Source organism: Ascaphus truei, chromosome 2 (genome assembly GCF_040206685.1).
Source record: "Ascaphus truei isolate aAscTru1 chromosome 2, aAscTru1.hap1, whole genome shotgun sequence".
Lineage (NCBI taxonomy): Eukaryota > Metazoa > Chordata > Amphibia > Anura > Ascaphidae > Ascaphus > Ascaphus truei.
This window is the reverse complement of record NC_134484.1, coordinates 375,111,119-375,399,476: the sequence shown is the minus strand read 5'-3', so window position 1 is coordinate 375,399,476 and position 288,358 is coordinate 375,111,119. Positions and strand designations below refer to the sequence as shown.

Sequence of the window (288,358 nt, the reverse complement as noted above, 5' to 3'; positions counted from 1 at the left end):
TACACTTACCTATGAGGTTTCAAAAGCTCTGTATGATACAATTTCTTCTACAAACAACTTTGTTGGGCCATAAAAATAAAAAAAACCTACAAAAAAAACTATGACAAATGTATACCACCTGCTGGAACAAGATTATTACAATGCTAAACAATAGAAATTATAACACACACACACACACACACACACACACACACACACACACACACACACACACACACACACACACACACACACACACACACACACACACACACACACACACACACACACACACACACACACACCCCCCTTGGGGGGTATGCTATGTTAATTAGGGTCATGGTTCCCACAGGGAGTTGAGGGGCTAATCCTGGTAATGGCCTTTATACATAGATTAACTGCAACATTAGTCTATGTTGCAAGTGATTAATACAGTTGTTTAGCCACACCAACCTTCTATAAAAAAAGGTGCCTACTATGTCACTAGAGAAGGATAATTGTTAGCGTGTGTTCGCTTCATCCACGGAAATGTAATTATAAGTCAATGTTTATGCTGCAGAGAACTTATTAAAAAAAACAAAATGGTCAAGTTATATTCGATACATTGACAATCTACTTAGACAATGTGGAACTTTCATGGAAGTTGTGTGTTGGGTATTTGCACCGATGGGTCTCCATCCATGTTTGTATCTGTCAAAGGCGTCGTCTCACTTGTAAAACAAAATCCAAATATGATATCTACCCATTGCTTTCTGCATAGGGAAGCGCTTGGTGGAAAGACATGAGGGATTACATTGAAGTCTAATAGACCAAGTTGTCCTAAAGGTTGATTTTGTGAAATGAAGGACCCTAAAGACCCGTCTCTTTAAACAGCTATGTTAGTGCTGGGACCCGCTGCGCTCGGCAGGGGAATCCTCCCTAACCGGTCCCAGTCCCCCCTCGCTGACGGCTCACTACGCACTGTGACGCGTCAGCTGGCAGGGGATTCAAGAAAATTGTGGTCCCGAGCGGTGACGCGTCACGTGGTGCGCTGATGAGCTAATCAGCGGCGGGGGCGGGAGCTGTCATCAGGCAGCTTCCTACTCAAGGTAGTGTGTGTGTGTGTGTGTTTTTTTGTGGCTGAAGGGGGAGGGAGCTGCTTACCTTACAGCAGCCCGCAGCAGCTCCATCCTGCAGCCCGAGCCCGTGGAGGGAAGGAGGGGGGGGGGAGTAGCGGGTCCCTCCGCTCAAGCCACGCCCCCTCCTGCCCACCTCCCGCTCCCTACAGACCGCATATCGCGGTCTGTGTCTGTCAGCGCCTCGCCTGTCTGCAGTGCGGGCGTGCTGACTGAGGGAGCGGGGCCTTAGCCTAAAGCTTTGGATTCACAGCACGAATATTTCATTTTCCACACAGAAGTACCATGATTATCAAGGGGAGAAGTGTTAGCTCGTGTATATGAACTTTTAAAAAAAAAAAAAAACAGTTTTGATGCAGTTTTCTACATCCTATTGGAAGTGTGCGTGTTGGGATTTTCAACACTTACAGTACGAGCATTAAATGCAAAACAAAAAAAGGGGGTGAGGGAAGACAACTGTGTTGAAGATTAAATGAGTCTTCACATCACGTATATGTCCTAATATCAACAAAAATTGATTGTGACTTACTATTATTTGGTCAATTAGGAGCATATAAAAAAACCCATAAAAATATGTAGTTTTATTTTTAAACCTAAGTCTTTATTCTCAATTTAAATTTTCTAACCAAAGAGCCCAAGTTTGAATCCCGGGCGAGATGAAGCAGGTGGTCAGGTGGTCCCAGTTCCTGGCTATAGGCCAAAAAATCCATACCAACCTATCAATTTTACATTAAAATTATTTTACAAGTGTGCCACGAGCACCAAAAGGTTGAGAAACACAGATATATACTGTACTAGCTGAGAGACCCGGCGTTGCCCGGGATGTAAATGCGTAATAGGTAGTATTATTTATAAATCGTGGAAATAGGTGACTATTTGTTGTAAAGGTTGGATAATAATATTGAAAAGAAAGATGGAATAAAATGTAATATGATGTTGTTTAAAAATGGTTTATTGTAAAAAGTGGGGTGGGAGGGGGTTGGAGGGGAAAGGGGAGCGGAGGGGGGGGAAAGGGGAGCGGAGGGGGAGGGGGAAAGGGGAGCGGAGGGGGAGGGGGAAAGGGGAGCGGAGGGGGAAAGGGGAGCGGAGGGGGAAAGGGGAAAGGGGAGCGAAGGGGGAAGGGGGAAAGGGGAGCGGAGGGGGAGGGGGAAAGGGGAGCGGAGGGGGAGGGGGAAAGGGGAGCGGAGGGGGAGGGGGAAAGGGGAGCGGAGGGGGAGGGGGAGGGGGAAAGGGGAGCGGAGGGGGAGGGGGAGGGGGAAAGGGGAGCGGAGGGGGGGAGGGGGAAAGGGGAGTGGAGGGGAGGGAGAAAGGGGAGGGGGGAGGGAGAAAGGGGAGGGGGAAAGGGGAGGGGGAGGGGGAAAGGGGGAGCGGAGGGGGAGGGGGAAAGGGGAGCGGAGGGGGAAAGGGGAGCGGAGGGGGAAAGGGGAGCGGAGGGGGAAAGGGGAGCGGAGGGGGAAAGGGGAGCGGAGGGGGAGGGAGGGAGCGGAGGGGGAGGGAGGGAGCGGAGCGGGGAGGGGGGAGCAGAGGGGGAGGGGGAAAGTGGGAGGGGGAAAGGGGAGCGGAGGGGGGAGGGGGAAAGGGAAGCGGAGGGGGGAGGGGGAAAGTGGGAGGGGGAAAGGGGAGCGGAGGGGGAGGGGAAAGTGGGAGGGGGAAAGGGGAGGGGGAAAGGGGAGCGGAGGGGGGAAAGGGGAACGGGGGAGAAAGGGGAGCGGAGGGGGGGAGAAAGGGGAGCGGGGGAGAGAAAGGGGAGCGGGGGAGAGAAAGGGGAGCGGGGGAGAGAAAGGGGAGCAGGGGGGAAAGGGGAGCGTAGGGGGGAAAGGGGAGCGTAGGGGGGGAAAGGGGAGTGGAGGGGGGGGAAAGGGGAGCGGACGGGGAAAGTGGGAGGGGGAAAGGGGAGGGGGAAAGGGGAGCGGAGGGGGGAAAGGGGGAGCGGGGGGAAAGGGGAGCGGAGGGGGGGGGGAGAAAGGGGAGCGGAGGGGGGGAGAAAGGGGAGCGGAGGGGGGGAGAAAGGGGAGCGGAGGGGGGGGAGAAAGGGGAGCGGAGGGGGGGGGGAGAAAGGGGAGCGGAGGGGGGGGAGAAAGGGGAGCGGAGGGGGGGGAGAAAGGGGAGCGGAGGGGGGGGAGAAAGGGGGAGCGGAGGGGGGGGGGAGAAAGGGGAGCGGAGGGGGGGGGAGAAAGGGGAGCGGGAGAGGGGGGGAGAAAGGGGAGCGGATGGGGGGAGAAAGGGGAGCGGAGGGGGGGGGGTGAGAAAGGGGAGCGGAGGGGGGGGAGAAAGGGGAGCGGAGGGGGGGGAGAGAAAGGGGAGCGGAGGGGGGGGAGAAAGGGGGAGCGGAGGGGGGGGAAAGGGGAGCGGAGGGGGGGAAAGGGGAGCAGAGGGGGGGAAAGGGGAGCGGAGGGGGGAAAGGGGAGCAGAGGGGGGGAAAGGGGGAGCAGAGGGGGGAAAGGAGAGCGGAGGGGGGAGAAGGAAGAGCGGAGGGGGGAAAGGAGAGCGGAGGGGGGAAAGGGAGCGGAGGGGGGGGGAAAGGGGAGCGGAGGGGGGGGGGAAAGGGGAGCGGAGGGGGGGGAAAGGAGCGGAAAGGGAGCGGAGGGGGGGGAAAGGGGAGCGGAGGGGGGGAAAGGGGATCGGAGGGGGGGGGAAAGGGGAGCGGAGGGGGGGGAAAGGGGAGCGGAGGGGGGGGAAGGGGAGCGGAGGGGGGGGGGGGGGAAAGGGGAGCGGAGGGGGGGGAAAGGGGAGCGGAGGGGGGGGAAAGGTGAGCGGAGGGGGGGGGGAAAGGGGAGCGGGAGGGGGGGGGGAAAGGGGAGTGGAGGGGGGGGGAAAGGGGAGCGGAGGGGGGGAAAGGGGAGCGGGAGGGGGAGCGGATGGGGGGGGAAAGGGGAGCGGAGGGGGGGGAAAGGGGAGCGGAGGGGGGGGAAAGGGGAGTGGGGGTGGGAAAGGGGAGTGGGGGTGGGAAAGGGGGGAAAGGGGAATGGGGGTGGGAAAGGGAAGTGGGGGTGGGAAAGGGAAGTGGGGGTGGGAAAGGGAAGTGGGGGTGGGAAAGGGAAGTGGGGGTGGGAAAGGGGGGAAAGGGGTGTGGGGGGGGAAATGGGTGTGGGGGGGGAAGGGGTGTGGGGGGGGAAGGGGTGTGGGGGGGGGAAGGGGTGTGGGGGGGGGAAGGGGTGTGGGGGGGGGAAGGGGAGTGGGGGGGAAAGGGGTGTGGGGGGGAAAGGGGTGTGGGGGGGGAAGGGGAGTGGGGGGGAAAGGGGGTGTGGGGGGAGGGGAGTGGGGGGGAGGGGTGTGGGGGGGAAAGGGGCGTGGGGGGGGAAGGGGAGTGGGGGGGGGGAAGGGGAGTGGGGGGGAAAGGGGAGTGGGGGGGGTGGAGAGCAGGGGGCTCCCCGTGACTCGCCCCCCCCCCCTGCAACTCGGGGCTCGCCCCTCCGTTCCCCGTGACTCTTCCCCCCCCCCCCCCGTGACCGCTTGGTCCCCCGATGTGCCGCAACGGCTAATGGAGGCGCGTGCAGGCGGCGGCAGGAAGTGCCCTGTGTGGGCCTGGGGCCTGAGGCGCGAGGCTGCTGAAATAGGTGATTTACTGGGACCATAAGTTGAGGCGGGACGCGCAGTGGTGTGACTTATCTGGGAGGTGGGCGGGAGGTGTGTGTGTGTGTGTGTGTGTGAGTGTGTGTGTGTCTCAGTGAGTGTGTGTGTGTGTGTGTGTGTGTGTGTGTGTGACCTTTGGCCCGTCACTCCGCCTCAGGCCAATGAGAGGTGTGCGGGGGCGGGCAGGCCAAGGGAGCCATCTCATTGGCCTGAGGCGGAGTGACAGGCCAAAGGTCCAATGTGATTGCCGCTAGGGACAGGACAACCAGACACGCATACTACCCTTTGAGAAATATATAGATAGATACATAGAATAGGTTAACGGTTAAATATATCAAAATGTTTACATGTCCCATCTGTTTTCCCATATTATTGCTACTTCTTTCAAACTTCATAGTTGGTTTACAAATTACCTCGGCCGGCAATAGCAATAGCTAATAAAATACAGACAAAGAAATTAGCAGCCATATCTGTCATAGGAAAATATTATTATTTAATGGGTAGTGTGCCTTTTGCTCGTACCAAGAAAGGAATCATTACCGTGCACTGACTATGAAATGTGAACCTTAAGAACCCAACTAGGGTCCCTGAAAGGGAGACATTTCTCCAACAACAAAACTAAAAACTAAAAAGACAAAGTACAACTTATTATTTTATTTTTTTAAACAGGAAGTAGTTTTCTGCTCTCATTGTTAAAGGAACAAACTCATCCTTAAACCAACTTCTTTGGTTCTGTGATAATTGTATTATTTATTTTTACTTTCCAGCACAAGGACAACAACATTATGTTCTTCACACCCCCTTATTAAATCTTACTATATACACACCCTCTAATTGCCAGAGACCAACAAATAAAAAGGCAAAGCCACAAGGGAGGACACGCCTACTCAACATCAAGTGAAGAGCTGCTCAGTAACACGTGTTTGTAAGCGACGCGATAAAAATACGCCTTGCGTGTAACGCACACAAAACAGGCCACATCATTTATTAGAAAAACCACAACTTTTGTATAAAAGAAATAAGCAAAATGTGTTGTTACATCCACCACTCCAAATACTAAAGATGATGTCCAGAGAGCTACCGCATAGCACAAAACGGCACGGGGACGATCAAACGTCTTTTACAAGTGTAAAACAAGTATAAAATCTTAAAAATGAATAAATAAAATTGTGTACGCAAGCAGCATCCTTTTTACTTCTGAAAGTTGTGGGATGAAAAAATATTTTGATTTTTGTGTGCATCTTAAAACACCCATTTCTAAAAAGACCCATCATGGAAATACTTGTACACATTGCAATGTATGAGCCTTAAATTATATAGGATGCTCACCTGGGGGGGGGGGGGGGGGGAGGGGAGAGAAAGAGTGGGGTCTACAAAATGTCCACCAAGTGTAAGCAGTAAAAGATTTCTCAGGCAGGGAATTTCCCCCCCAAATCCCCGCCAAGGGAGCTGGAAAAAAAAAAACAACTATTTGTTAAACAATTATGGGACATAAATCACGAGCCACATGCTTATTGAAATGATATATCAGTTCTCTTGTTACAAGTAATACATTATTAAACCAATCTGCATTCTGACATGAAACGGCTGGGCACAATTGCCCGTAGGGAATTCAGACAGTTTTGTAGGCATTAATAGCTCAAATTCAGTCACCAATAGCTGCAAATAACCATTGTCTGATGCAATGGGAGGACTTTTCACTTTAGGTACCGAAAACAAAAACGTAAAGATGGTGCAAACGCTTTGCAAACTTCGTAAGGTCCAAATGATAAGTATTGAAGTCTGGTACATACATTTGTAAATTAGACTGAAATCACACATTTATCACTCCATACATGGCAGTGTATACTGCAATATCACAACATGCTGTCTCCAAATAACACTTCCGGCATGTTCTGTACTGTGCATTCCCTGGTCAGATCTCCAAGCCACAGGCATATACGGAGCCTTTTGATTCATTGCATAAAATGCCAACTACAAAACCTATTCCCATTTATTAGATCCATTTTTCTCTCCATTACACCACTGGCCTTTACATTTTGTTTTACGATCCAGAGCACACATTTTATTGAAAGACCTGCCAGTGCTTTTTTTTTTTTTTTTACACTATTATAAATTATTATTCGCAGTCTCAAACACAGATGATAAATAAGCCATTATCCAAGTCCGTGCTGATCGCTGTATGAAAGCAGCGTTATTTTATGTCTGGTGCTATTTATGGATGAGCCATTTGATGTTAGGCTCAAATTTACAAGAATATACGCCACCGCTTGTTTGCTTTATTTTGTTTTTTTCATGGAGAAGCTCATCACAACTCTAATAAAGCTTGCAAAGGGATATGTTCCTTCACACAAAGATCATCAAACACCTGTAACGGTTCCTGAAAGCCTCTTTCAGTACAAAAAGTTCCCTTTGTATTTTGGCGATATAGGAAGTACTGAGAATAGGCAAGATGTAAGAATAGCAGTCAGCATGCATCCATGAATCATACTAAAACAGCAACAGTGACAGGAGGTAAATTATGTTTACTGTAAATAACATCTGTCCCATAAAGTTTCCTAGTATCCATGTACCTTGCCTGTGGCATCAGAACTTTAGCTGTGCTTCATTAAACAAACTACCGCACATAGCAGGTCATGCATAAGAACTGCCAGCACTGGGTCACCTAAATGGTGCATTAAAGCTACAGTTCAGTCAATATCCTGCATGTGTGTTTTTTTTTTTAATAAATCAGTTCTGTACTGTGAGAAAATACTTGTAGCATTTTATTTTTTTTAAAAAACAACTTTGAAAGGCAATTTTTTATGTATTCTAATGTAACGAGCATTTTTGTTTCTATAGCAACCCTTTAGAAAGGCACAACCCCTTCCTTTAATGTAACAGGCTCTGGCACACCCCTTTGTGAGTCCTGCCCCCACCACAGCCGTGCACGTGCATGGAGCACAAATGTATCAGTCATTGCCTGGTCACATGATCTTCCGCACAGAACTGACAGAGCAGCAGCAGCAGCAGCAGCAGCAGAAAAGGAGAGTAGCTCAGAATTAATTAATGAAACCTTATTCCATTGCACGTGTGTAGTTAATGTTAAATATTAACAACTCATTTAAAATCAAATCTGTATATATAATACTGTAAACAATATGAATATTTAATTTTGTGTGTATGTGAATGTGTACAATTCAATGTGTTATTAAAATTAATAATGGCTTGTTCTTGTATAGCGCTGCTAGTTTTACATAGCACTTTACAGAGACAATTTGCAGGCACAGGAGTTTGGGCAGGAGAGGGTTAGAGGGTGAGTGGGTGGGTGAGTGTAAGAGGGCGGGAGAGGGAGAGGATGGGTGACTGGGTACTTGTGGTGACACACTAATATACAGCCACACACACATATATATATATATATATACACACACACACACATATATATATATATATATATATATATATATATATATATATATACACACACACACACACACATATATATATATATATATACACACACACACGTATATATACACACACACACACACACACACACACACACACACATACTCACCACCTTGCTGCCACCACTGCTCCGGGACACAACCCCTTCCCCCTTCCCCCATGGGGGCAGCGCAACTCACCCTGCATCTCCCGCGCGGGCAGGGAGGCAGGCACAGGGATCGGAGCAGAAGGGAGACACATCTCCTGCTCCCCCCTCCCCACTGGCGGCACAAGCCCCCTCCATCTCGCGCAGGCTGACAGCCACAGAGATCGGTAAGCAACCGCAAGGCCAGGGAAAGCACCCGCTTTCCCTGAGCCTCAGCGCACCTCAGCACGCCAGCGGTAAGCGTGTCCGAGGCCTTAGTCTCCGTGTTGGCGGACCGCCTCAAAGAACTACAAAAATAAGTTGCACATGACCTCCCTCTAAAAACAGGGCGATTTGTCAGAAAACACATCATTAAGGAGAGGTTATAACAATAAAAGATTTCACACAGTGTATGTTATCAAGGACAGCAACTTTTTTATAAAACGTTGAAATGTAAAATGACAATAAGACTACTCTGTCTCATTACCATCCAGCCATCTCCCCCTCAGGACAACTCAAGGCTATTGCTGTTACTGAGAAAGAATTTGAACACAGCTTGATGAAATTACATGCACACTGTGCCATACATAGGAAGGGAAATCTAGCATGCCCTACAGTTTAGGGATTTCTAGACTTACTCTGTAGCTTTTGGTTAGAGCATAATTTATATTAAAATTAGTGAGTGCATAATACATAAGGAAGGGAAAGACCCTCTCAGATGTGAGCGCTACAGACCAATTTCCCTGCTAAATTGTGACCTCAAAATATACAGTAAGGTCTTAGCAAACAGAATTGATATAGTGTTACTGAGGCGAATACACCAAGACCAGGTAGGGTTTTTAACCAATAGGCAACCTCGGAAAACACAAGGAAAATCGTTAATATCATACAGTAGAGAGGTACAAAAAAAACAAAAAAAACAAAGGACAACGCAATCCTCTAAAGCCTAGACACGAAGAAAGCCTTTGACAGTATAGATTGGGCTTTTCTGAGGTTGACACTGGGAGGTGTTCAGATTCGGGGGCCAAATTTTGGAGGGAATTATGGTCCTGTACCTTCAGCCTCTCTTAAATTACTGGGAGCAAGCTCTGACGTAGTCCAGATTAAAAAGGGTACGAGGCAGGAGTGCCCTCTGTCCCTGCTCTGTTTGTGTTAACAATCGAACCCCTGGCATGCAAAATCAGGAGGAACCCAGATACCATAGGGGTAAAGATAGAGGAAAAAGAATACACAATCTCGTTATTTGCTGGTGACATAATGCTAACAGTTACCAAGCCCCTGACAACATTGCATAACTTACGCTCGACGTTGACAGAATTCGGTTTACTATCAGGCTAAAGATAAATTCAGACAAAATCAGAGGCTCTGAACCTGATGCTTCCCAGCAGTGAACTAAAGCTCATACAACTACATTTTAAATATAGGTGGAAGGAGTCTCGAATTAAATATTTAGGCATGTATCTGACTTGCTCCTCCAAAACGCTATATAAAACATAACCTCCCAGATCTAGTCGCACAAATCAAGAAAGTTGTCTCATGTGGACAAATCTATCAGATATCATGACTGGGCTGAAAAGATTAATTGAAAATGAATACTCCCTCGCCTACTCTATTGTTTTCAGACCCTCTCTATCCCGATCCCCTATAAGAACTTGAGGGACCTACTGTACAAAATAAATGCTTTGAATTTATATGGCAGAACAAGAGGCCAAGAATAGCAAGGGCAAGACTTATGTCCTCAAAAGAATGAGGGGCTTAGCAGTACCAAACACAAAGAACTATCTAGCCTCCCACCTGAAACAAATAGTACTGTGGCGCTCAAACACAGACCAATGCAGATAGGTAGAGATTGAAAGATCCGTTTCCGGGAACATATCGCTGCAAGCGAGACTATGGCTGGGGCCATAGAGGGGGTAGCAGGGCAGAGGCGCGCTGACGCTGAGGCTCGCCTGCTGAAATCTGCGCGATTTCATGCCCATGCAGGCGAGCCAGCGGGCGCGATCGGGAGGCGGGGGGAGACTGAGGGAGGCGGGGCAGACACGTCGCTGGGCCAATCGCCCGTGACGCACTGACGTCAACGTCACGGCGCCGTGACGTTGATGCTGCTCCGCGCTGATTGGATGTTTTCAGCCGACAGCGCTCTGAAAAACAGTTTGGCTGTCGGCTGAAAAATCCAGCGCCTCAGCACGCCTGCGGACGCTTGCGTGAGCCTCCTCTAAAGACATCCTCATGGAGGATGCAGGGGCTCAGCGCGGAGCGTCCGCACGGCTCAGCGCTGCTTGTCCTTCTATGGACTCAGCCTATGGCTCACCAAGGACCAACTTATAACCTACCTATATAATACAATGTAATACAATAGATGACTCTTTAAAGATATAGAGAGCGGCTCAATCCAAATACAGTATGCACCAACATAGTCTCCCTCTAAATTGATCCCACTGTTGGGAAATCCTAACTTTCAATGTGGAATGGGGAAAATCAACTTTAGGCAATGGGGGGGGAAAAGCGCATAAGGAGGTCGGGATGTACGAATAACGGGAAAAATAATGGCATTAGGGGAGGAGTCAAAAAATACTCCATCTCCCTCCCCGCCAAGACCTGTTTAGATAAATGCAAGTAAGACACTTTATAAAACAGATCAAACAAGAGCTGTAACTCAAAGAAGGAACCGGATTGGAAATGTGTAGAAGTAGGAGGAGATATCAAAAGGGACTCGTCTCCTCTCTATAAAACAAACTAGTGACAGAAAAATACAGAATCTTAATTATATGGAGGGATGGGTACAAGACATGCAAACAGAAATCCCAAGAGAGTATCGAGAGGACATACGGGAAATAGTAAAGACATAAATATGTATCAAAACAAAGGAAAATGCATAAAAACAAGTTGTGTGCTGAGCACAAGCATTTTAAGTGAAACGTCGTCTTTGGTCACTGTTTTGTCACAGATTGTATTTGTGATTGTGTTTTGAATTTTAATTACAAATATCACCATGTCAGTGACAAAACGCAAAGAAGTTTGACTTAGAACGCGCGTGCGGGGCACACACCTGTTTTAGCTATTTGCACTTCTATAGTTCTACTAACTTCCTCTGGGTACGTGCGCACCTTTATGCCTCTGGTGTGTATGTGTCTCTGTGTGTGTGCCTGTGTCTGTATGCGTCTCTCTGTGTGTGTGCCTCTGGTGCTTCTGTGCCTGATTATGGTGCATCTGTCTCCAAAGCTGTTGATCCTGCGCATGAGCGGCGCGCCGAGGCAGGCTGTCCGCCACTGCGCATGTGCGGCGAGGCCGGTACTGTGCATGTGCGAATGTGGGGGGGTGACTAATGGGTTCTGTGCATGTGCACCGCGGCCCACAACCTCTTCTGCGCATGCGTATAGTGTAACCTCCTTGTGGCTTGAAATGTTTTTGGGGTTTTTTTTGCATGAGCGTGACGGCCGCGCGCCCATTAGTAGTATGACGTCATTTGGGTTACGGTTTTTCGTTATAAAACGCAAGGATTTTTTCTTATGAAAATACTGGAGTTGCCATCAAAGAAGTTTCACTTTAAAGGGGTACTATTTACAGTAGATGGTACCCGACTCCCCAAAAATTAAGCAAGATCTACCCCGGATACCCAGATCAGTGTTGGAGGGGAAGTGGACAAGTAGGAGATATGCTCCATATTTGGTGGACGTGTCCCAAAATAGTACGGTCATGGTCCAAGGTTAGAGACTGGTTGGACGAAATAGAGACCACGATAGTAATAGAGACCACGATCGTCATAGAACCAGTAAACTTTCTTTTAGCCAAGCCAATCTAAACACCGATGCCACACCAAGGTAAACTCTGCTCTCATATACTCAAAGCAACCAGATGCACAATTGCGGCAGCTTGGAAAAACACAGTAGCCCTTTCCATGAATACAATAGTAAAAAGGATAAATGACATCATGACAATGGACAGATTGACAGCATTTCTGAGGCACACAACGAAAACACACTACAAAATATGGGACCCTTGGCTTAATCACGGACAGCCCATAATCTAATCCCACGACCTGGTAGGCCCGACCCAGAGGTAATTAAGGAGGACCCGATGAGAATAAAGAACGGTTACGGTTTCACACAAGAGGTTGGTGTACAAAATAAAGAAAATTGGACTCAGTAATAATATATGCACCTGGATTGAAAAATGGTTAAAGGACAGACAACAGAGGGTTGTCATAAATGGAACTTTTTCAGGTTGGGCTAAAGTTGTGAGTGGAGTACCTCAAGGATCGGTACTGGGACCCCTGCTTTTTAACTTGTTTATTAATGACCTTGAGGTTGGGATCGAGAGCAAAGTCTCCATCTTTGCTGATGATACTAAATTGTGTAAGGTAATAGAATCAGAGCAGGATGTAATTTCTCTTCAGAAGGACTTGGAGAGACTGGAAACGTGGGCAGGTAAATGGCAAATGAGGTTTAATACAGATAAATGTAAGGTTATGCATTTGGGATGCAAGAACAAAAAGGCGACTTACAAATTAAATGGAGATATATTGGGGGAATCCTTGATGGAGAAGGATTTAGGAGTGCTTGTAGACAGCAGGCTTAGCAATAGTGCCCAATGTCATGCAGTAGCTGCAAAGGCAAATAAGATCTTATCTTGCATCAAACGGGCAATGGATGGAAGGGAAGTAAACATAATTATGCCCCTTTACAAAGCATTAGTAAGACCACACCTTGAATATGGAGTACAATTTGGGGCACCAATCCTAAGAAAAGACATTATGGAACTAGAGAGAGTGCAGAGAAGAGCCACCAAATTAATAAAGGGGGTGGACATTCTAACTTATGAGGAGAGGCTAGCTAAATTAGATTTATTTACATTAGAAAAGAGGCGTCTAAGAGGGGATATGATAACTATATACAAATATATTCAGGGACAATACAAGGAGCTTTCAAAAGAACTATTCATCCCATGGGCAGTACAAAGGACTCGGGCCATCCCTTAAGGTTGGAGGAAAGGAAATTTCACCAGCAACAAAGGAAAGGGTTCTTTACAGTAAGGGCAGTTAAAATGTGGAATTCATTACCCATGGAGAGTGTGATGGCAGATACAATAGATTTGTTCAAAAAAAAAGGTTGGACATCTTTTTAGATGGGAAAGGTATACAGGGATATACCAAATAAGTATACATGGGAAGGATGTTGATCCAGGGATTAATCCGATTGCCAATTCTTGGAGTCAGGAAGGAATTAATTTTTCCCCTTAATGGGGAATGGGATTAATAAGTAAGTATATAGAATAAAGTATCTGTTGTCTAAATTTAGCATAGGTTGAACTTGATGGACATACGTCTTTTTTCAACCTCATCTACTATGTAACTATGTAACTATGTAACAGGAACTATTCCTACCCCACAACCTAAAGAGCAGAACTCACAATAGAAGGTTGACATGAAAGGTGAAGGGGAGAGGACACCACCATCCCTGGATGCCCCTCCCCGCCCCCCCGAGATGTCTTTCCTCACTTGTTCTTATCCTAGATATCATTTCCAACCCCATCTGAATGTTTTTCCCAATATCCCTCTCTGTTCTGTATCCCAAATGTGGAAAATGTTAATAAAATACTAATGAACAGGGGGTGAGGTACCCAGGTGATCATCTCCCTCCACACTTATGTTTCCAAAATGTGGTTTCTAGTCTTGTGGTATTATGACTTACCACTTGTCATTCTTTGTTCTGTACCCCAAAGTGGAAAACTTCAATAAAAAATTGAGATTTAAAAAAAAAAAAAAAAAAGTATATGTGCAGAAATGTTACTGGTGGCAAATGTTGTCTAGAAGAGCTTGGATCTCACAAATCCCATTTGCTGGTATCTAAACCATTTAATTGTATTCCTTCATAAGACGTCAGCGTTTCAAACACACCTCATATTTTGGAACATTGTTTTGTCTGTTTGCTATGTATTTGGACACCTCTTAAGACATCGTAACCAAATTTTGCATGATGGTTTCCGAGATCAAGGAACCGGTTTTTGTCTATGCTTGAATACAATTCACAAATGACATGATCATTATACAAACCCTCAAACTATCACTTAATATTGGTCACTCTCTAAACCCAAATTGCAACATTAGCAAAAATACAGGAGCAGACAAAGTTCTTCAAGAGTGTGAAGTCATTGTTTGGGATGAGTACAAATGTCCCACAAACACGCATTAGAGGCTCTCAATCGTACACTACAGGGCCTCAGAAGCAATGAAACTATTATGGGTGGAGTTGTTGTTTTCACCGGGGATTTTGCATAAAGAAAATAAAAAAGTAATTATCCATTTATAAATCTCAGAATTTTTGGATTTCATAGAATTCCTGAGCAATGCTGGTACTTTCAGCTAGTTCCATATATATTTAAAAAGGAGCTGTGCATACAGTATCCCATATGGATTTATAAAAGCTACAAATTAAAGTACTATTCATAACAGGAATCTATTCATAGTGGAATGTACTTTAAATCTAACTGAATCTAACGGTTAGACAGCAATGGCATATTAATCCAAGACACACACACACACACACACAATACATTTCCTACATTAACTGTCCGATCTAAGGAGTTGGTCGCGGAGTTGGTCGCGGAGTTCCGGAGATCTCACAATGCAATATGACGAAACGCATTTGTTTCCAATTCCTGCAGCTCAGAGCACTTACACTCTATGGATTTACAAAGATTATTCTCATTTTACAGTTTACAACAATAAATCAAACGCGATTTAACAGTCAACATACCACTCCTCACTGCTATACATTACATTTTTGTAACAGCCTCAATAACACAAATCATTATTCTGACTGAATGTCCCTCACAGAATTGGCAAACAAACTCCAAATAAATCAAAACAAGTTATGCTGTAAAAAAAGTGACAAATCCCCTCCAACCATAGTGTACAGCAAATAAAAATACCACTTGTGAGCACATTCACATCTCAGACAGATCTGCACTCCTGCCTGTCCCCATTATCTCTTAGCATAGTGATTAAACTGCGGTGTAAAAGTTATAATAAAAGTGTTAATGTTTATTTTCTAGCTGTTGCCCAGGCACCTATCCTGAAACATGCAATTTAAAATAAATTTCAATAGCATACACTTTACTTTACATACTAGAGCTACTTCTACCAATACACATAGAAAAGGCAGCAGTAACGGCAACAATTAACTGAAGATGTTGGTTTACAATTAAATTACCCCCTTGTGGCCCGAGAGGATATATATGAACAAACACATGTTCATATACGAGCATCTTTCACGGTTGTGCTAGGCAACCTCATTTAATGGGATTGCAACACAGCAGCCCTAACACACCCCAAACAAATGCATGTGCCTTCTGTAATGGAAAGTTAAAATGCCATACTTAATGTAAAATGTAAACAACAGAAGCTATGAAACATCAAGTGTTCACAGTTTACACATCCTTACAGTACAAACATATGTCAAAGTCATAAAACAACATGTTAAAATTGGTTAAATAGGTTTGGAAGACGCCAAGTGTTACTGTCCTGCTCTAAAAAGAATGCTCATCTTAGACTATTAAAACAACCATCAGCCAACACCTCTTAACTATAAAGGTTTGATTACGTAAATCCCAATCATACTATTGCAATGAGTAAAAGATATAGTACTACATTGTTTCTAAGAGCATTCAAGTAAGCCTTTTCTATTCCAAAAATAGGTCCTTACAAGCTGAAACAAAATACAACACAATACATCATGCGATAACCAGGCTAATACTATACTCACCCTTCATGAAAGGATGATTTACTAGTAATGCCCCAAACGGCTATTCTTAACAGTGTACAATGATGTGCATTTTGTACACTTTATAAGAATAAATGTCATCAAGCACTGTTTCCATCAAACGCACTAAGATTCACCGTCATGCACGTCATTTTGAGAGAGAGGAAAAAAAAGGACAAATAGCAGCAGGAAGTCACTTTACTACATTCCTACAAACTTAGAAAACAGGAATCTTTACAAAAAGGTGCCAGGGAATACAAGTAGACACCAAGGACTGCATCAACACAAATTAGCAACTTAGATCACCAGTTGCTGAAGCATAGTTTTAGGAACTGGTCAATTGACTCCCAAATGTTAATCTTAGTTGCCCATTGATGGGCAGTCAAAAAAACAGTAAGCCAAGTATGCCTGCTGCAGTAAGTGAGATACTGTGCCTGTTTGTCTTGTTTCCTTTGTAACACTGTTAATGTTTAGGAACATTTAGTTTCAGTTCTTTTATAGTGACTTGATCCTTTCAAACGATTTTTCTTCACTAGAAAATACTAATCTTACAATTTCAAGGATATTAAAAAATATTTTTGAGATCATTAGGTCTCACATTTTTACAGTTTAATGCAACTCGTTAACATGCTTTTGTAATGAAGCATGCATTTTTAAAAAAAAATATTTTCCAATAATAATCCCATTATTTGTGACCAGTTAGAAACATCACCCTACATTAAAAACTGTCACTATGCAACTTGCTGTTTATCACTTGTTTCATTTTAATAAATAAGAAGGAACGGCTCAGTGAGTAAAGACACTGACTGGCACTGAGTTTGAAGCAGGGGAACCTGGTTCAATTCCCAGTGTCGGCTCCTTGTGACCTTTGGCAAGTCATCTTATCTCCCTGTGCCTCAGTCACCAACAACATAGATTGTAAGCTCCACGGGGCAGGGACCTGTGCCTGCAAAATGTCTCTGTAAAGTGCTACGTAAATCTAGCAGGGCTATACATGCACATTATTATTATTATAAAATAGGGGACCTCGAGAATCAACATGTACAACTCTTTGGGGCAGAGTAAAATATAGATAGTAGATATAAATATAGAGTAACTGTAATAGAGAATGTGCCCATAGGATACTGATACTTTGGAGGTCCATAGTACAATAATACTATGTAGGTACGTTTACAATACTACTACAATGATGCTGTGGAGAAGCAGATGTGACCAAAAAAAGGAAAGAGGAGAGATAACAGAAACTACTTCTGACCATAACAAGTCAACTTTATCTCCTTGTGCCCAAAGCACCACAAATTAGATTGCAAGCTATTATAGCAAAACTCTTCTACTAGTTTTCCAGAGAGGCCGGGTCACCAAAGGTTTAGGAGAAGAACAGCAACAAGATTGCTGTAATTTAATTTGTAATCATTTTTTAAAGTATGATATTTCAAACTTTTGTACGCATTTATAACCTCTGAACCATATACTTTTTCATTACTTTATTTAACAAATGCTTCATTGAGGAAAAACTGCGCTCCAGTGCTTAAGCAACTAGTATGGAATTACCAAGGCTGTATCTGAATAGCCCTGTATTAGAGGTAGGGTATCACTCCACCTGCTTATACTGCAACGTTAAATAAATATACATAGAATCCATACTATTTTGTACTAACAACTGAATGCAGCATTGCAAAGTTGTATTTCGCTTAAGGTTTCTTATCTGAAATAATAACACATCAATGAGTTAAGTGGAACAAAAAAAACACATCCTAAAATAAGGCAACAAAAACCTAAGCAATGAAAAATAAAAAAATAATAATAAAATTATATATATCTTTATTATTATTTTACATTGATTAGTTAGTGTGTGTGTGTGTGTGTGTGTGTGTGTGTGTGTGTGTGTGTGTGTGTGTGTGTGTGTGTGTGTATGTATGTATGTATATATATATATATATAGATATATATATATCTATATATATATATATATACACAGAAAGATGACTGCGCTCAACAGGTACTAATGATATAAGTGTATAAGTACTAGTAAGCACTGTAGATTAGCATAAATGATCGACTATACATTAAATGAATATAATTTCAATAACTGAATTAATACTGGTATTCACTGAACATGCTATAAAAAATGTATGTGATTTTAGACCAATGTATATTAAAGCAAAAATAGTTGAGACCCATAAAGCATACTTAAGAATACATATATAATAGTGGTATAAATGTGAAAAGCAAATGATTGTTTAATGATTAAAATAAATAAAAAAAAAAAAAAAAAAAAAAATGCAAAAATTTTTTAAAATTTAAAAAAAAAAAAAAAAATTATTTTTAAAAAATATAAAAATGTAAATATGAAAAAAGGGGCTCAAAAATAGGATCTGGCAGCTCTCCACAAGGACCAACGACTTCCCATAAATCTGTGAACAACAAGAAAAGAAAGCGCCCGATCCTAGTGCAACATGAAAAATACACTTTTAATAAAAATAGATTAGGTCCAACATAAATGCACTCACAAACAAAAAATCAATAAAAGCATGTAATGAGTATACTCATTCGCCTCCGTGTGCTGCTATGGCGCCGTTGCTGTATGCTCTCTCTCAAGTAGGATGTCAGCTGCTTCTGCCGTCTTTACTGAGTGCAGGAACTGTGCATGCCTCTGGAGCCGTGACCCGGAAGTGTAACAGTCTCTTTGGTAAACCGGATGCCAGGATCGTGGATGTTTGTCCCCGTACAATGTAATAACGGGCGAGGTACTAAGTCCTTTTAAAGTCCACACCAGGAGATTATCCTGTACCTGTACCTTCGCTGGCTAGCCGCTCTCATAGAGAATAGGGCCCCGGTCTTCCCGCAACCATCTAGTGGAGATCGCTATTGGGGCTCTAACCCGGAAGTGATGGCGTGCCCTCTAGCCAAACCGGATGTGTTTTAGCGAATGTATAGCCCCGCTGTTACCTACAGAGAACCGGCACGTTCCAAATGTCCTGGCCGTGTCCAGGCACAGCAGACAAAGTAAAAAAGGCTGCGAATGAGTACTATAATAAAATCTGTTCTAAATACCAGTATAGAATCCTCCCTACGCGTTTCTTCACTCTTAGGGTGATTTCATCAGGGGATGTATGACGGAAGTGCGTCATGCTATTTATACATATGTATGTCAATCAATTAATTTAATGCTTCTAGTGCAACACATGATTGTAATTACAGGCATACCCCTCATTAACGTACACAATGGGACCGGAGCATGTATGTAAAGTGAAAATGTACTTAAAGTGAAGCACTGCCTTTTTCCCACTTTTGATGCACGTACTGTACTGCAATTGTCATATACGTGCATAACTGATGTAAATAACGCATGTGTAACAGGCTCTATAATCTCCCCGCTTGCGCACAGCTTCGGTACAGGTAGGGAGCTGTATTGCTGTTCAGGACGTGCTGACATGCGCATGCGTGAGCTGCTGTTTGCCTATTGAGCGAAATGTACTTACTCGCGAGTGTACTTAAAGTGAGTGTCCTTAAAGCGGGGTATGCCTGTAATTGCTAATTGCAAAAACGAAGGCAGCAATATATATTTAACATATGAAATCAACCATTCATAGTTGACCATTGTTTTTAACCTAATTGTGAATGTCACATGTGATATAAAATGACAAGAATAAAGGAATTTTATCCATGTCTGTTTGCAATAGATGTTTATGTTTTATGCAATATAAATTAGTAAAGCATTACCCTACTTCAATTATTTCCCAGATGTTTTTAATTTACTGATAGTACTGGGATATTGGTTAATTTTATTTTATTCTTACAGACTAGGACAATTAAAAATTGCAATTAGACTCTGATGTGGATAATGGCTGGAGGATAGGTGCCAAAGGTGACCACCAATATCTGACATAATATAAAATATATTGGTCTATAGTAAATGATAGATCCTTAATGTCTGGGCAATGCTCCATCATAATTGAATGGTAACATATACCCCAAAACATGGGCTATTTGGATCTATCAATGAAATTGTGATTTTGCAAGATTGATAGGAGAAAAAGATGGTAAAAGATAGAAAAAATTATTATTAGAACAAAACATTGAAAGGTTTCAGATATAGTAATCCTAAAAAGGACGAAATTGTGACTTGTATCTAATGTTGATAATCAACCTCAAATAAAGAAGGATTTTGTGTATTACATTCTATTTACAGACAGAAGGGATATAATAGGTACGATATGTGATATTATTTTAATAAATAAATAAATATCCCCAACATACAGGAAAGAACAGAAGACATTAGTTCGCTTTGACTTTGTATCCAAAAGCCTACTTGTAAACCAAAATGAAAAGTAAATGCACCAATGGCCAGTGTGTCAGCTACTGGACAAGGAATTATTTGTGATCTATCTATAGTGAAATTATATGTTTAACAAGGTTGATAATGTATAATTATTTATTTTCTATACTAGTGATATATGGTGAAAAAATGAATTGTGAGCCAAATTAGTTATTAGTGTGCATATTAATTTAAATTTGAATAATAGATTCAAATATGTGAATAAAATAAAAGTGAATTTTTATTCCAATTATAATTTGGAATGACGAAATATATGATATATTTATATATGTGTGGTGTATTCTATGTGAACTAAATTAAATATAATTATTATAATTAGGGTATACCAATAAATACTATACAATTAATACTATCTCTTACTATATATTTCTGAAAGCATTGTATGTATGTTTCCCTGGTGTGTTCCCTGTCCCTAGCGGCAATCTCATTGGTCCCTTGGCCCGCACACCTCTCATTGCCCTCACCACACTCACACCACTGCTTCAGGCCCCCTTGGCCTGCCCCCGCACACCTCTCATTGGCCTCACCACACTCACACCACTGCTTCAGGCCCCCTTGGCCCGCCCCCGCACACCTCTCATTGGCCTCACACACTCACACCACTGCTTCAGGCCCCCTTGCAGCTCACCTTACCCCCTCCCGGTGGCCGTCACTCTCCCCCGTCACCCGGACCGCAGCTCACCTTCCCCCCCCCCCCCCCCGGACAGGCCCCGCACCTTACCCCCTCCCGGTGGCCGTCACTCTCCCCCGTCACACGGACAGGCCCTGCACCTTCCCTGCTGCACGTTTCCCGGCGGCTCGCGCTCACAGGTGCAGAGAGGGGGCACATGCGCAGCGCTCCCCGGACGGGAAGAGGGAGAGCAGAGAAGGGTCAGGCGCGCGACAATCGGAGGAGCGCGGGAGAGAGGAGCGGTGCTGTGAGTCCTGGCAGAGGTGAGGGGGCTTTGTGTGTGCGTGGGGAGAGGGGGGGGACAGTGTGTGTGGGACACCGTGTGTGTGTGGGGGGAGGGACAGTGTGTGTGTGGGGGAGGGGGGGACAGTGTGTGTGTGGGGGAGGGGGGGACAGTGTGTGTGTGGGGGAGGGGGGGACAGTGTGTGTGTGTGAGGGGGGGGACAGTGTGTGGGGGAGGGGGGACAGTGTGTGTGTGTGTGAGGGGCGGGGGACAGTGTGTGTGTGTGGGGGGACAGTGTGTGGGGGGGGAGAGGGGGGGAAAGTGTGTGTGGGACACCGTGTGTGTGTGTGGGGGGAGGGACAGTGTGTGTGTGGGGGAGGTGGGGACAGTGTGTGTGTGGGGGAGGTGGGGACAGTGTGTGTGTGGGGGAGGTGGGGACAGTGTGTGTGTGGGGGGGGACAGTGTGTGTGTGGGGGAGGGGGGGGACGGTGTGTGTGGGGGGGAGGGTGGGGACGGTGTGTGTGGGGGGGAGGGGGGGGGACAGTGTGTGTGTGGGGGGGGACAGTGTGTGTGTGGGGGGGAGGGGGGGACAGTGTGTGTGTGGGGGGGGAGGGGGGGACAGTGTGTGTGTGTGTGGGGGGGCAGTGTGGGGGGGAGGGGGGACAGTGTGTGTGGGGGGGACAGTGTGACTCCCGGGCAACGCCGGGTCTCTCAGTGTATGTATGTATGTATATATATATATATATATATATATATATATATATATATATATATATATATATATATATATATATATATTATTTCGACATACATTTGCTCGCCCCGGACGAGTGGATTTAACCCCCGGGCGAGTAAATATTGGCCCGAGCAGCACACGTTTGGTACTAGGTGGCGAGTAGATTTTTTTTTTTTTTTTGTGTGGCGAGTAGATTTTTTTGGTGATTTGTCAACCACTGTATGTATGTATGTATGTATGTATATATATATATACACACACACACACACACACACACACACACACACAAATGTAAATACAACTGTATGCTCATCTGCATGTCTTAAGCAGATCTGCAACCCCGCCTTTCACCATTATCACTCAGCACAAAGCACTTCCACTGCAGCAAGGGATTCTGGGAAATGACATGCAAATGAGCACACAGTGTCACTTTTTGCTTCAAAAACCATTTTTAACATGGTTCCCTATAGGCTTAAGCTTGCTGCATGGTCACAGCTTTGAGCTGTGGTGCATACCCAGAAAACCCACCCACAGACAGCTGTTTCGACCTTAATGGGTCTCATCAGTGTGGGGTTGGTTAACTGGGTATGCAGAGAAGCTAAAGGATGGGGTTTACCATACTGAGTTAAGTTATGGTGAGTACATATACATATACATACTAAGCAATGTAAAATAATAATAAAGATATATATAAAGATAGATAAATATATATATATATAAAGATATATATATTAATAAAGAGATATATATATATATATATATAATCAAAAAATAAATAGATGATACCGTTCTGTGGCTAACGAAATGCTTTTATTTGTGCGAGCTTTCGAGATACACTGATCTCTTCTTCCGGCGACCATCACATATAACCCACACCTAGGAGCCCTACGCAAGATCGCCAGGAAACTACAACCCATCCTCCAGGAAGATACAAGACTGCAACAGGTCTTCCCTGAAGCACCCTTATTATCATACAGACAACCCCATAATCTCAAGAATATTATGGTGAGGAGTAAAGTATTCAGCAGTACAACTGAATGCGGGACAAAACCATGCCAGGACCCAAGATGCAAAACCTGCGCAATGCTCTACACAGCGGACACAATACAAATACCACACAAGAATCGGGAATACAAAATCAGAGGAGGGTTCACCTGTTCCTCCAGCAATGTCGTGTACCTCATCATGTGCATGAAATGCCCAGGGGGCTGCTACTACATAGGTGAGACAGGACAGGGGCTAAACAAGAGAATGAACCTGCATCGCCACAGCATCACACGCGGAACAAGAGACAGTCCTGTTGGCGAACATTTCTCTGACTCTGGCCATAAGATGAATGATCTGAGGGTTGCCATACTCAAAGGTAATCTTAAAACCCCGAAAGAGAGACGGTTGCATGAATACAAATTTATGCAACTGTTCGGGACACTTAGCAGTGGCCTAAACAGAGATCGAAATTTTATGAGTCATTACTGACACTAGCGAACTCTCTTCCCATGAGCGCTAAAGGCCATGTATGTACATACTGTGCTATATGTATGCACACACAGCTGTCTCTCACACATACTAATACTCCTTATTTTTCCATCCCTATACACCAATAGGGACCACATAGTATCCACACACACTTTTAGTTGTGCTACAAACTCTCACATTTCCACACCCACCCACACCATTCATATCCCCTCTCACTCCACACACACCTAGTGTAGAGCACTGTTTATACTGTGGGCTCTCCATTCATTTTTATTCACACTGATACACATACACACTCTTTCTTCACTTGCTTTCAGTTACCCTTTGACACCTCCAGCCTTAAATCTCATCCACACCGGGGGAAGGACCAACACAGATAACATTCCAAGAGACACTGTTTTTAAGTAATCCTTGCTTCATTCATTGTAACATCGCCGGAAGAAGAGATCAGTGTATCTCGAAAGCTCGCACAAATAAAAGCATTTCGTTAGCCACAGAACGGTATCATCTATTTATTTTTTGATTATTGAAGCTCGGCTAACACGGTACTGATACCTCTACATGTATATATATATAGATATATAGATATATAGATATATATAGATATATATATCTATATATATATAAAAATAAAAACAAAGCAGAAAAAAGTGGTAGCGAAACAGTTATTGATGTAGTTGTACCAGGACAGTCCATTATTTTAAGAAATGTACAGCAAAGTATTGCTCAATGAAGTATGAATAAGCCTCAGTGGAAGGAACTGGATGGTAGGTTTCTTCAAGTCATAAATAGTTTGCCAAGTGTTCCATGGAGCAAACATAACAGAGCGTGTGATTTGTGAGTCACAAGAGGTCATCCTCTTCCTTAATGAAGCTCTGGTCACAGCTCTCCTGGGCTCATACCAGCAAGAGGCCAGCTCATTACAGGAGGAAAACAGGCTGGAAGAAAAATGCACAACACCAGGACTAACGTTTTACTAAACTATTACATATCTTAATATCGCTTTTGCCATTACTGCATTTGCTGCATATTAGGTCGGATTCATGACATTTTGATATTGTATTTCCAGAGGGACACAAAGGGGCATTTGTTTGCTCTGCACTTGGTCCTATAAAAGTCACGCATACCTGTCTGGATAAAACAGACGTGACAAGGTTAATTTGGCTGGTAAGTATGGGGGTCGCGGTGCCAGACTTCATTTGCCCACGTGCACCAATATGGCTACATATTAAAGTGGGTGTTACGTTGGCACTGCTGCTTTAACTATACAATGTAGTGCTCATACATTGTATACATACAGTAGTGATACACCACAAGCATGAATTCCTGTCCCCTAGAGATTGCAATCTTTTATTATTATTTTTTTTAGCAGGAGGCACAGGGAGATGAAGTGACTTTCCCAAACTTACAAGAAACTAATACGGTCTCACAAAAGTCAGACACACTGAACAATAAAAGGGATTACCTTGTATACCATAATTACAATATTCCCCCAAGTAACCAAGACAAAATACACCACAGATGTTCTTACATGAAAACTAGGAGTCCAGCAGGTTGTTTCAATCTCCCTACCACTGCTTTAATTAACCCGTCATTGCCTGAGGGGTCAGCATCACATTCATTCCCCTTTGGTTACAAGACTGTATGTTAAGACAAACTAAATAAATGAAAAAGTTGTAAACCACTAAAGACAATTGTTCAGGGTATTCTTGCTGTGAACAAAAAAAGAGATGGATAACCCAGTTTGAAGTCACCAATAAAAGAAAATCAATGCTTTGTAATAGTCAGGGAATGGCCATGCACAAGGAAACATCTGATAAGGCAATACCATAAGAAGACTGCTACAGTAGGTTTGTAAACAGTTTACAGTTTGTACTACTTGTAATTCACATTCTGCACCAAGACCTCTAGCTGCTTAGCCAGCCAATTCCTCGGCTGCTGCTATCACCAATCTTTCCAATTAATTATACTATGCAAATTGATCCACTTAGATTTTATCAACTGCGTTTTTAAAAAATACGCTGTTGGGGGGGGGGGGGGGCAAAAATACCACTAGAATAACCAAATTTAGACAAGCAATTCCTTAGAAGGGAATGGTTTTTACATTTAGCATTGTTGGCGCCAGGAGAAAAGTACCAGAACTTAATAGTTCACATAATATCAAACGGTTAAAAAAAAAAAAGTGTAGTACGCAGTATGATTTCTGTGAGCAGCAACTAACTTATACACTATTATGTATATATAACTTATACTATTATGTATATATAACTTATACTATTATGTATATATAACTTATACTATTATGACAAGTTATCCACTTCCTCCAGATTTATTTATTTATTTTTAAACAGTGCTAGTCAACTAGCTAGGTTTAACTGGGGCCCATTCAACCGTTTTTAAGCTTAGGCTGCGCTTATAGTGCCGGCGACAGCAACGCTGACGTCACGCTACGATCGCTGGAAAAATCAAATTGAAGTGACTTCCAGCGATTGCTACCAATCCGTCGCGCCGCTCCTACTATAAGTCCACGCGATAGCTTAAATTCATTTGTTTTGAAGCGACGTCGCTGTCACTATAAGCGCAGCCTTAGGCTGTGCTGAAAAGCTGTGTGATGCGGCAGGCATAAACTCATAGGGTTCCATGTTAAAATGGATTAAGTAAAGAGCGACACACTGTGCTCATTTGCATATCATTACCATGAATGCCAGGCTGCAGTGGAAGCCCTGTTTACTTAGGCTGCGATTATACAGATGCACTGCAATGCACGCGCATCTGTGATGTCACATTTGCGACGGCGCAGAGCAACATGTGCACAAGCACATTCTTCTCCGCGCGCGACTGCAGGGGAGACCAGGCTAAAATCTGTTCTTTGATTGGACGGCTACGTCACGTGACGCGGCCATCGCAATCAGAAAACAAATTTGGAAAACGCTTCAACTGTCTCCCGCATCACAGTAGCAAGCGGCAGTACAGTTGCGGTAGGTATAAACGCTTTGCAGGGAGGCATATTATTTGTTTTCGTGCTGCCCTGCCTCGCTCTGGGCGAAACCATGCTTTTTTTTTTATATAATCACGGCTTAAGCGATAATGGGGAGAGACAGGGTTGCAGACTTGTCTGAGCCATGCAAATGCACAACGAGTGATATTTTTTTAGTACACTTACTTTAGAACGTTTGAGGGCTGTTTCTTTGTTATTTAAATGTTAAACGTATTATTCTTGTTCTTTAGTCTTCTAAAAATGCAAAATGTTGGTAGCTCTGTGATGTTTGGCCTGAACAACAAGCTAGATAATATCAACTGCAGGGAAAAAAGCACACTGTTTGTAACAATCATTTCCAAAGGATAGGATTCAGGTGCAATTGAATATTATAGCTTCACTTCAAACTACTGTACACAGCCACAAGTGGACATATGAAGAGGTTTTCTGTTGCACTACTGACATTAAAACAAACAAAAAAAGAGCGTGTTACCTTAATATTTTTGGCCTCTACTGTGTTCATGCCATATTGGTCTCAAGCCATTCAGTTTATTAATAATAATAATAACAACATTAAAAAAAGGAAGCGAGGAGAACAGAGATACAAAATAAAATCCATTTACCTTATTCTGCCTTAAAAAAAAAATTCAAAAAAAAAAAAAACATATGGCATCACAATAGTCCAAGTAAAGTCCTTACACTGCACGTATTGAGCCCCTGCATGGTACATGCACTTTGACTGGAAACTGCTTGGAGTAGGACCATCCTTATCTACAAGTTTATGATAATGTTGTAATATGTATGTAATACTTCCTGTACGGTTTGTATTCTACGGTATTGCAGAATACATTGGTGCAATTTGCATAAATGTAATTTTTTGTTTTTTTAATATATAATCTAATTTTACATCTTATTTTGGTAAGTTTTTTTTCCGGGAATCACAAAATATCTATATTTATTTGTTAGGCAGCAGAAATATCAGTTGCGCTACAAGACACAGATACACCTACTGCCAAACATTACAAAATAGAAATATGAGCAAATAAATCAAGCGCGTCACAGCATGTAAGTGGCAAGCCAGGAAACACAGAAGAGCATTTAAAAGGCTTGTCAAAGAAGTTAGTCTTAAAATTAATCCTTTAGGTACTGTAACAGGAAAGGGGAAGTGTGACTTTCATGAGGCACAGAACTGTTTTTTGTTTTTTTTTACAGGCCATTTCCTTAGTTCTGACTCCAAAAGACTATTCACGGTCCCAAGTTTCAGCAAAGTATCCAACCGCTCCTCCTTCTCTTACCGTGTTCCCCAAAACTGTAACAATCTACCGGAGACTCACATCCACCACCAGTCTAAATTCTTTCAAAGCTAAAGCTGTCTCATTTTAATCTGGTCTGTAACTGTTACATATATGCTCTCTTACTGTGCATGCAATGTCTTGTGTATAATAACCTTGTTCACTTAATGTGACTGTATTTGTCATCATAACTCTGTGCCCAAGACATACTTGAAAACGAGAGGCAACTCAATGTATTACTTCCTGTAAAACATTTTTATAAATAAATTAGTTTGAATTCCTTGGCAGCAACACTGCATCAGACCTGGTCAATAAAAGCAGAGCAGATAACGAGTGCCCGACACCTGTACAACACCTGACCATGGGCTGTTTGCTTCCTCTTTAGGTGCATGATTCTGACTGTTGGCTCTATAGGGTAAGGATACCAACAACGCCTACATTCACAGAATAATGTGAGTACAGCCATCATGTGTGCTGACAAACACCACAAAAATACAATATAGACACACAGTATTACACTGCATCCCCTATTTCATTCTGTGCATAAATGCCCTTAAGTATCTTAACAGTTGCCCTACAGGTGTGCACCCTCAGAAGTGAAAATGGACACGTTTTACATAATAAAAGATCCCCAACACTTCTAGATTTTACATTGTAGTTGTAAAACCAGACAACAGTCTCTCTCAAACGTTTGACTGTCCTCCATCAGTGAAAAGACACAGCAGTACAAAGTATTTATATTAACACTGTCAGTACAAGAGGATTTTACAGCACATTGTATAATTCCAGAGCTGCGAAAGCAATCTATGTTTCGGGGACATTACCAATTATTTTCCACCCTTTTTATTCTTTGTGCATAACCACATCACCGCTTTGTAATGTGCTGCAGGTCCCTGTGAAAGTTAAGTGATTACATCAAACCTTTTTATACTGGACTCCCCAAAAGCAAAAGGAGACCCCCTCATTCACCCAACATTTGTAGGTTGATTTGTGGAAACAAAACTGGCTTTTATTGTCGCCTTCTCACTTTTTAGCCACCCTACCTCCTCCTTTTCCTATGTCACCATCTCCCTTAAATCCCCTGTTTCCTAGAGGACCAGCTCCCTCTTCCACCAGGTTGGGAAACAATGAGTTTAGGTGATCTTTGGAAATGCAGTGCACTCTATGGCAGTGAATGAATTAGTTGGTCTACACAATTCAGAGTGGTCTACACAATTCAGTGCACTCTCCTATAGAAGTGAATGAGTTAGGTAACCCACACAATTCAGAGCACTCTCCTATAGAAGTGAATGAGTTAGGTAACCCATACAATGCAGTGCACTCTTCTATAGAAGTGAATGAGTTAGGTAACCCATACAATGCAGTGCACTCTCCTATAGAAGTGAATGAGTTAGGTAACCCATACAAAGCAGTGCACTATCCTATAGAAGTGAATGAGTTAGGTAACCCATACAATGCAGAGCACTCTCCTATAGAAGTGAATGAGTTAGGTAACCCATACAAAGCAGTGCACTCTCCTATAGAAGTGAATGAGTTAGGTAACCCATACAATGCCGTGCACTCTCCTATAGAAGTGAATGAGTTAGGTAACCCATACAATGCAGTGCACTCTCCTATAGAAGTGAATGAGTTAGGTAACCCATACAATGCAGTGCACTCTCCTATAGAAGTGAATGAGTTAGGTAACCCATACAATGCAGTGCACTCTCCTATAGAAGTGAATGAGCTAGGTAACCCATACAATGCAGTGCACTCTCCTATAGAAGTGAATGAGTTAGGTAACCCACACAATGCAGTGCACTCTCCTATAGAAGTGAATGAGTTAGGTAACCCACACAATGCAGTGCACTATCCTATAGAAGTGAATGAGTTAGGTAACCCACACAATGCAGTGCACTCTCCTATAGAAGTGAATGAGTTGGTTAACCCACACAATGCAGTGCACTCTCCTATAGAAGTGAATGAGTTAGGTAACCCATACAATGCAGTGCAGGGGTGTAGTGATGGTTACAGCCCCTCTGACAGCGCAGGCTCGGTCTCTCTCTCACCGTGACAGCCGAGCTGCCCGGCTGAGCGGCTCCTCCCCCGCTGCCCTCGCTCCTCGGCCTCCTCCCTGCGGTCACACACCTGTCGGCTGCTGTTTCAGGCTCCGCCCCTCGCGCCGATGACGTCATAGCCTCCGCGCCCCGCCCCTGTCTCGCGGAGCGGCTCAAACCGACCCCCCGCGGGACCACGGAACCGGCTGCGGGCTGAAGTTGTAGTTTTAATTTGTGAAGCTGCAGTGACGTCTTTACCTATCCGGTATTTACAAGCACTAAATGTAAACAAAACAAAAAATAAGCCCGGGGGGTGGGGGGCCGTTGGCAGTCCCCGCACTGAAGGGAAGGACGGGTCCGCGTAACGACCGGTGACAACTGAGGGAGTTCGACGGGGAGAGGAGTGCGCATGCGCAGGTGACCGGGCCGGGCTCTCGTCTGTGATTGGCTAACCCTGGTGAAGCTGGGCGAGTGGGGAAGGGCTTTAGCGCATTGTTGCGTCACGCCAGCCCGGCGCCGCTATTGGCTTCTCGGGTGGGACGGTTGGTTGCAAAGGAAGCACCACGGTGAAACGCAGCGGCCATCGATTCGGCCATTAAAATTATTCAACCCATTATTATTCCGATAACGTGTGTGAACGAGTGGCGCATCATATCTCGGGGGGTCGTTGGCATACTCTGAGGTTTTAATAAGGAAAATGCATGTATATATTGATATATATGTGTGTATACATTCGTTTTATAGAAACAATATGTTTGCTGCATTTATGTATATAACATACACACGTCATTAAAATGTTTAGATTTTGTGGAATTGTTAATCAGTCTTTTTACTTTTCTGTATAGCCTAAGCATCCTCGGTGCCCACAATAAAGATGGCAGCGAAGTACCTCGTGTGGTGGGTTTGTCTGTATCTATCCTGCATCGTGCCCCGCCTCTCAAACGCCCATTGGCCGTTGCACTTGGGTGTCTCGCTGATTCGCTGCAGAAGCTATGCTGCCGCAAGGCAACCCTCTGACATGGAGGCGTCACCATGACGACGGCTCAACTATTCGCTTTTGTAGATGTAAAGGGGCCTGAGCAGCATGTTTGGGTTAGACTCACCTGCAGATATATTTATATAAGTATTTACATGTTTTATATTTATATACTTAACTGCATGTGTGTGTTTTTTAATAGATCAGTTCTGTAGTAATAAAAAATACTTTTAGCATTTTCTGTTTTAAAAAAAAACAACTTTGAAAGACCAATTTTCTTGTATTCTATTTTAACAGCCATTTGCTAAGGCACTGCCCCTTCATGTCCTGTCACAAGCCCTGGCACACCCCTCTGTCAGCCCTGTCCTCCCTCTAGCACGTCAGTGCAGGATTGCTCGTGAATATTCATGAGCGTCCACTGACAGTCAAGCAGATTATAAACAAATCCCAGCTTTTAATAAGTCACCAAATTTCGACCTATCAATACATGGAAAACGAATTGACCTGCAGCTATACTGTTCTTTAGCTAATTAGAGATTGCACACATGAAACTAGTGAAGTAAAAAAATAAATGTAAAAAAAAAAAAGACTGAACTGCAGCTTTAAGGTCGAAACGGCTGTCTGTGGGTGGGTTTACTGGCTATGCATCTTAACCCTGGCTGTGCTCAAAGCTGTGACCATGCAGCAAGCTTAAGCCTATCGGGCAGGCCTGCACAACATACGGCCCGCGGGCCGCATGACTCCCTGTGCGGCCCGCGATGCCCTCATCTCCCGCCCGCTCTGCAGACACAGGAGGGAAGGAGCGTCAGCATTTTGACACGCTCCCCACCCCCTCCTGAGCCCACTCTGCCGAGCGCTAGCATTGTGATGCAACCCGCCCCCAACCCCTTCTGCCTATTAGGGAAGGATCATCAGAAGTTTGATGTGATCCTCTGCAGGCGGATAGAAGGAACAGAGCTGAGGCCGGTCTGACTGCAGAGGGTGGGGGCGGGGTTAGTGACAGCAGAGCCTTTTAGTGAGAGCAGGAAGATGGCTTCCCCCCCTTCAGCCATGCTCCACAGTGAAAGGTAGGACCCCCTCCACCCTGCAGCTGCTCCTCAGAGCTAGTGGCAGTGTGGCAGTGGCAGTACAGGTCAGTGCCTGTGCAGGTCAGTGTCTGTGCCTGTGCAGGTCAGTGTCTGTGCCTGTGCAGGTCAGTGTCTGTGCCTCTGCAGGTCAGTGTTTGTGCCTGTGCAAGTCAGTGTTAGTGGGTTGGGTGGGGGAGGGGATATAATGATGATCTGTGGGAGGGGGGGTACAGAAGATATGATGAGGATGATGATGAGGGGTGCTGGGGGAAATATGATGATGATTTTACCCGTGCCGCACAAATCAGTTTTCTTTGGAGCAGTTTGGCCCTTCTCACTTTACAAGTTGTGCAGGCCTGCTATAGGGAAACCATGTTGAATGGTTTTGAAGCAAAAGGTGATCAGCAAAGAAAATGTAAGCAGGCACACAGTCTTCTGAAGATGCAATTTAATGTGCCACCAAAGGGTCCAACGTTTCGGCAAAAATTGCCTTTATCAAGAGAGGGCTACAGCAGCGGTGCGCAAAGTGGGGGCGCGACCCCCAGGGGGGGCAGGAGATTGTGCTGGGGGGTGCGGGCAGTTGCAGAGGCCCCGCGCTCTTCCCCCAGGCATCTAAATTAAATGCCGGGGGATCGCGTGAGGCCCCTGCAACTGTTTACTTACCGGGATTCCGCCGTCTGTGTTGCGTCGCCATGGCAACGCGGCATCAATAGATGCCGCTGCACCATGTGACCTGATGTCACACGCCCACGCAGCGTCATCTGACGCGGATGAAGGTAGGCAGGGGGGCGCGAGAGCCGGGGGCAGAGAGACACGGGGGCGCAGCACAAAAAGTTTGCGCTCCCCTGGGCTCAGGATACACATAAAACACCACTGAAGCAAAAGGTGGCACTGTGCTCATTTGCATGTCATTTCCCAGAATCCCTTGCTGCAGTGGAAGTGCTGTGTGCTGGGTGATAATGGTGAAAGGTGGGGTTGCAGACTTTTAACTTTTGGTGGATGTGAGAGTCTCCGGTAGGTTGTTCCAGTTTTGGGGCGCACGGTAAGAGAAGGAGGAGCGGCCGGATATTTTTTTGTATAGTGCAATCGATGTACATAATGCTTCAGCAAAAAAAGAGAAACGAATCTCCCAACGGGTGCTACAAAATCCGGAATAGATGGCAGCGATATAGCTTTTTTGTTCCCCTTTAGCTTAGGCTATTATGCATTCTAATTAAAGCATTTTTATATTTTTTCTACTTTTGCCTCCAGCCCTTTATTTTGCAGTGCGCAACCTTTTTCCCTCTTTTTACATAATGCTTCACAGCGGTAAAAGCCCCAATAAAAAATAACATGAAATGTAATGTAATAGGAGAATAAGATGTTCAAAAAAAATAAACATTAGGAAAAGGAGTTCCTGGCACCAAGAGCTTACAATCTATTTGGTAGAGTAGGAAGGTGTTAGGACAAGTGCATATCCAGAAGTGGTCTAAAACATTTGGTCACGGCCATTTCGCCACGACCAAATGGCCGACGGTGCTTTGCCGCTACTCACCCCCGTCGCCGCCTGTAGCTGCCATCACCGGCGACATCGCCGCTAAGGTAAGGGTCTAAACCCCTTACTGTAAAACCCTCTGCCCTTCTCCTAAAATCCACTAAAACCCCTTAAATTAACCCTCCATCCTAAACTAATAAAAGTTACCTTAGAAGTGGCCAGCGGCGTTGATTCCAACCGCGCATGTGCTGCGACGGCGGGGTGAATTGCTGGCGGCCATTTGGTCTGGCAAAACAGCCGTGACCAAAATGTCTCATTCCGTATACACAGGGACTTATTTGGAGCTACTGAAATGCTTCATAAAAGATGAGTTTTGAGACAGGTTTTAAAGGTGGAGAAAGACGATGCTTGGCATATATTAAGGGGAAGGGCATTCCAGAGGTGTGGGGCAATAAGTGAGAAAAGTTTACAGGGGTAGAGGGCAAAAAGAGTAGAGAGAAAACATCCTTGAGAAGAAAAACTGATTCTAGAGGGAAAAAGGGAGAGGAAGGGAAGATAGCTCTTGCTACAGTCTGTATGCGTATAGGTGCCAGGGGTAAGAGAGACTGGACAGAGGGTAACACTTGCCTAAGCAAGCAAAAAGAAGACCCCTATACAACTAGCACTCAAAGACAAAACAATATATAGAAGTAAATTATAACTTTAATTAATATGTGCAATAAAGAGTGAAAAATGCTATGAATTAAACACACAACGCTAATGTTTAATGGATAAAATAGTATTAAATCAAATCAAACCACCTCCAAAATAATGGGGGTGGAGAGTAGGAACTATAAGGCACTGGCCCCATGCAATGAATGATGGTATTGCAAATGGTGCCTCAGGGTGGGAAAGGGGGGGGGGGGGGTTATATATGAATGGATATGTCCACAGAAGATATAGTATGTGAAGATGAGATGTAATATATATAATCCTCACACATCCCAATCTCCCCCTGATTGAAAATAGTCACTCAACGGTATACAGCACAGGCTGTAAGCAGCAACAGCAAGGGAATGGTATAATAGTTTCCTCTTGCTAATAGGGTCAGATAATAGATACCCTGGATGGTATAAGTAAGATGATTGGAGCCTGATAAAGTGGATGCTATTGGCTGATAACAGCCAAGCTCACAGTAATTCCACTATAATGGTAGTGACTAAAGCCAAATGATCCTAAAACGCAACGCCAATAAAATACAAGTATATAAGTGATATACAAAAACTAGACTACTATGTAGCTAGGATAAAATGACTGTAGATTGGAGACCCTGAATACATTGTATATATATGTAACAGGTATCCCCCCCCCAATCGCAGATTATACTGTGTGGGTGCAGGAACATGCAATGTTACTCGGGTGTGGTGCGTTACCTGTTGGCTCACAGGAGGGCTGAGCTTCCGCCACGGGGAACCTGGGGCAATTATACTATCGGTGCAGCGCCTCCACCTGCGATGGCTCCCACCAAAGGGGGAGTGGTTCCTCGCAGGACAAACACAATAATCACATAGACAGTGAGTTATAATTAAGGAATTTACTAACATGTAATAATAACCTGTGTCCCTCTCTCGAGGAGACACTAACCGTGACGTCTCGCAGGACGCTTCCCCGCACTCTTGCAGAGAGTCAATGGGTGACTGCGCAGTCACTATTAAGCTAAGGGCCCGGTGGTGCACTTATGTATCAGATACCTGCCGAGCACTCCGGTGCTCGGATCAGCAACGCTTCACAAAGGATCAGTCGGGCGATGAATCCGTCTGATCCTATCCTGGCGATATTCTCTGTGGACCCCAACGTGGGTCCGAACTGCTTCAACAGGAACAGCAGCCGCCGCTGTGTCCCTATCTAGTCTAAGTGGCACGTGCTACACTATAGGCCGTCCCTATAGTACAGCAACCTGTAGTGGCTTTGGGGAAACTCCTAGGGCCTACAGGGGTAATGACCTGTCCCACTCCCCTAACTAACCACGTCCCCTAAGCCTTGCTAATCCCAGCGCCTGCAGCAACAAGCTGTGACCCACTGGAGGTTGGCAGCCAACGTGCTGCGCAACAAGGTGCCTGCCTGTCAGACCTCACAGCACTGATCGCTGTGACTCTGACAAGGCAGCACTCTAAACTAAGGGCAGCGTCCCTATCTTGGGCCTCCCTCAGCAATTACCCACTACCCTAGTGGGGGGTTGGGGCCTACCTGGGGTGTGGGTACCTGTATGGCCGCAGAAGCCGTACACGCTCCCCGCGCCCTTCCTTCCCTCACAGTTCCCCTGCTCCAACTGCAACTCCTGAGTGACAGGGTCCCTCTCTCTCTAGAGCAGTCCCTGGCAACACTCTCTCTAGGGCAACTAGCTACCTCAGACCCTGGGGGTGCTGGCCTAGTACAGGGAGTCCTTCTCTGCTGTACCCTACCTCCTTCCCTGGGCTGCTCCGGTCTCTGACTGCCTAACGTGCCCCAAGCCCGCCAAATGTATCTCTTTGCCTGCCTGTGGATCCTAAGCCCTATTGGTTCCCTGGTGTCACATGGGGCATACAGAGGCTCATGGGATCTGTAGTCCCAGCTCAGAGCCTTCCCTGAATGGCTAGGGGTTCGCGGGCTTTCTCTACCCTGCACTGCGCCTGCGCCAGCTTTCTGGGGCTGCCTCAACCTTCCCTGGTCTATCCCTACTCTCGCGCAACTTTGTCCTGTCTCTGAGGCCTGTACTGCGCCTGCGCGATCACTGCGCATGCGCGAGCCTATCATTAATGGCGGCGCCCTCTTCGCCAGCCGCCGGGACCTTAGAGACGCGAGCGCGGCCTTAGGAACGGCCCGATCGCGTCCCCGGCAACCGGCCGCATGTGGGGGAAGCCGCGCTGCTCCCTGCTCCAGCCCCCACCCTTGGAAGCAGCCGTCGGGTCCCTCGGCACCCGCGACCGCGCTGCACAAGGGGAGGGGGGTCTCCAGGAGCCACGGGAGCTCCAGGCTACATATAGTTCACAGAAACGGAGAGTCCAGTCAAACAGAGTGACAGTGGTTTAGCTAAATATCTAGATACCAGAGCCAGCTGAGCGCAGTGTGTGATAAAAGTCACTGCTGCTCAGCTAATCTGTGAAAACAGCGGTCCTAGCAGCTTTTTTACTGTATATAGAGTATACTAGATATAGTGCAGGCAGGGTGGTAACAGGGTGAATGGAATGAGGTTAACATAGTATAATTGGTAGCTGGTTTGTAGAGGGAGGATTGTACAATAGCAGTATTCTGTCAAGCAGCTAGCATAAATAGTTGCTGCAGAGTTCATACCCATAATAACTGCAACGGATACTGCACTACAAACACCCATCCAGCGTGGTGTATTCATGAACACCACAGAACGTGAACTGCCGGATGGGACACTGACCAGATACCTAGTGTATATTGGCGGCAGTTCCCCGTTTTGAAAAAACCAAGGGAGACTGCCGGTATCGTGCCTGCACGCTGGCACGCTGACAAGTGATGTCACAGAGTTGCGCCCACTACGACGATCGTTTCGCGTCACTTAGATGCTTTCTCAAGGTGGCCCCGCCTCTGTAGCAGCCGAAGGTTTAAATAGCCTAGCGTTGCTATGGAGACAATAGCACTATGGTAAGTATGAATGAGCACACTAAATAAAGAAAGTTTAAATTGTTTAATGTTTGTATATTAATTATTGTATTGTGGCTGGCAATCCTGTGATGAACCATGCTTAAGAAACCATGTAAATGATATATGTAAGCGACATAAGTGCCCAGTGAGGGTTTGAGGTAAACTGGCAACATATTGGTCTACATATCAAGATAAAGGTAAGTACGATACAGATGGTAAGTATAGTACATTGGGCTGCCCAGTGAATTGAGCAGTGCTATAAGTGTAAGCACAGCAATTATGTAATGGTAGAGAATAGGGGGAAGAAACTGACATATATAAATGCAGCTGCAGGTAATAGTGTCCTATACCTTTAAGCAACATAAGTGCCCAACAAGAAGGATAGACTGGCTACATACTGGTCTGCATATCAGGTTAAAGTTAGTATGATCCGAATGGTAAGTCTAGTTCAACTAGCTGCCCAAGATGGTAAGCAATGCTGTGAATAGGACCACAGCGAGTATGTAATATTAGGGGGGGCAGGGGTATTAGATGGCAACACTAGCAGATATATTTGTGGCTATAGGTAGTACTATCACATACCAGAATAGAAAGTGCCAATAAATATATATATGTTGTGCACATCATTGATGGTTCAGCCAATAAATGGGGCAAACATAAAGCCCTCATTGAGACCTTGGGGATAGAGAGTGCCCAAAGTGTATATCCATTTGGCCTCCTTTTTCAGGAGCTCTCTATCCCAATCCCCTCTGCGGATATTCATGGGTAGTTGATCAATACCCTTGAAGCGTAGTTTAGACAGGTCACCTCCATGAGCACCATTAATATGTATAGCAAGTGGTGTGTCAGACTTGTTCCTAATCGTCCCTATATGTTCAAGGACCCTACGTCTAAGTTGGCGGCTGTTTTTTCCCACATATTTTTTGCCGCAACTACATATAGCTTGATATATCACTCCAATAGTTCTACAGTTCACAAAACTACGCATCTTGAAGGTTTTAGTGTCATCCCAATTACAAAAGGTTTTAGAAACTTGGGCATATTGGCAAGCACGGCAGCCCTGGCATTTGTAATTCCCTGGAGATCTTTTATCCAGCCAAGTTCCTGTGGTAACAGGTTCCAGATGGCTCCGAACTAGAAGGTCTCTGATGTTAGTGGACCTTCTGCTGACCATAGTTGGTCTGGGCTGGAGAACTTCCTGAAGGTCATTGTCTTGTAAAAGAACATGCCAGTGTCTGTTAACTATATCAAAGATGTTCTGCCATTGCCTGTTGTGTGTGCCAATAAGACGAATGATTTTACGTTCACGCGGTTTGGGGTTCGGAATTAGTAACGTTGCGTGTGGTGTCCTTTTGGCTCTTTTGTACGCTTTTTTCACGCTGTTGTTACTATACCCTCTCGCGAGAAAACGTTGGCGCATAGATTTGGCTTGTAGTTCGAATTCCTCATCATTAGAGCAATTTCTTTTAACTCTAAGAAATTGGCCAGTTGGAATGCCATGTATGAGGTTTCGGGGGTGATGGCTATTGGCATGAAGGAGACTATTGGTGGCTGTAGTCTTACGGTGAACTGTGGTCTCAATCCGCCCATTTATTCCTCGTGTAATTTTCAGGTCCAAAAAGACTATACTGTCAATCCCAATTTCGTATGTCAATCTGAGATTAAGTGCATTCTGATTCAGTTTTTTGACAAATTCAACAAAGAGAGTACGTGACCCTCACCAGAGGATAATGATATCATCAATGTATCTTGCCCAAAGAATGATATGGGTTGTGTAGATATCATTATCCTCTGTGAACACTATCTCTGCTTCCCACCACCCCAGGTACAGGTTCGCATACGATGGGGCACAAGTTGTCCCCATTGCTGTCCCCTGCACCTGGTGGTAGAGTTTATTGTTAAATAGAAAATAGTTTTTAGTCAAAAACCGGAGAAGTTGTTCTATGAATTTGTTGTGGTTGGCATATAGCAGGCCTCTTGTTTTCAAAAAGTACAGAGTTGCGTGTATGCCATGCTCATGTATGATGCTTGTATACAGGGCTTCAACATCCATACTGATCAAGAATGTTTCATTGTCAATCACAATGTCATCAATTCTTGTCAGGATGTCAGTAGTGTCTCTCAAGTACGATGGTAGAGACACCACAAATGGCCTCAGTACTTTATCCAGATATACACTAGATTGCTCGCTGAGATTGTTAATCCCGGAGACTATTGGTCGACCCGGGGGCGGATTGATCAGTTTATGAATTTTCGGAAGACTGTAAAATGTCGCTATCTTCGGGAACTTATTGAACATACCATTGAATTCACTTTTATCACACACTGCGCTCAGCTGGCTCTGGTATCTAGATATTTAGCTATACCACTGTCACTCTGTTTGACTGGACTCTCTGTTTCTGTGAACTATATATACACTGTATTCAGGGTCTCCAATCTACAGTCATTTTATCCTAGCTACATAGTAGTCTAGTTTTTGTATATCACTTGTATTTTATTGGCGTTGCGTTTTAGGATCATTTGGCTTTAGTCACTACCATTATAGTGGAATTACTGTGAGCTTGGCTGTTATCAGCCAATGGCACCCACTTTATCAGGCTCTAATCAGCTTACTTATACCATCCAGGGTATCTATTATCTGACCCTATTAGCAAGAGGAAACTATTATACCATTCCCTTGCTGTTGCTGCTTACAGCCTGTGCTGTATACCGTTGAGTGACTATTTTCAATCAGGGGGAGATAGGGATGGGTGAGGATTATATATATTAAATCTCCACATACTATATCTTCTGTGGACATATCCATTCATATATAACCCCCCCCCCCCCTTTTCCCACCCTGAGGCACCATTTGCAATACCATCATTCATTGCATGGGGCCAGTGCCTTATAGTTCCTACTCTCCACCCCCATTATTTTGGAGGTGGTTTGATTTGATTTAATACTATTTTATCCATTAAACATTAGCGTTGTGTGTTTAATTCATAACATTTTTCACTCTTTATTGCACATATTAATTAAAGTTTTAATTTACTTCTATATATTGTTTTGTCTTTGAGTGCTAGTTGTATAGGGGTCTTCTTTTCGCTTGCTTAGGCAAGTGTTACCCTCTGTCCTTGAGAAGAAAGCAAGAGGCAAGCAAAGGCATAACACGAAATTAGGGCTGAGATATAAAGAGTGGCAGAGGACTATATAGCCTTGAAAGAAGGATAATATTGTAAGTACAGTAATACAGGATATAACGGGAGCCAGGAGAGGGATTTCAGCAGGAGAGAGGCTGAAAGGTTTAGGAGAGAGTGAAGTGATTCTAGCAGCAGAGTTTAGGATATACTTTAGGGGAGACAGGTGAGAGACAGGAAGGCCGGATAGTAGACAGTTAAAATAGTCCGGACAGGAGATAATGGGGGAATGGATTAGCATTTAAGTAGTAGAGCCACAGAGGAAAGGACATAACATAGCAATGTTGTGGAGGAAAAATCAACTGGTTATAGCTGTAGCATGAATGTGACGAGAATGCAAGGGAGGAGTCAAATGTGATACCTAGGCTGTGTGCTTACATTACTGGGTGCCTGATAGAGCTGTCATTAATAGGGATAAGGAAGATAGAGCCAGATTTAGGAAGAAGTAGAAGGAGCTTCATCTTCAGAGATCCAAGATGATGTTGTGGAGAGACTTTTAGAGATTCGGGGCTGGACAGATCTGAGGTCTGGGGGTTGAAAAGTAAATTTGTGTGTCGTCAGCATAGATGTGATATATGAGACCAAAAGGTGTGTAAAAAGAGCGTGTAGAGAGAAGAGGTCCCCGGACAGACCCCTGGGCCTACTCCAACAGAGAAATCAACCGAGGAAGAGGAGGTGTTAGCAAAAGAACATTAAGTCAGAATTACTTTTAGGTTCCTTTGCAGCCAGAAGTAGAAGTTTTAATAACTATTGATGGTGAGATAAAATTAGAACAGAAAATTCTTAAGGGCAATGTGTGATTACAGAATAAAAATAGCACCATACAAAAACTCAATGCACCATTTAAAAGCTTAGTGCAATTGGAAATCTAATGACCACACCCTAAAATACTATCCAACTTGTTTGCACCTATTTTTGGAACTGAATAGAAGTAATTGTATCACTATGTAGGACACAGCAAAATATTTTTAGATGTTGATATCTGTTTCTTCTAGCAATCATCTTTCATAGCAAACCCCTCAACAACTCCATTTTATATTCTGAGCTTGAGAGTCTATATACAGTAGTGTATATTCTTTATCATCCTCCTCGTATTTTCTGCATCTAGATGTAGAATGTAGATAGCATGGAGTGGTCCTAATTTTATTTTCTCCTTAACCCTTTCGCTACCAGAGGGATCAGCAACACATTGCAGGCTCGTTTGGTAGCAAAAGGGTTGAATTAGGCTATCACATTCCCACAAGATGAATGCTATTGTGGTCTTCAGCATACCTGACAATTGACCCCGATTTTAGTCATGGGTATATCTTGAATCTTCCTCCATTACCCCAAAGTTGTTGACACACCAGTAAAGGCATATCGTTTGGGTCCCATGTGTCTGTGTTTGTGTCTGTGCTGCCAAAATAAGCCATTCACATTGGTGGAGAACTTCTATATAAGTGTTAATAACAGTCAACAAATAAGGAAGTCTGTCCAATGCAAGTGAATAAAAATGACTGTGTCATTAACTGTTTATTAAATAAGGAAATACATCTTTCCGACTCATTAAAGGAGCAATCCAAGCAATATCCGACATATGTTTTTTTTTTTAATCAATTCTGTAGTATTAGACAATACTACTTTTTTTTTTTTCATTCAACTCTTAATGCCATTTTTTTTTTCCAAATATTTTTATTAGGCATTGATACAACAGATGATTGTCAGATACATTTCACAGCCTAATACATTAACATTTTAACTTTTTGGGGGGGAAAAGAAAGACGACCTTGGTTGTCATTGAAAGGGGAGTCCTCGTAGAGAAGACAGAGAGGCAGGGGGGGGGAGGTGGGGGGGTGTTCCCACCCTGGGAGCCACATTCCGGAGTCTGTCAGTGTTAGAGCGCAGGCGCAAGAGCTTAGGAGACCGAGCTTGATCTCTAGGGAGGCGTCCGTGTGGACCCTTCATCTCGTGAGAAGTATCCAGGGCTCCCATATCTTACAGAAGGCAAAGAGCCTTTGTCTGAGCATTGCCGTCAACTTCTCCATAAGCATCACTTCACTGATCCTTTTTTTGATAGACCTTTTGGATGGAGTGGTTTGTTTTTTCCAGGATTCCGCTATCTCACATCTAGCCGCAGTGAGAATAAAGGAGATTAATTTCCTAGTTGGACGGCCAATTCCGGGCATTGGCCTTGCAAGTAAGAAGGTCAGCGGTTCTATAGGTAATTCCAGGTCTATGAACTCTTTTATCAAATTGTGGACCTTAGTCCAATATTTTATCATTTCCAGACAGGTCCACCAGATGTGGGCCATGTCCCCTCTAAGTCCGCAGCCTCTCCAGCATAGGTCCGACGCCAGGGGGTAGATTTGATTTAATCGCACAGGAGTGAGGTACCAGTGATAGAGAATTTTATAAATATTTTCCTTGGTTGTGGTGCATACGGATGTTCCCGAGGCTGCCAGCCAAATTTCATCCCAAATCTCTCTCTCTATTGTGATATTCAAGTCAGCTGCCCATTTGAGCATATAGTCGTGGTTTTGGGGGGCCACCGAATGTTCTAAATCGGCGTATATTTCAGAGATTAGTCCCTTTTGGTAGGTGTTTGCTTTGCAGAGCCGCTCAAATTTGGTGAGAGGGGGGAATTCTGGAGCTGGGCATATTTTTTGGGCAATAAACTACAAACTAACTAATAACGCTCTCTATCAGCGCTTGAACCAATTGGCTAAGTGATATTTGACATCAAACAAAATGTGCGTGATAGAACAAATAAGTGAAACAGCTGCCAAGGGGACAGCAAACAATAGACAGTTCCAAATCTAACATAACATACAAAAATACAAAAAGCTAAGTCTCCGGCGCTAATGAGTTAAAGTCCACAGTACCATGATCCAGAACACAGTCCTTGATGGAAAAGACAGTCCTGGCAATGGGTGGGTTAACCAATACAGTTCAGAGTGGCTTTGATGGTTTCCAGAGTATGCTCCAGATGGTCTCTGTAATGAATAAAAAAGACACACCAATTGCGCAATATATAGAGAACCACAGCCCTTACTGAGATGGAAATAACCCTAACTTACAAGATGAGATCTTGTGCAATCAGGGGAGAGAATCTGTACTGCGCTGCGTGTCCACCTCGACATCCACGAATCCCACGTGGTTGGAACCGGGTGATATCCCTTGTACTTGGTAGTGCCCTCAGGGATCCAGCATGAGCCGCCACAGCAAGCGTGTAGAGAAATAAATACAACCTAGTGTAAAAACGTACTTACACTTTATTACATAAAAACAAACAAACTACCAACACTTACACTTTGTGTTGGTAGCGAATGTGGCCAACGGATGCCGTCCGCAACCTGCCTCACTCCGGCTATAACAAGGGACCCACGCAGTTGTGCACTACTCACCGATTGATGACGTCAGCAGCGCGGGTCAATCTCGAGCGCCGGAACAGTACAGCAGTGGAGAGGCATACACGTGAGATACTAAGCTCCTCCTCCCTACGCGTTTCGTGACATAGTGTCACTTCCTCGGGGGATATGGGAGCTTAGTGAATGAACTCTTTAATATACATAGTATAATTGATTGACCTGCCCACTAATGGGCGTACGATTTAAGATTGACAGATCAAGAAGGACACAAGCTGGCTAACAATACTAAAAGAAAGCTGCTGGGGTTAAGTGTACCTTCACTGCCAAAATTATCATAAAAAACAACATTAGAACATTAAAAAATATATATAAACAATAAAATGATATTGTGGTGGTTACTTATTGAACTCAATAATAATACATAATTAGAGAAAACCTACTGAAAGCTGAACATCCTACTAGCTAAGGATCTTTCAAGAATGCTGCCAAATCGAAGTCTATATTAAAGCCATGGGGAGACAGAGTTTTAAGGACATATATCCAATAACTCTCACGCTTGGATATAATGCCAAGTCTGTCTCCCCCACGCCAATTGGACTTCGGGTTATCAATGCCCATGCAGGTTAGGCCCTCCGGATTCTGGTTGTGCCTCAATCTAAAATGATTAGAGACACTATGGGTTTCGAGACCCCTTTTGATGTTATAAATGTGCTCAGCAAACCGCCGCTTGAGGGGTCTCCCTGTACGGCCAACATATTGTAACCCACATGGGCATTGCAGCAAATACACACAGAAATCGGTTTTACAATTAATAAATGTTTCTATATCATAAGAGATTCCAGTAACATTGGATTTAAAACTTTTGCTTTTGACACTATATTGAAGGCCTTGTGTGAAAACAGGCCTTGTTGTAATTCTCTTAACAGTTCATTACAGTATATAACATTAATGGGTGAGTATGTTTGAGGGCCTATTTGAGTCAGCTGTGTAGAAGTTGTATTTAACAGCAAACAAGGCCTCTTTTGAGCCATGAAGGCCTGTACTGTTCATTCTGATTTTATATATATATATATATATATATATATATATATATATATATATATATAGTGCTAAACTAAAGCCATTGATGTGTGTAAGTAGGCCTTGTTGTAATCATATTGAAAGTTAAATACAGCTCAGTGAATTAGGGGCTCAATCATAGTGATACCATAATTTTAGCAAGTGTTCTAACATTTATATCTCATTAACAGAAGGCCTGTTTGCTGACAACAGTGTCAGAGATATATATATATATATATATATATATATATATATATATATATATATATATATATACACACACACACACACACACACACACACACACACACACACACACACACACACACACACACACACACACACACACACACACACACACACACACACACACACTGTGTGTGTATACATATATCCATAGAGATACAGAGATAATAAAGATATATTCATACACACTTACAGATCTGTTATTGTAACCAAAAATCATACATGATCACATGCCAACATTATGAACTATGAAAGAAGATTAAGGTAAGTAATGAGTTAAGACACCAGAAAACACAACATCAAAATGTATGCTGTTATATGGGTAGTTACTTAAAGTTGTATGTCAATAATATTAGCATGAAATGACTATCTACATTACCAAACAAACCAACATACATCTCATCTAGAACAAGAGCTAAGTGAATGTCAGCTTCTATTAACATGGCAAGTGTGTAATAATGTTGTACCATTAATCAACTGATGATTAATACATATTCATATGTTATTAAATATGCCTTAATTCAGTCAGTGAGCATTTCTAAACATTCATGTGTACAAGGACATACTTGAATGTTATCAAACATCTGTACATGATCATACATACACTATGCATGAAATAGTCTGCAGTAAACACCACCAGGACACCAACAAATTTAGTGAATGTGATTATTTATTTTTGTTTATCCTTTTGAGAGCGAGTCACAGGCCTGCTTGTTGGCTGTTGTGTTTGCCTTTTCCCTTTGCCAAGTACTTTGGCCTTAACTGTACGACTTGTACTGGCCTGTGGCAGTTCTGTGGCACTGTTTGTGGGCTGTTGCACTTCAGGGGCACTGGTTGTGTGCTGTGGCACTTCAGTGGCACTCAGTGTGGGCTGTTGCACTTCAGGGGCACTGGGTGTGGGCTGTGGCACTTCAGTGGCACTAAGTGTGGGCTGTTGCACTTCAGGGGCACTGGGTGTGGGCTGTGGCACTTCAGTAGCACTGGGTGTGGGCTGTTGCACTTCAGGGGCACTGGGTGTGGCCTGTGGCAGTTGTGAAGCAGTTGCTAAACATTGCACGACTGATGGTGGAGCAGTTTCTTGTTTTGGTGTTTTAATCTTTTTCCAAAAGCTGGTTAGTAGTAATTGTTGCCCTAACTTTCTTTTTCGTGTCTCATTTGTAGGTGTCCATTCCTGATTTTGAACAGATGTAAGCGGTTGGATGTTGAGAGGGACCTGCACAGAACTTGCACCTACTGTACCGGGATCATCCAGAACTGGGGAATGAAGAACTGATGACTTTGGAGAAAAAGTAGCAGCATGTAAAGATCCATCCTCAGATAGGGTAAAGTGGAATTGTTGTTCTCTTGCAGTAATTCGCAACTGATTTGCTTGGCTTAGATTCACAACTATTGTTTGTAATGTCCTGTTTACATTTTGGATTTCTTTAGGAACTTTGATGATGACTCTTTCAATTTGTGATATTGATCTTTCCTGCAGTGATATCATCCTTTCAAGCACTGACATCATTTCTGAATGGCGACGATTTTCTTCACCCAAGAATCTTTCTTCAGAAGCTGCAATAGCTGAGTAGGTGTCACGAGCAGGAGGACTTGAATGCTGGGTTAATCCAGGAGTGGGAACATCTTCATGGTCACTTGAGTGAATTTGTCCTTGTGTGGCAACATCTGGTTCTACAAATAAAGAAAGACATTATGAACTGCCATGGAACGTTCACTTGTTTTTCAATATAATGATAGTTGTTCTTATAGTGTAACACATAACATGTTTCCATAATTTTTAATTTGTGTCAAATTAAAAGTTTATGCTTGAAGTAACAAAGATGTTTCGACTCAGTGTGAAAGAAGAATGAATGAAAATTTGTTGTAACCTCACAACTCCTAGCTGATAGTTTACAACACACACAATACATGTTGTCAGGAAACACTACATCTTCTGTGACAATAACTGATGCGAAGTTAATTACATGTGAAAGGCATTTATTTAACATGGCAAATTAACATCTACAAATGTACACATTAGATGTGCTGCACCTCATACACTCATCTTCCATGCTTGATGATGAGCTGGATGAGCCAGGTGATGAGACATGTTCAGTGTCAGGTGGCACATGAGCTTCAGGAGCAACTATATAGAAGAATAACATAAGAATTTTATTGACATGTGTACATAATTAACATTAAGTTTGTGTAGTGGGAGTATTTATGGCTAAATATCAGCATCACATAACGAAATGACAATTATATGTTTCTGGCAAGCTGTACATTATCCATCTTAACATCAATGTACAGGTGAACCTAATAGGCACATTTATTGTAAAAACCATATAACATACAATGTTCATGCAGGAATGCGTTGTAAAATTAAGTGTTCTGTTGTACATACACTGCATATGTTGTGTAGTAATCTAACAATAATAATGTACATCACTACCATGACAGCAAAGTTGACTCTGCTTATAATTCAGTACCTAATTGTGGAAATGTGAAGGCATGTTTTTAGTGATCTGTCTGAACATTTAAGAGAAGCAGGTGTAGCACCCAATGTGGCTGACACTCATCAACACGGGCAGTGTGTAGCTCACAGATGGTACTGGTGTGATAATGTGGCATATCTATAAGGTAAAAAGAAGATATGAGTGAACGAATGACTAACGTACGTTTTCATATATAGTGGGCTGGTGGGTGAAAGTCTTCAGAGAATTACCATTTCAAATGAATGTGATGAACTTCTGTTCACCTTGTCAGCTTCTAACAACTGTAGTCCCTCCCCCAAGGCGTGACAGCACCCTGACCTTTTATTTGTTTCTACCACCTGTAAGCCGTCCCACAAGACTTGACCGTAACATGACCCTGTGATCTGGCTCGGTGCCCAACCCCACCCCCTGTGTTCTCCTCTATGCTGTGATTACATATTAATTGCAGCTGGTTTCACACACCGGTACATGAGCGAAATAAAAATCTGAAGTGAGCTACATATGAACACAATTAAATACCATATGGTACATGTTCCTATTTATGCTCTCAGTATACTACATGAAGCGAAAAAAGAGCTTTAATTTAACAACGAAATGGGTTTGTGCAAATTATGAATGTTCGCCTTTGAATGCACAATCTTCCATGCAAGACTTGATGAGGCAGTAATGGCCTGTTTATAGGTGTAACATAGATTATCACTAATTTATATATATATATATGTATATATGTATATATGTATTGACACATACATGAAAAAGTGAATTAGGCATTTGTGTGCACAGACAGTATAACGAAGTTATACATTACTGTGACAAACAATGAGTGCGGATGTGCTGTGTGGTTATGCATGTTAACCCATTGTTTGTACAAAGATTCACACATACATTCTGATTTCAACTATACGGCAAACATGTTGAATGCTTTGTAAGGTAGAAGGTTGCAGTGTGTGTTATTTGGAAGATCATTACACATAATCCCTTCATGCAGGTCAAGTTATGTATGTTTAGTCATAATACCACTATAGCTGAGCCAATACATTTTTCCAAACACACACATAGATATATATATATATATCTATATATAGATATATATATAAAGCAACTGTAAATATTACTGTATGCTCATTTGCATGTCTTACACAGGTCTGCAACCCTGTCTTTCCCTATTATCGCCCAGCATACAGCGCTTCCACTGCAGCAAGGGATTCTGGGAAATGACATGCAAATGAGCACTCAGTGCCACCGTTTGCCACCATATATATTAATTTTTACTTTTTGTAGGACATCTAGATATAAATATATATAGATAGATAGATATATAGATAGAGAGAGAGAGACATATATACAGATATATATGTAGGTATGCTTATATTGGGAAGAAAGTATAAGTTGCAGCGGAAATGTAGATAAGAACTGTAACCTACGACACGCCTAGTACAGTAACATTTGTCACCTGGTGGAAATGGAGCAGAATAAATTCCGATATCTCTGTCCCCGGGCAAACCCTCCACGACGACAGGAAGAAATTTTTCCTGCATCTGCTCCTCCAATGGTGTTAAGATTAGAGATTGTGCTGGCGGCCCACCTCCAGTGCCAGAAGCATGCATCCGTTGTGCTTGTATTTTTTTCTTTAAGTTTGCCCTGATATCATCGAATCTCTTCCGACCATTCGCCCGGTCCCTGACATAATTCCCACACGCAGACACAGCCAAGGTTATTTGATCCCACATTTCTTTTTTTGATGCTGAACTTGTCCGCCCTTGAAATACATACAAAATATATGACGTTAATTATTATTATAAAAACGAGCAGTTTCCTAAACTGCTACCTGTTCCAAGAGATACCAAACATGCTGGTTTAGGTGTAATATGTGTACCACATGAGCATTTACGTGTAAACATACAAATGTAAGGAAGCTTGCATGAATATTGTATGAACTTTGCCCAAATTTTTAGACTGATTGTTATGGTCGTTCTAAAGCATGAAGGAATATGTGTGTAACAATTAAGTTTAATTGATAGATATTATAGAATAATATTTTGATATTAAGACATCTCACATGACCTAGGATAACATGTCTTTGAAGAATCAATGCAAAGATAGACTTACCTAGTAAATGCCCATACAGACAGTCATAGTGCTCCAGAATCCCTGTGACAAGAACTCTGTTTTCCTCTTCATTGAACCGAGGATTACGTGGCCGCTCAAGACGTTTCTTCCGAATACGTGCAGGCCCAGAGCTTGGCTGCTGCTGACTGGACTCTCCTTCTTCCAATGGAAAAGACTCCAAAAGCGGGCCACCAGCAACCACCCAACCACCAGATGCACCAGCAGCAGACACCCCACCAGCACCAGCAACAGATCCACCAGCAGCACTCACACTCGCAGCCACGGTACTCCCCTGTATCCTACGTTCACTCAGACGCGTACTCACACGACAACCAGTACCACTCACACCAGCATCACTCTTCCCACGCCTTTCGGCCATACCTCTAGCACTCACAAAGAACAGAAAAGAAATTTAAAGACAATCACACTGAACACTTACAAAGTGAAAACAAGACAAAGATGTAAACAAAACAACACAGGACAAACCTCTCACAATACACAACTACTCTCTCAGTCAATATGAAATATGTAAATCGGTCAGCTCTGTGTGTCTCTCTCTCGCAACAACACAGAGAATGAATAAAAATACACGCTGCCTTTAAATGGGCCGCTCAATCCAAAACATGCTTGCTTCGGCAGATTCAGCAAGAAGTTTCATTGGGGAACCTAACATCACCTCGCCATGCACGCCGATACACCTGTGTGTGAACGGAAAATCATCGGCAGAGTGGGAGCAAATGTCGGCTTGATTCAGAAGGGATTTGGCACTTATTGCATACGGAGAGGGAAAATCGGCAGAATCATGCCGATAAGGTACCCTTGGCGATTGCACTTTTTCGGCGCTTACTGCATAGAGCCCCAAGTCGGCTGAGTTTGGGTTAGCGGAACAGGTTCTTAAATTGTATAATTTGGTGTAAAATTTGGTGAATTCTTTTGCAATTTTTTTCTCATTGTAAATTATCTCACCAGACCTATTCTTAATCGCTGTAATTTGTGACCTTTTTTGTATGCCTCTTAGCTTGCTAGCGAGAAGTCTGTCGGCTTTGTTCCCCTTATCGTAATACCTCTGACCTGTCCATTTGAGAGCTTTTTCTACGTTTTCTAGTTGGGTGTCCATCAATTTGGGGGTGGGAAGGGAAGGGGGGTGGAAGAGAAGGGGGGAAGGGGGGGAAGGGAAGGAGGGGGGGGAAGGGAAGGAGGGGGGAGGGAAGGGAAGGGAGGGAAGGAAGGGGGGGAAGGGAGGATCGGGGGAGGGAGGGTAGGGAGGAGAGGGAGGTGAGAAATATACATATAGGCACATTTGTTTTGCATATAATGTAGAGTCTTATACCTTCTCTGCATATACAACATCATAGCGAGGCAACCTTTAATTAAAGGATCAATATTTCTTTAAAACCTTCAACTACTATACTTAGTGCGTTTAAGTTTATCAAGGAAAGGGAGAAGGGGGAAGGGGAGGGGGAGAGGGGATCATTTATATACTTTTTCTGTCATTCTACGGGGGGAAAGGGTACAAGGGGACGGGATGGGGTGGAATGGAGAAGGGGAGGGGAGAGTTGGGGTGTGGGGGTGGTGGGGGGATGGGGAGGAGGGGAGGGGGAGTGATGGGATGAAAATAATCGCTTAACTTTGTGACTAGGAAATCATTACAAGGAACAGTAAACTTTCAAACATTGAAACATTATAACTCTGGTTAGGGATAACAACCACCGCCTAACTGGGCTTATGGGTTGTTCTGAATTACAGACCCTTCTGGTGCATGTCTCTCAGCGGAGGTCCAGGTGGGCTCAGAGCTCGGGGGAGAGGCAATGGCCTCCTTACATCCAGAGGGCTGTGTGTATCACAGCCCAGCTTCACAGACAGGACAGCAAGCCTCACACCCGACACGAGTCCCAATCCTCTGAAACAAGGGGCGAAGCGGCCTCCTCCCTTCAGTCACGGGAAGGTAAGGCCGGCGCTCCGGAAGAAGGGGGTGGTCGTAGTCCCGCGCGAGTCTCGGGGCCTTTCGGTGTTGGCGTTCAGTAGCCCTCACCGCGGGCTCACTCAAAGTTGCGGTGAAAACCGTATCAGGTGAGTACCTCCAGAGGTTCTTCCACAGGGGGATGCAGGCCAGAGTTAGACGGTAGCATTCGGCGCCTCCGGATCTGCGGGGATGCGGTGCTTCTCAAGGGATGTTATTGCGATTTCGTCTGTTTCTGCCCCGCTAGTCTTTCCGATGCTCGCACAGGGGGGTCTTCGGGCTCCTGGCTCTGGTGGTGGCGTTCTTCGGCGGCCCAAGGGAGCGGGGGGGGGGGGGGGTTAGGCCAAGGGCTCGGGCCAGCGGAGTCATATCTTCAGGGTATCGAATGGTGTAGTATTTCCCTTTATGGTGTATGATCAATTTAAAAGGGAACCCCCATTTATATTTAACTCCGCTGTCTCATAGCAATAGAGTTAGAGGGCGCAGTCCTTTGCGTCGGGCAATGGTTGTTTTAGACAGGTCGTTAAAGACTTGGAGGTGCTCTTCCTGGAACTGTACAGGGTCCTTCTCACGACAGGCGCTCACGATCTTTTCTTTAGCCATATAACTATGCATACGGACGATCATGTCCCTTCTCCGGTTGGGGTCATCTGACCTCGGGCCTAGCGCGCGGTGAGCCCTGTCGATTTCCAGCTCCCTCTCATCCAGGTCCTCACAGATAGCCGTGAAGAAGTCCTTGAGATATTCTCTGAGGTGGCCAGGGAGGACCGCCTCAGGAACCCCGCGTATTCTAATATTCTGGCGGCGGTCACGGTTCTCTTGATCCTCGAGTCCGTCCCTCAGGGAGCTCACTTCTGCACCCAGCCGGGCAATTTCCTCATCTGCTGCTTTCTGACATGTGAGGGCCTCCACCAGTCTGGTCTCCAACGTCGTGGTTCTTTTGGTAAGGCCTGATATATCCTGCTTTAATTCATCGACCGCTTCTTTCAGGTCGGCCTGCAAGGATCGATAGAGTTTGCTGTGAAGTTCCTCTAAGTAGGACTTTGTGATCCCCTCCTCTGTGGCCGGCATTTCGTTAGGGCGATCTCGATCCATTGCTGCGGGGTAGGCACCTCGTGCTCCGGGCGGGGAGGCGCCATCTTGTTTTTTTGTGCCTGTGTCGGAGCTCTGTTTAGCCGGCGTAAAGAACTTCGTAACCCCCTGCCCGGGTTGATTTTTCTGTTTTTTTTTGACATCTCTGTGCGTTCAGGGGTCTGAACTGTGTGATTTGGGTTCGGAAATTTTGGGGTAAATCTACTTTAATTTGAGTTTATTCGTGAGGGTCTAAGGAGCTCTCATCTTACCCTTCCATCCCAGATGACGTCATCGGCACGCCCCCCACTTAATGCCATTTTTAATGATTTCTATAGCAGGCTCTAGCATGCTACCCAGCAGTGAAAGATCATGACAACACTTTCCTGTTTGTGATAATTTGTTGCCAGCAGCTTGAGCTGCAAACTGTAACAATAGATAATGTTACGTTAGTAATATCAGGATACATTGTAGCTGCTGAGCTACATTGACTGAAGGATTGATTGAAACTAGTGATGTACCGGGTACTACCCGGCACCCGTGGTTACCCGGCGGGTTTTCAGCTACCCGGAAATTACCCGGGCCCGGCAGCTAGTAAGTGGACCCGGCGCCGGGTATCCAGGTAATGTCAGGGTAGTTGAAAAGTATCTCTTACTTACCTGCTGGAAGCCCGCACGGACATCTGAACAGGTAAGCAGAGGTGCGGGGGCGGTGGGGCAGCATCAGCGGTCAGTGTGGAGCCCGCGCGGGAGCTGCAGGACTCCATACTGCACTGTGAGCTGGGACCATGTGACCGGAGCAGGAGAAGAAGCTTTCCTATTGGACAGCCGGTTGTATGGAGTCCTGCAGCTCCCCCGCGGGCTCCACACTGACCGCTGATGCTGCCCCACCGCCCCCGCACCTCTGCTTACCTGTTCAGATATCACCGCGGGCTTCCTCCACCCGAGGTAAGTTTCCTCCACCCCCAGGTAAGTGAAAAACCGGGTAGCCGGGTACCCGGCCGGGTACAAGGTGCCAAATCCTACGGGTACCGTAAAAAAAATGTAGGACCCGGTCCAGCACTAATTGAAACTGAAACACAGCCATTTAGTGAACCCTGGGAAGCAGGATTTTTGCGATCGATTACGAGAGAACTAATCAATCGTTTGCTTTGGTAATTCATTTTCAATAAAGGTAATCACGAGCATATATTAAAACAAAAAAAAAGTATTTTTTAATTGCCGCTTTAAAATTCAGACTAAAGAACCTGTCTTGAAAAGATGATGCAGTCTGTTAGTTTTTAAGAATGCGTTTACAGGGAATACTGTTTGTGGATACAGCAGTGCAAGAATGAATGAGTACTTCAATAGCAGGTGATATCTTTTTTTAATTGGACTCTTCCACAGGAGAGACTGATGCAGTTCACTTGCAGTGGAGACCACATACTAACTGAAACAAGAGAAGCATCTCATACTCTTGTATCCGTGCTTCTTACCTCACTCCTCCGAGCTCCACTCAGACCAGATTTTAGAAATAACCAATGAATTACTAGTGAATTAACAAGCACGAACGTACCGTATACACTTATCTTTTGTATGATGGGCAGTGAGTTTGTTATCCCCATAACATGGCCAGTCTGGTGTGTCCAAAAGAGAGGGCTATAAACCTTTCTGCATTGCAACGCCAATCAATGAATCTCAGGTTTATCAAATGGCCAAAATGAGTGTTCTCTAGGGCTAATAAAGCTATTAAAATGTGTTATTATTGTCATAAGTCTGTCAGTGTTCCCCTTGGTCCTGGAATATTGGAAATGAACTTGCAGCAGCAGCAAATAGAATTGCTTTAGGAATCACTGTTTCACAATCCTTATTTAATACTTCAGCTCTGTACTTTAATTTCTTCTTAACCTGTGCAGCATGGCCAGTTTATTTTACAGCTATTAACTTCACTATGGAAACCTCTTGTGTAACCTGAAAAGCAGTAGCCTCCCACTGTGAAAGCTTATTGCAATACTTATTTAATATTTCTCGAACAGTGAGTTTTGCCTGCTCTCCAACAAGTATATTTTCGAGATCTGTAACTCATATAGGGGAGTTGAAAACCATCGTGGAGAAACCTATAATGAGAGAGAGGTAGGAGAGAGTGAACTTTAATCATCCTTGTAAGAGACATGTGCAGAGGTTCATATAATGGAGACTGATTTGGGTGAAATTATATCTTGGCTTTATTGAGCCTGTTCCTTTATCCAGGCACAACATACAAAAACAACAAAATAACAAACCCCTATCCCTTTGTAAGGGCTAACTTACTTCCTCAGACCCTATCTGCAGGACTGGAGGGATATTCCCATTACCAGACTATCACCCCAAAGTTTCAGGAGGTACCATAAGCAGGTGGCCCTCCATGTCAGTCTCTGGCAGGTTCCTGGGTACTCTGTGTCCAGGAAATATAGGTCTCTGGGTGTCTGGATGTCTTGATCTCAGCACAGCCTTTGTGCTCAAGACAGTGTCTGTGTGCAGGCTTCTCTGCTCTCCTTCTGTCAGCCCAAATGTGAGCTAAGGAGCTCTCCTGTTTCTCACATCAGACTTTTTCTAAGAGTCCTAATCAACCAGGTGGAGTCTGGTTGATTGCCTGTGTGCAATTAACCAGCACACTGCAGGATTTAGAGGTAGTTTCTCTCAAACAGTGATACGTTCCTGTTACAATCCTATATATCTGTCTCATAATGAAAATGTAATGTCTTTTTTACTACGTTTGATTGTTCCAATTGGAGTTGATCCAATTGATATCAAGGTTATTTATCAGAACACATTTAGGATATATATATTGAGACACCTTCATAATTATACTTCTTAATGTATTATCTCCAAAAGCCTTCCTAATTCATAGATTATTTTCATTTTATAACTAAAGCTTCTTGAACACAGCATCTTCCAATAACCACTCCAAATTAGATCAAGGGACATATTTACTAAGCGGGGTTATTTTATAAGACGCCTTTGGTGTCATTCAACTAAATGTGCTGTATGGTATCTACCAGTATCGGGAATGTGTTTCATGGAGTAGCACTACATAGTACATATGGACCTAAATCGACTCCCCTAAAGCATTATATACCCTTATCCATTAATCAGCACAAGCAGTGACATCCCCACTACTTCCTTTGTGGATTCCCTATTTTTTTTGAAGGGGTGAACCGGGGGGTCCCAAGGTGTAAGACTGGTGGTCACACCCCCATTCTAATATACTCGCCGCATGTATACAAACAAATCAGTGCACAGCTGATCTTTTCAAGGAGACGTTGAAAAAGTCGCATAAACTAGCAAAATATCTGTGACTAAATATTTTATGTTTTTAGTTAGAACTTTTCATTTAATTTTAATTGTACAGGATTGCAAATTAGACTACGGAGAAAGGGACGTGCATGTAAAAGAGTATTTACTTGAAGCAATGTTGGCTGGAGAGGGTACTTGTTAAGTACGCCTGTCGTATTGTCCTTTGAAATAAATGGTAACCGGAAAAAAGCTTCCAGCAAACCAATCAAATGGGGATCAGTCATGTTGCGCCAATGACTTTTACAAAAGAAATGAATCCTCTAAAAGTACAGATAGTAATATCTACAGCTAAAACTAATTTCATCTGAGAGCCTTTGAATTCACACTCCATGGTGCGGTGAGAATTGGCCGTAGGCAAAGCCTCTCTCCAACCAATTAGTGGTGCTTAGATGAAACAGGTCTACCTTCATTTTTTAACTTACATTATCAACTCATTATGTGATGTTTGGCCAGAAATGGTGAAAGTGTAGGGAAAATTCTGCAGGCAATCCATTAAAAAGTTTCCAAGCAATGTAACCATGTTAAAAAAAAAAAAAGACATTGTAACTTTGGGTAAAGTCATCAATATTGATTGAGAATAATATTTGTTATTGAGGTCTGAATGAGTTGTCTGAATGGGCCTGACAGTATGCTAAGCCTTTGCGCTGTTTACTAAATCTGTGCAGTGATGAGGATGTGATAGCCGAGTTTTGTGTTTCAGTGAATCCATTTTCAAAAGTTTTTACTTTGTTAATTTTGCTGATGCAGTCCCTCAAAAATAAAAGATAAAGTGCAGAATGCAGAAAGTCCAGTGAAAATATACACATTTTTGTTGTTGCTTCTTTTCAGTTCCCACTTGAAATAATTATATATAAGCATTCTGTCCTCATGGCCTGCTCTGTTTTGCTTGCACGACCCATGTTCAGTATTTGCAGAAAAAGAGTTCAGCTGCATTCAAATTGAGATCGTATCACTGCATCCCTACACTGGAAATCAAATGACCCACAATTCCACACTCAAAAGGTTTCATATTTAGGCCTGAAAGTTTAACTTGGAAAAAAGCACAACAAGCCCCGTGAAATACGAAATATAGACTGTCAATGCTGCAAAATTTCAATTAGAATCTTTCTAAGGAAGCCGATTACATTAATAATGGGCCATATTTACTAAACGTTGATAATTCTGGGTAAATGTCTATGAGAAAAGGCATCCCCTCTGTTTGAAGTGGAGCAGAAATGTACAGTTAAACAGAAATACTGTAGAGTGAAATATATTGCAGAACTAAGCTAGATCGTGTGAATGGAGTAAGAATTTAGTATCTGGTAAAAGATTTTCACATTTCTGAAATTACGTGTTTTTTCATAGTAAAATAGTCAGATCAGAGCAAGATGTCATTTCTCTACAGAAGGACTTGGATAAACAGCAAACTTGGGCACGTAAATGGCAAATGAGGTTTATTAATAATAATAGCATGTTCTTATATAGCGCTGCTAGTTCTTTTACGTAGCGCTTTACATAGACATTTTGCAGGCACAGGTCCCTGTCCCATGGAGCTTATAATCTATGTTTCTTGGTGCCTGAGGCACAGGGAGATAAAGTGACTTGCCCAAGGTCACAAGGAGCCGAACCAGGGGTATCGAACCAGACTCCCCTGCTTCACATTCAGTGCCAGTCAGTGTCTTTACTCACTGAGCCGCTCCTTCTCTCCACAGATACACATACAGTACATGTAAGGTTATGCATTTGGGAAGTAAGAATAAAAAGCCTATTCACAAATTAAAGGTCAAAAATTGATGGAGAAGGATTTAGGAGTGCTTATAGACCCAATGTGAGGCAGTAGCTGCAAAGACAAACAAGATATTATCTTGCATAAAATGGGTGTATGGATGGAAGAAAAGCATAATTTTGCCAGTGTATAAATCCTTAATATATTAAATATATGTCGCCCGCATTCGTAAGCATAACATTTTAAAAGACACTAGGATTAATCCACAGAGTGATAATTTACTGCTCATAAATGTAAAAAAAATATATACAACAAAACAAAATAAAATTAGAAAAGAAAATACACTATAGGACCCTTTCAGTGATAAGAGATAAGGAAAAGGCAGAAGTATTAAACAGATTCTTTGCCTCAGTATTTACCAGGAAAAAAATCAATTGCAATAACAGTGCTGCAGGAGGAAGCCGCAACCTCTATATTAACAAACAATTGGTTAACTGAGGAAAAATTTCATAGGCAGCTTGAAAAATATTAAATTAAATAAGGCACCTGGATGGCATACATCCAAGAGTTCAGTTAAGAGTTAAGTTCAGTAATAGTCAAACCATTACATTTAAAATTCAAGGACTCCATTTCCACAATCTCAGTACCACAAGATTGGTGTAAAGCAGACGTGGTGCCTATATTTAAAAAGGGAGCTAGATCACAACCGGGAATTACAGACCTGTAAGCCAACACCAATAGTGGGGAAGTTACTTGAAGGTTTAGTACGCGATAATATTCAGGAATACCTAATGGAAAACAAAATGATTAGTAACAGTCAGCATGGATTTATGAAGGATAGATCGTGCCAAACTAACCTTACTAGTTTATTTGAGGAGGTAAGTAGTCATTTAGACCAGCGTAAGGCAGTTGATGTGATCTACTTAGATTTTGCAAAGGATTTTGATACGGTTCCACACAAGAGATTAGGGTACAAAATAAAGCAAATTGGACTCAGTAAAAATATTTGCACCTGAATTAAAAACTGGTTGAAGGATAGACAGAGTTGTCATAAATGGAACTTTTTCAGGTTGGGCTAAAGCGAGTGGAGTACTTCAGGGATCGGTACTGGGGCACCTGCTTTTTAACTTGTTTATTAATGACCTCGAGGTTGGCGTAGAGAGCAAAGTCTCCATCTTTGCGGATGACACTAAATTGTGTAAGGTAGTAGAATCAGAACAGGATGACATTTCTCTTCAAAAGCACTTGGATAGACTGGAAACTTGGGCAGATAAATGGCATATGAGGTTTAATACAGATAATTGTAGGGTTATGCATTTCGGAAACAAGAATAAAGAGGCGACTTATAAATTAGGAGAATCCTTGATGGAGAAGGATTTAGGAGTGATTTGAGACAGCAGACAGCAATAGTGCCCAATGTCATGCAGTAGCTGCAAAGGCATTTTTCCTCCTCCTGGTTATATGTTCCCCCCCCCCCCCTATAGTTTTCTTGTTCTGGACATTTGACTTACCTTGTGTTCTTGGAGGGAAGGAATATTTTTTTTTAAGATACCTGTTTTCCGTGGTGTTATTACTCTTTTTGCAGCTTAGTCTTGTTAGTAGGGTTTTCTACCTGGTTGTATATTTTTTCTACCTTTATGAGCAGTAAATTATCACTGAGTGGATTCATCCTAGTGTTATTTTTAAATTTCTTTACTTGTGAGTGCCTGAGAGATATGTTTAATATATTATAGTGTTATTGAATTTACAGAGATCCCTCCTGTTCCCTGCACCACTATCGAATATAGTACTTGTTTTAGCATACATTGGTGGTGCTGGCTGTCACTCTATATATAAATATTTAGTAAAACTACACCTTGAACATGGAGTACAGTTTTGGGCACCACTCCATAAAAAAGACATGGAACGAGTAAAAGTACAGAAAAGAGCCACCACATTAATAAAGGGGTGGAAGGTCTAACTTATGAGGAGAGGCTAGCTAAATTAGATTTATTTACATTAGAAAAGAGGCGTCTAAGAGGGGATATGATAAGTATATACAAATATATTCAGGGTCAACACAAGGAACTTTAAAAATAACTATTTATCACAAGGACAGTACAAAGGACTCGGGTCATCCCTTAAAACCGGAGGATAGGAAATTTCACCAGCAACAAAGGAAAGGGTTCTTTACAGTAAGGGCAGTTAAAGTGTGGAATTCATTATCCATGGAGACTGTCATGACAGATACAATAGATTTACTGTAGGATAAAGTATCTGTGGCCTAAACTTAACATATTTTGAACTTGATGGGCATATGTATTTTTTCAGCCTCATTTTCTATGTAACTGTCACAGGAGACCACTATTTTTACACAGAAACCACCGGGATCCCTAGCACCAGACAGGACAAAGATGTTGAATAAAATGGGGTTTATTCTGGCAGGCCAGCAGACAAAACAAAGATGTACAAAACAAGATACAATAAGAACTGGGGACCCGGGGAGAAGACTCTAGCCTCACTAGATGCAGGGGCTGCTTCAAGAAGGCTTGCCCTGTTCGCTTCTCGTCCAGGATATCAGAGGACTGCACACAGCAGAGCCTCTGACATGTATCTCCAGCTGGTCACTGTAAAGATCCAAACTCCTTTACAGAATGTCTCTCAGTCTCTCTCTCTCAGATGGTCCTCTGAGGGAATCTCCACACTCCTTCCAAGAGTGTCTGTCTCTCAGATGGTCCTCTGAGGGAATCTCCACACTCCTTCCCAGAGTGTCTCTCGGTCTCTCAGATGATCTCTGAAGGTAGATCTGAATTCTCTGATCAGTAGCACCCCTTATATATCCCTCTGTTGCTATTCTTTACATGGGAGGGGCTGCTGGCCAATCAGAGCAAACCTGATTTCAACTCTTTCACACTCACCAAATGTCTGTAACACGTTGACGCTCCCAACCATTGTCTCAATACACATTTATCTGCAGAAACATCAGCTGATTAAATCAGAGTCCCCTCCATACAAATGTAACTCACATGCAAATCCAATTACAAGTCTGCTATCTTAGAAATGAAGAAAGCTCCTCCAACAGGAGGCAGGAACGGAGCACAGCCATGAAGCAGGCAAGGGTAACGGTGGTGGTGACTAAAAAAACTTTATTTAGACAAAAGTGTACAGCTGATGGATCCTCTGACGTGTTTCAGCCCTCAGGCCTTTGTCAAAGAGTGATCCATCAGTCATGGGAGGAACATAGATATAGGCAATGTAAACACGAACTTAATCCAATTTACACTTTACAGGGCTGACTCCCAAATTACACCACAGTGGTTACACATAGATCCCAAAACATTTTATCTCATATTGCTTGTTCAACTAGACTTGGGAATTGAATTAACAGGGAATAAAGTGCTTTGGAATACATTCTCACATACATAGTGCATTATACATTCCCTGTTCTCCCCCAGATATTAAATACATTTGGTTGCAATAAGCCTTACATAGGTGGCCAAGTTACATAGATTTAGGGGTAGCTAGCTGAGCTTCATCCCAGTTTTGTGTTTCCAGTTAGCTCTACCGTCACAGTAACTACTGTATATAATTGTTTGAGCTGTTAAAAACAACAAAATCCAGTCACATTTAGCATAGGACATTGGGCTTTATATAACAGTAATGGAGCAAGACATCAGCACTACCAATGTGTATGTACAGTATACAATAACTTACTGCAACATGCAATTTCACAGAAAAGTGAAGTGAAAAAATATAAAATATATGGATTAATTTATGAAAAAAACAAATGCAACAGTTTTATTAAAAAATAAAAATGTTACAATTCAACACTTCAATTGGGGCCAGTGGGGTTTTCTTACACAATAAATATGATGCTGTGTTTTTGTACCGGTTTGCCCTGGTTTTGCAGTCAGGAGACTTTGATAAATGACCTCATAATTATTTTATTTGCCAAACTGTAATTCCTACTACAATATGACAATGTTACTACATGCTGGGGTTTTTTTGTATCCATTTATTGCTCACAATATCCACAGATAGGGTGGTGCAGTAGTGCCAACTTAATTTGACCAAATCATGAGATTTGAATCCAGTCTGACGAAGTAATATTGCTGAAATGAATATACTGTTGAAATGACTGAAAAGGACTAAGGGGTCCTATTCCCCAGTACAATCTGGTTTGCAGTACTTTTGTATTTCGATGTTAAACTGAGAGTCTGATCTCATGACGATATGGACTTATGTTGATGATACTAGATAGGCCACACTAACAGTATTGCCAACCTGACTGCAGGTCATCAAGAGACTTTGGTCCAGTCCTTATTTCTAGCACTGACACCAGTGTATCCTAATAGCTGTGTATCTTAACCCATTGAGTGCCACATCACGATCACGTGACCACTCCTCAGAGCGATCGTGTAATTGCGGCGTCACAGATTACCAGAACGGAAGAGAAGGGAGTAACTCCTCTACCGTTTCCCTGCATCCCACAGGAGGGCAGAACGTCATCTCCCCAAGTAAACGAACGAAAGAAATCCCATGACGTAGCCACTATGTCACAGGGTGCCCCTGGAGTGGCAGATCCCATGATGTAGTGGCTATGTTGTGGGGCACTCAAAAGGTTAATGGAAAATGGTGAACGTAGAAAACCAGAAATGGACTCCGATTTCATGATGACAAGGAGCGATGATGAGGGACACTGACTGACATATTTGAAATCAAACCTGTATGGGCCACCGAGTGCGCTTTCAGCACTGTAATAAGAACAGGGATTCCCATGATAAAGCAGGAGACTTCTCAGCACAGCGCAGAGCAACTGACGGTCATATGATAACACAACAAGACCAAGTACCAACATGTTGTTATAGAAATTGAGGGAGGTCGCTCAAGCACCTATTGATATACATTGAAATGAAGAATATTGTATCTGTGAATAAGCAGTGAAAACAGTATACATTTTCATCCAGCCTCAAGAAAGTATGCTTGATAAATATCTAATTATGCCACCAAGCTAGCATATGTTTGAAAGAAAAATGTATATACATGAATAAAATTCCACTTTCACTCATACTAAATTGGTTACTTATGTCAGGAAACCTGTAGACGCCTCATACTCGCTATTTGTTTCACCTTTTCGCTGCCGCAGTGTCCGGCAACGCATTTTTCAATTTGCTTCCCTGCATCCTTTCCTTTCATGCAATATGCTGGTGCAAACACGCCACTCTGACGTGTGTGTGTGGGACTTTTGTCAGTTAAGGAGACCGTGCTGAGCCTCACAGTGGTCCTGCTGGGCTCTCAGAGGGTAGAAGGCATTAGCCACCTCGGTACTTGGTGTCTTCAATGGGGATAATGTGGCTGACAAGGAGTACACTGGCAGTCATATTAAAGACAGCTGTCAGGTAAACGCAAGTAATGAGAAACAAAAGTAGAGCAGAGAGTAGAAGGAATAGTACAGTGGTTATATCACTGCCTTTACAGCAACATGAACCTGGTTTGAATCCTGGTGTCAACTCCTTGTGACCTTTATCAAGTCTCTTTAGCTCCATATTTGCCAAAAACTAGAATGTCTGCTCCATGTGGCAGGGACGTGTGTCTGACAATTTCTATGTGCAGCGCAGCTTAAACCCCACTGCTATATAAGTTATAAACATTATTAGGATGATGTACCTTTTATAGCATTAATCTCAGTAAAATGATAACATTGGGAGTCTATGGGAATAGCCCAAATTACAGCGCTGCATATATTCTCTATGCATGTACCTGTCTCTACCCCTGTCAGCCCTTGTGCAACAATACAATTTCTCTGTAATACCGTAGCAAGCGGATCTTTTTTTCTCTTTTCAATTTCCAATTCATGTGCTGAAAAACAAGGGTGTCACCTGCAAATTCATAAGCCCCCTCTAATAATAGCTACTTATGGCAAATGGTTGAAGAGCCTTTGAACAATAAGTGGCTATGCCCGAATCAAAGGCATTCCTAAAGCAATATAACAACTAGGCATCAGTCTCATGCTGCAATTCAACATTTGTGTGTCTGAAAACACAAAGTGAGAAATACATTCTCTTGCGAAGAAAGAAAGAAATGACACCTGTAAGTTTGTAATGAAATAAAAAGTACTTCAGTATTAGGCGATACCTTTTTTTTTATCACCTAATACTGAAGTACTAATTTACTCTGCACTATTGCAACTGGACTAACACGGCTATTTCTACATAATTAAAAACAAACAAAAAAAGCTTTCACAGGTCAGTTTTTATACATTTAAAAAAAGTACTACTGTACTATTCTTCAACCACTGCTTGTAACAATGATAAACCTACCTGATCTTCTGTTTCTTCAGCTTTCTTGAACAAGAGGTGTTTGACCAGCTGGAAAGGGAGCAGTTTCAGGTAAGCAAAACTAGTCATCATTAAATGCAGGCAACTGACTCTGGTTAGGTAATACGATCAAGCAAATTCCTGTGACCTATATATTAATCCAGTTTCAGTAGCTCAATTATTTCTCTGCCTCCACGCCTGGTGCTAAGGAGTTTTTTTTGTCCTTACACAGGTTTGTGTTTGTAACCACAATGCAATCGGTGAAAAACCAGATGATCAGGTTCCATACCGTATGTAAGTGCAGCCAACGTCGCTGTAACCCACGGTTGAACTGCATATGTAAGAGAGGTCAATATTACACCGGTTTTCAGATTTAAAATACTGATACATAGTTAAAAAGTTAACCTTTAAGCTTTCCACAAACCACACCACAGCCTTTATTTTTGCTGTAGAAGAAGGAAATAATTTAGCTTCTTCATGCACTTCTGTTCTTCGCATCAGGTAGGGAGATTTCTAAAAGTCGGATGGAATTGAGATACAGTAACTTTTACTGGATCAACAAAAACAAGGCTGTAGTGTTTTCTTATTTTAGAATAGAGTTACATTCACTAATACATGTACGCAGTGGTGTAGCAAGACATGAGCGGGCCCCCGGGCAAAAAAAAATTTCAGGGCCCAATTAATATTAATACTGACTGCAATTTTTTCCCCCTCCCCTTGTCCTCTCCCTGATCCTTTCCATCCTCATCTCTCCCCATCTCTCCTCCTCATCTCTCCCCCTCCTCCTCCGAGGCTGAAAGTGAAACCAGAGTGCTGATTCGTTGCTGTGCAGAGTGCACACAGCAGGAGCTGATGAGGAAGCCTGCAGCAAGTCAGAATCAAACTTCAAAGCGGAGCTTGCGCCTGATCCTCATAGTACCCCCCCCTTCAGGAGCGACCTCCGGACGCTCCAGGGAGGGTTTTGAGGGGTGTATTCGGTGGAATGCCCGAACAAGGCGAGAGGCGTGATGTCGATCCCTGGGGATCCAGGAACATTTCTCAGGACAAAAGCCCTTCCAATGGACCAGGTACTGGATAGTGCCTCTGGATAGCCTGGAGTCCAGGATCGTCTGAACCTCGAACTCCTTTTGTCCTTCCACCAGGGCAGGTTCTGGGGGAGATGCAGGAACAGGAGACCTGGGATCCTGTACAAAGGGCTTCAGTTGGAACATATGGAAGACTGGAGGGATCTTCATAGAAGCTGGAAGCCGAAGCCGGTATGCCACCGGATTAACCCTCTCGATGATAGGAAAATGTCCAATGAATCTGGGGGATAGTTTCGCCGTAGGTGCTTTTAACCTGATGTTTTTGGTTGAAAGCCATACCTTGTCACTAGGAATATAGGCTGGTATCTCACAACAATGCCGGTCTGCATGCCTTTTTTCCGTGGATACTGCTTTCTGAAGGTTATTATGGATCTTCCCCCATAACTCCTGTAGTTGCTGAATCCGGGTATCCAAGGCTGGGACTCTGGATGCTGCTCCTGATGAGGGAAGAGCAGAAGGTTGAAAGCCATAATTAATGAAGAATGGGGATTCTTGAGATGAGTCGCTCCATAAATTATGGGAGAATTCTGCCCAGGGCAAGAGGTCTGCCCAATTGTCTTGAGTGTCTGAGATGAAACAACGAATATATTATTCCATGGACTGGTTAGTCTGCTCTGTTTGTCCATTAGACTGGGGGTGATAAGTGGAGGAAAAGTGTAAGGACACTCCAAGTTGTTGGCAGAAGGCCCTCCAGAATTTGGAGATGAATTGAGAGCCCCGATCCGAAACGATTACTTGAGGGGCTCCATGGAGTCTGAATATTTCCCGAATGAGTACCTCCAAAAGCATTGCGGCATTAGGTAAGCCTTTAAGAGGGATGAAGTGGGCTTATTTGGAGAACCTATCCACGACCACCAAGATCGTGGTCACGCCCTTAGTTAAGGGCAGCTCCACCACAAAGTCCATAGAGATATGAGTCCAAGGCTGGTTTGGAATTGGAAGAGGTTGTAAAAACCCCGTAGGATGGTTCCTGGGTGTTTTAGTCTGGGCACAGACAGGGCAAGAAGACACGCAGCTCTTAGAATCCCAGGCCACCAGAATTTCCATTCCAGAAAATCGATGGTCCTCCTTCTTCCAGGATGACCCGAGCTTTTGGAACTATGACCCCACTCCAAGACTTTTTGTTGAAAGGCTGTCGAAACAAAAAGATGTCTCTTTGGGACATTGAGACCATCTGGGATTAAGGATTGATCCCGACTAATGTCTTCTAGAGAGTCAAAGTTGACGGCCGAGATGATGCGAGCCGGAAGAAGAATGGGTTCTTCGCGGTCCTCCGTTGTGTCATCGACCAGGAATTGGCGAGAAAAGGCATCCGCTTTTATATTCTTGGATCCTGCTACAGTATGTAAGAGATAAAGTTGAAATGAGAGAAAAATAATGACCACCCCTGCAAGTTCAATTTGGTGAAAATAGATGCTCCTTGCAACCTCCCAAATAGTTCAGAAATGAGTGGTAACGGATATCAGTTCTTTACAGTGATTTTGTTGAGTCCTTGTTAGTCAATGCACGGATGCAGTGTTCTATCTTTCTTTTTAATGAAGAAAAACCCTGTGCCAGCGGGAGAAGAAGACTTCCGGATGAATCCCCTCTGAAGGTTTTCTTGAATGTACTAATTCATGGAGCGGTTCTCCGGAGGTGACAGTGGATATGAACCTCCTCTGGGAGGTACTGAACCCAGCAAAAGATCAATGGGACAGTCGAAGGACCGATGTGGAGGCAGCTCCTCGGACTGAACCTTGTCAAATAAGTCCTGAAAGGAAGAGTAGATACTGGGTAGTTCGCGTCTCTGCTCAGACGGCACTGAAGCAGCAGCCAGCGTTTGGGAAGGAACGGAACAGTTTTTTTAGGCATCGTGAACTCCAATGGACGAGCTGAGACTCGGCCCAATCCAAGAAAGGATTATGAAGTTGGAGCCATGGTAATCCTAGAATTACGGAGATATTAGGAGAGTGGTTTACCTTCAGTCAGATCTTTTCTGTATGGTCTGTACCTGTCTCCAACCATAGCGGAACCGTCTCCAAGGAAATGAACGCTGGTTGTAAGGGTCTGCCATCAATCGCTTCCACAGCTACCAGAGATTCTTTCTGTAACAACGGGATACCATGTTTCTCTGCAAAACTTTGGTCGATGAAATTGCCGTCTGACCAGGAGTCCAGAAAGGCCTGTGTCTTGACCGCGAATGATTTCCCAGACAATTTGATAGACAGGATCAACCTAGAAGGTAGACTAGAGGGAGAAGTATGTAGAGTTCCCAGTGTGATTCTCCATCTCCTCACTGGGAATTGGCATTTCCCGACTTATTGGGACAAAGAGCCTGATGTCCGGCGACACCGCAATACATACACAGGCCGGAGCCGCATCTGCGCTGGTTCTCGTTGGTCGATAAGCTATTACCCGCGAGTTGCATTGCCTTCTCTGGATCCAGAGAATAGTCGGTACTGGAAGCCGGTGGAAAAGTATAAAGAGATTGTGTACCTCCTTTGCGCTGAACCCTCTCGGCTCTTCTCTCTTGTCGACGCAGGTCCATGCGGATACATAGGGTGATGAGATCCTTTAACCCTGCAGGGCGTTCAAGCGTGGCGATTTCATCCTTGAAGTTCTCCATAAGGCCTTGCCAAAAGACTGCTACCAGTGCTTCGTCCTTCCATCCACTATCGGCGGCGAGGGTCCGGAATTCAACTGCGTAGCCGGCCACAGTTTGACTGCCTTGAGAAATATGTAGGAGAGAGGAAGAAGCCATTATCTTACCTCCTGGGATGTCAAAGAATCTTTGGAAATCCCATGTGAAGAGAGAAATGTTGCTTGTGAGGTCCGATCTTAGCTCCCAGATGGGAGATCCCTTGCCAAGGCTTCATCAGTTAACAGGGAAATTATGTATGCGACTTTTGAACGCTGAGAAACAAAACTAGAAGGGGTAAGTTCAACTTGAATAAAAGATTGATTTAGAAACCCCCGACAGATGAGGGGATCCCAGCGATAGCGATTCGGGAGTCGTGGTTCAGCGGTTATGTGGGCAGCAGGATTGAGCGCTGCACGCTGTAGCTGGTGTAGGGTGGATTGCATCAGATCCATACGTTTCGTAGTCTAGTCTACGTACTGTTGCACTTGATTGAACCAGCTGTCATGCAGGGCCAAAGCTCGACACACCTCAGTTTGGTCCATGTTTGCGGGGCTGAGCATACTGTAACGGTTGCTCACCGCAGACTGAACTGAACCGCAAGGCCAAGGTGGAGCAATAGATACACCGACCTGGGGCCACGAAGTAGCGTGTGGAATGCAGATGCGTGGTCGTGGTTAGCCGGGTTGGGGTTGGAGAGGTGAGAATAGTAGGGGTCACGTAGCCAAGGTCGAGGGTAGGAGAAGGCAGCATAGTGGTATCTGTAACAGAGCTGCAGGGCAGGAGACAGGCGGGTAGTCGGTGTCCGTAGCAAGGGTCTTGGTGTAACTGCAAGGAAAGAAAGATGACAAGGCATGGGATGGAATAAGAGCGTGCTTGTGACCAGCACATGTCACATGAAACAGCTGTTTATGCTCAGCCAAATTGCAGGTGCAAAGGCTGAGCATATAAAGGGTGATTCAGCCAATCCGGGAACTGCTGGTCAGCAGAGGCTGAAAGAGAAACCAGAGTGCTGATTCGTTGCTGTGCAGAGTGCACACAGCAGAAGCTGATGAGGCTGCAACAAGTCAGATTCAAACTCTGGAGTGGAGCTTGCGCCTGATCCTCACACATTATCATCATCATCTCTCTCTCATCATCATCTCTCTCCCTCATCCTCACTATCATCAGATCTCCCCCTCGTCATCAGATCTCCCTCTCATCATCATCATCATCATCATTAGATCTCCCCCTCACCACCTCTTCCCTCATCATCATCTCTCCCCTCATTATCATCATCTCTCTCCCCCTCATCATCATCATCATCTCTCTCCCACTCATCATCATCTCTCTCCCACTCATCATCATCTCCCCCCTCATTATCAGTTCTCCCCCTCATCATCATCTCTCTTACCCCATCATCATCATCATTATCTCTCTCTCATCATCATCAATCTCCATCATCAATCTCCATCATCATCATCATCATCATCATCATCATCATCTCTCCCCCTCATCTTTATGCCACCCCCTCATCATCAGATCCACCTCTCATTCTCTGGAGGAACTGATAGCCCTTTGTATCAGAATGGACCTCCGGATACGAGAACGGCAGACCGAGCGAGCCCAGTCTCCTAAAACCCCAATAATTCGGCTAGCTCCCCATTTCAACACTCCTCAACTGTACCTCGTCCAGATGAGGAACCGATGCAATTAGGGGATACCACATTTTCTGAGCAGGAGAGAACTAGGAGACGAACCAGGGGGCTGTGTCTGTACTGTGGGCTCAAAGGTCACTATGTCCAAGACTGTCCTAAGTCAGGAAAACCCCAATGCCCAGTGAATATAGAGGAAAATTATCTAGACATTTCTTCTATTCTTCCTTCACCACAACCTTCCCAGCTCCTCCTGCCGGTTTCACTCTCCTAGGGACCAGCATCCATTTTCACTCAGGATTTTGTGGATTCTGGAGCCGCAAGAAACTTCATTGACCACACATTTCCGGAACTCCACTCCCTTCCCCTCCGTACTAGGGGGACTCCGTACTAGGGAGTAGTGGCTATTGATGGAAGATTTCCGATACCTGGGTGTAGACGGATGTTCACAGAGGTACACAATGGGAGGCTTTATAAGGTGAAATTATAATAGGCTTTATTGTGCCTTTTCCTTTTTATCAGGAAAGTATCCAAACACAGGGGGGGGGGGGAACAAAGCTTCTATCCACTTGGGAGTATTTCTAGTGAACTCCTATGCAATTAATTCACATCTCCGTTAGTTAAGCAATTCTCCCAACCCCAAACACACAGCATGCAATACGCAGATATAAGCAGTCTTTTAAGAATGAAAGTCTTATCTGTTCCTTGTGGTTTGGAGGGAAAATCTTCACTGTCCCTGGTTCAGCTCCCTTGTCTCCAGGGTTGGTCAGCATACAGGTTTAGAAGTTTTCCCTGTGTCTTAAAAGCAGGTCTGCTATCTTTTGGCAGAGCTCAAGACAAGTGTGTCTCCAAGTTCAGCTCAGGTGTCAGCTAAAGAGTTCTCACTTCCTGTTTCAAAAGACAGGCTTTCTAAGCCATCTAATCAGGCAGGTGGTGTTTTGTTAATTGACTACCAGCAGTTAACCACCACACTGCTGGATTAGAGGCACATTACCTGAACAGGGATAAGTCCCTTGTTACATACCTCCCCTGTTTGTGGGAAGCTCGAGCTTACCACGGCCAAAGCCCATCCTTCCACTCTCATTCGAGATCTTTCTGTGACTTGAATGAGAGTGGATGGAGGAAGAGAACCCTCTGTCCCGCTGGGATTGGAGCCCTTTCTCCAGTTAATTTTTGTCTCCTCCCGAAGGTGCTTGAGATCAGCACTCCTCAGTCGCTCAAGGAGGACTTTTTCCACGTAAAGTCTTTTTATCTCGTGCGCGGTCATGAGATTTCTGTTGCGTCGGGCACTCCTCTTTTTGTAGACAAAGTGTTTGGCAACAGTTGTAGGGCCGTTAGGACTAGCCCTTAGAGTTTTCTGCTCTTTAAGCGGTCTTTCTGAAGTTTCTCCACACCACGGAGTCGCCAGTTCAGCTTCTTTGGGACCGAGTTGCACCTCCACCTCCTTTTCCAGAGAACATCCTATTTTTTCAGCTTCCTCAGCTAAGGACTCTTCTGGTTTTGATTCTGCACTCCTACCTCTGTTTGTTGCCTGTTGGGCAGCTGTAGGTTTGGCTAGTGCTTTCTTAGGTGGCTCAAACTTCGTAATTTTGTTTTGAAGTTGCATGGAGTCCCCAACTCTCACTGTACCCTTGTCCTCACGGGCATTAATTACTGTGGGATACTGGTGCTTTCTCTGAGTCTGTATCAGAGTCTCCTTCATATTCTGGAGCTCTGTAATTTTTGTTGCCTTGTGGCGCACTATGAACTTCTTTGCTTGAGCCACAGTTACTTGTTTCAGTTTCTGGACCTTCTTGTGCTCCCTTTTGTGCCGCGTCACCTGGGTTCTAAACTTGGCTTTTAGCGTTGCTTTGGTGATGCTCAGGGTAGCCTTCAGTTTCTCATGCTGCTTTGCGGGGACATACTGGGTCATCAGACGTTCCTGCAGCACTTGAATTTCTTTAGCAGCCTGCAGCTTTTCTTCCTGCAGCGTTTGCTGCTTGTCCTCAACATACTGGAGGTGTGTACGCAGACCTTGCAGTTGGTTCTGCAGTCGGTGCTCTGCTTCAAACTTTTCCTTGACTTCTTCTGTCAACTGAAATTTTTCTTCTTTCAGTTTTAAGTTTTCTGTTTTTAATCTTGAATTTTCTCTTTTTTCAGTCTCTGTATTCTTCAGGGCTTCTTTGCAGTCCTCCTTCCATTTACGCGCATCTGCTTTGAGAATGACACTCTCCTGGCGTGAGACTTCCTTCTCTAGGTTGAGGGTCTGAAGCTCCTTCTGAGAGACTTTGAGATCTGTATCAAGATTACCAATAGTTTCTTTAGCAATGTCCAGCTCCTCAGTGAGACTGTGTAGTTCCTTTCTGGAAACTTCCAGGTCTGTGCGGCAGCTGTTGGTCTCATGATGTGAGGCATCAAGTGCTCTGCGGAGTGTCTGAACCTCTTTCTGAGATACGTCCACTTCTATCCGGACACTGTTGACCTCCTGTTGTGAGGCATTCAGCTCTATACGAAGAGTGTGAACCTCTTGCTGGAAGACTGTCATCTGCTTCAGTGCCTCCTCATACTTCAGCTTTAGCGTAGCCACCATTTTATCAGATTGGCTCTGCTTTTCATCCATGGCGGACATAGTTGCCTTTGCAGTATCTAGCTCAGTCTTGAGATCGTCCAATTCTGTCCTGGTTAAAGAGTAAATTGTGAGCACATCTTTTTGTAGCCTCACGTTATTTTTCTGTAGCTCAGCATTATTTTTTCTCTCTCTTCCTAATTCTTCACAGAGCAGATCACAGTCATGCCTGGCAATTTTCAGTGCGTCTTCAGGGCTGGTCAAGGGATCGTCACTCACTGGTTCCGGCTCCGCTTCCCTGGGATGACTGGTTGAGGGTTCCTCACTGTTGGCACCGGACAGACACTTCTTTGGGGTACACGACTTCTGCCTTGGGCCCTCTGGATATTTGGTTAACCGTGGGACGAATTCTCCATTTTCTCTAGGCTTCAGGGCAACTCGGTCCCCCTTTTCCTTCACAGGATATGCGGACATGTCTGTTCCTTCCACGGTAAGTGAAGAACTGCTTTTCTTTTTCTGCCTTTTTGATTTGGATGACACCGTCCCTTCAGGGATATTGGGGTCTCAATCTTCATTTGAAATTTTAGCAGCTTCATTATATACGCCAGGCTTTTCTTGCAGTTGCTTTAGCTGACAGAAATATTCGGTGATCCACTGCTCCCGCTCTTTCTCCTGCTGATCATATTGGTCATCAAAGGGAGCGGTCTTTTCTGTTCGTGCCGAGTTCAGGCACCCCCACCATTCTTGGGGTGTTTTGTGGGTGTGACTCGATTCGGGTTCCTCGTAAGAGATGTCTTCCTCTTTATTGGACTGGAAGGGTCACTCTTCCATGGGGTAGGGTTCATTACAGGAACGCTGCATCTTGTCCTCCATTTTTAGGCTATCAGGTGTAATTTTCTTCCTGACCTCAGGAGGCGCTATTGCAGTTGTTGCCACTGTATTTGCTAGAACCCCCAATTGTGGTAGTCCTACAGATGTGCATATTTTGCTTGTAGAGGTCGTAGCTCTCACAGGCATCTCTGTAGACTTTTCTTTCTTGGGTAATTTTTTTTTTCAATATCAGCAGTACTGTGCATGGACAGGGAATAGTTCCGTGGGCGCCTATAAAATTTTACCACTATAAAGGATATACGAAAACCAAGCCTGTTGGTTGTGAAGATTGTTGATCCTCACGGTGGGCTTGAAAACAAAGAGAAAGCACAACACATAGCGTAATACTGTTGAAACATTAAACAAACAACATATAAGACAACATATAACAGCTGAATACTGAAATGGTATTTTTAGGACAATAAAATCATTTAATAACAATTAATATTTACTATAATGCACAATTTGCATGGACACATAGATTTAAGCAATTAAAAATCTGAATAGGTGGTTCAACTGCTCCGTAGCACCAATGTTGATGATTGCAATGCCTACTCACCAGATGGAATAGGTTTGCAGGCAGTGGATATTTTAGAGAGTATCCCCTCTCATCTGTGTGCTGCTCTCTGCTTAGCTGGCTTCTCTGTCGGCTCGTGGGTGCAGCTCATCAGCAGGGACTCCTGCAGCTCCAGGAAGCACGTCTGAGCAGATGGAACTCAGCTGCAGCTGATTCAGCACAATGTCAGCCACGGACCACCGTGAGCTAGTCTATCTGCTGCTCACTGCTAGCTGGCGTCTCTATCCGCTCGTGGACGCAACTTGTCAGCAGGTACTCCTGCAGGGCGCCAAGCAGGGCGCTTGAATAATGGAAAACCGCAACAGCTGGTTCAACTCGTCGGCGGCTATAAGAGATGGTTAGCTGGCAGCTCACGTTGATTCACCGATGTACGGGGGTACTACACCAATGTGTGCGGGGCTTGAACCTCCACCCTACGCGTTTCAAGAGCGATCTGCTCTCTTCCTCAGGGGTATAGTACTGTGCATGCATTTTCTTTTATCAGGTATACAAGATGTGCAGTTTGCTAGTTAAAAAAAGTCTATTTGCTATACACCATTTACTTGCTAGGTCCAATCCCTCCGCTTCAGCAACACAATTTGGTTTTCTGCCTGAGTTCAGTAATTTTCAGTCTCATCTTTGGGTATTATGGCATTCACACTTCACACTTTGGGTGTCTGTTTTGCTCCCAAGATAATAGGCATACTTTTTTACTTGCAGAAAAAGAAAACATTCTTTGCAGTGGACTCAACACTCAGCAATTGGCTTTGAAAAACCTTTTCCTTTATAGGGCAATTTTACACTCAGCATTTGTTTGCTAAAAATTCCCCTGCTTCAGCACAGTCTTGTATCAATTTTCACACTTTTCTGCATATACTCCATTCACAGCTGGTAGCCCTATGCGGTGTGGCAACCTTTATTTGCAAAATCAGTACCCCTCATGGGTCACCATCTGTATTCACTGCTTCAGCGAAACTTTTTAAAACAACAAACACCTACCCCTTTTTAAGGGCTGACTCACTTCTTGAACCCTGACTATGGCTAGAAGGCAAAATCCCTATTTCAATGACCGTATTACACTTTGTGATAGGCAATTAAAGGTTTACCTGCTTCAGCAGTCTCTTGGGATTGGGGAAAATAGTCCATATACTCCATTCACAGCTGGTAGCCCTATGCGGTGTGGCAACCTTTATTTGCAAAATCAGTACCCCTCATGGGTCACCATCTGTATTCACTGCTTCAGCGAAACTTTTTAAAACAACAAACACCTACCCCTTTTTAAGGGCTGACTCACTTCTTGAACCCTGACTATGGCTAGAAGGCAAAATCCCTATTTCAATGACCGTATTACACTTTGTGATAGGCAATTAAAGGTTTACCTGCTTCAGCAGTCTCTTAGGATTGGGGAAAATAGTCCATCTGTGGTTTTTGTAAGTTTCAGTGCAGTGTAAGTTTCATTGGTGTGTATCACTTTAACTCTGCCACTGCTGCAAGAGAGGGTTTTTTTTTTTTTCCAAGTTGTTTAGACTGTTTGTAGGCAAAAAGCACAACAAAAAAATTTCACATAAAAATCTCCGGTCCTTTTTAACTACAACCTCTTGTCCTCGGACACCAAATGTAGACGGACGTTCACAGAGGTACACAATGGAGGCTTTATAATACTCCACTTGGGAGTATTTCTAGTGAACTCCTATGCAATTAATTCACATCTCCGTTAGTTAAGCAATTCTCCCAACCCCAAACACATAGCATGCAATACGCAGATATAAGCAGTCTTTTAAGAATGAAAGTCTTATCTGTTCCTTGTGGTTTGGAGGGAAAATCTTCACTGTCCCTGCTTTAGCTCCGTTGTCTCCAGGGTTGGTCAGCATACAGGTTTAGAAGTTTTCCCTGTGTCTTGAAAGCAGGTCTGCTATCTTTTGGCAGAGCTCAAGACAAGTGTGTCTCCAAGTTCTGCTCAGGTGTCAGCTAAAGAGTTCTCACTTCCTGTTTCAAAAGACAGGCTTTCTAAGCCATCTAATCAGGCAGATGGTGTTTTGTTAATTGACTACCAGCAGTTAACCACCACACTGCTGGATTAGAGGCACATTACCTGAACAGGGATAAGTCCCCTGTTACACTGGGACCATCCCGCTTAAGACTAATCCTTTGCTGGTTACAGTTGGGGCACTTCACAAAGAGTCAATATAATTCTATGTCATTTGCACTCCCTCAACTCCAGTGGTTCTAGGACTTCCCTGGCTGTGGCACCACAACCCCAAGATCGATTAGGCGGCCAATCAAGTGACAGCCTGGGGACAACATTGTCATGGATCTTGTCTTCTGGTGTCTCGCACCATATCCGAGGTTCGGTTACCTACTGAGACTTCCTCATCATGCCTTCCAGTTGGTCACCAGGAAGTTGCTGACGTATTTGACAAAAAACAGGCAGAGGAGTTATCGCACATCGACCTTATGATTGTGCAATCGATCTAGACCCAGAGGCCATCCCTCCTCGAGGCCGCTCCAATCCCCTTTCGGAACCAGAAACCAATACATTTCGGAGAACCTTCAGCGTGGATTTATTCACAAATCAAGCTCTCGCACTGGAGTGAGTTTCTTCTTCGTTTTAAAAAAAGACAGTTCTCTCAAGCTCTGAGAAACCCCTACCGTTACCACATAATATATATGTATATAAGTGTCAAAAGGAGATTTTAGTGGGCGTGGCTAAATGTATACAACAAAAAACAGACAAAGATGCCCAAAGCTACTTCCAATGTGACAAAAATAAACAGTGCAATACCTATATATTCTCTTGAAAAAGGGTAATTTAGTTTAACAGTTTGGCCAAAGCGTCTTAAGCCTGCTGCCACTTTCAAGGCATGACTGAGGCAGGTCCTAGCACTCCCTGAGTTAAAATTCTTATTAACCTGTTTAATTACAGGAAGAATGATCACATTGGATCTGTTATAATCTGGCAAAATGAAACTGACCTGCCAACTTGGAAAGTGGGGAGGGGCAAGCTTAAATCTTGGGGGGAGGGGCCACTACCCTCCCATAAGCAGCTGAGACCAGCTGCACACAGTTAATGAACACACAGATACCCAACATGCTCTAAGAAACCCCTACCATTACCATATAATATACAGTTGGGTCCGGAAATAATTGGACACTGACACAATTTTCATCATTTTGGCTCCGTACGCCACCACAATGGATTTGAAAAGAAACAACTGAGATGCAATAGAAGTGCAGACTTTCAGCTTTAATTCAAGGGGTTGAACAAAAATATCGTATGAAACGTTTAGGAATTGCAACCATTTTCATACACAGTCCCCTTATTTCAGGGGCTTAAATGTAATTGGACAAATTAACACAATCATAATTAAAATGTTCATTTTTAATACTTTGTCGAGAATCCTTTGCAGGCAATGACTGCTTGAAGTCTGGAACGCATGGACATCACCAAACGCTGGGTTTCCTCCTTTATGATGCTTTGCCAGGCCTTTACTGCAGCTGTCTTCAGTTGTTGTTTGTTCGTGGGTCTTTATCCTTAAGTTTTGTCTTCAGCAAGTGAAATGCATGCTCGATCGGGTTGTGATCAGGTGATTGACTTGGCCATTGCAGAATATTCCACTTCTTAGCCTTAAAAAACTCCTGGGTTGCTTTCGCTGTATGTTTTGGGTCATTGTCCATCTGTAAAGTGAAGCACCCTCCAATCAACTTTGCTGAATTTGGCTGAATCTGAGCAGACAATATATCCCTATACACTTCAGAATTCATCCGGCTGCTTCTGTCTTCTGTCACATCATCAATAAACACTAGTGACCTGGCGCCATTGTAAGCCATGCAAGCCCATGCCATCACACTGCCTCCACCTTGTTTTACAGATGATGTGGTATGCTTCAGATCATGAGCCGTTCCAAGCCTTCTCCATACTTTTTTCTTCCCATCATTCTGGTACAGGTTGATATTAGTTTCATCTGTCCAAAGAATGCTGTTCCTGAACTGGGCTGGCTTTTTTTTAGATATTGTTTGGCAAAGCCTAATCTGGCCTTTCTATTCTCGAGTCTTATGAATGGTTTGCACCTTGTGGTGAACCCTCTGTATTTGCTCTCGTGAAGTCTTCTCTTTATTGTAGACTTGGATAATGATATGCCTACCTCCTGAAGAGTGTTCTTCACTTGGCTGGATGTTGTGAAGGGGTTTTTCTTTACCATGGAAAGAATCCTACGATCATCCACCACTGTTGTCTTCCGTGGACGTCTAGGCCTTTTTGTGTTGCAGAGCTCACGAGCGCGTTCTTTTTTTACCAGAATGTACCAAACTGTTGATTTGGCCACTCCTAATGTTCCTGCTATCTCTCTGATGGATTTCCCTTTTTTTTTTGCAGCCTAAGGATGCCCTGTTTCACTTGCATTGAGAGCTCCTTTGACCGCATGTTGTGGGTTCACAGCAACAGCTTCCAAATGCGAATGCCACACCTGGAATCAACTCCAGACCTTTTACCAACATAATTGATGATGAAATAACGATGGAATAGCCCACACCTGTCTATGAAACAGCTTTTGAGTCAATTGTCCAATTACTTTTGGTCCCTTGAAATAGAGGGGGCTACATATTAAAGAGATGTAATTCCTAAATCCTTCCTCCTATTTGGATGTGAATACCCTCAAATTAAAGCTGATAGACTGCACTTTAAGCCCATATTCATTATTTAACTGTAACTTGAGTTTGTTTTGGTACACAGCCGAAATAACAAATCCTGTGTCAGTGTCCAATTATTTCCGGACCTAACTGTATATATATGTATATAAGTATCAAAAGGAGTGCTAGTGGGCGTGGCTAAATGTATACAACAAAGAACAGACGCTGCCGGGGAATCGTGTAGGGCTGCTGGGGGAAGTGCTGTGGCTGCTGGGTGATCGTATGGGGCTGCTGGGGGAAGTGCTGGGGCTGCCGGCGCCTCACTCCTGCCTCCTCCCTCCTCCCCCGATCGGGCGCGCGGTGGCCATTTAAAAAAAATTAGTGCGACCTCGGTTATAGCGCGGTCGGATCGGGTGGCCCCCAAGAACCGCGTTATAATGGGGTTGAGCTGTATTCAGTTTTTAATATATCTTTGAATGCTTCCTTATGTGGTAGACCTATTTCCGCACTGAAGATTTTATAGAATTCGGCCACAAACCCATCGGACCCTGATGCTTTGCCATTTTTATGTTTTTAATCGACTCTGATATTTCTTCTATAGAAATTGGCTCATTTAATCTTTGTTGATCTTCCCTTGTTAATTTAGGTCATTGTAATTTCCCCATAAAATCCTCCATTACCTCTGTATTTTCCTCACTCTTTCCATATAATTTTTGATAGTATTCTTGAAATGCAAATGATATTTCTTTGGGTTCAGTTGAGATGTCCCCATTAACTTTCTGTATTTTCGTTATATGTTTAGATGATGTGTAGTTCCTGACTAAATTCTCCATTAGTTTGCCAGCTTTATTGCCATATCTATATAGATTAAAGTCTCTAGTGGGTGGGTGAGTGACTGGGTAGGTGACTGGGTGGGTGATTGAGAGAGTGACTGGGTGACTTGGGTGGGTGAGTGAGTTGGTGGGTGGGTGAGTTTGAGTTGGTGGGTGAGTGACTGGGTGGGTAAGTGAGTGACTGGGTGGATAAGTGAGTGACTGGGTCAGTGAGTGACCGGGTGGGTGAGTGACTGGGTGGGTGAGTGAGTGACTGGGTGGATGACTGACTGAGTGACTGGGTGGGTGGGTGAATGAGTGACTGGTTGGGTGGATGACTGAGTGACTGGGTGGCTGCTCTGTCTGGTGCCATACCGGAAGTCTGTAAAGTACTTTCTAAGTAAATGAATAAATAAATATTCCTTTATTTCACTTATTACCACTTAATATCCTCTTTTTTCCTCTTCCCCTTTCCTTATATAATGTCCTGTCAGCATTCTCTTCTCTATTCTCTTCCCTGTCTGTCTTTCTCTTGTCATGTCATGCTAACCGGCACACACTAACGGTTCATATTCTAACTACTACACAGTTCCTATAATACAATACAAACACATAGCTGTACTTTGTTGGCAGCCACACGGAGGGCTCAGGACTAGCGTCTCCACCTGAACCCCTCTGTCGTCGACCCTGAAAGTCCCCCCCCCACTCTTCCTCTTACACTTCCCCCTCTCACTTTTCCCTCTCCCTCTTACCCCCCCTCCATCTTGTTCTCCCCTTCTCTCTCACTCTCCCCTCTCTCACTCACCATCACCCCTTTCTCTCTATCTCACTTACCCAACCTTCTCATTCCCTCACATCTACCTCACCACCACCTCAGCCCTTTCACTCACTCACTCACTCACTCACTCACTCACTCACTCACTCACATATCTCACTCACTCCTCTTTCCACCTCTTTCTTTCAGACTCACTCACTCACTCAGATAGGTCAATAAACCTGCCTTTCCCCTTAGTGACTCAGCATACAGTGCTTCCACTGCAGCCAGGGATTCTGGGTAATGACATGCAAATGAAACACTCAAAGTGTAATGAGATGTAGCAAACTCTGCGTCTTTGTGCATCACTTTTTTATTTTGTATTTGCGTCAAAAAAATGTGTTATGTCTAAGATGGCGTACACTTTTCTGTCTAACAATTTGCATAAAATGCAGGAGATACTATCTTAGATTTTACACAAATGCAAGCAGGACATGGTGAAATCGGTCAAAACAAAGTTCTATACGCATTTTCTGTGTGTTGATACATCTATCCCAAAGCCAGATTAGTTTTATTTTATCTGTTTGTGTAGAGGTGCTAATAAATGATAAACCAGCGATTTCGAAAATGTTAAACCTTTTAATTTTTCTAAATATTTTGACATTTTTAATTTTTGTAAATTAAGTAAACATAGATATCAACAAAAGATCAAGACAGCAGAACGGTCATTTCACTGCATGAATCTGCGGCCCACGATTTAGGGTGTATATAATTATTGATATGTGTTCCCAAACATGGAGTTATAAGATAAAAAGTTAGTTTGTTAGATTGTGGTGATCACAATGTCTTGCTTGTCATTTTATCCAACACTTGGTTTATGCCGAGTTGTCACCTGTTTTATTATTCGAATAGCATCTGCTGTTACATGTTTTAATGTGTGTGGATGGCAGCGACCGTTTTTCTATTTTTAGGCACGTTCTATAGTGCCGGGCGCGTGCGGATTTTTAGTGGGCTGACGTTAGTCAGCCTTTCTATAGAAGGGCCACGCGCGCGCACGGCAGGGAGAGGGGAGCCGACAGACAGCAGCAAAGATGAAGAAATTCATCTTTTCGCGCCGCAACCTGCGCTCAAATATGTGTATGTATGTATGCATGTGTAACCCTTCTATAGTACTCCACCCGACATGAGATTGGGGGGTACACTCCTTCTGGTCACTCTGAGTGGTCTTGGTGCTGTGACCTGCTGGTAAACAGGAGGGCTGAGTGCTCCGCGGTGTTGTGGGGAGAACCCAGGACAGGGACAGGAGGTGTGGTGTGGGACAGGTTACCTTGTTCTCTCAGGGTGCACAGCGCCTCCAGCCAGTAGGGATCCCCTGGGGCCTCCAGGAGGAGAGACCCCCACTGACACTCCATTCTCCAGACACCAGGAACAGGGACACACACAGCAGCTTCTTTTCTCTTGGTCTTTATTCAGCATAGGTGTGCATACAGCCTACAGCATGATATCACAGGCATGGAGTAATTTCTGCCTCTCTGCTCATGGCAACTTAAATTCCCCCCCTCCTTGCCCAGGTGGGGCAAGAGGGGGAGACCTATTATTGGCTTCCTATCTCTCTCTGCTCTCTCTGAAGACTAACTCACACTCACTAACTGGCAATCTACATTTAGGAAACATGCCTCAATTTGAATATCCTCAGGGAGTGTCTCTAACTTTGAATCATTACAACTCAAAGCTGGATACCGATTGGCTCATACACATCAGGGGATATTCCAAACCATATCCACCCTTTGGATTAGCATGCTCATAGGTTGCTTAGGCCCGCTCCTGAATATTGCTACATACTCAGAGCTGAAATGCAAACCAGGCCAACTGAAGGAATTAACCTTTCCACTGCCTGTTCTAACAGGACTGACAGAGGAAAGTCCCAGAATTAGCAATAGCTGCCGAAGGCCAGGCTATATACTCCCTCTGGTAAAACTCCAACCGTCCCGGCTTGGACTTACAGCAGGTATAACCTCTACCATACTGTGCAACACCTGTAAATTCAAATAAGCTGAAATGCATTAACCCCTATACATTCCAGCATGGACAGCACTGACATAACCACTGCATATACACAGAAACTTGGCAATACAGTGACTGACTGAACAGAACATTTCTACTAACACAGCAGTTATTAAAGCATTAATAGTAATGAGCAGGGTCAGGCTTCCTGACCATTCTACCAGTATCACCAGGTACCTTTACTGAATAGCACTTTCGTGTCCCATACTCAGAAATATATTCCACTCGGTCTATGTGAATATCTCTCCCAGTCATCCATAGTTTTAATAACTGGGGACCTCTATCCAGATCCACATAGGCGGGATCCTTTGCATAAGTCCCAAGGTGGGCAATTATGGCCTCTTTCACCCACTCTAAGCGGTGAATTTCTACAGTTCTCATCAGTTTCTCAGGGAGATATGGGAACTCAAATCCCATCTTTCTGAACCTATGAACAATTACATGGGCTGCTCTGCTAAACTTCACTAAGCTGCGGTCAGTAGCAGTACCCGGCAGCACCCAGAATATAGGACCTTCCCACACAGGGGTTCCTTCTGCCTCCTCTCTGACAGGAGACAAAACATTTTCAGATTGCATTGAACTCATCCCCTCATCATCACAATCCCCCCAATGCACAGACCCTTTCAATTGCATATCAGGCATAACAGACGTAACATCATATTGTCCATAGGGAGCCACGGGGCTTCCAGGTGAAGAGGGCCTGGGGGTCAAGGGTCGCACCTTGGGACTGGTGATGGATGGGGAATACGGGCCAGAAGGGGCAGATGACTCAGAGACTGGGGCCTCCGGTGACAAGGGGCCAGCACCAAAGTCTCTAGGGGGCAAGTTCAGGGAACTCTCTCCGGGAGGAGCAATGGCACAGTCCTGGGTCAAGTTCAATTTGCCCCTCCCTCTGCTCTTATGGCAGCGGGCTTCAGCCAGCGCCTGGGCCTGAAGGGCCTCCCGGGACTTCTTCTGCTCCCTGCATGTCAGGAGGAAAGGATCAACCGGAAGGGTATTACTCACCGGAGCGGCCTGTATCTCTCTGTAGCTCACCCGGCCGGGCGACTCGGCGGCCATCTTATCTCCCGGTGGTGGAATAGCAACAGTGGAGTCGATGCAGTCATCAGGGGTGGTGCTGGCCGGCACTTCTCCCGACAGTCGACTCTGGAGCAGCAGGTCATCGTAGTGACGTTCAGCAGCTCGCATGTAGGAGAGTGCGCGAGCACGGGCCTCGCACATCTCCTGCTGGCGCCGCAGATACAGCTCCGCAGCTTTCTGGGTGCGATCCCAGCGGGGATCGGTAGACAGGACAAACAGCTCACCGCCATGAGTAGCAGGGCAGATCCCAGCCGCATCGGGTACGTGGGAGGCATCAGCCGATACCCCTGTGGTGTAGCACCCACACTGGCAGCGTGGGTCAGACGGAAGGCACCAGCAACAGTTACTGGAACTGACAGCTCCACAGCATACTCGGGTACGGGGGAGGTAATGGTAGTGACCTCAGTGATGTCATCAGCCTCTGTGCTGCTGACAGGCTTCTCAGCACACAAGCCTATTCTCTCATAGTATAGCAAGCAAGGCAGCCTGGCAGACACAACCACCAGTGTTTGAAGTGGAAGTGCATCTGGCTCCTCACTTCCTGTTGCTCCGTGGAACACACTTAGCTCCTCCCCCTGGTAGATAGGATAGTCCAATCCAGAGCAAGCAAAGGGGGAGGGGTTTGAAAAGTTCCCGCATTTTCTTGCAAGCTGAAGAGCAGCACAAGCTTGCAAAATGCAGAAATCCTTGCAGAACAGCACATGGCTTCCCTGGTAAGGCGGAAAGCGCCATTTTGAGCACAAAGAGAGTCCATGCGGCCCCCATTGAGCTGGAGCCGCTATTTTGAGAGCACAAAAAAACATGGCATCCCTGAAGGAGGAAGAAACACCAGATGAAGATATAACATAGTCCAGCACAATGTGGTCTCCGTTTGCATTCAGGAGCCACAAATACATTTCTGTCCCTGTAATCTTTGAGTGTCACGCACCCTGGGGTAGCATCAGGGAACGCCTCGCACAGGGACCGCAGTAACTCTTACTGCAGGGTGCACAGGGACCTACAGACATTTCCCATGTAGTCCCTGCCCCCTTACCTCTCTCTTCGTCGTGGGGTGCAGAAGGGTCATCACGCTTTCCTGGTGTCGCCTCAGGCCAGCCGCCCCAACTGTAGTGCCATTAGGAGACCGCAAGCTCCCTGGTAAAGTCTCAGGAACCTGCCTCCCTTTTCTTCTTAGATGGGGTGCACAGGGGCCATAGGCGTAATCCCCAGAGTTCCCTGTCCCCCTCCTCTCTGTGGTGGGATACAGTAGGGTGACCACACTTCCCTGGGGATGGCTCAGGTCAGTCGCCCCTGCTGCAGTGCCATTAACAGGCAGCCAGCTCCCTGGTGAAGCCTCAGGAACCGGACTCTATTTTCTTCTTGGTAAGATGTTGGAGGCACAGAGGGTCCTATGCAATCATAGAGCATGCCTCTGTCCCCTTGAAGTGCATGTAAAGACTTACGCTCCCTGGTGCATAGCCACCAGGAATGGTCCACAGCAAGGTCTTCTTAATTAGGGTAACCCCCTCCCTGGGGAAGCTTCAAGAAGGGGTTCCCTCACTGCAAAGTCTATGGCTGCTGTTCTGTGCTGCATACAAAGTCTTTGAAACTGCTGCATGGGCCACTGTCTTTGAAAACCTGTCCCGTTGATAAAACCTGTCCTGTCCTGGGGAGCAGTCCTCATCTCAGCAGCGCCTCCAAATGTAACCCTTCTATTGTACCCCACCCGACATGAGATTGGGGGGTACACTCCTTCTGGTCACTCTGAGTGGTCTTGGTGCTGTGACCTGCTGGTAAACAGGAGGGCTGAGTGCTCCGCGGTGTTGTGGGGAGAACCCAGGACAGGGATAGGAGGTGTGGTGTGGGACAGGTTACCTTGTTCTCTCAGGGTGCACAGCGCCTCCAGCAAGTAGGGATCCCCTGGGGCCTCCAGAGGAGAGACCCGCACTGACACTCCATTCTCCAGACACCAGGAACAGGGACACACACAGCAGCTTCTTTTCTCTTGGTCTTTATTCAGCATAGGTGTGCATACAGCCTACAGCATGATATCACAGGCATGGAGTAATTTCTGCCTCTCTGCTCATGGCAGCTTAAATTCCCCCCCTCCTTGCCCAGGTGGGGCAAGAGGGGGAGACCTATTCTTGGCTTCCTATCTCTCTCTGCTCTCTCTGAAGACTTACTCACACTCACTAACTGACAATCTAAATTTAGGAAACATGCCTCAATTTGAATATCCTCAGGGAGTGTCTCTAACTTTGAATCATTACAACTCAAAGCTGGATACCGATTGGCTCATACACATCAGGGGATGTTCCAACCCATATCCACCCTTTGGATTAACATGCTCATAGGTTGCTTAGGCCCGCCCCTGAATATTGCTACATACGCAGAGCTAAAATGCAAAACAGGCCAACTGAAGGAATTAACCTTTACACTCCCTGTTCTAACAGGACTGACAGAGGAAAGGTCCAGAATTAGCAATAGCTGCCGAAGGCCAGGCTATACATGTGTTGCCAGGTCCCCCAGGTTCACCCTTATCTCCGCTGCAATGGGAGAATAGGGGAAGGTGTGTACAGGTAGCGCTCCGGTGCACCGGAGGCTCCGCGGTCATTTTGAGTACTGACGCATGCGCAGTGAGCCCCGTTGGTGACGGCGACAGAGGAGAGGTCGCGCATGTGCAGTATGAGTGTGGTAGCCCACGAAACATGGGCCAATCAGAGGGGACATAGCGCAGGGGCCTACGAGTCCCAGGAGCCTCAGCGAGACCAGGTGACGCCAGTGAGCCTATAGGGCGACAGGATTTGCGGTAGGAAGAGTTAGGAGGTTGCGCAGGGGAGCACGTTAGGCAGAGAAGACCGGGAAGGGGAAGGAGAAGGAGCTCTGCATGTAGAGAGGCAAGTAGCCTCTACACTAGGCCTCATACCCCAGGCCTGGTTATACCCTGAGTCACAGTCAGTTGGAGTTGATGCAGGGACAGGCCCTAGTATAGGAACCTGTCACATTAGAGAGAGAGAGAGAGAGAGAGAAGTGTCCAGACCCAGAGACTGTCGCGGCACCATTACAGAGGTTTGGGATCAGACCTCTTCAAGCACAGCAGCAGCCAACCGAGTGGGATCGCCCCGGAAGGTACCCCAGATCTACGTCGTCGGATCCTTTGCGAAGTCTGTTTGCAGGTCCGAGCGCATAAGTGCACCAACTATAAAATCAGTACATAAGTGGCCGCGCAGTCACACACACACATACCTTACTTTGAGGGTGGGGTCGTGGTGTGGGGGAATTGGACATGGTGTGGGTACACGGTGAGGTTAGCTATTGTGTCTCCTAGAAGAGGGACACTTAATGAATGACATGCCTGGTTATGGTTACCGTTAGTAAAGTCACTGTTTCTTTTATATGCTGTGTGCGTAGTATTGCATTATAGTCCTGTGAGGAACCACTCCCGCTCTGCTGGGAGCCATCACAGGTGGAGGCGCTGCACTTGGTAAGAGATTGTCGGTATACAGATATATTGCCCCAGGCTCTCCGTGACGGAGGCTTAGGCCCTGCGAGCCAACAGGTTAGACAGCATTGGTAGCATACTGTATTCAGCAGGAAGCAGGGCTACACATGTATGCGTGGATGTGTGTTTGTATGGATGTGTGTGTGTGGGGGGGTGTCAAGGATTGTAAAACAAACAAAAAAAATATTTATTAAACTTTTTTTTCTTTAAAAAATCTATCTAGGACTTACTTTCACTCACACAACCCATGCACACACATATACTCACACATACACACACATATACACACATACACACACATATACCCACATATACACTAACCTGCAGCTCCCGGCTCTATAGACATGAAAAGCATGCGGCACGTGCACGCGCGTTCGCATAGGAACAGCCCTTATAAGGCCTCGGGCATGGTCAGCGCTTAGGCGCTGACCCGTGCTGTGTCACGCTCTCACTTACCAGTGAGCCCCTGCAGCCGCAATGAGAGCGGCTTTAGCAGGGGCTCGCGCACGCTTCCGCAAGCGTGCAGAAGCGTAGGTCTTAATCAATTTTTAGTTTCAAGCACTCAAGGGAGCGCAGGGCCGGTCACGTGAACGGTTCGCCCAATAAGGGCGAACCAGCTCCGTGACGTCACAGGCCCCCCGACACGCCCCCGTACGGCGCGCGGACCAAGGCCAGGGAAAGCACCCACTTTCCCTCAGCCTCCGCACGGCTGCAGTCCTATGGACGCAGCCTAAGGCTAAGGTCCCGTTGCACGCGTCCGCACGGCTGGCTTGCTTGCCGGCGGCGCGTGCAACTCGCTGTACCGCGATCTGCGGTCTACAGGATACTTTTCTCGGAGCGGGGGGGGCGTGGCCAAACGGGTCGGGGGGGGCGCGGCCATGACGTGAGGGGGCGCGGCCATGACGTGAGGGGCCGGAGCGGGAGTGGGAGGATTGACAGGGAGGGGGGGGCGTGGCTTGAGCGGAGGGACCCGCTACTCTTCCCCCCCCTCCCTCCACGGGCTGCCACGGGCTGCAGGTAAGTAAAAAAAACACACACACACACACACACACACACACACACACACACACACACACACACACACACACACACACACACACACACACACACACACACACACACACACACACACACACACACACACACACACACAGGCACGCACGCACTCATACACACACACACACAGACAGAGACAGGCACGCACACAGACAGGCACACACATACACACACACAGGCAGGCACGCACGCACTCAGACACACACACAGAGAGGCACTCACGCTGCTTTCACTCCACACTCCTCCCCGCTCCCCGAAGCCTCTCCTCCTCCCGCAGCCTCCCCTCCCCATTGGCTCACAGCCACACCACGTGACGCGTCAACGCTAGGAAACACCATTCTGTGGTGTCTCCTAGCGGCTGACGCGCCACAGCGTGTAGTCAGCTGTGCAGCCAGTGGGGACCGGGACCGGCTCGCGAGGATTCCCCTGCTGGTGGGGAACTCGCTCCATTGCCGCCCGCGCCAACGAGCGCAGCGGGTCCCAGGCCTAAGGCAAGTTTACAGCATGTGAGATCCGCAAACTGCTACTACATAATTTACAAAGAGTAGCACTGCTTACTAGACTGAAGGAGTGGCTCAGTGAGCAAAGGCACTGACTGAAGACAATGGTAGTGAGTGTGGAGCGGGGGAGTCTGGTTCTAATCCCACTGTCAGCCACGGGGCAAATCACTTTCCCTGTGCTTCAGGCACCAAACATTAGAATGTGACTTATACTGGGCAGGGATTCCCTGCTATTGTGTACACTGTCAATGCAACTAAAGCTCATGTTAATTATTATTATTAATTCAGCACTAAAATGACTTTACAGTAGATAAAGGAAATATTTATTATTTTATGGTGAGGGGGAGCTGCTTTAAATGAACCTAATAAACCTGTCCCTGTCATTTGCTCAATCTTGTCCAGGGCTAGAGACAGCTGACTAGTACTTGGTACTGTAGATCAGATTCAGAAGCATCAGGACTACAACCCCCAGAAGCCTCTGCTGCGAAGGAAAAGGATCACATGAGACAAAACAGCTAATCGGTGCAAAGGCAGAACGAAAGCGAGACCTTCTGATGTTAGCGTGACATCATGAGTCATGTGACTGCATGGCAGAGGGGTCTGCAGAGCCCGCTGTCTGCAGCTGATAAATAATAGTGCAGAGGGAGCATGTCAGATAGAAGCTGGTAAGGAGGGGGGGTTATGTGTGGGGAGGAAACTGGTAAGGATGGGGGGGGGGGGAGGGCTGTTGTGTGGGGAGGAAGCTGGTAAGGATGGGGGGGGGAGGGCTGTTGTGTGGGGAGGAAGCTGGTAAGGATGGGGGGGGGAGGGCTGTTGTGTGGGGGGGAGGGCTGTTGTGTGGGGAGGAAGCTGGTAAGGAGGGGGGGTTATGTGTGGGGAGGAAACTGGTAAGGATGGGGGGGGAGGGCTGTTGTGTGGGGAGGAAGCTGGTAAGGAGGGGGGGTTATGTGTGGGGAGGAAACTGGTAAGGATGGAGGGTTATGTGTGGGGAGGAAACTGGTAAGGATGGGGGGGGGTGTTATGTGTGGGGAGGAAACTGGTAAGGATGGGGGGGTGTTGTGTGGGGAGGAAGCTGGTATGATGGGGGTGTTGTGTGGGGAGGAAGCTGGTATGATGGGGGTGTTGTGTGGGGAGGAAGCTGGTATGATGGGGGTGTTGTGTGGGGAGGAAGCTGGTAAGGTGGGGGTGTTGTGTGGGGAGGAAGCTGGTAAGATGGGGGGTGTTATGTGGGGAGGAAGCTGGTAAGATGGGGGGATGTTGTGTGGGGAGGAAGCTGGTAAGATGGGGGGTGTTGTGTGGGGAGGAAGCTGGTAAGATGGGGGTTGTTGTGTGGGGAGGAAGCTGGTAAGATGGGGGGTGTTATGTGGGGAGGAAGCTGGTAAGATGGGGGGTGTTATGTGGGGAGGAAGCTGGTAAGATGGGGGGTGTTATGTGGGGAGGAAGCTGGTAAGATGGGGGGGGGGTTGTTGTGTGTGTGTGTGTGTGTAGGGAGGAAGCTGGTAAGGTGTGTGTGTGTGGGGAGGAAGCTGGTAAGATGGGGGGGCTGTGTGTGTGTGTGTGTGTGTGTGGAGGAAGCTGGTAAGGTGTGTGTGTGTGTGTGTGTGGGGAGGAAGCTGGTAAGATGGGGGGGTGTTGTGTGTGGGGAGGAAGCTGGTAAGATGGGGGGGTGTTGTGTGTGTGTGTGTGTAGGGAGGAAGCTGGTAAGGTGTGTGTGTGTGTGTGTGTGTGTGTAGGAAGCTGGTAAGATGGGGGGTTGTTATGTGTGGGGAGGAAGCTAGTAAGATGGGGGGTGTTATATGTGGGGAGGAAGCTGGTAAGATGGGGGGGTGTTATATGTGGTGAGGAAGCTGGTAAGATGGGGGGGTGTTATATGTGGGGAGGAAGCTGGTAAGATGGGGGGTGTTATATGTGGGGAGGAAGCTGGTAAGATGGGGGGGGGTGTTGTGTGGGGAGGAAGCTGGTAGGGGGGTGTGTTGTGTGGGGAGGAAGCTGGTAGGGGGTGTTATGTGTGGGGAGGAAGCTGGTAAGATAGGGGGGGGGTTGTGTGTGTGTGTGTAGGAAGCTGGTAAGATGGGGGGTGTTGTGTGTGGGGAGGAAGCTGGTAAGATGGGGGGGTGTTGTGTGTGGGGAGGAAGCTGGTAAGATGGGGGGCTGTTGTGTGGGGACGAAGCTGGTAAGATGGGGGGGTGTTATATGTGGGGAGGAAGCTGGTAGGGGGGGTGTTGTGTGGGGAGGAAGCTTTTTTTGCGGGGGGGTGTTATGTGTGGGGAGGAAGCTGGTAGGGGGTGTTATGTGTGGGGAGGAAGCTGGTAAGGATGGGGGGGGTGTTGTGTGGGGAGGAAGCTGGTAAGCAGGGGTGATATGTATGAGAAGGGAAGTAAGGACGTGAGTGGGGCGTATGAGGGGGAGAAGCGGGTGAGGAGGGGCGTATGAGGGGGAGAAGCGGGTGAGGAGGGGGGCATGTGAGTGTGGCACAGCACTAGCTTCCATAGACTTAACAGGGACCACTTTCTTAATTGTGACGTATCACTCATGAGAAAATAAAAGATGGGATAGGAGGGGTGTAATGAAAATAATGAATTCCCCTATATATAACATGGGTGGAAGTTGCTAACGCATAAATAGCGACTTGGCACCAATTGAATAGGGAGGTTGAGACGATCAGTTGACTGGTGTCCGCTCACAACTCTGTATTGAGGGACCCTATCAAACTAGTCAAATTCATGTTTTTGCCTACGTTTTAGGGTGAGCTATTAAGAACTTTCATCAACAAACATAGGTCCTGTTTGAGTTCCTACCACAAGGGGATGAAACTGTGCGAGACCCTGCAAGGGATGCCGTTATCCTGGGGTAGAGTGACATTTTATAGTTGGTATAGAGGCTCTATACTATAGACCGTTACAAGGGCAATACTCTGCTGCCAATCAACAATTAATTACATTTAGACCGTCAGAGCTAATTAGCTCTCTTATTGCTGTATTTGGGTCATATATTGTTGTAATTGTTATTATACAACATCAAAAGTGGATTAGGTGTTACTATAGGAGCTAATTGTATACCGTTGTATAATTTTTCCTTTGCTTTTGTTTTTTCCTTAGAGTCCCTTTTGTTAACCGCTGGGTACAGAGGAAAGGACAGGAGATCTATCATGGGGAACCAGCTAGCCGGAATTGCTCCCTCGCAGATCCTGTCTGTGGACAGCTATTTTTCAGATATTCACGACTTTGAGTATGATAAAAGCCTAGGAAGCACGCGCTTCTTTAAAGTCGCGCGGGCCAAGCACCGGGAGGGCCTGGTAGTGGTTAAGGTCTTTGCCATTCAAGACCCGTCGCTACCACTCACCAACTACAAGCAGGAGCTTGAAGAGTTGAAGATTCGGTTGTGCTCTTCCCAGAACTGCCTTCCTTTTCAGAAGTTCACCCTGAACGAGAAAGCGGCTCTGCTCTTCCGGCAGTACGTCAGGGACAACCTCTACGACCGGATCAGCACACGGCCGTTCCTCAACAACATTGAGAAGCGTTGGATCGCTTTCCAGATCCTGACCGCCGTGGATCAAGCGCACAAATCTGGTGTGCGCCACGGTGACATCAAGACTGAGAATGTGATGGTCACCAGCTGGAACTGGGTCCTCCTGACGGACTTTGCCAGCTTCAAACCTACGTATCTCCCTGAGGACAACCCAGCAGACTTTAATTACTTCTTCGACACGTCCCGACGGAGAACCTGCTACATCGCTCCAGAGAGGTTTGTGGATGGCACCACTTTTTCTACGGAGCTTGAGTCTATCAAGGACCCAACTACGCCGCTGGTGGATCTGACTAACAACCAGCGAACGAGAGGGGACCTTAAATGGGCTATGGATATCTTTTCTGCAGGTATCTGCTTTCCCCATCACATTACCCACACAGATCCCCCCCCCCCCCGTCACGTTACATACACAGATCCCCCCCGTCACATTATAAATTTCATTAGCAAATTTCGCTAGTTCGGAAATTTAGTGTGTACTCATATTTGATATAAATTCATTCAGCTTCGGTATCTCAATTGCACACGCTCCATACAGATGTATCATACCTTACCGTTTTCGTTGCGGTCCGGAAGGATTAACGATGCACAGGGACGGGCGACCCATGCAGAAGCATGGACCCCGTAGTGCAATCGCAGTATATACTGTCCAGAGGGGTCAACAACATATAGCTTGTAATCAATGGCTGACCTATCTGACTGAAAGATCGATAGAATAAGCTTTCTTGTTAGACACATTTCTGGGCCATGTTATTCCATAAACTCTTAAATTGAGACCTAATTTTTTTTCCATGGTTGATATTGGCAGCTATGTTACTTTGTGACACTTTAGATATAAACAAACTCGCATATAATCCTGAAGTTCACCAAATATGATGTCATGCTATCACTGCACATTCAGAGTGTCGTGTTCCTAAACCTCCTCTGACTAGCATTAATGACCCCATGAAGTTGCAGTTGTTGCAGGTTAGGCTGAATCCCCGGTGTCGACGCTGCACGCTCGCCTGCCAGGCTGGCGTCACGTGCAGCTGAGATTCCCGGTCTGTGGTGAGCTGCAGGGGGAAAGACGGGTGGGTGTGGTGGGGGGTGCAGCTATGATGTCTCCCGGCAGGTTGGCCCTCATTGGCTGAACCGCTGGGGTGCGTGGCCAGCGCTCCATCGCAAGTTGTGAGCACAGATTTCCTGTTTTCAGAGGAATCTGTTCGCATAACACGGTGGGCAAGGTGGGAAGCGAAGCCGCCCCCATTGAGGGGCGGCTCTTGTCCCTGCAGCGTACGTCATAGCGAGCGCTGCAGCAGGGGCTTAGCCTTAGTCTGTGATGCTCCCCTTAATAACATCTGTGTCTTGCAGGGTGTGTAATAGCAGAGCTGTTTACGGAAGGAGTGCCACTGTTTGACTTATCCCAGCTTCTGGCCTACAAAAAGGGCCAATTCTCACCTGATCAAGCGCTGAACAAAATTGAAGACCACTGTATCCGACAACTGGTAAATATTGTGCCTACCACTGCAGACTGTATTTACATTATCCTACAGTAGTTTACAGTGTTCTCAACTGAATCCAGTTTATTTTTAGCCAGGTTATAAACTTGGAATGGAAGTATGTAAAAGTATGTAAAATGTATTACAATATAGTGTAAAGTAAAAATGTATGACTAGTATTCTGGTACTAATAATAACCATACTGTATGAGTACTGTTCTTGGCAGTCTCGTAGTCAAAAATAACATTTTGATGAAGGTCCATGTAAGTTTGGCGTGTGAGTATTCCATTATTGCAATATAAATTGGTTGGACCACCAGTCAGATTGGAATATTAACCATGTAAAGTAAAGGCTTTTATTTTTTACCTTTTTTTTAATTTTTGTCAAGAATGTGTTCCGTTTGTTATTTACACATAAGAGGGACTAGAGTAGTCAATCTAATATATATGTATATGTATATGTATATATATATATATATATATATATATATATATATATATATATATACGTATATATATATACGTATATACTATACGTACTGTATATACACCAACAAAAAAAGAGCAAAAATGAAAAGCAGATTGTATATTGATAAAATAATGAAAACTCAAAGTCAGTATGTTCTGCATCGGCAGCGTCCCTGAGGAGTTCTTGGAAGGACGGCTTATCCAGCACCGGGGGGTTTCCTGATTTTGCGACGATGAGTTTGCTCTACACTTATGGTATTTTTGTGAGTGCAGGATATATTGACTTTGATCACACATTATTTATTGAATATACGTCACTATATATTCTTTTTATTATAATTTGTTGTGTGTTACATGGTTGACGCTGCAAGTGCTGCTGTTTTTGGATCTTTTTTTATTTATATTTTTACTATTTATTTTATCTTATGTGTGTGTGTGTGTATGTATGTATGTCTGTATACATGTGTGTGTGTATGTATGTATATATATATATATATATAATATGGACTCTGTGTACTTTCATAAATAATATCATGTTCAATATATTTTTGAAGATTAATCAGGAGCGTGCATGGTGCTATATTCTTAAGTGGATGAAGAAAATGTGGTGCTGTATACTAAAGTGAATGAAGATGTACTTTAACACTGTTTACTTCTATTGTGTAGATGTCTCCTATGCTGTATATCTTTCTATTTAAGGTGACACAGATGATCCGTCGGGAACCTGAGAAGCGTATGGCAGCAGAAGACTACTTGAAACAGCAGAGGAGTAACTCATTCCCGGAGATATTTTACACCTTCCTGCAGCCGTACATGGCCCAGTTCGCTAAGGAAACCTTCCACTCAGCCGACGAACGCATCCTCGTTATCCGCAAGGATCTGGACAACATCATCCACAACATCTGTGGAGACGATCAGACCGAGAAGGCGGAAGGTGAAACCAAGGAAAACGGGCTGCTTATTTTGGTGTCCGTGATCACGTCCTGCTTGCAGACCCTGAAGTACTGTGACTCTAAGCTGGCTGCTCTGGAGCTCATTCTTCACCTGGCACCACGGTTGAGCGTCGAGATTTTACTGGACCGTATCACCCCGTACCTGCTGCATTTCAGCAATGACTCTGTGCCCAGAGTAAAGGCTGAAGCCGTGAGGACGCTGACGAAGGTTCTCGCCCTTGTCAAGGAGGTGCCTCGGAATGACATCAACATTTACCCAGAGTACATTTTGCCTGGCATTGCACATCTGGCTCAAGATGAGGCCACTATTGTCAGACTGGCCTATGCAGGTGAGATTAAAAAAAATAATCGGATTGATCCAACTTTTTCATTTTTAGCTACAAAAGTTACTTTTTCTCCGTTTGATCTGTGAAAACAAGCCCCTGCCATTTTCAATCTTTCGGAGATACAACAGGGTTTGGCACAATGGTGATAATGTTTGCTCCACTTTTTGCGTCTGTTTGCTGTCGGATACTATGATGCATAAGTCCCATTGTTTGATTGTTATGTCAAACATTTGCATTCATTTGTTTATCGTTGGATAACGACACCACGAAGGGCTGATTATGTAGCACTTGTAACGGTAATATTAATGATTTAATTTCCTATTTTGAGCTGCAGAATATGCAGCACTGAGTATAACATGTCAGACACAAGATATGGTATGTGACCCAGGTTCATCCACTGTAAAGGTGATGAGGTATTGGCATGAGAATATCAATTCTCCCACCTCATGTTTCATATTGTATGGCTACTGTAGAAGGGCAGTACTCTTGGTGGGACTGTTGACCCCAACAGCAGAATCTAGTATCCTGAAGGACTCTCCAAGACTTTAAGCAGCAGCAAGCCCCTCCCTCCCCAACCTCCTTTTCTTTTATTACCAGAGGAGAACCGTGCTAATTTCAGCTCATGTGACCCCCGGGTTCCCGAGATTTATACTGATGAAGGTAGCACTGGTACTTCCTGTCATTTTAAACCCACGTGTGAATCTGGGCAATAGAAAACAAATTGTACAGGGGGACTGCTGCTTGAAGGCTCCATTTTTCTTTTGTACAGTTTTGGAGCGGCAGGAATCTCCTAGTGCCAGACTACCTGAGTTTCAAAGACATGTCAACTCTCGCTGACTTTCTGTGAAGTCTCCCTTTATAGAAATGATAACTTTTCTAATTAAGTACTTTTTTGAGGGGTCGAGAATCCCTAAACCTGAGTGATTTTGTTCCTTTGAGGTTGACATCACTGACTTCAGGAGAGACTCGTCTGCTGTATGATGCACCTGTGTTTTGGGAGCGTAAAATAGCCGCTGTCAAAAAGCTTCACGTTAATCAGTAACTGACCTGTGAGGCCAGCAACCATCTCGGAAAGCGGCAAAAGCCTGCATCTAAATTAAAAAAACTCCCGATGAGTAAATATGCTGTGGTCGAACACTAGACCAAAAATAGTACACCACTGACTTTCAGCAAGGAAAAACTGAATCGCAAGCACTCTCTAAGTAGCAACATCACTGTCACTTGGACAAACTCCTCTAAAGTAGTATCGCTGCTGGACAGAAGCACATCTTCCTGAAGTCACAGCTATTCAAAAGGCTGGAATATTAAACTTCAAAGATCATCATAATGTAGATGCATAGTACACAAAAAGTGGCACCAGAGAGGGACGTAAAGTCAAATATAATACCTTTTTATTCGGAACATTAAAACTCCATTAGTAGAGGTACAGTACCACCGCCTGGTTTCTGCATCCTTGCAACCATTGTCCAGGGTAACACTAGACTTACACTGATCTCCTGGTTCATATCCCCTGGAAAAAAAGAGGGCAGTGAGAATTGTTGCTGTGAAGAGCTATATGATTGTAATCAAATCTCTAAAGTGCCCATAATCAATAAAGTGAGGGATAAGAATGATAAATGATGAAAAGGAGTCATGTTTTGTATTAAAAACGCAGTCTATAACTGCAACCGTCTTAAATATTCACCTTGACATCAACTTTGAGGATCATACTTGAAAGGTGCCATACCCTGTATTAAACGTAAATGATAGTTTTTATTTCCTCTTGGAAGGGAGCCCCTTCACATTCTGCATGGGATAGAACACTGGTAACTTTTTTGAATTCCTCTAAGAAATGGCTCTATTGTGATTTCGCCAGGAAATGTCATTAGTTAGGTTTGAACTACCTACAGTACCATGTTGTCATATTGTTCAGTGTTTGCAGGTGGCCGTCAAACGGGTTCCCAATTTTGTAAAAGGGGTTCGGTTTTATTGATATATTGATATACTGTTCTGATTTGATACTGATTTTCCGTTTGCGTCCTTTCTTTTCTCTCGTACAGAGAACATTGCGCTGCTGGCAGAGACCGCACTGAGGTTTCTAGAGTTGGTGCAGCTGAAAAACCTGAATATGGAAAATGATCCGGGCAGTGAAGAGCTAGATGAGGTGTTACACCCCAGTGAGAACTACGACACCGGTATTGCACCCGTTACCCTTCTCTCCGTTTTATTTATGTAGGGCAGGGGTTCCCAGCTCGTGATACATGTCCCTTATGGGTGGGCCTCAAACTGACATGGCTGCTGTGAGAAAGCGGGGAAGGAAGTCCGTGAAGGCTAGCACAATAGCTACTATGCATGTATTTGTACAGTAAAATGTACGTCAGATGTTTAAAACACTTTGCCACATCTATTAAACAATTGTGGTATACAACGGCATTGTTGTTTTATTATGGTGGCAAAGATCAGAACGTAGACACTAAGTCCTTGGATGCAGTAGAGCAGTGGTTCCCAACTCCACTCTTTAATAACCCTTCAACAGGTCAGGTTTTAAGGATATCCCTGCTTCAGGCGGTGCTCAAGCAGGGATATCCTTAAAACCTGAATTGCTGGGGTTCTTGAGTACTGGAGTTGGGAACCACTGCAGTAGATGTTTTAAAGAGCGTGTAAGAATGAGTTCATGATGAGAAGGCAACGAATGAGAAGAACTTACAGCTGAAGTGAAAAATACAGACCTTCAGTAAGGGCCTATGCAATGAAACTGCGATAGAGAGGATTGCCTGGGTTCAACAGATAAATGGTTACCTGAAAGCAACCCGCGGAGCTCATTGGTTGTCCTCTGACATATAGGGACCTCCCACTTCAGAACTGGGAAGCCCAGGGTGGAACGGGGGGAGGGGTAGGGAGGTGCACTGGGAAAATTGGAGAAACGGTATAATGGCCGAGGTCAGGACTTGCTCTTTAGCTATAAGGGGTCAGCGGTGGGATTTACCATTCCTTCTTACTGTGTTGCTTTTGCAGAAATGGTGGACTAGTGTGTAATTTATACTCACTATTGAATGGTACTGCAGTATATTGATACTACCTCTTTGATGCTGGGAGAGTTAACATTTATGTTTGCTCTGTCACTTGTGCAGAGTTGCAGGCCCTGCATGAGATGGTCCAGCAAAAAGTGGTCACCTTGCTGAGCGACCCAGAGAACATTGTGAAGCAGACATTAATGGAAAACGGCATAACGAGGCTCTGCGTATTCTTTGGCCGGCAAAAAGCCAATGATGTCCTCCTCTCCCACATGATCACTTTCCTGAATGATAAGAACGACTGGCACCTCCGTGGAGCTTTCTTTGACAGCATTGTTGGTGGGTACCCGCAAGTGGTCTTAACTCTTCTGCTTGGTTTCAATGAATTGTGCTTCTCCTCTTTGTTTATATAGTCTTGTCAGATGGTATACTCTTAGAGAGTATACTAAAGTAAGTGAGAGTACCCACTAAACTGAAGCATGCATTGGAGACTCTGGGGGGGGGGGGGGTTTAAAGAGAGGGGGTTGTAGCATTTATTTTATATTCACATTTGAATTAACTAGAAATGGCCATGTTGACCCAAATAAAAAAGGTATCACCGCATACTGAAGTACTCATATTCAACTTTTTAAGTACTTCCAAGGTACACTAACTCCCCCAAAATGATAAAAGCATTGACTTAAATGGGAATACAATTATTTATAAGGGCCATTCTCCTAAACTGGAAATGCAGAGTCCTCTTCCAAGTATGTGGCATGATACATTTGTACTTTATGTGACTTTAAAAATGATAAACGCACATTAGTCTGTCATCAGTACCATGGTACTCCGAGAGGAAACTGCAAGTCTTGCATTTTATTTTGAACACAATTAAAACCCTGGTGTCCTTCGGGGCGTAATCCCACTATAATTAGCTCTGGTGACTCTGCTTCGAGATACTTACCGGTTTAATTAGCGATGTTGCTGCATGAACATTTGAACAGCTGTCCAATAGGAAGCCACAAAGTCAACCTCCCCCCCCCAAAAAAAAATCAGGTTGGGCTTCCTTTTGGATCATGGGACCCCGCGAGCATTTTTATTGCCCTGAAGTGGAATGTAACACTTTGCAACTTTGAAATTAGGAGCACTCACTTTTGTTGAATTGCCTCAGGTACACGGTGACACCCCTGCAGGGGTAATCACTGCAAACTGGATCCAAAAAGGGGGGGAAAAACGACACTTCAGACGACTTTGCAAATGTAAAAAACTGTGTTTTTAATGGTGGACAGGTGGATGTTTTGATCCTAACGTGGACCTTTGTCAAGAGGGTCCACGTTAGAACCAAAATGTGGATCTATGCACCATTTAAACACACTTTTTTTTTACAGTTCAAAGTCCACTGGAATGCTGTTTCCCCCCCCCCCCCCCCTTTTTGGATATAGTTTGCAACTACACTGTAAGTACAGCATCTTGGGAACTGTTGGGTCCCCGGCGATATATATATATCGTGTGGTTCAGCTCTGGAGTCCCCAGTTTGAATTCTGTAAAAAAAATAACATAGTCCAAATCCAAAATGGCTAGATAGGGTGACTGCTTCAATTAAATAAAACAAAAAACAAACGGCCTGCATTTTAAAAGGACTTTGAGCAAGAAGTGTGTGTGTGTGTGTGTGTGTGTGTGTGTCCTTCAGGTCGAATTGATCCTATTGTACTTTTCTTGCAGGCGTTGCAGCATATGTTGGATGGCAAAGCTCGTCGATTCTAAAGCCACTTCTACAGCAGGGTCTGAGCGACGTGGAAGAGTTTGTGATCTTTAAGGCTCTCAATGCTCTGACTTGCATGTGCCAACTGGGGCTCCTTCAGAAACCTCACATCTATGAATTTGCATGCGACATCGGTACGTTTTAGAAAACCCAGGTTTGCTTTATTGTGTGTATGATCATGGTCCCCAGCCCCCCCCCTCCACCCCATTCTTTATTTTATCTGAATAACGATGAGATATTAACATTGCAATTAGAATGCTGTGTAAAATAAGTGGGACCTTATGTGTATCCCAATAAGACCATTAGGTCTGTTTATACATGAGATGGTTATAAACACACGGTATATGTTGTGTATATATACATTTGTCATACCCATTTATTTTATTGAGCATTCTTCTTAAAATGTAAATGTTGGCATCTCTTCATTATTCACGTTATTCCGTTTCCATTATCGTCTTAGTGTGCAATATTTACAGGGTGTCCTTTTCTCTCACCCTTGTTTACTACCACTAATTACACCCGGTTAGCACCTATACCAGGGGTGGGCAATTCCAGTCCTCAAGGGCCACCAACAAGTCAGGTTTTAAGGATATATCTGCTTCAGCACAATCTTTGACTGAGCCACCTGTGCTGAAGCAGGGATATCCTGAAAACCAGACCTGTTGGTGACCCTTGAGGACTGGAGTTGGCCATCCTTGATCTAGGGCTTCAAAGTTTTTAACCGGCAACATTCAATATATGTTACCTTGTGTAATGACGAAGGAGAAACAGCGGCTTGGCACTCGTAACCTTGATGAGAGGATCTCTAGAGTAAATTGAAACTGATGAATCCAAAACCACTTGTAATCATTTTCCTGGATTGATTATAAAGAAGAGGAATAGATTAGAAATCCACAATATTGACTGGTCCCCATGCTAGATTTCTAATACATTCATGTTCCCTTACAGAAGGGTGTATATGTTATGTAGTCTAGTTTCAAAAACGCCAAACAAAGGAGGTTTGGAAGGAAAGATCGGGGAGCAGGAAATTTAGACGACAGAACAAAATGCATTTATCAAATATTAGACAATTTACGCAGTAATTGAAAAATCACACTGGTTATTAATCTTTCGGTTACAGATGTTGCTGATTTTTGCAGTTATGCTGTCAGGACTTATTTTGCACAGATATTTAACTTCACAAAATGTGGATCCTAATTATTTTTTTGTTTCGATCTTTCTCAGCACCCTTTCTCTGCCATCCTAACCTGTGGATACGTTATGGAGCTGTGGGATTTATCACTACAGTAGCTCAGCAGTTAAACATTGCTGATGTGTATTGTAAACTAATGCCCTACCTCAATCCCTTCATCTCCCAGCCAATTATACAGGTAATGCTACCCATTCTATAACATTTTACATTGAGGTGGCATGAGAGCGGCAGCGTATGAATGTGGGTAACTAAAAAGAACAGCTACAGCATACTGTATGTAGCAAGAGGAATTCCTTTCTTCATGGTTTTGTTGCCTTTTTTGCACAGTATTTCTTGGTTAATTCCCTTCACTATTGCAGTGCTACTGCAGAATTGCTGGCGTTAATCCACTTGCCACGTGTACTGCCCATAGAAAATCGAGAGCTGGCGCCACTTACTAGAATATATCTGTCACTGAATGTTTGTCCAGGTTATTTATTATTTTTTATAGTTATAACATCGCTACTATTGTTGTTTCATGGTCTCCTTCCTCTGAATGACAGATAGATAAGGAGATTGTCCTGCTGAGCGTCCTGAAGGAGCCAGTGAGCCGCTCCATATTTGATTATGCCCTGAGATCAAAGGACATTGCTAGCCTCCTTAGACATCTTCAGATGCGTCAGAAGAAAAGGAACGGCTCTCTGCTTGAGTGCCCCCCTCCAGAAGACCCAGCAATAGCGCAGCTCTTGAAGAAACTCTTATCACAGGTATGTTATTAAGTAAATACATACACTGTTTTTGCAAGCTCAAAGTGTGTTTAGGTTTTGAGCTTTTTAAGACTGTGTATGTCTCTATGTAAATTGACCACAATTTTGGGAGATCCTATGACCCCTCCTCCTTAGTTTATGCTCGCCCATCCCACTTAATCAGTGGGTCCTGGAACAGACATGTAAAGGAATAGCTTATTAAGAGAGCTCCAAAGGTGAGGGGTGGAAATGCATTTGCTGACTCACTCACACTCACTCGCACACGTGCTTTTTTGTTATTTGCACTCCTTTTTTTTTTATTATCACTATAAATATTAGGGCACTTCTGGGTTTTAACTGCGCTGTAGCTCATTTATAGCACATATAGTGCTTCTTAAGTTGAACCCTTTAGGCAACGCACACACGTCACACACCCCATGCTTTGGGCTGCAGTATTTTGTATCCTTGTCTCGCTTAGCAGTGGGAAAATACATAAGACCGTAGAATATTGGTAGTGTCGGACCTACTGACTGGATTGTAGGTTTAAAATATTTTGGCCAAAGTATTGAACTAACTGATCCATATTTATGAAAACAGAATATAGATAAAATGCATATTATTGTACTAAAGGATTTGTCATATTGGATGTCGCATTGGGGCCTTTTTGTCTCTTATGGTATTAAGTAATCAGCAGTGTAATTGAAAGCAGATCTGTGACTGCTGATGGATATTATACAATATTCTATCCGTTGCTCCACCAGACGATCCATTTATTATCCTTATAATTTAATTTTTTTGTATACATACAGTGCATTTTAATAATCATTGGTGAGTAATCTGGGGTTTATGGTGGGATGCTCTGGTTTGAGGCTCAATGTGTGCTCCATGGAGGGAACCATATTCCACTATGTACAGTGATGTATGCTATATGTGTACCTTATACAAATTAGTTTACTATACTTTTCTGCACAGCCCTTAACAGTAAAAGCATTATGTCGTAAACAGGATTATGAATATAAATGCAGATATTGGGAAATGTAAATACTTGTCTGATGGGCTCACAATGTGACTTGTACAGTTGGAGAGTACATATACGTGCAGCAGGTACACAATGGTACTATTGTGTGAGATACGGCTCTTTAACATTCCAGTTACTTATCAAAGTTCTCTACTTCGCATTTTAGGGAATGACAGAAGATGAAGAAGACAAACTCTTAGCGCTAAAAGACTTCATGTTGAAGTCAAACAAAGCCAAGGCAAACGTAGCAGATCAGAACCACATACAGGAAAGTGCTCTTAAAGGCGTGATCGACTTGTCGGCTTTGGGCCTTAGCGGAAGACAAGCTGATCTTGTTAAAGCGAAGCTGGATATTGACGATAAGCGCGGTACATAAAACAGTCAATATTAAAGAACAATGTTACGGCCTTAATTTGCACATGCCTCTTTTAATGGTACAAAAGCATGGGCATTGGTATTGTTTTAAATGTTTTATTTTTGTAAAGGTGTTTTAACAAAAAAAAACCCCAACTATTTATTGTGCTTTCTGTGCACCCCGCTGTGAATGAAACAGATTGTGTTTTTGTGCCCTATTGCAAGATGGGGCTCATTATACTACAGGAATACAAGAGGGTGGACTGTTTGCTAATATAAAAAGCTTACAGATCATGTGAAAAACAAATATTTTGAAAGAAATATCAAAATCCCTAAATATGCATTTTTTTTTTCCTCCAAAAGATACTTTACCTATACACCCCTAAATCCTCTAAACCTACTACTGCGTTTTATCACTTTTGCAGAATTCAGGACTATAAACCAAATATTTTTTTTTTAGCTTCATCCCATTAGTGGGATACAAGTTCTAAGTCTTTGAAAAGTTGTTTCCATGAAATAAAGTCAGACTCGTAGTTGTACAAAACTGACAAACATACTCCTTTCATCTCCTTGCTCTGACGCTCTTGTTAGTGTTGCTGTTGTCATATTAAATTGGATTCTATTCCTTTTAGCACGTAAGCATGTTAAGCAAGACTCCAATGTGAACGAAGAGTGGAAAAGCATGTTTGGGGCCATGGAGCCGGCAAACATGAACCAAGCAGTGGCAAGAACTCTCCCACCTGGTGACCAGGAAACTGCAAAGCCTCATCGCTCAGAGTCTTCTGCTGGTATATGTGCCCCTCTGTCGTCCTCTCCACAGGTACTTAAGATAAGGAGATCTCCACTGTCCCCTATATACTGTAGGCACGTTTCTGCCACGCTATTTTTAGTGTTAAATCGGCAATCCCCCCCAACCCCCCGCTCCCAAAAACACTCCTTTTTTCTCTTTTGCATTATTGGAACCAGAGTGAGCTCCGAGCTGAACTGCACTATTTTGAGCTTTGGAGACCACCCCTTGTTCCCGAGATACTTACCACTTACAGTTTATTTATAAAATGTTTTTCCAGGAAGTAATACATTGAGAGTTATCTCTCGTTTTCAATTTTGTCCTGGGCATAGCGTAATGATGACAAATAATACATGGTTACAAATACATAGTTACAACAGTTAAAGATAATATTACTGCTTGGTTTTGAAAGGTGATTTAAAGCAGCAAAACTACTGTACTTTCCAACTTTTTTTTTCTTTCTTATTTGTCTATGTAAAACATGGGACAATGTATAATTCTACGTTTTTACCTAAGCTGGCAATTGTTTGGTGCTCCTGTTATAAATCTGTCAAAATCCTGGTTGTGTGCCTAACATAATGGCCATCTTTCAGTTTCAATCAATCATTCAGTCAGTGTAACTCAGCATCTACAATGCATTCTTATATTACTCGGGTAACATTATCTATTGTTACAGTTTGCAGCACAAACTTCTGGGAACATTTGCAACACTTTCCTGTTTGTGATCATTTGTTGCCATGATCTTGCACTGCTTGGGAGGTGGCTAAAACCTGCTATAGAAATCAAAGGATGCTTTAAAACCTATTAAAAATGGCATTAAGATCGAATAAAAAAAAACAACAACAAAAAAATACAGTACTGTAGTATTCAATAATGACTAATTTATTCTGGGGAAAAAATATACGATTTCAATGTTTTTTGCTGCTTTAAATTGATGTCCCAATAGGAAGATGTTGTGACTTTCTATTGGTCTGAGATTTATAAGACCTTTTGTTTCCCTTGGCGAGAGATTTAAACCTGATTTTAAAGGAAAAAAGTGTGTGTGGGGGGAGGATTGCGGCTTTAAGGTCAACGTATGAAGACTGGGAAAATGAAGCGCAGGCCATTATAGTTTTATGTTGTATTTTTTTTCTTGACCAATTTATTAATTCACAAAGTACACAATTGTAACGTAATGCAATATTACGTGGCATAAAATATTTGACACCTGTTAATATTGATATTGAAGTAATACCGTTCGCCGGCAATTAATCCCACGTTTATTTCTGGAGTGATCTAATCCCTTTTTCATTGCATTGCATTTCTGTCTCCTGCTGTGAACAGAGGGCAGTTTATATTCCAGTAGCTGTATAAGTCAGAATAAACGCGTTGGAGGAGGTTGTGTCTTTATACGTTGGGGATCAGATAACCTAAATATTTCTGCTCTATTTCTTCCTGTAATACGTTTCGTTTTTATAACCTTTATCCAGACATCTGATGGAGTAGGGATCCAGTCTAGGAGGCCCACCATGCAGATTTATACCAGCACATCATTGCCTCCTGCCTTTCAAATACGCATGACCACATGCAAAAGTGAACTTCAGCAGCTGATCCAGCAGAAGAGGGAGCAGTGTAATGCAGAGAGACTAGCGAAGCATATGATGGAGAGTGCTGAATGGGAGAGTAAGCCACCGCCAACAGGTACACGAGAGATCCTAGCATTATTATTTGCAGAACCCCTTCTGACCTCCCCATAAAGTGAGCTGTGCTGCACAGCACGTGTCCCATCTATTCTTATCATGTCCCGCGTCCTCACTTCTATCACACTGCTGCCTGAGTGACGATGGGGATTGGTTTCCATAGAAACGTATTTGGTGTGAGTTACTACTTCGCGTTTCCCAGCACATGTGGCAGACTTGGATAATGTCTCATATTTCCCTGGTACTCAACTAGGGAGAACTGCCATTTTTCTCATGCTCAAAGTGCTTTCAAATGAATATAGCAGCCAACTCCAGTTCCCAAGGGCCAACCAACAGGTCAGGTTTTCAGGATATCCCTGCTTCAGCACAGTCTTTGATTGAGCCACCGGTGCTGAAGCAGGGATATCCTGAAAACCTGACCTGTTGGTGGCCCTTGAGGACTGGAGTTGGCCACCCCTAGTATATAGGATAAATCAGTAACACTGTGTTTTTAAAGAATTGACAAATTGTGGATGTCTTATTTTCAACAATATTCAGGGCCTACTGTATGTACTATCAGGAGAAATGGGGACACCACTTCCCTCAGCGACGCTACTCAGACTAGATCAGGCACAGATACAATATTGGGACGTATATACAGCGCAATGTAAGAGAAATCCCACGTAGCCACACTGTATAACACAGTGGTATCCGGCCCCTCTGTAACCTCTTCACTGAGGAACACTGTTGGTGTGTGGGATCCTGTCGGCGTGCTCCTACCGAGGTGCTTGCGAAAACAAATGGAGAGAAGGCGGTGCAGCTGCCTACGTCAGTAAAACAGACCGGGACTCCTCTGGATCAGCAAACTATACTTTTATTGGCACATTAAACAGCAAAAAGTGTCCGCTCTAAATTAGAGCGGACACTTTTTGCTATATTGGGGCTTATGCAGAGAGGAACGTTAAAAAAGTTTAAAATGGCTGTAAAATAGCCACAGATTTGCCGTTAGTGAAGGTGTTATGCAGAGAACGTCGTTAACTCATTTCGGCAAAAAACTGCTAATTGCCAACTTATCCTGGCTATTTGAAACTCGCCATACTAATGCACATATTGGCGTGTTCCAGCGATTCGGAGCTTCTGGAATACCACGCTATATTAGCATGGCGAGTTTCAGGTTCTCGCCACGAGTTTGGCGAGTTTTACAGCTCTGAAAAATTTTCTGGCACTTTTAAAAATCGCGCCATTTTCTCCCGAGTTCAAGGATTTCTGGCTAGTTTTTTCGCCAGAAGATGGCGCTATTTCCTTATCTATGCTCTCTGCATGAGCCCCTTAATGTGCCAATAAATTTATTGTGTGCTGATCCAGACGAGTCCCGGTCTGTTTTACTGACGTAGGCAGCTGCACCGCTGCCTTCTCTCCATTTGCTATTGTATGTACTAAGCAGAGCTTTTTGATGAGATGTTCCAATCAAATATGGCCCCTTTCTGGTTTTTCTTTTTTCCCCCCAATATCAGCAAGACCATGATACAGTGAAGCACCCCACACCCCAAACTACAGATTGGTTTTTTGGCTTTTTTAAATTGGTCTTTTATTTACAGCCTGCTTTTCTAAAGAAGCAGATGTCCAGTACTATCCTCTAGAAAAAGAAGAATTAGATGAAAATAATAATAACCAGAATAAAATAAAAAATTTAAGTTGTGCAACGTTTCATTTTGATTAATGGTGGGGAAAAATAGGTTTTACACACTACTAGCCATTTAAGCTATTTTAATAATCTATTCAACATACTGTAGGGTCACCTTCCTAGTGCTGGAGCCGAATTCATCAGCTGCTCAGCTCTATTCTTATTTCAAAGGAATGGAGATGAACCCCTCTCCCGCCTGGGGAAGACTATCACAGTATATAGAATAGGGGCCTTAGAGAGGATGATCACTAAACATGTGTGTCTCTTGTCAGGGTGGCATCCTAAAGGACTGTTGGTAGCACACCTGCATGAACATAAAGGCCCTGTAAACCGCATCCGGGTGTCGGACGAACATTCAATGTTTGCCACCTGCTCAAACGATGGGACAGTAAAGATCTGGAACAGCCAAAAAATGGAAGGAAAGACCACAACCACAAGGTATGTGTGAACAGTGTACACCACTTCTATCAATCTATTGTTGGGATGCACAAAGCTCGGGGGATTGGAGAACAAGCCCTGCACTGAATGCCAATTAACACTGGATTGAGCTTCAATACGCTTATCGAAGCTTAGTGAATCTTCACTCTCTGTCACTGTATAGCTTATTTTAAACAGAATTATTCGATGAAACTATCTCAAACATCCAAAAAAGTGTATGTATGTATATATGTATATATGTGTATATATATATATATATATTTATTTATTTATTTCAAGTTACTGTCACTTAATTGTGGCTGCAAAAATTGGTGTGATTTTGAGCCGACAAGCAGCCCAGATTTACCTGAGGATCACTTGTTGATATTGTCTCTGAATCAATTCTGTGCTGCTCAAAAAATATTGGAGCAGAGAACCAACATGTCTCCCTTACCCTACAGAGGGGTTTGCAGCAGTGTGGAGTTTACTCTGAAATAACATTCTGTGCCTTTCAGTTGTAAGCCGTTTAGTTGCTAATGATTATAAAGTAGAGCAGGGGTAGCCAACTCCTGTCCTTAAGTGCTACCAACAGGCCAGGATTACAGGATACCCCTGCTTCAGCACAGGTGGTGCAGTCTTCGATTGATCCTTTGATTGTGCCACCTGTGCTGAAACAGGGATATCTTGAAAAGTGGACCTGTTGTTAGCTCTTGAGGAATGAAGTTGGGTACTCCTGAAGTAGAGTATAGGAACAGAATGCACTCACACCGTTTAGTAGTTGTTTCTTTGTTGTATTAGTGCAGGAACCAGAGTTTGAAACTGTCCCTTAGCCGCTTCCTGTAGTATCCAGTCCTGGGACTCTCTTGGATACCTGACGAAGGGGGTTGCGCCCTCCGAAACGTTGTGCAATGTGCCTCCACTCTGGGTTAGCCGCAGAATTTAAAAATGTACTTCTAAATACAGACTTCTGAAGTAATAAACTTTGTGGCGGAGCATTTCTCTTTTTACTAGTTGCTAATGATCTCTTCTTTTTGTAACTTAGGTCAATATTAACGTATTCTCGCATTGGCGGGCGTGTTAAGACACTGACCTTTTGCCAGGGATCTCACTATTTAGCTGTAGCTTCAGACAATGGCAACATTCAGCTTCTTGGCATAGAAGCCTCTAAACACCCCAAGTCTCCAAAGATTCATCCACTACAAAGCAGGTGCGTTTTATTCTCCGCTTATTACTACAGTAGTACTACAATGCAAATCCTGTTTTTGCCCGTATATGTATTTTTGTGGTGGTGTGTATGTCCATCATATTTAAACGTGTTTCACACTTCATTTGGTTGTTTTCACTCTGTGATGCCCTATATATTTGTTTGTACATATCTGCACTAGTTTAGGGTCATATTGCTGTCCTATATATACACAACTTTCCTTACGGGAGCAATCCAAGCAATATCCTACATGTTTTTTTAAATTATTTCTGTAGTATTAGACAATACTTTTTTTTTTAATTTTTTTTATTCAACTCTCAGTGCTATTTTGAATGAGTTTTAATATACTGAGTATCCTTTGATTTCTATAGCAGGTTTTAGCCACCTCCCCAGCAGTGTAAGATCTTCCTAAGGCCGCGCCCATGCTTAGCGCGGCAGCATGCACGGCGCAACCAAGCACATTAAAGTCTATAGTAGCGTCCATAGAGCGACGGCGTGGCTGGTTTTTCGCAAGACAATTTTTTTTCTTTGTCTCGTGACGGCCGGGTCACGTGAGCGGCTCAGCCAATGACGGCGAACTACTCATGTGACATCATGGGCACGCCCACGGCACGCCTCCCCATCGCTGTGGATCACAGGTCACAGATCGCTAGGACGACAGGCGCGCATGACGTCACGCGCGTCCTAGAATGGACGCAGCCTAACACTTTCCTGTTTCTGGTAATTTGTTGCAAATATTCCCAGCAGTTTGAGGTGTAAACTGTAACAATAGATAATGTTACTTTAGTAATGTAAGAATACGTTGTAGCTGCTGAGTTACACTGACTGAAGGATTTGAAACTGAAAGGCAGCCATTCGGTGAAACCTGGGAAGCAGGGTTTTGCTGATCGACCAGGGGAGAAGCAATCGATCGGCAGCTTAGGTAATTAGTTTTCAAAACAAAAAAATTTAATATATTTTTTAAGATGCTTGGGTTGCCTCTTTAAAGCTGTAATCTATGCTGTTAGTTTTTAACATATATTTTTAACCTTATTTGAAACATGGGGTTCCCTGAGCTGTACCATGGCACTCCAAGCTGCAACAATACAATCACATGGGTCAACTTCACTCTGGCAGCCAATAGGAAGCTGTGACTTCATGGATTGATATAGCAGCTTCTGATTGGGTGGCCCTGCAGCCATCTTTGTTTTTTTTTGCAAGTACTGTACTGACAAAAGTAAAAAATGTATGGTAATCCAGGGACTATGAGCTATGAGTAGTGCTGTTCAGCTCTAGTGGAACCCTTTGTTTATATCAGATAAAAACAAAATAACTTTTTTTTTGGGGGGGGGGGAGGGGGAAGATTGCTGCCTCAATATGCTGTGAATTTTAGCACTGGTTGGTAAATCTGGTACAGTCTCTCAGTGTTGTTTGCTGTAGGGGTTTAAAAAAAAAAAAAAACTTTTAGCAGGTTTGAAGCAGGGGGTCTCTGGAGCTGAACCGCTTTGATTTCAGCTCTGGTGACCCCTTGCTTTCCGAGATCCGTTAATCTGAAGGTGCTGCCGGTATCCTCCCTATTCTGGTGCTGGCACTAAACCGGTTAATGATGAGAGGGCGAAACCAAGGGCTTCATGTAATACATCGCAATAGCAAACAGTTTTAATGTCAACGTTAAATGAAGTAAATGGTGTTGACGTGTGATAAACTGCTGCTAAGACACAAACTATACAGATGACAAAGTAGCTGTAGAGTTGGAGGGGGAAAAAAAAAGCTGTGTTTCTGTTACCATGCTTTAGATACTTGGATCCGCACGAAGATGGCTGTGTGGTGGATATGCATCAATTCAATTCGGGGTCGCAGTCTGTGCTGGCCTATGCCACTGTGAATGGTTCCTTAGTGGGCTGGGACTTGAGATCCTCCAGCAATGCCTGGACATTGAAACATGATCTGAGATTAGGACTTATAACCTCGTTTGCTGTGGATATCCACCAGTGCTGGCTGTGCATCGGTAAGACCCATTACATTTCCTTGCCATTTCAGCAGCTCAATGACATGTATTTTTTTGAAGCTGAAGTGTCTCAGTGACCACTGTTCTCCACAGGATGGAGCTGTGGTTGGGTGTATAAATTTTTAATAAAATTAATTCTTTTATTTATTAATTTTTTTAACCTTTTCTTGTAAGAAAGTTTTTTTTTTTGGGGGGGGGAATGCAAAAGGTGATGCAGAAGAGGGGAAGAAGTGTCATATCTTTAGGTAAAATCTTCAAAAATGATCCTTTAGTAGGGTCCTGGTAACAGAACTGAAAACCTGTACCGGTTATTTCTAAACTTGATCTGTCAGTGCTTTTTATCAGGGAGCTGGGGGGAAAAAGCGAGAAAAGTGTCTGAAATATAAACGCATATGGATTCGTATAACACAAACAGAAAACAAATATTACAGTACACAGCTATTTTAAGTACACATTGGCAGGTTGTTTTCTTTAAGTATTGTTTCTCAACAAGGTACCAGCAGTGGAACTATGGCATGCTGGGACATGAGATTCCAATTGCCAATATCCAGCCATACGCATCCTGCCCGCGCACGCATCAGACGCCTCCTTATGCATCCGCTGAGCATGCACACTATGTATCAGTCCTGGGTAATAGCAGGTAAGGGGGAAAAATACAGTTTTGTTTTTTGTTTAAGAAATAGAGCTGTTTTAGGCTCTTTACCTGTTAGGGAGATGTTGGACAGTTGAGGGCTCGAGGGGCACTTAAGTTGAGAAAGTCCTTACTAGAGATGGTTGAACTTATTGACGGTCGACCCGCAAGCTTTCGTCAATCTTCGCAAACCCTCGAAAGATTGTCTGCACATTTTTTCATTTCTAATTCACATGAAAGCATAGAAATTTGCCTGAAGCCTCCATTTTGCATACTTTTGCAAAAAAAAAAAACGTTTTTGGGTGTTTGTGACGTGTTTCTATTTGGTGTGAAAAGCGAAAAGTTCCCCCGTCTCTAGTACTTATCTGACTTGTCAGGACTGGCAAACTGTTCACCATTGCTATGAGAAGTTTGGCTTAACTAGTCATCAGATTGAAGCACTGTATGTGTTTTGTGTTGGTAGTCTGCACATTTATTTTCTGTGTTTACTTATAGGCTCATTATGTATGAACATGTGTAGCTTGAAATACAAAGATTTATTTTTTGAGCAGTAACGTTGTTCGGGTCAATCAGAGTGCCGGGTTCTCCGTATCAACCCACCAGGTTTATTATTTGTTTTATAAAGTACTTTGTATATATAAATATGTGATTTATGCATATACAAAAAAAAAAAAAAGTCAGAAGTATAAGTAATCGGAATAACTGAAAGTCTGTCAATTTAGTCTAATCTGTACCTCCTTATTTTGGCCGCTGGGCTCCTGAGGACTGGAGTTGGCCACTCCTGTGGTAGTAGCTACATCAAACTGCACCCAAAGAGTCAAAGATCAAAAAAACTGTTTTGATCTCTTAACTGTTAATCTTAAGGAGTTAAGGGGAGTTTAAGAAAACAATTTTTGAAGTTTGAATAAATAAACATTCAGTTCAAATCCTCCCTTGGCAACTTACATTTTAGGAAAACCAAGTTACCTCCCTCTCTATTCCCAGGACCAAATAAAACGAGATCGATATCGGAGTAAAAAAAAATCCTTCCTAGAATTATTTTAACTTAAAAAAAAAAATATATATATATATATATATACATACATACACTATGGGCATTTTATACTTCTGGTTATTTATTGAGTTTAGAAAGAAGACCTGGTAGGCACCACAAGTTTGATATACTAAATGTCTCAAAGCCTTAGCGCACCTGGAGACCCATTCAAGTTATTAGGTGAGCTAAAGCTTAACAAAGTTGACTAAATCTGTATTGCATATTTTAAGATGGGGCACATGGAAGCCTCTTATTGATCATCCTCTCTTGCTTCACACCTAGCTGTTCAAGGCAATAATGAAGTCTCCATGTGGGACATGGAGACTGGCGACCGGCGATTCACCTTGTGGGCTAGCAACGCTCCTCCACTCTCTGAGATGCAGGTCTGTCTCTACCTTCCCTATGGATTCCTACTTTTGTTTTCTGCGCATAATCTTCGGTATGTTTCTGTAGTTTTTTAGGTCTGTTTTATATATAAATGTACTGTTACAGGAAAGACTCCTACCTTTCTTATAAGATCCTGTTTAATGTAATTGTTAGGAAAGAGCGCAACATTTTTAGTTGTTTACCAAATTATAACAGAGAAAAACCATGGGTACATTTTTATAATGTTAAATAATTTGAACGGATTAACCCCTCGATTAACAACTTGCAATCTGTTACTGGCACCCACGGGGTTAATATTGGCAACAAGACTAAGTAACTCGGGGGGTAACGTCACTGTCTTCGAAGCAGGTGAACACAGTTTGAATCCCAGTGTCTTTTCTCTTTGGCCAAATCACTTGATCTCCCTGTGCCTCCTGCACCAAAATTAGACTATAAGATCTACAGGACAGGGAGTCACTGTGCCTGAAGAGTTCTATGTACAGCGCTGTGTATATTGGCAGTAATATATAAGACAACACGAGATCTCTCTCAGCTAATATCTTAATAATGGACTTCAGGGCCCAGATTCACAAAAAGTTGCAAAGCTTTAGCACACCTTAATCCTATCAAGTTGAATGAGAGTTGAGACATACTAAAGCTTCGCACCATTAAGTGAATCTAGGCCTAATTGTTTCCTTTATTTTAAACAGCCTTCGCCTCACAGTGTCCATGGAATTTACTGTAGTCCAGCAGATGGCAACCCCATATTATTGACTGCAGGATCAGATATGAAAATAAGGTAAATAAACTATGCATGAAACAAGTGAATGTGCAAGAAATAACTACGATTCTATTTTTGGGGGGATTTTTTTATTTTTTTTTAAAGACTGCTACTTAATAAAAGTAGTATTTTTGCTGTCTACTGAAGAAAATGGATATTTATTTATTATTTATTTATAAAATATTTTACCAGGAAAATACCTTGAGAGCTATTTCTCGTTTTCACGTTTGTCCTGGGCACAATAATAAAGTTGACAACATTAAAAGTTACTGTTACAAACATGTTTAACATGGGAAACAGCCAAAGCCTTGAAGGAATTGGGACAGGAAGCAGATGTGGTAATTTGTTCCAGCAGTGGGGGTGTTCGGTAAAAAAACACCCCCCCCCCCTTTCCTCTGAACGATCCTTCCATTAGATTGAGTAACATTGAATAGAAATACGGTAGATATATCAAGACTTGGGACTTGGCCATATCTCAGTACGAACTGTGACTTTTGGCTTATACAAGAAGTTCCATGCCCTTAGTTCATCTAGTTTGGGCAGTAAGCTACGAATATTTATGTAGATGACAGATTGTCCGTTTGGGAATTTAAAAAGGGACATTTTCTGTGGTGTGGAAAAGAGGGCCTGGGTTTAATTCAATATCACCTGCTGATGATTGCTTATAAATAAAAATTTTTTTTTTAAAAAAAAGGAATATAAATGTAAATGTGTGTTGCAAAGAAATTATATTTGCAATGGCAGTTTGATGAAAAAATATGCACACAGTTTCATACTATTTTTATTTTTTAAATGCTTTAATTTCCTTTGTTTATCTCATTGTTTTTTTTTTCATATTCTATAACCTTCTGGTTCTTACTTGGAGATTCTGGAATCTGGCCTGCCCAAAGAGATCCTACATTATTGCAGGAAGCACTAACAATGTGACACCTGTATCCTACTTTAGCAAGATAATTGAGGGGACTGAAGTTGTTCAGGTAACCTGTCTGTTTCTGATGTTCAAAACAGTCAACTTGTACAGACATTTGCTGACACTTTGTATTGTTTAAGACTTTTAATAAAGACACCTGCTTTACAATATGCTGTAGGGCCAAAGTTGACTCCCTGATAAATACTCACTGCAGTGGTCAATGTAGAATACATTTATCCCCTATTTATCGTGGGCCCTGCAGAGAAAGTGACAGTGACCTGACCTTTGTTTTGTTTGTGGATGAATTGATACGAGCTGAAAAAGTAACCGATACTACAGCTTGCTTCATTTTCAAGCAAAGTAGTTTATGACAGAACTATAAAACAACTGTAGATGACCAACCGCTCAACCTATTTATATCAAGAGGTAATTATGTGATACATATACATCGGTGCTTAGGGACACCCATTAACCTATTAATCAACAAGTGTCCAGCATTACGCCTAAACTAGATTCCTTATGCTGCACTCCAAACGTACAAATATATTGAGACTTAGTCATGAAATCTTAATACTGTATTCCTATTGTGGCAATGTAAGGCAAATAAACAACTACTTATAAAGCAATATTTCCAAGAGAAAAACCTGACGCGATTGGTAGGCCATTCTCTGACGCCTGCTGAAGAATATATGTAGTGTCAATTTTCTCGAAAATAGATTCAGATCTTTTATAGTTTCAACGGTGTTCATTTTATTTGTAGGACAGAAGGATAAGCCCACTGACAATACTTTCATATGCGCTTGGTCAAGTTTTCTTTTAGAGAGATTTATAACTTGTGTTACCTCCTGAGATTTCTTTTTGTTGAACCTCTTGGGTGCTTGCTCCTTGTATGCCCATCTGTTTCTGTCTCGTAAGAACTCGGCCCGTCCCCTTCTTGTCTTCCGAGGGTGGTGTCTATACCAACCTGTTCTAAAAAAGACAATGTAGTTAGGGTGGAGTGGGGTAATGGGCGTAGTCCACTAGATATATTGGTGGGTCTATTCTCTCGGTGATCCGATTCTGTTAAGCTGGCTGAACCTTCCCATTCGGTAGATGATTCTGCTGTCTTTGTTAATTGTCTAGATTTAGTCTGTCTGATTTTATATCTAAAGAATTTGATCATCTTGAAAGTCCAGCGAATCTCGCATACATTTTCGTTGTTTTCTATTTTTTATGTCTGTTGTCAGTTTCTCGATATTGAGTTTTAATCTCTTTTCAAGATCCACAAAATCTGGATCATCCTGCCAGATCAAAATCAATTATTACCTTCAAAAGTTCAGCAGAGCATTTCAATAGTATGTTTTCCCAAAATTTCTAAAAGTACTCATCAGAAATCTGGTGTGAGGGGGCGAGGTTGACCCTAAGGCGCCTTGGTATAAGCTCGGATTTGAGATAATTCTCGAGGCTTTTTGTCTGCAGGCTATAAGTTCTATTGAGATCTGAATATAAATTGTGGATATCTTTTGTTGGTAAGTTATCCACTGGTTTATTAGTGTTGGAAAAATTGTTAAGAGCTTCACTCCTCCAGATCCCGAAATCTGTTTTGTTAGACAGGAATCCAGTCATGTTGGCTATTGTAAAAACAACAAATCTCCTATATATAGTAAGGGTTATTAATTGATGCTAACATATATGTTCAGCATCCCTGGAGATGCCTGGGATCTGGTGGGTCAGAAAGGAACCCGCTTGAATTCCCAATAACAGTAAAACAACTGTTGACACTTGTTGATTAATATGACAGAACTATTCCAGCCACCTAACATTTTTCGATATTAGACTTTAAATATAAAATAAATCTGGGAAGCAGTGTTTATTTTACACACCTGTAATACCTGCTCGCTTTGCCTGCACTCAATAAACGTAATGCAAAGTTCTGGCTTTCCTTCACATACAGGAAATTCAAAGCAAGCATACAGTGGGACCCAGTGAAGATGCCCCTCGTCGAGGACCAGAGTCGCTGCCAGCGGGACACCATGACATCATTACCGACATGGCCACCTTCCAAACCACACAGGGTTTCATAGTAACTGCCTCCAGAGATGGCATTGTAAAAGTGTGGAAGTAAAGATTTACATTAACACCAAAGTTGGTTTTTAGATAAAAAAATTTTTTAAGGAACTGTGAAAGCTGCCATGGTATTATAAAACCTGACGCTCAGGGCAGTTTCTAAAGAAAAAAAGACGTTTCAAAAAGTTCTCTTCACATTTGTGATCTGTATATATGAAAATAACTGCAATGCCATTCTTTTTTTTTTTTATGCACAAACTATATAAACTAGAACCGTAATATGTCAAACATATGTAATGATTTGCATTTTGAAAGGATGTTTAGAAGAGTGGAAGTAAAAGCAAGGGTTTTGCACTAATGTTCTAATTTACTGCTAATAAATAATATGCTAATAAATATGCCTAATATATGCAGTCATCTAGCATTATTCATAATAGTCATTATACAGTAGGTATATTTAACTAGTGGGCGAGGTCGTGTATTTAACATTGTACAGTTACTCTTTGGCGTTGGCAATTATTTTGACTGGGGGCCACTTGCCGTGCTTTGGTAAGCTTTGGGGGCCAAACACTTAATGTAGATTGTGTGGCCTCACATGCTCCTCACCAGCTTCTCCCCCACATACTCCCCTCACCAGCTTCTCCCCCACATGTCCCCTCCTCACCAGCTTCTTCTCTCCTCACCAGCTTCTCCCCCACATGCTCCCCTCTCCAGCTTCTCCCCCACATATCCCCTCCTCACCAGCTTCTTCCCTCCTCACCAGCTTTTCCCCCACATGTCCCCTCTTCTACAACTTCTCCCCCACATGCTCTTCTCACCTGCATCTCCCCTACATGCCCACCATTTCTCTTACTCCATTCATCCTCACCCCTCTCCGATCCCCCCCCTTCCGCTTTTCATCCCCCTTCTCTCACCGCCCTTTCTCTTCCATTCCTACCTGATATAATAGTAAAGCGGCGGTGGACATGGAGGGAGCCCACTCACGTGGGGAATACGAAAGTTGCTGAACTTCCGGTGGGACCTAGCTTCCATGTTAGGCCCAACATGGGTGAGCTGCCAAGGCTCTTGCTTCCGATGATGCTCTCTCCTGCCGCTGCGCTCTCTCCTGTCTCATGAGACATGAAAGTAATATTAGGAAAAAGGGAGTCCCTGTCTCAAAGAGCTTATAAGCTTAGTGGTGCGTAGGAAGAACGTACAGAGACAGTACCTCAAAAGAAAGAAGGGTGCTACATAGCAAAAATATTCTTTATAGGGTTAAAAGCAATAATGCATTCAATGTATGAGTAAAAACTAAGTAATTGCCTGGTGTAAGGGACTGCTACTGATGAGCCCGATGTTAAGAGATTCAGTTCTTCTTCATGACAGTCTTATCAGGTCCTTGAGGTGAGGGGGGAGCCGATGTTGTCCACCTATTGGTATAGTCGCTGCTGGAGTGTTCGTCCTCTTGGTATTCCCTCAGCGGTGCCTCTCTCTTTGCGCTGGCTGTGGTGGGTGGCATCCTCTCATCGGCTGAACCTGGAAGTGATGTCAAACGTGACGTGTCACTGCAAGGTCAACGGAGGATCCTCTGGGCTGCAGCTGATGTCCATGACCGGCAGGCAAACTCTGAAACGGCAATGGGAAGTCTACTCAATGCTGATCGTTAATCCGAACAGCAATGGGAGGTCTGCTCAGTGCTGATAGCTGATCCTACGCGCTTTACTAACGTATGGCTTCCCAGAGGAAAGCGTGAGACTGCTATTGACTGGCAGGCTTAAGTACAACTTTTATTTACTATATGCTGGCTAATGTTTAATTTTTAATTGGCAAATTATGCTATTATCCAGATCTAGATAATAGGGCCTGTGGCCATTACTGTATGTGTTGGGGCAGGGGAGAGGGGGCTGGTAGTAGGGTGCCCATTGATTGCCAATGTGGTTATCTGTTCCCCTGTTGAGGGCATAGGTAACCACAGTGGCAATCAATAGGTTTATTGCCTATTGTTTATTTCAATGTATTGTACAGTATTGTATCGTCAATTTAATTGTATAGTGGGGTGTTTTCATTTATTTTGCTGCAAAATTGGGAAAGCGCTGTTAGCCATTTGGCTACTAGTGCTTTTGCCCATTTGTGTCTGTGGTGATGGGCGTAGAGGCGGGGGGAGATGGGGGTAGTTGCCCCGGAGCGAGTGGTTAGACATCCCAGGTGGGTCGCCAGGGAGGAGTTAACCCTTAATTTCCATAGTGGTTACAAGAGCTAAGGTATTTAAGGGGTTAACCTGTCCGGCAACTACAGTACACCCTTCAGCAACCCCATTAAAACACCAGTAACCCCTTAATTATCTTAGCGGCTAGCCACTAAAGCAATGAAGCTGCTTTTATTTAATTTTAATTACATAGTTTTGAAGCAAGGGGCTGAACCTCATTAATTTCAGGGAATCGCTTCAGTGCATATTGGATAATTACCTAATGCATTAGTTTTAGTGCCCGATTATCCTTCAATAGGCATTTGAGGGGGTTAATGGATATGGTGCCTTTCTTTCGTTACCTGTGTGACACAATGACAGTCTACAGTAATGGATGTTAACTTTTACAGAACCATACTGTAGCTAATAGGGAAAAAAGGTAATAAACATAAGGAAAAGGGCAGTCATAAAACTGATCAGGATAGCTAATTAAATGCTCTTCCAGTGCAACTAAATAGGGACATTTAGACAAGGTTGTCCTATAAATGCTTTTTACACATAACTACTGCTAAATGAAAAAACTGGAAAAATGCATCACTTGAGTTCCAAGCAGAAGGAACTAACAGCAGTAAATGGAAGGAGGCCATGTAATGAGGACATCTTTGGGACGGAGTGGAATATTTAATCCTGTATGTTACATGGGTTTGGAAAGGGAGAAGGAATGAGAATCCAGGGGGGAAAAAAATGTTTTTGACATGAATTGTAGTCCAACAGTTATTGTGTTTGTGTATTTGCCACCGTTAATGCAGTAGTTTGCTCAATTATTTCTAACTAAAAACAATAGTTAACAAAAAAAAAAAAAATAATAAAGCAGAAAACATTGCCCAGCAAAGAATTGAGAGAGAATTGATTTGAGGTAAGAGTTTTAACAGAATTATTTATATATATATAATGGGGAAAGGCGGGGTTGCAGACCTGCCTAAGACATGCAGATGAGCATACAGTTGTATTTGCATATATATATATATATATACACAAATACAACTGTATGCTCATCTGCATGTCTTAGGCAGGTCTGCAACCCCGCCTTTCCCCATTATCACCCAGCATACAGCACTTCCACTGCAGCAAGGGATTCTGGGAAATGACATGCAAATGAGCACACAGTGTCACTTTTTGCCTCAAAACCCATTTTTAACATGGTTCCCTGTAGGCTTAAGCTTGCTGCATGGTCACAGCTTTGAGCACAGCCAGGGTTAAGGTGCATACCCAGAAAACCACCCACAGACAGCTGTTTTTGAGGCAAAAAGTGACACTGTGTGCTCATTTGCATGTCATTTCCCAGAATCCCTTGCTGCAGTGGAAGTGCTGTATGCTGGGTGATAATGGGGAAAGGCGGGGTTGCAGACCTGCCTAAGACATGCAGATGAGCATACAGTTGTATTTGCATATTTGCTTTCCTGTGGAGGGTTTTTGTCACTTTTTTTACTCACCATAACTTAACTCAGTTATATATATATATATATATATATATATATATTACTGTAAATATTACGGTATGCTCATTTGCATGTCTTAGACAGGTCTGCAACCCTGTCTTTCCCCATTATCACCCAGCATACAGCGCTTCCACTGCAGCAAGGGATTCTAGGAAATGACATGCAAATGAGCACTCAGTGCCACCTTTTGTCTCAAGCTCGTATTACACAAGCAAATCCTCAAGCCAATGCATGCTGTTTTAGACACAGCTTTTAGACAGAGTCTGGGATGAGATGCAAAAAAAAATATATATATATATATATATATATTTCTGCCACAGACGACAGAGAAGCCCAATGCTACATCCAACATGACAAAAATACACAGTAAAATACTTATATATTCTCTTGATAAAGGGTCATTTAGTTTAACCCTTTGGCCAAAGCGTTGTAAGCTTGCAAGCCACGACAAGGCAAACACCCGTTCGCAAGTCCTAACACTACCAGATAAAATACTAATATACCTCTATTAGGATTAAAATTTTCAGGGGTTCCAAAAAGAGCTTGCTGGGGTTTTATGTTATGATATATATATATATATATATATATATATATATATTTTTTGCCCAACCAATTCAAATGCTCAAAATGACAAATATTCGTATGTATAATTGTGATCGTCTTCAGGGAGAAAAATATGGAATAGAGAAATTGGGGAACCCTTAGCGGTAATATTCAATTCTTCATGGAGTGTAAACTGATTCAAACTCTGGACACCATTTGAAGGCGCCTACTGTGAAATCCGGGTCAGAGGAATGCCAGACTGGTCTAAGAAATTTGGTCGCAGTCATTTCTCTGCGATCAGATGGCCACCGGTGCTTCGCCACGACTCACTCTGCTGCTGGAACCTTCCGCTGTTGCCGGCCACTTAACCGCCATTGGCTAAGATTAGTATCTTACCCTAAAACCCTCTATCCTAACCGCTAGAACAGTAAAAAAACTTACCTAGAAGCGGCTAGCAGCTGGGATTCCAGCTGCGCATCGGCTGCAGTGGCAGGGTGAGTCGTGGAAAAGAGCAGGCGGACAAATGTCCCTTAGACACAGCCCCTGCTGCTCACTCTTAACTCTACACAGATAATCGGTATCAATTCTTTTAAAATGTAATCATACGTATAGTTATGTCCAAGAGTACCAATTCTTCTGTGTATATATTGTAAGACAGTTGCACCTCCCCCTCCTAAGAAGTGTATGCGTGATTGATTATAGACCGCTGCTGAGAAGATTCTGTGACTTTAACTTTGTATGAAACGCTATTCCTACAATATGTCACATAATAATAAACCTGTTAAGGCCTTGTAGAGATAACACTCAGGATAGGAAATGCCTACATATGTAGTATTCTCTATATAACAATACTACCAGAGAACATGCTGGCTAGCTACAAAGGCATCCATCAGAGAAGGAAGGAGCCACAAGTTACCATCGTGGAGAACTCGTGTAAGAATATTTAAAACCATATGTCTCTGGTACTCAAAGAATAAAGAGTTTCTTTATCTGCCAACTTGAATGCTGAACTTTATGAATCTCAGAAGAAGATATAATGGCAATTGACATTTAACAAATATATACAGGTGCTCACGACCTCCAAGAATGCTCGGTTTCATTTGATAAGTGCAATACTCAATTTGCACTTCAACTCTTGATCAATTCCGGGAGTCCCTCCGGTGTTCGAACTGCAAAAGAACAACTTGAATATGACACAAAATATAGTGCACTGCCAAAAATAGAGAGATAAAGGCTGAGATACGGAAAAAATCAAACATTTATTAAGCCATATATAGCATAGCCTCCCGGCCTCTACTTCTTTTTCCTGGGCCCTTCCAGTGTCAGTCCTGTTAGGAGCAGGCAGTGGAGGGGTTAATTCCTTCTTTAGGCTCTGTGTGTGTATTTTAGACTTGGATACAATTCAGGTATCCAAGGACAGGCCTAGCAACCACCAGAGAGTGTCAGCCTGAGAGAAGGATACTGATTGGTTCATCCAAAAGTAGTGATCACCAATCAGTATTCAACCTGTTCTGATATGGGGCAGGGTTCCAACCCCGAATCTCAGGTTATAAATTCGGACACTCTCCTAAATGAGTGAGTTCAGTTCTAGAAGAGTCTGTGGTTCCTGGTTGAACTTTCTCCTTAACCTGAGGAGTGAGGAGCTCTTCCTCCATCCCACCAGGGGATGGGAGGAAAAGGTAACAGGCCTGAAAGGGGCCAAATGCCGGAGTCATGGCTCTGACCAGCATGGGAGAAAAGGGATACCTCTGTGCTTGCTGTATTATTGTCATCTGCCTGCAATAAAGCCAGTTGTATCAGAAACAGTGTGATTACTGTCTGCTGCTGTGAAGGAAGACAAGGTATCAGCATGGACCATCCCCTGCTCCTGCAGAGAATCTGTGCTGACTGGAGGTGCTGCACCAATGAAGAATAAAAGGTAACCTGCACCCCTGTCCTGGCTCTCCCCACACCATCGCGGAGCACTCAGCCCTCCTGTTCACCAACAGGTCACAGCCCAACACACCTAGAAGTAGCTGGAGAAAGCATACCTGCCCCAATCTCACTTAGGGTGGGGGTAAAAGGGCTACACATATAAAAAGGACCCTTGAATGCGGTTTTTTTCCCCTTGTGGTGCTTTATCAAGGAGTTAGGACCCAAATGAAACCGTGCGTGTGCGTGTGCGTGTGCGTGTGCGTATGCGTGTGCAGTGCTTAACAAATCACCCACAATTCTACTCTCCCCAGCCCCGCCTTTTAAAAATAGAAATTGAATGCATTCCTAGTAAGAACTAATAACATTAGTTTTTGACATAGGTTTATTTATTATATTACATGTATACTTTACTACAATTAGTCCTTGTGTGTGTGTGTGGCAGTATAGATTATTTCGGTGTAGGTATAGGGCAGTTATGACGGGTGCACAAACTGGGGAGCGGGAAATATTTCTGGGGGCGCTGGCGTTTGCAGAGGTCCCATGCTCTTCACCAAGGCATTTAAAATAAATGCCGGGGGATCGCGTGAGGCCTCTGCAACTCTCAATTTAACTTGATTCTGAAAGCTGCTATGACACGTCGCCGTGGCAATGCGGCATCAAATGATGCTGTGGGGTCATATGGTGTGACGCCGATACACGGTGAGGGCACGAGCACAGGAGGGAGAAGGCAAGGGGGGGGGGCGCAACTCTAATAGTTTGCGCACCCATGAGTTAAAATATATGGGTAAATAAGATATCCAGAGTGTGAGACAGAGAGAGTGTGGGTTAGGGTGGGTGACTGACAGAGAGAGGGTGACTGACACAGAGAGAGAGGGTGGGTAAAAGAGAGAGAGAGAGAGTGACTGACTGATGGTGGGTGACTGACTGACTGACGGTGGGTGACTGACGGTGGGTGACTGACGGTGGGTGACTGACTGACTGACGGTGGGTGACTGACTGACTGACGGTGGGTGATTGATTGACTGGGTAGGTGGGTACTTCTGGTGTCCTATACACATTCACTCACACACTCACACACATTGGAGACAAGGGGGGGCAAAACACAACAAGAAGCGGAGCTCCAAATCCCGCTAGAATAATTGGAACCGGCACTGGGAGTCCCGCCCCAAGTCCCGATCTAACACCGTGTCCCGCAGGGAATGGGAGAGGCCCGTAACCCAGCCCGAGCGCAAGCAACGGAGTGAGTGTCTGCTCTGGTGACAGACTCTCAGTAGAGGAGAAAGGAGTTAGCCCCTCAGCACTTTGGGAGTCGTCCTCGTGGCAAAGTCAGCAGCAGGACCCATGCGGTTAAATCAGAGGAGCTTCTAAGAGAGTCTGAGATGCTGTTTTTGCTCATAAATTAACAAATGCTATAGAACTCGAGAGGATAATGACTTTTATTCGTAATTACATTGTTTGAAAATGACATTTAATCTTTGCTGCCTGCCAGTAATATTTGCAAGTTCATAACAAAGTTGCCTTTTGCTCAATTTTTCACTGGGTAACAGCTTTTATTATCCTTGTAGAGCTCACAAGGATATGGGCACCAAATGAACTATGTGTTAGAAATAAACAAACTAAAGCACAAACACACATTTCCTTGGTTTAATGCACACTCTGAACGGCGTATTACAATGCTACTTCAATATTGCTGCATAAATGCTGCAACAAGAGGGAGGGAAGTGGGGTAGGACAGTAGTCCCATGGGGGGGGGTGGGGGGTGGGGAGAGAGAGAGAGAAAGGCCGGCGATCCGAGCAGGCGGACGGGCCTCAAAGGCCATATGTGTCAAGCCAGAGGTGCAGAATATAAAATAACACACACACACCGGAGTCATGTGAGAAGGAGGGGGCATGAGACCACTTACCTCTTTGCAGAAAAGAGGTAAGTGGTCTCAGCTCATATAGAGCCTGGCTGCGCACCAACCAAAATAAAAAAGTCCTGGCACGCGCCAACATGCGTCAACCCAATCAGGTAGGGATTTCTTTTTTTTTCCGAGCAGGAGAATTTTAAGAACCAGAGAACGGATCGCCAGCAGGCAAAATCCTGTTTGTCGAGCACTGTATATATATACTGTATATAGCAAATGGAAATATTACATGCAAATGAGCACACAGTGCCACCTTTTGCTTGATATCGATTTTGACATGGACCCCAATAAGCCTATACTTGTCCATGTCTATATGGATTTGAAACAAAAGGTGACACTGTGTGCTCATTTGCATGTAATTTCCCAGAATCCCTTGCTGCAGTGGAAGCACTGTATGCTGGGTGATAATGGTGAAAGGCAGAGTTGAATAACTGTCTAAGACATGCAAATGAGCATACAGTAATATTTCCATTTGCTATATGCTTTACGGTGGAGAGTTTTGTCACTTTTTGTACCCAGCATAACTTAACTAATTTGTGGTGTGTGTGTATGTATGTGTGTATCTACACACATACACACACATATACATGCGCAAACAGGAACTACGTCTTAACATCATGGTGCACTATGCAATTGGGGAACTCCCTCCACCCCACGACATATCATCATATATTGGAAGTCTATATAGATAAAAATATGTATATACAGGCATACCCCGCATTAACGTACGCAATGGGACCGGAGCATGTATGTGACGCGAAAATGTACTTAAAATGAAGCACTACCTTTTTCCCCACTTTAGAATGCACGTACTGTACTGCAAACGTCATATACGTGCATAACTGATGGAAATAACGCATTTGCTTCTCCTTTACTTCCCTTACATGCAAAGGCAGTCATTTGGATCTGTGAGCTTGTGAGCAAATGTAGTTTGCTCTTCTCCAAAACATATCACTCATTGTAAAACATATGACTTGATGAGGTTACCTGGGACAATGTCCGTACACCGTGTGTGGGAACCTCACATCTTCTCCCACAATCCCACCTCCGGACCGGGGCACAAGGCTTCCCTTGGTAAAGTACGCGTGCACGCGTCTCACCGGTCCCACGTGCGCGCGTCTCACCAGTCCCGCGTGCGCGCCTCTCACCAGTCCCGCATGCGCGCGTCTCACCGGTCCCAAAGAGGCATAGATAGACACATTGACAATCAATGGGCATCCTAAAACAAAAATATACCATTAAATAAACTTCAATCAATGTGTTTCTTACCTTTGCCGGGATAAGTTTCCACTTTTATATATATTTATATATTGATTCTGTTAACTCATTTTGATCTGATCCATGCTTTATGTATTCTTTTCATTGGCGTGCTGGGGACACTATTGTGTATTTGCTCTAGTTTTTAAAGAGATTAAGGACCCCTTATAGTTCCTGTGCACCATTATCTGGTACATTCTTTTTTCCTTTTTTCGTGATAAAGATTGTGCTGTCTGATCTCTATGTTCTGGTTATCCTTTGATTTCTATAGCAGGTTATAGCTCACCTCCCCGGCAGTGCAAGATCTTTGCTACATGTTCCTGTTTCTGATAATTTGTTCCCAATGTTCCAAGCAGTTTGAGCTGTAAACCGTAACAATAAATAACGTTACCTCAGTAATATCAGGATACATTGTAGCAGCTGAATTTAACTAACTACCCTATTTGCATGCTCCTTCCTGAACTCTCTGCCTACATCGCACCGCAGATCCAGTATTCTCGTTCCAGCTACCAACTATCCCTATTGATTCTACAGACTCTCCCTGAGGATTCTCCTTTGAACCTTGACAGCAAAGTGCAGCCTTCTAGCCTGGTATGCCATCCCTCCAGAGTCCTATCCCCATTGAGTTCCTGTCCCACTTGACCCATCACCTGAAGCAAAGGGTAGCAAACAGCAAGGCCGCTACTGTGAAGTAACTGCAGAATCTGTATATAAAGGAGTAGTTCCTGCTGGAATGTCTAACGAGGTACGAGAGTGGCTCCTTGAACCAGAAGCCTGTCAACGTCCAGCAAACAGCCGAGATCGCGATGATTTTCTCATGGCTCACCCGTACCAAACCAACTGAGTTCCAGCATGAACAAAAGTGCTACCAGTGCGGTAGGGGCATATGGAGATCGACATCCCAGCTGGAAGGCAATCAGCCAATGGTGGGGAACCCTTCCAGCGAGTTGCTGTGGATATTGTGGGGCCCCTTGTTATCCCAAGTGAGTCAGGGAATAGGTACATCCTCACCATAGTAAGCTTTGCCACCAGGGTTCCAGAGGCTGTAGTTCTCTCGATTTGAGGCCCAGTAGGTAGCTGAGGTGTTGATTAACATCTTCACTAGGGTAGGTTTCCCGAGAAAGATCCTCATCGATCAGAAATACCGTTCATGTCATAACTGCTCCAATGTCTCTGGCCTAAATGCAGGGTTAAGCAACTTTGCACTGTTCCTACCATCCCTAGTTGAATGGACTGTGTGAGTTTTCAACGGTACACTGAAGCAGATTCTACGGGCATTCATGGAAGTTGAAGGGGGAGTCTGGAAGGTTCATCTGCAGCACCTACTCTATCCTTATAGAGAGTTGCCACAGGATTTAGCTTCTCCCCGGTTGAGATTCTGTACTTGCAACGGGTGCATTGACCACTTGGTCTGTTAAATGAGAGCTGGGGAATACCACTACAACTGATACTGTACCCCAGGGGTTCAGTACATTCAGTTGGTAAAGTTGGTAACATTGTCAAAGTTGGTAACATTGGTAAAGTTAGTAACATTGCTAAAGTTGGTAACATTGGCAAAGTTGGTAACATTGGTAAAGTCAGTAACGTTGATAAAGTTAGTAACGTTGGTAAGGTTAGTAACGTTGGTAAAGTTAGTAACGTTGGTAAAGTTGGTAACATTGGCAAAGTTAGTAACGTTGGTAAAGTTGGTAACATTGGTAAAGTTAGTAACATTGGTAAAGTTAGTAACGTTGGTAATGTTGGTAAAGTTAGTAACATTGGTAAAGTTAGTAACGTTGGTAAAGTTGGTAAAGTTAGTAACGTTGGTAAAGTTGGTAACATTGGTAAAGTTGGTAACATTGATAAAGTTGGCTTGGAGAAAGGTTCTGCATTTCCTGATGATATCTTCTTAGCATGTTTCTCTCTCAAATCTTTCTGCTGTTTGTGGTGTATCAGATACTTGGATTTCCTTTCCAAATACATCTTTAGTTTTGTAGGAAATGAGGAAACGAGTTACTGTAAAGGTAATTTAATATTTCTAAGGAAGTCATTTACACTGATAAGTTATTTAAAAATGTTTATTAGACCTTTACATTAAAAAAGCAGATTCACCGGTGCATTTATTTTTGATTATTATTTATTTACACTGATGTGACTGTTTATCAAATGTTTGCCTGCTCACTACATTTCAGATTGTGTTTTTTCTTCTTGTCGTCTCTGAGGAGGCTATATCAAGTTTGCATGGAAAATACCCCTGTGCTTCTTGCAGGATGGAGCAGGTGAGAATATTGTAAGCAGCAGAGGTTGTCATGTGAACACTCAACTGCTGGATTTGGGGATTTAAAAAACAAAAACAAAACAACAACAACAAAAACCGTTAAAATAAATGTTAGTAATGTCTTCTAAAGGATCTCAGCGTAGGTCATTGATAGAATTGCACCTACTGTATGAAGTCAATTAATACTGAGAGTCATAAAAAGTTGGATAAGAAGAATCTGGCACTCTTTAAAAGGCTGTATTTACTGCTCAGTTTGTCTTTGCAATTTCTTGATCAAAATCTACATTGTAAGGATAACCTGTACTATGTATAAGTACCAGAATCATCTTTCGTTTTTGACAATAGTCCTCTTTTGCAAATAATTCTGCATAATACCACACTCCCCGCGGAGAATAAACTTGGCTGAAACCTACATACATAATGCTTCTTTTATGCTCCCTGTATTCTGTCATGGATTTCCAGTTAGACTGTTGATTTCCTTATTTGTTCAGATAAACACAAGGGATATTTATCAAAGTATCCTGGCTGCAAAAGTAGGGGAAAACTTATGTAAAAACACTGCAACATATTTATCAAAGGAAGAAATACTACTGATGCAATGGGATTTTTATTTGATAACTCCGGTGCTTTACATTTGGCACATGTTACAGTATAAACTGGATACTTTGATAAATAACCTCCAATATCATAAGGAGATTACTGGTTTAGCCCTGATAAGTGACGTGACCCACAGGGTAACCAAGATAGATTGATTCACTTTTTCTAACTCTAAGGGATGTTCGTGTTTGTTTTCTGGTTCACATCCCTACTTTTTGGCACACTCAATGTCACAGGCGATAAGATTGCAGTTGCTGTACTGGAAAAAAGCAAAACATATCATTACACAAGAGAATCTCACACAATTCCCAATAACCCATTAGTTCTGAGTGATTTCCACGGAACTATGAGCATCTGGTTTACATTATGTAACAGACACAGGAAGTTAAATGAAAATTGTCAAGTGCATCTCATTTAGAACTATTGTAAGTATACTGTTTGCTTTGTAATATTATACAGGATGCCAAGAATTGTTTATGAATGATGGTACATTCATTTTATTCTATATCGGGTATTTAAAAGTAACAGGGGCCCTTATCTATAAAGTGCACTGATCTAATGCTATTGCGTGGAAAACCCCATTGAAGTCAATGTATGTATGTATATCTTTATTTTACATATGGGTCAAAGGGGACATAACATCTCTCTACACGGTCATCGACCATAACCAGGGCTGTCAAACCATTCTCAATACTTTAGATAAATATTCATCCATTTCACCATCACATAGATCATTTTTACTTGATAGCATTAGATTTATACTGAAACATCATTTATTTTATTTTAACCATCAGTATTATTTGCAGACGTGGCACTGTCATGGGATCCAGGTTTGCACTGAGTTATGCCAATTTATTTATGGGCATGTGGGAAGACAATTACATCTGGTCCAACTGCCCACTCGGTGGAACATGGTGCTCTGGCGTCACTACATTAATGATATTTTATTTATTTGAAAGGGCAGTGTACAAGAATTGGATTTGTTTATTTTATATCTAAATTGGATGTAATGTCTATGTACCTATGGATATACATACATTCACGGACACTGAATGGGTGTATTCTATGTGATTTTTGGATGTAAATGCATTGTTTTTTATGCTCTATTATTGCCCCTGTATGTTATGTATATCTAACTATATGGATAGACATATAGGGATAATAATTGATTGTTTTGCTAATGTTTATGTTCTTTTCATGTATGTCTAATGTATTTATCAGCTTTATTTATACATTGGTGTGAATAATGTAATTTGTATTTAGTTACAGGTTATTTTTAATGGCTTATTTCTGGTAGTTAGATTAGAATGATGGTGGTTACTTTCAATTAAAATTCTTTTGGCAATGGTTTGGCTTTAGGAATTGAATAGGGAATTGTATAATTGTATTGCATTGTAATTGGTTTAGGAAATGGATTAATTGATTGATGGTAAATGTATTTATGTTGCTTAGTTTCTATTTGATTTTCATGATGGCATTGGTGTTCATAGTGTATTTTATTTGTACATATATTTAGCATAGTGTTACATGATGCACAGTTTAATTGCATCATGTACACACTCAATGCAATTGTGTGACATTTCATATACATTTGTGTAGCTGCTGGTTTGTTGTTTTATTTTTACAAGTGCTGCTGGATTAATTGTAACATGCAATGTGGTGATTTTAAGATTAAGAATTCATGTTTTGATTTATGCATGTTTTATGTGTTTCATAATGGCCAAATAATCTATTATCCATATCTGAATAATAGTTATTTTGCACATTATTGTACTGTATTGTTGGGGGGGGAGGGGGGAATTGATGTATTTAATGTATAGGTCAGGTTTATTTTTTACATACAGGGTTGGTTCCTTTTGGTCTGCGGGAGACCTCTGGAGACCACCAGAGGTCTCCTCAGGCTTTCCACAGGTATCAGGCTGCTGGGTCCACAGGGAACACCTGCGGGGAAGAACCGGTGGCCCCACATCTGTGGGGGCACCGCAGACTCGTAGGGACCACCAGTGGGTCCCCAGACCCCCGTGGGAACCACCCGAGGCCCCTCAGACACCTGTGGGTCTGACCCGGTGGCCCCCAGACAGCCACGGGCCTACCCATGGGGACCCCATTGTGGCTCACGGTGACACGCGGAGACCACCTGGTGGACCATGGCGTCTAGCAGGGACCACCCACAGGCCTCCAGACCCTGTTTGAAACATGGTGCTGGGCTACTGTAGATCTGTGAGGTGACCCATCAGGCCCACCTGGGACTCCCGTGGGTCTGGGGTATTAACCCTGTATGTAAAATAATAAATCATGTATTTATGGGGGGACAGGGGGTGGGTTATGTATAGAATAAATATAATGATGTTTATTGTGGGGCTGTGTATTTGTTTTTCTTGTGGGTACTGGGGATGGGGGAAGAGGGTATTGGCCCCAAGGGTATATGGGTAGGCCTCCCTTCTGGGTTTGTGGGTTAGTGGGTGAGGGTAGTTAGGCCTCATGGGATGGTTAGTGGGGGAGGGTATTTACTGTAGGCCTCCCGCCTGGGTTAGTGGGTGAGGGTGGGTTAAACCCTTAAAGACTGAAGCGGTTAATGACCTCTAAGGTGATTAAGGGGTTAGGGACTATTTTTATTCTTTTGTACAGTATGTTTTTCAGCACCGGAAGGACATGGGCAGGATGAAGATGAGGATAAAGACGGCCTTCATCGTGGGTGCCTGGAAAAGGTAAGTGTAATATGTATTTACTGTATTTATTGTAATTTATATGTATTTAAAATGGGCAAATGCATTATTATCCATATGTGGATAATAGTTTTTTCGCACATTACTGTACTGTATGTGTTAGGGGGCGGGGGGATGTGTGTTGTATATTGCTATGTTTATTGGGGGTGTAGCCAGGGTCCCTCCGGTCCCCTGTCTGCCAGTTTCTTTCCCCCTTGCGTGCGTGCTGCTGCGGGGGCGAGCGCATTCCCGGGGGCTCCCGGTGGCAGCTGCGGCAGGACGCCGCCATGTTTAATATGTTCGCGCATGTGCGGAGGCTTGCGTGTAAGCAGAGCAGTCGCGGTGGCCATGTTGAGGTTGGCGCACGAGTTCGCGCCTGTGCAGTGCAATGCACAGAGGTTGGCAAGCATAGAGGTGGCCATTACATGTGTGCAAGAGCTCTTGGAAGTTGCGCATGCTCAGTTAAGAGTAGCGGCGGCCATTACAGCTTCAGACATGCGCAGTAAAGATCGCGCATGCGGTCTCCATAGCTGTACCAAGGACTACAATTCCCAGCAGCCTCTGGGGACTGCACTTTCACCCTGGTCACAGGCAGCCAGACAGCCAATAGAGCTTGCAGCTTCTCCTGTTGGAGAAGATACAATGTTGTGTGCAGACAGGGAGTGTCAGTTAGGAGCTGGGACACAGAGAGGGGAGTGTGTGTTTGTGCAGGGAGGAAAGTAGCCTCCTGCACTAGGCCAGAAGTCTCCTCTTAGGCCCCAGCTAGACCCCACTCCCCTTCAGCTTGTGACTGCTTTAGGGAAGGCCCCTTAGGTAGGGACTTTGCCCTGTTAGCAGTCAGTTTAGTCAGTTCAGTCAGTGACACAGCTGCAGTGCTGTGTGCCCTGACAAGAAGGGTCAGTGTACAAGGAATCATTCTCTGCGGCTGCAGAGATAAGAGACTTTCCAAAGGTGGATCACTCCATGCAGGAGTCACCCACCACCAGGCAGAGTTGCAGGACGTCACAGAGGAGATTGCAGAGCGGCGGATCCTTTGTGAAGAATCTGCAGCCTCAGGTGCAAGAGCACTGGGGCAGGTATCGTATTTATCGTGCACCAACATACCGGTACATCAGGTGCTGATCCCGCCTATAGGTTCTGGGTCTGTTAAGTTGACTCGTGGGACTCTGGGTACACGGTGTTGGGGAAGGTATAAGGTGTGGGGGTTAAGGCACTCTGAGATAGTGTGCATGTGGATAGTTGTGCCTGTGAGTGTCATAGAAGGACACTGTCACTATTATTATTGCTATGTGTATTGTGTTATGTTTGATTCTGCATATAGTAAACAGTTATACTTATACTCCTGTGTATGTGGTTACTATATGTGGGTCCTGTGTACGGAACATTCTATACTCCTAGAATCCTACATAGGTGGAGGCACTGACCGAAGAAACGTTCCAGAGAAGCACCCCAGGTTCCATCAGCGGAGGTTAAAGCCTCCTGTGAACCTGCAGTATACGCACCACACCTGGTAACATATAAGTTCCCCCTCACATTCACTCTATTTGTGATTAGGGGTGGGGGAATACCCGTTACAGGGGCAATTATCCCCAATAAACATGCTATTGTGCCTTAACCCCTTCATTGCTTTAGCAGATAGTCGCTAAGGTATTGAAGCTGCTTTAATGTATTTTTATTAATAGTGTGCCGGAGCAGGGGGTCCCCTGTGCTGTACCGCATTGATTTCTGCCTCAGGGACCCCCTGCTTCCTGAGTTACAGGCCCCGATTTGGGGCATCGGTGCCAGTGTCGCCGCCATCTTTATAGAGCCCACGTCGCGTCTTGGACGCTATAAAGATGGTGGCGACATTGGCCTCCGATGCCCCATACCGGGGCCTGTAACTCGGGAAGCAGGGGGTCTCTGAGGCAGAAATCAATGCGGTTCAGCTCAGGGGCCCCCATGCTACCACACACTATTATTAAAATGTACATTAATGCAGCTTCATTACCATAGCGGATAGCCGCTACGGTAAGGAATTATTGTTTATTGTTATGTGTGTTTTGACAGTAGTGTAGATGAGCAGGGGCTCTCCAGAGTTGAACCGCATTGGTTTCTGCCTGGGGGACCCCCTACTTCAGGAGATACAGGCCCCATTATGGGGTGCCGGTATCCCCTGCAGAATTTAAATATCCTGGTCACGTGACGCGGGAGCTTTAAAGTGCAGGGGATACCGGCACCCCATAATGGGGCCTGTATCTCCTGAAGTAGGGGGTCCTCGGACCTGAAACTAATGCGGTTCAGCTCAGTAGACCCCCTGCTCATGTACACTATTATTAAAATGTATTTATTTAGTGTACGATCGCCTGTAACAGCCTTGCATGGAGATACAGAATCAGCTAGCGTACGTGAAGGTTAAGAACGCTAGCAGGGGGGAAAAAAGCAACACGTACACTGTGGCTATTTTGAGCTATTTTGAGCAGGTACGTTAAAAAATGGGCTCAAGGCCTTAGTGAATCACGTCCCCGGCCTCACTTTTTAACGGACGTGCTTTTTTGGAACATCAGAACGCAAAGCCATTGAGCTTAGTGCATAGCCCCCACAGTGCTGGTCTAAAAATAAGTGAACTGCCAAACATATTCTTATCACCAAACAACATGTACGTCTTCTCTGCATATGTAATATATTTTATTAACGATAACATCTAAAGATCTGGAATAGAGTCTAGACTATAGTGAAGTCAATCACTTTATAAAAACAAGCTTTTTTTGTGAAGTTTAGAAAGTACAAAAGTTAGTGTTCAATATCAGGAAGCAAAATACTGTAAAACACACTAAATCATTTGGCATGATCATGCAACCACAACCTATAAACGTTCATCATTCCAGTTCCATAACCTGACTTTTTGGAATTCTTTCCAGTGGTTGTTACCATAGAGCTGTGGGGGCGCTGTTGTGCAACAAAAGGGTGTTATTCAGATCAGATAACATGGGGGTGGTGGAGGCGCTGAATGGATTAACGGCCTGCTCTTCTTCTGCGGTGTGGTTGCTTAGAAGATTAGTGGTCCTGTGCCTAATGGGGAACATTTACTTTAGCGCAAAGGATGTTCCGGTGCTGGAGAATGTCCTCTCTCATTCTAAGGTGAGGTTCTTCCAGGAGCAGTGGGGCACGTGTGCCTGAATCCTTTATGGAACCTGGGTTTGGAAGAGTAATGGAGGTGGTGAGGAGGTCATTGGTACCAGAAACGTGGGCATCATACGAGGATCCTGGAGGGACTGGGGCAAATTCTTGAAGCTTTTGGAGCCCCAATGACTTATGGAGGAGAATGTTGGGGGTATGGTGGCATATTTATGAGAGCTGTCGGAGCAAGGGATTTCACCATGCTCCATGAAAAGGAAGTTGGTGGTATATCCTTTTTCTGTAAATTGTATGAGTTAAGGCATGTGACAAAGAATTTTCTGGTGAAGCAGATGCTGCAGGAGTGGAGAAAATAACACCTTCTAGGATCAGAAGTCAGCCGGAGTCACCGGGCCTGCTAGTACTGCTATGCGAGGCACTGACAGCAGTGTGCTTCTCTAGTTTTGAGGTGGGTTTATTTAGAGCATCCTTCGTGTTGGCATTTTTCTGAGCGTTGAGCATTGGGGAGTTAGTTTCGGCTTCAAGTTTACAGCCTGGGGGGTTATGGTGGAATGAAGTTGTGGTGGATCAGGAAGCAGTGAGGTTCTCAGTTAGGAGATCAAAGACTGAACAGCAGGGAAGGGGTATGTGGGTCTCCTTAGCAGCTATTGATCAAGAGGTAACCTGCCCTGTGAGCACAATTAGAGACTTTATAGTTAATAGACCTTTGGTCCAGGGTCCATTTTTTGTTCACTTTTTGGGGCACCTCTTACATGATTCCAGTTTATGCAAGTTTTTAGAAGAGCTTTGCAGCAGTTGGGCTTTGACCCGGCTGGGTTTGCATCTCATTCTTTTAGGATAGGAGCGACAATCAAGGCGGCTAGGGAAGAGGTGATAAGGAAAATGGGCAGGTGGAAGTCGCAGCTCTTTAGACGTTTGTGTTGGCTGGAAGCTGTGCTAAGGCCTGTCATTATATTCCCCTACCCCTTTTATCTAGGTCAGTTCCCTGGCAGAGTCTGGGTATGCAGTGACTCCTACATTACAGAAAGCAGCTGGGGATATTAGGGTTGGTGTTTGAGGTATCATGGTTGGACCTTTGGGGTATGCAATGGACACAAACACTTCCACAGCTGTTGAGACTGAGGAGGTCACTTGCCGAGCCAGTGGTTTTAAATTGTCATCTTGTGGGGAATGATCTAGCCAGGGTGCCGACAGGTGATCTGTTTTTTTACAATAAAGATGGACATAGCTCAGATATATTTGTCATTCAGATCTACAGTGGTGGTTCAGTCTGAGGTAGTTGCAAGGCAGGTTTGCCAAGGAGCGAGGGATAGCAAGGTAATTGAAAAAAGTAGGAGAAAGCTGAAGAAGGGGGAGTCCAATTTCTCCAGAGTCTGGGGGGAATCTCTTTGAGGTGCAGGAACCTGCAGGGTGAGCAGTCAGGTTTATACAGGGAGGATGGCTTTTATCTTTCATACATATCTCTGAACATTTTTAATAGGGGTCTTCAGGGCAGGGCCAAAGTGAGCTTTGGGTAAAGTGCGGTTCCTGGAAAATTTTAGGGGGTAAAACTGCCTGATTTGTGGCAGAGGGTAGTGTTCAGATTGCACATGGTAAGGGTAGATCAGTGATCCAGTTTAAATAAGGGGGGAAGGCGTTGCTGGACTGTGCTAAGGCATCTGATCTGGTGATGTCATTCCGGTTTGGATGGTGATACATTATACATTTCCTGCTTGGCTGGTACTGCCGGAGGGTTCTTGGGAGTCATACTACATACTGGGTGATGCAGGTGGAATATCACATGGGTGTGCAATCTGACGCTGCTATTTGGGTTATGTTGTTTTAATAAATGCTGTGGCTTTTTTTACCCCAATTCTAGAATTGGGTGTGGGTAGGTGTCCTAGGTACCGAGGGGTAACTCGAGACCTCCTGACGTCATGATTTGTACTGTACATGTAATGGAAATTACTGTTTAAAAATATCTGAAATGGCCACAAAAAATACAATAGGCCAGAATATACCATATGATAAATATTTTAAAAATGGTATTATCTATTACTTCGATTATGTGAGATATATTGAAGCTTGTGATGATTTATGTGTGAAAGTGCAGCCGGTCCTCGCTTATCCGACGGAATGCTTCCCGCAACCCGCCATCGGTTAACGGTTCCCAAGTTAATTGGCGGCCGTGACCGTCGGATAAGCGGGTCCGGCATCGGATAATCCGTCCAACGAACTGCTTTATGCGGCGTCGGATAAGGCATCCATCAGAAACCGGAACGTTGGTAAGCGAGAACCGCCTGTACTATCATTGGCAATAATATTATTTGAACAACAAAACCATCATAGCAGGTCAGGCAAAAATCTCATTAACTTAATAAGGGCTTAAGTGTACATATTGTAGTAATACACACACACACACACACACACACACACACACACACACACACACACACACACACACACACACACACACACACACACACACACACACACACACACACACACACACACACACACACACTGCATATTGCAGAGAGAAATGTTCATGTTATGGGGAGAATACATTTTTGTTAAGTTTTAAGGTTATTACCTCTCGGCTTGAATAATTAGTGCTTCTAAAAAAGTAAGCCACATATGAGTATTGAGCAAATGAAATTAGTTCAGATGGTGATAAATTCCCATCGCTACACAGTGCTGGTCTAAAAATAAGTGAACTGCCAAACATATTCTTATCACCAAACAGCATGTACTTCTCCTCTGCATATGTAATATATTTTTTTAACGATAACATCTAAAGATCTGGAATAGCGTCTAGACTATAGTGGTCTATCACTTTATAAAAACAAGCTTTTTTTGTGAAGTTTAGAAAGTACAAAAATGAGTGTTCAATATCAGGAAGCAAAATAAAACATGCTAAACCATTTGGCATGATCACGCAAGCACAACCTATACACTTTCCTCATTCCAGTTTAATTCCAGTGCAAATACATTAAGATGATAATAACTGTATACTAGAATTCAATTGGAGTTGCAAAGTTATTCAGACATTAAAAATGTTATAGTGGGTATGCTAAGGCTAAGCGATAAAGGGGAAAGACAGTGCTGCAGACTTGTCTGAGAAATGCAAATGTACCTACAAATGGTATTTTTATTTGCTGTACAAAGTTATTCAGAAAGCTAAAGCCTGTATTTCTTGCATGGTGAAGAGTTGCACCAGTTCTGGTTTTTAATCTACTCTGTGCAAGGCTAACTGATCAAAGCCAATTCCTTCTACCTATAAATAGTCAGGCATTTCTTAGCATTATTGCTGTCTACGCTTCATCTTGATTCTCTGGGACTATGCTCTCTTTAATATGTGCCTTCATGTACATAATCTTTCATATGTTATAGTGAAGAAATAAATAAAAAAGCGTAAATAACACCACTTAAAACCAATAACATTTAAATAATATACTGTCCTTAGAGAGTGCAGCTCCCGACACAGGATTCAGACCAAATCCAACCAGCAATCAAAGAAGAAACAGGTGCGCAAATCACATCAGGACATGAAATGAAATCAGTGTTGAAAGCTCTATAAAATTTGCACTCACGTGTACAACGTGATAGTATGGCATTGTGGTTATAAGAAGTTACCAACTTATGTTTCCAGATAGGTACTCCAGATCCATAAAAAAGGAAGGGAAATCCATATACAAAAAAGGAAAAAGCAAAATAGTATAGTACTGCTTTTAATATTAAAAACACAAAGTATTCCACTTACATAAGTGTCTTTGTTGTGAGCATTCAGACCACCCTGGGTCATATGGACAGACAGTTGTATTCACAGCATCGGCATCTGCTCCGCGACCGTCACAGCATGCACTGGGCTGAATGAAGTCGTCTTCCACTCTGGATGTCACCAACAAAGTGCCACTCTGTAGTCAATGATTCAGGGTGATTCAGAGCTTTCAACACTGATTTCATTTGTTGGGGTTGACAATATTGCACTATTTTGTGTCTCTACTTCCTTTCCATGTCCTGATGTGATTTGCGCACCTGTTTCTTCTTTGATATATTATAGTGGGTATAAGTATAGCACGGGTCCCCTGGTCTCCCCCGTCAGCCACTTGGCGCAGGCGTGCTAGGCAGCGGAGGCAGGGGGCAGATCCCAGTAGTGTCTGGGAAGTTGTGCAGGCGACTACGTCGCCGGAGGTTCCCGGGTCTCTCTCTGCAGGGCGCCTCCATCTGCAATGTGGTTGCGCATGCGCAGTGAGTCCCCATAGCCGGCGGCCATTACAATAAGCTTGGCGCATGCGAGGGATAGGCGCGCAAGGTGGCCCATGGGAGAATAGCTCTCAAGAAAACTACAGTCCCCAGCATGCACAGGGGCAGTCAATCAGGTGTTCAAGCAGAGCCAATAGGGCTGCAGCATTTCCTGCACCAGGGGATTGATCCATTTCACACGGAGAGACCACGTTAGTCGGTGCTGGGACAGGATAGGGGTTGGAGGCATGTGCAGGGGTCTATGACTCCTGCACTAGGCCAGACATCCCCCTAGGCCCCAGCTAGGCCCTGACTCATAGACTCAGATTGTGGCGGCTACAGGGACAGGCCCTTAAGTAGGTACACTGCCCCATTAGCTATTTAAGTTCAGGGACACAGCTGTGCACCTCGAGGATTGTGATCTGGGACTAGATCACCCTGCCAGGGATAGAGACAATCCATACGTGGATACCACCCACGCGGAGGTGGACGCATCGTGGATGATATCGCTGGATCAACGGATCCCATTGATCTCCCAGTCGGTGCGCCCGGGTGCTGGAGCACCCGGCAGGTACCTACATCTCTAAGTGCACCAACCAAGTAACGCACACCATAGTGGCAGTGCTGACCTCATATAGGGGTGGGGGTTAAACTCTTGTAGACACTAGGGTGGTTGGGTGCCGAGGGCCCCATCAGGACTGCATGGTGTGGGGTAAGACGGTGGAGGGATAAGGCTGTGCGAGGCTGTATGGTTAGCTGTAACCAGTAGTATTATCGTTATCATTGTTTGTTATTGCATATATGTCCACAGTAAAGTGCTATTGTTTTATTGCATCAGTGTGTGTTATACATATATGGTCTTGCACAGGGTTAGTTGGGATCCTACGCAGGTGGAGGCGCTGTCACTATTCGAATCAGGTACACCCCAGGCTCCCAGTGGCAGAGGTTCAGGTCTCCTGCGAGCCACAGGTAACTCACACACACACACCGTAGACGCCTTATCTCACAGGGGGTGGGGAAAAGTGCGCTACATACTGTAAGTAAATGACATATCTAAATCAATAAAATGTTTATTAATCCTTCTATAGTATATTATATTTCTACACACATATGTATGTAGCACCCTTTCTACAAGTTAAAAACCCAGTCAGTCCTGGTCCCTGCAGGCAGTGTAGGGGTTAATCCTCACAGGCCCCATTTGTTATATAGTTGTTAATATTAGGATCCTTTTTAAAGGTCAGTGTATGGTACAGACTGGCTTCCAGAAGCTGCTAGAACGGTCACATGATATGGTGTGTTCCTTGTGCAACATATAATCTGTCCGTGTTCTGCCCTGTAACTAGGGTGGAGTTTTCCCATCTACCTAGGTTATATAAAGGGGCAGAGATATGTGTTTTCCCCTCAGATTCCAGGAGGTTTTGAGGAGGGGTAAGCACATTTTATCTGGCTTTTCCCCCAGTTTCCATAGAAAACTCCATGAAAGTGTTACAGATACTCCAGTCCAAAGAAGAGTAGAGTGTCAGAGATTAACAAGGGGAGAGTTTTGGTTCCTGTAATACAGAAAGTTAAGAATTGAGCCTATACTGTACATATATTGCGAAGCGGGCAGATCTCTTTTCCTCGCACATCAGCTGCAGACGTGGCCTTTAAATATTTTTTTATTTATAACGGTTCTAACAATTGTACAATATCAAAAGCCACTTTGACAGAGAAACTTGCCCCCAAAAAGTGAAAGGAAACACTGTATAGAAATAACTAACTTTATTTGGAACGATATGCATTGAATTCTATGTCAAATGCAAAGTACAGCGATCTTGACAAATATCAACATTTAGACATTGCGGAGGAAGGGTTGCAGCATTTGCAAACACTTTTATGAATCTTTAAGTTGGAGTTAATGTAATAATACAGGTAAACGCTCAAAAGTGGTTACCCACTGAAAATGGACCTGCCACTTTGCATTCTTTTGGTAAAATAGTGATTTTCAACCTCACAAAAACTCCCGGAGCCCTCTGACTACAGGAAACCATTGCTTAGCTATCCCTTTTACCTAAGAATATTATTACTCTAGTCTAATACAGTAGGTCATATATATTTTATTTGATGTATTTTTTTGTATAAAGACCATCTTTTCTATATTACACAGGGATGCTAACATTGTTGCATAGCATATTTCAAAATATTTTCTTAGTTTTTAAATAAAAAAAGATAGAAAACAAAACGTATACTGCATTTTAACGTAATATGCCTAGATTCGTTATCACATTTTTCATGCAGCTTCTGATAACCTTCCTAAGAATGCCCAGAGTTCCACAGAATACAACTAGTTCCACTGAATTAACCAGAGTTCCACAGAACACAGGTTGAAAACCACTGGGGTAAGGCATGATTAATTGGGCCCTAACCCTTACGCTGTTGGAGGTGTCATATTGCTTTAGCATTAGTACTGTATGCTCGGTTTTGGGAACCTCAGCATAGCAAGGCACAGGAAGCACTGTAAACACCAGAATAATTAGGCAATCTTGAATGTCTGCCTAAGTGAACCATCAGAATTAAAAAAAAAAAAAACAACATGTTTTTGTTCCACCCGTAGCACCTTTGTTCCAGAAGGGACATAGTTGGTGGAATATACTGTAAAAATAAATGTCCTCTTTAATTTATCACGAAGTCCTACGTGCACTAAACTCTGTTAAGGTACGCCACTAATGTAACTTAATGTCGCATTCAGAGTAACGCTGCATCCACAATAACATAACATTAAGTCATGGTTTCTCCCGTAAAGCGCATAGCGTTAACTATACCAGATGTTACGGATAATGAGATGCAAATTACATGCAAATGATGTGTAACCATATCACCCACTAAGGTCTGTTAAAGGTTAATGCAGGGACTTAAAACGTTACGTTATTTATGTTATACCTAAACTTGGCATTACTCCCATCCACAGTTAGGCCTGATTTAAATAATATAGCGTTATTTCCCTCGCCTCTGCTCTCTTCATTTTTAGCAAAAGCCAGATATCTGGTTAAAAGTAACGCACAGACTGACATAACATCACATTATTGGAAGATAACACAACGTTATACAACAATAGCAAGACATTAAGCCTATGCTAATGAGATCTAGGGTGGGCATTGTTTTTGCATATACTTAGCTTTGTGTACAGCATGTTACGTCAGGGAACATAATGTCCATTCCTGTTTTAGGTCAGATCTTATTATGATTTACAGAGCTGAGTTACCCAGGCCTAATATAGGACTCCATCATTGGCTACCAAGTCAGGGCATGTTAAAAAAATGAAGATATTCGGTGAAAGCTCTTAAGCCTATTGGGTAACCTGAAATGTTAATATAGCATTGTGATATATACTACACTTTGTGATCTCCTACATAGGAATACATTAAATGAACCTACAACTATTTGCTTGCTCTCCTCTTTAGGGACACAAACAGAAAATCAGCAAATGAAATGGAAATAAACTGAGTGTGTGTTTTAATAAGAATTAATTTCCTTTTTTCCTGGAGGACTGAACATACTTTCTTCTTTACTGTAAATCAGGGATGTCCAAACTAATTTCTCAAGGACTACCAAACAGGCAAGATTTTAAGGGAAAAACATACCTAAGCGGGTGCCTTAGTGATAAAAATAGCTTGGTTAATTGGTTAACTATGGATTAATAAAATGAATCTCAGAATTTAGTTTGTTGGTTACTTAGCTTATGCTACACTGCTGTAGCCTATTTGACTTTAAAATTAACACAGTTGTGCTCCTGGGTTGGAGGAAAGGAAATTTACACGCTGGAAACAGGGTGGGTTTAAGAGACTAAAATATCTTGAGGGCAGAAACAACATCAATACATTTCAACAGATTCAGTCAGATAAAGACATTCCCAACATTGAATTTTTTATATATTTCCAGATCCGGGCATTTTATACCAAACACACAATACGTCCGCCATTGACGAATTTTGAAACACTCTGTGTGCAGGGACACGACACACGGGGACTAACCTCTAGGCTAAATAGAGAACTGATCGATCCTGGCAAAAACCATAGACAGAGGCTAAGATACGACTCAGTGGGAAGAAGATTTAGGTAGGACATTAGAAGACGATGACTGGACAGAGATACTTAACGCAGCGACTAAAAGCTCCATCTGTACGACGTTAAAGGATAACTCATATAAGGTCTTAATGAGGTAGTATCTCACCCCGGTCAAATTATCTAAATTTGTACCCGGTTACTCCCCCTTGTGTCGTAGACAATGTGGAGAGCCGGGGGATTTGTTGCACGTTATGGTCTTGTCCTCGTTTGATCCCGATATTGGATCAGATTCAGAATTGGCTTCAGAGGATCTTGGGCCTCGAAATTCCATTAGATCCCTGGCTATTCCTGTTAAGACACTGGAAGTGCTAACAAGAGCAGGGAATAAATTAATCCCTCACTTTGCGACCGCAATGAGATGTGAGACCGCAGCATTGTGGAAACAGAACACAATTCCAACTATTGAAAAGATTTGGAATAGAATTTGGTTTGTCTGCCAGATGGAAAAGTTGGCAAGTTTGGTTAACGACACTGGCTCAAATTTCCAAAAGGTTTGGCTGCCGTGGTTGGCACAAACGGACATCCCAGGGGTGAACAATACCTCCGTCTGGCTTTGATAGGAATTGATGAGTTCTCCTCTGACAGTCTGTATTTAAGGGATGGGTGGAGACTGTAGAGACAGAAATAGGCTATGAAGAAAATTGTATAAGAAATAGGTGTAAAAGATAGGGTAAGCCCTCAAAGGCAAGGAGTGGAATCGGAGTTCCCGTCAATCGGAAGAAGGAAACAGTTGAGTAGTGTCCATCACAGAGCAGGAATCCAGCGACCCTCCAGCCCCCCTCCCTGTCCTCCCTTTCCTCGTGTGACTTTCCTTCCCTCGTCATTGTCTTGTGTGTCTGTCTGTATGTGTGTTATGTTATACAAAAAAGGTTTAGACAAGTTACAGAAGATAATAAGTGTAACAAAATGTGTAGACACCTGCTATGCCTTTGAAAAATGAAACAAATATAAAGTTAAAAAAAAAATTAACACAGTGGTTTCATCATTTTTGGAGAGAGAAGGCAGGTCAGCATTGTTCTTTTTGGTACGGAATTCAGCATTCATGTAGTCATTTAGCATTTCACCTTCTTTCCCTGTTACCTGAAAATGAAGAGACATAGGAACATTATTTAAACCAGCAAGAAAATAATATCTGACAGTTGAATATTAAGATACAGATGTAGCCAACGTTACGGCAATCCGTGTTGCACTGCATCAGGACACACGCAACGCACCAGTGAGAGAAATGGCCATTGTTTTCAATCTACCGCCTGCAATAAGGGGGTGGGCCGGTCCCGTCATTTCACCAGCGGGATTTCGCCATGGGTTGCAATAAGGTTGGCTACATCTGTATGTCATAAAGCAACATCACTAAGCATGACATTATAAATACTAAACAGGAATCTAAGCTACTGTAGTTAATAATTGTCTTTGCTTCTTGTTTTCTTACCGGGAGCATGAGACGTGATATGTTCTCTCTTGACATTGGTCAGGCCTCAGGATGTCAAAGCTCCAATACTTGGAAGGTCACCACTTTTGTCCTTAACGGACCAGTTCAATTGTGTTTGATGTGCTGATTCAGCCTTGTGTCGGCCAAGTCCTTCTGTAACATCTTGAGATAATCTAATTGTGGAAACCACAGAGAGAAAAAAAGTACAGTAACTGTATAATCTGTTTGCAAATTGCAACCAGATCCTGTTTATACTGTTCTGCATATGACTTTTCTTGAAATGTAAATATTTTCCTTTTTACAATCAAAAATAAATTATTCAACTATGTTCAGTGTCAGATTTCCCATTAGGCCCGGGTATAAGGCGGCAAAATTTGGGGTCAGAAAAAACTTCCACAAATTTTTTTGCTGCGCCGTCAGGCCTATCGGACCTAATGGGAAGCTATTTGCCTGTGTCGGACACGTCCTTGGTGCCGCCCTTCTGCTCCTTTGGAATCCCGGCATGAAATGATGCTTCGGACACCCCCACCATGATGTAATATGGCCACGTGTCATCACGACAACAAATAACGTAATGACGCCGCATTTCCATGGCAACGCGTCACTGTATGACATCACTTTGGGGAAGTCGCGGCCTCATTTGACAACGGGATTCCAAAGAAGCAGGAGGGTGGCACCAAGGAGGCGGCAGACACAGGCAAGTGCCATGGGGCGGCACAATTGGAAATCCGCCGCTGACTATGTTCGAGTGTGTGTTATGTTTAGACAAACATAGTACAGTACATCATTTTAAAAACACAACCATCTCTATGTCTATCAAAAATGTCAAAAGTGGGGCAAATATGGTAAAATAAATTGTACTAGATTAATCAAAATAAAAAATCCCATATCCCATAGATTTTAGTGGGGTTACTTTAATTTTCTAAATCTGAGCTAATTTTTGCTTCAATTTTGCCCCTATTTTGCAGCAAGGAGACTTTGATGAATAGACAATAATATTTTTAACTGATAATAAACTGATGCACATATTTAAGAACAAAGTTCCTGTTAAGAAGCCAAAGTTCAGTTATGAAAAATCAACTTACTAGTATTCTGTAATATTGTGCATGAAGGGGTCCCATTGAGTAATACACGCATACTAATTAAACACCTTGGGGAACTATATATTGTTTAATATATAAACAATTGTTTGATATTTCATTTCTACCTTAAATTCAACATGTTCAAAACAGAACTCCACATTTTCCACCATACAATTGAACACCTATCCCAAAGTCCCCACTCATTCATAGAGATCAAACCATTTATTCAATCATACCTTAAACTATATGTGGCTATGGCTGGGCAAGCTACCTTTCTGCCTTCCCTGTCATGTAAGATCCAGAGGGTGACATGCTATCCTGTAGGGTTTTCCCCTTCTCTTACAGCCTCTTTGAGTGGCAGAAGTGGAGATAACATGGGAGTCTGTGTATGTCCAATAAGGATGCAGATCCTGTGGCCTCCCCTTTTGCACCAAAGAGGAGGTGTCCTAAATTATAGAGATGAACCAAGCCCTCACAGGGTGGGGTTTAGGCATTCCCTCTTCCCCTTCAAAGGATGAGGATGTAAGCCAAGTCGCCTCCCAGCTGGGAGGAAGACATGTGCTCAGTCCCTCATGGACTGGGTGCAATCACTACTCTAGTGAGGCCTCATCATTACCAGCAGGCCTGTACATCCAGGAGCCTGGAAGCTAACCTGACAACTGATTGCAATCGCAGTAAGAACATCATGCAGGGGCTGCAGAATAAAGACCATCCCTTTTTATATATCTGGCTGAGTCGCAATCTGTTGGCTAAATGTATGGGGATGAAAGACTGTCATGGTGGGGATTGCCTTCATTTCTACTGGAGCCCACTATGGCTGGAGGCGCTGGCACCAAGAAAGAACATCCAGGATCACCGTGAGCATGTCCTGTTTCCCCATGTCCTCACGGAACACTCAGCATGTCCTGAGCCAAACTGGTACCAAGCACCATACAGGACTCTAGCCAGGGTAAAGCGCTACATATAGTTAGTCATTGCAGTGACCATCTTTGACAACCCACGGTGTACATGCTGCACGTGTCTGTAATATTGATAGAATGCGCGCCATTCTCAGCCAAAATCAACCAAAGTTCTAAATCAGTCAGAATGCTCCATTTTTACTACAACAACCTACTTTCTCCCACCTTACGCCGATTTGACCAAAATGCTGTTGCCAGGCTCATTTACCTTCCTTTGCTGCTCCTTAGTAAACACTCCTACACTGGTGGTTACTTATAGTATTTAGAATCAAATTGAAGATTCTAGCCTTCACCTACAAAGCTCTCCAAGACACAGGCTGACAATATATTTCTAAATACTTCCCAGCGCAGGGTCTCTGTTCTTCCCATGACTTCCTCCTGTCATCTTCCCCGGGTTGCTTTTGCCTTTGAAAACCAGTGTCCAGCAACATCAGACTCTACTTCACACTTCATAGATTTAAACATGAACTAAAAAGTCAGTTTACGCAACATCCTACCTAATGTCCTTACAACCCTTCCATAAATACCAAAAGAAGAGCATGCAAGCTATTATTGAGCAGCCACAGAAGATTAACACTACCAACCACTCTTGGTCTTCCAGTTTGGAATGGTTCCGTGGATGGGTTGCTAGAATTTTTCAAATACTTGGAGAACAATGAGTTGAATCTTAAATTCACTCATAACTATCGTCAACAACACATACAATTCTTAGATCTGTACCTATATGTGGACACCAACACAATGGTGCAATCAGACATCTATAGGAAGGAAAATTATTGGAGCTCGTTGCTACTGTACATGCAAGAAGTTGCATGTAGCCCCCTCTTTAGGGGTATTCCCCGGGGACAGTTCCTGTGTTTACGCAGGAACTATTCACCAATAGAGAATTTCAAAAACAAATCAATTGATCTTATGGATCGGTTCATTGCAAGAGGCTATAACCAGAAAGATTTAACAGAGGCGTATGACTTAGCATTTACAACAAAAAGGGAGGATCTCATATCTATGAATAGGAATAAACGAGGGTCACTACCTAATAGAGTCAGAGACCCACAAGAAAATTTAGGAGAAATCTAAGCCAGACACACCATATTTCATTACGAATTACAGTGAACAAGCCAATACGATCACTTCAATTGTCAAAAAACATTCGGGCACATTAACTCTTGATCCCTTGATACGTGATTTAGTTAGCGTTGCTCCCAAGATAGTGCTTATTAAAGCACCTACTTTAGGCAGCATACTTTTACCAAGTATGTTGAGGCCGTTAAGTTCTAAAGCTCCCAAAACTTTCTTTCCAACCTTGAAAGGTTCATACAAATGTGGACGATGTAATATGTCATGTGTTGTCGTTCATCTGTGGTTGTATTTACCTAATTTTAAGACCTGCTAAGGAACAGATGATTGTTATTATGTCCTGATATGTAAAACCACAGAATTCAAAGAGGGTGTACTTTCTTTTTCACACCACCATATATAACATGGAGATACCAGATACTTATTATCTGATCTCAATAACATTGTTTTATTTAGAGATATTTTTCTCTTCATAATCTGACAACACCGTGTCACATCTAGTGTTGCTGAGTATATACATTTAGCTTTCGTTGAATTCTCTATTAATGTTTATATATTATTATTAATAAATGCCATGATTTGTTTATGTTCACTCTGCTTAGCACTAGTATAGGTCCCTGAGGGTAACACCCATAGGACCATGATTGGTTGCTTCATGTTTTTCGCACTTTCATTGTTTGCACCTGCGCTTTGGCAGGGTCTTTATAATGTATGTTCGGTCTCGTGCTCCCCACTATTTGACCTAGCGGCGTGAAACGCGAAGGAGGGAGAACATGGGGACTGCTTGTCTCAGCTGTGGTTTTCAATAAAGACCCCCTTTTTTCCTGACCGTGGGTTTTGACTTTCAATCATTGCCGTTTTTTGTGCTGCTGCTCCGGATGCTTGTCGCTTCTTTCCCACCTTTAATCCATCGGTTCTAGGATGCACGCCAACAGGAGGAGTGTGGGAGGTTTTCGCTGCTGTAGGCGCTGCTCACACGTAGCTGCCAGGACGGGACCATCTAAGCCACAGTGCCTCATGAACATTCGCTTGTCAAAGCAATACGGGAGCGGGGTGACCAAGACAGACGTAAGACGATTTCCACTTAATGCCTCTGGGTTCCCCACCCCTTGCTAAGTGGCACCACATATTTACCTTTCCATAATACGGCACTAACACACACAGGTAAGACTGTGTGTCAGCACTTACCCAGAGCGCAAATCAGTGCACACATACAGTACCATACTATTATTGAGCTGCCACAGAACATTAACACTGCCAACAACTCTTGGTCCACAATCCTTGTCTTTACACTCACCACCCTGTTCTTCCCTTCAAATTCTAAGCTCTGCCTAGATTTGTAATATTGTGTACATTATATTTATATGTTATCTTTTACGAACATTATACTGCACTCTGAAAAAGACAGAAAATATGAAGCCAATATAAAAATGTGTAACTCACAGCTCTCTTTTATTTCGGTCGTTGTCCTGTGACGTTAGCCTGGCGCATCTGCTCCTGAGCTCGGCTGGTGGGTATTTGTTGACTGCGTCTGTTAATATACCAGAATATGACAGCAAATAGATTACAGCTGTGAATGAGTAAGGCCCAACCACTAGTACCTTGCAGATCCGCAGTTTATTTATCTATGAAAATGCACATAAAAAAATATTTGAGATGAATCTGCTTTGACATGTTTGCCAGGCCATGCGCTTTAATGCCAGGCTTTCATTGTGATTCATATACACTGCTGGAACAAAAAAGGAGCTTCCATAGAATGTTGTAAAAATAAACTAGTGCAGCAAGTTTAATGTCAATGGAACAGGTATTGCATTTGTTTCTTTTGAAATTAAGATATACACTTGCATACCCTACTTACATACATGTATATATCAATGTGTCCATATGTACTGTACAGTATGTGTATATATATATCACACACACACACAGACACACGAGCTATGGAACCATCAATCAGTAGTCAGTTTACACCACACAAATCTCCTTATGGAATTAAGAATTAATAATTTAGCCATACACATTAATTTAATAATATGACCAATGAGTAATTCATGGAAGTCTATACTTGCATCATCCTCCTGCTATTCTCAATCCTCACCCTCCTGCCTCTGCCATAACACCAAAACCCACCCACAGCATTATTGGGTTTGCTGATTGGGAACGGTGGGGGCACCAATGTGCTACGGGTTAGGGGATTACACCTACTGCCTTGAAGATAGACATTCACGAGCGGCCAGGCCCCTTCCTGCCCAGGCCTCTTAGCCCATCGTGGCTAGTTGTTTTATATCGAGCAGCCGTTAGAAACATATATGTCATGCCTGTTACAAAGAGCCAGATGTGCAGTAACATGCTTACTGCAATTATATGATTGGGTTTTTTGGTTCTTTTTTTTCCTTTTCTTTTTTTCTTTCAATATTAGCTACATTCAGGAATAGGGAATCTGGACAATTTGTGTAGTCACTAATGCTTAAGGAGTCGCTATGGAAAACTATAGTATACAGAGTTAATGCAGCATTACAGTTGGGCTTCAGTAGTGGTTGGGGTTGGCTTGCAGTTTTCTTTAAATGTGTTGGGGCATTTCTGGTGCAATATATCATGCGGAAAATAATTACCCATAACTGTGCTCAGCTAGAAATGTTTACCAACCTCCTTCTTCCCTTGTACCTTACATTCACATCCATCTTTTAGACTGTAAGACCCTTGGAATAGGGTCTTCCATATCTACTCTACCAGTCTATGTCGATGTTGCCATTTTTGTTGTTGTGTTTGCACCCAATTCTACGGAATGGCTTAATATATAGGCACATTATGAAAAAGTATAATAGTTACACACCTGTGCATTTGTGCTTGCATACTGTATTAACAATACCTGTTTAAATACTGCATATGTAATAAATAATTACAGTAATCTTGATAAACACTGTGTCAGTACTGTACTACTGCATATTGCCAGTGAGAGCTTGGCTTTCGAAAGGCTTAATTTGAAAAACTGCTAAGTGTATATTAAATTACAAAAAAAGTTCAAACTGAGCAGTCTATTCACTAATCTTCGATAAGTTCAGTGCATTACTAATCGGGTTTGCATGTTCTTACCGCAATATAAAAAAGTTGTGTGAAAATGGTATTCACTAAGAAAAATCACAAGTTTTTTTATAATGTGCTAAGAAAATGCAAAAATCGCACTACTGTACACTGTGTTTGCTTGATGAGCGACACGTTGCTCCAGCAGTCTGTAAGAGCTGCACGGAGAGAGCTGCACAGAGAGAAGCTGCTTCTCCCTGCTCAGCTCTTACATGCGATATTTTCATAAAAATTTTAATAACACGGTATTGAATCAGGGGGTCTCCAGAGCTAAATTGCATTAATTTCAGCCTCAGGGGCCCCCTGCTTCTCAAGTTACAGGCCCCAGTGGTCCCAGGGTGGGTGGTTAGGCCTCCCGGCAAGGTTGCGGGAGGAGTTAACCCCTTCACTACCATACCTGATTGGCTATCTTTCCTCCCTTTTTGATGATGTCACATCAGTCCAAAAAATGAAAGGCATCACATGGTATATCTACCAATCCGATTAGTTGTTGTACCATGTGATGGCTTCCATTTTATTTTATCTGATGTGACGTCATCTTTTTTTAAAATGTATTGCACTGTAATAGTTTTTTGAATGGGGAAAAGCGCTATCAACCATCTTTGGCTAATAGCACGTTTGCCCATTGAGGTGTGGTGTTGTTTGTAAAGGGGGTGTGTGAAGGGAGTAGTTGCCCTCAGGTGGGTGTTTAGGCCTTGTGGGAGGGTAGCACGAGAGGTTAACCTCTTCATTACCAGCAGTTGTAACTGCTAAGGTAATGAAGGGGTTAACTCCTCTGCAGCCCTCCTGGAAGACCTAAACACCCACCCGGGGCAACTACAAGTTTCACCCACCCCCCCTTTATACCAACAACAAAGCAGTTCCTGCTATTTAACCCCTTCATTATCACAGCAGTTAACCGCTAAGGTAATGAAGCTGGCTGTAATTTTATTTTTATTAACTAGGATTGAATCTGGCGGTCTCCGGAGCTGAAATGAATGTGGGTCAGCACCGGAGACCCTCGGATTCAATTCTATGCAGTTAAAATAAAATAAACTCTGTGATATGCAAATCGCAATTCTGATCTCGCCACCCTTTAGATTGCGAGAAAAGAATGCGAGTGTTTATAGTGCGATATGCATTTCGGAACTGAGTGAATAGCAGTTACAGGCAAAACATGCGAGTTTGGGCATTTTTCAGCTACCGCACTACTTCGTAGAGCCAGAGTGTTAAAGCTTGTTAAAAAGCCGTTTTAGTGCGCTATTGCTCTGTTATGGAAGCTTTGTGAATATAGTAGCTACACATGCAATATCGCTTGAAAAGGGCACTTAACCAGCATTAATTCACTTATCGAAGTCTAGTGAATAGGCCCCTATATTTGGTAAGTTATTTCACCATAGAATATATTTAGTCTACTCTGGTGAGTAAGTCTGGTAGCTAGAGAGTGTTAATTTTTGGCGCACTTACGTCTTATGGAATTTAGAAAAGGTTCTATAAATCCAACAGCATATCCAAGATCTGGCTTATGAATTCTGCCAAGCTGGAGGAGGTGATGGTCCAAGGGGAGGCTAGCAAGCTCCACCAGTTCAGTGTTATTATATGCTTCACCAATGGAAAGCACAAATATAGCATAACCTTGACATTTGGCTTTCAGAGAGGCCTCACTAAGTGTTTGCTTGTCCCACTGGCTCGTCTCTCCAGATAATATTATGATGATAGCCTTCTGTTTCCTGAGATTGGGAGCCTTTGACATCACGTTATCAATTGTCCATTTCAATGTAAAGCCAACGGCAGGTGGACCTTTTAGCTGGCGTACAGTCTCCTGGATGTGTCTCTTCATCAGAATCTTGCTGTTGTAAGATAATAAGTCAAACTCAATGTGTGGACTTTTTTGCTTGCTTGGTGTAAAGCCAGGAGGAGCATGGCTCACTAGAGCTACCCTGTCACCTGTAATAGATGTCCTTGGTTCTGAAGCAATATCAAAGTGACCCAGCGCCGTGCTTATGAAGCCTCTTAATGCCTCAAATTCATCACGTTTCACATTGTAGGAGCTATCCAGAAGAAAAGCAATGTCCATGAACGACGTTTGTAGAGGGGATTTGTTTTCTACACACAAAGTGTCTGGTTTACATGTATCTGGAAAAAAAAGTAATGATTCACAATGTAAAACCTCTCAGGAGAGAATTTAAGCAAGCATTGTTTTACATGTCTAATCTGGAACTAGGCTGAAGACACGTTCAGATGGATAAACAAAACAGATACATTGAGATAGATATAAAAACAAATACATAAACTGTACTGGAAAATTATTCTGAAATCTTTTCTATCTGTTACCTCGAGAGTTTGCAGTGCACTATTTAACTTGCTTCTCCTTGTCCCTGTACTCTGCTCTGACACACAGGGGATTATTCTGTAAGCACCATTAGAGCTTTACCGTGCGTTCTGCATGGAAAGACCCATTCAAGTCAATCGGGCTTTATGTGCAGATCGCTCGGTACAGCACTAACCAACAGAGCTTACCGAATAAGCCCCATAGGCTGAGTGTTTGGTTAATTTCATTGTGGGCTATATTCTCTATGCAGTGAACCCATCCAGGTGAGATTTTAGTACCATTTACAGTATTTGAATCGAGCTGAACTGTTTCCCAGCATCTATGAAACGGCATCACTCAATATTCTTAGTCACACCTGCAAGGTATACAAAAACCTGTCCTTTCTAGCCACATCAATAACAGGTTACCAATGCAGTTCCTATCTACATTGGCATCCCAGTATAGTGGTGGTTGCACTTGTGTATTTAGACCAGTGATGGGCAACTCCAGTCCTCAAGGGCCACCAACAGGCCACGTTTTCAGGATAACACTGCTTCAGCACAGGCCGCTCAAAGACTGAGCCACTGATTGAGCCATCTGTGCTGAAGCAGCAATATCCTGAAAACCTGACCGGCTAATGGCCCTTGAGGACTGAAGTTGCCCACCCCTGCTTTAGATCATGCCATTTACATCTATTTACAATCCTTGACAAAACCGAACAACTAATCTACAGCCCGACTCATGCATTTTCTTGCGTCTCCGGGGATGGATCACAGTCTCGGGCAGCTGCAGCACCTGCATTTTAATTAACTGGCTGCTCGTGGCTGCTTTTTCTGTGGCCGGGGATTGCCGGAAGTCTGTTTCCTTAGCAATTCCTGGCCGCGGGGAACAGTTAAAAAGGCTACTTATGTCATTGTTACATGAATGCTGCCAATTCTTACCGAAACAGAGTGTGCACAGCTGAAGTGTTTTCATGAATGGCTTGTAGTCCACATTCACAGGAATGTCAATCACCTGAAATTTTCCCGTCGAATCCATCTGTATAGATGAAAAATAAGATTGTTTCTCCTTCATAATACAGTATGTAATGTTTTCTTTCCCAACCTCTCACTTACGTCCTCTAAAGCAGGGGTGGCCAACTCCGGTCCTTCAAGAGCTACCAACAGGTCAGGTTTTCAGGTTATCCCTACTTCAGCACAGGTGGCTCAATCATTGAGCTACCTGTGCTGAAGCAGGGACTAACTGAGCCACCAGTGCTGAAGCAGGGATATCCTGAAAACTTGACCTGTTGGGGGCCCTTGAGGACTGGAGTTGCCTACCCCTGCTCTAAAGGGTTTCAGTAAACAGCACAGTAGTACATGGGAGACGCACCTATTAGAATATTGGACCCGATAATGTATTGTTAAATATATTACACATGCTAGATAAAGGTTCACGAGCAAGCTACTGTATAGTCACTAAACTTTACCCTAATATTACACAACCACAGTTTACCTACTAAATATTACCCTAATATTACACAACCACAGTTTCATTTTGATTGATTGGAACAATGCTAGAGGCTATTTTGTATGGGTCTACTGTATATTATACAACATTCCTGTATAAATAAAGGGGTTAATCCATTCAATTGTGTTTTTTCTACCTCTAATTATTTTTTACTGTACACGTCTAATTTTAAATGGTGGTAATACTGCTATTTATGTACACACTGTGCAATAACCTGTTTAGGGCTACTACATTCTATACAGCCAAAAAAGCAATTAAACACTCTCTACCTTTTTGATTTTATCTTATTAGCCTGCTCGGTCAGGAGCGATTCCATGGACTGGCAGGCGAGCCAGCGTACGCGATTGGGAGGCGGGGCAGTGACGTAGCTGGGCCAATAGCCCGAGATGCGCCGACGTCAACATCACGGCGTCGACGTCATGAAGCTGCTTCACGCTGATTGGGTGGTTTCAGTTGACAGCACGCTGAGAAACAGGCTCTGCTGTCGGCTGAAAATCCCTGCGCCTCAGCACGCCTGCGGACGCTCGTGGGAGCCCCCTCTCAAGACATCCTCATTGAGCCCAAGTCAGTGAGATTTGGAGATTTGGAGCTCTGGACCAAAAATGTCACAAAGGGAATAGCACAGATTTTTTATGAGTGAGACCCAGGTTGAAATCTATGGGACTGCTTACAGTATGTCAAAAAACTGAACTACAGTCAAATCGGTCAGATTTACAGAAAACCATTGAGAATTGACAGGTCTGATCTGTTCATTAGTGAAGGTGTCTGACCTAAAATGTATAAAATCTACAATAAACGAAACCAAGTAATATTATTTTCAAATCATGTTTGCATTGAAATTAGCGTAAACAACATGCCGACTACTGTGCATAATGCATGGTGCTATAATATGATATTGAATCGGCCTTAGAACAGCAGCTGTCTAAACAGTCAGATTCTGACGTTATTGGTTTGGGAAATATTCCATAGAGGAAGTAACTGATGGTGACTTCTAGATAGTAGATGTACGGTGAATCAAGTAACTTTCTCTATGGGGCGTACTTGGCTCAGGAATTTCCATGCAACACTGGGAGATTAAAAACATTATAAACTAACATAAAGGGCTAAGACACGCACTTGTAATACAGTCTCACACATTGAGCTACTGTACTGACAGTACTCTACAGATGTAGCAGATGTTATTGCACTTTTTAGCATGCGTTAACGCACAGAATTCTGACTTTGGTGTCACCACTCAATTTGTTTGCCGAAAACAATACAAAATCCTAGAATAGCGCATTCAAACTCACACCAATATTAATGTGCTATCGTGTAATAACGGCAGCTACATCTGCATTGAAAGAGACAATGCCCTGTTATTAGGGCATTATTACAATGATAGCCTATATTGTCTTTAATTTGTCTTTGTTTTATGGTTAACGTTTATTTTACTGGTACTAGTTAAAGTATCTCCCAATTCCTGGGAAATTCATTCCCAAAATGAAATCCTGAAATGTTGCTTAACAGTCTTACGTTTTGGCCTTTCAATTATTATTCTGCCATCAGACTATTCTAATTATTATTCAGGCACAATCTCCATGGGTGAGCTGGCTGTATTATCTTCTCAGAGTAGGTGATAAATATCTGTGAAATTCTGTGTAACGAAATTCAGTTGAATAAAAAGAATGTGAATTTGAAATGTAACTAACATAGACATTTACAGTACGTACTGAAATAAAGAAAGCTGCAAACGATTTGCAAGACATAAAAGTAGTCTTTTTGTTCCAAATAACCTAGTGTTTATTGAGAACGGTAAAAAGCTTTTCTAACAACAAAAAAAATAGCAACCTAAATAGTAACATGGAATGGGATCCTTATGTACATAGACATCAGTGCTCTGTTGAAAGATTTAGATACATATAAAATCTTACTTTGAAGGCACGTTCGATAGCAGGTAGAGGGGTGAATGCAATAACCACCGGAATAATACCAAGTGCACTGTATTCCATGACTGCTGTGTTGATGGAGACTTCATCGTATGAGCGACCATTGCTGAAAAACACTGCAATTTTTCTTACAGTGGCACCTTGAAGGGATCTCTTAAAGATGTTTCTGGCTACAAACCTCATGCCACTGCCAATGTCTCGACCCCTGGAGGTCTTCTCCAAAGGTATGCTTCTCACAGCTCTCATTAAGTCCTCCTTGCTTTGGAAGTCGGAGAAACGGATGTTGTACTTGGTGTTTGAGTTATAAGACACTATAGCGACTTGTGCCCCAACTGGGCAGTTACTTTCTCTGACTGTGATGTTGCTCAAAATAGCTGTGACAATGTCTATCATTCTTGTAAATATCCCTGGTGTGACATCATTGGACATATCTAGTGCAAACACCAATTCTGTTGGATACACAGGGCACTTTGGTTTGCCTGGAAAACGTAAACAATACATTTAATTCTCGTAGTTTCTCAAACTTTGAATATCTTCTTAATCTGTTCTTTAGTGTGCAGTATACATTGAAATTTACTGTGGCACAGAAAGAACATCATTTCTGTTGCTTACTATATCAGTACAGAGTGGTAGCAGCTCTGTTGGTCTGGGAGAAAATTAGATTTGGCATAGTTTGTTACACCTTAAGTTGGACCAATCTAAAACTCTTCACTGGCCTTTTGCACATTGTCTTCTGGGGATGCAACATTCAGCAGGAAAAAAGACTTTTGTTGTCACTAACTAATGTCTATGTACAATATCATCAACCAGGAATATTCAATGTTCAGGTTGGTCCAACAAAGTCGGGAAAAAAAATCTGTTTTTTTAGTATAGTCTGTACACACAAAGTGAGAATGACATACTGTAATTATTTGCTAGGGAATAGAAGTGTACTAATAAGCAGGGGTCTTCTTTTGAATTTAGGTCAGATGGCACCAAGGCCTCCTACTCCCATGTGACCTAGTATTCAGGACAACATCTTCATTTGTGTTTCAAATAGTAGAGTTGTGAGATTTTTTGTGGAAGTTTGCAAACTACCTGTAGGGCAAAATTAGCAAAAAGGTGTTTGTGCCAATATTTTGATAAGCAAATTTGAAGACATCCACACTATTCTAGAAAATGGCATCATGTCGCATGTCTTCTCATGTACTGCCATTTTGCAATTTTGCAACATTTTGCTGTAATCTGGCAAGAATGAGCAATGTGATTGTTTTCATGAAAACGCTAAATTTAAGAGATCGTGAATTTTTTTTGAAAAGCTAAAATGTAGACATTTATGCATCCCTACTATTTAGGTCCATTATAAGTAAATACAATGCAAATGGAAACTGTAGGGAGAGCCTTAAAAGATGTCCCGGCTGTGACAACAGAAGTCAGTTTACCAATTGCAGAAGTTCCAACATTATATTCATTAATTGTTACTTAGGCAAATTGCAATGGAATAAAAGGCAGTAGAATGAAAATCAGCTCTACTACTCACCTTGTGAACATGCTGGAAGAAAAAAAAGATATATGTTCATCATTGTTCTAAAATATAATCATTTCTAAAACATTACTTTGAATGCTAGTCCCCCCTCTCCCCCAAGTTCTTCAATTTCTCTTAATACAGTTTGTCTTTGCATGTAGTTATGTAATATAGTCATTGAATATTCTGAAACCCATCATGCATATAAAAATACCTAGAGTAGATTATATATATTTCGCTGTGTGGGACATCCCCTTTAGGTGATAGCCTGCAGAACGAAACTTAACAAAATACAAGGCAGACTTCAATGACGGAACATCCACTTGTATAACAATGAATTAAAGAATATAATTGGATGAAATAATGCTTATAGGAATTAGACATAATGCTTCTATTAATACTACGCAATCATGCATATATGTATTATAACTCAATATTAAAATAATATGCATGGTAAAATCCACATTTATCGCACATATGTGCTGATATGAGAACAGTTGGAGATAATAGTAAAACAAAGTTTAAAATGTAACTTTCAGTCAAGGTGGACCACTATGCAATAAATGAATTCAAAACCATTATGGACAAATGGATACAAATGGATATATCAGACCTGATTGTTCCCTTGGTGGCTCAGTTTGTGCTGATTTTTTGTGTTTTGCACATTATAAAAGGAGGCAGAACTGCCCCTCACATTCAAAAGTACTTTTTTCTTAAACTGGAATGAAAGTTTCACAATTCACATAACTTTTTGTACACGTTCCTTTAGGAGATTGTCACTCAATATGCAAATTGCTGCAAATGTGTAGGGAGTCCCGTTTGAGAATGATAGTGTATGGGTATAATGTAGCATTATGGATGGGCTACACTTGCGTTTGGGCTAGAGTTAGGGTTTGTTATGCAACTCTAATCTTAGCTTAACCATAACTGTATTCCTACAGTAATTATACCCCAACCATTGTTTCCACTGAACAATGTAACAAAATATTAATATTACAACACTAGCATAAAGCAAAAAGAAAACATACTTACAACATTTATCACGCACATAGTCAATGAGCTCACATGGCTGTGTGAAAAACATAAGTACTTGTCATAACAATGCATTATTAGTATAATCTTTCTGTTTTGGAATCAAGATAAGTCATGCATCTTATGATACTGTATCTATCAGTTACTTTTATATACTATGAATGCTAGAATACTGTTCATAAGGCCTGGGACCCGGTGCGCCCGGCGGCGCGGGTGGCCACATGCGAGTTCCCCACCAGCAGGGGAATCCTGCGGAGCCGGTCCCGGTCCCCCCGGGCTGCACAGCTCACTACACGCTGTGACGCGTCAGCCGCTACGGGATATAAGAGAATGGTGATCCCTAGCGTTGACGCGTGATGTGGTGTGGCTGTGAGCCAATGAGGAGGAGAGGCTTCGGGGAGCAGGGAGGAGTGTGGGGGGAAAGCAGCGTGTCTGTGTGTATGTGTGTGTCTGAGTGCTTGAGTGCCTGCCTCTGTCTGTGTGTGTGTGTCTGTGTGTGTGTGTGTGTATGAGTGCCAGCCTGAGCCCGTGGAGGGAGGGAGGGGGGGGGGGAGAGTAGCGGGTCCCTCCGCTCAAGCTACGCCCCCCCTCCCACTCAAACCTCCCACTCCCGCCCACCTCCCGCTCCGGCTCCCTACAGACCGCATATCGCGGTCTGTGTCTGTCAGCGCCCCGCCTGTCTGCAGTGCGGGCCCGCTGACTCTGGGAACGGGGCCTTAGCCTTAGGCTTCTGATGTTACAGACACCAAATCGAACCCAATGCAGGCTGTGTTTTAGAATCACATTATTTCCCATGATATACAGTATTACATACATAAAATGCATTGTAAAATTGCAATAAATGCTGTACTTAAAAAATTAGATTCATAAAAATAATATGCTAGACATGTTAAGAAGTTGAGGCTTATGACATGTGAGTTTTGTTCATGTCAAGCACAGTTGGTAACTGGGGAAAAGGAGAACCTCAAAATGCAATTAGAGAAAATAGTAAAAACTCCTAATATTCTAAAATAAAATGAACGTGTTGAAAATTCAGGCAATTGTTTAAAACACAGGTGCCTTGTCATCTTTCTTTGCAATCAGCACCTGTGTCCAGGTCACAGCCAAAATAAATGATCTGGGTTTATGTTAATCCCCAGGAATATGTCTGTAAAATATGCTGATGTACAGGGTGTATGGACATTATTAATTTGAAGACATTACTAAATAAGGTTGAAAGAATATTACAGTAATTAATAGAATAATATCAGGAATACATACAGACAGTGCCATCTGACCCTTGTCTCCTTTGCTTCCCTAAAAGAAAAAGAAAGTACAATATATTAAGAAATGAAATGCTAGGTGGAGCTATACATTGTAAATCAGTGTTAATTGTCCAAGTGGCAGCCCAGGAATAATGTGTCGTAGGCAAGTAATTTGGACAATATGTAATAAACAGATGTAGGTAAAGAGATGTCTGAGAAAGTGGCTTAATACAGTAATATTGCTATTTGCTTGCTTTGAATATCTACATCCCATGGGCCCCTAGATCTGCCATCGCCCATCAACTGATTGAGCCTCGGTTTAAGAAATCAGGATGTTTTACTTCCATTCAGATAAATAAAGACATACAATAAATAAAGACATACAATACAATTCAGAAAGAAATGAAAAACCTTTCTTTTTAAACAAAGCATTGCAAACAGACCTTACTACCCTGGCAGCCAGCGTTACTGCTCCCATTCGTGTTTTGCACCCTTTGTTGGTCTTCCTCTTCGTTCCCCTATATGTTTGCTTTCAGAAGGTCCCAGTTGTAGGTCTGGGATGGGGGTCCTCCCTAAGTTCCTACACACGCTCTATTGCTGAGTTTATTGGGGAGTAGCGTGTTAGAGAAAAGTCGAAATAAGTAGCTTCCACATGAACACGGTCGGAGCCCCCAGCAACAATGCTGGGTTGTAAACAGTTTGTCTCCACTTCTTGAAAGCCTTTTGTAAATGACTACTATCAGAAGCTAACGTTTCATGTGATAACATCTCTCTTTTTTATTGCTACCCTCAAAACCTCAGGAGGAATCCACATCATCACTGTTGTCCTTACGATTCCTGTGAGTTTCCATATTGGAGTCTAACTCAAGTCAATAGACGCCACACAGCTTTTCTTATCTATATCAGGATCGGTCAACTCCGGTCCTCAAGGGCTACTAACAGGTTAGGTTTTAAGGATATATCCCTGCTCGAGCATAGGTGCTCAGTCAGTGGCAAAGTCATTGACTGCGCCACTGATTGAGCCACCTATGCTGAAACAGGGATATCCTTAAAACCTGGCCTGTTGGTGGGAGACTGGAGTTGGCCACCCCTGACCTATATTAAAGGTATTGTAGTGCTAACTCCCCGGAAGGCTTCAGCCAGTTTGTCATATGGTAGAGGGTTTGCCAATTTAAGGAGCGCCTCATAGGAAAGGATCACAAGTAGGGAATGAGGCAGGGTAAAAGTTTGCCATTCTGAAGATGGCACAAAGATCTGTGTCTAAGGAGTGAAAACAACGATAAAGGAATTTCGAACAGGGAACAAGGAAGTGAAAATGACCTTTCAATGCTAACATGTACTTGTTGAGCCATGGGAGTGCAGGATTTCATTGATGTATTGTTGGGGTGCACCTGTCAACTATGTTTTTCTTGTTGAACAAATAAATAGATCATTACAATCGCACTCGCACATTGGGGAATATTTAGCAAAGACGACCCAGTTTGCAAGTGCTTTCGTTTGTTTCAAATTGCTCTGTATGAAAATTGTTATTTGAGCTTTTCATATCTCATGCTGATTTCTTAGACAGAGATCTTTATGCCACCTTAAACCATGCAGATTAAAATGCAGTACAACGTGAAAGAGAGTTCACTTTAAATTAAAAAAAAAGCTGTCTCTAATATGTATCCGTCTATGTGTAAATACATGTTACATACAGTCCCAGTTGATAGATATGTGGTACTTTATATATCTTTGCAGAGCTCAAAACTAGACAAAGTGAAAGGGTGGATCAGGGTTACTTTATTTACCCTTCTTCCTGGAGGTCCTGGTGCTCCTGGAAATCCAACATCACCGGGGTCAATTAAAACCTAAAACATAGCGTTAAAATGTAAAGGTCATAACCAAACATATAGTACCAGTCTGTCACCAAAAGCACATAAAGCTACATGGGCATCAGCAATAACAATTCTACTACTGCATTTTTAGGTCGTATTACAATATTTCACAAATACAACTATACTGTAAACATAATTACTATACAGATGTGGCTCTAAAAGGGCAGTGCTCAAAGTGTGATGGTATTGGGGGGGGGGGGGGGGGACAAGTTCCAATAAGTTTTTTTGATTGTTTCTCAAAAGGGATTTATTTTTAAAAGTCTTTGCTCTTTTTGGTAAAGTATCAATATTGCTGATGTGTTTTATATATATATATATATATATATATATATATATATATATATATATATATATATATATATATATAAATATACATATATATATATATATATATATATACATATATATATAAATATACATATATATATAATATATATATTATAACTCAATATTAAAATAATATTTAAGGAATCTAATGGGATTAAATAATGCTTATAGAAATTTGACATAATGCTTCTATGAATACTATGCGATCAAACATGATATAAAGTAACTGTTCTGTGGCACTAAATAGGATTCTCACAGTTTTGTGGGTTGTCGAAAACTACAGCAAACAATATACATTTTAATAGAATCCATAAAACTAATCATAGGAACGAATAGAAGCCACTAATATTTGGAGTCATTACTGTACTGACAATTGATGTTAGATATAATGGGACATACAAAGCTCTTACGCTTAGTAACTTTAATTGTCATCTGTGTTTTTAATAATTGAATTAAGCTCAATTAAAATGCGATAACACAACAAAATAGTCAAATGATTAATGCACAAAAAATGTACAGATGGAATTCTTTATAAGACAAGAAGCAAAATTAGACTGTAGAGACCTAGACTCTCCAGTTGAAGAATATAACAGAGAGGGAGACCTACTTTATTTATAAGTGCTCCCATTGACTTACTGTATAAATCTCAAAAGCACTATATACAGCATACAGAGAATTACTTGTAAACACACCTCCTTCTCCCTCTCTCGATCGCCTCCGAAATGTTAATACATTACACAAACACATTTGGGACAGTTTCGCTAACATCAACATCAGGCATCAGAGAAAGCTAAAGTGATGGCAAACCACTTCAATGACGTACGCCAAAAATGAAGCTTACATTAAGGAGGTGTGCTCTTACATTATAGCGGGATGGCTGCCCCTACCTGTTTTATGCTGTGCTCCTAATTCTCGGTACGGTACCATTTTACTTAATGTCTATACTTTCTTATGAACCACAAGTTCCAGTGATACAGTAATGTAAGTATTGCTCTATCTGTGTCAATGTATGGCATGTAGTGAGTGACTTAGTTATATAGTAAGCAGCACACGAAAATATCATTTGTGAGCACATTCATATGTCTTAGACAGATCTACAACCCTGCTTTTCACCATTATCTGCTAGCACAAAGTGCTTCCACTTTGCAAGGGATTCTGGGAAATGACATTCAAATGAGCACACACTGTCACCTTTTGCTTCAAATCCATGTTAACATGGACCCCTATAAACCTATGCCTGCCGCATTACACAGCTTTTCAGCACATCCTGGGTTAAAGAAGTACATAGCCAGTAAACCTACTCACAGGCAGCTGTTTCAACCCTTTGGGTCTCATCAGTGTGAGGCTGGTTATACTACTGGCTTTGCAATTTGAAGTAAGGAAATTGAATATTTTAAGTATGAAGTTTTAAAAGAACGAAAAATTCAATTTTAATTTGAGATAAAGTGCTGTTTTCTTCTTTTTTTGTCTATAATTACATATTTTCTAATATGAAATACCTCCAACTCCTTTTTTGGGAAATGATATGATAATGTACTGCTCATCTTTAAACAGACTGCACTTAGATAACACGAAATTGAAATGAGTGATGTGACCATGCAAGTATATATGCATACAGTATACAGTACTGTACGTAACACAATGTCATGCTATTTACAGTTCTTCCAGTGATTCCCTTTGCTCCACGTTCCCCTATCACCCCAGGATCTCCATGTATTCCCTGCAATGGGACAAACGGGTAATCAATTTCCTTGTTTAATTTCCCTGTAAGACGAACAGAATTAGAAGTTAGACAGACTTCCATCAGAGACTTAAAGCCGTTACCGAACATGGCGCAGATTATATAATGGTAGGTACCATATAGATTTGGAAAACATTGGGAATAAATGTGCATGCATTCATAACAATTTATTTATTTATAAAATGTTTTACCAGGAAGTAATACATTGAGAGTTACCTCTCGTTTTCAAGTATGTCCTGGGCATAGTTAATATGACAAATAATACAGGTAAACCCCGTTATAGCGCGGTCCTCAAGGGCCACCCGATCCGACCGCGTTAACCTGGGGTCGCGCTAATTTTAAAAAAAATGGCCACTGCGCGCCTGATCGGGAGGGAGGGATTGAGGAGGGAAGGAAGGAAGGAAGAGGTGGCCGGAAGCCCTACACGTCCCCTAGCAACGGCGAGTCCAGCCGCAACCTGCTCCTTACCTCCCACCACCGGCATCCATTTCCTCCCCCCCCAGGCACCCACACCTACCGGCCCTCCGCGGCATAGCCCACGCGGCCCTCCGAGTCCCAGCCTGCTCCTCACTCACTCCCCCATCCTCCCGACACCCCCCCTCCTCCTGATGCCATCTCCGCTCCGATCTCAGCAGCTGACACCAAAGGTAGGGAGGGAGAGTGGGAGGTGTGGTGTAGTGTGCTGTGAGTGCTGTGAGAGTGTGCTGTGAGTGCTGTGTGCTGTGAGAGCTGTGTGCTGTGAGAGCTGTGTGCTGTGAGTGCTGTGAGTGCTGTGTGCTGTGAGTGCTGTGTGCTGTGAGAGTGTGCTGTGTGTGCTGTGTGCTGTGTGCTGTGAGAGCTGAGTGCTGTGAGAGTGTGCTGTGAGTGCTGTGAGAGTGTGCTGTGAGAGTGTGTAGTGAGAGTGTGTGCTGTGAGCAGTGTGCTGGGAGTGTGTGCAGTGTGCAGTGTGCAGTGTGCAGTGTGTGCAGTGAGTATGTGTGCAGTGAGAGTGTGTGCAGTGGTGCAGTGAGAGTGTGTGCAGTGAGAGTGTGCAGTGAGAGTGTGTGCAGTGAGAGTGTGTGCAGTGAGATTGTGTGCTTTGAGAGTGTGTGCAGTGGTGCAGTGAGAGTGTGTGCAGTGGTGCAGTGAGAGAGTGTGCAGTGTGTGCAGTGTTCAAACAAAATGTAAATTAATTTTTTTTTTTAATTAAATTTTTTTTTTTTTTTTAAACGGGAGCCACGTGAAAACCGCGTTATAACGGGTCGCGCTATAACGAGGTTTACCTGTACAGGGTTACAAATACCATTACATAAATGAACAGGGTATACATTATATACAATACATTGCATGCACAGTTAGAGAAGATGTATATTAGAGGCTTATGTAACAGTTACAGACCAGAATAAAGTGTGAGACAGCAGAGATTCAATAATTAATTTGACTGTGAAGAAAGAGAGCTTAGGTGTGAGCAGAGCTGCAGATCATGCCCCTTCTCTCACTTGCTTCTCACAAGCTTAATCCCCCGGTGGCCTAGCTTCCTCAAATTCTCTTCCAGTCTTAAGGGAATCAGTGAATCAGTGAATTGATATGCGTGAGAACCACAATACTTGTGACTTCCATCAAAGAAACAATATTGTGATATACAGTGTCTTGGACATTATTAAAATCATAAAGTATGGTGTGATAATAATTTAGTTATGTTTATATTGGCTCAGTTTCCATATATAGAACACATCATAAGAAAGGCATGTTTCTGGTAGCCTAATAAATGTTTCCAGGCTGACAAAACAGTCAGTTTGTTCACTAATTCAAGAGACGTCATAAACGATCTTTTATAGTAACTAGTAAGACAGCAAAAGTACATAACAAAAGTATGGTAAAAGTGATATATAGAAAGGACCTGATCTTACATATGTATCATGCATTGTACCTTAAAGCCACCATGGCCTATGCATCCCACGTGTCCCTGTGGATGTAAATGTACATTATACAATTGTTAATCAAAGTAAAATGAATGTAATACACTTTATATACACACAGGTACAAATGTAACGCTTACAGAGATGTTAAATGTTATGAAGCAGTGCAGTGAGGATCAACTAAAAAAAGAGCATTGCGCTAAAATACTCTAGACATTTTTAATGAAAAACCATTCAGGAGCATGGCTGTTAATGAGCAATTATGACTGTCGCCCTTCAGTGAATATACTTATAGGTATTTTATTCTTTGAGGCCTAAATCCACAAAACTCTCTTAAATCAGGAAGCATAAGATATGACGTTATGTTCACTGAGTGAACATGGTATCCGAAATATATAAACTAATGAATTATATGTTTGCACTATTTTTCACTTTTTTCATTTTTAATACGTTATATTATATTTCATCATCCTGTTCCATACCACAATTGTACATATTTATATGATTGTTAATAGGCATCTGTGCAGGGTGGGTCGTCTTGCTAGTCAGGACCAGAAGTTGCAGCAATTTGGGTGTATGTTAGTACAGGCGCTGTCTTATATATCTTTTTTATATTATATATATATATATATATATATATATATATATATATATATATATATATATATATATATATATATATATATATATATATATATAATCACCACTGTCATTAAGGTTATGGTGGGTAAAAAAAGTGACAAAAACCCTCCACAGTAAAGCATAAAGCAACTGTAAATATTACTGTATGTTCATTTGCATGTCTTAGACAGGTCTGCAACCCTGTCTTTCCCCATTGTCACCCAGCATACAGCGCTTCCACTGCAGCAAGGGATTCTGGGAAATGACATGCAAATGAGCACTCAGTGCCACCTTTTGTCTCAAGCTCGTATTACACAAGCCAATCCTCAAGCCAATGCATGCTGTTTTAAACACAGCTTTTAAACAGAGGCTGAGATGAGATGCAAAGCCATTAGACCTACTCACATACATGTTTCAACCTTGATGGGTATCATCAGTGTGAGGCTGGTCTTAATGGCTAGAGCAGGTTTGAGACTAGACTAGGTAATCACCACTGTCACTAAGGTTATGGTGGGTAAAAAAAGTGACAAAAACCCTCCACAGTAAAGCATAAAGCAACTGTAAATATTACTGTATGTTCATTTGCATGTCTTAGACAGGTCTGCAACCCTGTCTTTCCCCATTGTCACCCAGCATACAGCGCTTCCACTGCAGCAAGGGATTCTGGGAAATGACATGCAAATGAGCACTCAGTGCCACCTTTTGTCTCAAGCTCGTATTACACAAGCCAACAGCATGCATTGGCTTGATCAAGCATTGGCTAAGATCAAGCGAGATGAGTGCTCCTCTCGACCTGCACAGCTATGACCAAATGCAGTACTATCCTACATGGGCTCCAGTAGGAAAGGTCTGTGGCAAGCATTTGGCCCTCTGGCTCGTTGAGAGGTGGTGTCCAGGCCCAGGACCACAGAACCCCTGAGCCTTCGGGCTAAGGGGGGATGGCATTCGAACAACCAGCCCTTCGGGGCTGGGGTGCACCCGCACAACCCTCGAAAGAGGGGATATGATGTGAACTCCCTTGCGGGCCTCGGGCCAGAGGGAGGAAGAGACGGATGTCCTGAATCCTAACGGAGGAAGGCATCAATGTCCCTGGAGACCTAGGCTTTCGGGCTGAAACCTCCAGGGAAACTGGGCACCGAGGGCGGGTCTGACTTCGGTTGGACAGTCCAAGGGCAAGCTCCCTATCCACTGAAGTGGACTGGGATCCGATGAGAGAGAGGGTGTACCCTCTCGTGAGGAAAAAAAAAAAAAAAAAGTATGTGAGTAGGTCTAATGGCTTTGCATCTCATCCCAGCCTCTGTTTAAAAGCTGTGTTTAAAACAGCATGCATTGGCTTGAGGATTGGCTTGTGTAATACGAGCTTGAGACAAAAGGTGGCACTGAGTGCTCATTTGCATGTCATTTCCCAGAATCCCTTGCTGCAGTGGAAGCGCTGTATGCTGGGTGACAATGGGGAAAGACAGGGTTGCAGACCTGTCTAAGACATGCAAATGAACATACAGTAATATTTACAGTTGCTTTATATATATATATATATATTATGTAGTTAGTAATATGCTGCCAGGTGAAGTCAAGACAAGCTGCCTGCACTTTGGAGAGGAGCATATGTACCCTACATGCCTGTTAACATCTGCTTACTTTGTAAGTAGTCTTCATCTTTTGCGCATAAGCTCAGTACAAGCTTACTTCAACATATTTGCTTCTTTTTTCATTTTTACAGGCTCATCATCAATTTGGTTACTATACTTTGTTCCCATTGTCATATGTCCCTGATACTCTGGTCTGGCTACTCTGGTCTGGCTACCTCTTTGTCTTTACATTATTTGCGCCTGTGTTTCCCTTTCCCTATTTATTTTCTTACTATTGTGTATAGTTTTGACACTGTGGCAGCATTTATTGTTACATTTTGCGCACCTAATCATCTTCACTGTATATATACAGTATATATATATCTATCTATATATATCTATATATATAGATATATATATATATATATATATATATATATATATATATGCGTATGTATATATACAGCTCAACCCCATTATAGCACAATCCGCTACAACGTGGATCCAATATAACGTGGTCTGAGTGTGGCTCCCGATTTAAACAACATCTCCATTTAAACAACCAATTCCCTACCTGCTAAGCGACAGGATTGGTGTGATGAAACAGACTCTATAAATATACTTAACATCTACAGCACAGTGCAGTGGACTGCACTGTGTACTATATGTTAAGTTTATTTTTAGGGTCATCACACAAACCCTTTGGCTTGCAGGTAGAGAATTGGTTCTAGCATATGAGAGGTCCTGGGTTTGATTCCTGTATGATATGGTATAATTTATAAATTATTATTTGATATAATAATTTATAAATGATAAAATAAAATAAGAATTTATAAATTATACATTAAAATAAAAATAAATTATACCATATAATACAGGAATCAAACCCAGGGCCTTTCATATGCTAGTAACAATTCCCTACCTCCTACACCACAGGATTGGTGTGTTGAAACAGACTCTATAAATATACTTAACATGTACAGCACAGTGCTGTGTAAATCATTCTGTCATTTAAATCATGCCTAATTGTGCCATTATAGCCAATCTACATACTGCAAGGGCCCTATTTCATGGTCTGCATGGGAGCAACACTGTATAGCTATGACTTAAAAATATAAGTCTGTGTTTACAGAGGTTTGTGGGTAGGAGAAGATACGCCTCATTTGCATATAACCTTGCATGTGATTATCACCAACGTCCTTTATAGTAAGCGCTTTACACTTTCCAGGAGAAAACATGACTAAATGTTATGTTACTGTCCTTTGGGGATACAGCATTACTCTTAACATGATGTTATCTTACAAATAGATTCACGTAATGTAAAGGGGCGTAGGCCTCAGAGGGGGAGAGGACTTAAGATTTGTACATGTAGTGTGTGTTTTAGGATAGCTATTGTGTTACTTAATAATGTAATGCACATGTTGTACTGTGGTTAAGATCTGAACCCACCTTTGCTCCTTTTTTTCCAGGTGCACCATAGCCAGACCTACCATCTTCTCCCTGTAAAAACATAATATAATGCAAGTGTCTGAATTATAACAAACAGCAATAGGGGTCGGGGGAATGCTACTTGTGAACGCAAAAGACATCAAATGTCATGTAGCAATATTGGCCTGGAACTCATTGTGCTTGTACTGTGCAATATTCTGTTCTAAATCAGGAGCCACTTCTAGCATTGTTAGACAATAAGATTCGGCACAAGCTGGCCATCATGCTAGACCACTAAGCACTCAAGGTGGTGAAATTATCCTTCTGTCCATTTACAAAATGCTTCTGAATTCCATCACTGAGTTCTGTTTGACTGTTCAAATGTTCCATAAAAAAAAAATATTCTCTAACCACTACTCCTCGCTGTCCCACTTGTCCAGGAACCCCTACGTCTCCAGGATCTCCAAGTTCTCCCTTTCAGAAGAAAAACACATAATGTTATATAGGTATTTGTCAGGTAATGTACATCTCATATTATGCTTGATGCATAAAACTTCCAACCCAGAATCATGCTTTGTGGGAGTATAGGTCACACTATCTTTGTAATCTACTCATTGCATGCTCACATGTTTAGTTTAACAACTATTGCTACGAAACGCGTTGGTGGGGGTCTCTTGTACCCCGTAATGTAGCTGTATTTGTTTGTTGGTTCCATTAAATAATCATTTTTTTAGGGCAAACGCTCTCCTTGACTTTATTCAATTTTTCTTGCTTTTTCCCTGAGAAACGGTGCCTGCTTTTTCCTTGCCTTTGCGTTTATCTTCATCAGAAAAATCGGATGCACACCCCCCACTGGAAGAGGAAGGTTTCATATCTACATGGACAACATCCACTCCAAAAGTGAGTTATTTTCATCACTGGCATACACTCCATTCTGATATTCTATGTTGGGACACTTTTATTCATTGTGTGACCCCATACTGCAGTGTTTGTGGGGGTCCTAGCCCACTAGTCAGATTATAATGGAGAAGTGATTCATGTTGGACTGTTTTCTACTTATTGTTTACCGGGGGGTTTCATCTCAGGAACATCATATGGCACATTGAACATTATAGTTTTTTGCAACAAATATTTTGAGGTTTCTTTTAGAGCACCACACATTTCCATTTTTCTTTTTTTTGTACATCTCATATTATGCTTGATGCATAAAACTTCCAACCCAGAATCATGCTTTGTGTGAGGAAAGGTCACACTATCTCTGTAATCTACTCATTGCGTGCTCACATGTTTAGTTTAACAACTATTGCTATTGCCACCAGCTTGCTGATGTTTTTTTTTTTGCATCTTTGAAGAGGGAGGGTGTGGGGAGAGGGAAGAGGGGCGGTGTAGGGAGAGGGAAGAGGGAGGGTGTGGGGAGAGGGAAGAGGGGCGGTGTAGGGAGAGGGAAGAGGGGCGGTGTAGGGAGAGGGATGAGGGAGGGTGTGGGGAGAGGGAAGAGGGGCGGTGTAGGGAGAGGGAAGAGGGAGGGTGTGGGGAGAGGGAAGAGGGGGGTGTGGGGAGAGGGAAGAGGGGGGGTGTGGGGAGAGGGAAGAGGGTGGTGTAGGGAGAGGGAAGATGGGGTTGTAGGGAGAAGGAAGAGGGGGGTTGTAGGGAAAAGGAAGAGGGGGCTGTAGGGAGAAGAAAGAGGGGGGTGTAGGGAGAGGGAAGAGGGGGGTGTAGGGAGAGGGAAGAGGGGGGTGTAGGGAGAGGGAAGAGGGAGGGTGTAGGGAGAGGGAAGAGGGGGGTTGTAGGGAGAGGGGGGTTGTAGGGAGAGGGAAGAGGGGGGATGTAGGGAGAAGGAAGAGGGAGGGTGTAGGGAGAGGGAAGAGGGGGGTTGTAGGGCGAGGGAAGAGGGGAGTTATAGGGAGAGGGAAGAGGGGGGTTGTAGGGAGAGGGAAGAGGGGGATGTAGGGAGAAGGAAGAGGGAGGGTATAGGGAGAGGGAGGATGTAGGGAGAGGGAGGGCGTAGGGAGAGGGAGGATGTAGGGAGAGGGAAGAGGGAGGGTGTAGGAAGAGGGAGGGTGTAGGGAAGAGGGATGGAGTAGGGAGAGGGACGAGAGTGGGTGTGGGAAATAGGAGGGTCTAGGAAGATGGAGGGTGGGTGTGGGAAGAAGGGTGTGGGAAGAGGGAGGGTGTAGGGAGATAAAAGAGGGAGACTGCAGGGAGAGGGAAGATGGAGGGTGCAGGGAGGGAGAGGGAAGATGGAGGGTGCAGGGAGGGAGAGGGAAGATGGAGGGTGCAGGGAGGGAGAGGGAATAGAGAGTGTGTAGGAAGAAGGAGGGTGTAGGAAGGAGGGTGTGGGAAGAGAGAGTGTGTAGGAAGAGGAAGGGTGTGGGAAGAGGGAAGAGGGAGGGTGTAGGAAGAGGAAGGGTGTAGGAAGAGGGAAGAGGGAGGGTGTAGGAAGAGGAAGGGTGTAGGAAGAGAAAGGGTGTAAGAAGGGGGAAGAGGGAAGGTGTGGGAAGAGGGAGGTGTAGGGAGAGGTTGTAGGAAGAGGGAGGGTGTAGGGAGGGAAGAGGGAGGGTATGGGAAGTGGGAGATGTAGGAAGAGGTTGTAGGAAGAGGGAGGGTGTAGGGAGGGAAGAGGGAGGGTGTGGGAAGAGGGAGGTGTAGGGAGAGGTTGTAGGAAGAGGGAGGGTGTAGGGAGGGAAGAGGGAGGGTGTGGGAAGTGGGAGGGTGTGGGAAGTGGGAGGGTGTGGGAAGTGGGAGGGTGTGGGAAGAAGGAGGGTGTGGGAAGTGGGAGGGTGTAGGGAGAGGGAAGAGGGTGGGTGTGGGAAGTGGGAGGGTGTAAGAAGAGGGAGGGTGTTGGGAGGGAAGTGGGAGTGTGTGGGAAGTGGGAGGGTGTGGGAATAGGGATGGTGTGGGAAGAGGGAGTGTGTGTGATATCAAACCAATAGATAAAAAGCATGAATGGATGTCTCTGCCTCTTGTCACTGACTCGTGTGATTTTTTGTTAAACTTGGCAAAGAGGATAGGCTATTTTACTCCTTGGTGATGTACCAAAGCAATGTGCCAAGGTATTAAGATCTTTGCCCAAGCGTAGCACCGTGGGTAAAAGCTTGCGATTTGGGGAGGGTAAATAAAAGGATTAAGTAGGAATTATCACATATTATAATGAGATGTCTCAAACTCTACATCACCATACATCACTTTTCTATCTTGTATATGCGTACAATAATGGAGTTATATTCACACATTCTTTCAGTTAAAATGTTAATACATCTCCCCCATTATGATGCAGATGGAGTTTTTGGAATGCATCCGTTTCTGTTTTCTCTTTTTCGTGCCATTTTCTATGACTTTTTATTTTAAATCAACATAATGATGACAGCGCAATGTTAAAAAGAATGTGTTGATTTAGACATTTCCTGTCCCTCTGCATGATGAGCAGAGATGTTTAAATGTCTCCAGGTTCAGCTCGTAAAAATGTAGCTAAATATTTTTTTCAATGGCATCTTCATGATAGTTTACACCCTTTTATATTATATTTTAAATTATATTTTAAGTGCAGTAGTATATTCCAGATTTGCAAAAGTACGATATTTGTCAGTTTCACAGAACTGTGCAAAATTAACCATGGATCAAGAATAACCCAGATTAATTGGAAGTGTGGTTATATGTGTGATTGCATTACAATTTTTATATATAGTGTTCCCTGAATATTGAGAGACTAGAGTTGTTTCAGAAAAATAAACATGCAGTTACAATATGCAATATGAACCATGCTTTTCAATGACGTATGCTGTTGACCTCAAACACACCAATACAGAGGTCACAGCATTAAGTTATTAAAGGTGTATGTACTGTATTCCACTGTTGCACAGTGATTTTAAACCTTTTAAGAATTGTGTACCCTTTTGAAATATATTGGGACTTCTAGGAACCCAACACACTTATCCAACCTACATTAGTATTATTTTTGTAAATAAACCAACAGCTTTCTATTTCATATAGAATGTACAGTATAGCATCAGACTAACATTTAATAACCTTTTGACCATAAAATTATGATTTCTTGAACAATAAAATATTCGTTATTACAAGATTTTTCTTATGAAAACCCTGTTAAGCTCCTCTCAGAATCCCACGGTTCCATGAACACAGAATGAGAGCCGCCCACTGCTCCAGCTCTTCGTTGAAAAATATGTCTCTGTTATTCCACCTTGCAACAATAGCCACTATGGTGCGCATGCATGAAGTGCTGGTATGGGATATTGCACCCGTTCCGGTGTTAACTCCCATTGACTTGAATGGGAGTTAACACCGGATTGGGTGGGATAACCCATACTGGCACTTGATGTATGGGCCCCTATGTCCAGGCGGTGCTATTCTATGAGCCACCTTCCGGTGCCAAGGAGACGCCTTATACCTGAATGGCCTTGGACTTGTCTTATGGAGTCACAGATTGACCTGCTATAAACCCAAAGGGGCATTTCACTATCAACAACAAATACATTTATTTTTGCACTCACTTTTTTCCCTTTGGGGCCAGAATTCCCAGGGCTTCCTGTATCACCTTCAACGCCAAATGTACCCTAAATAAGATAAGAAAAACAAAAAGAAAAACACAGTCACTATTAGGTTAAACATTAGTCATGTTCATTGTTTCTTTTTTTCCTTGCTGCAAGCAAGGCCGGTTTATCCATTAGACCAACTAGGCGGATGCCTAGGGTGGCAGAATTTTGATGGCGGCAGCCGCTAGTTTGCTTGGTGATGGGATTCCCCCAATCTCCCAGAGCACAGAGAGAGCAGGGCCATTGCTGGGGGGCTGGACAGTATTCTCCATCCTAATTGCTGCTGCTGGGTAATGCAGCCAATCAGGAGGAGGTGTAAGGTTAAGGGCGAGGCTAAGTATGTAGCAGAGAGAGGTGAGGCTGTGTGTCTCTGTTCTGTGTGTCCTGCTCTGTTCTGATTCATGTGTCTGTGTGCGTCCATGTGTTCTGCTCTGCTCTGTTCTGTGAGTGTTTTCTGTGACTGTCCTGTGGGTATTTGTTCTTTTTTGTGTGTGTCAGGGAGGGAGAGAATGACAGAGGGAGAGGCAGGGGGAGAGAGAAACAGAGAGAGGGGGAAAGAGAAATACGGAGAGGGGGAAGAGAATGACAGAGAGAGAAGAGGGGGTAGAATGACAGAGAGAGAGGTGGAAATAATGACAGAGAGAGGAGGTGAGAATTTCAGAGAGAGAGGGGAAAGAGAATGAAAGAGAGGGAGAGAGAGAGAGGAGGGGGGAGAATGACAGAGAGAAAGGAGGGGGGAGAATGACAGAGAGAGAGGAAGGGGGAGAATGACAGAAGGGGGGTGGGAATTATAGATAGAGTGGGGGGGATGAGAATGACAGTGAAAGGGGGGGTGAGAATGACAGAAAAAGAAGGGCGGATAGTGACAGAGGGAGAGAATGACAGAGAGAGGAGCGGGAGAGAATGACAGAAGGAGAAGAGGGGGGGGGGGGGAATGGCAGAAAGAGAGGGAGGGAGAATGACAATCCCCTATGCATCCTCCTCCCATCCTACACCTCTTCCTAACTCTCCTCCTGCATACCTTGACTCTTTATCCGCTGTTACAGAGGAGGATGTGTCGTTGCTGATCTCTTCCCCTCTATCACCTGCCCTCTTGACCCCATTCCCTCCCATCTCCTAAAACCTCTTGCTCCTACTATAATCACTACGCTAAAACACATTTTTAACTCCTCCCTCTACTCTGGTACCTTACCCTCTTCCTTCAAACATGCAACAGTTATACCGATAGTCCACAACAGCAAGCTTGACCCTACCTGTCTTTCTAACTACTGACCTGTCTCCCTCCTGTCTTTTGCCTCTAAACTCCTTGAACATTTTGTATTCTCTTGCTTGCTCCATTTTCTCAACACCTTTTCTCTCCTAGACCCTCTACAATCTGGCTTCTACACTGCTCACTCCACTGAAAAAGCCCTAAAATAACTAATGAACTCTATGCTGCCATAGACAGAGGTAATTACACTCTGCTCATATTACTCGACCTCTTTGCAGCATTTGATACTGTGGATCACCTTCTTCTCCTTCTCCCGTCTCGACTACTGTAACCTCCTGCTGTCTGGCCTTCCTGCCTCTCACCTGTCTCCCCTACTATCCTAAAGGCTGCTGCCAGAATCACTCTACTATTTCTGAAATCTGTCTCGGCATCTCCCCTGCTGAAATCCCTCTCCTGTCTTCCTATCAAATCCTGTACCACACACTCAATTGTCCTCACTTTCAAAGCTTTACACTCTTCTGCTTCTCCTTACATCTCAGCCCTAATTTCTCACTATACACTATCCCGACTCTTGCGTTCTGCTCAAGGATATATTCTCTCTACCTCTTTTGTATCTAGAGCCCTGTCTCACCTTAAACCTTTCTCACTGACTGCCCCACACCTCTGGAATGCCCTTCCCCTCAATATACGACTAGCAACCTCTCTATCCACATTTCAGACCCACCTCAAAACACACCTGCATAAGGAAGCATATGAGTAGCTCCATGGCTGATAATTAACACCTCATACAGTAACCTTGGCCCCTTGCAGACGCACTTACCAGAACGCTCTCCTACTGTCTCTGTACGTTTTTCCTACCAAAAAATTAGATTGTAAGCTCTTCGGAGCAGGGACTCCTCTTCCTAAATGTTACGTTTATGTCTAAAGCACTTCTCCACCTCATGTGTTATTTAAATTATTTGTTATTTATATGATTGTCATGTATATTACTGCTGTGAAGCGCTATGTACATTAATGGCGCTATATAAATAAAGACATACAATACAATGACAGAGAGAGGGGGAGAATGACAGAGAGAGAGAGGAGAGGGGGGAGAGAATGACAGAGAGAGCAGGGGGAGAGAATTAAAGAGAAAGAAGGGAAGATAATGGCGGAGAGAGAGAGGGGGAGAGAATGACACAGAGAGAGAGGAGAGGGGGGAGAGAATGACAGAGAGACCAGGGGGAGAGAATTAAAGAGAGAGAAGGGAAGATAATGGCGGAGAGAGAGGGGGGGAGAGAATGACAGAGAGAGAGAGGGTGGGATAGAATGACAGAGAGAGGGTGAGAGAGAATGACAGAGAAAGTGGGGGAGATAATCATAGAGATTGAAGAGAGGGGAGAGAATGACAGAGAGAGAAAAGGGGGGAGAGAATGACAGGGAGAAGGGGGAATGTGTATGAATTAAACTATTAAGTATAACATTTACATTTTTCAGTTAGATATAAAAAAAATCCTGAAGTTAATTACGTGTGGAGGGGGGGCAGAGGGAGGGGGGTTGGTGCGCAATCTGAAGGTTCACATAGGGAGCGCCAAATACTCTTGCACTGATCCTGGCTGCAAGTACTGTACAGAAGGTCTTAGGCCATGCTTATACCAAATGTGGCCGGGCGCGCAATACCGCGCAAGGCCAAAACAAATGCATGTTTTCCACTGAGCGCGCACTAAGTGCACATGACCGTGTGCGTGATGGAGGCGGCAAAGCATGCAAATTTAGAGCAGATCCTAGAAATTGATTTCCCCGAGCGACGGCTGCGTCACATGAGCGGTTCAGCTAATGAGGGCAAACCGCTCACGTGACATCATGACCCCGCCTCCCTGTCGCCTCCAGCATGCCTTCCTGTCGCCTCCTGCCTACAGTGCAGGTTTCGGGCGTGCACATTGCCCTGAGGGAGTGACCGTGCGCCCTGCCGGAGCTGGTATAATCAAGGCCTTATGCTGATATTAAGCAGCCAAGTAGAGTTGCCAAATGTCCCAATATAGCTAGATTATTCCTTGTCCCAACTTAAGTTGGTCAGACTGGTTATGTTATGTCTCCATTTTTGAGGATAGCTTGGCTTTCCATGCTGGAGACCAGTGGTCTTCAACCTTTCTTTCTACAGGGCACCCCTATTGAGATCGACCAATTGTTGGGGTATTTCATCATTTTATTGTCCCATTTATTTAAATTCCAATAAAACTGGGTAGAAACTGAAAATAAGTATCTAATTACAATATAAGGTCACACTTACAATTAGTGTTATTGTGGTGACTGTTTGTAAATGTAATTGCAAAATTCAGGATTTCTGTTAATTTAAATGTAAGGCAAAAGCTTACATCAGCAATACATTCAGAAAAGACTGCAGAATTCAGGGCGATACACTAAAAGAACACATCATTAGGTTTTTTTTCCACAGGGCACCTTAACGTTTGTCTGAGACAGGCAAACCAGGCACAATGGTTGAGAAACACTGCTGTATAGACTATGTTTAGTGCTGGACTTGAATAGAATCTAGATGTATAGAGGGAGGAATAAGAAGAACGAGACAGGGAAAGTATCCCAGTCTGTACTCTACAAAAATGTTGCTCACAGCAACAACGTGTGTTAGCAACTCTCCACCATTGTATCAGTCACAGCTAGAGGCTGTTTTGAAATGGATGTCATAAACAATTACAAGTGCCTATACTTTCCATGTTTAAAAGCTGATAACTCTAAAGCCAAGCGGTGTTTCCTGAATGGACCCTGCTTTTTGTACCAGTTAACAATGAATTGCTCATCACTTTTTATTTACATGCATGCCAGTCTTTTCTAGTCATGTCAACATTTTCTTCATAAAGTATGTTCTATAACAAGCAAATTATATTCCAACTCATTTTTTGGGGTCATGTTTTAAACATCTGTGTAACATAAGTGATTCAGACATCCAGAATAAATAAAGTAAGGTTACTGCATTCAAATCTAGGTTAAAGGGTCACTATGTTTCTGTTTCTGAAATGTTATAAAATCTAATTTTACTTCCAACTCTGGACAAAAACTCTTGTTACTGAAAATAATGCAATTTGAAGGACATACTACAAATATGTGCTTTCAGCACTTGAAGATTGCACAGAAATCCACTAATGCAGTGACTCCCCACTAGGGCGGTTCTGTCAGAACTCAAACACATTTGCACAGTTAACATCATAGCCTACTTAGAGTTGTAAGTCTGCCACCAACATACAGTATAATATACATTTTTATTTGGTACTATAGAGGCAGTGGAGAACAAGTTTGCAGAGGGGTCTATGTGTGTATATTTTGGGGGCTCTGTGTCTGTGCTTCTGTAGAGGATATTTGTGCATGATTGATGTTTATATACTGTTAATCAGTACTAGTGTTTCTCATAATTCAAATAAAGGTTTACCTGGCCCCTGAAGAAAGAGCCAAAGCAACACTGCATAAAATGCACTCCCTAAGGGGCTTATTCTGTTATCTCCGTTAGTGCTGTACCGAGCGATGTGCACGGAAAGCCCCATTTACTTGAATGGGGCTTTCAGTGCAGAACGCACGGTAATGTGCTAATGTAGATTACAGAATAAGCCCCTAAGTGTGCTGTTGGTCTTATATTTAAATGATATTTAAATTATAATCTCTCTGCCGCAGGGCATTTTTTCTCCTAATTTTTACTTTCCAATTTATTGTACTTAAATTTTTTTTGTACTATATTTCCCGTGTTACATCTTACATTTGTCATTTCTATAAAGCACTGCACATGGTTGTTACTATGTACAGTGTAGTGTAAAATACATACATACATGCATATTTACACATACATACATAAAAACTCTTTAAAGAAAAATACACAAACTAAATAGCCGTGTTTCTTTATATACACAGTAAAACAATTCTCATTCAAAACAGCAGAGAAGTAGAATGCATTATGAGGTCATAAATAATGATCATTTATTGTCTTTGTTGATAGCCAATTATGACCCAGATCCATAAAAGGGTGTAAGCTTCATCATCCCTTTATTCCCATTCATTTGAATGAGAGTAAAGGCGGGATAAAGTGTAGCTTTTTGTGGATCTGAGCCTACAGTATTTAGTTATTTATAAAATGTTTTAACAGGGAGTGATACATTGAGAGTTACCTCTTGTTTTCAAGTATGTCCTGGGCACGGAGTTAGGCCGCGCTTATAGTGCCGGCGATGGTGACAGCGACGGCACGCTGCGGTCGCTGAAAAACGTTCAAATTGAACTGACTTCCAGCGATCGTGACCAGGCCGACGCGCCACTCCTACTATAAGTGCACGCGATGGATTCAATACATTTGTTTTGCCGCGACGTCGCTGTTGCCGGCACTATAAGCGCGGACTTATGATGGTTACAAATACAGTTACATGAAGTGAACAGGGTATACATTATATACAAGACATTGCATGCACAGTTACGGATAATATATATTATAGGCGTATGTAACCGTTACAGACCAGGTTAAAATGTGAGACAGCTTTAATTTTGAAAGAAGTTAGACTGGTGGCGGCTGTGAGAGTCTCCGGTAGGCTGTTCCAGTTGCCTCTCATATTGTACAGAACTTCCAAGTTTCAAATGCTCAATCACATCATGACAACTGGCCAATCACTTCATTTTCCTTAAGCATTTATTCAATGTTATCACTACTTACTAGAATCCCATTGGGCCCACTGCTTCCTTTGTTACCCTTGATTCCTTGGATTCCATTGTCTCCCTGTAGGAACATTACAAATACAATTCACTGTTAGGACATTCATGCAAGGTACGTTACTGCTGTCAGTGCTGTGCACCCTACTGTAGCTTCAAACATGGTACTTTAATTGATTGTAAGTCCACTAAGGCAGTTATTAAAACGTGTTAATATCATATATCATAAAGGGAAGGTGTGACTTAGGGGGCTAATTTTATATGAAACTCTCCATTTCTGGATGAAAACAACCTGAACGGCCGCTGCGGAAATATAGAATTAACCCATTAGTGGCTGGTTTGTATTTTCGAGGCTTCATAATGGATATTCAACCAGCTACCAGAATTAATAATACACTTTAGGACTTAGTTATAAATGAAAAAATACATTGTTATTATTCAGGACACAAGGAAGTATCACTAAAGAGTTAATCCTCAGTAAAAGGTGCAGTATAGGGAAATTATTACGAAAGAGGCCCGTATTCAATATACTGAACTGTATGGTTAAAGTGGAAGAAAAATGAGACACTGGGAAGTCAATGGAAGACAAGTTGACAAGGAGAATAAAAGGGATTGATGTAGCTGGGAAAGAAAGAGGCAAAAGTGAATTTGGAAAGAAAACTAGGTGGATGACCTGGGAAGATGAGCAGTAATGGAAAAAGGGTCACACGCTCATTATATTTGGTAGGAAGGCGGTTCCCCTTTCCTGCTCTCCCGCGCTCTCCATCTAACTGCCTGTATTCTCATTGCTTGGCACAAATATACTTTCCATGATATAACAGGAACCATCACCAAATGTCACAAGACATCTCAGTGATGTCAGGAGCACCAACCAGGGTCATGGGAATTCCTTGCAGCATCAGGTCACCGCCCCTGACATCATAGGAATACCAATCAATATCATAAAAAAAAACACTGAATGTCACAGTAATGACATCAAGGTAACCCACCATGAATCAATGGGAATGCTGGTGATGTCAGAGTCAGATCACCAAGAACTTTCCCACCAGCCCTTTATGTTCATATTGAGAAGAATAAAACAAGCTACTGCAACATAACCCATTGTATGTGTAACTATATGATAATACAATTCTATATTATTCTGAAATTTATTACCTAAATTTAACACCGGTTCTAGAGATAAATGAAATATTTCGTACAAAAATGGACCCTAGAAGGTAGGAAGATTCAATATCAGACATTTGCATTGCAAGAGATTTTCTCAAAAGCGCTAAATTTTGCCAATTAAATTAATAATCAACAAACCCGTAAAGTTACAATTCCCCTAAAAAAAAGTAGCATCCAGTCAATATTTCACTTGAAATGTTCTTACTTTGTACTTGAACCTTTTTGCTGCAGTAAATAATGCTGATCTTCCGGGATGGCATCGACGTTATCACTCAGGGTAGCGATCACATTGCTGTGACTATTATCCCAGTGATTTGAATAGAAGTGGGGGTAGGGGAGTGTGGGGGGGGAGGGGATGGGCTCCACTGCTGTTACATTTCTGTTTACTCCTCTGATGGAGCTCCCCTAGTAAATGAGCAAAAATAGCACGACGTACCCAGTCCCAGTTATGAGGGCGTGTGCCAGCCCTCATGAAATACAGGGTACGTCATAAGGTAGCCTAAGGGTTAAATAGTGTCAGTTCTTTAGAATTTTAGGCAAGTCTCACAAATGTTTGTGACTTTTGAGAGATACTGTATGTGAAGGTTTTAAAAAAAAGTTATTTACACCATAAAATAATCTGTGTTAGAAATGACATCGTGAATGCTGCCTCCTAATTAGGGACGTGAAAGATATCCCTATGTCATATTACTTTGTTTTTTATTTTGTAAAGCACCATACAGCATGTGTGTCTAAAACCCATCTTTACCATTCATCAGTGAAGCTCAAGTTAAGGGCGAATTCCGTGTCAGGTTTTAGATGACTTCATCAGAAGTTGCACATGTAATTGCTTTGCCACTAAAAGCCAATGTGTTACATTTAGCTAGTTTAGAGCACTGTTGCTGTCACTTGAGAAACATATGTTGCTTTATCCTCCTAGTGCTGGTAATAGGGGTCTTTACCACATGTGCAATTGTTGCTATTGCAACTTAGTATAAGTCTGGCTGGATTGGCATCTGTTTAACCATTCAGCATTACACTTTTCATTATACAGGCAGTCCTCGGTTATCCGACACCATGCGTTACTCAAAATGGCGTTTGATAGCGAAAGGTCTTAAAGTGAAACACATTTTCCCATAGGAACACTGTTTAAATAAAAGGTTCCGTTCGTGAAGGCATTTTTAACACTAAAATACACCACATATTTTATGCAGGCAATAAGATACGCAGCACACACATAAATGATATAGTGTATATACTGTATTATATATATAATATAACATCAAATATAATATAATATATTAGATAGTATAATATAATATTATAGAATATATATATATTCTATACACATAAACAACGTTGCAAAGCGTCATAAGAGCTTTGGATAAGCCGTTTTGGTGTTATAAAAATGAATATAGGTATGCATTGCATAGCGTTGGATAAGCCATTTGTTGTAAAGCGAAGCGTTGTAAAACGAGGACTGCCTGTACAGTACTATTCAAGTAAAGAAGCTGTTTTTAAGGTCATGTCGTATAGAAAATAGGCTAACTATCAGCTTGCAGAGTGCATGATTAAAGGGATATAGCTGTCCTCCTAGGTGATTTCTTATAGCATTTAACCCTTTTGTCGCCAGGAAGACTGGAAATCCAACACAAGGTGATTTAGGCTTTACATTAGCCCCTTAACAAAGGAGTTGAAGCATGTTCTAAAAAAAACATTGTTTGTTACAGGTTTTCATATAATTTTCCTTTTAAGGGTCAAGAATAAGAAAGAAGTGTAACATGCTGAAGTTTGCCCCACACGCAATGAGCAATGCCCCGACCCCAAACAAGGAACCCTAGACCTGCCACTGTTTGAGCTTGCATTTAAAAAGAAGGGGTCGTATGTCAGCAAACCTGGCTCCAGTATCTCATCTACTGCAGCTTCAGTATTGTAATATTGTGCTGGGGAAATGCGTGGTAACCGGTTTTGATCATCAGATAGAGGTTTGGCATTGTTCCTGAGTCTAGCTGGACTAGAGGATACAGGAATAAGAAAGGATGAATACTATAAACTACTGGAGTTTTTAGCACCTAGTTTGCAGTCTCCGATAGCAATGGGGTGCAAATGGGAAATGCTTTTACCATGTGTCTTGGGGACATATTTGACTTCCTAGTAATTTATATATCTCAACCAAGCTCGTTGAAAAGCTTAAGGGCCCTGGAGTGTGTTGGCTGCCCCTTAAGCATTTACTGAACTTCTCTTCATCTGTGAGGCTGGAGGAGTAGTGGAAGAAAGATGATAACATATTCCCTGTTGTTTGCTTAACTCACTACGTTCAATGACCTCTTTGCTTCTTTAATCTGTCAACGTTTTTTCTGCTATAAAACATCTGCAGTTTTATGTTATGTTTTCATTAAGGAGACATACAAATGAAATGATTTCCCTCCAATATGCTAACAACTGCACGGCATGGCCAGCCAATCTTAGACCGAGTCTGACAACTTCTGACAGTGCAGACAGCTGAAAGAAGATACCATTTTTGAATATTGCATGCAGCATAAACCTGGATGTCAGGGCCTTGATCTCTAATTGCCATTTTTCGTCAATTATTTCCCCCCTTTTTAATTTTATTTTTCTTTATGTGCGCCAAAGGTGCCTTCAAAACATTGACCACACGTATTGTTGACAATCCTTACTCAGCTCAGAGGCTTAAATAATGGGGTCTTGCAGCTTGCACCTCCATCAAATGTTAGAATCTAACTCATTTTAAGTTTCTTCTGTTTGATGCAGATCATTAGTGAGACAGGTTTTCTCTAATAAGACTTGTTTTTATTATATTAGTAACAGTGGAAAACATCTCACAAAGAGAATGATACATGCCAATATTATGTCACGTAACTCCAATATAATGCAGTATATATTTGCCTGGAAAGGCTTATTAATTTAACTATGGCACAGAAATGTAATAGAGAGATAAAGTGGCTTCTTCTGAGATGCACAACGCTACTAAAACACATTTGACCTCTCTCACACTGTGGGAACTAGAAGCTAAACTATTGTTTAAGATCACACACATTTTTGTTCGTACATTCTTTATTGTGAACTTATCACAATTTGAAATATTTGAAACAATATGCAGTGGGGGATGGGTAAAGAAAGGACTAAAATATAGGTTTTGGTTAGATAAGATGGAGTTACAGTATTTTTAATGGCTCAAACAGCAAAATATTCCATCGATTATACTGCAAGATGAAAACAAATGTATTTTTGAAATAGATCAAATTAAAAGTATGATGGAGTAAAATAGGATATATAACCAAATGGGAGAAAGGTCAATTAAGCAAATATGCACTAATATTCCTAAACCATTATTGGTTCAGTTGAATCTTTAGCATTTAGTATTATTATTATTATCACTGTCCACAGATTTATACCAAGGAGACCAGGCTCCAAAAATCCAACAAATCTCCCACACCCGCCCTTAGTATAAAAGGTATACATTTAATGCATCCAATACTATAAAAATACAAACAGCAACGTTTCGATCCTACATGGCTCTATATCAACTCACCCGACGCCATATGTTATACTTCTCAAACTCTTGCTTTCCAGTTAGTACGCGCTTATAGTGCCGGCGACAGCACGGTGCGGCAAAAGAAGTGCATTGTCGCCGTCGCGTGCGCTTATACTGCACGTGACGGCGACAAAGCGACGGAGCGACAGTGCTACCAGAAATCTGGTAGTCACTGATATTTGATTTTTTTCGGCGACGGCCTCCCCTTGCGGCCAATCGGGAGCTTCTCCGTGCCTCTGCCCTCCCCTTTTGTGACGTCACTGGCCTTGCAGCCAGCGACGTCGCCTTTAACTTAATTACAACTATCGCAATGGCGACGGCTACGGGTGACGTCATCGGTTTCGTCGCCGGCTGTATAAGCGCAGCCTTAGATTGCTTCATTAAAACTGCAATTGTGTATGCTGCTGCACTCATCTAAAATCAATTAGGTGGGTATTCTTCTGTACAATTTAATGGATCCATAGGTATGTTTATTTCTGTAAAAGATGTAATTGTTTCAGCCACTTTATTCCAGAACCAGTGGACAATCCCATCAAATAGGGTTCAGAGAAGGAGTGGCTCAGTGAGTAACGACACTGATTGACCCTGAGATTGTTGCAGGGGAGCCTGGTTCAATTCCCAGTGTCGGCTCCTTGTGACCTTGGGCAAGTCACTTTATCTCCCTGTGCCTCATGCATCAAAAACATAGATTGTAAGCTCCACAGGGCAGGGACCTGTGCCTGCAAAATGTCTCTGTAACGCACTGCGTATAACTAGCAGCGCTATACAAGAACATGCTATTGTTATACCTCTCTGTCTGCAATTTCTCCAGTATAAATCTGAAACATAGGCAATCCCTAAGGGAGCTCCAGTTATCATCAGAGAAGAGCACCTGAGCGGTTTTCAGCTTTACTGCTTTTACCATCCACTGTCCTGTAAGTAGGGTTTCAATTTGACCCCTCTGGACTTAAGTGCTGTATCCTCCGGAACCCAGTATTTTTATGTTAATAAATAGCTTTTTGTTAGGATTATAGCCTTGCTAGTGTCTGTCTGTTATTGTGTGTTATGTTTGTCATGTGTGAGTTTTTAATGTTTTAATGTCAACTTTTTTGGCGTACTGCACCATTATCTGTTTGTTTTCTTCTCTTTTTTACATATTGCACTACCATTTGGTGTGAGCCGTTCGTCGACTCCTTCACTACTTATCTGTTCAAGGACACTTTTGGGGCTTTTCAAGAGACGGTTTGGTTTTTATTCGGAGTTATTATTATTTAAAGGACTGATTTGGCGCCGGCAATTCTTTCTTTTCTCAGTAAGTAATTTATACATACAAGATGTGGCCTGTTGAACGTAATACTAAAAAGATTGGCTCAAACAGCATTTTCTGCCTCGGCTTAAAAAATAAAAAAATCTGAAGTTTAGAAATCTACAGTAAACATATTCCCACTCCATGGAACCAGCGAAATTATACCTCTCTTTAAAATATTCATAGTGCCTGAGATTATCAATAAATGTCTGTATTGCAATTATTCCTGCCTATTTCTATTTAGAATAATAATTATTTCAGAAACCTGGTGGAAATTAGGATTTCCAAAAAGGGGCGTGAAAGGAGAATGGAAAGAGGTCACATTTTTCTGTATTTATTAATGCTTAACTCCAGCCTTCAAGCCCCCCTCCAACAGGTCAGGTTTCCAGGATATCCCTGCTTTAGCACATTATGCTCAGTCTTTGACTGATTGAGCCACCTATGCTAAAGCTGGGATATCCTGAAAACCTGACCGGGGGGGGGGGGGGGGGGGAATAGGGGGAAGGGGGGCTTGAGGACTGGAGTTGAGCACCCTTTTATTAATGGAGGGTTATATAGATGTTCTGCTATGGGATTTATCTTTCTAACAAATTCAATCCAAATCTATTGGTCTACATGCCAATTACCTCATCTTCATCCATAATTTATTTTGACTGTCATTGTACCATTGAAATATGACATTCATTTGTGGGGCTTAAATAATAACAATGACAATTGGGAAGACCAAAACCTACAGAGCTTGGTTTAATTTGGCAGCAAATGTTTCAAACTATTTGAAAAACGTTTTGCACCGATTTTACCATCTCCATTTAGTAGTGAAACAGACCTAGAACATGAGCAGTGGTTTAAAGGACCTTTCCCTGGTTTCGGTTAAACAGTGACACAGTGTGTGCTTTTAGTGATCGATTCTGAGGGGGGGAAAAAGAGACAGTATCCCAGCATAAGTATGTATGTCATGGAAGTCATAATATAAATACTGTATGTAGGGTCAGTGACCCCGGCTACAGTGTTAACAGTAATATACACAGAACAGATGGACACACCACATGGATTAGTACAAAATGGCAAAAAAAATTGATCACTCATAGCGAGTGGCATATAGTTGTGATCACATCTTTATACCACTCGCTTTGAGTGGCCCTTTATATCATGTGCTTTTCCACAGATTATCTGGAGATTTACCAGGAGAGATGTTAAAGTAAAAACTGTTTGACAAAGAAGTTTCACTCTTATTTTTTTAGTAAAAAATGAATTAAATCTCTACTATCAACAAATCTGAAAACTCTGTAAATGTATGTCATACGAGGTTTAGCTCTGTGTTCATGGTCTGGCCATGTGATGGATCCAATGCATGAATTAATAATCTTATGTTAGTTACATTGATCGATAAAGTATTTGCTGATGTATATATCATTTGGATTAGAAAAAAAAATGTAATTCTTTGTTGAGTAATTTAATGTTTTCCAGGGATATATTAAAGCTGAGGTTCAGTCATTTTTTTTTTTTTAATTTATTTTTTTACTTCAATAGTTTCATGTGGGCAATCTCTAATTACCTAAAAAAAAATGCATAGCTGCCGGTCAATTCGTTCTCCGTCTATTGATCGACAAAGTTTGGCGACATCTTTAAATATGGGGAATGTAAATCGTTGCTTTAGGAACAAGCATGCTTGTTAAAATAGAATACAAGAAAATTGGTCTTTCAAAGTTGTTTTTTTTTAAACAGAAAATGCTAAAAGTATTTTTTCTTACTACAGAACTGATTTATTAAAAAAACACACATGCAGGATATTGCATGAACTGCAGCTTTAAATGGAAGGATGATAAGGTCTTACTGATAGCTTTGATTTGTTTTTGGCTTAAGGAAGATCTCCTGGTGAGCTATTTAAAGTGGCTTTTAATGAGATATTAAAATCTCCTCCCAAAATGAGAAGACCTTCTGTTAAAAGCATGAAGTTGTACTAGCGTTTCCTCAATCAATTATTTTTGACCAATGTTAGGTGCATAAATATTTGAAAAAGTAAAAGTTACTCCGCTAAGGGCTAAACCAAGGGTGGGAAAGTTGAGTCCTCAAGGGCCACGAAAAGATCAGCTTTTGAGACTCTCCCTGCTTCAGCACAGGTGGCTGTATATGTCAGTCGAAGACTGAGCCACTGATTAAGCTTGTGTTGAAGCAGGGATATCCTGAAAACTTGACCTGTTTGGTAGCTTTTGAGGACTAGAGTTGCCCACCCCTGCGCTAAATCCACAAAGCTCCAATAAAGCAGGAAATGGCGTTACCCAAAACAAGAAAATACATGAAGGTCCCTGAGTTGACATGCTACTGTATCTTCAAAGCAAATTATATGCAAAAACAACATCTGCACTACATCTTATTTGCATAGGCTGAACGTGGCGTTAGTGTCGCATAACATTGCATTATGTTATAATAACATGACGTTATGCAAGTCTTGGCTTTACTCTTATCCAGACCCCAAAATAGGGTGTTTGCTGAAGTGGATAGTATGAGAATAGGGGAATAATGGCATGAAATAACAGCTAGAGTACGTTATATAAAATATGCCTAACTGTGGCGTTACTGCATCCAGACAGTGCCAATGCTGCATGCCAGTGTATGGATATAAGCAACACCAAGTTTAGTTATAACTTCAAAAACACAGCATTAAGTCCTCACGTTAACCTTAACAGACTTTAGTGAATAAGCGGTTATGGTGATGCTTAATTTGCATATCATTTCTATGTCATTTTCAGTAACGTCCATTAGAGCGCTTTTGCTATTTAAGGGGTCAAACTTAACATTACTTTATTGTCTTTGGAAGTATATTTGTATTATTTATATTCTTGGAGCTGGGTATTTAGTTACATAGTAGATGAGGTTGAAAAAAGACATACAGTATGTCCATCAAGTTCACGCATCAAGTTCAACCTATGCTAAATTTAGATATACTGTACTGTATTATAATACTCCATTTTAAATAATTTGTTATTGCTCTTAAATGTTACAGTATATTTGTTTTCTCAGTAGAACTGTCCTTTATTGTTTTGTTATCACTTGTGTTTTTATGTGGAATGCAAGTAATGAGCAAATAAAAAAGCATTGCATGTTTGCCAAATAAGAAACATTATGGATTATGACTTTCAAATGGATTATGATTTTCAAACCTTTCAGACAGATTCCTGGCTGAGAAGGTATTTGTATTCAGAGTTTTTGTCTACAGTTAATAAGCTTTAGTCATTTTTGGTGAATATACAGTTCTTTGATTTCTTACATTTGGAAACATAGGAGACATACAGTATAGTACAGTTCCAATACACTTAATGGTTGTGAAAGTGTGTTTTATTCTTCCTGTGTACTGTATAATGGAAGTTGAAAGACAGTAAAATATTTTTGATCTGTTGGGGTTCTTTCCAAAAGAAATACAAATATCATTAGTCTTTCTGACATTTTTTGTGCACTTACAGTAATTCTCCTGTTTATCATCTTCCATGTCATCATATTTTTTATCTTTGTAAAAACCCCTCTCGTTTCCTTCCCCCCGCGTTCTGGTAATGAGCCCAAGTATTTTCAGAAAAAATGTGCATTGCATCAAATCGAAAGACGGGACATTTAACAGATCTATTATTCACTAGATGACATAGCGACTATATTAGCAACTATCTGCATATTAGACAAATGACAGTCATACTGTATCATGGTTCAATCATTTCAAGTGACAATGCATATTATAAAATAGATAAATAAACATTCATAACATTCTTCATGGTGAACTGCAACTACCAAGTCAAGAAAAAATGTAGTGTTCTTGTAAAACTAAGATTATACTTACCGCATGCGAGCGACGGAGCGCATGCACATGGCACACGCCTGTTACTTGCACGAATGTGCACTGTGCTTGTGGAGATGTTAAGGTGACAGAGAGGCGTGACCATGAGCGGTTCGCCCACATTGTCGGAACCGTGCACGTGACCCCTCCATCGCACGGCAAAGACAAATTTGCAGAGGATCGCGCAGTCGGTCGCGCACCATGTGCGCCTTCATTGTCATTAATTTGTTTGTTTCTGCATCGCGCGCCGCAAGTATAAACGGGGACTTATTCAGTGGCGATTGCATATATTCCCATATATTTAATCACTGTTGCTTACTATATAATAAGGAAGAGCTGTGGCATGAAATATGTTCCTTTTCAAGGATACAAACCAGTGGAGTATGAGGGTTTTGGACTTCCACAAATTGAATTCTAGTGCAAAACTAGTGAAGTCATTAATCACATAAAAATCTGTGAGTGATTCTAAAATGGAATAGATAAGGTTTCACAGTTCTCTTTGTGAATATATTTTTATGAAAATACTTACTTGCCCCAGGCTTACCGTGTACAAGCTGCGTAATACAGCAGGGACCTCATGTGAAATGGATAGGAAGCTAAAGGTGAGATACTCAGTGTGCTTATTTTCATGTCAATACCCAGAATCCTTGTCTGCAGTGTAACCATTTATATTGTGACATTAAGCAGGTTTGAGGGATATCTAGAAAACAGCAGATACGCTCATGAGCTTTTGCTGTACTTTGTATAGTGTTATTTGTTTCCCTTGTAACCTTATTGTGTCTGGTTAAAAGAAAGTCAAAATTTGCCAAGAGGATCAATGAATGTGTCGGTGCTAATTAATTCAAGAAGACCTGCCAAGCTTTGTCAAATTCTCTGAAGTCGCACACAAATGTGCTAATGTTGCATTATATTAACTATTTAGGGACCTGATGTTATCTGCCCTGATTTAACATAGCTTAGGGCATCTGGCCCTTAGCTTTAGTTTAAGGGCAAACACAAATTTCTGAGATTGATACATTGCCATTTAAGTCTTAACTATGCTTTATAAGATCCTTTTCTCCTGTAATCTCTCTCTGAGATGCCTATTCATTGATTTGAATGAAGTCAAACTCATTTCTAGCACTGCGTTCGGCTTCACCGTATATATTGAATGGAGGTTTTATAACCGCCTCAAGAAAATGAAGATATTCGTATATAAAATTCCAGTGTGCTACAGTATAAACTGAAAGGGGGATCTCTGGAATGGGAATTAATAGTAAATATAAAATAATCCAATAAAATTGAGTATAAATTCTTACACTTTTAAAAGTAAATGTGTTTTGGTTTGTGAAACAAATGCAACTTTTATTTTCTTACATAGTACAGCAATGGGTGTCTATCAAGTATTTTCTTGGGAGTCCACCAACTCCATGTAATGCTGCCAAAATAGTTATTTAATTGTTTCAAACTCAGACACATTTAGCTTTTACTGAGGCCTTGTGTCGTGAGAAAACCGTCAGGAATTGTAATTCTCACACCCTTGCATTTTACGATTGAGATAACTGCATGACTCTTTATCAGGTCAAAGTTACACCATATGTATTGGCTGTGGGCTAGGCTTAATTCCTTTATGCCAGTGAATGACCCTGTGGCAGTGATGGAGTGAATGAATAGCTTGACAATTACTGGAAATAAATCTAACAAAAAATGCATTGTCCTTCTTTAAAAACATCAGTACAGATGTACAATTAGTTAGCCCTTAATTTATTATGTTTTCTGTTAAGGAGGCAAACCAAGAAGCTTAAAAAAAAAAAAAATATATATATATATATATATATATATACATATATACATATATATATATATATATATATATATATATATATATATATATATATATATATATATATATATATGTGTGTGTGTGTGTGGTTTTTTTTTCATATATGCAGCCTTTGATTACCTTTATTGAAAACTAAATACCTAAGCTGCCGATCGATTCGGTCTCCCGTGATCGATCAGCCAAATCCTACTTCCCAGGGTTCACTAAATGGCCGCCTTTCAGTTTGAAATTAATCCTTTAGTGTACCTCAGCAGCTACACTGTATTCTTATATTACTAAGGTAACATTACCTATTGCTAAAGTTTACAGCTCAAACTGCTGGAAATTCTGGCAACACAGTATCACAAACAGGAAAGTGTTACAATGATCTTGCATTGCTGGGGAGGTGGCTAAAACCATGCTTTACAGATCAAAGGATACTCATTATATTACAACTCATTAAACAAAGCATTGAGTTGAATTTTAAAATAAAAAAAGGTAGTAAGTATTATCTAATACTACAGAACGGATATATTTAATGAAACACGCATGCGGGATATTGTTTTGTTTGCTGTTTGCAAGAGAATAACATGGAAGAATACAATCATACCATACAATAGCATTTAGAATATTTGAATCACGTTACTGCCCTCACTTGTAAGTGAGACTGTGAGCCCTAATAAACAGTTAGGATGAAACAAGCTGGGGATTCTGGGAGAGGAGATAGAAACCATAGTTCCCCAATGCAGTGGAAATCCTTTAAAAGAAAACAGTTAATGTCAGTAGATTTAGTGGTGAGTTTTATTGTGGAAAACATTTACAGTGATACTTACTGTATAACTGGCCACCCATTTATATGATACTTAGGTAAAAATTCAGTTTGAACAGGATCACATATTTGTTTTCATTATCTTAGCATGAATATACATCGTAATCTTAAATGTACCTGAGGTCCTCTAATTCCGTGCTCTCCTTGATCACCAGTGTCCCCAGGATCTCCTGTTATTCCCTGCACACAAATGCAATTTTAAATGAGTGCTCTTACTGATAACGCTTACTGATAACATCAGCATACATTTGTTCAGCTCCTTTTTTATAATTATTAGGATAGAACTGAACTGGAACATTGGTGCATATATACTAGTTTGATAGATGAAGCAGTGGATGTTGCTTTGGAGCAGGATGATATCATTTTCTTCTAACAAGCTGGTCATTTTATTACTTAATAGATGAAGACCTGTTTCTTCTAAAGAGATGCTTATGCATCGGTACTTATGAATGGCCGTTCTCTTGAAGAATCACTGAGGAGCCCTTATTGGTAAGCACTATTTATGGCCAATGAATAAAGACCTAATTCTGTTCCAACTCTAGCAGGGTAATGTATGTTCTTTCACAAAACCAGATTTCTCAAGGAAAATAAATCCATTTGAAAAGAATGTTTTTAATGTATCAATATATTTAATGTATCAATATGGGTTATTTTTCCACTGGTATTGCAACGGTTAGGCATCAGGAAATCTTTGACAAATACTGTCGTTCACATGAGCAATGTAACAAAGTATACCTGTGGGCCTGGAACTCCTCTCAGACCCCGTAATCGCTGAAAGAAAGCAAGGTTTGGGATTAGTAACAGTCATTGAAGTACAGTGGTAAATACAATACAATACCCCCACTGTTGTATAAATCAAGCACACATAGAAACGCCATCAAAACTATAAGAAAAACGTGTTATGATTGTGTAGAATGATACAGCTATAAAACCAGGTTATCCTCTCCATTAAAAGTCAAAATATTTGCTTCGTAGTGATAAAATCCCATATGAGGACTTTATACATCTGATGGGATGCCCTCATCTACCAAATATTTCTAGATCTCTCAGTCGAGGTATCAACAATATTTTCAACCATTCCAGCTAACTCCTTTTCTCTTTCTGCACATGGGCCGCTAATCTTCATTATCTTACTCCTGGGGGCTTCACACCCATGGAATAACTAGTAAACAACACAGCAGACACACAAGTTCTATCCCTATCATTAACCTATTCTATGTTTGTCTTCTGTGTGCATGGATGCTGCACAGAGACAGTGACACTGTGGTACACTCCCTCCTTGCTAACATTTCACACTGTACTTTCTAGCATTCAGAGGTGGCCTTACAAAAGCAATCTAACATAAAATGAGGTACTGAACACTTGGAATTGTTCTATGAGATTTTAGGATATCAAATGCAAAAGTATTTAAAATTTCAGTTCATAAGCACAAAATACAACATGCAAGCTCCTGAATTTGCAGTTTTTTGCATGGCAGTCAGAAAACACCAGCCGTTAATGGCAATGCAGTTGCCTGGTACCACGTTTTGCCACAGAAAGTGACTTGAAGCAGAGTCAAGTTTGTTACATAAATTAACACAAAGTATGTAAAAAGTTCAGCACATGGGGTGAGTTTTGTCTCATGATTATAAATATCTTTATAATAGGTAGCAGATAAGAAGAAACACTTCCCATATTGCCATCAGGGCTTGCTGGGAATTTTTCGGGCCCGGTACGTGGGGCTTTCGCGGGGCCTCTTACCTTGTCCGGCGCGGCATTTCCTCCTCAGCAGACTCAGCATCATGACGTTGTGGTGTCATGTAACGTTGCAGGGCCATGCGGCATTATGTTGTCATGGCAACGTAATGCCGCGTGACATCATGTTGTCAAGGCAACACGGCACCATTGGACGTCGCAAACGCCATGAAAACAGGAAGCTGTAGGAAGATATGCCGGGCGATGCTGCCGGACAAGGTAAAGGACACGTACAGAGACCCCACGCTCGTCCCTGACAATCGGCTTTATTGTTGTGGGGAAGAGCGCAATGGCCTCTGTAAGCACGGAGATAGGTACACGGGCACCGATGGAACCGCCATCAAGCCGGGTGTGTGTGCCATACTTTAGTTTGTAAGATGCATGTACTCTTGAACCTTACCCCAGTTCCTCTAGAGCCAGGTAGTCCTGAAGGTCCATCCTGCCCAGGTTCTCCCTGCAAAAAAAGAGCAAAGTCAATCTTTTAACCCCATTACTTTAGAAAGGCCAGCAATGTATTTCCTTGCAAAGCGTTCCTGGTCCCCTTAGCATCGAAGGGGTAACTGGCAATTTTGAGTTGAACTCAACGATACACATATAGGAGCTTTGTCCTAAAGCAATGCAGGTTTGAAGCATTGTTCTATTTTTCAGTGCAAAGTTTCATCAAATGGAAGAAACCGTTTCTTACAGTATATGTGGTGCATAGTACTCCAAGTATCCTTGCACATCCAATAATAAATATGGAACCATATTGATTAAATGTGAAAAAAGATTTGGGCTTCCATATTGGTTCACTAATAACCCCTTGCACTATAAATAGTCCTACAAATATTTAAAATGAACAAGATATATGCTTACAGTACAGTATGTGCTGAATCAATAGATGACATTCCTTTTTATTACAGACTGTCCTTTTCTAGTTTGTGTTTTCTTTGTGATATACTGACATTAACTACTAACTTCAGTGGAAAATAATAGTAGTTATTTCCGGTCTGCTTTGTAGATAAACAAGTTGAAAGTACTCATGCATATAATTTACAAAGAGCCCCCGTGGTTTTTGAGTTCATTAAAATGTTTGCCTTGCTGACAAGCACATTCTGTACACTGAAGATACACTGATTTACTGTAAACTGATTGGGACGGCTCATTATCGTTACAATATTTGGAAACTGGCTGCAGCTCATTGCAGCAAAATGTTATCTGTAGTATACATTTTGCTCTGTATTTTCTATGAGTGAGAAGACAGTTTAATATAAAAATGTGATGTGCAATGTGTTTACAGTAAGAACATAATGAGAGAGGGAATATATAATAGAAGGAAGGATAATCACCTCAAACCCTGGTTCTCCTTTTAAGCCCTTTGGACCATCAATATTGTTATCAATTCCAGGGTCGCCCTGTAAAACAAAATATGGTCCTAAATTGACACTTGTGTGGCGGGAACGTGCACAAACCAATGGCGGGAGCACTGGTTCTCAGCTTCTCGGGTGGCAACAAGGCCCTGAAGAAGTTGAACTTCCCACTGTTACAAACCATAGATATGAAGCTCAGGGGAAACATTTTATTAGGTACCCAACATGCCTTTGTTTGACACCCTTGCATTGGGACTTCCAGCACAATGATTACATCAGGAAAAAAAGAGATTTTGATGCAAATGCTACAAATACAGTAAATGTTGAGAAATAAACAGTGATGTAAAGTGCTCTCCAAATATTCAGCAGCCGTATTGATTTTTTTTAATGTATTTGTCGTTCACATAAAAGCTTTGTTTTATCATTAGTTAAGTTAGCAAGAGCAGAATATCCTACAGAAAGGGAGGAAGGTAATTGTTTTTTTACCATCCCCACAAAAAGGAATAGAAACTCAAGAGATTTTGTAGGCTATTAGTATAAAACAAGTTCAATTACTGTAGTACTGTAATACCATAAGAAGAAAATAAATCTTGTTATAAAGAATATACAGTAGTTACTTCCTGCAACATACTGTAACTTCATTTTGTCTAGGACCAATGCAGCTACAGTACAACTGCACACAGCTGATCACCTGCAAATGTGGTGGCGATTAGTACAAAATAATGTTCATTCATTTTTAGGTAATTGAGTAGTTAATGTAATGTGACCGGACGCTGAATAAACACACATATGAAATAATTGCTGGTAATAACTTACAGCATCACCTCGAAGACCTTTACTGCCACGGTCACCTGGGATTCCTCTTGACCCTGTACTACCCTATAAATAACATGAGTCAAAGTTTTATCAGGATGACAGATATTTGTACCAATTATACTGCATCGATAATATCCAGACACCCAGACTTGAAACCGAGTGGTAACTCTCAATGCATTCTTTCCTGGTAAAATAGTGGACATATATGTTTGTGGGTATGATGCGTTCTGATAAAAATATGTCAAGGGAACCTTACAGGCCCTCAATGTAACACAAAGCTCAAGCAAAACACATGTACGATTGCGTAATTACCACTACAGTATTTTTTGTATTTGCTGAACGACACTTCTCCTTTAATTTGAATCTATAATGACACTTCCACTTGATGTATTTTTATGTGTACAAGAAACCTTTTGAAAACTAAATGAGAATTATTTTACCACATTCAGGATAGCACACACACACACACACACACACACACACACACACACACACACACACACACACACACACACACACACACACACACACACACACACACACACACACACACACACACACACACACACACACACACACACACACACACACACACACACACAGTGCCTTACTGCTTCTCCTATGTCCCCTGCTTCTCCTTTGCTACCTGGAAGCCCATCATTTCCCTAAAATAAATTGATGAGAAAGAAAGAATAGCCAGGCATCTATTATTGGGGAGCAGACTAAAAACATGATTAAAAAAGTGCAATATACTTACGATAAAGTCATGTACGTACCAGCTCTCCAGGTACTCCATCCACCCCAGGCTCACCATTTTCATTCTAAGGTTATAAATACAGGTTAAAATAGGTAAAAATAAACAAAAAAAATAAATATATACACACACACTGAGGTTCACACGGTACACATAGTGGGTTATTTATTAAACTGCAAAAGTGCAGACTGGGGCACTATCGCATGGAAACCCCCATTGAAGTCACTGGGAGTTGGTATGGAATAGTGCTCTGATCAGCATTATCATAGTTAAATGCATAACCTCCATAGTCTACATAGTAATAAATACTGTACACAGATTTTGCACATGCGTACTCACATGTAAACACAGAAGCACACATGCTTCAATGTGTTTTTGTTTACAGATGTAACCAACATTATTATAACTTGTGGGGCACTGCAGCGCAACATACACAGCGAGCCAGTGGGAGAAGCAGCCATTGTTTTGAATCAGCTGTGAGCTGGAAGGTGAAGGGGCAATTGTGCCATTTCACTCAAGGGATGCACCACAGGTTACCATAACGTTGTCTATATCTGTATATCAGTGGAACTCCCCTGATAAATGCTGCAAGGAGGAAAGTACAGCTCAACCCCCTAATAACACTGTGCTTGGGGTCCAAAGAATCACATCGCGCTATACAGTAAGCGGACCGCGTTAGAAATAATGTACAATTGTATGCATTTTACAATAAAGTATTTAAGACGCCAATAATCATGTTGTAAAGTATTCATAAATACAAAAATTGGGAGCCGCGCTTGCATTGCGTTATAAGCGGATTCGCGTTATAACGGGGTTGATCTGTAATAGTTATAGCTCTTGAGTTGTATTGTGGAACTGTTGCTGGACATAGCATTGGGACAGTAAAGAAAAGACCCAACGACCGCCCTGAATTTGGCAGAAGCCCAACTTAGAAAGCTAGGAAATGACTTTGCTGAGCTAAAACATATTTTTTAAAGTCGGGTCTGAGGTTTTTAAGTAAATAGGGAAAAGAGACACAAAATTGGTCCAGATTGTCCTTAACATGGTGTTAATCTAGTTTTATAGATTAACTTTTATATGTTTGCCATTGTAAATTACCATTGACTAATCAACACCAATCCATATAACCTTAACCATGTAGATTATAGTGATATTCTTTAATGGACCAACGTAAAAATGCTTTATGGTGGTACAGTAATGGTGCATGAGGTCTTGTGATCTCACAAGTCTTCTATTAACTGAACACTTGAATACAAGACTTGGGAGCTCTTGGAGGCTCAAAGCAGCAACATTTATAAAGAACTAGATACATCGAACTCAGTTAAAACAGAGTTAATCCTAAAAATATCTGGTCTTATACCGCAATTTTATAACCGGTCATCAAGATTGCGGTAATAGTTTAACGGCTACAATATTTTACCTGTAGCCGCGATGTGGGAATTAATGCAACCGTTAATAAGGCATTCATTCCCGCATCACAATCACACAACTAATATTTCTACCATAGCCTTTTGTAATACCTATTATTTCAGAACCCTATGGTAGAAATAACATTAACCCCTCTCATGCTTGTGACTACCAAGGTATACCCCAGATATTGAAGGGATTAATACACAATCAAACCACACTAACTCCCCCCTCCCCCCCTCCCCAACTCCCGGCTATCTTGGTGGCTAGTAAAGCATTGCCATGCAATACTATACTAATCGCTAAGGCAAACAATGAGTTAACCCCTACCTCCTCACCAGAGGCCAAACAGCCCACTCCGGGGCAGCTACCTCCATCACCCATCCTCCCCCCCCCCCCTACAACCCTAACCACTCCCTCAAGACAATGGGCAATTGCCCTATTGGCCAGATTTGGCTATTTGGCTAATAGAGATGTTGGCATTTAAAAATAAACACCAACAAAATGTAACAATAAAAATAAAAGAATACATTTAAAACATAAACACATTGTTTGTCACTGTGGCTACCTAGGAACTCTCAGCTCTCTATTAGCCACATTGCATAGCAACGCTTTACTAGCCATTGAGGTAGCCAAGGGGCTAGGTAGTATAGTTTAATGTTAATATGAACCCCTTTGTAGCCCTTAGTGGTCAGCTAGTCATGGAAACATATGACTAGCTGGCCACTTAGGCTACTAAGGGGTTAATATGTACTCTTATATGTATAGGATATCTATATTGGCCATTATAGACATAGGCAAGATGGGGCTAATGCCAACCTGGAGTAGGTGATAAAAAAGCCGCTGTATTTATTGGCGTTACCGCGGTTCCAATATATATTATATGGCATCAACATGACTAAAACTGCAGTATTTTGTAATTTGATAGTGGTTCCTATATTTTTAATTGGCCGCTGCAAAAAATGCTGTATTAGTAGCAGTGCAACATTGATATACAGTATTGCACCATAAAAATGGCACAATTTTTGCGCCGATAATACAACATTTTTGGCTTACCAGAGGTTGATGTAGCTAGACCTATGCACCTGATCTATTGAGAGATGTCATAACTTGCAAGAAGCTACATTTCAGAAAGCAGAAAGCACAAGCAGAAGGGCTTCTGACCCCATAACCAAATCAACTCTGCCACTTTCCAAACTTCATACAGAGAACTGTAACTTAAGCGGCAGTTAAAACATTGAGGACACCTTCCACTTACATTGAGCTCTCTAAGCAAAAGTTTCAGAAGTGAATTTTATGGTTAGGATTAGATGTACAGGCATACCCCGCATTAACGTACGCAATGGGACCGGAGCATGTATGTAAAGCGAAAATGTACTTAAAGTGAAGCACTACCTTTTCCCCACTTATCGATGCATGTGCTGTACTGCAATCGTTATATACGTGCTTAACTGATGTAAATAACGCATTTGTAACAGGCTCTATAGTCTCCCCACTTGCGCACAGCTTCGGTACAGGTATTGCTGTTCAGGACGTGATGACAGGCGCATGCGTGAACTGCCGTTTGCCTATTGGGCGATATGTACTTACTCGCGAGTGTACTTAAAGTGAGTGTCCTTAAAGCGGGGTATGCCTGTACATTGTTGTCTTGGCGGAATGAGGCTTTCAGATCTCGGCAAGGAATATATCTGCCAATGTGAATCACTGCACTGTATGATACTGTAGTTCACTCCTTGAAAATGTAGTATCATAATCTATTTTGGTAAAGAATCTATGTCGGGAGAAGTGGAAATTGTGTCAAACCTCTAAGGCTGTTATCAGTGGACTTTACTGATTTTGCTTAAAAAAAAAAAAGATCATAAATTATAATGCAAACTATTATTAAAGTATCAAAATAATTTTCCACTTGATAAGCTTTCTGTTAAGTGAGCCTTCAAAGGCTTGGTTGTCAATACAAACATGCTTATCCTGATTCCTTATGCGTCTTTGTAAAGAAATAGCAAATGCGGTGAATATTCAAAATAAATATCCATGAGTGTGTTACCACTGGGGAAGCTCTAGACATAGGAAGAAATGTGAATCACAACATACTACAGCAGGGATGCACAAACTAGGTGGAGCGAGATTTTTTTTTTTGGGGTCGCGGGCGGTTGCAGAGGTCCTGCACTCTTTGCCAAGGCATATAAATTCCATGCTGGGGGACCGTGGTAGGCCTCTGCAACTCAATTTACCGGGATTCAGCAGGCTTCAGGACGCATCACCATGGCAACATGCACCAAATGACGCCAAGGGGTCATGTGACGTCACATGACCCCACAGCGTCAACGCTGCATTGCCATGGCAACGGGACATCAAATGACTCAGTGGGTCAAATGACGTGACATCATGTGACCCTGCGGCATTATTTTACACCGCACCGAGGTGGGAGGGGGGGGGGGAGGCATAAGAACGGAGGAGAGCAGGCAGGGGGGCACAGCAACAAATGTTTGCGCACCCTTGTACATTTTTCCTCTCGAGTCCCTCCTAATCCCTGTGCTCAGTTACTGAGTCATCCCCAAAACAGGGCAGTAATAGAAGACACTTTAGAAAAGCACATACCTGGTCTCCTCTGACACCTCTGATTCCCTGGAGAGAAAAAAATACAACAAAACAATTAATTTGGAAATCAGATAAATGAAATAATATTACAAGTACTAGCAATACCAATTAAACAAATGTAGCAATGTTACCTTGGGGCCTTTTACACCTGAGTATCCCTTGCTTCCGGGCACCCCTGCAAGACCCGGTAATCCTCTTTCGCCCTAGCAAAGGAAAAAAAAATGGCCATTATTAAATGAGATGATGAAACCACCCTTGCAGCAATGTGAATTAGTTCTCCCCAGTACTGAAGGTCTCAAACAATAATGAAAAGAAAAAAAGTCACATACATTAGAATGGAAACAAAAGAAAACAGCGCACAACGCCAAATAGTGAAGCAAATTCAACAATATATTATAGAATTAAAAAGGGGGTAATATATCTGCGTACATGAAAAAAGTTGGTAAAAGGCATGTAGTGTGTATCACACTGTTTACCACTCGGCAGCTGTTAACTGTAGAATCGGGTGCTTGCTTCCCTCTGCTGCTGCAGCTCAGTTGATTCTGGGGCAGGACGTCAGTCTTTTCACTCCCAAGGGGATTTCCCTTCATGCAGCCAGGTTCTGCAGCTGGTACTGGGGCTCGGTGAAATCGCTTCCCTGAAGAAGTAGTTAATTCTACGAAACTAGTTGGATGTAACATTCTATTGCCTTATATCTGCTTACATTGGCCTTTGTCTATGTATTGGCCTGTCCTGTTTTTATTTCATCCTGTGTGCTGTTTTGGACACTTGTGAGAGACTTTGTAAGACTGTTCAAACTTCCCTATTGAATCCACCACTGCTGTGTAGACAGTGACGTCATTACACAGCGTCCCGCGACAGAGCGGCATCGCGGCACGCTGAGGGCACCCCAGCAAGCTGCGTTTTAACCTCTGTGCAGAGGATACACCTGCCGAGGTACAGGAGCAGCTTCATATCGGCCAGGAAGCAGGAGCGATTTCACCGAGCCCCAGTACCAGCTGCAGAACCTGGCTGCATGAAGGGAAATCCCCTTGGGAGTGAAAAGACTGACGTCCTGCCCCAGAATCAACTGAGCTGCAGCAGCAGAGAGAAGCAAGCACCCGATTCTACAGTTAACAGCTGCCGAGTGGTAAACAGTGTGATACACACTACATGCTTTTTACCAACCTTTTTTATGTACGCAGATATATTACCCCCTTTTTAATTCTATAATATATTGTTGAATTTGCTTCACTATTTGGCGTTGTGCGCTGTTTTCTTTTGTTTCCATTCTCTTAGTGTGTGTGAGGTGCTGAGCCACCCCTGCGTTTACAGCTGCAGACGCCATTATCCCCAACACGGTTATTTGCATGGGCGTCCGCAGAAATTTTTCAGGGGGGGGCATAATTTTAACGGCCAGTGCCCGGCGTGAAAGTGGTGGTGAGTGCACCGTGGCGAGCGAGCACGACCAGCATAAGGGGGGTTTCTCCCCCCCCCTTACCCCCCCCGCCCGAGAAAATTTTGAAAAAAAAGTGGGCAAATGGTGCATTTTCAAGCAAATTTGAGAAAGCTTGAAGGTTAATAAAGCAATATTAAATATTAAAAAAACACCATTGCATGCAGTTGCACCACATTATTCATACACACACTCTCCCCCCCTCTGCATCTCCCATCTCTCTCCCCCCCTGCATCTCCCATCTCTCTCCCCCCCCTCTGCATCTCCCATCTCTCCCCTCCCCCTGCATCTCCCATCTCTCCCCCCCTGCATCTCCCATCTCTCCCATCTCTCCCCCCCTCTGCATCTCCCATCTCTTTCCCCCCCTGCATCTCCCATCTCTCTCCCCCCCTCTGCATCTCCCATCTCTCTCCCCCCCTGCATCTCCCACCTCTCCCCCCCTCTGCATCTCCCATCTCTCTCCCCCCTGCATCTCCCATCTCTCCCCCCCCTGCATCTCCCATCTCTCCCCCCCTCTTCATCTCCCATCTCTCTCCCCCCCTGCATCTCCCATCTCTCCCCCCCCTGCATCTCCCATCTCTCTCCCCCCCCTGCATCTCCCATCTCACTCCCCCCCTGCATCTCCCATCTCTCCCCCCTCTGCATCTCCCATCTCTCTCCCCCCTGCATCTCCCATCTCACCCCCCCTGCATCTCCCATCTCCCCCCCCCTGCATCTCCCATCTCTCTCCCCCACCCCTGCATCTCCCATCTCACTCCCCCCCTGCATCTCCCATCTCTCCCCCCTCTGCATCTCCCATCTCTCCCCCCGTCATCTCCCATCTCTCCCCCCCCTGCATCTCACATCTCTCTCCCCCCCGTCATCTCACATCTCTCCCCCCCCTGCATCTCACATCTCTCCCCCCCCTGCATCTCCCCATCTCTCCCCCCCCTGCATCTCCCATCTCTCCCCCCTCTGCATCTCCCATCTCTCCCCCCCTGCATCTCCCATCTCTCCCCCCCATGCATCTCCCATCTCACCCCCCCCCCCCTGCATCTCCCATCTCTCAATCTCCCTCGCCCCCCCCCCAAGCTTCTTTGCCCCCCCAACCTCCCCCCACCCCCAATCTCCCTCGCCCCCCCCCAAGCTTCTTTGCCAAATTGCCCCCCCCAATCTCAGTCTCTCCCCCGCATCTCCATGCCATCTCTCCCTGGTCCCACGTGTCCCACTCCCTACCTTATGCGATAATGCGGCCACACTGCCGTCTGCCGGGGTGCAGGAGGGAGCAGGGCCAGAGGGAGAGTCTGGGTGCCGGTCCGGATGGGGAGTTACAGCGGTCAGCGCGGGAGAGCACGTGGCGGCCCCCACCCCTGCGTGACTGCTGCAGCTAGCCCCGCCTCCCATCCAATCCCGGGCCGCGGCTCAGCTGCCTCTTCCTCCCTCAGCATATTTTATTAAATTAATGCTGCGACTGCGAGGATCCAGGGGGGGGCAATCGCCCCCCCTTGCCCCCCCCTGCGGACGCCCATGGTTATTTGGCACTTATTATTTAATGTATAATTATCTCACTGTGGGAGTTGTGGTTTAATTTTTATACATTTTTTATCACTAAATTGATGGTATAGTCACTGCACTGTATATATTTATACATTTAAACTTTATAGGTAGTTAGGTAGTAGCGCACAGTTTTGTTTTTTGTTTTTACATACATTAGAAAGCTATGGGAATTGTTGCCTTGATAAATTCAGTGACTGCACCAATTCTGAAGCGGGTTTCTAGCTTGTAGACTTTCATCAAAATAATCCTTCATCTTTCCCCTCAAGTGTTATTAATTGAAGATTTAATGTTTTATTTTTTTTAAAGAATCTTATAAGCTGCACCATTGGGAATTGTTCCAACGTCCATATCATATGTGAGATCCAGATTGCCCACTTAATAGTAATTCCGTTAATGTTATGATTTAAGACCATTAAAATGGTTCACTTTGAAGGCAATTTGAAATGGTTCGCTGTACTGGAATTGTCCAAAATGCCTCAAAACTCTCCAGGATGTAACAAAACATTTAAGAATTGAAACTTACCGCCTCACCCTCTTCACCAAAATGTCCTTCCTGTCCTTTTGTACCGGGCCTTCCCTGTAGTATAAATGAGAAGAACAAATTCATTATTGGGACAGCTGACCAATGATTAGTTATTTGAATGCACAGAAGGGGGGAAGAGAGAGAAGGAGGGAAGAGAGAGGAAGGGGAGAAATACAGAGAGGGGGAGGGGGAAAGAGAGATAATAGGCTGGAGAGACAGAAGGGGGAAGAAAGAGGGAGGGGAGAAATACAGAAGGAGAAGAGAGAATAAGGGGGAAACAGAAAGAGAGAGTGGAGGGGGGGAAGAGAGAGAGAGTGGAGGGGGGGAAGAGAGAGAGAGCGGGGGAAGAGAGAGAGAGCTGGGGGGAAGAGATACTTGTTTTGAAGCGTACCCATTCACTTGTATACCTCCCAAAACACTGCTTTATTCAACAATGGAGACATACCTATGAAAACAACCGAGTTATACTTTGGAAATAAGCTAATTTTGAATCATTTGAATATACTTTGTATATTCAAATTAGCTTATTTCCAAGGGTGTTATGTGTGTTCACAAGTATGTCTCCAAGTGTTGTATAGTGGAGTGTTTTGGGTGAGCATGCAATCTGGCCCTATTTGGATCCTGGACGGAGTAATGATAAGATGTAATAAGTCACGTTATTGGAAGATAACACAATGTTATGCTATAGTAATGTAAGCCTATGCTAGTGAGATGTATTCCAGCCATTGTTTTGCATATCACTAGCTTTAAGGATATGTATTCTCCTCAGAGAAAATCAAGGCCTTTCCTGTTTTAGGTTACAGGATGTGCCCTGATTTTACTGAGCTTTGTGGATATGGCCCTAGGCCAATGCTGTCTGTTCAACATTAGGTTAGCCTTGAAAAGGTTGTCAGTATAAAATGCAATACAATAAAGAGGTATCGAACACACCAGAAAGGTGGAGGAATTTTCTTGTATATGTTTGACTGGACAAACGTGATTTCTACATTATCTTGTTTATTATTCTAGTTACAATGTGATATTAAATAGGAGACTTCGGGCCTCATGCAGAGAGCATAGAATTTTAAAATTGGCGAATTTCATAAAAAGTAGCTTTTTTGGAGAGTTTTATTCTCCATATGCAGAAAAGTGCGAATTCTGCTATGTTTAACATGGATGCGTGTGGCGAGTTTAAATTGGCGAGATGCGCGCTTCAGAAACGTGTAAAAACAAATTCGCGCCTTTTTTTTCCCCTTTACTATAGGCGGCGAGCGCCATCTTGCCATCTTTTCCTGGCGCGGCAAAAATGCGAGAATCGCGCCATTTTTTGGCGCGAACAGCCGCTACATGCCGTTCGCACCTCTCTGCATTCGGAGAGTTTTAAAAATGGCGAGATGGAGGTTCTCGCCAGCCGCGAGGCGAGTTTTAGACATAGAAAAAAAATGGCGCGTTTTTCGTAACTCGCCATTTTCTGCCGTTTTCTGCGCGAAATTGAACAAAAAATGGCGAGTTTTGAAATAACGATGCTCTCTGCATGAGGCCCTATGTTTAAAAATGAATACCTAACTTTTACTATACAGCATCATAGGAGCCACAAATGAAAAATAGCAGTTTGGATGCAGTCACAGTTAATCATTATAAACTACATATTTTTTGTTAATATATCCTTTTCACAGGCACTTAAAAAAATGAATTTTACAGTTAATATTTATTTTCACTGGTTTGCAATAGCACATTGGAGAAATGCTACGGTTTTGATCACATTTACAGTGACTTCTGTTTCCTATCAGAGAAGAAATAGGAACTCTATTAAATGCTTATCTATTGACTTCCGTTGAAAAAATAAAAGAGAAAATATTGTACATATATTGTAAATTGTGTATATTTTCTCTGGGGTTTTTATTCAAATACGTTTTTTTATGGCAGGCATTGTTGTTTTAAATAATGGGATAACATATACAGTATAGAAGTTTAGTTAGGTGGCTAAAGACCATAATTGAAGGGTGAGATCAGACTTTTCTTCTCTGACTGTCCATATAAAACCCCTCCTGCCTGCTCCTTTTCACAGAATTCCCTCACATGGGCTCTTACTTCCTAGGCTGCGAATGCACAATACAAGATATCAAACTTTGTAACGCATACGCATGGTCAATTCAACCTTCCTTAATAACATTCTTTATTTGCCTTAATTTTTAAGCCTGCAAGTACACACTACAGTTTGTAGTTTATGCGGCATATCAGACAGGCTTAGATCACCACATTGATAATCTTAAACTAAAAGCAGAAGAAGATATATTTTATTACCGTCTGTCCAGCAATTCCATAATGACCAGGCATTCCACTATCTCCGATACACTTACAGAATATGCAGCAGCATGTCTTCTCAGCAAGGTGGGACTGAGAAATGGAAATGTGCATGCTGTCAACATGGTACTGTAGCTATTTTCTGTTGCACAGGATTATATCAAGATCAAGTCTGAAAACACTGATAGACACGAGTGAGGGTTTTTTAATACACGTGCATTAATGTTACAGGCATATTGGATTTAGGAAGAAGGTAAGGCTGAAAGACAAGGTACAGGAAGATGGGACGATCACTAAAAAGCTCAATTTAAGAATAATACATTGTTAGTGTCAGTCAAGAAACCAGGATTATGGGTTGAGACTGGGTTTCCTGGAAATTAACTTCAGACACATTATACAATATTTATTCTAATGACTTTGATGTACAGTTTTATCGCAAAAAATTATTGACATCATTATCACATACAGTATTCAGCAATGCTCCCTTCCGTGACTTATCTTCTGTCCCCATGAAACTGATGCCCAAATTACTTGTGAGAAGCAATTAAAATAGAGTCATAATCTTGCGATGACAAAGACTCCACTATACCACACAGACTATCGACACATGCTCCCTTTAGTACAGAGAGTTTTCCGTCACTGACCAGTTGTTTGGACAGCCTGACGCCAATATCCGACATTCCAATGTACATCTGATTCCTGTATTCAAACCCTCTCCCAGATTCCATGTACTGGAGGTCATGAAAGTTGGTGGTTCCTTCCAAAGCAACAGTAACCAATGCGGTTAACCCTAACGAAAGAGCAATGAACAAAGTTAGCAAAGAAGAAATCGACTGATTTCAGTTTGAATAAAACTGGTATAAAACCAGTTTGGAAAGTGAGATTATAATGGCAATCACTCAGAGATTTGGTTTATGGGAAAAGTATTTTTAAAGTGTTCCAACAAAAGTCTACAATATGTGTGAAGTTGGCTGTACAGTACATTACTTGAAAGAGTTACCCGATTGGACTTTATAGTCAATTTCATTGACATTTAGCAGAATAACCTAAATACTCCCATAGTGAATTCTGAGTGTATATATGTTCCCCCTGAATAAGCAGCTAATTGTTAATTTTCTCCAGACCAACATCTTACTCCTTTTTTAATGATATTTCCACATTATATTCTGAAGAATCAGCGCATAAATAACCACAATGTAATGCTATTTCTTCCATCACTGGTAATGGGACATGGCCTAATCTACCTGAAATGTTATGCAGAAGGGACATGTGTGTTTACTACAGGAACTCGTGTTTAAAGAACCTGCCAGCACTTACTGTAGGACCACTAAACTCCCGCAGGAGAAGACATTTGTGATTCTAATAATTCCACTGCTTAGGACTAGCTCATGTGCATTTGTTGCTCAGTACAGTACCTTTGTTTCGAAGATCCTCGACTGCCATCTCAAGTTCCTCTACATCCTCATCTAGTCCATCAGTGAACACAAGCAGCATCTACACAAACACAACATGAACATTTAGGGGCAAAGAAAGTGAATTTTTGTCTGTGACTTTATTTAGCAGTAACTAGGTCATACATACCCTTCCTTTCTGTGTATTTTTATTTTGAAATATGCTCCACATAGACTGGAGAACGGATGAAGTGAGATACGATGAGCCATTAACGTTTAAAGTCTTTAGGTTCCTGACTAGGTCTGGGCTGTAGATGTGAAAGGTGGGCGAGACAGGCACCTCTGTATTTTTCACATGAAATGCCACGCTGACTTGAGGTTTGCTACCCTGACTGCAGCTCGCACTTCGCACAGACGTTATTTTTTGCAAAATATCAGGGAGGAGGTTTTCCAGCTGAGTTTGATCATGGAATAATCTGTGACCGCTGGACTGTGTTGAGATGTCAAAACCCACCACAACATCAACTAAGCAATCTAAAGAGAGGGAGTGGTTTTGGGAATTATTACATTGAAGTCACTGCGTGTGGTAAAATATAATATAAATATATCCAACAGATGCTTATAAAAGCACTTGAAACAGAATATAAATTACAATGCACAGCTAATTAATTCTTTAGTAAAAAAAAGTTCTCCAATTGAAAATCAACCAATGAAATAAAAGACACTTACTGCTTTGATCTTTTGTATCGCATAAGTTCCTGACAATTCGTTTTTTAATTGATTTTAGTTCATTAAAATTCTGAAGTGTGTATTTCTTCTCTGGGGATCCAGCGATCTGAAGAAGCTGTGTGTTATCCACTTTTCCCACGCCTAATGCGTATATGTCAATGCCTTTCTTTCTGAGATTCTGTGCAGCTTCTCCAACCTCATCGTGTGATACTCCATCAGTTATCACAAGCAACAACTGCTGGACGCCCTCATTAATACGACTCTTGGCAGACGGACTAAACAAATGTGTTTCTGTTAAACGAAGTGCTTCTCCGATCAGGGTGTTTCCTCTTATCTGTGTGATATTTGTAATTTCAGTCTTTAAAGTCACCTTTTCCGTAAACGATTTGAGGGTAAACTGTAGCTTATAAGTATCACTATACTGAGCAACCCCTACATGCACTTTGTCAGGGCCAACATCAAAATCATCAACTACGGATGTCATGAAGATCTTCATATCCTCAAAGTGTTCTTTGTTAATACTAGTGGAACCATCAATCAGGAAAACTAAGTCGGCTTGTTCTACATTACATTCTGAAAAGATAATAAATACTACAGTAAGCAACTGTACTTTATAATATATGTGTGTGTACATGTGTGTATATATATATATATATATATATATATATATATATATATATATATATATATATATATATATATATATATACAGTGTTCGACAAACCTATACATTTGCTCGCCCCGGGCGAGTGGATTTAACATTGTGGCGAGCTCCTATTGGCCCAGGCATCACACGTTTGGTACTAGGTGGCGAGTAGATTTTTTTGTTGGGCGAGTAGATTTTTTGGTGATTTGTCGACCACTGTATATATATATATATATATATATATATATGTATATATATATATATATATATATATATATATATCTATATCTCAACTGGCGATTTGCTACAACACGGCTTATAACACGGCTCCCGATTTAAAAACATCTCCATTTTTTTTAAAACCATTCAATGCTTTATTGCTAATGGACACACACACCATGTGAGAATTGAACATAAATACATTTAATATAATACACATGCAGGAATCGAACCTATGACGTTTCATATGCTAGTACCAATTCCCTACCTGCTACGCCACAGGATTGGTGTGATAAAACAGACATGATGACAAGAATTTTTAGGGAAAATATATATATAGAAGAAAAAAAAACGCCCAATCCTAGTGCATTACTGTGCAAAATAGTATTTAATTCCCAATAAAAGGCTCATAAAATGAACTCACAAACATAAAAGTTAAAAAAGCATTGTATGAGTAATACTCATGCTCCAAAGGATCTGGAAGCGCTGCTGCTCTGCTACTCTGCTCTGTGACTCCACCGCATCCAGTACAGCCCTCGTGTATCTCTGCCAGCAGGAACTCACGTCATCAGGCTCATCACAGTTTCTTTCCCCGGGAACACACCTCCAGATTGTCTAGGTTCCCACCGGGGACACTGTGTGCGGTGGAACGAACAGATGACGTCACATCATGCACGGAGATGTCAGGCAGGAGAATGTCCAGCAGAACTCACAAAACAACGCTGAGGGTATCCACAGCACACCTGGCCCTATGCGTTTCAACAGCTAAACTGTTTTCATCAGGGGATGGACTATGGGTGTGTTAAACACATATATACACCCACACATCCAATTAGCTATGCAAATGTTGATTAAAAAATCAGGTGTATACAATTAGCATAATGAAAATGGATCTGATACCTCCCACATTAGAAAAACATATGCAGTTGTAGATTTAGAACCATAACAATCTTAATCTTATGCAAAATAAACATATAACTAATGTATAATACATAATATTACTAAGCTTGCAATTGCCATTATATTTCTGAAGGAAACAGACCATGAAATATCTATATATAATAAATATCTGATATCAACTGAGTAAACAGTGAAAAGAACTATTTATGATGTTATCAATTTTTAGCTTGAGGAAAATGGACTTGATAATATAACTGGGTCTATAATCTAGAAATTAAAATGAAAAATATAAAATATACAAATACAGCGTAAAATAAATATAACCTAGAAGGAAAAAAAATCAACAATTAATCCAAATGAAATAAAAAAAAGCTGTGTGTGCTGTGCACGCGCATAGTAAGTGAAACTTCTTTGACTTTTGTCACAGAAATTGTATTTGTGTTGGTGATGTTTTAATTAAAAATCAAAATACAATTTCATTGACAAAACGCAAATACATTTGACTTATAATGCGCGTGCTCGGCACACATCCCCTGTATTAGCTATTTGCACTAAGTGTGAATTCCTCGTGTGTGCGTGTGACAGAGAGTGTGCGTGTGACTGAGTGTGCGTGTGTGTGACTGTGTGTGCGTGCGTGTGACTGTGTGTGCGTGCGTGTGACTGTGTGTGCGTGCGTGCGTGCGTGTGACTGAGTGTGCGCGTGACTGTGAGTGTGCGCGTGACTGTGAGTGTGCGCGTGACTGAGAGTGTGAATTCCTTGTGTGTATGTGTGTCAATCAGTGTGTGTGTGTTTGTATATATGTGTGTGTGTCAGTCAGTGTGTGTGTCAGTCAGTGTGTGTGTGTATGTGTGTCAGTCAGTGTTTGTGTGGTGTGTATGTCTCTTTCTGTGTCCTGTCTGTGTCCTGTGTCCTGTCTGTGTCCTGTGTCCTGTCTGTGTCCTGTGTCCTGTGTCCCCCGTCCTGTGTTCCCGTCATCCCCCCCCACCCCCCGGAGGTACACGACCGCGGCGCAGTTCCCATTCTCTACCCCTGGTAGAGCTCTGTGTTTCCTGCTGCAGCCAGCTCCACACAAGGGGGTTACAGGAGGGCACGGTAATGTGCGTGGGGCACTCTTCCCTCTGATTGTGCTGTGGGGGACGCATAGCACAACAGCCAACACCAACAGCCTCTTCTGCCGCCATTACTACTGCGCATGCGCGGCATAGGAGCGGCAATGGCGGAAGTTCACTCGCCCCCGATAGCAGCACAGTTGCGCAGCCATTGCCGGGTCAGCGGCCTCCAGCCCCGCGGGGAGCCGATGTAATAATGCATCTGGGGGGAATGGCGCATGTGTTGGAGCGGCCGGGGCTTAGGGGAGGGGTTAGCCATCAAAACACAACAGCGCATGCGCGGCATGGCAGCGGGGAACGGCGGCCATTAGGAGCGGCGCCGCCACCGCATATGTCAGCGGCCGTGTGGGGAGTGCGGCGGCCATCAGGCCGTTAGGAGCGGCGCCGGCGGCGATGGTGTGATGTCAGTGTTGGGGTCAGGCTGAGCCAGAACACAGCCCGGCCTCAACTGCCAGCACTGACGTCACATTCGTTTCATTTCTGTCTCCACAATCCATTTTTGCCCCAGTTCGAATGAGGTGCCACTAAGGAAGTTTCACTTCAAAAAGAAGAAGAAAAAGAGAAGATGTATAGATATATCAATATGAATCATAGTTAAAATAATAATATAATAATGAAATTAACACAACATGTATTAAATATATCGTTCAGCTAATGCAAAATGATATAACTATAATTGATGACGTGAGTTCCTGCTGGCAGAGACACACGAGGGCTGTACTGGATGCGGTGGAGTCACGGAGCAGAGTAGCAGAGCAGCAGCGCTTCCAGATCCTTTGGAGCATGAGTATTACTCATAAAATGCTTTTTTAACTTTTATGTTTGTGAGTTCATTTTATGAGCTTTTATTGGGAATTAAATACTATTTTGCACAGTAATGCACTAGGATTGGGCACTTTTTTTTCTTCTATTTTCTATGCAGATGGAGAGGGAGGTCGTTGTGCCCTTAAAAAAGCAGCCATTTTCCTGTTAGTGCATTTCTGTTCTTTGTATTTTTGGACTTCATTTGGACTCCAGAGGACTTATGACACAGTTTGTTATTGGGTCCACGGAACATCTTTTTATAACTATTCATGCATTTGGTGATTGTATTGTTTGCACAGTAGGATATTATTATTGCTATTTAGTTTTTTTTTATACATCTATACATTTTCTGATCATTTATTATTGTAATTGTTATTATTGCTGTCACACTATAGCCAAGCGCAGTCCTTTACTGTATATATTTGTGATATATATATATATATATATATATATATATACTGTATATAAAAATATTTGGAGGTCTAATTTCTGCTCTCCCCTCTCCCATGACTCACTCCTTTTCTCTTATAACTTTCTCCCACTCCTGCCTGCCAGATTTGTTCCCAGGTCTCACCTCAAGTTTGGAACTGACTACCCTGCACTGCCAGACTCTATCCTACTGTACCCTTCACACAAGGAAAACTTTTTTTTCATCAAAGATGCTTATTCAACACCCTCTTTTTTCACATTAAATAAGCTGAGCAGCCCCACCCCACAGATCCTCTTCAGTCCCCCTCTTTTTTCTAACTCTTAGATGTAATCTCTTTATATGAGAGGTCCCCTCACCTATTCTGATATTGTGTGTACATGTCAATCTGTTTCTTATGCTTTTTATTGGTTTCACTCCCATTGTACTGCGATGTACATGAAAATATTGGTGCATTATAAATAAATGATAATACACAGAAGATGTTGTTGGAGGTATTGTAAACTGCCTACAGCTCTTGATGAATGCAAATACTGTATAGCTCAAAGAGTGATGAAACAGAATCCAGAGTGCAAATACATCCAAGGACATAGGAAATGAAAAAAATTAAATATAGTGCAATATAGTTCGGACGAATGTTGAAAACAATGTGATTGGTAAGTACAGTATCTCACTCACATGTATCATGAGAAATTCAAGCAGTGCGGTTATCAATAGTGACCAACTCGTTAGACCATCTAGACCAGGGGGGCGCAAACTTTTTTCCCTGCGCCCCCCTGACGGCTGTCCCCTCGCTCCCGCGCCCCCCCCAACCCCAACTTAAACCCCGCGCTCCGGCGTAATGACGTCACGTTGCCATAGCAACGTGACGTCACATGACCTCGCAGCGTCATTTTGACGCCGCGTTGCCATGGCGCCGCAGGGAGGAAGCCGCCGGAGCCACGGTAAGTTAGGTTTACAGAGGCCCTGCAGCTCCCCCGGCACTTAATTTAAGTGCCTTCGGGAAGCGCGCGGGGCCTCTGTAAACCCCGCGCCCCCCGTCGGCAGTGTCGCGCCCCCCCTGGGGGTCGCGCCCCACGGTTTGCGCACCGCTGATCTAGACACCCTCGTCAGTCATCCATCTGAAAAAGATGAAGAAGGGGGGGAGAAAAACAAGAAAACAAGAAAAGCAACAATAGTGCAGATTGCTTTATGATATTAAAATAAATAAGGTAACACACTCACAAGGAGGATAACAAAACAGGTGTTGAGACCACCCAGAGTCGGATGCAGAGAAAGAGACAGCACTCCCTTCCCCCCCCCCCCCCCGGTATTTGCCACGGATGACGTCACCGACTGGGGATACAGGTTTCAGGTTTCGGCTGTTAGCACTTCTCCAAATGACTGCAGTTGTACCTGAGGGACACTCCAACGCCATCCATGCCCTACTCTTTTCACTCAATGAGCTTCCTCAGATAGCTGAGGGATGGTCTAACGAGTTGGTCACTCTTGATAACCACACCGTTTCAATTTCTCATGATACATTTGAGTGAGATACCTACCAATTAAAAAATGTTCAACATTTGTCCAAACTATATTGCACAATATTTCACTTTTTTCATTTCATATGTCTTTGGATTTATTTGCGCTCTGGATCCTGTTTCATTATTCTGACTTAGATGGAGTCAAATTTAGGAGCAGTACAATCTCGAGGGATTGCATATTAATTCATTTTTTTATCACCATATATATGGGTTTTTCACTATTAATTATATGTGATTATTTGCGCTTGGTTTTCTTTATAGCCCAAAGAGTGTCTACATGAATTAATAATTAAATGTAACAAATTAAGGATTTTAAAGCAACCTTCTATGTGGGATATTTTCTGACACTTCCCTTGTCCACACACATGAAAATAAATGTACTGCATTATAAAGCAATTCTAAGAATAAATACACACGTCCCACTATTGCATTTATGGGAACCATGCAAATCCGCATACCAGGCCTATAAAAAGCCTGTGTGATGAATCTATTTTCATTGTACATTTTCTAAGGTGGGTGGGATGGCAGGAAATAGATGACCAATTCCAGTACATTGCACAGCCTGGTCATTTTCCATGGTCATATGGTCACAATTCCATCTTCACATGTTCATTGAGCATGAAATGCTGCTGTAAAGTAGCACATTTACAGAAGCATATCGTGTTCAAGAGATAGGAGTCCCTTGTCAAATCTTCAGCTATATGAATTAGATATGAAATGATGTAGCTGCATTGGATGGTGCAAGAAACTTTACGAGATTGACCGCAAATGGAGGCATCAGTGTTGTTCTACAGACGAGCCAACGAGTATTCTAAAACTTGCCTTAAACTTGCCTTAAACTAGCCAGGTACATGCTGGGTACATGCTGCAACATTTCAGTGACATTTCTGCAGAGACTAATGGCCCATCGGATTAACACAGCAGGGATCCCTGGCAGTCCCATTCAGTTTGAATACCTGCAGCAGCTTGCCACTTTTACTTAAGCTGTAATTTTGTCCATATTGTATGTAAAAAAAACATTTTTGTAAAGGAGTTTTTAGAACCTTTGTTGCAAAGAGATTTGTAGATAGATGGAAGGTGCAATTCTAACTATAACTGATCCTTTCTGCTTAGCTGGAGATATTACTTTCCACGTGTCCAACAAGAGAAACTATGACTAATCAGTACAGTCACTTTACCCTGGCAATGGAACCATTGTCTTGACCAATAATAATCCATTACATAACATTACATACAGTAAGTGTATCCAAATTTCCCTACAGACTAAAGTGACTACTGTACTTTTTACTGGAAAATGTAAATATCACAATTGTTGGTCCTATATTATATTATATAAACAATTTCTAGAAGCTGCGCATTCTAGTTTTTTGGTCTCTCATTGAACACTTTTGATAACTACAACATGAAGGCCTGTAAGATTGTGTAAGCTCTGTACACACTATTACATCTAAACTCTCTCTAATTGGCCTAGAAATATTCCAATCTATGACATACAATATAAGTATTTGAAAGAAAGACAAACCTGGAGGTGTAGAACCACACATGACCTCTGATACCTGTAAAAAAATTTCTTCTAACCCACTAAAGTTATCTACTAGGAACCACCTGTCCTCTGACCCGGCCATTGTTTTCAGCTCTTCAGTGTTTGCCTTATCTATCCCAATTGCATAGATGATAATGCCTGCGTCTTGCAACTGTCTTGATGTCTTATTCAGTTCACTATGATCATGAGATTCACCATCTGTTATAACTATCAGAATTTGAGGAACTCCAAAACGTTGGCGGCTGCCATGTTTTTCTGTGAAAAATGTCCCTGAGAACTCCAGGGCTTCTGCAGTGTATGTGCTGCCTCCTATTACAGAATCGCTTTGAATAGCATTTACAACGTTGCTTTTGCTGCTATGCTGATTCAGGTAAAAAAGTTCACTAGGGTCATCAGAGTACTTGAGGGCTCCAAACTGAACCTTATTTGGGCCAACCTCAGATTTGTTCACAAAGGATATCATAAAATCTTGCATAGTAGCATATTCTTGAGGGTTTATGCTGCCGGAGGAATCAATCACAAAGACTATATCTGCCACTTCTATTCTTTTGCATTCTGTAAAAACAAACAAAAAAGTCTGCAGTTAAAGACATGTAGGATTAAAATTTGAAGACAAACTTTGAATTTAGTGAATACAGTATCTGTCGTGCTATAGCAACATTTGAAAGAATCTGTAGAATGTACGTTATTTTATGTATTAATGTGGATATTTTTCACCCATTGATTTAATCACAGATAATAAAGATAAGGGTTCTCTTCTATTCAGGACATCCGTCAACCTGTCTGACTACAGATGTGCAAACAGTTTAGCGAATTTGAATCAGCCAAGGATCGGACAGTTTCTAGGGAAAGCGGATTTCCCCAGGTCAGTCACAAAAAGGAAACGCTGCTTTTTTTTGTTGAGAGGGAGATATGCGAATGACTATACAACGTATACTTTAATGAGCCCCATCCCACACTTCCTAAAAGGATTTCATAAAAGCTAAACTGGTGTCAGACCCAACAGGACTAGAACCCACCATCACTGCTTTCCCCGGCAGCAGTTCTAACCATGTCAACTAAACCAGCTGATGGCTTGCAGTGCACCGCTATCAACAAGCAAACCTCCAAAGGATATCACTTTTGTTGATTGTATCCTTAAAAGGTCACCAAGCGCAAAGTAATAATATGTACTGAGGGCAATAAATGACAGAAACCAGGTGAGATGAAATATAATACAGGTTTACTGACACAGAAGTAAAAACAGGGTGAAGCACAGCAAATAAAGCGGATCCAGAGAGAAAGTCATATAACAAAGTGAGCTGGTAACTTAAAGCTGCAGTTCGGTCAATATCCTGCATGTGTGTTTTTTTAACAAATCAGTTCTGTAGTAAGAAAAAATACTTTTAGCATTTTCTATTTAAAATAAACAACTTTGAAAGACCAATTTTCTTGTATTCTATTTTAACAGCCATTTGCTAAGGCACTGCCCCTTCATGTCCTGTCACAAGCCCTGGCACACCCCTTTGTCAGCCCTGCCCTCCCTCTAGCACATGTCAGTGCAGGAGTGCTCATGAATATTCATGAGCTCCACTGAGAGACAGAAGCAGAAGAAAAACATATGCCAGCTCTAATTATGTCACCAAATTTCGCCTATCAATACATGGAGAACGAATTGACCGGCAGCTATACAGTTCTTTAGGTAATTAGAGATTGCCCACATGAAACTATTGAAGCAAAAAAAAAAAAAGACTGAACTACAGCTATAAGTTAGTACTTCTAATCATACTGTATAAAGGATAAAGACTGTGGGCCACATTTACTAAGTAGTATTCTACGGTGCTGGAATACATTGCAGCCAATTCAAATAAATATACCATAAGGTTCCTACGCCAGAAGGTGTCTCATGGCAGAAGACTGCTTGTTAGATATGCTTCTCTATCCCAGAAGAGAGTGATGTGCTTTATACATGTAACCCTGTTTCCCCCCTCCTCTGGGAAATACACTGAGCTACTACTTCGTGTGGTGCTGAAGCATACCTGTGAGGCCTGGAGAACTGAGTTGCCGCAGTGGTATGGGGTAATAGGACAGGCTTTAGGGTAGTTCTTTTAGTTACTCACTCATTGGTACAGTGCCTCCAGCCATGACAGGATCCCAGGACATGGGATATCAGCTCCCATCACTGCATGTATCTCCCTTCTGCCCATTAACTGACACCCAGGCAGGAGCGTGGTGAACAAGAAGCTTTATTTCTCTTCCTTCTTACAATCTCTCTTCACAGCATGCTCTCTGTGGTCCCCAGGACCTCTAGATGGTGCTGCACAGTATCAGGGGCATGGTTGGTCTCTGGTTGGTCTCTAGGCCAGCCGGCCTAGAGGGCATGCTTTCCCCACAATGGGGAAGACTCACAGCCTTCTTCTCTCCTTGGAGAGCAGGAACCGAATCTCTCTAACTTTTAGATTCCTCCATAGAAGACTCTGGAAGGGGTAGGGTCATGGACTGTACCCACCCCCAAGGGGCTGTACACAGGCCATGAGTCACCACCTCTCTTCATTCACCTTCAAGGAAAGAACAAGGGGTGGTCATTGCTCATAGATTAACCTGTTACTGCCTGGAATTTAGGACTTATGTAGCAGCTTATTCTAGGTGGGGAAAGACAAGTACTATGAGACATACCATGTTACATACAGGTATGAGCACTCAATAAGAAGAAGATCTCAAAACTAAGTATACTGTGACAGTGGTACTAGCCATCAACTGGTTTAGTTCACACTGCTAGAGCTGGTTTCTCTTAGGGGAGTGGGGCAACTACCCTTATTCCACCAGGGAATAAGGGAGCAAGGGATAGACCTTTAGGGCCTCAAGCCATGGGGGTTGATTCCAGGGACCCAAGAAGAAGTGTACCAGTTGTATGCTGAGTGCTGTCAGAATAAAGATGGTTCCTGTTTTATATACTCCTGACTGAGAGTGCAGTTAATCAGGGGGAGTACCAGAGAGCTTTCCTGCAGGGACTGCAGGGAATGGAGGTGCTGCACAAAGTGAAGAACTGAGAAAGGACCCTAACACCTGTCCTGTTCATCCCCACTACCACTAACAGGTAGCACCATCACAAGGTAATCATAGTGGCTCCTGTCCGCCTCCCTCGGCGCCATCTTGGATTTGTGTTCCTGCAGTCGTGGGCTGTTTGTGCCCAAAACGGGACTAATATGGAGCAATCGCCTTCCTGACCTTCTTGAAGGGCATGGCAGATGGTTCCCCCATCCTCCCCTGTTGTTTGGGGTCCAGTACGAGGTGCCGATCGGAGGCTCTAGCAATTAGTATGCGGCGGCATGCGCGGAGCTTCTCAGAAGACATGCATGCGCTATGATGTCATGCGTGCGCCCACGAAAGAGTGTTTTCTAAAGGGACGGCACCTATCTGCAATAGTCCCTGTGTGAATGGAGGCGCTGTACCATAGGAGAAGAGAGCTGTGGATCACCAAAAGCCTGGCATATCAATTCCCCAACTAACATCGGCGGAAGCTCGGGGTCTTCTGTATACCTGCAGGTGAGCACCACAACACAGTGTAACAGTGAGATCTCCCGTCGGTTGGGGGAACACCAGTTACATTTGGAGGCGCTGCTGAGATATAAGATCAGAAAGCAGGCAGGATTTTGCAGCAGAAGGGATCTTTATATGCCAAGCTGAGAAATGCATAATAAACACTGTATCAGGGCGATTGCAAGAAGGATTATGTGTAGGTTACCTGGGATTGCTGGGGCTTGAGAGGACCAGAATCACCTGAAGGGGACTACAAGATATCTATCCACCTATAGTGTTCACAGTATGTGCAGGTAGCATCCCAGGAGGGGTTCCCAAAATTCGGGAGACCAGAACCTTAGTTTTAAAGGAGATACAGAAATACAACACTGTATAATAGCGGTTCCCGCCCGAAAGGTTCGCAAGCCTGATCCAAAACATTATTATTGAGGGGTATAGATTCTTCAGTGTAGTGAGGATCTATCTGTACCCATGTTGTTCTATGTTAATGCACTGTTCCAAGTTGTTTTTCTCTGTTCTCCAATTAATGTAATTGGATGTCTCAGCGTGGGTGTGAGAGTTCCACCAGGGAGAGCATGTACCCAGGTACCTCCTCTGCTACTAATTTCCCTGCTTAACACGTAAGCCCTGGTACCAGTGCCGGCAGTGTTAGGGTTAAATCTATGCCCTTGCTGCAGTAACACAGCTCCCTTGACTGGGGGGTAGGCCGAAGGCCTAGGTACTCCCCACAAATGGAATTCAGACCTGGGACCCCCTCTGGTAACAAAAGGGGACTGCAGCCAAATTGAGTTGTTCTGTGCTATTCTGTCTCTCACACTCCTCAGCGGGAGAGGTGTGTTCTATCCTCCCCCCTCTGGGGGAGTGGGTTGTACTTTATCCTGGACCAGGGACTTGGTTCCAGGTCTTCCCTCCCATAGGGGAGTGGAAGCAGCTACCCCATGCTCCACTAGGGAGTGTGGGAGATTGGGATAGACCTTTGGGCCTCAAACGAGACAAAAGAGAGAAGAGTGTGCTGTGATGTATACTGTGTACTGCTGTACAAGAATACAGAACCAGTTATCTGTTTTTCATGGGGAGGGAAAGAGTGTTGTCTACACGCGGACTGCACCTATCTGCGATAGGCCCTGTGGGAATGGAGGCGCTGTTCCATAGGAGAAGAGAGCTGCGGATCACCAGAAGCCTGGCCTGTTGATTCCCCAACTAACACCAGTGGACGCTCAGGGCCATCTGTATACCTGCAGGTGAGCACCACAACACAGTGTAACAGTGAGATCTTCCATCGGGTGGGGGAACACCGCTTACACTTGTAATAATAACTTTATTTCATATAGCACTTTACTCCCAATTTGACTCAAAGCACTTCACAAATACAGTACAGTGCTCAATACGCAGCAGGAATTTTTACAGACACATTCTCTGCCCAGGGGAGTTTATAACCTATGTTTTTGGTGTCATCGGCACAGGGAGATAAAGTGACTTGCGCAAGGTCAGAAGGAGCTGACACTGTGATTTGAATAAGGCTCCCCTGATTCACACTCAGTGGCCTTGTTTACAATCAGTGTCTTTACTCACTGAGCCACTCTTCTCCCCTAACAGAGTGTCAGGTACAGTACAAAGGATTGACATTCTTAATATAAGAATCATTTCGGTGTTATCATTTCTGTGCTTGTCAAATTATGTTTCATAATATTGTGATAAAAACTAGAGCATATTATTTACTCCATTTCACCTTTGTTTTTGGATGGCTAATACTATGCCATCATACTGGCCCAAATGTTGGAGATTTGTAAAACTTGCATTTACTTGTATTAAGATTTGTAGATAAAAATCAGATAACCTCCCTCACAAATAGGGAGAATAGGTCAGCATGGTTTCTGCGATATAAAACTGGCCCCTTTGCAGTTACAGATGTAACAGACATTGCATAAGTTACCGAGCATTTACTGTAGTTGGTGAAATTGCTTAGTGTCACCAGTAACGCAGTTAAAGCAATGCGATAAAGCAGTAACGTGATATCATGCGATAATGGTTCAGTATTGTCTGCGACATCTGTATTGAAAGACTAAAAAATCAATATTTGAATTATTCAGTAGTCGCAGCATTGCTTACATTTACAGTATACATGCTCAATATTTTGCCTATGTGAAAAGGAAAGATGTCATATAGAGACAGAAAAGGTACTCTGACAGCAGAAGTAATGGACAATATTTGGCATTTAGCCAACTTACATTGACATTTGTCCAAAACAAAATGGTCTAAAAATGCTTAAGACACACATATAACTTTTTTCAACTGCAAATGTATCTGTGGCTTCTTAACCATATGGAAGTGATTCATGCTAAGGGGGCTTTATACACATGTTGATAACAATAGCTCTTGGAGCTTTAATTCATCTTCCATTCAAATCTATTTTTGAATTCAAAATGGCATGTACTTGTTTGAGTACATATGATTTTTAACTGGTGTAAAAGGTCTCCTGGCCCAAGAAAAAAATAATTTCCCATCCAGTCTTTTCTAGTTGGATGAAGATTACTGAAAATACCTTCATGCATCACTACTATTTTTCTGAGCATTCAGGAACAAGGTGGATAGAGGTAAATGACTCAACTTGAATGACTTCAGCCCAGTGCTATAATTCCTGTATTTACTAAGTAGCATATCTTTTAAAAAAAATAATTACTAAGAAAAATAACATAACATTGTGGTGCACTTAACCAGAAGCAGCAAATACTGTATGTGCCAAAACGTTTTGCAGCTATATTTGTAGCTATATTTCTTGCCACGCCCACTAGCACTCCTTTGGACACTTCTATACATATATATATATATATATATATATATATATATATATTATGTGGTAATGGTTGGGGTTTCTCAGAGTTTGTTGGGAATCTATGTGTTTATTAACTATGTGCAGCTGGTCTCAGCTGTTTTTGGGAGGGTGGTGGCCCCTCCTCCCCAAGGTTTATGCTCGCCCCTCCCCACTTTCCAAGTTGGCAGGTCAGTTTCATTTTGCTGGGTTACGACAGATCCAATGTGATTATTCTTCCCCCAAATTATACAGGTAAATAAGAATTTTAACTCAGGGAGTGTTAGGACCTACTAACGGTCATGCCTTGAAGTGGCAGCAGGCTTAAGACGCTTTGGCCAAAGGGTTAAACTAAATTACCCTTTTTCAAGAGAATATATATAGATATTGCACTGTGTATTTTTTGTCTCATTGGAAGTAGCTTTGGGCATCTTTGTTTGTTTTTTGTTGTATATTTGCATAAGCCTGTAACCACAAATGAATTGTGACTGTGTGAAGCGTGTGCTCTCTTTCTTCTAAATCTTAAAGCTGCAGAGTAGATTGCGCCCAAAAAGACCTTCACAGAACACGAGCTCAATGGGAAGCCATAAAAAAGCAGATTAACACCACTTATTTAACTTTTTTCCCCTCTCTGCTTCTGATATTATTTCAATATTTCTTTCAAAAGACCCAAATAGCGCAACTGAGTGTTCCCATGGCAACCTCCGCTGGCTATTATGATTCGTACCGCCGCACCATGGGGCTTGCATGCAGATTTTAAGCAGCCTGTTTAATCCTGAGCTTTTCTGATAAGCCTGTTTGAAGTCAAGATGTGTCCCACAGTAGGAGGGGCGTATTACTTATTAGTCATGTTCATTTCCATTCACGGCTCTTTTTTTTTTTTTATGTAATAAAATTCACAATTTAAAAACAAATGCGAAGGGAAGACACTAGCCAGTTGGAAATAGGCTGCTACTGTATAATACGTTGGTGACATCTTTAAAAGAGAGAATATTAACAAGCGACAAGCAGAGGTACAGTACCCCAACTTTAAGCTGTGCAACTTGTGCTTAATTTTACTCTAATACAAAAATAAGAAGAAAGAACCCCACCTGAAGAGGTCTGCAAAAATGTAAAGGGATAGCCTAAAAATGTATCACTAACTGAATATAAGGCAATGTTTCTCCAGGACAAATGTGAGTGCAAAGAGGATATATATGGTTTCCTTTTCTTTTTAATCAATAGATAACATGATGCAAAATACTAACCTTCGTAAGGGCTGCATATTCCAAAAATGAGCTTTTCCTCAATGCTCTTCAGAGTGTCAAAGGATTCCAGATAAAAGACTTGCTCAGGCTTCCCACTAATTTCAAGTAGCTGGGATTTATTTGCATTGAAAATACCGACAGAGTAAATTATCACCCCGTTGTTTCGAAGGGATTCAGCCGGAGGTTTCACTAAATCGTGTGCCTCACCATCTGTGATTAAGATAAGAAATTTTGCAACCTTTGGTCGCGCTCCTTTGGGCGCTGTGAAGTAATCTGACACAAATTTCAGGGCCTCCCCTGTATAGGTATTGCCACCAAGATAGTTCATATTGTCTATTGCATCCCAAATGGCAGTCTTGATCATATGCTTGTTTAGCTGGAACTCTTCTTTACTGCTGGCACTGAATTGGACGACTCCAAATTGTACTTTGTCTCGTGCGATTTCAGTTTTGTTCACTAGGTCTTTCATGAACGCCTTCATTTTATTAAAGTTCTCTGTCCCTATACTTCCAGAACTGTCCACCAGAAACATTACATCAGCCTCCACTTTTTGGCAGGCTGCAGACAAAAAGAAAACGTGTCAAGATAGTACTTTTTTCAAACTGCTGTATGGCACACAAATCTTTAAACTAGTAACCCCAGTTATTGGCGGGGACTCCACTGGTTTACAACATAAACTCATTTAAATTAATTTGTTTTGTAAATCAAGATTGGGATATTGCAGATGAATAAAAAAAACAATGACCTCCCCACCAATAATAATTTTACAGAAGCAGCGCTTGGATTGCCTCTTTAAGTTTATATATGCAAGACAATCAAAAAAGTTTCTGTGGAAATTATAGCAAACCAAAGCTTTCCTAGAAGTAGTCAGCACTGTTTTCATGTTTAATTTTTTTTTTGATATCTCCATAACTTCTTAAAAAATGCATTTATAAAATGCAACAGAACCATAACTAGCTTCCAAGAGAAAATTGGATCCAATATTTTGACATATATAAAAGGAGTAAAGAAAAATGACAAGTGCCTTTGAAAAGCATGAAAATGCATGAAAATGCAGCAGAAACTTCATAGCGTAATATCTTCTGAAATTCTGGTGATATTATAACAGCCAACCTCAATTCGGATAAGAAAACATATACATATCTCAGACAGAGGGATTTCTGCTTTTATAAAGCTGATTATCAAGGTTATGCCTTTAAAATATATATATTTTTGTGTCAATTATTAGGTCACGTTTACGTTTAAGGATACGAGACAATCCCAAAAGTAAACCATGGGAAATCAAAGCTTTCTTAGAAGTAATCAGCTTTGTTTTAACTCAGTGTCATTCTACTGTACATACGAGAAATAGAAATCAATGTGTACTGTATGCTAACAGCAAGAATAGATTAAACCGAAAAATATTTGATCACTAATAGATCCAAGCTAATAAAAACAGGAAGATTGCAGTCAATTTACCTTTTGAGAAACAGATTTGCTGGGCAACCTCATTTTTTATGTCTTTTAAAGAATCAAAATCCTCGACAAAATAAACTTTTTCACTGCTTCCAGTGATCTCTAGCAGTTGTGTTTTGTTAGCAGCTTTCACTCCAATTGCATAGAGGTTAACATTGTGACCCCGGAGAATTTCAGCGGCCTCCTTCACACTGTCTTGCGATTCACCATCTGTAAGAACAATCAGGTAAACGGGCACATTCTTAGCCCGGGCATTCTGGGGATCTTTTATTAATTCACTTGTGAAATTTAAAGCTTTTCCAGTTTCGGTTCCTCCCCCTCGTTGCCTGGTGTTTTGCAGGGCCTGCTTCAAGCTAGTTTTGCTGTAGTGAGTGCCGATAGAAAATACCAAGTCTCTTGTATCCGAGTACAGTACAGCTCCGACCCGAACCTGCTCTGGTCCTATGTCAAACATTTCTACTAGTTCCATTAAAAATGTCTTCATGTCCTGGAAATCGTCAGGTTCAATGCTTCCTGAACCATCGATGAGCAGGTAAATATCAGCTTCTTCCATGTTCACACATCCTGCAGGGGCACACAACATTGCTTCTCGTAACTACAGTATGTAAAGTATAACAAAAATGTATCATCTGTGAACAGGATTGGGAAAACATCCACCCACAAACTAGCTTTCTAAATGCAACATATGACTACTGTATGGTTGACCATATTTAGAACACCCAGATGTAAAACAATTCATGCGTTTATCAGTGTGAATGATACACATACACACTCTTTCATCACTTGCTTTCAGGAACCTTTTGACACCTCTAGCCATAAAACACATCCACACCGGGGGAAGGACCAGCACAGATAACATTCCAATAGACACTGTTTATAGTATAGCTTTTGCTTGCTTCATTCATTGTAACACCGCCGGAAGAAGAGATCAGTGTATCTCGAAAGCTCGCACAAATAAAAGCATTTCGTTAGCCACAGAACGGTATCATCTATTTATTTTTGGATTATTGAAGCTCGGCTAACACGGTACTGATACCTCTACATGTATATATATATATATATATATATATATATATATATATATATATATATATATATATATATATATATATATATTGTATATAACATGATTATACAATGGGTGTCGAAATCCTTTCTGAGATGTATACAAACTTATGTAGCATCATGATTGTTAGATTGCAATTACATTCCTACCTTTTTGGATCAGATCTGTTGTTTCTGATAACACGAACATGTCTTGATCTATTTTATTTAGGATTTTCTTTAGTAGAATGTCTGCTTGTGCTGAAAGGGTTGCGAACGTCTTTACGTCAACAATGAAATTGTCTGCTTGGTGTGATGCAATTTGGGTCAGTTGAGTCTTGTTGGCTTTTTCAATCCCCACTGTGAAAACTCTTACACCTTCTTTTCGTAGGAGATGGGCTGCTTCGGTAACACTGTCTGCAGAGGAACTGTGAGTGACCAGAATTGCAATCTGCTCTATTCCTTGGCTCTTCCTGCTTGCCATTATGTCCCCAAACACCTCTGTTCTTGTGATATTCATGGCAAAACCAGTATTGGCAATCTTTTCATCCGTTGGGGATAAATATTCTATAAACTGTGTAACAATAGATCTGTTTGTTCCTTTATCCAAGGATGTTATTATTTCAGTTGAGTTGCTGTACATCACTAGTCCAACATGGATGCAGTACTCACTGATTTCTAGCTTAGATATGACATTATTCAGGAAATCCTTCATGGCATCACTTTCTGGTTGGGTATGGCGAGATGTGTCAACTAGGAAAACCATATCTGCTGCCAATCCATGGTCACAATCTGAAAGATCATATAGAGATTTGGTCAGACCAAGGACAGCCACTACTGAATGATAGTGGTAAATGGGAACTAAATATTTTCTGTCGTGAGTATCTTGGTCTCATTTCACCAAACTCTGTACTATTATAATGGAAACTATACTACTTCTCCTCCAGCAAAAACCCATATTTCAGGATCTGGATGAATCAAATTTATATAAAAAGTAAACCCTTCCACATGCATTCATATTTATTCATTTAAAGGTCGATTAAATGTTTCAAAACTTGTCCCAAGTCTTTGTAAGCGCACTGTAAATAAACATAAAGACGTAAACTATTTATCTCTCCACTTGGCATTACCCTACTTTGTAGACCCAGTGATACGTGCAGTATTTCATCATTATGAAGGGGATCAATGAGACCCCATGAGAGTGGGTCTTTTTATTTGTTACTAGTGTTGTTAAAATAAAAATGTAATAGCCAAAGTCAATGTTAATATTATAAATGCATTTAATAAATACATTTTATTAAGCCAAAGGAAAAAGGGCATTATTGTTTTACAAGTGGACATTCACGCTTAGAGCAAATGGAATAACAGCATCTTGTAACATTAATATTAGTTGAGAGCACGGGAAACATACTGTTCAATAATGCTGGTTCTGTAGGCAGAGTTAGTCAATTCACAAAGACAAAGAAATCCTGATCAGTATGCAATTCAAACTTACAGAATTTCTGCTGTAGACCAGTAGGGCCTATGGCAGTTCCAGTTGTCAGATCAATAAAAGTAGCAGTGGTGGCAGGAATAGCTGTGGTACTTTCAGTAACAGGGATCTCTATAGATACAGTCAAAAAGAGTAAGAAAGTTATACTTTTATTGGTTTAGAGATGATAGGGTAAATACAAGGAAGTCAGTCACTAAAAATGTCCACATTGTGTTGTAGAAAGTATGAATTTAAAATGGTGATGTTCCTCTTACCTTCATGCGGTGGAACTGTATACTTATTTTGTATCACATTCTGAATTGTGTTTAGCATATCCTTTGAAAATGCACCAATGCCCTGAACATTGGATATCTGCAAGGCAAGACTAGGGGATGTAGCCATGGCTTCCAGATGGGATAAGGAAACATTCTGTATGCCCAATGAAATGATATTGACACCATCCTGTTGTAAAGCAAGGGCTGGCTGTTTGACATCATCCAAAGAAGGTCCAGAACTGATCACAACAAGAATTGGCGGGTATTGACTTTTATCTCTGCCATTAAGTCCTTTAAAAAAGGTTTTGTGAACAGTTGTGAGGGCATTGCCTGTCTTTAGAGGTCCACCTTGAAAGACAAGCTTATTTTTGATGTGACCCAGAATGGGGTTTCTTGTCTTGTAAGTGTTCAACATGAACTCAACTTGTACATCATCATTGTACTGTGCCAAGCCAATGCGATATTTGTCAACTCCTATTGGTAGGCTAGTAATTACTTTGGTAATAAAGGGTTTCATCTGCTTGAAGACCTTATCACCCATGCTACTGGAGCCGTCAACCAGAAAAACAAGATCTGCATATTCAGGGGCTGCTATAGTGAAAGAAAGTTAATGAAAACATGTGAGAAATATTAGATATCTACAAAACTGTATATCCTATGCAAGGAATCTAGAAAATGCTCATTATATAAGGTGCATTAGGTTATTATATTACATTATAGTTATATTACTGTATAAAAAAATGCCAGATTACCTGTTTTTTGAGTCAAGGAAGTTTGCAAATAGTACACCATAAGAAGCACGGCAAACCACATCTTCATGTTGAGAGCAGATTAGTCAAACTTTAGTTAAAAAAAAAAATTATATTCAGGCATTCATAAAAATATAAGTTTAAATCATTAGGCATGTTAGCATATAATGGGATAACTCTTAATATCCTACTGAGTATAAATGTTGCTCAACATTTTAATATACTTTTTTTGTGTTCAAAAACTGAAGCCTAAATAAATTTGCCCAAATAACTAAACTGTTAACATCTTTTATTTTTTTAACTTTCACAAAATGTATTGTAGATATTCATGCTTTTATCGACTATTTTTCCCATAATGTGATCGGACTGTTTTTTTTTGTCTGGCCTCTTGTTCCGTACAGCGTGAGCAAAGAACAATAATAACAGTTACAACAATAAGAAAAAGAATCAGAGAATATACTGTAGAAGAACTTTGTTAAATTTACCAATCAGGCTAAGGTGGCGGTGACTTGATTGTTTGTGAATTGCTGTATGTCCTTAATAAAATCTTGCAAGTCTGGATAACAGCTTTTTAAGATAACTTGGTCCTGCTGTATTCCTGTGTTAAACATACCTGCAAAAGAAATAGAAGAGAGACATATGTGTATAATTTTCTGCCCAGCAATATTAAAATAGATTTTACCACACAGAGTTTAGAGTTGTAATTAATGCACACTTCTATGCAGCTGGCTCTAGTCTTGATACTAAAAGGAATTTATTTACTCGTAAATGTGCCCGCCAACAGTTTTGGAATGCACAGAACAATTTAATGAAAGCAATAGTTTTCAATTGTGATAATAAAAACAGTTCAGAAATGGCTTTCAGAAATAGGAGCCCATCATTAGATGAAAAGGCAACAAAGTCAGTGCAGATCCACTGGTAACAATATGAATAAATTCAATTGATGTAACTGTTTTATTTTCCCTTTTAAGACCAATTTTGTACTAGTTTGGGATTGTGTTATCTTCTGTGAATAGTTTTCTGATTTAATTTTTGTGTGAAGACGTTGTTCAGCATTTTTCATGGAGCAACTTAGTGAAGTCCCATAAGGGGTAACTAATATTTTATTGCATCTCTAATGCTGGATGCACTTGATTTTCACACAGTGACAGGGTCTGCTCTGACAAAAAAATTAGATGGCAGTAGAAAATAATCAAAGTTTTTCAGATTACATTTGGATGTTTTTAGGTCAGGTATTCTCAAGCTGTGGATCTTAATCTTAAGATCCTGGTCCTGCATTCGTAAAATATATTTCAATATTAGTTTATAACATTTATGTCCTACATTGCGGAATACAGATAGGTGAGTAGGGCAGACGTTAACATGATCATTGGCTGTGAAGAGTTCTGCATTAAGGAAACAAATGAAGAACTCCTGTTTTAGTGTATAGGTTATGTGTCTTTTGAAGTATATTGTTGTAGTATATCTAATGCTGCAGAGCAAATCATGTTTGTTTGTAAGATTACAGTGTACGTGATTTGGGTTAGATTCCTGGGTTGTCCTGTCTGTGAGTCTGTATTCAAGGCCAGGCTCTATCAGAACACTAACATGTACAGTGCAATTTCAAAGCAGATATATCCAAGTTGTCTTAAACCTACCTAAAACAGTAGAACCAGAACAGAAGCAGGACCTCCCAAACATTACCACTAGAATGCAGTTTGTTAGGGAGGCTGTAGGCCTCCAATGTACCTGCATTGTGTAGTATACAAACGGTGACCCTTTGTGTTTCCTAAAATTTGCTGGGAGAACAGAGCCATATCTCCTAACATGGATATGGACATTGCTAAGACCTAGCACAATCCTGCTCGATGATTACACGCCTTAGTTCAAGGTTTAAACAAAATAATTACTTCTTTAAAACCTTCAAACAGGGAGGGATGCTGCTTCGCGTAGCTAAGTAATATATTTTGCTTCTCAAAATGTTAACCCTTTAGGCACCGCAGACATGTCACACACCCCATGCTCTTAGCTGCAGCATTTTGTTTCCTCTTATCTCTAAGCAGCGGAAGAAATACATAGGACAGTATAATATTGGTAGTGTCGGACCTACTGAAATGGGTTTACCGTGACGGGGTTGTATGCTTAAAATATTTTGGCCAAAGTATTGAATCAAATGACCCATATTTATGACGTATGAATATAGATAAAAAAACATTTTAATGTACCCAATAATTTGTCATTGGATGTAGCATTGGGGCTTTTTTGTCTCTTATTGTATATATTTTGCCTTTGGCCAAAAAAAAATATTCTCTAAAAAGAGCAGTGGTTAAGACTAGATAGTATTATTGTCCTGGGGAAGTGGTGTTTCTCTAGTGCAGGGGTCTCCAAACTACATCCCGGGGGTCACATCAGGCCCCCCACAAGATTTTATCCGGCCCGCAGCAACTTGAAATATATACAGGCATACCCCGGTTTAACAACACTCACTTTAAGTACACTCGTGATTAAGGACATATTGCCCAATAGGCAAACGGCATCTCACGCATGCGCCTGTCAGCATGTCCTGAACAGCAATACCGGCTCCCTACCTGTACCAAAGCTGTGCGCAAGCGGGGAGACTATAGAGCCTGTTACAAACGCGTTATTTACATCAGGTATGCACGTATGAGGATTACAGTACAGTACGTGCATCGATAAGTGGAAAAAAGGCAGTGCTTCACTTTAAGTACATTTTCGCTTTACATACATGCTCCGGTCCCATTGCGTACGTTAATGTGGGGTATGCCTATATATATATTTGCTCATTATATATCATTTCCCAGTGTAAGCACGGCATCCTTCCTTTGTAATTGTCACATGTCTCTTTTGTTCTGAATCATATCAGGCTAATTACCCCAAAAAGATCCAAATAACACTTATTCATTCATTTATAAAATATATATATATATAAAAATAATAAAAATATCTTTTTTCTTTGGCCCGCAAAATGTGTAGAATATTCGATGTGTCCCTCATACTGAAAAGTTTGGAGACCACTGAACTAGCACACAGATCTCACCTGGCTCCTATACTTGAGTTATATTAGGCACAGCAGTATGTAGGTATTCTAGTATCTATAAATCCTAACCCGTGTTACATTTTTGGAAACTACAACTATAGCAAAGAAATGATTTGTTCCATATGTTTGCCTTCAGTCTGATAGACTTCCAACCATTTGGAATTAGGGGAAACAATTAACATTTATATTAAGCCAGTTTCTGATAGTATATAGTATTTCTGTGAGGTTACAGGGCAGCTAATGCAAATGTAACGGTTGTTTGTGTTGTTTTCGGGTAGATGTTGAATGTGGCTTTGTCTGAGTTCTGACTAAAACCTAAATATACAGTATGTATGTGTGTGTAGGTATGTTTCGATGTACCATTACTGAGCTCTGCTCTTCAATGTGTTTGTTCAGTTCTCCCTATTGTGTGTGTTAGCCTGTGTTTATAGAAAATTTAACTTTTGCAACTACTCAAATGATGAGACTTACTGAAGTATACTGTTATGTTAGAGAGGCAGAAGGAGATTAGTTCAGATGGTCGGCAAGTTAGTGTTCAAAAGCCACCCGAATAAATGTGTTTGTTGTGAACACATGAATATTTTAACAATAATACGTGAATTACAGTACAAACAGAAAAATACTAGGTTTTTGTTGGCTACTTGTATCCCTCCAAAATATGAAAGGGTGAGATAGAAGTCAACAATGCCACCTATTCCTCTGTAGCCCTCTCAGCTTCAGGTCCATGAAGAGCTGCTTCAACTTCCTATTGAAATCTTGACTCTTCAAGGAAGTATTGCAGATATCATCACAATCTAGTAAGAATTAGAACTGTTTACAATTTAAATCACTTATTACAAATATTATACTCTGCTGGGTACAATCTAATTGGGCAGATAATGTTCTTGGAAGTTAAATGCATTCCTTTGTCTGATAGGCATCTTGGATTTCATGCATATATTACTATGAGTTTTAGCAGATTCTGCATTGGGGCCTTTTTTGTGAGAGAAAAAATCCACCAGGTGCATTAAATGTAAGAGATTTGACTGATAATTTTCTTGCTATTGAGAAGGAAACACAATGTTGGGGTCATGTAAAATCTGTCAGATCTGTTGTCAGGAGTGAAGGGGGGTGGGGGGTGTTTTTATTCCACAGTTTAATATACAGTAATTCCACTCTTGAGTTCAACATAAGCAATTGATTTTTCTGTTATAATATAGTTTTTTTTCCTCAGAAGTTTCGCTTAAAAATTCTGGAGATAATTTGATGAAAAAAGGAACTGAATACTGTTTGCAGAAAATTGTAGATAACCAGTCCCGTTTAAATTACAAGTTAACTTCTTCTAAGGATAAATATATATATTAATGTCTGCATTTTGAAATACATGGTTGCTGGTTTAGGACTCTGAATTAGGAGAAAGTACAGTAAGTATTCATGCAAATTTAAAGGAAACATAGGCTAACAGTGTTATTATTTTTTTATTAAAATATCTAACCAGATCAGCAAAAGTATATAGAAACACATATAGGACTAACAGGTACAATATTAATATATAGGAGCAGCAAGAAGAATACAGAGCGCACCAAGGTATGTTTTCAGGTTCTTATAAACAATAAAAGAGCAGATTGCCAAATTTGCAATGTAAAAACAATACTTTAGACAAAGCATGATTCACTGGGAGTCCAAAACAGATGCTATATTCACTCTGTGGACTGCGTCTTCCCCGTGGAGTGAAGCAGTGGGGAAACGCGTCAAACTGGATACGGAAACAGATTGTCCTCTCACAAGACCAACAGGAACACGGAATGTCTTAAAAACAAGACCTATGCGTTTCGCACATCCAGTGCTTCATCAGGGTTGGGTTTTGGAGACTTTTTGGGAGATGTATAAACACTCTACTTACATTTTAAACTAATAATGATAATAGTAAAAATAGTGAACGTGAGTGAATTAATTAGATACATACATTAACTACAGTATATGTATATTTGTGATACTATTGAGTGCTGGTGTGTTATTTATTCATCTTAAACTAAATTGTGTCATGAAAAGCGACCACCAAAATAATCAACTACACCATACAATATAAAAACCTAATTAAAACAGATAATAATTGCTAACATTTCAATCTATCAAAAAGGTAAAATCTCAATTTGTTAATTCAGGTGTAATGGAAATCTAGTTTCTAGAATAAAACCCCAAAATTGTTTATTTTTATCAATACAAGATCCCTATTTCCTAATTATATCTGATAGTAGATGAGGTTTAAAATAGACATACAGTACATCCATCAAGTTCAACCTATGTATTTAGACGACAGATACTTTATCTTATATTTGTACTTACTGTACAGGCAGTCCTCGGTTATCCGACACAATGCGTTACTCAAAATGGCGTTGGATAGTGAAACGTTGTATAGCGAAACACGTTTTCCCATAGGAATACTATATAAATGAAAGGTTTCGTTCCTGAAGGCATTTTTAACACTAAAATACACCAAAAATTTTACGCAGGCAATAAGATATGCAGCACACACATAAATTATATAGTGTATATACTGTATTATATATATAATATAACATTATATATTATAATTGTAGCCAGGGTCCCTCTGGTCCCCCTGTCTGCAGGTTTTTTCCCCCTTGCGTGTGTGCTGCTGCGGGGCAAACGCGTTCCCGGGGGCTCCCGGTGGCAGCTGCGGCAGGACGCCGCCATGTTTAATGTGTTCGCGCATGTGCAGAGGCTTGCGCGGAAGCAGAGCAATCGCGGCGGCCATGTTGAGGTTGGCGCGGGAGTTCGCGCCTGTGCCGTGCAATGCACAGAGGTTGGCAAGCATAGAGGTGGCCATTACATGTGTGCAAGAGCTCTTGGAAGTTGCGCATGCTCAGTTAAGAGTAGCGGCGGCCATTACAGCTTCAGACATGCGCAGTAAAGATCGCGCACGCGGTCCCCATAGGAAAGAGCTGTACCAAGAACTACAATTCCCAGCAGCCTCTGGGGACTGCACTTTCACCCTGGTCACAGGCAGCATTGAAGCCAATAGAGCTGGCAGCTTCTCCTGAAGCAAAGAAGATACAATGTTGTGTGCAGACAGGGTTTTGTCAGTTGGATCCAGGAAGCGATTGGGGAAGGTAGTGTACACAGCTGCAGTGCTCTGCTGTACTAGGCCCCAGACACCCCAGGCCAAGGTAGGCCCCACTCCCCACTAGCTTAGTGGGTAAGTTCATAGGGAAGGCCCCTTAGGTAGGAACCCTGCCCTTATCTGAGTCTGAGTCTTGTCAGTGACACAGCTGCAGTGCTGTGTGCTCTGACAAGAAGAGACAGTGTGGCTTGCAGTGCAGCCACAGCAATTAGTTTGACAGTTTCAGGAAAGGCCCCTTTTAGTGCAAGAGGGGGTTTGCTTTCTATAGTACCCAGTTCTATGTGATATCACTGGTGCCAGTTGCATGCGGTGATCGCGGCCTGCGTCTGGGCTGACAGGCTCTACTACAAGAGACATTCTGTGGGTGAGACGCTCCACGAGGAAGACACCTCACGTGGAGGCGGATTCATGTTCCTGCGTCAGACCCTTTTTGAAGAGCTTCACACACGGGCAAGGACGTGTGCCCGGGCAGGTATCTATAAGTGCACCAACTTTACGAACAGTCACTCACTTGGGGTATTGTGGGACATTTGGGACTATTGATATAACGTGTGGGTTACAAAGCCCTGCGTGGTGACCGGGTAGTTGTGCCTATTAGTGTTATAGAGGGACACTGTCAATGTCATATTGTTGAAGTATGTTGTGTTGTGTTATTTGCCATATAGTAAACCCTTTTAGCCATAACCATTGGTGTGGGCTGGTTACTTTATGGATGTTCCTATGTGAGGGCCACTCTACACTCCTAGAATCTCACATAGGTGGAGGCGCTGACAAGAAACGTTCCAGAGATTCACCCCAGGCTCTCACTAGCGGAGGCTCAGACCTCCTGTGGGCCTGACAGGTATAACGCACCACACCTGGTAACATATAGGTTCCCCCTCACATACACTCTATATGTGATTGGGTGGGGGAATACCCGTTACATTTGGAGGCGCTGCTGAGATCAGACCTGGGGTGCCCTACTGTATTTTTGTGTCAAATTGTCCACCATGTTCATACACTCAATCCATGAGGTCTATTCTTGGGCCTGCTGGCGTAAAGCACGCCTAGTCATGTGGTGGTAGTAGGGAACGTTCCCAGTCATGTGGACGGGATTGAAATTTGGGAGGCCCTAAAGAAATTCCAGGGCCTAGACCAAGAGTGGAAGCAGATGGAGCAAAGGTTTGACATCACTGTCCAGCGGAGTAGCCTATGGATAGCGGCGGGTCAGGAATTATGCAGGGAAAATGGCCCTTGGACTTTATCAGCCCCAGGTTCCCCACCAGAATTCTATCCCCTTGTATATGCAGAGAGCCCTAGCGTAGTTAACGGGACTGTGCACAAAATGGAGGTTTTCTCATCAGGGAATGCCAAAAGTGAGTCACACCTAAAATGGCGTCTCCCGCCAAGTCAGGAGAGTGCAGGTGCTGCTGACTGCCAGCCTGCACAGAAATGTGTTGCAAAAATCTGTCCGGGTTTGGTGCGAAAATCAGAGCCCCTCCCCTGTGATGTGAGTGACTCAGCGCCGAGCCGGAAACACCCCTTGAAAGAGTGTGCCGCCCCTCCTCTAAATTCCACAAGGGGGAGTGAGCACAGTGAACTGTCAGTAGCAACTTCTGTTCCCCCTAAGAAAGATACAGGATGCAGCAAACCACAACCTCAGCTACCAGGGGCATGGCGAGCGAGGAAAGTAAGTCACCCATTTCTTTTGTGCCCGTGTCTGCATAAAGTGAGGAAGGGCGATATGGACGTTGCCTATTATTCATTGCCTAAAGGATTCCGGGAAGTATCCACTGACGGGATCACCAGCTTGAGGTGTTTGGGCCCTGATTGTGTATTCCTGGGAAAAGAATTTGTTTCGGGAGCTATTTTCTTTGTGAATGGAGCAAACCATCTTGTGTCTAGCCCTTTTCTGCCTACGCTTGAGGAGTACCAAGCCCCGATGACAGAGACGGCTCCAGATCCGGTTCCAAAACCGGAACCCCAGATGATGGAACCACAGCTGACGGAATCAACGAAGGGTAAGAGGACTACCCAGGGAGAAGGGGGATCGCTACCACTGGTACCACCGGAGCAGGACCGCTTCATGCCGGTTGCCGCCAGTGAATGCGAGGCGCCCCGACGCTGTTCCCCTGCGGAGATGTCCCTACCCCCATCCTGTACAACTGAAGACAGTAGTCAACGACTTGTGGTGATGCGCCAACCGGCGGACCACTCAAGTGAAGCTGCAGACAAACAACCAACTACCTCAATTGCAGCGGACCCTGATGTGGGCCCGTGTGCCCTACAATGGCCAATCCGGCCTACTACGATGGTACCATCGGTCCTAGGCTTGGGATCAGTACCTAACAATGACAAGGGTGAGTTGACTGCCCCAGGGGTGTCGGGTGTGAGCTTCCAGGTGACCGCGGAGCACGGTAGCTCCTTAAGTCTGGTCACCAGAGCGATTGGCTCCACTCGGCATGACGCCCTGGCGGAGGTGTCCCCCTTAGAAGATTGCTGTCCAGTGGTGCGAGTGGACCAGTACCCACCGCCTATCATCCAGGTGAAGAGGAAAGTCAGCCCCATCATGATGTCCAGTGCTGCCATTAGTATTACTGTGATTGAACTGAGTGTGAGCCCGTGCGCTCCAACCCAAATGGTCCCAGGACTGGGATTCAACGCTCCCAAGTTTCAAGACAGTGAGTGGACTGCCCCAGAAGTGCCGGGGACAGGTCCCAAGACAGCCGAGGTGGGAACTGACAGCGTCCCCGAGGACCTGTTGGCCACCATGAATCACCGCAGTGGTAAGGTATCAACCCTTTACACCCTGCAGGATGTAACAAAGACTTTGAGTACGGAGACATTGCTAATCACTCGCTTCCCAGTAGAAGCCTCCCAAGTGCGTAGGGACAAGGACTGTGTTGTGAGTGATACCGTGAAATTTGCCTCCTTTAAGCCCAAAAAGGAGCGCTCCATTCACCATGTGGTGGACCGCGGAAAGGGTCAAGGCCTCCTGGCCTACCGCATCCATGCCGCGGATGGCCGGGTAAAGGTCTGGCCAAGAGACACTGTGCTCTTCCTTCCACCAGGGGGAGGAAGTAGTATGGAACCAGTGACTGTTGCACATGACCACAATCTCAAAGAGTCTACAGAGAATCCAGTGTCGGTAACGGAGACTACCCAGGCGGAGGCTCACCAAAGTCAAAGTGAGATACCCCCACATTATCAGTTAAGGGCACCCCACAATTGGTTTCAGCAAACAGCTAACACTCAGCTGGCCTCGGGTATTACTGTGTGTGATATGCCATGTACCAATAACGTTAAAGCACCTGTGATAAGTTGTATATACTATGCACTGCATTTTCATTATATAACTTTATTGTGCTGTGTGACGCTGTCCTCCAAGCTGGGACATTGGTATTTCCACCAGGGGAAGATTGTAGCCAGGGTCCCTCTGGTCCCCCTGTCTGCAGGTTTCTTTCCCCCTTGCGTGTGTGCTGCTGCGGGGAAAGCGCGTTCCCGGGGGCTCCCGGTGGCAGCTGCGGCAGGACGCCGCCATGTTTAATGTGTTCGCGCATGTGCGGAGGCTTGTGCGTAAGCAGAGCAATCGCGGCGGCCATGTTGAGGTTGGCGCGGGAGTTCGCGCCTGTGCCGTGCAATGCACAGAGGTTGGCAAGCATAGAGGTGGCCATTACATGTGTGCAAGAGCTCTTGGAAGTTGCGCATGCTCAGTTAAGAGTAGCGGCGGCCATTACAGCTTCAGACATGCGCGGTAAAGTTCGCGCACGCGGACCCCATAGGAAAGAGCTGTACCAAGAACAACAATTCTCAGCAGCCTCTGGGGATTGCACTTTCACCCTGGTCACAGGCAGCATTGAAGCCAATAGAGCTGGCAGCTTCTCCTGCAGCAAAGAAGATACAATGTTGTGTGCAGACAGGGTTTTGTCAGTTGGATCCAGGAAGCGATTGGGGAAGGTAGTGTACACAGCTGCAGTGCTCTGCTGAACTAGGCCCCAGACACCCCAGGCCAAGGTAGGCCCCACTACCCACTAGGTTAGTGGGTAAGTTCATAGGGAAGGCCCCTTAGGTAGGGACCCTGCCCTTATCTGAGTCGGAGTCTTGTCTGTGACACAGCTGCAGTGCTGTGTGCTCTGACAAGAAGAGACAATGTGGCTTGCAGTGCAGCCACAGCAGTTAGTTTGACAGTTTCAGGAAAGGCCCCTTTTAGTGCAAGGGGGGTTTGCTTTCTATAGTACTCAGTTCTATGTGATATCATCGGTGCCAGTTGCATGCGGTGATTGCGGCCTGCGTCTGGGCTCAGACAGGCTCTACTACAAGAGACATTCTGTGGGTGAGACACTCCACGAGGAAGACACCTCATGCAGAGGCGGATTCCTGTTCCCTTTTTGAAGAGCTTCACACCCGGGCACGGATGTGTGCCCGGGCAGGTATCTATAAGTGCACCAACTTTACCAACAGTCACTCACTTGGGGTATTGTGGTACATTTGGGACTATTGATATAACATGTGGGGTACAAAGCCCTGCGTGGTGACCGGGTAGTTGTGCCTATTAGTGTTATAGAGGGACACTGTCAATGTCATATTGTTGAAGTATGTTGTGTGTTGTGTTATTTGCCATATAGTAAACCCTTTTAGCCTTAACCTTTGGTGTGGGCTGGTTACTTTATGGATGTTCCTATGTGAGGGCCACTCTACACTCCTAGAATCTCACATAGGTGGAGGCGCTGACAAGAAACGTTCCAGAGATTCACCCCAGGCTCTCACTAGCGGAGGCTCAGACCTCCTGTTGGCCTGACAGGTATAACGCACCACACCTGGTAACATATAGGTTCCCCCTCACATATACTCTATATGCGATTGGGTGGGGGAATACCCGTTACATATATTATATAGTATAATATAATATTATATAGTATAATATTATATAGATATATATATATATATATACGCTCTTACGACGCTTTACAACGTTGTGTATGTGTGTATATATATATATATATATATATATATACACACACAAATACACATAAACAACGTTGCAAAGCATCGTAAGCGTTGGATAAGCCGTTTTGGCGTTGTAAAAATGAACATAGGTATGCATTGCATAGCATTGGATACGCCATTCGTTGTAAAACGAAGCGTTGTAAAACGAGGACTGCCTGTATATTGATCCAGAGGAAAGCAAACAAAAAACCCCAGTGACATATCATCTAATGATATCTCATAAGGGAACAAATTAATTCCTTCCTGACTCGAAATATTGGCAATCAGATTACTCCCGGATTAATATCCTTCCCATGTTTACTTATTAGGTATATCCCTATATACCTTCCCTTTCTAAAAAGAAGTCCAACCCTTTTTTTGAAGATATCTATTGTATCTGCCATCACACTCTCCATGGGTAATGAATTCCACATTTTAACTGCCCTTACTGTAAAGACTTTCCTTTGTTGTTGGTGAAATCTCTTTTCCTCCAACCTTAAGGGATGGCCCGAGTTCTTTGTACTGCCCGTGGGATGAAAGCTCCAAGTATTGTCCTCGAATATATTTGTGTATAGTTATCATATCCCCTCTGAGACGCTTCTTTTCTAATGTAAACAAATGTAATTTAGCTAGTCTCTCCTCATAAATAAATGTATCCATCCCCTTTATTAATTTGGTGGCTCTTCTATGCACTTTTTCTAGTTCTATAATGTCTTTTCTAAGGAGTGGTGTCAAAAACTGTACACCATATTCAAGGTGTGGTCTTGCTAATGCTTTACAAAGGGGCATAATTACGTTCACTTCCCTTCCATCCATTGGCCGTTTAATGCAAGATAAGATCGTATTTGCCTTTGCAGCTACTGCATGACTTTGGGCACTATTGCTAAGCCAGCTGTCTTATATACAGTAATGATCCCTGAGGGGGTCACAAAAAAGATCCCTTGTAGTTGCCCACATCTACTGTACAATGTGAACACAATCAGCAGAAACAGAACGAATGGTCTCATTATATGAATAACCCTATATGACAATATCAATGTACTATTGTCACAGACTCATTAGTCACTTACAGCAAAGTTCCTATTAAGGATATAAAATAATGACATTTTATTGACAAGTAATTTACAAACACAGTGCATAAATATTGACAGTGAAATATAAAATTCCCAGCGGTGAGGTAGGGGTGTGAATGGAGCATCTATATAGCTCAAAAGTCAGTATTTGCATACTTCAATATACAGTGAATATATTGTATATTATCATGTGTGTAACTTAATAGAACACATAAACCATTGGAAATGGACTAGCTGTGTGAGGTGTGTTCCTATGAGGATAATCGATCTTGGAAAATCAAAATCAGGTGTATAGGTGTTGTTCACTTAGGATGCAAACTCTTAGAGTTATATCATACATATGTATATACATGGGTGTGAATGCATGAATACTGTGATAACACCTATAGAAGGGGTGGCTAGGTAAAGGAGATGTAAATAAGTCTCTTAGTATAGCAGTATGGCTGCCTACCTTATTATCCACAAAGATCATGCACAAATTTGCATGAAGTACTGGTTGGAAATGTGGTTGTTAATACCTACTCAAATTGATATAGTATGAAAATGCAAATGCCAAGAGGCTAATAAGTAACCTAATCAATATCAGATGTATACATGAGTCTCTAGGTATAAAAAAGCAGTTCAATGACTTGTTAAACATGCACATGTACTGACATATCTGTGCTGTTGTCAAGGTTGTGTAGTTATTTTGCCTACTTAGGTGGATATATGTACCTATGGGTATGCCAGCAGGCTACAGGGACAACAAACAACTATCAGATTGTAGAGGACAGTACAAAATCAACCATAACAGAACCCCTATATATGTATCTCCATTGATAATGAGAACTCCTCCGTCTCATCAGCCTGTCGCTGCAGAACTGGTAGTGGGGCTAGGTAGTGCCCTGCTGTAACAATGTGGTGATAGGAGATAAACGGAATCAACACTATACAACCTGCTCTGCTGTGAGAGTCCTCAGCGTCCCTCCTCACCAACTGACGTCACTGCAGTGATGTCGATAAAACCCGATGTACATTTCACATGTGGCAGCACACTTCTTCAAGAGGAGGAGCTACTATCATACTTTCATACTATATCAATTCCTACTTACCTCCTCAAATAAACTAATATGGTTAGTTTAACACAACCTATCCTCCATAAATACATGCAACTGTATTACTAATAATTTTGTTTCCCATTAGGTATTCCTGAATATTATCCCATACTAAACCTTCAAGTAGCTTCCCCACTATTAATGTTAGGCTTACAGGTCTGTAATTCCCTGGTTATGGTCGAGCTCCCTTATAAAATATAGGCACCACATACGCCAATCTATTGAGCCTGTGGTATTGAGCCTGTGGAAATGGAGAACGTGAGTATTAAATGTAATGGTTTGGCTATTATTGAAATTAGCTTCTTAAGAACTCTTGGATCTATTCCCTCACGGCCTGGTGCCTTATTTACTTTAACTTTATCAAGCCGCATATGAACCAATTGTTCATTTATATAGTGGTGTGGCTTACTCCTGTGGCACTACTATTGTGATTGATTCTTTCATGGTAAATACAGAGGCAAATAATTTTTTTTTAATATATCTGCTTTTTCCTTATCTCCAATAATTTACCTACCCATCTCACACTTAAAAGGTCCTATAATTTGTTTTCAAATTTTTTGATTATTAAGGAACTTAAATAACTTTTTAGGGTTTATCTTACTTTCAGTTGTAATCCTTATTCATTTTCAATTTTTGCTAATTTGATTGCCCTTTTACAACTTTTCTTGCATTCCTTATAATTCTGAAATTATGTCTCTGTTCCTTCTGACTTCAAGTATCTAAATGTCAGGAATCGGGGAACACGTCCTTTGCGACACATTCCCTCCTTACCTGTCATCACACAGACCTCCACTCTGGCACGAGTGCGTACGCGCACCCCCGCTCAGCTTACAGAGCGCGCGCGCGCACGTGCAGCTCTTCTAAAGTGCCAAAGAGCTTAACTCTGCCCCCTAAGACGCGCCGCGCTTCTCTCGTGCACGGCGCTCACACCTGATGCCATGCACTGCTCCCCAGCAGTGTGGCAAGTACTCATCTAGCCAACTTGTCTCCTGCAGCCAATCCTTGCCTCCGTTGAGGCCGCGCCTCCACTCTGCCTCCCTTTCTACTGGTTCCCGTGTGCTACAAATACCCTGCAGTCCCCTTCCTGCTTTGCTGAGCATAGCTTGTTGTAGCCTTGAGCTCCTGTGTCTGTTGTGCCTTGCTCCTTGTCTTGTGTTCCTTCCTGCAGTTTGATTCTACGTTTACCGACCCGGCTTGACTTCTGAACCCCTCTGGATATTGACCCTGGCTTACCCTCGACTCTGCAGACCTCTCCAACCTAGACCACGGCTATACAGACTTCCACGATTCTGACCTCTCCAACCCCAGACCACGGCTTAACGGACTTGGACTATTCTGACCTCTCCATTCCAAGACCTTGGCAAGTATCAGGACAAACCCACTTGCAAAAGTATTTTGGCTTCCTCAGTCTCACAGATATTTGGTGGTTTATAGCATATCTCTACAAACATTTTCTTTTACATTTTACTTCCACTGCTAATTTCTATCCACAAGGTCCCTACATTTTCATCATACCCTTCATAAACATCTTCCATTATAATAAGTTTAACCTAGAAACATACTCCACCTACTCTTCTATTTGCTTGATCCTTCCAAAAAAGGGAATAACCCTCTAAATTAACTACCCATTCATGTGTTTCATCCCATGTTTCAATAATGTCTATAACATCATACTGCTCCCTTGTAGCTATTAGTTCAAGCTCCCCATTTTATCTGTCAGGCTTCTTGCTTTAGTAAGCATGCATTTAAGTTTTTTTCTAGTCTGTACTATTATCTTATCTGCTCCTCATCATGGCTGTGTAACATCTTAAGTGTCACGTGTAAAGTGTCTGTGGAGTTAATACTGGAGTTACAATTGGAGGTGAAGACTACAAGAAGATCTGGACTCTGCACTACAACAACAACTCTACAACTGTGAGAACTTGACTTTCTAAATGCTCTGATTATTTTTACTCTTCCTATCCTCCAATACCTGGGAAGTATTTCCTCCTGTATTTCACTATGCCCTCCCTATTGCTTTTTCTGTTGACTGTATCCTCACTCCTTTGTAAACTTTTCTGTTCTCTCCAACTTCCCCACTTCCCTTCTATCCGCATTTCTTCATCTCTCCTAACCTCCACCTATGTCTGTGCCCATACATTGCACCATTATTTATACACCTCTTTCCCAACAACTTCTTTACCCCTCAATAAAAAGCACCCCCACAAATCCTCTATTCACATCCTCTATCTACTCCTTCCTGCTGTCGGGGATATCTCTCCTAATCCTGGACCCATCCATATACACACCTGCTCTCACTGCCACCTCTTCCCTTGCTAATGGTGTTAACCTATCTGATTTAATACTGATTAACCTTAAAACTCACTTCACAAATCAAGCATCCCAATAGTTTGCACTCATGGCTATTGTCCCACACCCACAGTCACTCCTACCAACCATTGTGGCCAAACACTGCCATCTACTGCACGTATTCCCTCACCTGCTTTCTCTGTAAGTCTCCCAACATACCACTTAGATTGTAAGCTCTCCTGGGCTGCGTTTATTGTATTATTATAATTCTCCTTACTGTATTCTTTGTGAAGCGCTGAGTACACTTTTGTCGCTATATATATATATATATATATATATATATATATATATATATATAAAAAGACATACATATATCTGTCAGGCTTCTTGCTTTAGTAAGCATGCATTTACGTTTTTCCAGTCTGTACTATTATCTTATCTGCTCCTGCCTTTCTATTCCAATTAGATTTAGTCTTTAGAAGTGTTATAGTATTATCTGTATTTAATATGGATGTCTCCCTGCCAATGGTTGCCCATCTCCCATTTGTCCCCATACTACCTCCATGACCCCTTTCTATTTTCCCATCCCTATCTATTCTATTTAATGCATTATCTCTTTCTTTGTCCCTCCCCTCTCCCTCTAGTGATGGCTGGGCTCACAAAGGCCATCTTTCAATGGGACAAGAACTCCCAGTTGTCAGTGTAATGTTATTTGTATACATGTATTGTGGTACTTCTGTTCCCATTTGCTACTGTGTTTCCAGGGCCTGCATCCGGTGGAATATGCTGGAAATAGGGATGGTCATGTTTGGGCATCTCATCGTATGTCCATTGGACCACCATGGTCCTGTTAATTTCATCACTGGGCCTGGGCTGTGTGCAACGGCCAGGGTAATTGGCTACCCGCCGTGAGAGACTACTGTTCCTGGATCACGGCTATTGTTTTCTTTCCCAGGCTGGTCAGCATCTCACTGAGTGGGGGAAGAGTATATACACCTGCACTGCTCCGAGCATTGGGGTCTCATTTTTGTCAGTTACTGTTTGTTGCAGTGGTCGGTGTCTAGACCCTGTAAGTTTAGTTAGTTTTGGTCATTGAGACTAGCTTGTGGACCCCATTCTGGTCTTGTCCCGAATCATGGCTTTTCTTGTGAGGATCCAGGAGGAACAGTGAGGATAAGTTCGCTTTGGCAGCACCCTCCACAAGGCCAGCTAGGAGTTTTCCCATATCCCTGTATGTGGTTAAGTATTTCTGTGGCTGTTTTATTCTGTGTTTCGCTATTAGCCCCAGCTAAATAAACTTCGGTTTATTAAATTCTTGCATTCTGTATAGTGATTGTATGTTCCCTGGCAGCCCGATCAACCCTGACAGTGACCATACTATATAAATACTAACTAAATACTTTGATAAGATACTAGCAACAATAAATAGATGTACGATAAATCAGAATTATGGTTAGACAGTATAGAAGAAGTATGCTAAAGGTTAGGGATTCAATTTTCTTCTGCAAAGAATTGTGAAAAACATCTTATGTACCAGATGGGAAATGTACTTCATAAACAAGTGACAACAATAATGCAGGAAATTATAGATAGTAGCTGAAATAAGTGGAAAAATGATATGTATGTAATAAAGATGATATATTTGTAATACTTATTTACCAGAAAATAATTGGTCCAACTGGTGGTACTGTACGATTGAGACAAAACTGTTGTCGAGACAAAAATCTGGGTAAAACATCTGAAACATTGGATCAAAAAATACTATAGTTCTTTTTTAAAATCATTTATAAAAATAAAAGCTGGATATAAATCATATTTATTTCTCTTGACACTGCCTAAGTACTCCAGTGGTTACTATCTGTGCTGTTGATATCAACGGTATATGACAGAATAGAGCTGTCTTGAACTGTCCGGTATGCTGACTTTCTTGAATATCTCTCATTGGGAAACCTTCTAGACAAAGAAGGAGTCTCTGCTGTCTGACAGCTGGAATGTGCTTAAGCAGAACAAATCTTTTATATTTGCAAGACAGCAAATTAAATTATGTGATGATAATGTTAGGAGGCAAAGGAAATCTTGTGTGTATTTAACGGGGGGGCTCCAAACGGTGTAACAGATGAATTATGGTACTGTAGGTCTTGTTTTAAAAACCCATAAGGTTTAACGTAGCTTAAAATAATAAACAAACCCCCTTGATCACAGCAGAAGGCTGGTTTAAATCACTAAGGACGAGGTCAACAAAGGGTGCTAAGCTTTAGCATGCCGCAGCCCCCGTTCATATGAAGGGGAGTAAAGACATCCTCAAGCTTAGCACCCTTTTGTGGATCTGGGACTACGGCTCCTAACTTTTGTCTGGAACCAAATAGTTTTATCTTCATCAAGTAACAGTGCTGCAATTCTCAAATGGCTTCAGGGTCTCAGAGTTATTAGATGCAAAATTATGTGTTTTGGTTCTAAAAATGTTTTGGGGGTTTTAGTTTTGGTTGTCAAAATCTGTGTAAACATTTTCATGGTTCGGATTTGGTTTGGTGAAAACTTTATTTTTTTTTGGTTTGGTGAAAACTTTATTTGTTTTGGCTTTGGCTTTTTACAAATATGATGGTAAAACCCCCAAACAAGCAGGGAAATGCTAAAATACGATCGTAACATGTGAAAGAAGGTTTAAACTAAGCATACAATTATAAAAACAAATATGAAAGTAAAATAATATAACTGGTAAACTTAACTTTTAGATCATAACCTCTTATTACATACTTGGCTGTCGGGGTCGCCTAGACCTCCTGCCTAGCCATAGCTTCTTTGTCCACTGGGTGTGCTGCTGCCTTCTGTTGGCTCTGGGTTCCTCTGTCTGTCTGTCTGTCTTCTTGTTGCTCCTTTCTCTGTCTTATAGTTCGGTTTCCTGTCTGTTTCCTTTGCCTTTGCTTCAAGTCAGACTCCTATGCACATGCCTCTGTCTCTGATCCTGATCTGTTCCTGTACCTGTATTTGAGTCTGTTCACAGTAAAGGCCCTTCCTAGTAATCTGGCTTGTCCCTGTTTGTTCCTTGCTCCCCGGTCTCAGTCCCTGCTCCTGGACCTGTCCTGCCCCGCCTGTCCTGTTCCAGTCTCCTCGTTGCCGACCTCTGCTTGTTACCTGACTTCGCTACCTGCCGCCTGCCTCGGACCCCTGCTTGTTACCTGACTTCGCTATCTGCCGCCTGCCTCTGATCTCTGCTTGTGACCCCCTACTATGCTCGTGCTGTTCCGGCCACCGAGATCCTACCCGCCACAGGAGTCTCCCGTGACATTGGCACATCATGGTCTCTGACATGCCGGAGGCTGTTTGATATACAAGATACATCCTGGGGAAATGCTTGTTTTCCAGTGGCTGATCTGTTGGAGTAGTCTACCTGATTGAAACAGAAGTGGTTCCCCTTTTACTTCCATTACCATAAGACTAGGGCTGCGCTAATAGTGTGCGCGACGGCAACGCGACGGATGACGTCACCCGTCGCCACCTGCGAAAGTTGTATTTCGTTTTGCAGCAGCGTCGCAAGCGACCTGGCCATTGATTGGTTCAGAGGCTGTCACATGTGGCGACAGCCTCTGAAAAATCAAATTTGACCGGCTTCAAAGTTTCGCACCGTCACATCGCTCCCGTCGCTCCGCGCGTACTATAAGCGCACGCGACCGCGGCAATACATTTGTTTTGCCGCAACGTCGCGTCACCGGCACTATAAGTGCAGCCTAGTAATGGTGGCAGCCATGTGATCGCTGCAGAAGGGATCCCATGACCACAAAGGCCGGAGATCTGGTGGCACTGATCTACTATAGGCAGACTGTGACATAGTCCCAGGATAGTGGGCAGCTTTCTGTCTGATTTATAGAATAAAGTGGAGACATAGTGTGGATGTGATCCACCCCACAGATTCACAGTCACTTAGGCTGGTGGATAGGAAATCCATACCAAACTTTACAATGGTTCTGGTTTCCCTCACCTGCTCTCCTAATTGAGGAACAGGAATATATTGCAGTTAGGTTGGCTGCTTCAGTCTCTCTCTTAGAGCCTGGAGGCTGGGAGGAAACTGGTGCTCCCCAATATACAGTTCGGGGTAGATGGCACCCCCATGTGTTGCAGTATCGGGGGATCTATTGGGACGCTGTTCCCATCTGACAGTTAAGGACTCAATGTTTTCTCTGTGTGTTATTTAAAGTTGGTAACTGGCTTAACCAGCCAACATTGCAGATAGGGCTATGCATGTGAGTTAGACTCCTGACAGGAGTAGATGTTTATTTTTCTGATTTCAATTGTTCTTAAAGTGACGGTGTTTAATATGTTTAGTGTCACTAATGGAGAAATAAACCGATGAAGGTTGAGGGCTGAGTGCCCCTTGTGTGTATACATGTGTTTGTCTCCCTTTTCTACAAATTAAACCCTAGAAGACTGTGTCGCGAAGAGCCTGGGCAAACGGCAGAACTACATAACGGGAGCCATTTGTCACACAGTCCTTAAGCAAAGCAAATTTGAGTAAGCTCGCACATCTCTTGGGTTGTAATAATACCTAAAATTGAATGCAGCATCGCATAGCGTGATGCCGCGAGGCCAAAAAACAAAACACAAAAAAACAATTAAAGCAAACATACCTATAGCGGCGTGGTTACAGATGAAGATAAAAGAAGGTGATTAAAGAAAGAAAAAAGAAGATTGGGGTACCTGAGCTGGATCTTCATGGCGGATGGCATCGGATGCTGTTGGAGGCCTTCAAGGTACGTGAGCTTCCTGTTTCCCCGGGAGTCGGAGGGCCACCGCTTCTAATGGTAAGTAATATATTCAATGTTTGTAAATGTCTCTTTTTACAGGTTTTTTCATTGGATGTGATTTTTGATTTTTTGGGGGAGGCACATTGACTAATAATATATTAATCTGTACCACTTTAGGGTTCAGATTAATACATTATTATTACAATATTTGGGGGCATTTGTGGCTTGGTATTGCTGTTGTTTTTTTTAATGTCAGTTTCTTATGTGGATTTAATTGTTTGTATTTTTCCTGCTTAATGTAATAAAATGTTTGCGATTGGTGTTCGTTTGTAGTTAATGTTGTATTATGTTGGCTAATGCGTTTTATGGTTCTTTCAGAGATTGTTTGAATGTATTTCTTTGTCTTTTAATGTTACATTCATTAATGTTGTTGTAATTCATTGGTTTGATTGGTTAGTGTTACTATTCATTTTGAGTTGGTTTAGGAATTAATTGGTTTCATTGGTTAATGGTTTAATTAAATAATTGTTGATGTTGTTACTGCTTGTATTGATTGGATTAGCTGGCTACTGTTTTTATTGACTTTATTTAGGTATGCTAATGCAGTGTTTAATAATGGGCAAATAATCTATTATCCATATCTGGATAATAGTTATTTTGCACATTATTGTACTGTATGTGTTAGGGTGGTGTATTTAGTTAGAAATAATGTTTAGTTTAGAAATAAACTTTTGTTGGCACAACATTGGTACCGCAGGCCCGCGGGTACCCTGGGACTCCCGCGGGGACCGGGACATCCGCAGGGTCAGCCGGGGACACCAGCGCGACCCCCGGCCTCCCTCGGGGACCCCTGCGGGGTCAGCCGGGGACACCCGCCGGCCTGTTGTATTGGTTTTGCGCCTGCAAAAAGGTAAACAAAGAATTTTTTCTAAGTCCAGCTTTTTTTATCACCTGCCTTTAGCTGGTGAGCTTTATTCAGCGCAACTTTCACGTACGATCAGTTTGCGTTGCTTAGTGAATCCCGCAGAAGGGCAGGATTCAGCGCAAACAGCTGATCATACGATCAAAGTTGGACTTAGAAAAAATTTCAAGGTAAAGCCCGTTTTAGAGCGCAAAGTGTCCGTTTGCGCGGCTTAGTGCATAGCGCTTGGCGGAACTTCACGTTCTAAAAGCACTTTCCGCTCTTAAAACGACTTATCACTGCTTAGTGCATAGCCCCCTTTGTTTGCAGCGCGAGCTATGTAGCTCGCTCCGTATGTTGCACTATGGACGAGGCCTCATACCATTCTTAATGAAGTTTTTCCATGCTATGCATTAACTCCAGCACTATGGACAGCAGCTCAGTTCTGGCGTACTTCAGTTACAGTATATAAAAAAAAGAGCCCTGTGAATATTCCCTCGTATTTTCACCTCTCAGAACAGTATAACTGGCGTTCGTCAACGTCTACTGTAGTTATGATTGATTAGTCTCACATATTTGCTACAAATATATACTTCTCTCCTGAGTACGGTTTCCATAGTGCAACTATAATTCTTAGAAATTATAGTGCTGAGCTGCATTTTAATTGGATAAATCTCTTTGATGCGTCCATGAGAAGGTGCCTGCAAATCCTCTTTCCCTACCAATGCCATTGCAAATAGGTTTGGAAGGACAAAAAAGATGTTCATCAATATTTTGAAAGCAAGAAAGGAGCAGGCACACGGTCTTAAGCAAAATGATTTAATGTGCCATGTGTACGACGTTTCGGCAGTGCGATACAGCCTTTTACAAGGTAAGGGATACAATACTGTGTAAATAAAACATATTTATACCTTGGTACTCAGCCTTACCTTGTAAAAGACAGTATCGCACTGCCGAAACGTCGGACACATGGCACATTAAATCATTTTGCTTAAGACCTTGTGCCTGCTCCTTTTTTGCTCACTGACTACTACTGGGATCTTAGGATCTCCCTGGACACAGTGCACCGGCAGCTAAGTACCAATTACAGGCATACCCCGGTTTAAGTACACTCACTTTAAGTACACTCGCGAGTAAGTACATATCTCTCAATAGGCAAACGGCAGCTCACGCATGCGCCTGTCAGCATGTCCTGAACAGCAATACAGTCTCCCTACCTGTACCGAAGCTGCGCGCAAGCGGGGAGACTATAGAGCTTTTTACACATGTGTTATTTACATCAGTTATGCACGTATATGTTGTTTGCAGTACAGTACATGCATCGATAAGTGGGGAAAAGGTAGTGCTTCACTTTAAGTACATTTTCACTTTACATACATGCTCCAGTCCCATTGCATATGTTAATGCGGGGTATGCCTGTACTCTCCTTTATTTGAGTGCATGCATTACCTCTGCTGACCATCAATATTTTGGGCCATTCAATTTCCCTATTTCATTTAAAGTTACAAGACGTTAAACAGAATTGTATGGGATGAAAAGGCTCTAATATTTTCATAGAAGTATACAGTAAAATAGATAATTTCACAATTCATTGTAAAACCATATAACGCTGCTGTAAAATAAATTCTCTTTTGGGACGTTGAAGTGATAGGATGAGTTAGGACATTGAGCAACCTCACTTGTCAATGCCCTTTGCCTCAGGTACTGAAATATTATATTGCATCGGGCTATTCTGTTCTACAGCTATGATATGTAATGTGTCCTAAACGAGCTACAGCTACAAGATTTACAGTAATTCTCATGGCTCTGAGGTAAAGTGGCAAAGAGCTTGACATAATAAAAGAGATTTCAACCAGTTTCCAGCCAATAATACTAAATTACATGTGTTGTTCCTCCTAGGACTAAGTGAATGATAGTAGCATGTTTAATAGGTTAAATGTAAGTACAGCAGGGCCCGCTTCTCGACGATCCGCTGATACGGCGGCAACGAGAAGGGGGCCGCCATGTTGGTTTGTAAATCGCGCATGCGCAGAACGGGCCGGTGCGCCCGGCGCGCATGTGCAGATCGCAGATTGCGCGCGCATACCATAGGTTGCACATGCGCAGAACGGCAAAAATGCCGGTTTACGCAGGCGCAGAAGTGAAAATCGCCGGATCCGCTTTCCGGCGATTTTCACTATACGGCGGGCCTCTGGAACGGAACCCGCCGTATACCCGGGGCCCTGCTGTAATTGACACTTTCTTCTTTTTTTTTTTTTTTTCAACTTCAATTTTCTTTATTGAGGATACACATTCTGACAATATATCACAGCCCATTGTATTACCATACCCCAACAACTTTTTTCTTTTTCTCTTTAACAACATCTTTCAATTATTAAGGCTACTTTGTTTTGAGACAGAGACAGTACGTAAAGGACATACAAGACAAACCGGACATCGGACAAGGGGGGGGAGGGGAGGAGGGGGGGGGGAGGGGGGGAGGGGGGGAGGGGGGGGAGGGGAGGAGTCTACTCCAGAAGTTTCTGCCGTCGAGGAGTCAGTTCACATCTTCTTTTTCGTAGAGGTAGTTCTTTTTGCAAACCTGCTTCTAGTGCTAGTTAATAACCTTACCTCTGTACAGTAGGGTCGTCGGGTTGTCACTTAGGGGGCTGTCTTCTACCTGTACGTCTCTATGTGTCTATCGGCTTCTGCCCTCCAAAGGAGAACGCGTTCGCGACTATTATAGCAGAATTGCGGTGGTGTCCACCCCGGGGATGTCCGTCTGTGCTAGCCATGGTGACCAGACTTTCAGGAAATTTGTGCCGGTGTCATTAACCAAACTCGTTAATTGTTCTTTTTAAAGCAGACTTGTTGAAGTAGTATTTTGAAAGGTTTTTAAATTTCTAATGTTTTCATGGTAAACCAAATCTTTGGAAGGTTTCACATTTTTATATTATCTCTTTTCTCGAATTTTCGCCAGTCCTCAAATCTATAGTTACAATGTATTCTTATTGAAGTGAAATTTCTTATCTGACGGTGAGTCTTACAAAATTCTCATAGGGTAAAATGGGCAGAGTTGTAACACAATTTAGAAACGGATGTGAGGGACTGCACATGTGCTGAATTTGACTTGCTCACCGGAAGCACAGTACCGCTGCCTATGACTGGCTCCCCGGGAGCATTGCAGCAGCCTTTAACCGTCTCCCTGGGCCAGGGTGTGAGTTGGGAGCAGGGCCGAGGTCCCGGACACACACACGACCCCCCCCCCCCCCCGGGACCTGCGTTCCTGCACGGGGCACAATACTGCTTCGTCTGACTGCCTACACCACCGGCCCGCAGCTGCATGTGAATGTGCGGAGCATCACCATGCCGAGTGGCTGCTCCGACATGCTGATCCCCAGACTGGTGACTGCAGAGGACACAGTGTCAGGGGGACGGCGTGATGTCACCCATGTCACGCTATTACCCACAGAGACTGAGCTAATGCACGATGTTCTGTTATACCCACATACACGCACCTATACACATACACACACCTATACACACAAACACCTATACACACATCCCTATACACACACACCTATATACAAACACACACACACCTATCCACACACACACCTATACACATATACACATACACACACACCTATACACACACATACACTTACACACACCTATATACAAACACCAATACATACACACCTATATACACATACACCCCTATATAAACACACACCTATACACACACGCCTTTACACACACTCACACTCAAGAAACCTCTCAATGCCTTATACCTCCTACTGGCAGTGTGTGTGTGGCTGTATATACATGTATAACATGGTAACATTCATTTAATTAAACACTTCAAATTTCTGCTGAAAAACATGTATTGGCTTTCCCTTGAACAAATTCCTAAACTTCTTTGTTGAAGTGTTAAGTGTATATATGCTGAACATGCTTAGTGGTAGACATATACCGTACTGTCACAGCTGCATACATAGTTGTGAAAGGATATAAGAAAAAGAAACAAGGAGAGGCGCACATAGCTCCATAATGTAACATCTTAATTTACTATACAAGATAGATCTTCTGTGGAGTAATACTCACAAACATCAAAACAAACATCATAAAATCATAAAGCTCGAACAGCTGGTATTGTCAAACAAGGTAAACATGTATCATTCCTCTGGCTGACCACTAGTCCTCAAAGCCAAGCAGGCCCCTTCTCCGTGGCACGCAATACACGTACTATTGTCACCCAACGTCTTTTGTTTGGACTTTATTTGGACTGTTCATTTATTTTTTATGCACATATTATGTATTTTTTTTTATACATTTTAATTGTTAGGTAGTCCTCGCTATCCAACGTTTCACTTTACAACGAATGGCATATCCAAAGCTTTAAAATACAACCCTATTGGACGTTTTTCGATGCCGGAATGGGTTATCCGACGCCTGAATGCGTTATCCAACGCTCCCCGCCACTGATTAACATGGGAATCACTTTACAACGGTTTCACTATCCAACGCTACTTCCAGAATGGATTCTGTTGGATAACCGAGGACCGCCTGTACTGCTTTTTATGCAAGTAGTCACTTTCTGAGGGTGTTTACTGTATATAATTTCAATACGTACAAGATGTTTAAAGAACACTTTCCCACACTGTGTATATCCATAAATATACATTTATACCCACGTACATATAGATTAGCACTGAGTTTTTTTTCTTTTTCACTTTTTGCATACCTATAATAATTGTGGCTTTTCTTCCAATTCTACTGTATTATCAAACGGTTACTGTGTTGTGTACATGAAACAAATTGGATTGTAGTATTGAGCGATGCTGCTTTTGTGTGTGGCCTAGTTTAATAAAGGTTTCTATGTCGACCTGCATACTATTGTGATTCTGGAATGGCTTTCAGGCTTTGAAGTTTCCATCCAGATGGATTCTTATGGCTTCTGTCCCAAGTTTACTGCACAAAAAATGGTTTAGCCTTAGAATTGTCTATTAACCCTTCAGATGCTATTGTAGTGTCTTTTAAAGGAGCAGTCACTAATGGCAGTGGTATGTTTAACAGGCAATAATAATAACTTTATTTCATATAGTGTGTTTCTCTCAATGGGACTCAAAATATTGCAGTCTGCAGCACATGGGGATGTTACAGACACAGTCCCTGTCCAGATGAGCTTACAATCTATCTCAAATCTCTTTTGTGAGTTTGAATACTATTTGCAACCTGTTGGGTTGCAGGTAAATTGTTGATCCCGACTTTTTCAATGCGGTTGTTTTGTTTGGCTACATGAAGGCAGCATAATTAGTTTAAAGCGATAATAAGAAAGATCAAAAAATACCAGATAAGAAAATACAAATATTAAAGAAGCCAATAAGTCACAATTTTACTTTTAGGGTGATTACATCTTTTTTTTTTGCCAAAATCCAAACTATAAATAAGAAATCCAACACTTAACACTATTTACAGCATTTCAACGTCAATACTTTGCGTTACAAAAGCCTTTGGTTGATGTTTTCTTTGTCTTTTTGTTAAATAACTTTAAAATGATGTAGCCGGGTCCCCCTCTGCTCGGCGCCCCCCCTCTCGTTACCTCCGCGCCGGGAGCAATGGCGAGTGCTGCCGGAGTCAAGCGGCAGACCCGCCGGAGTTTCTGGAGGGTGGGGGCCGAGCAGGGAACGCTCCGGTGCTCCGGAGATTCCGCGGCGGCCCGACAGTGCAGCCACTAGAGTGCTTGCGCATGCGCAGTGATCGCGCGGGCAGCCCTAGCCAACCAGGGAAGGCTCTTGGAAGGGACTACATGTCCCATGAGCCTCAGGAGCGGCCCACATGACTCCAGGGAGCCAATAGGGCTACAGTATCTTCCTGCTCTGGGTAATTGATACTTTTCGCGCGCTGGTAGACACACCAGTCGGCCTCAGGAGAGGCTAGGGGAAGGAGGTGAGGGTGCAGGGGTCAGTGACTCACTGCACTAGGCCAGCAGCCCCCTAGGCCCCAGTTAGCCCTGAGCCACGCAGTAGCTTGTGTTGCTTCAGGGACAGGCCCCAGGTTAGGGACCCTGCCCCTTACTATTAAGAGCCAGTTAGGGACACAGCGGACGCTGCGCTTCCCATCCAGAGGCTTGGGATCAAGCCTGCTCCGCAGAGAGAGCGGAACTGTACCAAGGGTGGACCACCCTGACCGATCATCTCACCGGAGGAACCGGACATCGCACGGAAGTCGTCTGATCCTTTGCGAAGATCTGTTGAACGCCCAGGCGCCGTCGCCCTGGGCAGGTATCGTTAAGCACGTGCACCACACGAGTACTCACACATAGTGGCAACGCTGACCACGGGACAAAGGGGGGGGTTATACTGTGGACACTGTGTGGGGGTACGCCGTGGTGGGAGTGGGTGATTACGTTATATCCTACTGCAGTGCTAACATTGAATGTGATTGGTATAGCGGATAAGTTATGTGCATATGTGTAGTAAAGCCAGTACTGTTTTATACCCTTGTGCTTATCGTGATTTTTTCTTGTGAGGGCCTCCTCCCACTCCGTTGGAATCCCTCCCAGGTGGAGGCGCTGTACCCCGAGATATTTATATGTATGCACCCCAGGCTCCCTGAGCGGAGGCTTAGGCTCCTGAGAGCCATACAGGTATAAACAGCAGTAGTAGCGTCTGTATTCACAGGGAATATCCGTTACAATAATATTTAACATGGCTACGCATTTTTACTTGAAAAGTATGTTGCTAAAGGAGTTAGAGTATTCAAACATATTCAGTCAAGCTTCTCAGACTTGTCATTAGTAGGAGAAAAGAACCCTTGTAAATTACAGTATATTTAACGTGTGAAAAATATTTGAATGTTTCATTCTCTGTATGTAATACGCAGACTGACTAACAAGTATCTTATAGTACAAATATATATAAGTGAGAAGGAGTGGCTCAGTGAGTAAAGACACTGATTGGCACTGAGTTTGGAGCAGGGGAACCTGGTTCAATTCCTGGTGTCGGCTCCTTGTGACCTTGGGCAAGTCACTTTATCTCCCTGTGCCTCAGGTACCAAAAACAGATTGTAAGCTCCACGGGGCAGGCACCTGTGCCTGCAAAATGTCTCTATAAAGCACTACGTAAAACTTGCAGCACTATACAAGAACATGTTATTATTATAGTGGTCGAAATGGCATTAAAGGTAATGGTCCTGTATCTGTTTAATCTTTAAGTCTTAGGTACTGTATAGTATAAATATTAGAAGAGCCAGAGTGAGAATTTTGATTAAAAAATGCATCTCTTTTATTTCAAAATAAAATGTCATTGTAAGTATGTAAATAAAATGTACTTTTTGGCTTTGTAAATAAAATAGTAGTGGTCCTTTGCACTCCCTCGTAATACCACATGTTGACCATTGGCTCAATATGCTCTTAATCTGGGTCATTTTAAAAGGGGTTTCTGTGATGTTTTACCTTCTCTGCTTCCAATTTAATGGAACTCATCCATTTGCCGAGTACAAAAGAGAGTGAGTAGCGGACGCCCGAACTTCATTTGCATCTTATGGAAGTATGGAGATGCCTCATCTGCGCAATATTATTGAGTATAGGCCTCAAGGTAGAAAGTAGACAATGACGTGATTATGAGGTGGGAATAACATACTGGTGATTTGTAAACTGGGGTATGCAGCTTTCAGACCCTGTTTTCAATTTTCGATTTTTCCCTGGAAATTGATGGGGCGATTGTGAGCCAACTGGAGTGAGAGCCAGGAAATGCTGCACTTGATTCACGTAGTGATGAGGTGACAGCCATGTGGAAATGTATTTCAGTCCAGAATAATACGGTTGCCAAAATCATTTAAACGTTGGATTCGGGACATTTCCACATTTCAGTATTTTTCAACTATCGAAATCTCATTTGAATTTTTTTTTAACGTTAATGGCATTGCACAAAATGATGTTCACGCTCTTTACCATCCTGAAAATGTATAAATAATATTGACTCTTTCACTGCTGGAAGTCTGCCCGGCCCTGAGTCTGCTGCTGGTTTTCCGGGATCATGCTTGGGATAGCGATCAAGTGGTTGCAACCAGTCCCCAGTGAAGTGGGGTGGGCGCCACTCTTGAAAATGAGCAATCATAACACGATGCTCCCTGAAAGGCATAAGGATTTCTGGAGTACCATCTCTCAGTACTTTTAGTGAATGTTAAAAGCCCACCTTAAGGTTTAAGCAGGTCTTAGTATGAGAATACTGTATATGTGCTGTACTATATGAGATCTCAACCATTGAACTATAACTAAAGCAGTAATCCCCTCCCCCCAATGTGTTTTTAAGTACTAAACTGGTTGCAGCTGCACTGCTTATAGATCTTGCATCCCCTTGTTCATTAGATTCACTTTATCATTTGCCAGTAAGTGCAGTAAAGACAAATCAAAGATGGTAGTCAGTCACCAATAGAAAGAAGGAAATTCCACAACATCATCTCCTAATGATGTCGTGGCTTTTTCTTGGCAGAGTATGGGAATCACTGAGCTGTAAATTGTGTGGGTTATTTCAGCAATTTCCCACCAGAGAAGGGAAAGTTTTGGGGGGTGAGAGGGAAAGGGTATTTGTAGGGTGGGAGGGGGCTGATTAATGTAGCTGGGAGTGAAAGGGACAAGGTGAGGGGGAGGCCGAGCTAACCAGATGTTGAATAATTAAATATAAATGTAAAAAAATACCCTATAGTATGTATGCATATACATAATATATATTCTGGTACAGTATATATACAAGAGCTCACTTACATTATATCTATGTGTATTGTAGGATACACCCAGGTGCCACGGATGTGGGAGAGGTACATCAATTACAAAATAGATCCAGCACTCTTGGAAGATTAATTCAAGAAATATTTAATGTAGTAATTGATATTTCGGTCCCCATTGAGACCTTTGTCAAGATGTGTTTGTGTGTATACATATGTGTGTGTGTGTATGTGTGTATACATACATGTGCATGTGTATACATACGTGTGTGTGTGTGTATTTGTATACATGCATGTGTATGTGTGTATACGTATGTGTATACATAAGTGTGTATGTGTATACGTAAGTGTGTATACATACGTGTGTATGTGTATAAATACGTGTGTGTATGTGTATAAATACGTGTGTATGTGTATTGTGATGTCTCCGTCACAGCGTAGGATCTTATGTCCCAGATCAAAGGCAGGCAACTTCGAGTTTGGTGTACAGGGGTTTTATTTATATAGCCCCCCTGTAAACAGCACCGGCTATACCTATCTCCTTCCTACTGTGGTAAGTCCTGTTAAGGGCAGGCACCAGTAGTGATCATGGGTTTCCCCCGCTTCAAGCCCTGGCTTGATTGATGGAGGTAGGCCACCTGACTCTGTGTGCAGGCAGAGACACAGGGGAGGGGCCTGCTGACATCATGATAGGCGGGGCTGTCTCTATTTAGTGGGCTGCTCCTGTGAGTCTAGTGAGTTGGAGGGAGTGGAAGCAGTAAGTTGGAGAGTGCTGAAGCAGTGAGTTGGAGGGTGCTGAAGCAGGGAGTTGGAGAGAGCTGAAGCAGAGTCTGAGCTTGGAGCATGCAAGTGAGAGGAGAGGAGAGACTCAGCCACCTTGAGTAGAGTTGATAGCACCATAGTCCAGGTGGACCAATGCCCCTCACCCCGATGCTGGGGTGATGGGGAGAATCCATCCCCCACCCAGAGGATATCCTCTGAGGTGGGTAGTGGGGTATTGACGCCCCAGCCCAGTCCATCCTGTCAGAGGGTAAACTTGGAGGGAAGGAGAGGAGGAAAGACCTGTACAGAGCGGAGGGTCGAGTGATAAGCGGGACATTGCTGTTGTTGTTGTGGCTGCTTGTCGCCACTTGTGCCAATAAAGAGAGACATTACCTTTTATATCAAAAACTGTTGTGTGATTCTGGAGCATCCAACCCTGGGACCAGGGTTCACTCTTCTATACAGGTCCTATCCCACATCCCTGGAAGTATAGAGGATGGAGGCGCTGCACCACTGAAAGCATGGAGGCTATTACCCCAGAAGCCTGGTCCTGTGATCCCCCACACCACCGCGGGAGACTCAGGCCCTCCTGTTACACACAGGTACGCACCACTAAGCACATGTAATCCGCCCTCAGACACCCTAGATATGTCAGATGAGTCTAGGGGGGGGGGGGGAATTTGGGTTACATTTACAAGATACAAATCAGGAACAAAACATAAACAAAGAACCTAACTCCACTTTGGGGAGTGCTGACTAATACATCTTAGTCTCTGACTAACTGTGGGAAAGCTAAGCTCTTTCTCCACCTTGCACCCTGTACCCGGGGACAGGCAGCAGCTCCCCTTGCAGTCTCTCACAGTGCTGTCTGTGTATGTGTGCCTTCAGATCAGCACAGCAGCAGCAGGAAACAGTCTGTGCTGCCTTTTAACCTTGAAGCTCATTAATTAAGGCTCAGGTGAGTGGGAAGGGAACACACCCTGGAAGGTGCTGGGTCCTATGTGCCTCCCCTCAAACACCTTCTGCTTGAGCACATCACAGTATACATGTGTGTATGTGTAAACATGTGTGTGTATGTGTGCATGTGCAAATATATGTGTGTATGTGCATATATACGTGTTTATGTGTGTATGTGTATACATATGTGTGTATGTGTATGTGCAGGCCCGCTGACAGGGGTGACAGAATGGAAAAGTGTCCCGGGCCCGGTGACTGTGGAAAACTGGGCCGGGCTCTCCATCAGCTTCCTGCAGGCCTCTTCCTCACTCTGTGTCCCCCGCCGAACTTCCAACCTCTGGCAGAGCGCGATGGGCTCTTCTGATGTCAGCACGCCGGAAGTACGCTGGGCCTCAGCTTCCGGTGCGGGCTGACTTTGGAAGTTCGGCGTGGGACACAGAATGAGGAAGAGACCTGCAGCTGAGAGAGAACTGGGGCCTTTCCGCGACCGGCAGCTGGGCCTGGTCAGAAGTTGGCCCTACCTTGCAGTGCTAGCCGCCGGGCCCCCCTTAGCCACTGGGCCCGGCCTGACCATCCCCAAGGTAAGTCTACTTTTTTATATGTATTGGGGCTGGGGGGGAGGAGATTTTTTTTTAATATGTATTAGGGGGTGGGGGTCTTTTTATATGAATTGGGGGTGGGGGATCTTTTTATATGTATTGGGGACGGGGTCTTTGTATATGTATTGGGGGGTGGGGGGTCTTTTTATATATATATATATTATATATATTGAGGAGGGTCTTTTCATATGTATTGTTGGGGTGGGGGGTCTTTTGTATATATTGGGGGTGTGAGGTCTTTTTATATGTATTGGGGGCATGGGGGTCTTTTTAACATGTTTTGGGGAGAGTGGGGGGATTTTTATATATATTGGGGGGTTGGTATGTATTTTGTGGGGGGGGGGGCAATTGTGTGAGAGTGAGGTAATTGACAGAAGGTGGGGTCAAGTGAGAGGAGAGAGGGGGTGAGGGAGTGAGTGAGGAAAAGAGGGATTAACAGTAAGACGCAGGGGAGATAAATACATGCAAGGCTGGAGGGGGGTGAGTGAGGAAGGAGTGAGACAGAGGAGAGAGAAAGACAAGGCAAGAGGGGGTGAAATAGAGGGGGCTCGTGAGGTGTGAATGGGGAGGGACGGGGCGAGGGGGAGGGGGCTCGCAATACCGCCGACACGGGAGGCGGGGCCTGGACATAACTCTAGTCCTGGGCCCGAGAAATCTGTCAGCGCCCTGTGTATGTGTATACATATGTGTGTATGTGTATACACACGTGTGTATGTTTATGCGTACACGTACTCATACATGTATGTACGCACGTACGCATACACGTATGTATACATGTACACATATGCATACACGTATGTATACACGTGCACTCACGCATACACGTATGTATACACATACACATACGTATACACGCAAAGGACTATGAAAAAAGAGAAGCCCAGGAAGTATTTCTAAGGCATTTAGGATAACATAGAGAGGACCCTAATAAATGTAGGTAGGAATGTGAAATAGTAAAAAAAAGTAATAGAGGACTATTTTCATTATGTGTTTCAATCAAGAAGCACCTCACATTAATAGACATATTAATATACTGTAAGTACTGGCACATATTGAAATGTGACCCAATATTCCAAATGTCTATTCCAGATAAAACAAGAGTGATCTACTGTAAAAAAGGACAAAAAATATGAAAGATTTAATTTCACTAAGTCTCAGATAAACTATGCTCCGATAGGCTATTTAACCTGACGCTAACCTAATTAGAGGGGAGAGTGAGAAACGAACATTATTTACTTTGATTTAAGATCACTCGAAAAAAATCTACTTTGCATGTACTTTCTACATTAAATACGTTCTATTTGACAAGATATATGTTTCTTGATTAGGAGGGGGAGGAATTGGAGAAGGGTGAGATGGACAGAGAGAAGTCCATAGCAGGAACCTCCTTATGTTCTGACACACCTCCCTATCTCTCTTGAACTGTTTAATAAATACTCTGAGACGTGTTGTCGGAAATACCCTTCTTGCATTTTAATACATAGCTCCGTAGTCTCTAATATTAACCATTAACCTTTGACCACGAAGACGATTGTTTGTATTTTGAAACAGCAAGTGAAGACGATCACTGTATTGTGATAAGTTTTGTACAGACAATGCGCGTGTGTTGCAACAGATTTTAAATGGCAGTAGAAGAACAATTAATATGTATTACAATACCATGTCACACAGTCAGAGGAGCCCTCTTTATTGGGAGATAAGACCAAGGGGCCATTCATCAAAGTCTCGGAAATGCAAATGGCAAAAAAGGAGGCAAATAAAAAATCCAGTCTTTGCCTTTTTGCCTCACTTGTCCTCAAGTTTTGTAACCAGAATCTTTAACAATAACTCCACCTAAAAAATATCTGTAATGCATGCATTGCTTTTAATTACTAGTAACAGATTAAATAAGACATTTGTAGTGAATCAGTCGTGAATGAATTTTAAGAGCTAACACAGACCCAATTAAATCTATTTAACTTGACGGGAAATGGTAAATATTTTCAATTCCATTTAGAGAAATGCAATGAATTGTAAAGAAATGCGTGATCCACAGTTAACTCCAAAATCAGACGCTGGATTATGTTATATGAGAATGTGTGTATAGTTGCTAACTAAGAAAATGTAATTATAATTTTTTTTTAAACCTTTATATTTAATTAGATATTGGTATGTTATTATTTAGAAAATAAATTATAGCTGCTAGCAGTGAAAAAAAAATCCCCTGTGGAGAAAAAGAAAGGGTGAAAAGGAAGACCCCATAAAACAGAACCGTTAATCATTTACAAAGATAATAAAACAGTATAATATCCCAGAGGGAGGGGGGTTTGGAAGACGAGGCCGTCATCACAGTCTTTCCTGTCCAAAAGACCTAAACCGCTTCATGAAAATCCAGCGATGGAGACCAGATCAAATAACATTTTTCCATTGAGATACCGTATTTCCTCGATTCTAAGACGCACCTTTTTTCCCATTTTCCCATGTCTGAAATAGGGATGTGTCTTAGAATCGATGTACTAAAAAAATCAGCTAGGGGGCGCTGCTGGAGATGCCGGCTGGGGATCTTCACAGTCTGCAGAAACAACATGGCTGCGATCACGCCCCCTTCCTCTCCCCCACCCCTTCCATGAGGTACAGAGAGATTTGAGATGCCTGCCAGGGATCTTCACATTGCCCAGAAGTCGCCGCCCCCCTCCCCCAATCCCTGTGTGAACTGCAGGAGGTGCAGAGGTAGCTTTGTCTGTGTGTGTGTGTGTCTGTCTGTGTCTCTCTGTGTGTGTGTGTGTCTCTCTGTGTGTGTGTGTGTGTGTGTGTGTGTGTGTCTCTCTGTGTGTGTGTGTGTGTGTCTCTCTGTGTGTCTCTCTGTGTGTCTGTCTGTGTCTCTCTGTGTGTCTGTCTGTGTCTCTCTGTGTGTCTGTCTGTGTCTCTCTGTGTGTCTGTCTGTGTCTCTCTGTGTGTGTGTGTGTGTGTGTGTGTGTGTGTCTCTCTGTGTGTGTGTGTGTGTGTCTCTCTGTGTGTGTGTGTCTCTCTGTGTCTCTCTGTGTGTGTGTGTGTGTGTGTCTCTGTGTGTGTGTGTGTGTGTGTGTGTGTCTCTCTGTGTCTCTCTGTGTGTCTGTCTGTGTCTCTCTGTGTGTCTGTCTGTGTCTCTCTGTGTGTCTGTCTGTGTCTGTGTCTCTCTGTGTGTCTGTCTGTGTCTGTGTCTCTCTGTGTGTCTGTCTGTGTCTGTGTCTCTTTGTGTGTCTGTCTGTGTCTGTGCCTGTCTGTGTCTGTGTCTGTCTCTGTCTCTGTGTCTGTCTCTGTCTCTGTCTCTGTCTCTGTCTCTCTCTCTCTCTCTCTCTGTGTCTCTCTCTCTCTGTGTCTCTCTCTCTCTCTCTGTCTCTCTCTGTCTCTCTCTCTCTCTCTCTCTCTCTCTCTCTCTCTCTCTCTCTCTCTCTCTCTCTCTCTCTCTCTCTCTCTCTCTCTCTCTCTCTCTCTCTCTCTCTCTCCCCCCCCCCCCCATTGGTTATTGAAGGGTCATGTGACCCTGCTAGTTAAAAAAAAAAAAAATCTGCACATTTAACATAATGGGATTTCCCCCCCAATTTTTTTTAATTACTGTAAATCACCTCTTAGAATCGATGGTGTCTTACAATCGAGGAAATAGGGTACTATTTAGTAGAGTAGATATTGACTTACAGTATATACAGTACCTCCCAAAACACTCCTCTATAGAACACGTGGGGAGATACTTATGAACACAACTGAGATAACTGGGAAAAAACTTATTTGAATAGTCAAATTATATTCAAATTATTTAAATTAGCATCCACCTTCACCACAGAAAAACCATTTTTTCAGGGTCTAGATGTAAATAATGTCAAGTTTAATTATGACTTTACTGATGTAATGTTAGGTCACTGCGTTACCCTGAATAGATTGATTGCGCTGTTAAGGTAAATGCATCTTTTGTATTTAATTGTCACAATCCGTTAATGCAATGCAGTTTCCGGGAGAAAACCGGACTTAACGTTATGTTATTGGCGCTTGAAGATACACGTTAAGGCTTCACGTGATGTTAACTTACTGTAGGTAACGTCCCGTTAAGTCACTTAACAGAGTTTTCTGGATCTGGCCATAGGAGAGCACGGTATAGACGTGGAACTATTTGATGGGCAGCATTACACATATCACTAAATGCTGACAGTCTAAGACCACTAATAAAATGATGGCTTATCTTTATGGAATAGAAAAAATACATGAGGAGAAAGAATCATGATAAAAGAAACATTTAAGGCCGCGTTTATAGTGCCGGGGATGGCGACGCGACCGATGACGTCACCCGTCGCCGTCGCCACTGGCGAAAGTTGAACATTAGTTTGAGCGATGTCGCTGGCGACAAGGCCAGTGAAGTCATCAAGGGGGAGGGCAGAGTGCAATAGGCGCTCTGTGATTGGTTTAGAGACAGTCACATGTGGCGACTGTCTCTCCAAAAATCAAATAATACTGGCTTCCAAATTTTTGGTCGCTCTGTCGCGTCTACTATAAGCGCATGCAAACGGATTCGATGTATTTGTTTTGGCGTGACGTCGCGTCGCCTCCGCCGGCACTAGAAGCGCAGCCTAAGGAAGGTAGACAAAGCAACAGTAGATTTAAATATTATTTCTCGCACATGTTTTTTTTTTATCACATGGAAATCCACAAAAAAAAAAGGTAGTCACTACAGTATAATGATGAACACACGAGTTCCCTTTAAGATGGAATCTAATAAATCTGAAAAGGAGAGAAGGGAATAGAGGGAGGAGGAATCGACATTAAGGAAATTTCTACTGTGACTTTGTATGCCACCAAATGTGAGAATCTATTTTCCAATAAGATTTGACCTGTTATTATTACTGCTCATAGGAAAGGTCATCCGATTGGGGGAGACCTTATCGCTGATCAGTCCTTTGACTGATTTCCCAACTTGTCTCAATCCTCAACATCGTTTAATAAACAAACCTTTCAAAAAGCCTTAAGGAACGTGCTCTTTTGAACTCTTGGATACTCCTACATCGCATTAAGGGATTTGGGTCTGTATTTACAGTACTCAACTGTGTTATTCGATAAAACAAACTAAAGTGCGAGAAGACACAATATGACCCATTCACTGGGTACCTTCCGTGCCGGGAGGTGTCTTGTGGAATAGAAATGCTTATTAAATATGGCTCCACATAATTAATCTTCAAGGCTAGGCTGTATTTTGATAGATCATGAATTTCTTGGTTCTCAGAAATCGATAATATCTCATGGTCAGATCGTCTACCTAATATAATAAATCTTAAAGGTTTCGTAAACACAGCTCATGTAACTTGACCTCAAACTAAGTCAGGTAACAATTGATTTCCAATATTGGACTGGATATAAGATTTACACTCTGTTACATGTTACGAACCACTCTACTTGGCAAATGAAAGAACGTCTGTTTCAGATTTCAATGAGCTGAAATTCCCTGCATTTGGCAAAATCCGATAATGTCATTTTCTTCTTTCTCTTTTTAAAGTAAAACAAATACTCGCCCTACAAAATGGAGCAGATCTCGTTCCAAAAATCTGGGGGGTTTTTGTGCAAAAAGAAAAGTATTTTTTTTCTCTTTTCCATGGCTTCACTGATTGTCATCCAATAGCTTTATTTACATTGTGTCTACTCGGGTTGTGAGAGAGAAGATTGCCAGAGATGCACACATTTGGCTTTCTAAGACCCAACTCAAGTTCACTTGGCAGAACTAGAGCCCTTATTCAATAAGCTGCAAAGCTGTCTTCCCTGTACTAGACAATATATTTTTCCCATTTATTAAAATGGAGATTAACTCTTTAGCACTAAGAAGAAACTGCATAGCATAGTTAATGGGTGTCTAAGAAAGTTATTCCATGAGCTGCAATAGTGCCGATTGGGACGGATTCACACAGAAACTCCTAATGACTTTAATAGGAGTTTCTGGGCTATGCTGCCCAGATCGGCATCATCGCAGTTCAATATATAACGGCCTAAATGCCTAATCTACTAATGGGACTTAGATTGCTAGCTGTTCACTTGCAGTAATGCATTGAGAATAACATAACATTCATAATTTTAGTTATTTTTCCTAAAAAGCATAAAATAGTGCATATGCCAATAATAGTAATGGTCTTGATAGACTAGACAGCATCAGGCCTTTGCTGCAACTTGTAGTGATTCAACAGTACAGATGTAGCCAACATCATTACTCCAGTTAACGCAATGCTGTGTGTCAAAGCTGGTGCGCCATTCAACGCACCATTTGTAATGACGCACCCCACAGGACATCATTTAATGTGCTTCTTTTTTTTCTTTTTTTCTTACAACACTGACACATTAATGGGAGCAATAGTGTTAGCGACACCTGTAGGCGCACATCATATTTTTCATGAATAATATACAACATTGCATAATATGCTGTGGGTTCTTGTTTTGCATTAAACAGACTCAAAAGGCAAATGGCAAAAAATGACTTGAGTATTTGTTCTAAAAAGTCTGCCCCTAGATACAGCATTCGCGCTGGATAACAACTATGGAGCTTTGTCCTATAAGGGGCAATAAATATGAGCTCATGCGGCCAATGCTGATTTTTCACCATATTCAACAGGCGTGCATGGATGTTTTTTATTGGCTATATACATTTTTGTAGACAGGAGATTGGGGGTCTACCCTCTTTCCATTTCTGTAGTATGACTTCATTACTTTCTTTACTGCTACGGCTCTCGGGTTGTCACAAGCTATAATAAAACTGTGCATTATGTATGATATCTAATTTTTTATCTATTTTTTTTTTAAATAATATTTACACTAGGGACAAAAGAGCAAATTGAAAGCCCAAATTACTACATAGCATCATACAGTACATTAGAAGTAGAGTAAGGCATATTTTCCAAACATCAGAAATACGTCAAGATCAGAGGTCTCAAACTCAGTCCTCAAGGGCCACCAACAGGCCAGCTTTTATGGATATCCCTGCTTCAGCACAGGTGGCTCAATCAGTGGCTCAGTCGAAGACTCAAAGACTGAGCCACCTGTTCTGAAGCAGGACTGAGTTTGAGACCCCTGGTCTAGACAGTAGGGATATCTGATATCTTATCTTGGTTATTTATTTGAACAACTGTTCACACTTTAATATCACTCTGTACCTACTGTTCTTCTAATCATGCAGACAATGCAGCATTCACTGTTAAAACGTCTGGATACAGTATATCAACATATGTGAACAGAGTTCCCTGAGAAGCTGTTCCTCTTATACAAACACCACCAGGAAAAAGCATTGAAACCAATCTGACAAATCTGAAGTACAAATGCAAATAGAACACTTATAGCAGCTGTTTTGACATATTCTTATACAGATACTACATAATTGGTCAGTGGATATACCAACTAGTGTCTACAAAAGCCTTTTTTTCTCTCTTTAGGTATCTAAAGAGATTTTAAAATTGAGCCCTATTTGTAAAAAATGTGAAATAATTTTCACTAAAAATGTGCCAATTCTGTCCATTTACAAAACATATATAACGTCACAGAAAGTCATCATTGTGACCATCTGTTTTATTTAAACACCAGTGCACTGATGCAATAATTTTTCCTTATATTAATTTCCATTCATCTGCAGCAGTTAAACCTCTCATTGCTGGTCAGTGGCAGAACTAGGCAACTATGGAGCGGGTACGGTGGCGGCGACAGAGGGAGCCCAACCAGGCAGTGATTGTGGAAAGTTGGAACAAACTTGGGCACAGAGGGGAGCTTTTAGGAATGGCGGAACACTGTGCCAGCTGCTAAACTAAGTGTCGGAATTCGGGGTGGCCCTAATGGTGGTGGGCCCTAGTGCAGCTAAACCAGCTGCACCATACAGTAGTTCCACCACTGGTGCTGGTCCCTCTAGCCGTGAAACAAAATATGCCTAGCATTCCTTCCATTGTTATTGTTAATTTCAGGGAGATTACAAGAATCTTGTAATATTCCCCTATCCATAAATACTTGAAAACATTTAATTGGGGAACTACATTAGATACTTAGAGAACTTTTGCAATAATATTATGCAATAATCCCAAGGAATCTTAATAGAAATTGTAAGTGACTTCTCTTTATTTTTCCAGGTTTAGCAAAAGGTCTGGATCAGCAGCTTGGGCCCAATAATTAGAAGTTAATAAAATTTTGTTATTAATGCAAATATGATGTACAGCAGGGCCCCGGGCATACGGCGGGTTCCGTTCTAAGGGCCCGCCGTATAGTGAAAATCGTCAGAAAGCGGAACCGGCGATTTTCAGTTGAGCGCATGCACAAACCGGCATTTTCCCCCCTTGTGCGCATGCACTAACCATTCTACGTTCTGCGCAAGCGCGCCGGCAGAAACAGCCCATTCTGCGCATACGCGACCTCTGGGTAGACATGGCGGCCCCCTTTTCCGTGCCGCCATATCAGCGGATCACCGTAAAGCGGGGCACCGAGAAGCGGGGCCTTGCTGTAGGATGAAAGTTATGTTGGGGACACTGCTGCCCCTATTCAATTTGCTGTGAAGCCACTTCCCCATTCAAATGAAGGGAACTCACAGAATCCTTGACATGGAGAAGCTTCAAAGCTTCAAGTTCCATCAAGGTTCCAGGTTTAGAACACAATTGGAGTGCATATTCTCTCGAGTCTATATATAAAAAGAAGAAAAAAGGAAAAAACTAAAAAGCGCAATATATTTCTAAATTTTATAATAAGAGACTTAAAAATTTGACAATACACTCACAAGTGATTTTCAAACTTTGGGATGTTGGGTAAACTTTGAAATTCTCCAGATGTTCCTCAACACATTAAGAAGAGATATACAGTGCAAAAACATGTATTATACAAATTCAGATCAGGGATTAAAAACACACAAACAGATGTGATTTTCAAGCATGTAGCTAATAAGCAACGGAGCCGGATAACAGCAGCTCGTCCTCTGGTCACACACATCTCACTTTTAATATAGCTTGCTTCATTAACTGTAAATCTGACTATGTTGTGTATGTTATCCAGTGTTCCTACAGCCTTCAATATGTGGCTCAGACCTCTAGACCCCTGTGGACGAGGATAGTGGAGCACATACAGTACAGCAACATACGGATAGGGTTGAAGTCACACAGTGTCTCCCATCATTTCAAACAATTTCATAATTCGAACCCCTAAGGGTTAATCCATATGGGGATTGACCACGTTAAACCCCAAAAAAGAGGGGGGGGGATAGAATTAGAGCACTGTCCAAAAGAGAGACACTTTAGATTTTCAAATTAAAAACTTGAAACCCCAAGGGGCTATATATAGCAATAGATTAGAACTGCTTTTTGGAAGACTAAAATGTTTCTGTTTCTATGTGTGTTGTTTCGATGGAGCTCTCATTTGATCAGCCCAAACCTATATATTACTGGGGTGTGTGATTACTCTGTGTCTGGTGCAGGGAAGTAGCCCCTGTTTATATATGTGAATGAATTAAAATGACAGGTGTTAGATTTAGTTATATATGTCTGTGTTCAGAGATGTACAGTATATAGGTGAGGGCTTTCTCCTCTACACATACAGTATATTATATATCCCCTGAAGACTGTAAGTATTTTGCTGAATCAAATATGAGTGTATTGATAGTTCTCTCTTTCACCTTCTCTCCCATATGAAATTATTTGTTGTGTGTCAGTTAATATATATGTACCAAGAAGAAGGGATTGTATTCAATCATATGATATCGTAAGTTTGGATGAATAAACGATTTTTATTATATCATTTATAAGATGTCACTGATGCCCGATTACAGGTAATATACTGTAGCTGACTCTTTGGGACACGTGCAACATTATTTCCTGAGGAAGCTGCTGGTGCAGTGAAACGCGTAGGGAGACTAACAGAACCCAGAGTGCAGAGAAGAGAATACAGAGACCGGGACAGAAAGTGACATCATCTGCTCTGCCAGTGACTGCGCGAACTCGACAGAGATGCCGATGAGACGTCTCAGACTGTGGGTGGTCTGGGACGCCAAAGTTTGCGACTGGAGGACAAACTGCTGTTATCCGGCTCCGTTGCTTATTAGCTACATGCTTGAAATTCACATCTGTTTGTGAGTGTTTTTAATCTCGGATCTGAATTTGTATAGTAAATGTTTTTGCACTGTATATCTCTTCTTTATGTGTTGAGGTGCACCTGGAGAATTACAACGTTTACCCAACATTTAAAAGCTTGAAAATCATCTACCCTTGACCATTTTTTAAGCCTCTTATAGCATTGTGAAACCTATTGCACTACTTAGTTTTTTCTGTTTTTCTTCTTTGCGTTCCAATTTTGTCCTGGAATTTGGTTAGAGACCTCTTGGAAAGTCTCTCTGTGAGCAGCATTTCACTCGGGGTACATTTATTTACATGGTCCGGTGAAAGATATTTTTTCCCCAAACTGCAACATGTTCACCAATATATAAAGTCACGTTTGCTTGGTTTTGTAAATATTAGATAGCAAAAAGTAATACTATGGAGCATTTCAGCAGTATCAAAACAAAAGTTGTGCAATTCTGGGGCAAAGGAAACTGCATCAATAGACATATGTCATTTTTCAACCTCACAATATGTAACTACTGTATGTATCAAAGCAAACTTCCTATTCATTTCAATCGAATTTTTTATAATACTTACTATACAGGGTAGATTTTTTGCAGCAGAATTTGCACCACTTTTTCCTAGCTACTTGTATATATCCCTCTATGTTTTTTCACATATTACAAAAGGCATGTGGCACTGCTCTGGGGCCCGCGGGATAGTGAAGGGGTTAACAGCTGAGCATTGGAAAAGAGTTCTGTTTATCCATGAAAAGTTCATTTTACAGATCGGGCAAACTGAATTACTTGGCTGCTATGCCAGATTTTAAAACACTGTGCAGAATTGTACTGATTGATGAAATTGACCTAAAGGAGGTATAATAGTTATCCCAAAAGGAATCTACCTGATATATCACTGACGGAAAAAATATATAATCTGCTCAACCACAATCTAAATCATTTAGGGATGCCAAGGGGACTCAAGGGTTCCTAGGAACCCCTGCTGAAAAACACTGGGGTAAGTGGAGGGCAGAACATTGAGTTAATGGCCCTTATTCTGTACAGTGTGATAGTGGAGATTATGTGCTATTGCAGGAGAAGTACTAATAACTTAAACGGGGCTTTTCATACAATAGCACGTCATCTGCACTTATCACACTTTACAGAGTAAGGGGTGATGTATCAAGATAATCCATAAAGTGAATCACCAGTGTATTACATGTCTGGTAGTAAAAAAAAATTATATTCTATTTCTATTCTTTACTATCTTCATGCCTATTTTTGCATGCCCAATGGATTTTAAACTGCAATCCTTTCTAGTCCCTTTAAAAAATACTGCTACCCAAGAGAGATCAACATGGAAGATAGACTCAGATGAAGCTTAAACTCCAGTCCAATTATGTCACTGCCCTTACTTGGAATGGGAGACTCAAAACACCCTTACTTGGAATGGGAGACTCAAAAACAGCGAGGACTACAAAAGCAGACAATTCTGGGAAAGGAAAATATCGTAGCGCCTGCCAGATACTGTGGTAGTACTTTCAATTAGGAATGTGTAAAAAAAATAAAAAAAAGTATTATTTTTTTTTTTTTTTTAGAAAATAACATTTAGAGTTGCTGGTGTCTGCCTCTCTGGCTGTGGGGCTGGTGTCTGCCTCACTGGCTGTGGGGCTGGTGTCTGCCTCTCTGGCTGTGGGGCTGGTGTCTGCCTCTCTGGCTGTGGGGCTGGTGTCTGCCTCTCTGGCTGTGGGGCTGGTGTCTGCCTCTCTGGCTGTGGGGCTGGTGTCTGCCTCTCTGGCTGTGGGGCTGGTGTCTGCCTCTCTGGCTGTGGGGCTGGTGTCTGCCTCTCTGGCTGTGGGGCTGGTGTCTGCCTCTCTGGCTGTGGGGCTGGTGTCTGCCTCTCTGGCTGTGGGGCTGGTGTCTGCCTCTCTGGCTGTGGGGCTGGTGTCTGCCTCTCTGGCTGTGGGGCTGGTGTCTGCCTCTCTGGCTGTGGGGCTGGTGTCTGCCTCTCTGGCTGTGGGGCTGAAGGCTGCTTCTCTAGGTGCGGGGACACAGGATGTCGCCTGGTGTCAGATCATTCTATCTGCTGGGGATCATCACACATTGCCCAGCAGACAGAGGCGCGCACACGCGGACGCGCGCACACTGCGTCGCGAAGTCCCCAGTGTGAACGCGGCCTAAGAAAAGTGTAGCTAACATTATTTGTCTTGCTAGCAGTGCTAGCGCGGTGTGATATGTGGCACTAGCACTGCTGCTTTGTTGAGTGTGGCGTGTTCAGAACAATAGCTTCTGCCCCCGCTGGTGCTTGTGTATGTCCTGATGCAACATGCCAGTGGGAGTAATATTATTGGCAACATCTGTATTCTCGAGATGTATTATTGGATTTGACAAACGTGTCTCTCTTATCTTTCTCCACTTTTCCTCACGTCTGGCATTTTATATGTAGCTGCACAGCCAAAGTCTGACGAGAGTCCGAAAACACAGCACATGTCTTATCGTATTCCAGCTGGACATGAAATGTACCATCAAATGCATTGAGGTCCAGGTGCACTTGTGCTGACATATTTTAAAAAAAAACTTTTTTTTTCCATCCTGCCACTAATTACTGTAAATTCATTGGAGAGACCTGGCTAGAAACAATGAACTTTTCTGAGTACATTTCACTGAATTAAAGTCAGCTTTTCCCCTCACTCCTAGAACATTAGCTGAACTAATGTGTGGGTAGTACCATGCCAACTACAACGTGAGGTATAGGAAACAGGCTGGCATGTTCACTGGAAAACTGGGTATAGTACTGGAAGTGACACAAGGTACAGTTACTGGGATCTGACAAATGCCAAATAGTATATGCCTACACGCAGGCATAGAACAGTAATACCAAGAGCTAGCTGGAGTGAAGCTTTGATGCTGTGGGATTCCGTATAATTCCCAAATTACAATTTGTGACTGCTCCCTGCCAGTTTTCCTTAACAGACCTCAATTAAAAAACTCTCCATGAATATAAAGAAAACTTTGCTGATGAAAAAACAGATGGATTTGATCCTTTCCATGAACAACTTTAGAGCTTTTGAACATAACTATGAAAGAATAAAGCTGTCAGTTTAAATTGATCTCACATTACTCTTTTCAATATTCTCCCTGCAACGGAGGTAATCCAGGCATCCACACCACTGACTGAGGAGGTGCTATTGCTGTCACCCAAAGTACTTTTTTGATGTGAAAGCATTCATTATTGACCTATAGATTTTACTTAGATTGTAAGCTTTTTGGAGTAGGGCCTCCTTTTGCCTTGTTATAATTTATTTGCTGCTCATATACTCACTGTTTGCACTTTACTTTGCCTGTACTTTGTCATTTTGTTCACTATTGACGCTACATAAATAAAATTATACATATGTTTGTATGTGCTACATTTTTATTTCACAACTGATGGGTACAAACATGATGCTTGTTGGGACTAAATGTTTGAAATGTATGTACGTATGTATGTCTTTATTTATATAGCGCCATTAATATACATAGAGTTTCAAAGTAGTAATACACGTGACAATCATATAAATAACAAATAATACAAATACCAGATCATGGGAAAAAGTGCTTCAGACATAAAAGTAATATTCAGGAAGAGGAGTCCCTGCTCCAGAGAGCTTACAATCTAATTGGTAAGTAGGATGAAAGTACAGAAACTGTAGGAGGGCATTCTGGTAAGTGCGTCTGCAGTGGGCCAAGCTTTAAGTATCATGTGTATAGTATCAGCCATGGTGCTACTCATACTGTATGCTTCTTTAAGCAAGTGTGTCTTAAGGTGGGTCTTAAAGTTGGTTAGAGAGGGTGCTAGTCGGGTATTGAGGGGATGCTAGTTGGGTATTGAAGTGAAGGGCATTACAGAGGTGTGGGGTAGTTAGTGAGACAGGTTTAAGGTGGGAGAGGGCTTTAGATACAAAGGGGGTACAGAGAAGACATCCTTAAACAGAACGCAAGAGTCGGGATGGTGCATAGAGAGAAATTAGGGCTGAGATGTAAGGAGGGGCAGAAGAGTGTAAAGCTTTAAAAGTGAGGAGGAGAATTGAGTGTGAGATGCGGGATTTGATAGGAAGCCAGGAGAGGGCTTTCAGCAGGGGAGACGCTGAGACAGATCTAGGAAAGAGTAGAGTGATTCTGGCAGCAGCGTTTAAGATAGATTGTAGGGGAGACAGGTGAGAGGCGGGAAGGTCAGACAGCAGAAACATGCACAAACAGCTATAAAGAGGTTGTGAGGGCCCTGCTTGTGAGAGTCTACAATCTAAAAGGAATGAGAAACAATGTTGAAACAAGAAGGTAATGTAATGTGTCTGCTCATTGTAGGATATGGTGTGGCTCAGGTTAGAATATGGCCCAGTCTGACAGCCAGCTGAAGGTATTAAGGTTTGTGGAGGGGTGGCGGGGGGAGAGGGGAGATGTTAAAGAGGGTGAATATTAGTTGGAAGGGGAGGGGAGATGAATTTTAGATGCTTAAATAAATACGTTCACATCTCCCCACTTGGCGCCACCTATGGTTTTGTTCATTCATGTCAGTATATTGATTATATCTTCCCTGCTCCTCTGCTTCACCCTAGTTCTGGGAAGAAATATTTAATGCACCATGACCAATGCTCTAAAATAACGAGATGGGGACAAGCTCCAGTCAGTGTTTTAAGTGCTCCCTGATCCCTCCACACAGGAGGGGGGGGGGGAGCTATGAAAGTTGGCGAAGGGTCAGCGGGACACTCAGTAGGCAAACCAGGTGAGAAGCCATGCATAGATGCAAACCATTTAATATGATCAGTGTCCTTAGTATCTAAATACAGATTGGTTAATGAAGTGACCCCATGTAGAATGTAATTGTTACTTAATAATAAAACTTATGTAGTAGTTAATAAAGTTCTCCCTAAACTTTATTTTATGCAGTGACATGTTTATTTACTAACTATATACTTGATTCAAATATTTTATTTTATTTTTCAATACTTTATCTTTCTATATTTGCTATCATTTTATATATATATAAAATATATAAAAAAACAACATTACCATTCTCTCGTCCGGTAAAGAAAGACTGCACTCGGTTCAGTAATAATGAAAAACTGTATTGGGCATCTGAATAGAAAAGATAAGTCACCCAATCCGACGTTTCGGTCCTGGAATAGGACTATTATTTCTTTACCAGACGAGAGAATGGTAATGTTGTTTTTCTATTATTTGAGACTAGCACCTGTCTATATGAACCAGTACATTGAGTGCAAGCTGTGATGTTTGTTTTTAAAATATATATGTATATATATACACTGTATACTATATACTACTGCTGCGGCACAGTTTATTCGAGCATTTGCCCGTTCTGTGCCGCAGCAGTAGCCTGGCGCGCGCCCGAGAGTGACGGGCGCGCGCCGAAGCAGCGGAAGAGCGCCCTCCGATCGGGGCGCTCTCCCTACCGCTGCCGGGTCCGCCGGGTCCCCCGGAACCCCCTGCCGCTGTCCCGCGGACGCGGGACACCAGGGCTCCCTCGGGGAGCCCCTGGACGCGCGTGCAGGGGGCGCACGCTCCCGAAGACGCGTGACCGCGCGTCTATGACGCGCGGCACGCCGAGGGGCGGCCACTAGCAAGCCGGGAAATCTCCCGGCTTGCGGATCTGGCCGCAGTGTAATAAACTGTGTCGCCAGTGTATATACTAACACACACACAGAAGGATATTGACCCAAAGAAATACACATTTTTCCAACTGTTATACACATGATTTGTTTGAATTCAATCCAGGAAAGAAAATAAAAAAATAACAGAGCGTGATGATCTCCTCACCTCACAGAAAGAGCCGGGTTTCTGCCAACCCATTACAGCATTCTCCTTAATGATCTGTAAGAAAGCCAGAGAAATATGTTTTTATGTTTTTGATATACTGCAGCACATAGCAATGACATGTACACTGTCAAAATATCTGCCTGCAATAAAACTACACTGTACTGGCAAAATGCAAACAAATCCTAGAGTGAGTTGTAACATGTTTTAGTTTGAGCCAAACAATTACTGTACATGTGTAAAAAAACAGAGCTAAATTGCCCATCTGGTGCAGGATGGTTATTGTTAGCTAACCAAAAAAGAAATAGGGAGTTATATATCAAGCTCACAAGTCCAAGTGGAATAATTGGCTGAGTTGTAGGTCGGGGCTTAGTGAAAAGTGCTAAACCATAGCGCACCTGGAAGGATTAGAAACAGTTACTGCAGTATATCTGTGCCATAGCAATAGCCGTGGAGGTTGCTCCGAGGCACTCCAGCAAGATCTGGATGGTCCGCTGGCAATATGAAAAAATGGGGTCCCCAAAATAGTGACAAATGGTAAGGCTTTATTTAGAACAGGAACAAGTGGTGAACAAACTAGTCCTCCCACGCGCTTCACGCAGAATATGTGCTTTCTCAAGGAGTGAGAGTGAGGAGTACTCTGCACTATCACAGACGGTGGAACTCAGCCATTGACACAGGGTTTATATGGAGGGGTAAGACAGCATTCCTTACTCCCATTTACCCCATACTCTGTACCCCTGGCGGAACTTTCCCCTCTAACAGACACATTGGTCTGTTTGGATTGATCCTTATTATGCTCCCCTCGATCTCAGTGAGGACTCTCGCAGCGCTTCTTGAATGCATTCAGAGCGCAGGACAGCCTTTTCTTTTTATCTGTGCCATAGCCCTTGATTCACTATAGGTCGTTATTGCTGCGTTAACATCTGCTGGTTGCATTGATATTTTTGGGAAATAATACTGCATTCACTAAGAATTACTTATTAATAAGTGAGTTGTGGTGAATTCAATCTCATGTGCATACACCCATGTGCAGCCCATATCCAAGTGGCCCATTATAAGTGGCATGACTACTGAACAACTGAAGTTTAAAAGGAAGTTCAAAAGAAATGAGGAAGAAGTGGACACCCCATCTGGCCCTGATTCCTGCATTTGAACTACGCTGGAAAGGAGGATATCATCAATACCAGACTGCATCATTACTGCTGTGATGCTGCCTTTACCATTTATATTTGCTGTTACTTCACTTCTTCTCAAATTATGCACTTCTTTCTACCAGCCTCAGTATGTCTCAAACTCTATTCATATATCTCCATCTCTCCTTTCGTCACCACTTGTCAGTTCACATGAACTCCTTTCTTACCTGCGTCCTCTGACACCACACAGCTATATCCCCTGCACTAAAAAACACCCCTACAAATCCTCCTCACACATCCTCTTTCTATCCATGCTTCTCCTCCTTGCTTCTGGGGATATCTCTCCCAATCCTGGTCCCTGTCTTATTTCAACTTGCTCTCGTCCTCGCCTCCCACATGCAACTTCTACTCCTTCTGGTGTCAACCCCTCCAACCTCATACCCATCCCCTGCCACCCTCCCTCCTCTCTCCCTTTCTCCTGTGCCCTTTGGAACGCACGCTCTCTTTCTAACAAGTTCCTCTCTGTACATGACTTCTTTCTCTCTCACTCCCTGCTTCTCTTTGCTATAACTGAGACCTGGCTCACTCAGTCTGACTCTGCTCTGGAAGCTGCCCTCTCCTATGGTGGCCTTTCCTTCTCCCACACTCCGCGCCCTGATGGCAGGGGTGGAGGCGTGGGGCTCCTGCTCTCCTCTGTCTGCCATTACCGAACCCTTCCTATTCCCCCCTCTCTTGCTTTTCCCTCCTTTGAGGCTCACACTGTCCAGATCTTCTCTCCTCTCCCTGTTCATGTGGCGGTCATCTATCGCCCACCTACCTCTACTCATCCCCCTTCTGCCTTTCTCTCTCACTTTGAATCCTGGCTCTCTTTCTTTCTCTCCTCAGACTCCCCTGTTCTTCTCCTTGGGGACTTCAATTGCCACATTGATGACCCCTCTCTCTCTTGGGCTTCCCGCTTTCTTTCTCTTACCTCTTCTATTGGCCTTCAACAGTGGACTGCAGCCAGCACCCACAAGGATGGCCACTACTTAGACCTGGTTTTCACTAAAAACTTCTCTCTCTCCAATTTCTCCATTTCCCCTTTTCCTCTCTCTGACCATCATCTCATCTCATTCCCTTTATCTCGCTTCTCCCCTTCTCCACCTCCATCTACCCCCCGGTTCTGCAGAAACCTGCGCTCTATTCACTTACCTGAATTTGAGTCCACTTTACACTCCTTCCTCTCCTCTCTCAGCTCTGCTACAGACCCTGACAACCTGGTCAGAAAGTACAACTCTGTCTTGTCCTCGTCTCTTGATCTACATGCCCCGCTTTCTCTCTGCCGCCCTCGCCCTTCTAACCCCAGACCCTGGCTAAATTCCCACACGCGCATGCTGCGTTCCTCCACTCGTTCCTCTGAACGCCTCTGGAGGAAGTCTCACACTCTCGCAGACTTCCTTCACTACAAATTTATGCTATCCTGTTTCAACTCTGCCCTCTCGCAAGCTAAACAAGCCTACTTTTCTGCACTAATCAACATGCACAAGTCTAAAACACGCCGACTGTTCTCTGTCTTTGATACTCTACTCAAACCACCCTCAGCTGCCTCTCCTTCCTCCATCTCCGCTCAGGACTTTGCTGACTATTTTAAGGAAAAGGTGGAATCCATACGGCAGAACATCCCCTCTGTTTCTTCCCCCCATCCTACACCTCTTCCTAACTCTCCTCCTGCCTTCCTCGAGTCTTTTTCCACTGTCTCAGAGGAGGATGTGTCGCTGTTGATCTCCTCTTCTCCCTCTACCACTTGCCCTCTTGACCCCATTCCCTCCCATCTCCTAAAACCTCTAGCTCCTACTATAATCCCTATGCTTATACACATTTTTAACTCCTCCCTCTGCTCTGGAACCTTTCCATCCTCCTTCAAACATGCAACAGTCATACCATTACTCAAAAACAGCAAGCTTGACCCTACCTGTCTTTCTAACTATCGACCTGTCTCCCTCCTGCCTTTTGCCTCTAAACTACTTGAACGTCTTGTATTCTCTCGCTTGCTCCATTTTCTCAACACCTATTCTCTCCTAGACCCTCTACAATCTGGCTTCCGCACTGCTCACTCCACCGAAACAGCCCTCACTAAAATAACTGACGACCTCCATGCTGCCAAAGACAGAGGTCATTACACTCTGCTCATATTACTCGACCTCTCTGCAGCATTTGACACCGTGGACCACCCTCTTCTCCTCCACATTCTCCATACTCTAGGTATTCGGAACAAAGCTCTATCCTGGATCTCATCCTACCTCTCCCATCGTACTTTTAGTGTCTCTTCTGCTAACACCTCCTCCTCTATTGATCTCTCTGTGGGGGTACCCCAGGGCTCTGTCCTGGGACCTCTTCTCTTTTCTCTGTACACACTATCTCTAGGTGACCTAATAACATCTTTTGGGTTTAATTATCACCTCTATGCCGACGACACACAAATATACTATTCAACACCTGACCTTACACCTGCTGTACAAACCAAAGTTTCTGAATGTCTCTCTGCTATATCATCCTGGATGGCCCTCCGACGCCTTAAACTCAACATGGCTAAAACAGAGCTCCTCATACTTCCTCCCAAACCTGGCCCTACTACCTCCTTCCACATTACTGTTGGAACTACAATCATTCACCAAGTAGCCCAAGCACGCTGCCTAGGGGTCACATTCGACTCCTCTCTCACATTCGCCCCTCACATTCAAAACATTTCTAAAACTTGTTGCTTTTTCCTCCGCAATATAACTAAGATACGCCCTTTCCTCTGTTGTTCGACTGCTAAAACTCTGACTCAGGCCCTCATTCTCTCCCGTCTTGATTACTGTAACCTCCTGCTGTCCGGCCTTCCTGCCTCTCACCTGTCTCCCCTACAATCTATCCTAAATGCTGCTGCCAGAATCACTCTACTCTTTCCTAGATCTGTCTCAGCATCTCCCCTCATGAAATCCCTCTCCTGGCTTCCGATCAAATCCCGCATCTCACACTCCATTCTTCTCCTCACTTTTAAAGCTTTACATTCTTCTGCCCCTCCTTACATCTCATCCCTAATTTCTCGGTATGCACCATCCAGACTCTTGCGTTCTTCTCAAGGATGTCTTCTTTCTACCCCCTTTGTATCTAATGCCCTCTCCCGCCTTAAACCTTTTTCACTGACTGCCCCACACCTCTGGAATGCCCTTCCCCTCAGTACCCGACTAGCACCCTCTCTCTCCACCTTTAAGACCCACCTTAAGACACACTAATAATAATGCTTGGCCCCCTGCAGACGCACTTACGAGAACTCCCTCCTACTGTCTCTGTACGTTCTCCCTACCTACCAATTAGACTGTAAGCTCCTCGGGGCAGGGACTCCTCTTCCGAAATGTTACTTTTATGTCTAAAGCACTTATTCCCATGATCTGTTATTTATATTATCTGTTATTTATTGGATTACCACATGTATTACTACTGTGAAGCGCTATGTACACTAATGGCGCTATATAAATAAAGACATACAATACAATACACCCAAAAAGCAAAAGCTCAGCGGTAAATTGCACAAGTGATACAAATAAACACTAATTTATAGAAGGCCTGCGTTATTGAAGGCTAGTGATGCAATTGTATCTAAGGGGGCATGAGGTTCGCGATATCACACGTTCCTACCATAAGATTATGTAATAGTCCTTTTAACAAAAGATTTGGGGGGGAAAGGATTTAAGCCCTTGGATGCCTGCGGTTACCAATACATTGCAAAGGAATGCTTAAGGCATCAAAGGGATTAACATACAACAGAAGCACCCTACAAATTAAAGATAGCAAGCATAGCATTTATATGTCTCAATGTTAAGCCTTAATAAGTTATGGGTTGCTGGTCATTTGAGTCTCTAAGAATTAATATATTAATAACTTGAACATTGTTAACATTTTGTATTTTTTGCCATCCATTCTAGTTTGGCTAGTTTTATCTTGCCTATGTCTATATGCCTATTGTCATTATATACATAGGTAAGAACGGTATAGCACAAGCCTGGTGTTGGTCATAAAAATTGCCAATGATATTTGGTTTTTAGTTCCTCATTTGCATACCAAATTAGTCTCCAGGGATCCCTGCCGGCCTTTGGTATCAATCCTGTGCGGTAAAAAATAAATTGCAGACAGTTTCATTACCTTAGCAGCTAACCGCGATTTAAACGCACAGGGGATCCCGGCACCCCATACCGGGGCCTATATCTCAGGAAGCAGGGGGTCCCGAGGCTGAAATTAATGCAGTTCAGCTCCGGAGACCCCCTGCTCCCGTACACTATTAATAAAAATCACATTAAAGGAGCTTCATTTATAGCCGCTATGGTAATTAAGTTTTTTTTGATTTTTTTTTCAATAGTGTGCGGGAGCAGGGGGTCTCTTGAGCTGAACCGCATTGATTTCAGCCTCAGGAACCCCAATTTCCGAGATACAGGCCCTGCTATGGGGTGCTGGTATCTCCTGCAGTATCTAAATCCCCTGGTCACGTGACGCGGAGGATTTAAAAATGGCTGTGTGGATATGAGTTAAACTTTAAAAAAAACTTGTGTTTTTTCTTAATGAATACCGTTTTGACCCACAAGTTTTATAGCGCGATTAAACAATGCAAAGTCAATTGGCAATGCACTGATTTTATCACTATTTAGTGAATAGTCACCTTAGTCTTGTTTCATCTGTTACAGCATTAATTATTTTCCCATTTGCAGTCGATATGGGGTGAAAGAAAGAAGACATAGAAGAGGTTAGGATCGGCACTTTCACTCACATTTAGGTTTTGGCGCTAAACATTTTTTGTGTTTTGGGTGTGGCTCTAGTTTGATTTGTTGGTTTTCCGATTTCTACCACATTATGGGAAAACTCAAAATAAAGACAAAACATTTGGCGAGAAACAAGTTTTCAACTCCACGGTAGAGATGGGCACTTAGCCTTGTGTTCTGGTTTTGGTTATCAAAGTTTTAAGGGTTTTGAATTTGGAATGTAAGATTCCTATTTCCCAAACATGGTTTTGTCTGCCTCTAAATCATATCAATCTTAATATATATGGAGGTGGAAAAAAAACAGATGTTATTTGCCCACTTTTGTTTGGAACACCTGCATTTTCACCACAATGGAATAGGGCTAGAGTGAGAGAGAGAGAATCATAAAATACCCATTTAGCCACATACAGTACCTCCAAACAGTCACTTAGAGATACTACCGGAGATACAAGATAATTTAATTAATGTATATATTTAGCATATTTCATTTAGTTTCTTTCCCAGGAATCTCAAGTGCGTTGACATGTATCGACCCACATGAATGGTTTATTGGTGACTCTATTGGGAGGTACAGTATACTTTTAGCACCTGGGAACACACCTTAGATACATAGGTAAAAAATTTTTTACATATGCAAATATATATATTTCACAGGTGCTGTATTTCTGGTGTGCTCACATCTATAGTATCTCCAGGGCCACCAACAGAAATCATGGGGCCCAGGAAAAATGAAAGGAACAGGCCCCCCGCCAACCCATAGCGCACCTACCACGGAAAAAAAATTAGCGCGCAATTTTACTTAACTGTGTTCTTCTTATTGTAATATGGATACCCAATGCTACATCCAAGGTGACAAAAGGCCTGGGGGGTGGTCAATATGGGCCTGGGGGGGTTTAAGTATGGACCTAAGGGGTGAAGTATAGTATGGGACTAATTTTACAGTACTTCTCTTCAAACCTGTCCATGGTGGGGGCCTTTGATCAGTCAGGGAGGGGGCTTTCAACTGGCCCGTGGGGGGAAGACTTCAACCGGCCCGTGGGGGACCTTCAATCAGCCCGCACGTCAACCGGCCGGGGGAGCCTTCAACCGGCTAATGCTTCAACCTGCCAGGTGGGGGGGGGGGGTGGAGGGGTGGAGCCTTAAACCGGCCAGAGGGGGGCTTTCAATTGGCAGGTGGTGGGGCTAGTTTCGTAGGGGAGATGGGTGGGCACGTGGGTGAGTGACTGATTGCCTGGGTGTGTGACTGACTGACTGACTGCCTGGGTGACTGACTGACTGCCTGGGTGACTGACTGCCTGGGTGACTGACTGCCTGGGTGACTGACTGCCTGGGCAGGTGGGTGACTGACTGACTGCCTAGGTGACTGACTGACTGCCTGGGTGGGTGCCTGGATGGGTGGATGACTGACTGGATCGACTGACTGGGTGGGTGACTGACTGCCTGGGCAGGTGGGTGGGTGACTGACTGCCTGGATGGGCGACTTCCTGGGTTGGTGACTGCCTGGGTGGGTGACTGATTGCCTGGGTGACTGACTGACTGCCTGGTTGGGTGACTGACTGACTGACTGCCTGGGTGACTGACTGCCTGGGTGGGTGGGTGGGTGGCTGGGTGACTGCCTGGGTGGATGCCTGGGTTTGACTGACTGGTGGGTGACTGACTGCCTGGATAGGCGACTTCCTGGGTTGGTGACTGCCTGGGTGGGTGACTGACTGCCTGGGTGACTGACTGACTGACTGCCTGGTTGGGTGACTGACTGCCTGGGTGGGTGGGTGACTGACTGACTGCCTGGGTGGGTGACTGACTGCCTGGGTGGGTGACTGCCTGGGTGGATGCCTGGGTTTGACTGACTGGGTGGGTGGGTGACTGACTGCCTGGGTGGGTGACTGACTGCCTGGGTGACTGCATGGGTGGGTGACTGCCTGGGTGGGTGGGTGACTGCCTGGATGGGTGACTACCTTGATGGGTGACTGCCTGGGTGGGTGACTGACTGCCTGGGTGGGTGGGTGACTGACTGCCTGGGTGGGTGACTGACCCTGACCAGGTAGGTGCAGCTTCTTTGCCTTGCTTCCCCCCCAGGCCCCGATCCCAGCGGCTGCCACCCGGGGCAGGAGGTGGGCTCGGGGGTGCGAGAGGTAGGCTGGGGAGATGAGACTGACCGGCCAATTCCCGCGGGAGCATCTAGTTTCCCCCTCCCCCCCCCCCCCCCCAGCAGCATCTAGTTTTCCTCCCCCCTTTTTTTTCCTGACACTTTTTTTTTAAACACTGCCAAGGTCATGCAGGGGGCACAGGCGGCTGGGTCCCCTGAGTCACCGGGCCCGGGATGCCAACCCCGGCAGACCCCCCTGTTGGCGGGCCTGACTATCTCTCCATTTACTGTAGATTTTCTCTCTCTCTAACAGCAAAAATCCCTATTTCAGGGTTTAAATTCAAAATGTGTGCTTAGCAAACAATGCATATTCTACAGCCAGGGATTCTGGGTAATGACATGCAAATGAGCATTCACTGTGTGTCACTCTTTGCTTCTTATCCATACATTAAGTAGCATACAGTATTATACTGTACGGAGGTCTTGTTTGAAGCCCTGCATTCTGCACTTTATGATGCTCAGAACAGCCAGGCTAAGACATTCTATTCTGATGACTCGTCCTTTTTTGATAACCCAAGTCCATCTTCCCAGGGACCTTATCAAGAAATGTAAGCTTTTCTTTGCGAGTTCAGAATATTTTCAACTGTTACTGTAGATGCCGTTGTTAATGAAGCTTCGAGAGTCCTCTACTGGCTGGTTACATTATGTACTGCAGCAATAATGCTTTAGCTCTGTAAAGTAGCATGGAAGCAAACCAAATTGTTGGGTTCATTTCTCAATAGCTAAAGAGTTATTTAAATACATACAGGGATATGATGAACTTTGCTTCATTTTTGTGAAGAAACTTTTGTGTGATGTATGTGGTATAGAAAGTGTTTGTGCTCCCCAGAAACTTTGCTATTACTAGCAATCATTACACACTTGCTTACTTAAAAAGCAAACATGAAGGTTACAATTATTATTTAAAGGATAAAAAGGTTTGTTAAAAGGCTGATCATGCTTTATATACGGTATAGCAGGGGTAGTCAACTCCAGTCCTCAAGAGCTATGAACAGGTCAGGCTTTCAGGATATCCCTGCTTCAGCACAGAGGGCTGTATATGTCAGTCTTCAACTGAGCCACTGATTATGTCCCCTGTGCTAAGCAGGGTATCCTTAAAACTTGACCTGTTGATAGCTCATGAACACTGGAGTTGGCTACCCCTGCAATACAGCATATTAACAAAAGCACTATAATGCTTGTAAAGCAGATATCAAAAGTATTAAAGTAAAATAATTATTAAACTAAACCTCTTCTATTTAGGGGACACCATTGATAAAAGCCTTTTATATACTGTGTGTCTGCACGTCCCACATTTTAAGCTGGGCAGGTGTTACAAGTACTGTATCTCTACTTGAAATTCAGATTGGTTAGCTGCCATAACATGACTATTCTATGATTTCCAAGGGCAGCATATGTGAATGTCCACAGATTCTGTGGCTACTGCACGCTACAAAATATATCTGAACTCCCATGGATATTGACTATACCTGGGTTTACAGGGAAATTGTTCTATATATCTTAACTCCAGGGATATTGTATTACACCTGGGCTTACAGGGATATTGTATTATACCTGGGCTTACAGGGATATAGTATTATACCTGGGTTTACAGGGATATAGTATTAAACCTGGGCTTACAGGGATATAGTATTATACCTGGGCTTACAGGGATATAGAATTATACCTGGGCTTACAGGGATATAGTATTATACAGTACCTGGGTTTACAGGGATATTGTATTATACCTGGGCTTACAGGGATATAGTATTATACCTGGGTTTACAGGGATATAGTATTATACCTGGGCTTACAGGGATATTGTATTATACCTGGGCTTACAGGGATATAGTATTATACAGTACCTGGGCTTACAGGGATATAGTATTATACCTGGGCTTACAGGGATATAGTATTATACCTGGGTTTACAGGGATATAGTATTATACCTGGGTTTACAGGGATATAGTATTATACCTGGGCTTACAGGGATATAGTATTATACCTGGGTTTACAGGGATATAGTACTATACCTGGGCTTACAGGGATATAGTATTATACCTGGGCTTACAGGGATATAGTATTATACCTGGGTTTACAGGGATATAGTATTATACCTGGGTTTACAGGGATATAGTATTATACCTGGGCTTACAGGGATATTGTATTATACCTGGGCTTACAGGGATATTGTATTATACCTGGGCTTACAGGGATATAGTATTATACAGTACCTGGGCTTACAGGGATATAGTATTATACCTGGGCTTACAGGGATATAGTATTATACCTGGGTTTACAGGGATATAGTATTATACCTGGGTTTACAGGGATATAGTATTATACCTGGGCTTACAGGGATATTGTACTATACCTGGGTTTACAGGGATATTGTACTATACCTGGGTTTACAGGGATATAGTATTATACCTGGGCTTACAGGGATATAGTATTATACCTGGGCTTACAGGGATATTGTATTATACCTGGGCTTACAGGGATATTGTACTATACCTGAGCTTATAGGGATATAGTATTATACCTGGGCTTACAGGGATATAGTACTATACCTGGGCTTACAGGGATATAGTATTATACCTGGGTTTACAGGGATATAGTATTATACCTGGGCTTACATGGATATAGTATTATACCTGGGTTTACAGGGATATAGTATTATACCTGGGCTTACAGGGATATAGTATTATACCTGGGCTTACAGGGATATTGTACTATACCTGGGCTTATAGGGATATAGTATTATACCTGGGCTTACAGGGATATTGTACTATACCTGGGTTTACAGGGATATAGTATTATACCTGGGCTTACAGGGATATTGTACTATACCTGGGCTTATAGGGATATAGTATTATACCTGGGTTTACAGGGATATTGTACTATACCTGGGCTTACAGGGATATAGTATTATACCTGGGCTTATAGGGATATTGTACTATACCTGGGCTTATAGGGATATAGTATTATACCTGGGTTTACAGGGATATTGTACTATACCTGGGCTTATAGGGATATAGTATTATACCTGGGCTTACAGGGATTTTGTACTATACCTGGGCTTACAGGGATATAGTATTATACCTGGGCTTACAGGGATGTAGTATTATACCTGGGTTTACAGGGATATAGTATTATAATTGGGCTTACAGGGATGATGTAGATATTCCAAGCACAGTGCTTTTGAAATTCTATGGCTAGCATGACTTCCAAGCCCACAGTGTCTTTTGAGTATGTTTGCCCATATCGTTTTTTTTTGTTGTTGCAGCGCATGCATAAAAGGCTTTAGAAGAGCTTGTTTTGGAGCTGATGTCTATAGACAATGAGTTGAGAGCTTCAACACTTATCTTAAGGAACCTATTCTCCAATCCGCATGACAAACCCCTGAAAGAATTCATATTCAGCAATGAATGAGCAGAAAATGCGGGTGTAAGAATTTATCGGGGTTATTTTTACAGCCTGACTTTAATCAATGTACTGTACAGTGTTTGCTGGCAGAGGCAGGTAGCAAAGTAAAAGTGCAATATATTACACATCTGAGTAATGCTTTGCAATCCTCTCTGGCAACAAAGGTCACACAATACACTATATTCTAAGTACAACTATTAATCATACACAAGTGTGCAAGACATAGTTAGAAAATATTTGTAGCACGGTTTCTGTTAAATAATAATAATTGGGTCTTATAAAACTTTTAATGTCACAGTTGCATTTTACCACTGGCATCATTAATGTCCCACTGTATTGTTTTATTTTGTTATCTCTGCACCATCAGAAATGAATGGTGATGCACAAATCAATTTAGTAGGTATAACTTAGCCCTAACAATTATAGCAATTCAAAGCAATATGGCAAATGATTAAGTTACATTGTTTGCACATTGCAGATTCATTCACTTTTTTCACATGGAATGTTTTAACAATTTAACACTAAAACACAATCATTTTGCACTTATCTTTCACCATGATAAAGTGCAAATTATGCTATTACTGCTGCATTTGTCATTTCAAAACTGAGACTAAATTCACCTGTTTATATATGTATTCTCCTTGCTTATAATATTCATGTATTATCCTACACTATTTACATACACATTTTATAATATATTTGGACTTTTTAAAAATACTTAATTCTGCTAACTAACTAGGCAAGTGAAAACATAGTGGATTTACTCACAAGAAGAGAAGCTCATGCCGTCAAACACAAATATCAGACCCTTCTGAGTGACTCTTGCAAATGTTAAAACCAGATCATGAAGTGTCTCATTTAAAACAAGGCTCAGATCCCTCCCACTGCAGACTAGCTTTACAGTAAAACTCCTCCCAGAATACCTTTTCCCATGAGCTATAAAAGATGATTCTCTAGAATTTCATTTAATTGATTTACAGTATTGGCAGTTTGAGTGGCATATTTTAATGGTGCAGTCCTACTTAAAAAACATACCTTGGGAGGCAGACAAAATAAAAGCCCTCAACCATCTAACACATTGTCCATGCTAGCATAACAATATAAGACATGTTTAAAAGATTTATACATGTAATATACTTTC

At 42.7% G+C, this 288,358-nt stretch overlaps 3 protein-coding genes across 6 annotated transcripts in view; 1 reads left to right on the top strand and 2 right to left on the bottom strand.

The window, feature by feature from the left end:
* ATP2C1 (ATPase secretory pathway Ca2+ transporting 1) overlaps positions 1-63,793 on the bottom strand; it is a 133,293-nt gene extending 69,500 nt beyond the window's left edge. For 2 of the 4 annotated variants that reach the window (XR_012799254.1, XM_075587085.1), the window contains exon 1: positions 29,763-30,167. Coding sequence is in view for 2 of the 4 variants with exons in the window: in XM_075587085.1 (XP_075443200.1) it covers positions 29,763-29,888 (126 nt within the window). In the remaining 2 variants the exon portion in view is untranslated. Of the gene's footprint in view, positions 1-29,762; positions 30,168-63,660 lie in introns of those variants that run through there. The other 2 variants (XM_075587086.1, XM_075587087.1) reach the window with 2 other exon arrangements.
* A 24,062-nt stretch (positions 63,794-87,855) lies between these two features.
* Positions 87,856-116,018, top strand: PIK3R4 (phosphoinositide-3-kinase regulatory subunit 4). The gene is made up of 20 exons (XM_075587083.1): positions 87,856-88,002; positions 90,436-91,212; positions 92,213-92,346; positions 93,507-94,089; positions 96,126-96,260; positions 97,197-97,418; positions 98,781-98,954; positions 100,045-100,190; positions 100,555-100,758; positions 101,922-102,123; positions 102,742-102,929; positions 104,366-104,576; positions 106,511-106,676; positions 107,698-107,862; positions 109,635-109,846; positions 110,340-110,486; positions 111,793-111,893; positions 112,587-112,675; positions 113,523-113,634; positions 115,501-116,018. Exons 2-20 carry the CDS (start codon positions 90,486-90,488, stop codon positions 115,669-115,671), a joined length of 4,089 nt encoding a protein of 1,362 aa, XP_075443198.1. The 5' UTR covers positions 87,856-88,002; positions 90,436-90,485; the 3' UTR covers positions 115,672-116,018.
* A 23,545-nt stretch (positions 116,019-139,563) lies between these two features.
* Positions 139,564-288,097, bottom strand: LOC142488254 (collagen alpha-6(VI) chain-like). The gene is made up of 41 exons (XM_075588627.1): positions 287,986-288,097; positions 275,759-275,812; positions 228,145-228,272; positions 227,663-227,750; positions 226,911-227,501; positions 226,660-226,767; positions 225,336-225,956; positions 224,124-224,684; positions 222,666-223,223; positions 215,070-215,645; positions 207,919-208,491; positions 207,380-207,723; positions 207,214-207,292; positions 206,443-206,588; positions 205,799-205,891; positions 203,516-203,569; positions 200,153-200,224; positions 200,022-200,048; positions 196,039-196,083; positions 195,874-195,927; positions 195,263-195,325; positions 194,426-194,491; positions 193,498-193,551; positions 192,099-192,134; positions 191,481-191,543; positions 178,928-178,990; positions 172,995-173,057; positions 168,898-168,960; positions 168,508-168,558; positions 164,881-164,916; positions 162,888-162,950; positions 160,817-160,876; positions 159,046-159,081; positions 157,751-157,822; positions 156,769-156,780; positions 155,235-155,744; positions 152,757-152,853; positions 150,972-151,640; positions 147,888-147,975; positions 143,327-143,499; positions 139,564-142,977 (listed from the first exon to the last, which is right to left on the bottom strand). The coding sequence occupies exons 4-40, from the start codon at positions 227,727-227,729 to the stop codon at positions 143,373-143,375; spliced, it is 6,861 nt and encodes a 2,286-aa protein (XP_075444742.1). The 5' UTR covers positions 227,730-227,750; positions 228,145-228,272; positions 275,759-275,812; positions 287,986-288,097; the 3' UTR covers positions 139,564-142,977; positions 143,327-143,372.
* Positions 288,098-288,358: the final 261 nt, after the last annotated feature.

What these genes read in the sequence shown, in the direction of transcription:
- PIK3R4 (XM_075587083.1), top strand. Translation starts at nt 90,486, where the DNA reads ATGGGGAACCAGCTAGCCGGAATTGCTCCCTCGCAGATCCTGTCTGTG. An exon ending in TGTCAGACTGGCCTATGCAG is followed by an intron (nt 94,090 to 96,125) that starts GTGAGATTAAAA and finishes TCTCTCGTACAG; the next exon opens with AGAACATTGCGCTGCTGGCA. An exon ending in TTTCTTTGACAGCATTGTTG is followed by an intron (nt 97,419 to 98,780) that starts GTGGGTACCCGC and finishes CTTTTCTTGCAG; the next exon opens with GCGTTGCAGCATATGTTGGA.
- LOC142488254 (XM_075588627.1), bottom strand. Translation starts at nt 227,729, where the DNA reads ATGAAGATGTGGTTTGCCGTGCTTCTTATGGTGTACTATTTGCAAACT. An exon ending in AACAGATCTGATCCAAAAAG is followed by an intron (nt 224,685 to 225,335) that starts GTAGGAATGTAA and finishes GTGCCCCTGCAG; the next exon opens with GATGTGTGAACATGGAAGAA. An exon ending in GCTGTGCACACTCTGTTTCG is followed by an intron (nt 151,641 to 152,756) that starts GTAAGAATTGGC and finishes TTTTTTTTCCAG; the next exon opens with ATACATGTAAACCAGACACT.